General features: G+C 35.1%; 16 protein-coding genes and 4 long non-coding RNA genes across 25 annotated transcripts in view; 10 read left to right on the forward strand and 10 right to left on the reverse strand.

Annotated features, from left to right (window-relative positions):
* Positions 1-547: 547 nt before the first annotated feature.
* LOC141400079 (protein arginine N-methyltransferase 1-B-like) lies at positions 548-4,852 on the reverse strand. Its single transcript, XM_073979493.1, has 2 exons — positions 3,669-4,852; positions 548-1,540 (listed from the first exon to the last, which is right to left on the reverse strand). Exons 1-2 carry the CDS (start codon positions 4,620-4,622, stop codon positions 986-988), a joined length of 1,509 nt encoding a protein of 502 aa, XP_073835594.1. The 5' UTR covers positions 4,623-4,852; the 3' UTR covers positions 548-985.
* An 18,260-nt stretch (positions 4,853-23,112) lies between these two features.
* LOC141397736 (N-acylneuraminate-9-phosphatase) lies at positions 23,113-28,043 on the reverse strand. Its single transcript, XM_073974390.1, has 2 exons — positions 27,671-28,043; positions 23,113-24,547 (listed from the first exon to the last, which is right to left on the reverse strand). Exons 1-2 carry the CDS (start codon positions 27,818-27,820, stop codon positions 23,690-23,692), a joined length of 1,008 nt encoding a protein of 335 aa, XP_073830491.1. The 5' UTR covers positions 27,821-28,043; the 3' UTR covers positions 23,113-23,689.
* Positions 28,044-32,384: 4,341 nt separating this feature from the next.
* lin-52 (DREAM core complex component lin-52) lies at positions 32,385-35,685 on the forward strand. Its single transcript, XM_073979494.1, has 4 exons — positions 32,385-32,498; positions 32,555-32,647; positions 35,208-35,312; positions 35,369-35,685. Exons 1-4 carry the CDS (start codon positions 32,471-32,473, stop codon positions 35,512-35,514), a joined length of 372 nt encoding a protein of 123 aa, XP_073835595.1. The 5' UTR covers positions 32,385-32,470; the 3' UTR covers positions 35,515-35,685.
* A 1,940-nt stretch (positions 35,686-37,625) lies between these two features.
* Positions 37,626-48,307, forward strand: LOC141397738 (uncharacterized). Of its 2 annotated transcripts, none has more exons than XM_073974393.1 (3): positions 37,626-37,976; positions 38,037-38,631; positions 45,683-48,307. In XM_073974393.1, exons 1-2 carry the CDS (start codon positions 37,729-37,731, stop codon positions 38,605-38,607), a joined length of 819 nt encoding a protein of 272 aa, XP_073830494.1. In that variant the 5' UTR covers positions 37,626-37,728; the 3' UTR covers positions 38,608-38,631; positions 45,683-48,307. The 2 variants fall into 2 exon arrangements, with proteins under 2 accessions (XP_073830494.1, XP_073830495.1); XM_073974394.1 differs by lacking the exon at positions 45,683-48,307 and adding an exon at positions 38,820-39,885 and having other exon boundaries at positions 37,651-37,976.
* Positions 45,919-48,815, forward strand: LOC141397739 (uncharacterized). The gene has a single exon (XM_073974395.1). It carries the CDS (start codon positions 45,919-45,921, stop codon positions 46,435-46,437), a length of 519 nt encoding a protein of 172 aa, XP_073830496.1. The 3' UTR covers positions 46,438-48,815.
* A 10,987-nt stretch (positions 48,816-59,802) lies between these two features.
* LOC141400081 (uncharacterized) lies at positions 59,803-61,938 on the reverse strand. The gene is made up of 2 exons (XR_012412076.1): positions 61,739-61,938; positions 59,803-61,654 (listed from the first exon to the last, which is right to left on the reverse strand). It is a non-coding gene; the product is annotated as an uncharacterized lncRNA (long non-coding RNA).
* A 1,260-nt stretch (positions 61,939-63,198) lies between these two features.
* On the reverse strand, positions 63,199-67,106 carry Rtel1 (Regulator of telomere elongation helicase 1). Its single transcript, XM_073974397.1, has 8 exons — positions 65,941-67,106; positions 65,557-65,882; positions 65,295-65,501; positions 64,704-65,118; positions 64,398-64,646; positions 64,186-64,334; positions 63,621-64,110; positions 63,199-63,557 (listed from the first exon to the last, which is right to left on the reverse strand). The coding sequence occupies exons 1-8, from the start codon at positions 66,982-66,984 to the stop codon at positions 63,348-63,350; spliced, it is 3,090 nt and encodes a 1,029-aa protein (XP_073830498.1). The 5' UTR covers positions 66,985-67,106; the 3' UTR covers positions 63,199-63,347.
* Positions 67,107-67,142: 36 nt separating this feature from the next.
* On the forward strand, positions 67,143-68,776 carry LOC141397741 (DNA replication complex GINS protein PSF1-like). Its single transcript, XM_073974398.1, has 3 exons — positions 67,143-67,595; positions 67,653-67,717; positions 68,269-68,776. Exons 1-3 carry the CDS (start codon positions 67,506-67,508, stop codon positions 68,714-68,716), a joined length of 603 nt encoding a protein of 200 aa, XP_073830499.1. The 5' UTR covers positions 67,143-67,505; the 3' UTR covers positions 68,717-68,776.
* A 4,994-nt stretch (positions 68,777-73,770) lies between these two features.
* IntS6 (integrator complex subunit 6) lies at positions 73,771-100,152 on the forward strand. The gene is made up of 2 exons (XM_073974399.1): positions 73,771-74,103; positions 95,596-100,152. Exon 2 carries the CDS (start codon positions 96,075-96,077, stop codon positions 99,606-99,608), a length of 3,534 nt encoding a protein of 1,177 aa, XP_073830500.1. The 5' UTR covers positions 73,771-74,103; positions 95,596-96,074; the 3' UTR covers positions 99,609-100,152.
* Positions 73,965-184,868, forward strand: LOC141397743 (heat shock protein 30C). 3 transcript variants are annotated; one of them, XM_073974401.1, is made up of 5 exons: positions 73,965-74,103; positions 147,893-148,521; positions 176,080-176,155; positions 179,685-179,780; positions 184,276-184,868. In XM_073974401.1, the coding sequence occupies exons 2-5, from the start codon at positions 148,343-148,345 to the stop codon at positions 184,468-184,470; spliced, it is 546 nt and encodes a 181-aa protein (XP_073830502.1). In that variant the 5' UTR covers positions 73,965-74,103; positions 147,893-148,342; the 3' UTR covers positions 184,471-184,868. The 3 variants fall into 3 exon arrangements, with proteins under 3 accessions (XP_073830502.1, XP_073830503.1, XP_073830501.1); XM_073974402.1 differs by having other exon boundaries at positions 73,988-74,103; positions 147,996-148,521; XM_073974400.1 differs by lacking the exon at positions 73,965-74,103 and adding an exon at positions 173,590-173,616 and having other exon boundaries at positions 148,061-148,521.
* Positions 184,869-191,449: 6,581 nt separating this feature from the next.
* LOC141400084 (coiled-coil domain-containing protein 86) lies at positions 191,450-192,174 on the reverse strand. Its single transcript, XM_073979512.1, has 2 exons — positions 191,906-192,174; positions 191,450-191,833 (listed from the first exon to the last, which is right to left on the reverse strand). The coding sequence occupies exons 1-2, from the start codon at positions 192,052-192,054 to the stop codon at positions 191,542-191,544; spliced, it is 441 nt and encodes a 146-aa protein (XP_073835613.1). The 5' UTR covers positions 192,055-192,174; the 3' UTR covers positions 191,450-191,541.
* Positions 192,175-199,431: 7,257 nt separating this feature from the next.
* On the forward strand, positions 199,432-200,407 carry LOC141400087 (uncharacterized). Its single transcript, XR_012412078.1, has 2 exons — positions 199,432-200,003; positions 200,075-200,407. It is a non-coding gene; the product is annotated as an uncharacterized lncRNA (long non-coding RNA).
* LOC141400085 (uncharacterized) lies at positions 200,404-202,705 on the reverse strand. The gene is made up of 2 exons (XR_012412077.1): positions 202,105-202,705; positions 200,404-202,044 (listed from the first exon to the last, which is right to left on the reverse strand). It is a non-coding gene; the product is annotated as an uncharacterized lncRNA (long non-coding RNA).
* Positions 202,706-207,714: 5,009 nt separating this feature from the next.
* Positions 207,715-210,971, reverse strand: LOC141400088 (solute carrier family 25 protein Shawn-like). The gene is made up of 6 exons (XM_073979513.1): positions 210,853-210,971; positions 210,565-210,796; positions 210,340-210,503; positions 209,771-210,274; positions 209,569-209,650; positions 207,715-208,293 (listed from the first exon to the last, which is right to left on the reverse strand). Exons 2-6 carry the CDS (start codon positions 210,761-210,763, stop codon positions 208,076-208,078), a joined length of 1,167 nt encoding a protein of 388 aa, XP_073835614.1. The 5' UTR covers positions 210,764-210,796; positions 210,853-210,971; the 3' UTR covers positions 207,715-208,075.
* A 6,676-nt stretch (positions 210,972-217,647) lies between these two features.
* prtp (thioredoxin domain-containing protein pretaporter) lies at positions 217,648-223,897 on the forward strand. Its single transcript, XM_073974403.1, has 2 exons — positions 217,648-218,207; positions 222,384-223,897. Exons 1-2 carry the CDS (start codon positions 218,044-218,046, stop codon positions 223,420-223,422), a joined length of 1,203 nt encoding a protein of 400 aa, XP_073830504.1. The 5' UTR covers positions 217,648-218,043; the 3' UTR covers positions 223,423-223,897.
* Positions 223,898-231,999: 8,102 nt separating this feature from the next.
* Positions 232,000-234,027, reverse strand: LOC141400089 (uncharacterized). The gene is made up of 4 exons (XM_073979514.1): positions 233,366-234,027; positions 232,914-233,305; positions 232,476-232,695; positions 232,000-232,403 (listed from the first exon to the last, which is right to left on the reverse strand). The coding sequence occupies exons 1-3, from the start codon at positions 233,396-233,398 to the stop codon at positions 232,662-232,664; spliced, it is 459 nt and encodes a 152-aa protein (XP_073835615.1). The 5' UTR covers positions 233,399-234,027; the 3' UTR covers positions 232,000-232,403; positions 232,476-232,661.
* Positions 234,028-235,224: 1,197 nt separating this feature from the next.
* Positions 235,225-240,150, forward strand: Tango10 (transport and golgi organization 10). 2 transcript variants are annotated; one of them, XM_073974406.1, is made up of 5 exons: positions 235,248-235,292; positions 235,349-235,630; positions 235,695-236,703; positions 238,869-239,026; positions 239,110-240,150. In XM_073974406.1, exons 2-5 carry the CDS (start codon positions 235,508-235,510, stop codon positions 239,365-239,367), a joined length of 1,548 nt encoding a protein of 515 aa, XP_073830507.1. In that variant the 5' UTR covers positions 235,248-235,292; positions 235,349-235,507; the 3' UTR covers positions 239,368-240,150. The 2 variants fall into 2 exon arrangements, with proteins under 2 accessions (XP_073830506.1, XP_073830507.1); XM_073974405.1 differs by having other exon boundaries at positions 235,225-235,630.
* On the reverse strand, positions 235,349-239,424 carry LOC141397746 (uncharacterized). The gene is made up of 2 exons (XR_012411493.1): positions 238,387-239,424; positions 235,349-237,451 (listed from the first exon to the last, which is right to left on the reverse strand). It is a non-coding gene; the product is annotated as an uncharacterized lncRNA (long non-coding RNA).
* An 11,573-nt stretch (positions 240,151-251,723) lies between the features above and the next one.
* Positions 251,724-288,358, forward strand: part of LOC141397748 (niacin transporter NiaP) — a 231,635-nt gene continuing 195,000 nt past the window's right edge. The window contains exon 1 of the mRNA XM_073974408.1: positions 251,724-252,124. Within this exon, the coding sequence (XP_073830509.1) occupies positions 252,079-252,124 (46 nt within the window). The 5' untranslated portion in view covers positions 251,724-252,078. The remainder of the gene's footprint in view (positions 252,125-288,358) is intronic.
* inaF-D (trp-interacting inaF-D) overlaps positions 277,479-288,358 on the reverse strand; it is a 173,463-nt gene continuing 162,583 nt past the window's right edge. For both annotated transcript variants that reach the window (XM_073974410.1, XM_073974409.1), the window contains exon 2: positions 277,479-278,813. In XM_073974410.1, the coding sequence (XP_073830511.1) occupies positions 278,005-278,813 (809 nt within the window). In that variant the 3' untranslated portion in view covers positions 277,479-278,004. The remainder of the gene's footprint in view (positions 278,814-288,358) is intronic.

Raw genomic sequence — 288,358 nt, forward strand, 5'->3', positions numbered from 1 at the left:
AGCAACAAACGTGGATTTTTTTAAAAATATTTTGGAAGAACTATCACAGAAATAAACGTGGATTTTTTTTAAAATATTTTGGAAGAACTATCACAGCAATAAACGTGGATTTTTTTTTTAAATATTTTGGAAGAACTATCACAGCAATAAACGTGGATTTTTTAATTTTTTTTCACTGAAGACAGAAGGAGGCACCCTGTAGCAGCTCTCAGGGCGGCATTCTGACGGGTTTGAATATTTGATAATCGCTTTGAAATTATATTCGCGGAACACATCAGGGTCCAACGCTTTGGATGATTTAGCGATCCCAATGGCATTTGCGTAACGTCGCAAACGTGACTGAGGTCCTATCTTCCTTCTTTCCAGGGTTCAAGAGTAACTTATCGCTTGCCCACAAATCACTTATTACGGCTCCAATGTTCCAACATTTCAGATGATTTAGTCACTTGTTCCGCTTATGCCTACCCAACAATCTGTTAATAAATATAACCACGAAGTGCTATATTACATATATGTACCTATTAATATGTATAAATAAAAGTCAAAGTTAATTTAATTAAACATTATATTTCATCGCAAATATACAGTGTTGAACATAGTATAATGGAACTTGTTTCTAAAAAAACTGTTTTTTATGTTTGTTGTAATAAAACTGATATAAAATAATTACAAAAAAAGATGGTTTTTATGATAGTAATTCATGTGAGGTTTCTAAAAAATAATTCATGAATAAAAAATAATTGAATGTATAATAAATGAATTGTATAACAGAAATAATCATAAGTCATACATTTTTACAGTATAAAAATAATGTTTAATATTTTTGAGGTTAGGTATAAATTCATTGTTGTAATTACATAAATACATAGCTTCTGCGTATTAAAGCTCTTGAAATTCTTCTAAAAACGTGTTTTCTTTAAGAAAAAAATAATAATACACAATAATAAAATAATTATATAAATCGAATAAATACATTAAATATTCTTCAGCCTTTTTTGTTGTGTTTATTTTTGTTGCGTCGATTCTTGCGACAAACGTAAATATTTTCCCCAATTGTAAATGTTTGTGAGGCCAAAAACTGTCCCTCATTTGGGATAACTTTAGTAGCAATGAATTTTTGTTTTTGTGGTTTTGCTGGTGGTGGTTCTTCTAGGCGGCTCATTTCAAAAGTCTTTGTTATATTATCAATTGCAGTGAGTGTTGTATCGCATTTCGAAAAGTTTATTTTGTTAGATATTGCAATATCTTTGAAGGCATCTTTCTCCTGATGATTATCATTGTTATTAATGCCATTCAAATGTATAGGGTCCATTGCCATAACTGCTGGCCGTAAATTCCAACTCATTTCTATATCAACTTCTGGTATTGCTGGATCTCCTGTTAATAATTCCACATTTATGATCATATCATTTAGATTTGGCGGTGATTTCTGTGAGATCATTTCTATTCCACCATAATAAATTGAATTGGCCTTCACGCCAATTGATTCATCCAGGAAGAGTATGGTTTGCATCCAATTTGTACCGGCCGACCAGGGATCCTTATGGAATGGAAATTGGATATTAAATGGAACAAATTTGTTACACATGAGGCCTTAAAAGAGGGTTTCTATGGACAAAAGACCTTGTAAAGACAGAATACCTTTAAAAAGTCTTCTAAAGAAGGAAGACCCTTTCAAATTCTTCTAATGACAGAAGACCTTTTTAAGGTTTTCCAAAGACAGACGATCTTCTACAGGTCTTCTAAAGGCAGAATAACTTCTATAGGCCTTTTAAACACAGAAGACCTTCTAAAGGCAGAAGACCCTCCAAAGACAGAAGTCCTTCTAAAGACAGAGCGCCTTCTAAATGTCTTCTAAAGATAGAAGACATTCTAAAGACAGAAGACCTACTATAGGTCTTCTAAGGAAGAAGACCTTTTAAAACCCTTTGACAGATGGCCTTTTAAAGGTCTTCTGAAGAGGACAGAAAGCATTTCTAAAGACAGAAGGCCTTCTTAAGTTCTTCTACAGACAGAATACATTCTAAAGGCCTTCTATAGACAGAAGACCTTTTAAAGTTCTTCTAAAGACAGAAGATCTTCTAAAGTCATTTTAATGTTCTTCTAAGGACAGAAGACCTTCTAAAGGTCTTCTAAGGACAGAAGACCTTCTAAAGGTCTTCTAAAGTCAGAAGTCATTCAAAATATCTTCTAAAGGGAGAATACCTCTTAGTGGTCTTCTTAAGACAGAATCCCTTCTAAAAGTCCTTGACAAATGGCCTTTTAAATGTCTTTCATAGACAAAAGACGTTCTTCTAAAGACATAAGACCTTCTAAAGGTCTTCTTAAGATAGTAGAGAGAAGTCAATCTAAAGGCCTTCTAAATACAGAAGTCATAAAGGCCCCCACTCATTTATCAGTCTGTGCCGTCAGTCCGATGAACCCTTTCTGTATGTGTGACTGACAAGTGTGTAGCACGAACCATCAGTCAAGTCTAAAAATCTTGAATTTCTCCTCCAAAAATGAATGAATTCTACGTTTTTTGTGTTCCAACACCAACATCATTTTCTGTTTTTCAAAATTATTTATTGACAATTTGAAAATAAACACAATTCACCCAGACTGATGGGGGTTCATTTTGAAATCAAAACTATTTTGATTTTCTTCAGTCTTGAAATCAAAACTATTTTGATTTTCTTCAGTCTTGAAAAACTCACACATACATCCTCAAATTTTCGAAAATTTACACATACTACCATAAATGCTGGCAGTCAGACTGACTAATGAGTGGGGGCCTTTTGATTTTCATCAGTCTTCCCCCCATACCATTGCTATCGCAAACGATTCGTTTTCGAATGTTCTTCGATAGTTTTGCGGATATTTTGTTCGAAAACGACACACGAGAACGAATTGAAAACGATTCATTCGTCGCTCAGTTTGTGGCAGGAAAACCTTCGAATTCGAACATCGTTAATAATATCATTAGCGAATGAAAGATGATAGTTTTTACGATAGTGGCGAAAAATATTTTTTGTGGAGTTTCTTGATGTTTCTGTTATGTACCTTTTCCGTTTTTATTTCTTTATGTTTGCGACTCGATATGTAACTGTTGATAAACATTGTTGTCTTGTGTTTGGCAACCTACCCATATGTTGTCTTTATCAACACTTATTGTCTATATTATACCTAGCATTTATATCGAAATTATTTGAAAAAAGCAAATGGGAATTTTTTACAAACAATATAATTTTTTTTTTTTTTTTTTGAAACAAAACAAATTTTCAAAGTAAAAAATGTTTCTCGAAACAATTTTTCTTGTAAAGAAAAAACATTCGCCAAATGTTCGAAAACGATATCGTTTTTAAACTTTTGACGAACAAAAGAACAACGTGCTTGTGTACACCCGAAAAACATTTGCCAATTCTTCGAATGTGATATCGTTTTCGAAAGTTGTGCCGAACATTCGAATAATATCCGCATCTGGTATGGGGGGTTGGAAAACTCACACATACATTCTCAAAAATTTCAAAAATTTACACATACTACCATAAATGCTGGCAGTCAGACCAACTAATGAGTGGGGGCCTTAAAGGTCTTCTAAATACACAAGACCTAAAGATGTGTATTACAGTTTTCTTATAAGTTTTAAAGTATAGTATACCAAATTTGATCAAAAATATCCTCCTTACCGTACTAAAGCCAAGTGGTGTATGTGACTTTGTAAAATAAACATGAAAATATAAAGCAAAAGCATCCATATGTCCCGATCGCTGTATCGGTAGCATATATTTACTTCGAAATTTCAAATCATCCTTTGTGGCGGTATATAAATCCAATGACTTGATAGGACACTGTTTACTAAGAATCTGCTCGGGTTGTACCAGTTGATAACGTGGCTCTTTCAATGCAACATTCCTGAGGCAACGCATATTAAATCCATAAACACCATTCCACCATTCAATATTTTCATTTTTATGCTTTTGATCTTCCACTGCAATCATAAATAACTTGGCCTGATCGGGAAATATTAAACCATTTGATTTCTTTAGCCATTTGTCACGAGCATAAATAACTGCATCACAAGTCGCTTGAAACAGTAAAGCATAACCCATCCAATCACATAGAATTATATCAACTTCTTTGACGGGTAGATTAACTTCTTCTATATTACCCTTTATAACTTCTATAATGTCCTCATACCCATTTGCTGCAACAATTTGTCTTGTATAATAAATAACATTGGAACGATCAATGGCATAGACTTTTGCAGCTCCCGCCTTCGCGGCGAATAATGAAAATATACCCACTCCACAACTGAGATGAAGTACCGTTTTGTTCTTGAACAAATGTTGATTGTATAGAATGGCCTCCTTGAACTTTTGTATTCGAATACCATCTTTCAATTGTTGATGTATCATTTCTACATGTGCTCCAACATCAAATTGAAAATCTTTAGAAGTCATCATATCAACAGGACTTTTGGCGTTTGTTTTTGTTGTCGACGAGGCCGTGTCATGACCAGAATCATTAGCATCATCTGCAGGATCATGTTGTTTTTCCAAATGTTTCTTTGTTTTCTTTTTGCATAGATTTGCTGTTCTATTTTGCGGCTTCTTTTGTTTCGAAAAGTTTGTTGAACTCATTGCGAAAGTTTTTTGTAAACTATAAGCGAAAAAAATTGTAATTTTAATTGCGAAAGTTTTTTGTAAACTTTGAGAATCAATGCATGAAGAGGGAATTTTTGAAACTTGCAAAATGCAAACCTAATTATGATTTCTTGTTCTTTTTTTTCGCCAAAAGAAAAACAAATGTCTAATTGGTTTGCCAAACCTAAATGAAAGCGTTTGTCAGCACTCGTATAACATCAGTTTAAAGCGCCGTATACATAATAGCACGTTTATATATAACCGGATTTAACAAACCCATTGGGTTTCAAATGTCAATTCCATTGCTTATATTTCAAATAAATCCTCATAAAGAAGGTTAACCCTGCAAAAGTCTATAATATAAACATGGCCTAAGACCAAAACTTAAAACTCGACGCCTGACGTGTGCGTACAAAAATACAAAAACAAAATACATGTATTTGTTTTTGTTTTCAATTTGAAATACATGTATTTTGTTTTTGTATTTTTGTACGCACACGTCAGGCGTCGAGTTTTAAGTTTTGGTCTAAAGCTGGGTACACATTGTCAGTTTTGAATGACAGCTTTGTTGTTGCTTGCTAGTGTGGCCGTTCATTTTTGTCATTCATCATGCAACCACAAAATATTTTGTGGTTGCTGGACGGTTGGACAGTTATCGATAATTGCAAAAAATCGTCATTCAAAACTGACAATTGGTCTGTTCCTTTACTTTTAAAAATGGTAACAGTGGCAGAAAATGGCAAAAGTGGTAAACTGCTATCATATAAATTGTGTGCTATTAAAAGTAAGGGAACACTTTACAGGTTAAAAATTGTAAGAAATGGTAACCTCAGGCACGTAAAGGAACAGAGCAAATGTGTACTGTACTTAATGTTGGGAATATCGATGGTTTGCCAGCTCTAATCAGCCAAGCTGATGTACTGCGAGCTAGAGCTGGCAATTATTTGAGCAACCTAGTTCTAAATTGGCTCGGCTGTCTTTATTCTTTTTCTTGTGACTGCTATGCCTAAATACGACCGTATTCCCAGGGCGTGTGTGGTGAAAAAAGTAGAACACATGTACTCTTATGAGAACTACCGAAATACGTCGAGCGTATACTTTTTGTAAGTTGAACATTTTCAACTTTGACAGAACGTACGATATGTTATTGTATGTATGTATGTGTGTGTTTTGTATTTTGAAAAGAAAAGCCCAACAAAACATGAAATACAATTTATTGCAAAGGAAAAATGTTTGTTTTACGAATGAAAACATTTAATAAAGTTTCAGTCGCGGTTTTTGTGTTTTAAATGGGTTTTCGGATTCAACGTATTTAGGTAATACGGACGCTCAGAGAGCGTTGTTGTGGTAGGTAGGTGAATATTTTTTGTACGTCACGACTTAAATTAGGTATAGCTGTGAAGAAGGCAAATTTATATAAGGTATATGCATGAATTACAACAACTAACAAATTTACAAAAACAACTTTTTGTTATTGAAAATATTGAATAATAGGGTCGTTTCTAAAATTTTTAGGAAAAACATAAACATATTTTGAAAATCCTTTAAAATAGTACAAATTTGAATTAAAATGTAATTAAAAAGCATCAAGAACTGTCGTAGGACATTGTTATTACACGTTTACGATGAAAAGAAGTACTTTATGGTAGCAAATTTCGAAGTTTCAAATTTCATGAGTAGACCCTATTACATTTTGAAAACTAAATTTACAAAATATTAAGAATACAGCTGATTGTCACTTCTACCTTATATAAATATACCTTGCTTGTGAGGATTTATTTGACATATAACTAATGGAATTGACATTTAATAAACCCACCCGTTGTATATAAACGTACTATAATGCCAAGTTATAGTACGTTTATATATAACCGGATTTAAAAAACCCACTGGGTTTTAAATGTCAATTCCATTGCTTATATTTCAAATAAATCCTCAAAAAGAAGGTTAACCCTGCAAAAGGCTATAATATAAACATGGCCTTAAATTTACGCTCCAAAATCCACTGGATTTCTCAAAATCCTAGAATACAAGGCATATATGCATGAATTACAACATCTAACAAATTTACAAATACAACATAGTTGTTATTGAAAATTAATTGTCAAATTGTCCAAAAATTTTCTCACGAAAAACATAAATACATTTTGAAAATCCTCTAAAATAGACAAATTTGAATCAAAATGTAAATATAATACTATGTTTACATTTACGAAATCCACTCGATTTCAACTGTCAATTCCATTGCTCAAACGTCAAATGAAATCCAATCGATTTCCGATGAGTTTTCATTTGACGTATACGCAAAGGAATTGACAGCTGAAATCGAGTGGATTTTGTAAATGTAAACATAGTATAAGGGCAAAACCTATAACTTCGCGTGTTGCGTGAGCAAAATGTGAAAATGAAGGTCAAAACGGAATTGTAAAATTGCAGCAACTGTTGCGTATGTGTGAACCAATGAGTTTTCTCATGATTCATAAGTTTTCTCATGGTTTACACAAACGCAACAGTTGCTGCAATTTTTCAAATCCGTTTTGACCTTAATTTTCACCTTCTGCAGGGGTAGAAAAAAAAGTAGCAAAAGTAGCAAAATTACAGCAACTGTTGCGTATGTGTGAACCATGAGTTTGTTGATTTCAAGCCATGGTAGAACAAAACAGGTAAAGTAAATACTACAATAAATACAACTCAACAACAACCACATAGAAAATTCAGGTATGTGATGAATTTCGAATCGATTTGGTATGAAAACGATTTGTCCAAAACGAGTGAATTGTATTTAGATGTGATGGGAACCGCATCGAATTTCAATTACACGTTGTTCCAATTTCATTAAATTCCCACATACAAAAAACGGACTAGTGATCCCGAATCTCCAGCTGAAGGCGACATAAAAGACTTTTTGTTGTGGCGTAGGCAAAAGCCGAACAAAAATTTAATGGAAAATAAAATAAATGTGTGTTCTTATTTAAATTGGCCTATATGAGGGCTTATGCTATGTTTACATTTACGAAATCCACTCGATTTCAACTGTCAATTCCTTTGCTTATACGTCAAATGAAAACTCATTTGAAATCGATTGGATTTCATTTGACGTTTGAGCTATGGAATTGACATTTGAAATCGAGTGGATTTCGTAAATGTAAACATAGTATTAGTGAGGAAATGTTTGTGCTATTAGACCGTGTTTAGACATTCAAACTGGAAAGAAAATTTTTCTTCTCAATTTCTTTTAAAATTTCCTTGTTGTTTAGACACGGAAATCATGTTTGTGTCAATTTTATAATTTTTCTTATTCTTCTTCACACTCATTTTCTCATTGCGCCGTTCAAAAACAAAGCCAAGGCAAAACGAAACAAAACAGAATTTGCCAGTACAGAGGTGTGTGTACCCCCTCTTATTCCTCTCTATTCCCTCGCCCATAAACTCAATTTTCTTTCCCATCAACTTTCCCTGTATAAACAGGGACTTACATTATGAGAACTACAAACAGCGCATAACAACATATTCAGCCTTATTACGGTTGGCGTAGTCGTATCCAAAATTGCAAATTGACGTATCGTAACGTCTAATTGGTATTATGTATGTCGTACACGACATTTTCGCAACGACTAATTGGTATTATTATTACGAATGTAACTGATAGGTTTAAGTTAGTTTAGTTTAATTTCCGTTAATTTAAAAATTTGAATTGTAACGTAAAGTTTTTATTACGCAGTTACTTTATTTGAGCAACGGCAGCTACCATGTAGAACTCTCTTCATCATTCTAGTCGTTACATTACCTTTTGTTAATGTTCTTTTGTTTGTTTTGTTTTGCAACAATAATGTAATTATCGTTTAGTTCCTACTTCTTGCATTTCGTGTAGTTGTTTGTTGTTGTAGTTACGTCATTACTGTGCTTGTATGTATGTGAGTATGGATGTTCGCTTAGACCGCCATCAGACCATCTGCTTTTTCACATGTATGAATCAGCTGGTCTGTATATTAGTACACCCAAAGTGACAACATACATACGAAAAAGCAGATGGTCTGATGGCCGCCTTAGTGCGAATGTGAGTCTGTGTGTTCGCTGCGCAGATTCGAGTTGTTGCCATATTTCTAGATATTTCTAGACCAAGGAGATTTTGGGTGTAAATAGAGTTACGAATGGCAACATGGAGTAGTTGTGTTTTAAGCGTTGAACGGAACAGATCGGTTAAATAAGAGCTGCGTGCTAACTAGAGACTTGCTGTGTGCTTTGTAATTAAAGTCGGTTCAGAATAAGTGTAATAAAGTAAATAAAGCATTGTAGAAACGTAATCTAAAACGAACCCTGTTTTATTTGGTACAAATCGTATCGGGGAATAAAACAACGTCTACACGGAGATTAGTTAAATCTAATTCCGTAACAATTGGCGTCAGGAAGTGAGATTACGATCATCCTACAATGAAGTTTAAGGATCTACGAGTGGAAGACTTGAAGAAGGAGCTAAGTAAGTTGGAGTTGTGTTCTACTGGCAACAAGGCCGAACTACAAAAACGCTTGTTGGAAGAGTTCGAGCGCCGTGGAATGAACATCGACGCATATGAGTTCGACAGTAAGGAGGAAGTCGAGTTATCGGCAAAGGGCGAATCCTCCGTTGAGGAAGTTTCATCGGTAGCTGCCAGTGGAGACGATTTGAAATCAATGCTGGCTATGATGATGCTGGAAATTAAGAAAATAGAAGGTAGCTCCATGGAAATGAATAAGAAAAATGAAGAAACTTCCAGACTTATGATGGAGAAATTAGATGCTAAAATGGAAGAAAATTCCAGAAAGAGCGAAGAAAATTCCAGAAAATTAGAGGAAAAGTTGGAGGAGAATTCTAGAAAAATTAACGAGAAACTCGAGAACATCACGATGGTGATTGAAAAGAGAGTAGAAAACGTGGAGGTACAAATGAAAGAGTTGGATAAAAAGATTTTGTCTGTTGACGAGAAAGTTCTGGCCCATGATGAGAAATTTGTGAACCTTGAGAAGAAAATGTCGGAACTGGAAATCAAAGGCGGCCCAGTGAGAGCTATCCATAACGCGTTAAAAATTAAGCCTCCAGTGTTCGACGGCTCTACCTCTTTCAATGTGTTCAAATTACAGTTCGAGACAGTGGCTGCTAGAGATTCTTGGAACGACAACGACAAGGCGGTATCACTCCTGATGGCATTGAAGGGTGATGCTGCTGACGTATTACAGAGTATTCCCGCCGCTTCTAGAAACAACTATGGAGATATAATGGCTGCTCTTGAACGTAAGTACGGTAGTGAACACAAGCAAGAGATCTACCGAATGGAACTGAGGGGAAGAGTCCAGAAGCCAAATGAGACTTTACAAGACTTTGCGGCTGATATAGAGCGGTTGGCGCAGTTGGCATATCCAGGAGAGACACATCCATTGGTGGACCGCATAAAGATTGAGACATTTGCAAGTGGTATTCGTGATCCAGAGATAAAATTTGCGACGTATGCGGCACCGATAGGAACATTTGCAGAAACCGTGTCATTTGCCCTGGCCCAAGAAACCGCGAGGATGCTGGTGAAACGTAAAGCCTACAACGTGAGGAGGCTGCAAGTTGAGGACAACAATTCCCAGACCGTTGTCGATCCGCTAAAGGATGCACTAATGCGTGTGAAACGAGGGGCTGGTAAAACGAGAAAGACTTGCTACAACTGTCGTAAAGCTGGACACATTGCACGAGAATGCATATTGCAACGACCAAGGCTCAGATCCACCTCACCGCCTTCAAAAAGCAACGACCAACCGGTGGCCAAGACTCTGCAAAGAGAGACATCAGGAGAATCAGATACAGCAAGTTCTGCTAATCACGAGGCGCCGCTGGCAGAGGATGAAAACGATGGTCCCACAATTTCTATAGCCATAGTCCAGCAGAAGAATCACAACTTGACGGTTAAAGGCTTCGTCAATGGTGTATGGCGTACCTTGACATTGGACACCGGTGCAACAAAGTCCATTATTAGACCGGATTTGGTAAAAGGGAAGGTATTGCCGTTAAATGGAGTTAAATTGCGGACGGCCACAGGCGAGACTACAACGGTGCATGGAAAGGCCTACCAAAGGCTGAGCATGGGTAGAAAATCTGTAAATTTCGATTTTATAGTGGCCGATATTGTGGACGAAGTTATACTTGGCGTGGACTTCATGATTGCCTTCGACATCAACCTGGACATAAAGCACCGTGTGATGACTTGGTCCAATGTGGAAATACCGATAAATGTGGGCTACAACGAGAAAAGCAAGCATCGCCAAAGTGCAGAATCCGACGAGATCGCTGTAGATGTCCGTACGCTGAAGGTGGAAGCCGCTGACAATTGGCCCGTAGGAAAGTGGAAAAATCTCGCGACGAGGAGAAAAAAAAGAAGATGTACGTCGAGGAAAGGTCTATCGAAAAGCGGCCGTACAACAAGGAAGGGCAAGTCCGAGGAAGACCAGGTGGCACTTAGGAAGGTGACCACGAAGAAAGAAGGTATAGCATCGCGATTCCTGGAGAGAAAGCAACGTCGTCCAGAAGAGCAAGAGTCCAAAGCTGACGCAGTAGAGGGTACATCTAAATCAGTTGCCACCACTACAGAACGAGAACGGCATCTAGTCAAGAGGAACAGGCTTAAGCGGGAGGCAGTGTTACCAATGCCCATACCACCGAGAGGGAACTGTGCCTATTCGGGACGAACAGGCTTAAGCGGGAGGCAATGTTACGAATGTAACTGATAGGTTTAAGTTAGTTTAGTTTAATTTCCGTTAATTTAAAAATTTGAATTGTAACGTAAAGTTTTTATTACGCAGTTACTTTATTTGAGCAACGGCAGCTACCATGTAGAACTCTCTTCATCATTCTAGTCGTTAAATTACCTTTTGTTAATGTTCTTTTGTTTGTTTTGTTTTGCAACAATAATGTAATTATCGTTTAGTTCCTACTTCTTGCATTTCGTGTAGTTGTTTGTTGTTGTAGTTACGTCATTACTGTGCTTGTATGTATGTGAGTATGGATGTTCGCTTAGTGCGAATGTGAGTCTGTGTGTTCGCTGCGCAGATTCGAGTTGTTGCCATATTTCTAGATATTTCTAGACCAAGGAGATTTTGGGTATAAATAGAGTTACGAATGGCAACATGGAGTAGTTGTGTTTTAAGCGTTGAACGGAACAGATCGGTTAAATAAGAGCTGCGTGCTAACTAGAGACTTGCTGTGTGCTTTGTAATTAAAGTCGGTTCAGAATAAGTGTAATAAAGTAAATAAAGCATTGTAGAAACGTAATCTAAAACGAACCCTGTTTTATTTGGTACAAATCGTATCGGGGAATAAAACAACGTCTACACGGAGATTAGTTAAATCTAATTCCGTAACATTATGTATGTCGTATACGAGATATTACAACTCTGTATGCCATTCTTTTAAAATTTTGCTACCACGAGAGGCGTTTTATTACGAGAAACGATGTGAAATTAGTCGTTAGAGATTTTGTTGACGACAACAGACAAATTTCTTAAAACATTAATAAAAACGAACAAATAAAATGGATTTAAACAAAAGGTATGTGTCTATATAACAAAAAGATTAAAAATTCGTATAAATTTTATAATATTGCACATGTTTTAGAACAAAAGTCACCACAAAAAAGCAGTTTGACACAATGGTCCAGATTTTGCAGAACAATACAAATTTGGCCAGAGGTTACAGCAATGGAATAAAAAAAATTAGCGTGAAGGAAGAGTGGAATAAAATTAGTACGAAACTCAACATTTTAGGATCACCAGTACGAACAGATGAGGGTTGGATGAATGTCTGGGCTGACTACAAATTCAAGTTAAGGAAGAAGTTAGTTCACAATAAGGCGGAATGTCGTGCTACAGGTGGAGGATCCTTCAAGCAGTACATACTAACAGACACGGAAGAAGCAGCATCAAGCTTGTTACAATTGGATACAATTGTAAACGCGGGCAATCAGTCAATTGGAATCCAGCAGAGAAACAACCACTGAGGAAGAAATGTTTGAAGCATGTATAATCCATGAAGATTTAGAAAACCACGATCCCTGCACAGTAAGCAGGTCTCATGCAAAAGAGCCGCAGGTCGTAGTGAATCAGGATCCCCGCACAATAACCCCTGTAAGCATAGGTATCACTCATGGAAATGAGCAACAGGTCCAAGTGAACCAGGATCCCTGCACACTAGTGACAAATACCCCTCACAGAAATGGATTTCAGAAACAGCAACTGAGTATCAGTCATGGAAAATATGTTTGATTCTCGTCGTAACTGTTTTCGTCTTACGTTTAAATCGTTCGGAGTATATTCATCCTCATCGTCAGATATAAAATAACCCACACTTAACATTTTTATGGTTTATTAATAAATAATTGTTTTTTTATTTTAACTGACTCTATTTTTTGTTTTCTTTTTTATAACAGGGTGGCGTGTAATAGTCGAAAATGTTAATAATCTTCAACACCCTGTATTTTTGCAATCTATTACAAAACAGACGTAGTCGAAAATTTTACATAATACCAAAAATTATTGACTACGACAACGCCTACGACTACGTCTACGACACTTGAACGCCTACGACAACGCCAACCGTAATAAGGGTGATTAAGCGGCTGTCTTCACCAATTTGTAGAAAACACAGATGTTAAAAGTAGATTTTTTGTTCTGTGCTTTTTTATCAAAATATCAAATATTTTGTTAACAAAATATTCCAAAAATAAGGAAAATAAATGTTAATTTATCTTTTTATTCCCGTTCTTACATTTCAAACTTTTTCTCATAAAAAATCTATCCAAATTTATTACATCGTTTTTCAATCGACCACAAAAATATGACCGTTTTCAAAACGAGAAAAATAAACGATTATCGAATTGCATCACACGTCTTTTGAGCAATTTTTCAATAGAACTAAATGGAATATGAAACCGATATCGAAAACAATTCTATTGCTAAGTTTACATTTACGAAATCCACTCGATTTCAACTGTCAATTCCATAGCCCAAACGTCAAATGGAATCTCATCTGGATTTCATTTGACGTTTATCCTATGGATTTGACAGTTGAAAACGAGTGGATTTCGTAAATGTAAACTTAGCATATGTCGGAAAATGTACATGCATCACACCTACAGTCGTTTTTGACTCGTTTTGAGCTCAAAATCGATTTTCATCACATACCGGATTGTTTTTGTTTTGGAACGTTATGTCATGTTCACACGAGCGTTTCAATTACGTTGTTCGCCTGTCGAACAACGTACACGAATTAACCCGTTTCCACGACACCATTCGTAATTAACAGAAACATAAACAACATTTCCTTCATTTTTGTTTCCTTGTTTTCACGAAAATTTGAACCGAAAACACATAAAATATACATTAAATGAATAGGAAAAGCAATAGACTTTCCTTCAAATATATCTTCTATATTTAACTAGACACAATTCATTCATTTTTTCCATAAATTCTGAATAATTTTGTATTTTCAATATACTTTTCTATTTTCAAAATTAAAGAGAGAGAGAGAGACATGTCAAAACAATGTTTGTGTATACAGACTTTCAGATATTTGTTTCCTTTTTGTTTCCGATTTTTTACGCGTTTTTGAACTAATGGACAAGAAATGTGTGTGGAATTAAGAAGGAAACACAACCATCTTCCTTCTGCATCTGTACAAAATGTTTAATTTATTAATTTTCATTCATTTTTTTCCTTTTTTCTAAAAATTTTTGTGTTTTCAACAAATTTTTCAATTTTGAATTTAGACATGTCATAATTAATTTATTTCGATAAATGCTCTCATTTGTTAGAGATGGGACATATTTTATCGTTGTTCGAAGAGTATTTCTACTTGAACAACGTAGAAAAATCGTCGTTCGTTCTCAGAATTTTGTATGGGGAATCACATAATTTGTTCGTATTTGAGGGTCGAACAACGAATAGAGAACGAACGACGTACCGTGGAAACGGCATATTAGTGTCATCGGAAAAGGCTCAAATAATGTAAACAAAATACAAAATGTCAAGATATATTTTGAACTTTCAAAAAAACTACTATTTCAAATATTGCTTGGCATGTACATTAGAAATGAATAACGACCCGTTTATTTTACATTTCTAATGCCTCAAAACCTTCGACATTTCAGACAAATTGTCTGCAATAAGTATAGATCACAAGAACTATAATGAACGGTTGGCGGATATGATACAGTTACGAATGAAAATGATAGGTTTAAGTTAGTCCTGGGCCACGCTACAGTAATTTCACTGAAATTTTGAGGAAGTTGAGTTTAAGCATTAAGCTCGGATAAAATTATAATTTTTTCTATATAGCCGGCCTTCTGCCGGGGATTTAAGACTTTCTGCTATGGATAGGAGCCAATCTAGGGAACGGGAACAACATTTTCTTTTAAATTAAAAATTTTCTCTAAGTAGACGACATTTAACAAGGGAATTTTCGGAACTTCGGAGGCCCATATCTCGGGAAGTATGGATTTCCGTTATAAATGTTATATATATATTTGTGATCAGGGTGACGAGACCTACCTGCGACAAAAATTTGGTCCCGATCCGAGCTTAATGAAAACATTCAACTTATGCCAATTTTGATATGAAATTATGCTTCTCTAGATCGACGTCCATAGTAGAGTAAAATCATAAAATTGCTGTAGTGGGGAATTCGATTTAAGAACACCTAATTTCATGACATTTTTTAATGTAATTCACGCTAGTGTGGACCGGGACTTATAGGCCGTTTATATATAACAAGGTTAACCCAGTGGGTCTGGGTTTCAAATGTCATTTCCATTGTATATACTTCAAATAAATCCTCATAAAGAAGGTTAACCCTGCAAAAAACTATAATATAAACGCCGTATTAATTTAGTTTAATTTCCGTTAATTTAAAAATTTGAATTGTAACGTAAAGTTTTATTATTATTGTTTATCCATAATCATGTAATTATCGTTTAGTTTGCTACTTCTTTATTTCTTGCATTTGTTTGTTGTTGTAATTACGTCATTAGTATGTTTGTCCACTTGTATTTATCTTTCCGCATGTATGTGAGTATGGTTGTTCGCTTAGTTCGAATGTGCGTCTGTGTGTTCGCTGCACAGATTCGAGGTGTTGCCAGATGTTCTGGATAATTCTAGACCAAGGAGATTTTGGGAATAAATACATGTTGGAACGTCAAAATTGAGTTAGTTTTGTTTTAAGCGTTGAACTGAACATATCGGTTAAAGAAGAACTGCGTGCTAACTAGAGACAAGCTGTGTGCTTAGTAATAAAGGTCGGTTCCGAATAAGTTAATAAAGTAAATAAAGCATTGTAGAAACGTAATCTAAACGAACCCTGTTTTATTTGGTGTAAATCGTACTAGGGAATAAAACAACGTCTACACGGAGATTAGTTAAATCTAATTCTGTAACAATACATTTTATAGAACTGAATGAGTATTACACCCAGTCAATATGGCATCTGTTGGTTCAGGGAGAAAAACACCACGCATGTTGGTATATATTGTTTTAAAAAGGAACAATGGTTAAGAAATATTAGCCGGTTTTCGCGAAATGTGGTACATACTTATATTAAAATGTGATACACGTGCAATTGTTTGTCTCCACAAAGAAAGTCAGCGTTCAATCACATTTCGATGGTATTTATATAGTAAATATTATATTATCGGGCACGAAATTTTGGGTATCGTAATATTTTGTCCAAACTTAGATCAAGTTCGACGATAGGCCACACCGATACCTCCTTCCATTACCTCCCCCACAAAAGCTTAACAATTTTCGTCAAAATGCACACGATAACTCTGGCAGGGAGCAACCGATTGGGTCTAAACTTCGTAACATTCCTTCCAGAGTATATCGGAACCTTCCACACAATTTTAATATTTGTTGCACTAGTGCTGTTTAGAGCCATTTCTCGGATCTTTATGAAACTCAAAACATAAATATATATATATATATATATATATATATATATATATATATATATATATATATATATATATTAGTTCAGAGGTAGTGTAATACTTCACTATCGGGCATGTTCTGGAATTCACCGTGTATCCATTTCACATCACACATGCACTTCACCTGTGAAAGCAATTGATGTTCTGTATTTCACGTGAAAAGAGCTTTTATATTTCACGAAAGAACTTTGGAAAGCTTTATTAGAGCTTTCAAACTTTATCAATAATAGCTCTGTTCCTTTACGTGCAAGAATCTTCAAGTTTTACCACTTTTTACTCGAAAAGCGTTCCTTTACTTCAGACACCATACAATTCATATGAAAGCAGTTTACAACTTTTGCTACTTTTGCCGGTTTTACCACTTTCGAAAGTAAAGGAACAGACCAAATAATGAGAAAAATATCAGTCTGTGTTGGCGCATCAACGAATACACATGCGTGTGTGTGTATGAACGCTTTGTTCTTTTGATTGTTTACAAAGCAGACGAAAACAAAGAAACGAACTTCTACAAGAGCGCGTACATGTTGAATTTGGTACTTTAGGAAAAAATACATTTTTAAGTCATATTTTGTCAAGAAAATTACATATATATTTTTTTAAATGCTAATAGAAAACACATTTGATTTTAGTCCTATGCAGTTTTTTGTAGAAAATTTCAATTAGTTTCTTTAAAAAATAAGGATTCACTCAGCTCTCGCCATCAAAATTACAGTGTGAAGAATACACCCCAACTAGGCAGAACAGCTTTAGGTGTGTTCGATACACGTGAGGTGCAGAGGTGAATGCCAGAACATGCCTATGTCTCCAATGAAAAACACGAACGTTTGTGGTATTCTGCAATTTCTCAGGATTATTGCAACAAAACATATATTTATTATTTAAACATGGATTTTATGATGTTAAATGTCAAAAATTATTGCAACGTTGAAAAAATCCAACAAGATAACGTAATTCACTGCCAATAACACAATTTAAATAAAGAAGGATCACCAATCCAAGTCTGTAACGATAATGAAGTATATGTAAATATTTGCGAGAAGGGAATATAAAAAGGATATAATTACATATGTTAATACCATTTTTGGCAGTTTTTCTAAGCCATGGCTTCCAAGATTCAGCTTACGAATAATGTTTTCAGGAGCATCTTCTTGGGAGTTATCATTGTTGTCCATAGTATCGTATCCAAAATCTCAAAATTCTTAATGTTACATGACATCAGAATTCAGAGGATCCATTCTTTTTCATCATTCAATTCTTTATTTAAACCTTCAATAAACATTTGTTCCTGATAAACCATTTCAACGGCGATAGTCTTTCCCCATCCATGTTTAGAATTAATCCATTAGTCGATGGTCAGACTAGCACGATTTCAACATGGCGACGTCAAGTTTATAGACGAGGGGTATGAAGTAGTGAAACCCATGTACATGGTTTTCTGTGTATGTTGTGTTGCCTCTTCTTATTATTCGTTGGACGTTTTTTTTCTTTCATTTTTATTTTCTCAAGCAAACGTTAACAACAAAACAAGCATAGAAGATTTAATAAAAACATTTATTTAATGAAATAGTGAACATTTAACTATTAATATTAATTTAATTATTAATGTTATTTATTTTGTGTTGTTTTTAGTTTATTTATGTTTTTTTTTGTTTTTGTTGGTATGAGAAACACAACAAACGCGAATGGTAAAATAAAGAGGACACGCAAAAATCTTAAATTTCACGTTAACGTGTGTGGACACTAACGAAACTTGAAAAGAAACTTTAACGAAATTGGTTTCAAGAAACCTTGCTAGTCTGACCATCGACTTATGTTACCATGCTTATGTTTGGTTTACATTCGGCGTCTTTTCGTGATTTCGAAGGCGTTTCGTGATTTCGCGCGGAATCATGCAAAATTTATCATGATTTCGCATACAAAAATGAAATCATCTTATTTCGTGATTTCAGCGAAATCAACATCGAAATCACAGTACACATGATATACAACCTTGCTTTTGCCTAAAAAAGTACCAAAAGTTGCAACACTTTTCACGTATCACAATAAACAAGGTAGATGTGCGAATTGCTAAAACAACAAATTTTAGTATCAAAATTTGTAAACAACGTCAAAAATATTAAAAAACTTTCTTACAATGCTATTTTTTTAATGGTAATTTTAGAAAATGGATCTAATTGTAAAATAATGTCTCCCCTATACAAATTTCCTAAAAATACGGAAACGCGAAATGACGGAAATTGCAAAAACTCCAGCAAAAATGTCAAAATCACGTATCAGCTATAATATTAGATACCAATGAACATATGAACATGCTTGCTGCTAGTTTCTGATAGGCCAAAATTGTATGGCAGAAAACAGGAGAAGAGGGTGTTATTCGGCGCTATTTTTGTTTAAAGAGAAGTGCATGTCTTGCTAGATTTCGGAATACGGGAACTCATTTTTAGTACTAAACGGGACAACTACTGCATGTACTAATATTTTGTAGGTCTGAGCACAACTTTTATCTATCAAAATTTATTATTATGATGTCTCAACTATAAAATCATTATTTATTTTTTTATTTTTTGGTACTATACACAATTGATATGATATATAGATAATTTTACGATAATTTTCTAAATAAAGTTGTAAAGTTCTGTATTGTCGAATATTTTTGATCTTTAATTCAATTTACAACAACTTGTCTTGAAAATTCATGTTCAATCAGCTGCGCATATGCATCTACCTTGATCATTGTCATATGTTTGAAATCAACAAAAAATAAGTGTAAACACCGGGGTGTATTTCAGGATTTCGTGAAATCCAATGGATTTTGGAGCGCAAGTGTAAACTTGGCATTAGGGATAGTTTACACTATATGTAAATGGCATATGACATAAAATTTTCCATCATTATATAGTCGCTAATATGTGCAATATCGGGGATTTTCCTTACGCCATTTACTTTGTGCGTCCACACCAGCAAATTTGTAATAAATTACGTCACCACATTGCCTGCGTGGCTAGATATGGAATGTTTTTATTTCGTGTCATATGACATTGATAGATAGTGTAAACTACCTCTTATACTATGTTTACATTTACGAAATCCACTCGATTTCAACTGTCAATTCCTTTGTGTATACGTCAAATGAAAACTCATCTGAAATCGAGTGGATTTCATTTGACGTTTGGGCAATGGAATTGACAGTTGAAATCGAGTGGATTTCGTAAATGTAAACATAGTATTACGTTCACCAAAACAATGAATTTGCATATTGTGTGAAATCAGCTGGTCTTAACGCTTCACCTTATGCATTGTACCATGGATTTTCCCTTTAAAAAGTCCCATATGTGTAGAAGGTCCCTTTAAGTGGCCTTCAAGCCTTAAAAATAGAATACACCTTTAATAGTACTTTTATATAACCGGATTTAACAAACCCACTGGGTTTCAAATGTCAATTCCTTTGAGTTTACGTCAAATAAATCCCCATTAAGAAGGTTAACACTGCAAAATGCTATAATATAAACATGGCCTAACCCTACGTTTACAAAAGACAGGACAGTTGACTTCAGGTATTGATTGTCAAAAACCCAAAACTTGCCTCTGTGACGTAGTCGTCCAGACAACTGCAAAAACAGTTGTAAAATTATGAATGAAAATCATAGATTTTTTTTGTTTTCCGTTCACATATTTTGTTTTTGTACCAATTCTTTTGTTTTCAACACATTTAAATTATCATCTCACTTCTTTTTCACAAAAATGTCAAAAATTTGTTAACCCTACTGTCTGTGAAAAAATTATGGACAGCTGGGAGACAGCCGACAAATGTTTGTATGTATTAGTAAATCAGAGTTGTATTTGCAGACAGTCTGTCTTCTGTAAACGCCAAGTAACCCTGCGTTTACAAATGACAGGACAGTTGACTTCATGTATTGATTGTCAAAATCTCACAACTTGCCTGTGTGACGTAGGCGTCCAGACAACTGCAAAAACAGTTGTAAAATTTTGAATGAAAATCATCGATTTATTTTTGTTTTCCGTTCTCATATTTTGTTTTTGTTCATGCTCTTTTGTTTTCAACACATTTCAATAATTATCTCACTTATTTTTACAAAAATGCCAAAAAATTGTCTTCCTTACTGTCTGTGAAAAAATGATGGACAGCTGAGAGACAAACGACAAATGTATGTATGTGTTGGTAAATCAGAGTTGTATTTGAAGACAAACTGTCTGGTGTAAACGCCTAGTAAAAGTCTTTTAGAAAAAACACACCAGTAGTGGGATTCTCTAGGGCATTTTTTGGTTACCAACAAAAATCGGTCAAATTAAAACGCAAAATTATGAATGAAAAGTTCAAATAAAAGTTGACATCGCTGTTGCTATCGGTAGAACTTTGCGACTACTTTCTATTGATGGCTAACTTACCGAATGATATCGTTAATTACCGAAATTATACGCATTTTAATTTTAACGATTTTTGTCGACAACCCAAAAATGCGTTAGAGAATCCCACTACAGTAGTGCGATTCTGTAACTCCTTAACGACAGAATTAACGACGAATGTCGGTAGTTAACGATCATTTTCGGTAAATGCTATTCTGTAACCAATTTTAACGATTTTTGTCGGTAAATTTTGTCGTTAATTACCGAAAATTATTGTTGAGTTAACAACCAAAAAAAAAGTAGTTGTTAAGTCTTAACGACAGTACATTATTGCAATATTTTGTTGATTTCTGTTAACAACGGCGTTTTTTATGAACATATGTTAAGTTAATAAGGACGGTACACAAGGTAAATTCCGCCTTATTGAGAAAAATCGTCATAACATGGTTCCGCTTCGCCACTGTTGTGATTTTGCCAGCGCCGATTTTATTGAAGCTGCATAAAGATCACCAAGGAGAAAGTTGTAGATCTTTTCATTCCCTTGGACGATATTTGTGTAGCATCAATTAAATCGGCGCTGGTGAAGGCGCAAGTGTGGCGAAGCTGCCCCATGCTACCCTACATATGAAGGCTGCGCTTTCTTTGTTTATTTACTAAAGTGTTTTTCCATTTAGCTAATTCAAAAAAAAAAAAAAAAAAAAAAACTCAAGTGTGGTACTGTTATGTAAGACCATTGGCATAGGTCCTTTGGCCCTTATTGATTTAAGCTCAAAATCAGTAACAACCAAATTGTTAAAAATGGATTATAAAATCGGATTTCCGAACTTTTCCCGTATTGAGGCCAGAATTGTATAGTATTCCTATAATCTACTTCTTTCTGTGGTAATCTTATTGATTTAAGCTCAAAATCAGTAACAATCAAATTGTTAAAAATGGATTATAAAATCGGATTTCCGAACTTTTCTTACCCACGGCTATGAGAGATTCTATTTAAAGAAATAATTGAATATGTGAATATATAATCTCAAATGACGGTAACCTGTATCAACGAAAATACAACAGCGGATTTTATGACATTTATAATTGTTAAATCACACACACATATTTCTGCATAGAAATGCAATTCACTGTCTTGAATGACCTTGATTACATACATTTATTAAATACTTTTGCCAGTAGTGCATTGAACATATAATTGTATGGAAAACATATATACTGCAGCTTCTGTTCCTTAGATTGCAGGCACATTTTTGGTCTATAAGACAAGGTCCTGTCCACTTCAAACACATAAACTGGAGATATTCTATGTTTTGCCTTGTGGATACATTACGTGGAGACATGTTTATTAATTTTCTGGAATAAAACCACCAAAATCTATGAAATGTTTGCATTGGTCTTTTACCTCCTTGAAGTACTTACATGCATACATATAAACTTGACTTTTGGAACTTAATGTTACCCTTGGGTTACACATTGTTGGGACACTCGCAGTCCCTTATTGTAGGCACATTCCTTTCAAAAAACAGATATTTTTCGTCCTTTACGCGTTTTAACTTCGGTAGTTACGAAAAACTATATTTTCAAATTAAAAATACATTAACAAATATTAAAATATAATATTTGACAATTCCTCTTTCTATCGATTTTCGTCGGTATGTGCTAACGATTTCTACAATCGTTAACATAAAGTTACAGAATAGCACATTCGTTAACTCAACCGAATATTTTCGTTAACTACCGATGTCGGTTCGTTATTAAAAAAAGTTACAGAATCGCACTACAGTTCTCCTTCGTTCTATTAACCCCCAGTTTTTGTAAAAAATTTATTCTTACACGAATTGTCAAATTTTGTAGATCGATTTACTCGCTTTAGCGGAAATGTAGAGCGCTGATTTTTAAATGAGGAATCCTTAACGATATATGGAACAGGTATACGAAAAATTAGATGTGTATGTCATCTGGGGGCTGAGCTATGAATGCCTAAATTATTACGAATATAGACGAACGAACAAAAATAAGTTACAAAAACTGGGGGTAAAAAACAAATATTTAAAGCTCCTCATTTACGCTTTCTTTAGATCCATACAAAAATCTGTAGAAAATACACAAAAATTAAAAGAACAAGTTAATTATTTTTGTATTTGAAATATATTTCCTCTCTCATATTTTAAACTTAAAACTTATACACTAAAAATTGTTCATCGAAAATGCAAAAAAATATTGTAAAATTGCAGAAAAAAATTTGTACAACATAAAATAGTGTTCATAGGAATATATAAAATCTTTGTTTCATCAGTTGTCATTAGCGAGAATACTTCAAATAAAAAACACATTCGCTTTCATAAAATCGTATGATGTGTATATAAAACATTACAATATATGTATGTTGCATTGTGTATTTACTTATAGTAAAGGCGAATTGAATATATGTAATGAGTAAAGGTGTGTATAAAAACATAAATAAACAAATTTAAATGAGAATATGAACATTGATAGATGTTATTGTTGTACCATTTGTTTGCCATGTTCTTTTTATAATGTGATATTTGTTCTCTTATGTAGTAGTTTCACAATAGAGTGTTCATGTATGTGTGATTTGCAAAATCATTATCATCATTATTAGTAGCTTGTAACTTATTGTAAATTTTTCATTTCTTCAATATAATACTATACTAAATTAATATATTTATGTATGATGTATATAGTTTATATACTATCTGAGCTATTATCACTTTCGCTAGTTAAAAATTCAATGGGTGGTTGTGTTGCTGGTGATGAAGAACGACCTCGGCAATAAACAATATTCTTGCTTTGGCATTTTTTATACTCAGGTACTTGTTTCTGTTCTAGTAGTAATAGTTCATTGTGTTTCTCCTCCTCCACCTTTCTTTCTTCATATTGTTCTTCTTCTTTATCTTTTGTTACATTAAAATAATCATAAAATTCCAGTAGATTTCTTAAAATAAATGTAGGTTTATGCTCCGCAGCATATTCCTCACTTGTATTACGCAGTAACTTTTCAATTTCGTCTAAAGAAAGGGGTATCCAAAATGTTGCACTTAGACCAGCTAAGTTTCCACCTTTTATATCACTTTCCAGTTTATCGCCAACCATGCAACATTGTTGCGGTTGAACATTTAAATATTTACATGCCGAATAGAAAATATTTGGATTTGGTTTCTCCCATGGTAAATCACCCGAGACCAAAAGACAATCAAAATATTGTCGAACATTTAGTTGTCGCACTTTTTCCCACTGGGCATTGGAGGGACCATTTGTTATCAGAGCAAGCAGATAATGTTTACGCAAATGTTTCAAAAGCTGGACATATTCTTTGGGTATGGCAAGATAACGATAACGCAGACTCAGCCATATGGGATATATGGTAGTGGCTAATTGTTTATACTTTGGTGGTAGCGCCTCATGCCATAAATGGGTGCGCCATATATCCAATGATGTTTGACAGTTGTCTGGGCAGCGACGAAATGATTTCAAAAAATTCTGTGTACTATAGTTAGCCTCATCTTTTGTGAAACCATATTGACGTTGAAGTATTTCTGATACCTGGAAGAGGAAGAAGAACAATTAGAATTTTCTTAAAATTTATAGATTTTTTAAAAGATTTTTTTAGACCCAAAAGGCAGTAATTAACCCAATTTTTAAACAAAGCAGAAAAAGGTAGGCCCAAAAACAACATTAACGTTGATCCGACAGGTACCCCTGTTAAGAGGCCTTCAAACATTAAGAATGTTTTACGTACAGAAGGCGTGCATCAATTGTTCACATAGGCTTCAACAAGTAAACATACGCTTCGGTACTTTTTCCATTATGCGATACACGTACCTCATCTAGAAGTAATGTACATATTTGACGATCTGGGTTTTCCACCAAAAAGTCTTTATCGACGGTTCCTATTTCAGGGTCGTAACCAAAATGACATTTTGGAAATGTACTTTGTATTGCAATATTCATATAGATGTGAGGAACAAAGGAGGATTGTGGGGCTAAAAAAAGACATTGGATGCTCTTCAACATTAGCATCAACTGAAGCTACAGATTGTGGAGAATTTATGATTGGGGCGTTAAATCTTGAAGAATGCCTATTTCACCTTCATCTTGTAATAGATTAGGTAACCTTGCTGCAGCTTCAACTGAAGCTGTATGTGCAGGTTGCAATGTACGCATACTTAATATTATTTCGGATGCTTCCATTGAAGCAGAGTCTATGTTATTTATTGAGGGGCCTGCTACAGTTTCAAAGGAAGGTGCATGCAAGAGGTTTGGTGATGAGAATCCTCCTGCAGCTTCAACTGAAGCTGTATGTGCAGGTTGCGATCTATGCACACTTGATATTGTTTCCTTAGCTTCAACTGAAGCAAAATCTTAAGTTATTTACTGAGGACCCTGCTACTGCATTGAATATGCATGTGTTGCAGGTTGTGCGACATCTTCATGGATTATTAGCAACGTACCACGCTGTCCTTTTTTTAAGGGGCATTCCGGAAGGAAAGGTTTTGAACAAATATGTATATTTTTATGTGCGTGAAGATAAAAACGTTTTTGAAAAACCACCACCACTAACACCACTACACTTAGCAAAGACACATTTCTCATGTATAACAGTTATATGACAGTTTTGTTCGAGGCTAAAAACGTTTTTGACTAAATGATTTTGAAGGATAGTTGTTTTAGACTATTGCTCAGGATCTAGAAAAGATACGCGCACACGGAAAGTAGCGTTGGACAGCTAAAGGTGCCGAAATTAAACAAATTAAATGGCCTGATCATTTCATTGTAGAAAATATGAGAAATATTTATTTTTTTGAGAAAAAATGTATTTTCAAGGATGTTTTGGGCTATAGCCCAGGATCTAAAAATGATACGCGTATACAGAAGGTACCGTTAGAGTCCTGACAGTCCCTGCTCTTCATAAATGCACAGAATTGGGCATTTCATTGTAGAAAATTTGAGAAAAATTTATTTTTTTGAGGAAAAATGTATTTTCAAGGATGTTTTGGGCTATAGCCCAGGATCTAAAAATGATACGCGTATACAGAAGGTACCGTTAGAGTCCTGACAGTCCCTGCTCTTCATAAATGCACAGAATTGGGCATTTCATTGTAGAAAATTTGAGAAAAATTTATTTTTTTGAGGAAAAATGTATTTTCAAGGATGTTTTGGGCTATAGCGCAGGATCTAAAAATGATACGCGTATACAGAAGGTACCGTTAGAGTCCTGACAGTCCCTGCTCTTCATAAATGCACAGAATTGGGCATTTCATTGTAGAAAATTTGAGAAAAATTTATTTTTTTGAGGAAAAATGTATTTTCAAGGATGTTTTGGGCTATAGCCCAGGATCTAAAAATGATACGCGTATACAGAAGGTACCGTTAGAGTCCTGACAGTCCCTGCTCTTCATAAAAGCACAGAATTGAGCATTTCATTGTAGAAAATTTGAGAAAAATTTATTTTTTTTGAGAAAAAATGTATTTTCAAGGATGTTTTGGGCTACAGCCCAGGATCTAAAAATGATACGCGTATACAGAAGGTACCGTTAGAGTCCTGACAGTCCCTGCTCTTCATAAATGCACAGAATTGGGCATTTCATTGTAGAAAATTTGAGAAAAATTTATTTTTTTGAGGAAAAATGTATTTTCAAGGATGTTTTGGGCTATAGCCCAGGATCTAAAAATGATACGCGTATACAGAAGGTACCGTTAGAGTCCTGACAGTCCCTGCTCTTCATAAATGCACAGAATTGGGCGTTTCATTGTAGAAAATTTGAGAAAAATTTATTTTTTTGAGGAAAAATGTATTTTCAAGGATGTTTTGGGCTATAGCCCAGGATCTAAAAATGATAATGCATTTATGAAGAGCAGGGACTGTCAGGACTCTAACGGTACCTTCTGTATACGCGTATCATTTTTAGATCCTGGGCTATAGCCCAAAACATCCTTGAAAATACATTTTTTCTCAAAAAAATAATTTTTTCTCAAATTTTCTACAATGAAATGCCCAATTCTTTGCATTTGTGAAGAGCAGGGACTGTCAGGACTCTAACGGTACCTTCTGCATACGCGTATCATTTTTAGATCCTGGGCTATAGCCCAAAACATCCTTGAAAATACATTTTTTCTCAAAAAAATAAATTTTTCTCAAATTTTCTACAATGAAATGCCCAATTCTGTGCTTTTGTGAAGAGCAGGGACTGTCAGGACTCTAACGGTACCTTCTGTATAGCTATCAACTATAGAGTCACACCACTTTCAAGTTCATTGGTTAAATTGTTATCAACATGCATAAATGGGCATTATCGCATGTTGACGTTTTCGTGTTTTTTTCCTCCATTCAAAATATGCATCATCAACAGAAAGAAGAATATTAAACGAATCGTAACGAAGTCATAACTTAGCGAACCTTTGCAATAAAAATAAAATTTGTCTGCAAATATTTGTTTAACTCAATTCAATTACGACATTCTCGTTTGCACATGTAAATCACCCATACCGCATGTAAACCCCACACACCACATACATACCCCCCACACTTAAAACCCCCCATATAAACAATTTATTTTAAGCTCACCAGAAAACAAAAGCAAAATCCCCCAAGCACAAGACGGGCAAATTTTTGTTTCTTTCATGAGTGGAAATTTTCCATGACAATATTTTAAGAACACCACTTACTTCACGACAAGCTTTACTATCTCCCGATCTGGTTGGTATTAAGGTATTGTCCAAATCAAAGAAAATTGCTTTTATTTCTGTCAATTCATCATAGTGAATGTTGCTGTTGTGGCTATTGTTGGTGTTTGTCAGCTTCTTAGTTGAGGCCATGAGTTGTTGCCAAAAATAAAACTAAAATTTATTTTTACACTTCCACACAAAGAAAAATAATATTCACACGTTACTTGTTCAGGGGTTTTTGCAATTTAAATTTATTTACACTTTCTATTTTAAAGTTATGTAAAAGTATTAATATTTTCCTAATTCACTACTAAACTTAATAAACAACCGCGATGCGCGTGTGAAGCGGAGCAGTGAAAAAATGAGAATGAATAAAAAGAAATTGTAACGAGAAACGAACATATGGAGAAATGTTGTGGTGAGAGCATGGCACAATCATACAGGTACCCGCATCAGCCCAGCTGATGTACTGTGAGCTGTCAAAAAAGTTGTTGTATTTGAAAACACAAAATTAAAAAAACAAAAATTTAAAAGAAAAATTGTGAATTTTTGGCGGATTTTTGTAATAATGTGTTTATTAATAACTGCCTAACAAAATTTTGTTGAAAAAATTGTGTGAATCGCTTTATTTTTGGAAAACATTTTTGACATTTCACAGTACTGAACTCGTTTTTGTTGTAGTTGTCGGCTGATGCATCTACCTGGTAATTGTGCCATGGGTGAGAGCGAGAGAAAGTTTTTTTAGCGCCAACCAATATGAAATGCGCTCCTACTTGTAGAGTTGCCATTTAGGATACGTTTACACTTAGGTAAATGAAATCCACTAGATTTCAGTAGTAGGATTCTGTAACTTTTCTTCTACGTCCGTGTTTAGACACACAAATTTCTCGGGAAAGTAAATTCAGTTTTTATGCAATAGGGGATAGGAAAGAGTATTGAGGAGCTCTTTCCTCTCCGCTCTCTCCCAAAAACTCAATTTACTTTCCCGAGAAATTTGTGTGTCTAAACACAGACTACCGAACCGATATCGTTAATAAGCGAAAATGTTCGGTTGAAATACCGAAAGTGCTATTCTGTAAATCAAAGTTATCGATACAAAATTTTAGCGCCGAATATCGGTCGAATGACAGAATTTTAAAGAGGATGCATGTCATTTCAAAATCTACTGCCAATAGAAGTACATAAATTATTCTAATTTTCTAACATTTGTCGTTATTTTTAGGAGAAACATCACACTTTGAACGAAATAAAGCGCAATAAATTTTCAATTATGTTAATTGACATTTCTCATGAAATTAGTTAAATTACTATTGTTACGGAATTAGATTTAACTAATCTCCGTGTAGACGTTGTTTTATTTCCCAGTACGATTTGTACCAAATAAAACAGGGTTCGTTTTAGATTACGTTTCTACAATGCTTTATTTACTTTATTACACTTATTCGTAACCGACTTTAATTACTAAGCCGCAGCTTGTCTCTAGTTAGCACGCAGCACTTCTTTAACCGATCCGTTCAGTTCAACGCTTAAAACACAACTACTCCTTCATTGCCATTTCCCTGGTAATTTATATCCCAAAGTCTCCCTGTTCGAGAAATATCTAGAGCATATGGCAACACCTCGAATCTGTGCAGCGAACACACAGACACACATTCGCACTAAAGGGTTGTTTACACCATCTATCAATGTCGTATGAGATGCCAAATTTTCTACCTGCGAATGTTGTACATATAGTGTAACCACTATGAAAATTTTCATCTATCAAAATGATTTGGCAACTCATATGTAATTTTTTCATTTAGGGAGCGCTCTATTCGATACGGCATTCTCGTATGTAAACATAAATTTATCAGCTGTTTTCTGACATTCTCAAACAAAAAATGAAAAACAAAATCTTTTAAAAAAGAAAATGGAAAGGTATGTATATTTAAATATTCAGTAAAGTAAATAAATGGCGTTTATAATGTTATTTTCAGATCGATTGGTCGAAAGAAGCAGTCTTTGAAATGATTGTTTGGTGGCAAAAACATGAATGCCTCTATAACTCCAAACACCAATTCTACCAATTCAGTTTCCTTCAACCAAAATTAAAATTTGCGCAAAATTGCAATTCAACAATAAATGTAAATAATGACAAAAACAGCTGTTTTTATATTTTTAGGTTATGTCATACGAAAATAACACTTGCAGGTATGAACGCACAAATTGAAAATTGTATGGATGACGTCAATTTTGACAAACATAGAGAATGTCGAATGGGTGAAAGAAATGGCAGCTCATATGACATTGATAGATGGTGTAAACAGCCCTTAAGCGAACAACCATACTCACATACATACATGGGGAAATACAATTGGACGACAAGCACAGTAATGACGTAACAACAACAAACAAGTGCAAAGAAATAAAGAGGTGACAAACTAAACAATAATTACATGACTATGGCAAAGCAAACAAAAGAACAATAACAAAAGGTAATGTAACGACTAGAATGATGAAGAGAGTTCTACATGGTGGTTGTTGTTGCTTAAATAAAGTAACTGCGTAATAAAAACTTTACGTTACAATTCAAATTTTTAAATTAACGGAAATTAAACTAAACTAACTTAAACCTATCAGTTACATTCGTAACACTATTGTGTATAAAATTATTATGTTCCAAATTACATGTAGTTTTGTTCCTTTACGTTTTAATGGTAAGGGTGGTAAAAGAGAAGAGCGTCGAAATTGCTCTCTCATGAACATTTTTACCAGAAAAGTAAAGGAACGGAAAAATGTTATATCTGGCAGCAATGTCAAAAAGAAACATAAAAAATCAATTTTCGTCTTTTATTTCACAGTTTTTAATTTAGTTTTGTCAGCTTTCGACGTTTTCTTCTGTTTATCGACCATTTTTTTTTTCATAGGGAAATACATTTCTTATTCGTGTAAAACAAAAATATTAACCGGCAAAAGTAGTAAAAGTTGTAAACTGCTCCCATATGAATAGTATGGTATCTGAAGTAAAGGAACGCTTTTCGAGAAAAAGGTGGTAAAACTTGAAGAAAGGAACAGAGCTTTTATTACATTAACACAAATTATAAAAACTCTCCATTAAATTTGATCGTAACTAATGCTTGGTTTATTTTTACGAAATCCACTCGATTTCAACTGTCAATTTTATTGGTAAAACGTCAAATGAAATCCAATGGATTTCAGATGAGATTTCATTTGACGTTTGAGCAATGGAATTGACCGTTGAAATCGAGTGGATTTCGTAAATGTAAACCAATGTAAACCTAGCATAAGTTCATTTCATGGATAGGCAATGTGCGCTTACTGAGAGCAAGTGAGCGAAAACTTCAATGTAAAATGCATTGAAATATAAATATACGTCAAATGAAAACTCAACTGAAATCGATTCGATTTCATTTGACGTTCGAGCAATGGACAGCTGAAATCGAGTGGATTTCGTAAATGTAAACATAGTATAAGCGCACATTGCCTATCCATGGTTTACTTCCTCTACTCTGCTTTTTATGACATCGAAATTGATATTGCTTCATCATCCAAATGGTTTTTCATGTTTCCTCCTACTTCAGTTCAGATTTCCAAAAAACTCCAACTCCACTTCAAAAATAATTTGCGTCTCGTGAATTACAGCAATGTTCATAACTTTAGTTTGTATTTCTTATGGCCGCGGCACATACGGCGCGTGGAGCGTCGCGTTACAACAACCACATGAAAAATGCATAACCAAACTTGGCATCACTTACACGTTTTTCATGTGGTTGTTGTTTTCAACGCGCAACGCGTCGCACAACGGATCGTATGTGCCGAGGGCTTTAATTTTTTATATAAAACAAATTTAAAGAATTTTAACACTCTTTCTTGTGTTCAGAAAAAATACTGCGACTGTAGGGATCAACAAATTGGCTTGCTTGGCTAGGGATCTTTAAGCCAGTGCTTCCAAAATTTATCGAGCGCAGTGCATTTTCATAGCTCCGTGTGGACTGCATCAAAAGATGTATTGAAATCACAACTCTGCATTGCACTACTTCCAAACTTTTTTGCTGGGATATAACTATACTTAGTAAATCCGGCGAATTTTCATTGTCAAGTCCATTGCGTATACTTATAAACACTCATAAAGGATGTTAACCCGACAAGTTAAAATGAAAACATGGTGTAATATTCGACAAAGTGGTTGAATTGTTTTTTTTTTCAGAATTTTTATGATGTGTGGGTTATTTTTAATTCGAGTGAAACGTAAGATATAGAATCCTAAAAGCCGCTGCACATAGGGCGCGTTGAGCGTTGCGTTACACAGCCACATGAAAACTTCAATAACAAACTTGGCATCACTTACACATTTTTCAAGTTGCACATTTTTGCTCGCTATTCAGCGCAAATTTTTGCTCTGTTCCAGAACCTGCAAGAAGCTACTATTTTTTACTACGATAACATATTTTCCTTTATGTTATCGAAAAAAATAGTAAAAATTAGTAGATTCTTGCAGTACTGGAACAGACCATTTGTTTAAGGAGAAATGAACATTTTGCAATTTTTTGGTGTGCGGGAACGCATTTTTAGGAAAAATGTGGTAAAAGTTAAATAGAGAAGTGAAAAAATGTATATTTTTTAGAATGCGAGAGAGGTTTTTTTTTGCAAAAAGTTGCAAAAGTCGTAAAGACTTTCTGGTTCTGGAACAAAGCTATTGTTATTGTCCACAATCGTTTTTGTGTGGCAACGATTTTCAAAACGATAACAGGATTTGCTGTGACTTATCGATAACTTCCCCAACGTTGTTTTGAGAACGCAATGTCAACAAAAAGGGAGCGCACAAAATGTAAGCAAAAAAATGTATAAACAATTAATAAAAAATTAATAAATTATAATTCTAAGATTCCATGATAAAGGACGAAGAGCAAGATGAAGGAGGCCTTTTATCCCTAGAAAAATTAGATCGAGCTTCACCTGATTTGTGGCCAGAAAAGAGTAAGTTCAGCATCAGCAATGACATTTTTACATGGAAGTTAAAACTTCCACCATAAATGCAATATATACATTGCAAATATTGACAACATCATAAAAAGACAAAGTAAACATGTGTAGCAACACTGACATTGTCAAAAAAGAGACATGTGTGTTCGTTTACTCAAAATTTGTACAAATTTGGTCTGTTCCTTTACTTCTGAAAATGGTAAAACCGGCAAAAGTAGTAAAAGTTGAAAACTGCTCCCATATGAATTGTATTGTGTCTGAAGTAAAGAAACGCTTTTCGAGTAAAAAGTTGTAAAACTTGAAGATTCTTGAACGTAAAGGAACAGGGCTATTGTTACTGGATGTTGTTCGTTTACTCTCCAGTACAATGCAAAAGACTTTGGCCGTTTACAAGAAGTTACTGGACTTGTACAAATTATTTAGTAAACGAACATACCTATTTTCGGCATAAGATGAATGTAGTGGCTGGACTCAGAAAGTTTTGAAATTTTGTCCACTGGTAGGTCTTGGAATGCTGATTACGCCAATATGTATATCAGTCATGGGAAATCCGTATTTCCTGAGATATAGGCTTCGAAAGTTCCGAAAAATCATATGATTTTTGACAAAAAAAATTAATTTTGAAACAAATTTGATCGCGTTAGCCCTGTTTAGCATCTGTCCATAGGAGAAAGTCTTAAATCCCGGCCGAAGGCCGGCTATTTTCAACAAAAAATTAATTTTTGAAAACTTTTTGTGAAAAAAGTTTCAAATCCAGCCACTACATTCAACTTGCTCCCTATTTTCTTTCTGACAAATCCGCCATTTCTAATTGTTTGTATGTATTTGTCTGGAAAGAAACGTAACTTAAATGTTAACTTTTGACAATGGAAAACTTCTTTTGTAGGTGAAAACCCTTGGTGAGTATATAAAGAACCCAAAAGAAAATTTTTCGATCATGGGTCAAGTTTCAAGTCAGGTTATGGCGTGATGAAGTTTTTGATTGTCCCCCTATTGGCTGACTTCCGTATTGTATATTGCTTTGCAAATCACAAATAATATACAATGTATTATGTTTCTTATCGCCGATGTGCTTAACAACTACGAAGCTACGAGTTTCTTATCATCAAAAACAGGTATTTTTAACGCAGGTAAAAAGCAAACAAGTTGTTGCTTTTGTTGTATACAATACATGAGTGTGCAACTGAAATATTTTAACTAAGTTTACAAAACACAAAGCAACTAACGATACGAAAGTCAGCCATTATGTTCGAGAAAATAGGTTTACGTCTTTGTGTGGCGCTACTGTAGCTTTCTTTTGAGTTTACAAGACAATCGAATTCTACTAAATTCCATCCATGCCCTCTTTTTTTCTTTGAAACTGTTGTAAGAGTTGAGCTTTTTCAACATCCAGTAGTGCGATTCTCTAACACATTTTTTGAGTTACCAACAATTGTCGGTAAAATTAAAATGCTTATAATTTCGTTAATTACCTATGTTTTTCGGTAAGTTAGCGACGAATAAAAAGTAGTCGTAAAATTCCACCGATAGCAAGAATGTTGTAAACTTGTATTTGAACTTTTCATTCAGAATTTTGCGTTTTAATTTTACCGATTTTTGTCGGTAACTCAAAAAATGTGTTAGAGAATCGCACTCCTGATATTTTACAATATTATTGATCAGATTTTTAATCGATATTTTCACGTTTTAATTGGCTTTTTGACTTTACCCGTTTCTTGTTCAGGAAAACCTATGTTTTGTTTATCTACATATCGTCACCATAAATGCCCGAAGACGTAACCGACATAAAAATCGAAATTAGTTTTTTGACTTAATCTGATACATAAAGCTAAAATACATACCCTGGCATAATTTCAATCTTCTACTTTCAAAAACAACGACCCTATTCAAGAAATGGAATTTCGTAAAATGGGATAACATTGCAGAATTTGTTGTAAATGAGAATCTCAAAACTAAGCAATTCAGCAGTTTTGGCTTCACTACTGATTCCCTTTCGTATATGATCGATAATATCCCATATACACGCCTTCATAAGATTAATATTCTGTAAAACAGTTTTTATTTTTATAGCGTTTTTTGCTTCTCCTGTAAAGTTTTGGTTTTGTGGGTTACGTCTTCGGGCATTTATGGTGACGATATATGTTCGATATGTATAAGTTGTTGGTGATATAGACATATGCAATTTTTTATGAAATAGATCTGCATATCTAAATTGTTGAAACAGATACATATTTCGAAAAAAATCGGTTTTTGAACCAGTTTTAAGTAACCGTATAAACTAATACGTATAAAATTATAAAGATCATAGAAATTATAATGAAATGAAACTAATTCGCTTCTTAAAACTTTCCTGGTTACGGCTCTGAAGCAAAACCGTTTACGTAAACCGTTTTTAAGGAAAATCAAATTTCGTTTTGTGGATAAAACTCCATGAAGTGATTATTATCAGAAACTTGACCTATATCAATCATTTTTTGGGTGCTTTATATACTCTCCATAGGAATTCATCTCCAAATCATACATTGTTATCCATGTTCATAAATTATTCTCCAAGTTCCAGGAATAACAGACTTCATTGCAATGAGTGATACACCAATACGTACACCGGCGCCAGAGTGGTCTCGCGGTCTATCTCAGGAGGATGCTAATGCAATGTTACGTGAGTGTTTGGGTATTTTGTGAAATTAAGTTTTGACTAACTTTTTATCCTTCCAGAACTCAGTACATTGCCACCAAATGCTTTAATAATGGAAATCAAAAAAATATATGATGAAGCATATCAGTTGGGTGTTAGTGAAGCCAAAGAAATGACTCGTGGAAAATATTTAGGAATTTTTAATAATGCAAAAAAGAAAAATTAAGATGACTACATACACCACACAATCAAATAACTTTTGTAAAAGGAAACTAGGAAGTTTTTTATAAATAAAATATAGATATGTATGTACATATATGTTAAATTTTCAATCAAAATACCAATAAATGAAGAAGAACTCAAAAGTGGTTGACAGTTATCTTGTAGGGGACCATTATGTTCTCAGGTATTTTCAGTTTATGTACAATACTTTAAGGCCAATAACTCGTATTGTATAACGTAAAAATCATTGATATCTTGTAAAATAAATCAAAATAGATCTTCCGTTACTATGGTGCAATCATAACACGACTCGGGTTCGATTCCCATGTCATACATCATGTTGGTAAAAAATGAATGTAATGTAGGCGATATTTCCTAAGTATTGCAGCCAAACTATACAAATGGAAAGAAAGCACCTATATCATTGAACTTAAATTAATCGGGCTGACCTTATTGATATGGGAGAGGGCTACGTATTCCCTTCTAAGTTGTTTATGGGAAATATACATATCATGGCACAAATACACAGGTAGCCGCATCGGCAATAGTTGGCAACATAAGATGTCAAAATTTGACATCAATTCAATGCAATTGACACATTATGTTACCATCAGCTGGCATGATAATGCTACTTGTATTATTGTACCATGATATGTATGTAGATCTTCTTATTAAAGTCCCAATTTACATTAGGCGAGTTTACTTGCGGCAATTGTCAGTTTGTAGGTGAGAGAGGGTGCTGAGAGGCAAAGGGTTACCATATGCCTCACCTCTCTCTCCTACAAACTGACAATTGCCGCAAGTAAACTCGCCTAATGTAAATTGGGACAAAGACTATTAGGCATTCTCATAGAATATTAAAAATGTTTGATAGAAGCATGACACAATTACCAAGGTAGTGGTATCGTAAAATGTTGAATATGTCTGACTTCCGTATTGTCAGTTGCTTTGTATTCGTGCATGAAACTGGGGGTTCTTAAATCGAGTTTCATACTAGAGTAATTTATGAAATTAAAGTAGTGGGGAAATCGATTTAAGAACGCCTAGTTTCATGCACGAATACAAAGCAACTGACAATACGGAAGTCGGCCTATGTTATGTCAAAAATTTCTTTATGGTGTTGAGGAAATTCCAACAAACATATGCTCTGTTCCTAATTTTTACTACGATAAAAATTTTCCCTTTATTTTATCGAAAAAAAAATAGTAAAAATTAGTAGATTCTTGCAGTTCTGGAACAGACCAATAATTTTTTCATTAAGGGATTTGACTTTACTTATTCGAACAGCTGGTGTAACACCACTACCTTGGTAATTGTGTCATGGATAGAAGTTAATTTGGTATTATGGTAGAAAATTGTTTCTAATTTTTGGACTTCTAATAGAAAACCATTGGTCTTCTCATAGAATAGCATTTTGTATTTTCAAACAGACCGATTGTTAGATCAGACTTCCTACTTGCTTGATTATACTAGATTTGTGTCCTTATAGAACACCGTTCGACCTTTAGTAGAACAGTTGGAACACTATTAGGTCTCTTATAGAAGGCCGAAATAAGAACATTAGGAAGATACCTATGTCTTCTCCTGAAAAACGTTAAATTTTCTTATAGAATACCCTTAGGTTTTGTCAGAAAAGATCGTCATGTATTCTCACAGAAGTCTGTTATACATATTATATTCCAATAAAAGCCCTTAAGGATTTCTAGATTAAGACCATTGTTTTTCTTATAGATTACCATTATGTCTTCCCATAGAAGATTACCACAAAGAGGTCCAACAATCATATATTCATATGGAAGACAAAACTTCCGTATCGTCAGATTCTTTATAATATTTAAATCTTGTCAAAATAGTTCAGTAGCGCACTCATGCATTGCTCCTCGAAAATGCACTAAATGCATCAGAAATGAAAATGATACATGTTTGCTTTTTACTTGCGTTAAAAATGCACAATTGTGACGTTTTGAAATAAATAGCTTCGCATTTGTTAAGTATTGTGGCGTCATGAAACATTATACATACTTCAGACACTTGCAGTCATTTGCCAAGCATCTGACGATACGGAAGTCAACCAATCTTTCGATATTTCACTACTTATCGAAATTGTGTGATATCGAACACCGATAACACAAGCCAAAAATCAGTGTTTACACTTTACCCCGCAAATTAAAACAAAAGCAGGCAAATAAACAAATATCATCAACAAAATTTATAAAAAATGAATTTAATAAAACTAATTGAAGCTGTTAAAAAAGAGCCGAAAATTTATAAAAATTTACAAGCCGACGATGATGAATATCAAACAGAGTGGGAAACTATTGCCAGTAAAGTTGGCGTTACATTAGATGAGGCACAACATCGTTGGAACACGATTCTATTCGAATATATGGAGTATTTAAAAGGGAATGATGATTGCGAATTGGCCAAGTATATGGACTTTCTTCAACCCTATCTATTTCAAATGATGTAAGTTCACTGAGAGAACAGAAGTATGCATATACATATGTGTTTGGTTAATTTTTTTAGTGATGACACCACTATAGACGAGGAAATGCTCCACACAATCCTAAAAGATGAAGATGTTGGGGTTATGGAGCATTCTGAAAATAGTAATGAACATCCTGAGGAAGTTCAAGAAGAAGGAGAATCACAGGAATCATCTGCCAAAGAAACGGCCAGTACAACGCTGGAGAACATAACACAAAAAGGGACACTCATACAAATACCGAGTCCAGAAATACAACAGGAACCTACCGAGGAAAATTATGAAAAGCTAAATGCAAAGGCCCCCTTAAAATTGCTGTCCGATAAGCCTCTGACGCCACAACAGAACCCTATCGAAGAAGTTTATGAAAAGCCAAATCCCCCTATACAATTAGTGCCCGATAAGCCTCTAACACCCCCAGCAGCAATTATTAATAAACCTGCTATGCAAAATGAATCTTCTTCGTTTAGTAATCTAACATCCATAGAATTGATATTCTTAGGTTATGCCAAACAATTACAAAAAATGCCTTTAGCCTTGCAGTTGAAAACAAAGCGTAAAATTGCCGATATTATGGATGAAGCAGAGCTACTAATGATGGAAGGATTATAATGGCGGAGAATTATGTTATCAAAGGTAATGGGTGTACACTTAATTTTATGTAGTATAATTATTTATATACAAAATAAAATGTATAAAAAAATAGGAGTTTATATAAAATAGAACTAATGTATACTTGTTGTTTAGAAAAAATGACCATTTCTAAAACCACATTGTAACAGATGATCTTCTAATACAAATATACCGCAACTTATGATTTGTAGGTCGCTAAAGTGAAACCGTTCAAGAAGCATAAGGAAAAAGTCCATTTTGGGGTCTCCATTTTTAATACGTTTGTGATACATATTGAGTGTCCAAGTTATTCTCGTATTCTTAAAAATATCAAAATTAGCTGAATATCCTAATTGTACGAACTGGACTGTGGGGAATTTTAAGTAAATTACTACATTTTGAATAAATTTTTATCTGTCTGAAAGATGAAAAGGCACGTTGGTGTTATAGATCGATCTATGGCGGTACATTAGTATGTATGTATGACCTTGCCATTAAATTTGTTCTAAATGCAGCGAAGACTTCTACTTTTATTCCTGTGTTGGGGTAGCAGCCCTTGGGCGAGTTGATCCTTGTGTCGCTTCCGGAGCATAGATACAGATGCTGTTAGGGCTAAAAAAATTCGTGTCTACCCTTAAGAAAGATCGTCTACCCTCGAAGAATCGTATCTCGGATCCACAATGTTGTAGAAAACAGTCAAAAACCTCTCAAATCCCTGGCATACTGACAATATAGACATATCATTCGTAGACCGAACACACAAAATGTCATCCCGCACAACATCCCAAATACTTGGGAAGTGGAAGGTGCTGAAAAGTATTAAAGCCGCCAAGATCTCCATAAAAACTTGCCCAGTGACCCCAGAGTCAATGAGCTAACACTGGAATTTAACAGGTTGGTCGGCATGAACGGAACAAGTGGTTAAATCATTTGAAGATTTGCAACATTGGAGCCGGAAAAAACAACATTTTTTTTTTGTTTTTATGATACTCTCTATTTGGGGAGAGGGTAATTTGTAAATTTGCTTCGTGATCCTTGTTTACCTTTTTTATTCCAGAACAATGTGAATAATGTGTACGTATATGTTCAGTTCATCATCACTAGACATCGGATTTTTGCATGTTTTTTATTTCTCATCCGATTGGACTCAAATTTTGGATCTAGGCGTTTTAAGGGTCAATTTTTCGATATTTGGGGTCATATCAAAAATATGCAAAATATATTGCAAAAATATGCAAAAAATATGCCAAAAAATATGCAAAAAATGCAAAAAAAAAATGCAAAATATGCAAAAAAAAAAAATATGCAAAATATGCAAAATATGCAAACAGTTTTTGGGCGAAAATCGTCATAAAAGTCGTAAAATTTACAATTAAAGTTGGAAAAAATCATCAAAAAAACTTTAAAGTGTCCTAAATTATGACTTTTGGCCATTTAACGTCGATTTTTTAGCAGATTATTATGTTATTGATACCTATTACGTCGGCGTGGTGTAGGATATATGGTATTGTAATACTATTTTTTATTGTTATTGGTATTGTAATACTATTTTTTATTGTTAAACTTTGCAAAAATATAAAATTGTTTAAAATATCAATCATTTTATGTAAATTCAATATATTCTTTGTCCTTACTTGTAGCTTTATGCTGGTTTATCTCAAAGGGAAGAATCGATGTCGGATTTTTTTAGGCGGGGGTGCCGCTTAAACTGTTTGCTTAGATTAGATTTTAGATAGATTTAAGATTAAGAGTGCCAATTGAGCACCATTGGAATAAGTTAACACGTGCTACTGGAGCCTCGGAGATATGAAAATCTCGTCTCTCTCGGCGACCCATATCTGTGGAACGGTTAAAGCTATTTGCCCGTATTATGCAATAAATTAAAGGCAATTCTGTTTATTTTATATTCAAAATGCGTAAAATGCGTATATGAACGTTAGTCGTATCATTTTATCTACAGTAGAAGGACCCCAACAAATATAAGATCTTTAGAAGCGTTATCCGTTTATTCCGGAGAATAAACAGTGAAAAATACTCGCAACAACTTCAAGGAAGATACCCCAAAACAAGGCTATTTGCGTTCAAAACAGTGCAGAAAGAACGGGTTGCTGTTCTGGTATCATCTGGTATGGGGGTAAAGAACAACTCCTGGGCGTTCCTGAAACTGACAGTAGCTCAGGGGAGAAACAAGACTTGGCAGCGTACGAATGCCTAAAATAATGGGGTCTTACCAGCTTGAGCATATGTTAAGTCGAGAGCTTCTGCACCTGCGTACAGACTTACACTGTGCAACATTTTTAAGGCGATCTTGTGCAAAAAATTCGAACTGAGGATTTTTTGAAAGTACAGACCCAAACGACAAGAAACCCTAGTTGGGTTTTGTTTTGCCAGATCCAGCTAGGATTTTATGGCCCATCTAAACATGGTTAAATATTGAGTTTTTAAAGAAATTCGGGGCTATATCTCTGAAACCAATGCGAATCTTCATCTGACCTCTTAAGCAAATTTGTAGATAAGGACAAGAATAAAATATTTAGAGAAATAATGAACTCTAAAAACAACATTTATTGCCTCAAATTTCAAAAATTCCACAATTTTTATACATTTTGCACCGTATCTCCAAAACCGTTAATTTTTTCTAATATTTTCTTTTGGAAAAATATTCCATGGAATGTAATACACAACTCTTCAGAATATGTCATTGTTGTAAAATGACGCTATGCCGTTGTTTTCAGTACATTTGTCAATGACGATTTAATAAAAATGTCAATAATGTAGTGAAATCCGAAATGCGAGAATAAACTGTTGGTGTGAACTGTGTTTGAAATACGTGTAGTAAAAGATATAATGCAAAATACCATTGAAACAACATGAAGTTAGCATTTTAGAGTTTCAGAATGTTTTAAAGAATTGTTGAGAACTTTTTTTGGAAGATTTTTGCAAAAGGTTAATTGGTTCAACTCCCCATAGTTTAGCCGATACTGACCAAAATTTCCGCAATTATGTAAAATTTTATATATTTTATAGATTTTGACGCCCTAGATGGAGTTTTTCTTATGTGGTTTTTTTAAAAGATAAGTTCTACTAGTTTAGAGCTACAATATTGCTAAAGTCAGCAAGGCCAAATTCCTATTCGTTTCTGAGATAAAGGCCTGATAAATGAAAAGAAGTGTAGATTTAGCCCGGTTTAGATGAGGCCATAAAATCCGAACTGGATCTGACAGGACAAAACCCTACTAAGGTTTTTGTAGTCTAAATATGTACGTTCAAAAAATGCATACTAGAAGTTGTTTGCATTTTCAGTTTTGCATAGTGTTATAAGAAGTATTGTTGAGAGGGATGTTTGACTGCAAGTTTGGCAGCACATCCGGACATCAAACAAACATATTCACGCGATTTCTATAAGAATAGTCTTTTGTTTATTTATTTTGTATCAAACGACTACAACTGAGTGTTATAAATGAGAGTATGGGTTATTGATTTACAAAACGTATAATGAACAAGATAATGTTTGTATAGATATAATATAGGATGTATTGGGTAGTATAGGTTGAATAGGATTAGAGACAATAGAATGAGTTTAATACAAAAAATAGTGAAAACGAAATTCAGAAATAATTATTAGGTCCAAAATAAGACCTAAATCGCATTGAAGATTTATTGAAATACGAAACAAATATGAGATAAAGGAAATAACAAAATGATAAATCATCTGTGGTATCTTAGTCCTGAACTTGTTGGCCTGATCTGATAGTTCAAACCACCGTAAAGAGCCAAATGCGACAAAACAAGCAAGCAGATGAAGATGGATAAAACCAGACTAACAAAGGAACAACTGCCGAAATTTCCAGAAAAAGTCTACCAGGCGTGATTACAGGGTACACTTACTTGTTGTTCAAGAGATTAAACATTAACTCCGAATTTCTTGAAAAAGATCCTGCAACTTGACCGCAGAACATCAATTACCAGGAAGGGTAAAGGATGTTAAACAACTTTTTTAACTATTTTTTATTTTTAACTTTTCAGCATTAAATTTTTTTGACCACTGAGAACCTCATAACAAAATTATGGCCAATTTAGGCCGAAAATGTAGATAAAAACTTTAAAATACCTGAAATCGTGTTGTACCGTTATATAGGGGCTATACCAAAACCTTGACCTGAGCCCAACATTTTTTGTGACGAAGTTTCTGTACCTTTGGGAACCCCAAATGCAAAGTTATAGCCAATTCGGTCTAAAATTAAAACAGAATCCTTAAAATACTTTAAATCTGGTGGTACCGCTATATGGGGGCTCTAAGAAAAAATGGATCCATATTGGCTTTCCAAGTCTGAAAAGTGTGCAAAGTTTTAGTTCGATTGGTCAACTACAACTGTGTGGAAAATAAGTTACTAAACAGACTCCAAAACAAGTTAAAACACTGTAATAAGGGTTTTTTCACAATAGACTCCATTTTCAACCTAAGGCGTTTTCAGGACATTAGCTTTATTATCTTGAATTCAGTACTACTTACGTATTTTGTTTTTCGGCAAGAAATATTAACCCCCAGTTTTTGTAAAAACTTTTATTCTTCTCACACGAATTGTCAAATTTTGTAGATCGATTTACTCGCTTTAGCGCAAATGTAGAGCGCTGATTTTTAAATGAGGAATCCTTAACGATATATGGAACGGGTATACGAAAAATTAGATGTGTATGTCATCTGGGGGCTGAGCTATGAATGCTTAAATTATTACGAATATAGACGAACGAACAAAAATAAGTTACAAAAACTGGGGGTAAGAATAGTATGGTATTTAATAGCTTTAACCGTTTCATAGATATGGGTCGCTGAAGTCGTCAAATAGCCAAAAAATCGAGATTTTCATAATTACGAGGCCCCAGTGGCATGTGTTAACATATTCCAATGGTGCTCAAACTTTAACAATCAGGTATGTGATGAAAACCGAATCGACTCGATTTGCAGAATCGAATTGGTATATAATCGGACTGTCTTTGATGATATATATAGTTTTGCTTCGCAAACGCCCCTTATTTGAATAATATTTTTAAAATTCATTTTCAATTTCATTAGAATATTCACCAAAATTGGAGATATACGATTTCGATTTATGACAAAACGAGTCGAATCGTTTTCCATCACATACCTGAATCTTAAAATCTAACCAAACTAAACGCTTTAGGGGAGTACCGCACAAAAAATCGGACATCGATGTTTTCTCTTTGAGTTAAAACCAGACTAATGCAACAAATTACGACAAAGAAAATATTGAATTTTACATAAGATATTTGCCAATTTAACAAATTTTATATTTTTAATAGGTTAATAATAAAAAATGGTATTACAATATACATATAACCATATTTTTAAATCCATACTGTGTTAAGGGGTCTCAATAGCATAATATTCTGCTAAAAAAGCGACTTTAAACGGCCAATAATCTTAATTTAGGACACTTTGAAGTTGCTTTGATGATTTTTTCCAACATTAATTGTCAATTTTACGACTTTTATGACGATTTTCGGCCAAAAACTGTTTGCATATTTTGCATATTTTTTGCATATTCTGCATATTTTTTGCATATTTGGCATATTTTTTGCATATTTTTTGCATATTTTGTGCATATGCAAAATATGCAAAATAAATACAATATATGACCCTCCCATTGAATTTAGATTTCTTTGAAACGAATTTTGGTCCAATCAGAATCTTCGTATCTTTATTATTAAAAAATATGCAAATATGCAAAATCCGATGTCTAATCATCACTAACTTTCATTATTGGATGTAGCATTTATACGAAAGTTATTTAGAAAATGCAAATGTGAATTATACATTTTAGCTTTATTTTTTCGACAAGCACAAATACTTTGTTGAAGGTAAATGTTCTTGTGTTCAAAGTGGTTGATCTCTGGATGACTTTTTAACCAATTTAAAGTTAGTTGAAAAGTAGTGCAGAAATGGACAAATGTCGACTTTTTTCTATGTTCAAAGTGCGGCTTTAGCCAAATTTTCCAACGGTAATTATGTATTTAAGATAATAATGAATAAAATCCGTCCAAAAAATTATAAATATAAGCCAGCTTTCTGATATAACCCCCATCAAAATTTCAACAAATGTTGTAGAGTTGTGCCAAAGGAACTATATGGAACTATCTCGTTCACTTCGCAGTTCCAATGGCCACCTTTTTTCTTTGAACAAACTGCGTATACTTAGGGGTAGTTTACACTATATGTAAATGACATATGACATGAAATTTTCCATCGTTATGTATTCGCTAATATGTGTAATATTGGAGATTTTCCTTACGCCATTTATCTGTGCGTCCACAGCAGCAAAAATGTAAAAAAACTACGTCTCCACATTGCCTCCGTGGGTAAATATGGAATGTTTTTACTTCGTGTCATATGACATTGATAGATAGTGTAAACTACCTCTTACTATCACACGTTATATTTAATAATGTTACTCATACGTTTTGGAACTAGTACCAGGAACTAGGAACTAGATGACCCAACTCTAAAATGTTGAAGCGAACAAAATGAAGAACTCTTTGTCTTCAGAATAGGAAGATATTTTGGTCTTCCACGAAAAAGTCCTTGTGGCAACACACAACAGGAAAATTACAGATTGTCAAGTGCCTTTCACCCAAACAGAGAGGCAATTGACATTGTGTTCACAAAAAACCGTTAAATTTACAAATTAAAGAGAATGGAGGTAGTGTAACGCATGCATTCTCTTTATAGCCATATGATTATATGCATTCACATGACACACACACCCATCTCTAATGGAATGATGAGGACAAGGGAAAAGGAGGCAAGAGCTTCGTAATAGTTGTATGCCTTTTGTAATGCATCTATGGCAGGCAACAAGCAAAACCTCCTTTGCAATCAACATCATTGTTAGTTAGAATGTGAAAGTGAAAGGAAGCTTTAGGCCAATTGTAAAGCTTTGGTAGAACCAAAAAGTTATATTAATAATTTGTTAAGTTTTTGGCTTTAAGAAGAAAAATTATAAACAGTTTTTAAAAAGTATTAATTTAAAATTATTTTAAACATTTTAAACAAAAGGAACTTAAATTGTAAAGCAGACCAATCAACGAAACTACCAACAACCACCTGACCTAACCTTGGCCTATGCAAAGTAGAAATCTACAGAGAGAGGGAGGAACATTAAAACGCATACGGAAAACTACAATTACATTAGACCACAATAACCTTGAATTTTTTGCTGCCAATTGTAAAAAACCCCAAAGAACAAATCACATTGTAAACTAAAGAACATAAAAGGAGGAAATTGAAACACAATGACTGAAGAAACAAATTGTTTACGACCAGCAACTGGTGGTGTTCCCGCTGTTCCCAGTGCAGGTGGTGAATATGTTTGGACTCATCGTGAACCCTTGATGCATTTACAAAAATATACACCATTCTTTCGTCTAATTGATTTTGTGGAAAAGACTCGCACCAAACGTTTCTACGAACCTGCTGAACGTTTCGAAATACTTATGTCCGCCTGTATTCTGCGCCACCCAGCACCATTTTGTCAAAATCGTCGTTTCCCCGAGGACTATTGGGCCAATTTATCTGTAGGACCTGTCGCCGAGGCATTTGATCGTCTCATTGCATCATTGGATATACCCAGTCCCCAGCTACTTTCACAAATGAATGCCCAAGATTGGGATATATGGAAGAAAAAATTCGATAATGCCATGTCGGATATAAGGCGTCTATCCTATTGTACAGATTTAGATAAATTAGCTGATATTGGGATCTATAACCGTACAACCTTTGAGCAGCGTTTCAATATGCAGTGGCGTGAGTAGGATAGGGCGGTTACCAAGCAGGGCGGGTGAAGGGCAAGGAGAATTATTGAATATTATTTCTGTTGTTGTCCGATATGTGGGTCAAGTTTAAGAGATGACAGTGATATAGTTGTAGATATTAAGAGTATGTTTATAATGGACTAAGAAGAACAAAAAAAAAAGAGAAGCGAAATGTGATGTGATGAATGAGTAGAGTATGTAAAAAACGGAAGTGTAAAATAATGTGCAACATAAATGTAAAAAAAAAACATATTGACAGTGTAAAAGTGTAGCGAATGTGTGTGTGTGATTGGCTCAACCGTCTGTAAGGTCATTAGTTTAATTGACAATTGTTGTTGTTTTTTTAAGTTCTTTATTCCGTGTATAGAATTATTGGGGGCATTGGCTTTTAAATATTTATGTTGACAACACAAGTTTAGAGAGGAGATGCAAGTTTTTGAAAGTGAAAAGAGGGGAGGAATTGGGATTTCTAAATATCATTAGGCGAAGTGTTATTGGTCTGTTAGAGGAAAGCTGTACTAGAGGGCCTTCCCGTTATCTATTAGAAGACCTTATTGTCTTCTATTGGAATAACTTTTCTGTTGGAAGACCTTTTTGTTTACTACAAAAAGACTTTCTCGCCTTCAATTAGAAGACTTTCTAGTCTTCTATCAGAAAATATTGTAATCTTCTATTAGAAGACCCTTTCGTCCGCTATTAGTAGACCTTCTTATTTTCTATTAGAAGAACTTCTCCTCTTTTATTAGAAGACCTTGTATTAGAAAACCTTTTCTTTTTATATTAGAATACCTTCTCGTCCTATATTAAAAGACCTGGTCTTCTATAAGAAACCCTTTTCCTCTTTCGTTAGAAGACCTACTCGTTTTATATTAGAAGACCTTCTGGCCTTTGATAAGAAAACCCTCTCGACTTATATTAGAAGACATCGTTTTAGATTAGATCATACCGCCTCCTATTAGAAGACCTTATAGTTTTCTATTAGAGGGTTATCTTATATTAGAAGACCTTCTCGTCTTGTATTATAGAAGGTCTTCTCGTCTTCTATTAGAAGACATTCTTGTCCTATATTATAAGACCTTCTAGTCTCATATTAGAAGACTTTCTCGTTTTCTTTTAGAAGAAATTTTCCTCCTCTATTAGAAATCCTTCTCGTAATATATTGGAAGACCTTCTGGTACTCTACAAGACACCCTCTCGTCTTCGATAGGAGACCTTCTTCTCTTCTATTAGAAGATGCTGTCATTTTCTTTTAGAACATCCTGTCGTCTTCTATTAGACGACACTTTCGCTATCTATTAGAAGACCTTCTTGACTTATATTAGAAAATGTTCTTGTCTTATATTTGAAAACCTCCACGTCTTATATTACAAGACCTTCTCGTCTTATATTAGAAAACCTTATCTTCTTCTATTGGAAGATTTTCTCGTCGTCTATTAGAAGACCTTTTCGTCTTATATTAGAAAACCTTATCTTCTATTGAAAAACTTTCTCGACTTCTATTAGAAGACTTTCTCGTCTTTTAAAGGAAGAACTTCTCGTCTTCAATTAGAAGACATTTTCGCCTTATATTAGAAGACCTTCTCGTCTCCTATTATAAGAGCTTCTCAATTAGAATATATTCTAAACATAAATATGAAATTCGAAATAAATTATTAATTTATGCACTTTGTGTTTAAGCTACCAAATATATTGCCATATTTATAAGTATTAAACAACGTAAGACGAATCATAAGTCATTAGATAAAATATTAAACAAAAAATTAGACACAAAAAAAAAAAATTATGATAATTACAACAAATGAATATATTAGTAAATTAGTAACAAAAGCATAGACAAACTAAAATTTAACGGTGCTACAAGCAACAAAAACTAGCCCCTAACAGATTACAAACAACATTAAGAAATAAATAAAAAATTATTGCAACAAAAAAGGATGAAGTTATAAACAAGAATTTGAGAAATTTTCCAAATCATATCAACAATTATATGGAAACATGAATATTTTTGTTCTTAGAAAACTATTTCTTATCGATTATTGGAGCTCCACAGCCTTATTCCCTCAACTACGTATATGTTTATAGATCACCAGAAATTTCCAAATCACATATTTAATGTATATGTTTATGTAGCACTGTACTTATGTATATACTTATATACTAAACACACACTTTGCATGTTACTAAATACTATTACTAATACTGTCTCAACAACTATGGCTGCAAAACAATGGGTCCAAATAATTTTGATTTTGGACGCATTTAAAAGGAATGATGATTTGGTTTTGTTAAAACTAAAAAAAGAAACGTTAATGAAAATGTTTAGCTTTACATTTATTAAATAATTACAAAAAAAGTAAATAAAATTATTGCCAAAGAAATATAATAATAAGTAAATAAATTATACATACATAAATATATATATGTACAAGTGAAAAAATAATTGCGGTTTTAAATGGGGAAAATTGTTTCTCATGTGGGAATTTCCAAAATTTTGGTTTTTTATAGAAGATTATGAAAATTACAGATACTAATTAGGCTTGTTTTTTTCTACCTTTATAAAATTGAAAAAATTAACAATTGGGACAAATCGTTTGCGTTCCATATGACGAGTTTAGTACGTATGTCTTGCTTATATGGCCGATAATGACAACTGAACGATAACTAAATATTGCAATGAATTTTTCTCCCAAATACATCAAGTATTGATTAATCTCCAATAACTATCCAGGCTTCAGATCCAAGCTTCGGATGATGCTACTTATTATATATGGATATTATTACTCTATTAATTTCAAAACGAATGTTGTTTGTTTTTTTTATGCAGATCCATGATTTGCTCTTAACCTCTTTGATTTCGCTGCTGTATCCGTGGACACGAATACGGATTTTCATCTTGTTAGTTTAAGATTCTTTTTGGCAACAAGCTCTTGCCTTGTCCACTTTGGAGGTGACGAAGATGGTTTTGTTGTCATTGTTAAGCTCAGCAACCATATTTTTGTAGGGCTAGAATAAGATCAACAGTTTCCCCTTGGCAGTAATGCAGATTGATCTGCATGATGCAATGTGGTTCCTGCCTACGATCTACTACTGCCGCGATACAAGACGCATTCAAATCTAACCTAGTCCAGACAGCAGTTTGACCTCACACGTCATTAGGAGTGTCTATTGAACCTTCTTTTCCAGTAGTGCATATTAAACTCCTGATGATAAGACCCCCTTCTCCGGACTGTGGCTGGTCAGGAGATTTGGTTTATGCCTACTGAGTACTGTTAGTATGCGTGCATGGATTCGTGACAATAATGGGTGACTTCCATATCGTTAGTTGCTTTGTGTTTTGTAAACTTGGTTAAAATATTTCATACATTGTACACAACAATGCACATGCGAATGCATCAGAAAAGTAAGTGATACTTGTTTGCTTTTTACCTCGTTAAAAGTACCTGTTGTTAAGTACATCGACGATAAGAAACAGAATACATTGTATATTATTTGTCATTTGCAAAGCAATATACAATACGGAAGTCTGTTATGTAACTATGTCGGGAGTGTAAAGGGGGAATGAGGCATACCAAGATGTCGCTGGTATACACTTGCCATTGAAGAAATTCGGCCTAGCTCAGTGGCCACTCCTGACTAGCCATAAACAAAATTGATTCATTATTAATTCACAATCACAAACAGGATGCTTTATTTAAAGAAGAAAAATGATATGATGTTGCTGTTGTTGATATGGGTACCCAAGGTGTTTGTTGGGATACCATGCCCTCCCAATGGATTTTCTACAAAATCCCCAATGAGTCTCATCGATGATGATGACTCCCAAAAATCAACCACCGGCTGCCTTATTACCCCCTACATTACCTTATACAAGTAACTAGCACATAATGACTAATGGTCAACACTATTCAGATTCAGAATTCATTAATTTATTCATAGCACATTCGAAGTATAAGATAGGGTGGTTCGATAAGGTATGGTTTCGGAAATCGAATTACAATTATTACTTCCAAAATGGAAGCCAATTCATTTAAGAAATCATATAAATATACGTTGTATAGAAATATATCAATGTTCATACAGGTATACGGCTAAGAATATAGATAGCTATACTCAAAAGATGTATATCCCACATATAATAGTGCTAAATCACACTTCGATTATAACTATCAAAAGTCCTATTCTATCGAGCTCAATTGATTAGGATCATATTCATTCCTTAAAAGAATGATTTAAAATTTTGAAAAGGTTAATAAAAAACATGGGATACACATTAACAATGCGTTGCGCTGCTAATTTCAGATAAATTATTTCAATTTGCAAAAGGTTTAAGTACAAGGAATTGACTTTAGTTCAATTATTTTTATATAAAGAAATTTCAAGATAATTTATAATTGACTTTAAAGATCATACAAAGTTAAAATATTTGTATAAATAAATTACACAAAAAAAATTTATAATAATTACACAAAATGTACACAAAACTGGACAAATCACGTGCAGCAACCCTCAACTAAATTGTGTTGTAAACGTGTGTATAATTACTGGGTCGGAATACCAAAAATAATATGGATTTAAATTCCAGATAATTTCGTAGAAAAAAAAATCAAATCTGTTTGTCTTTAGGTCCTCGGCGTTCTTAAAATGTATTTGTTAAAATTACACTTCAAAATTATGGTAAATGAATTCAAAGAATAACTTTGATATTATTGTGCCGAAATAAAGGCTTTATTTTGGGGTTATAGACGTCTGGTCTCACCTAAGGTTTCTACAATAATTAATTTATCATTAACGCGCCATTATTCATGAACCCATTTCATTCGGGACAAACAAAAATTGATGCGAAAATATTTCTATGAATTTAAATCCGCAAAACATTTCATATATTTTTCCTCTTTTTTTTATGGTTTGCAAAAATGGGCAAAAATGTCCTGAATAAATTCTTATTCCGAAGGATCACAAGTAAGGAATATGATGACTGTACAAGTTTCGTTGGGTACCGTTACGGCACGTGATGTTGACCCGTTACAAAATCCACTACTTGTATATAGGGATACACACATGTACATATATAATATTATATACCCTTATGTATATAGGAAATACATAAGGTTATATAAAAAAATAACAAATTAGTTCGGCTGACCGTCGAATGATTGAAGACAAAATTTAGATTTCACATTTCCCTGCCTGTGGCAGAAAAATATGCAATGCTAAAAAAAACAACACGATGTTCAGGATACACACATATTCAGACTCTTCACTTTTGTACTTATCTGTACTATCCTGGCCGGCTACTTGTCGTGTTATAGCCCAAGTTGTTGTAGTTGTAGGCCAAAATTGCTGGTAACTGTTGTTCTTGATCTAAAAGCAGGCTAAAGTTGAGTTGGTATTGCCCCACAGGAATGATGAGGACTGACAATGATTTTAGCTTCTGAACTGCACAAAGATTCGATAGGCAAGGCTAAGGTGTCACACAAAAATGTAATGATTTCCGGAAAATTTTAGGCAATGACGGTGGCTACGGCTGTTGTCCAATATTTGAGAGGGAATGTATGTGTGGGCAGGTGTTATGGCCGGGCGAAAAAAATTTCCCCAATAAATTCGTTTTGTGAACACGGGTGGCTTTTACAAAGAGAAAAGCCTTAAATCGGTGTTGAAATTATTTGCACTGCACTCTTGCCTAAGGTGGTGGAATTTGGCGGGGAGTGCTGTACCGAATTGTTAATGCCAACCGCTATGTGCCTTTGGTCAACCTGTTGGGTAAACGCAAAAAAAATTGCACACGCCAATGTTAGTATGCCGGTTTGGCAAAACTAAAAATTCCACACTAAACTCACCCTTTTATTGTTGGTTTTTAATTCCGCATTTATTTTAATGTTCCGTACGGAAAGTATTTAATAATTATTCCCGAAGATTAGAATTATGATATTCTCGAACGGGAGCTATTCAAAATGGCGGATTTGTACAGCAAATTCTTAATTTGCAAATTTTTCCTTATTGGACGACTGGCCGGTTTGCGGGTAAAATTGAAATGAATGCATTCGTATTCGGCGTTCTTGTCATGCCCGAAGTTTGACATTTCTATTTACAGTGATGCCACATTGTCAAGAAAAAGGAACGAAAATGTGTGAAGGGGAACACACGATAAGTTTGTGTGGTGTTGCACACAATCACGACGTCGTATACGCAGCGGCTTACGCCGTTGTTATACAAGGTTAACATAACAAACCCGAACACGTTGGCATAGGCCTGCCGAAGCCATACTGATTCGGGAAGTTAACCGAGGTATGCTTAGGGTGGGGAAGAACCGCGACCCTGAGATTAAGAGAACAGAAAAGTCATCAAAGAAAACGAAAGCCGGGCAAATTATTTTGTTGGCACCATGTGCTGTAAATCTTTTGCGTGGTAAACGCCTATTTTCCTTCCCTGAAGGTCTTCAATTTCATACAAGGAATTTCCAATCTGTCTGGCAACTCTGCACTTTACAAACTTTTGACATAACTTTGAGTTAAGATGGCGCGAAGCGTCACTTAAAACAAAATTGCGCCTAAGTATTTCCTGCCCCGGTTTGAAACTGACGTCACGAGTCCTAGTGTTATACCGAGCCGCAGATTTTTCAAAAGAATCGTGGATATTCGTTTTAATCTTTTCGCGGACTAAATTCAAAATATCGTGTTTCGGAACTACCTCAACTAAACCATCTTCCAAAACTCCTAGTTTGTGTGCTAAATCATAAGTGCTCGCGTGTGTAACCATGTGGGTGCCGAATAATGCGAAATACGGTGAACAACCAATTGTAGTGTGAAAAGTGGACCTCAAAGAACATTCTATGGATGATATATTTCGGTCCCAATCGCGTTGATCTTCCGAAACATAAGTTCGGATCGCCGCGATTATAGTCCTATTTACGCGTTCCGATGCATTCGCCTGCGGCGAATACACGGCATTTCTAATCGGTCGGCATCCATATTTATTTAAAAATGAAGAAAATTCTGAGGAAGTGAATTGCTTTCCGTTATCGGAATGAACAATCTGTGGCACGCCGTATTTGTGAAATACCTCGGATTCTAAGAATTTGATAACGTTTTTCGAGTTCGCCTTGGCTAGTGGTTTCAATAAGACAAATTTTGTCAAGTGGTCTAACACAATAAAGATATACGTGTTTCCCAACCTTGACCTCGGAAAAGGTCCAATAAAATCTATAAAAATCTTTTGGAAAGGCCTATCGGTAACGGTTTCGGTTCCCATCTTGGGTCTTAAAATGTGATTTGGGGCTTTGGATTGTTTACAAACAATGCAGTGGTTAATAAATTTTCGAACTTGTTGGGCCATCTTAGGCCAATAAAAATATTGTCGCAAAGCCGCTATCGTTTTCCCAATGCCGCAATGGCTTTTTACCGAAGAAACATGAGCATTTTCAATAAGAGACTGGGTTAAACCAGGGGGAATCCACAGTTTCCAAATGAAATTCTCATGCACAGGCGTGCCATCGGATGGTAAAGTTTTTTTATAAACGAAAGAATCAGATATCTTTAAGTCAAGCAGGCTATCATGGTTCTCTGACACCATTTTGATCAACTGCAAATATTCTTCGCTCTTAAATTCTGGCGACTCCAAATCAATAAGAGGGTTTTCATCTACAAACATGTTAACCTCATCCAGATGTAAGCGCGAAAGGGTGTCGGCAACAACATTTTGCGAGCCTTTGCGGTGCTGTATGTCGAAGTTGAAGGCTTGGAGCTTCAAACTCCACCTTGCCAACCGACCACTGAGGTCTTTTTGCCCCATCAGCCATTTCAGTGCGCTATGGTCCGTTACCACTGTGAAGGGCATAAGTTCAATGAACGGTCTGAACTTCTTCACAGCACTGATAACGGCCAAGCACTCACGCTCAGTGACGCTGTAATTCCGTTCAGCCTTCGACAACTGAGCGGAATGAAAGGCGATGGGACGCTCCAACCCCTCAGCGTCTAGTTGGTATAATACAGCACCAATGCCTACGTTGGAGGCGTCGCATTGCACATAAAACCGCTTATCAAACACTGGATGATTAAGAACAGGAGTTGTAGTGAGTGCCAGTTTCAATTTCTTGAAAGCCTCAATAGCTTCTTCTCCAAAAGAAAATGATTTGCCTTTCTTCAAGGTATTAGTAATAGGAACAGAGATCTCAGAATAATCACGAATGAATCGTCTGAACCATGATGCCATGCCTAAGAATCTTCGAACTTCTCGAGTATTCCTTGGTATTGGTATATCTGTTATTGAGTTTATTTTGGAAGGATCTGGTTTTAACTTCCCTTCACCGATGATGTATCCAAGATACCTTAGCTCACGACGACAGAACTTTGACTTTTTCAGATTTATGGTCAGGTTCGCTCTGGACAGCATCTCTCCCACCTTGCGAAGCAGACTGACGTGTGTCTCAAAGTCTGGAGACACCACAAGGAGGTCGTCGAGATACACGAAGACTTTATTCTTCAGGTCCGGTGAGATCACCTTATCCATTAACCGACATAACCGTTGGGCTGCGTTGCACAACCCAAACGGCATGACGGTAAACTGATAATGCGGTCTCCCCGGCACTGTGAATGCGGTCTTCGGTCGACTGTCAACTGCCAGAGGAACCTGCCAGAAAGCGTCCTTTAAGTCAGTACTTGAAATAAAGTACGTATCTTGTAATCGTCCTAAAAGAGCATCAATGAATGGTAACGGATACGCATCCTTAATGGTAACATCATTTAGTTTACGTGCGTCTAAGCAAAGTCTATTTTTCTCCCCTCTTCGTACGAGCGTGACCGGCGAATTCCATGGGGAGGTACTGGGTTCAATAACTCCTAAGCTTAGCATGCGATCAAGTTCCTGGTAGATCAAAGACTCGACAGCTGGTGACACTGGGTAGTGACGTTGTTTGATCGGAGTCGCATCGCCGGTGTCGATAACGTGCTCCTCCAAATCTGTCTTGCCAAGACCATATTTTTCAAAGTCTTTGAAACTTTGTTTTGCTTCTTCAAGCAATGTCAACTGATCTGGCGATAAAACGTGCATGTCGGAATCTTGAACTTGGGAACTGATCTCTAAACTGCTTATTAGCTTCGGAGCTACCTTGAATTGTTTCCAGAAATCTACACCACAGTACATGGAATTCTCTAGACCTGGGATCAGATAGATCTCCATGGTCTTCGTCTGCCCATCGTACGAAAGCTCAGCGTTGACTTTGCCAGCACATGAAACTCGATGTCCATTAGCCGTACCAACGCTACACTTATATACGGGAATAATATTCAGATTCAATTTTTCAACCAATAACAAACAATCTTTACCTAAACAGGTGACAGTGGCTCCACTGTCGAAAAGAGCTAACACAGATATACCATTAACAAGGACCTCTCGAAAAGGTCGCGGATCGTCGGACTTCATATTGCAAAAAGTGGTGGAAGATAACGATAATCTCTTCTGACATCTAAGTTTATATCTCTCACGAGCTTTCAAAATTCTTTTGGAAACGAAAATTTCAGGTTTTGTCGAAATTTCCGAGTTAAAAATGCGCTCGCGGGCCTTCCTGTAGTTCGCCATGCGTACATGGAAGGGTAGGGTCAAATCAGGTTTCGTTTTGGCTAAGTTATTGGAAAGTCTGGGTAATATTCTACACGGATCAGAAAAGATTGGGTCTATAGAAGTGGAAACATCGGATGAGCTTAGTCAGTCCACAGTCTGAGTAGCTGTGGATTCGGACTTAGAGGCATTAGAAGGACGACTAATTTGTTTGCAATTATTGCATTGTGGAGTGGTAACCCCTGGAGATCCACAGCGGAAACAAAATACTGAACGATGGGAACTAGAACAATTCTTAAAAATGTGGCCATTGCTGCCGCAATTCCAACACCGTGAAGGCTCATTTTTGGAAACACCAGTTGGCTTCTGCCGTAAACGCAACTCCTCAACATCATGGACTAAATCATCAAAATCAGAATCGTTAATTTCATTTATCATTCGAGGGGGTTGGCCTGTTCTGAATCTCATCGACGATTCCCTTTCAAGAAACTCTTCAGCTTTCCTAACTTCATTTCGGAATTGTTCCCCCGAATAAAAAGTGCCACTAAATGTTAAATGGGCAAGTTTGGGTTTCAATCCAGCTTTGAGGATGTCTATAACTTCAAAATCTTTCAAAGGTTCCCTTAATTGAGTACGCAGATTATTTATAGCGTCTATATATTGTGTAGCAGACTCATCTCTCCCCTGCTTCCTGTCCATAATCGCCCTTATTACATCAAGATTTGATTGAAAACGCTGGAATTCCCTAACTATACACAGCTTTAACATCTCCCAGTTCAAATTTGGATATTGACGGATCAGACCCCAGTACCACTGACAAGGACGGCCTTCCAGTAAATGATGAAATTCATCAACCAATTCTTGTTCTGGGCAGCCATAACTATTTCGAAGCCTTTCTACTCGAAAGATGAAATCTTCGACATTTGGTGTCTTTGGGGTAGCATCAAACTTAATGCCCCACTTACTGAGATATGGATACCTGGGCCTACTAAAATCTTCCCTATTTCGATTTGGAACTTCCTGGTTTCTACTACCCGATCCTACATGTCTGGTATCGGTTTGTAGTGGTGGCAAATCATGAGGCCAATCAATGCTCTGAGAATGTAGTTCTTGTCTGTTAATAGGATTAGCTGGAGGAACGGAAGATTGAGAAAAAGCAGCTTGAACTGCAGCAGCAACCGCTTTCTGCATTTCCTTTTTCATGGTTTCAACCATTGATGCTTGGGTGGCCTCTAAGGCGGACTGAACTACCTCAAGAACTCCTGTGCTACTAAGTCTTTCAATTTGCTCATCATCATTGCCACGAATAGTCAAAGGGCTAAAAGAAGGTCTAGTAATTGTGCTTGGTTGCTCATTTACTTGCGAAAGAGTAGGTGGACTTGCAAATTCGTTTGGTGTAGGCGGATCATTGCCATCAGCGCTAGCTGGGATACCTGATCCGGTACCTGGTTCTGTTCCAGCAGCTTCTCCAACTGCTTGACTTGTCGACCTAGTCATAATGCCGTAAGTTTTTGGCTTAGCACCCGTAGCAGGCTGCATGTTGTTCAAATCAAAACCAAATCTCAACAAAAAAAAAAAAATATTGAAGAACTTTCCAAAAAAAATGTACTTTTATTACTCAGTACAACAATAAATCTCAATAAAATGCTCAAGAAACAATATCCAAAAAAAAAAAAAATGACTTTTCAAATGATCAACAGGTTATTCAAAAGGTAGGTATGATACCATATATTCAAAAGAGAAATAAAGATATTGATATGTATCGCCGAGATAGTCAAAGTCCAATAGAGAAAATCTCATACGCAACAAAACTCAATATGAAAATTTAAAAGGTTCCAACAGGTCAGGTATTTCAAAAAAAGGATCGAACCAAAGAGTCAATAAATCTTGCTAAGTTTCTCAAAACCAGAACAAATGTTCAGAAATTCTGTAAAACAGAATAAATCGAGGCGATAAATTATTTCTCTAGGCCGTGGTAGATCAGTATAAATGTTTGTAAGTCCGGGTAAAATTAGTTCGAATAATATTCGAATGAGAAAAGGAAAGGTCTTAGCTGGTGAAGAAAAAAAAATATAGGACTTCGATAGGCTCTTCAGTCCTCTTCGCCTACCCCTATTGTTCTATGAGGTAAACTGTTCAAAACGTAGGAGTGATTGTTGCCGGTTAGAATTTCCTCAAAGAGTTTCTCGAGGTCTCTTCAGTGTATCTTTAGTTAAGCATAGAACGGCTTTCTAAAGATACACTGGGAAATCGACAACCAAACAACAACCAGTCCTACGGAAAATGCTCCAACTCAAGGTTGAGCGCTGCCGTCCGAAGGCTCTCCAGACTAACCGCCCCTACAACCTTAAGGTACTTCAGCAGACCTCGAGTCGAACTGAAGACCAGTCTTCGGGTACAGCTAGTCCAGTTCTGTGTACACCCTGTGTGTACGTGAAAACAAACAAAAATATATTACTACTTAAAGCTTATATATTTTAAAAGTAAGAACTAGCAATCGGTAGCTTGAGCCTATCAAACCCCTCCTGCCGTCTTTTAATAAAAAAAAACAAATGTCTTGAGGGCGACGACCCTATGCCTCACGCAATCGGAAAAAGAAAGATAATTAGAACCACGGCAGAAAATCCAGCAAAGTGAATAGTAAATTACTACCACCTCTGAAAAATCTGACAAAAACTAATGCACCACAGATCCCAATTGAAATCTCGAAAGGTTTCACCAGGTTCCACGACGATGCTTCACATTCAATTCTCAAACCGGAAACAGGAAAAAAAAAAATTGTCAAAAGATGTTACTAGTGCAGGTGCCAGATAAAAATGAAAACTAATATGTCTTAAATGTGCCAACAATCGAACAAACTATCAATAATCTAATTCTCAAAAATTTCCAGAAAATTATTTCCAATAATTGATGATCAGAATTTTCATAAAATTAAAGGTAATTAGTAGAAGGTTAAGGTATCAGCCAGGATAAAAAAAAAACAACAACAACAAACAATCATTATCATCTTCCAAAAGCGCAGTCAAAATTTCCCCCAAAAATTTCAATTCTAATAAATCAATATATTAAAGCATCTATAATATCGCAAATCATGCAAATGATCATAAATAATCAACTGCAGATGACAATATATTATAAAGCTTTAAAGAAAGTCGAAGTATGAATTCAATAACGCAGAAGTTTTGTCACAAAATTGCAGCTTGACATAAACTCATGCTTGCAAGACGACTAAAACTCTTTTCCTTTAAGTTGACATTCAAGAAATGATGTTAAAATTTAATTGACCTTAAGTCGCAATTGGTATGTTGTAATATAACAACAACTCAAGACATACTGAAAACCAATCAAACAAAAATTCATACACCTAATGTTCAGGAACAATTCCCATTGATGGGGGTTGAACCTAAGGCATTGGCTTGGACGTTGGGCGCCATTGTTATGTAACTATGTCGGGAGTGTAAAGGGGAATGAGGCATACCAAGATGTCGCTGGTATACACTTGCCATTGAAGAAATTCGGCCTAGCTCAGTGGCCACTCCTGACTAGCCATAAACAAAATTGATTCATTATTAATTCGCAATCACAAACAGGATGCTTTATTTAAAGAAGAAAAATGATATGATGTTGCTGTTGTTGATATGGGTACCCAAGGTGTTTGTTGGGATACCATGCCCTCCCAATGGATTTTCTACAAAATCCCCAATGAGTCTCATCGATGATGATGACTCCCAAAAATCAACCACCGGCTGCCTTATTACCCCCTACATTACCTTATACAAGTAACTAGCACATAATGACTAATGGTCAACACTATTCAGATTCAGAATTCATTAATTTATTCATAGCACATTCGAATTATAAGATAGGGTGGTTCGATAAGGTATGGTTTCGGAAATCGAATTACAATTATTACTTCCAAAATGGAAGCCAATTCATTTAAGAAATCATATAAATATACGTTGTATAGAAATATATCAATGTTCATACAGGTATACGGCTAAGAATATAGATAGCTATACTCAAAAGATGTATATCCCACATATAATAGTGCTAAATCACACTTCGATTATAACTATCAAAAGTCCTATTCTATCGAGCTCAATTGATTAGGATCATATTCATTCCTTAAAAGAATGATTTAAAATTTTGAAAAGGTTAATAAAAAACATGGGATACACATTAACAATGCGTTGCGCTGCTAATTTCAGATAAATTATTTCAATTTGCAAAAGGTTTAAGTACAAGGAATTGACTTTAGTTCAATTATTTTTATATAAAGAAATTTCAAGATAATTTATAATTGACTTTAAAGATCATACAAAGTTAAAATATTTGTATAAATAAATTACACAAAAAAAATTTATAATAATTACACAAAATGTACACAAAACTGGACAAATCACGTGCAGCAACCCTCAACTAAATTGTGTTGTAAACGTGTGTATAATTACTGGGTCGGAATACCAAAAATAATATGGATTTAAATTCCAGATAATTTCGTAGAAAAAAAAAATCAAATCTGTTTGTCTTTAGGTCCTCGGCGTTCTTAAAATGTATTTGTTAAAATTACACTTCAAAATTATGGTAAATGAATTCAAAGAATAACTTTGATATTATTGTGCCGAAATAAAGGCTTTATTTTGGGGTTATAGACGTCTGGTCTCACCTAAGGTTTCTACAATAATTAATTTATCATTAACGCGCCATTATTCATGAACCCATTTCATTCGGGACAAACAAAAATTGATGCGAAAATATTTCTATGAATTTAAATCCGCAAAACATTTCATATATTTTTCCTCTTTTTTTTTATGGTTTGCAAAAATGGGCAAAAATGTCCTGAATAAATTCTTATTCCGAAGGATCACAAGTAAGGAATATGATGACTGTACAAGTTTCGTTGGGTACCGTTACGGCACGTGATGTTGACCCGTTACAAAATCCACTACTTGTATATAGGGATACACACATGTACATATATAATATTATATACCCTTATGTATATAGGAAATACATAAGGTTATATAAAAAAAATAACAAATTAGTTCGGCTGACCGTCGAATGATTGAAGACAAAATTTAGATTTCACATTTCCCTGCCTGTGGCAGAAAAATATGCAATGCTAAAAAAAACAACACGATGTTCAGGATACACACATATTCAGACTCTTCACTTTTGTACTTATCTGTACTATCCTGGCCGGCTACTTGTCGTGTTATAGCCCAAGTTGTTGTAGTTGTAGGCCAAAATTGCTGGTAACTGTTGTTCTTGATCTAAAAGCAGGCTAAAGTTGAGTTGGTATTGCCCCACAGGAATGATGAGGACTGACAATGATTTTAGCTTCTGAACTGCACAAAGATTCGATAGGCAAGGCTAAGGTGTCACACAAAAATGTAATGATTTCCGGAAAATTTTAGGCAATGACGGTGGCTACGGCTGTTGTCCAATATTTGAGAGGGAATGTATGTGTGGGCAGGTGTTATGGCCGGGCGAAAAAAATTTCCCCAATAAATTCGTTTTGTGAACACGGGTGGCTTTTACAAAGAGAAAAGCCTTAAATCGGTGTTGAAATTATTTGCACTGCACTCTTGCCTAAGGTGGTGGAATTTGGCGGGGAGTGCTGTACCGAATTGTTAATGCCAACCGCTATGTGCCTTTGGTCAACCTGTTGGGTAAACGCAAAAAAAATTGCACACGCCAATGTTAGTATGCCGGTTTGGCAAAACTAAAAATTCCACACTAAACTCACCCTTTTATTGTTGGTTTTTAATTCCGCATTTATTTTAATGTTCCGTACGGAAAGTATTTAATAATTATTCCCGAAGATTAGAATTATGATATTCTCGAACGGGAGCTATTCAAAATGGCGGATTTGTACAGCAAATTCTTAATTTGCAAATTTTTCCTTATTGGACGACTGGCCGGTTTGCGGGTAAAATTGAAATGAATGCATTCGTATTCGGCGTTCTTGTCATGCCCGAAGTTTGACATTTCTATTTACAGTGATGCCACATTGTCAAGAAAAAGGAACGAAAATGTGTGAAGGGGAACACACGATAAGTTTGTGTGGTGTTGCACACAATCACGACGTCGTATACGCAGCGGCTTACGCCGTTGTTATACAAGGTTAACATAACAAGTCAGCCAATTTTCAACAGGGAATCTCCATTATACTTACGACCACCAGTTTTCAACTCTTCAGAGTTCCCCAAGGCCCTTTACTGAGCTAACAAAGAAATCCAAGGATTCTTTATTCTCACAGCAGATAACCTTGATTCCTCTATGCAAAAAGAATCTCTTAGACGATTTTCGATAAGCAACCATCAGTGATTTTACCATCATAATGAGCTCTATCGATTACCGCAAGTTCGAAATTCATCTAGAACCATCGGTCATTTGGTGTTCTTTCCAGCACTGCCCACCGTGGATTTGGTTAGCCAATGTGTTAGGCAGTGGTATCTTTCAGAATCTCATTCTTTTGGGGGCAAGTGGAGGAGATGGATGGCTTGGATTCCTGACTCGGTTTGAATCTGTTAGCTTTCGGGTGTGGTTACTTCATTGATTCACCACTCTTTGCCTTATTCTTTAGTGGAGAATGGCAGCCATCCCATGCAGAGTGTTGGTTTCTCCGGTTTCTCTATGATTTTACTTGGGGTTGATACATCACTTTTGACTTTACATCCTTCAACTCCTGCCGATGTGATTACAGAGCATTTCCTTTAATATGGGGAATGAGGCCAAGCAAGCAACACTTTGGGTTATTGGAGTCTATGCTGACTTTGGACACATCTGTAGACATCGAGATGAGAGAGAGCTTGTAGAGATAAGGATTTCTCTTGAATAGCTGAAAGTATCTTGTATCGTATTTGCTTACCACCTTGAGATTGACTGATCTCTCATCGAGTTGGACTTATCCTAGTAAAAATAAAAAAGTCTGTTCAACACGATCTGGGTAAATAGATACATTTCCTCTTTAACCCGAAATGGTAAAGGAAGATCTTGTCATCATCAAAGTCCACCGAAAAAAAAAAAACAAAACACTGTATGCATTAAGAAATGATTCTAGACAATCGACCGAAGAATATTGTTTAGGTGTGTGGGACTTCGCTAGAATTCACTTTTTCAATACAAACTCCTTGGGTCATCTTAGCTCAATTAATTCAATTAATTAGAAACGTTCATAAATTTTGACCTTCGTCCTAATTATACAACAATAAAAAACATCTTTTTTATGTTGATTTATTTTACATGATCTGTAAGGAAACATTATTTTTTTTTTATTCTAAAATTTCTTAAAAACGTAAACCGAATCCTTAGCACATTCCACGTGGAATCAAATACTCTATGTAATAACTAATCTATGAAAGGCAGGCAAGTCGTTCATCCAATTTTGATCGGTGTTCAGTTTTCAAGAAACGTTTCATATCACGTAACAAATACATTGAACTTGGTTTTGCCAATATGCGAAATAATAGATCCAATAGAGCATCAATGTTGTTATCACGTTTATAGCTAACTAAAGCTGCGGTAAATGCACTGAAATCAGGTGGGGCCAAGACACCACGCAGCTTTGCAAAAAAAGAAACGTTTTAATATATGTTCATTAATAAAAAAAATTCCAAAAATCTTACCACTTTTAAAAATTCTAATCTATCCTCTGGGGCTTTTTTATTCTCTTCTAAGCTGCTGCTACTGTTGCTTGAAGAGGTATTGGAGACTTGTGGCTTTTTATTAAATGAAAATGAATTTAATTTCGCTGCCGCTGATGTTGATACTTGGGCCGATAATGATAGGGTATTGTCTACAAGTTTGTATTTTTTCTTTTTACTTAATTCGCCCTGCGATGATGACATTGAGGAATGTGATGATGAGGAGGAGGAGGAAAATAGTTGACTACTTGTAGGACTGCGTTCACGTTTGTGTATTTTAACTAAACCATCTGAGCTACTCTTGCCCGCCGCCGTCGACGCACAAGAATTAAAGTCGATGGCTTTAACATCGGAATCAAGGCGGCTCATAAAATCCATGGCACTGGGTAATTTGCCAGTATTTGACCGACCAGCGGCTCGTGCATAATCATTTGGTGACCAGGATTCTATGGTATTCGTTTTCTCAACTTTGCTGTGAGAAGAAGTAAATGAAATGGGGTATTATTAAATGAATACCAAAAGATATTGAATGTTTGCTAATAGTTACATAGCTTGACTGTGGGCCGTTTGAAATCTGTTCTTTGCTGCAAGTATATCTTTGGGATCAGCAAACAGTTTACTGCGTACATTCTCACCAACTTCTTCACACGAGTCGTGAACCAAGGTTTCTATAGAACGTTCTTTGGGTTTTGGCATCTATAAAATGAGTTTTGTTCAATGATAATTTTAAAGAAAGAAGTTTGAAAGATGTTTATTTACCGTCTTATCAGCATTCTTAAAGAAATCCCTTAGCTCCTTTATGACCGGCCCGAATGCGGTATTAATTTTTTGATTTCCCAGGATATCTCTTATCCATTTTGATAATTGCTGAATCTGAGATTGTTGCTGAAATCGTGCATCACACAACAAAATTGCTCCATAATCATTGCGATGTCTTATTACACGACCAATGGCCTGGTTAACAGCTCTTGTGGCATCCAGAGAATACCAGGCTTGACCGGTAAGAAGCTAGAAAGAGTATTTTTTTAAATTAAAGTCACAAACAAACCAGGCTAGTTTACTTACCTCATTTTCCTTGGTACGATTCTCTTCCAAGTACTTTTTCTTCAATATGACCTTGGGATCTTTTAGAGGCGGAAAGGGTAGCCCTGTTATAATTACAGCTCGTCCATTGCGATCAGCGAAATCTAAACCTTCTGAAACTTTACCCCGACACACAGCCATAAAGCAAGCACCCTTGGACTCTTTTATATTTTGATAAAATTGTTCCATTGTGGTGACAAAATCTTCTTTTCCACGAGGTTCCACAAAAATGGGTTTATGTCGTGAGATATCTGACCACACTCCTGATGCTTGCCACGAATTAACACATTGATTTAGCAGGGGGTATGAGGGGAAGAACACTAATAGACCATCCGGAACCAAGCGGGCTACATTTACAATGGTCGAACCCAAGGAGCTGATGTATTTTGGATTATCTCTGTAATTGAAGGAAATGAGAAGATGTAATGTATTAAAGTGTGCAAGGTTTTATATGTCGTTTTTATGTGGAAGACCTAGTATAATTTGAGAAGAGGGTCTCAGAAAGTTATCTTGATACGAATATTCCCTCCATGTTAATTAGAAATAAAATTAAGGAAATAGATCATTACCCACCTATTTTGATAATTCGATATTAAAGGCTCTCGATCCGGACCAGATCCAATGATTTTCACATAAACCTGTGAGGCTGATACAATATGAGGATTCTCCAAACGTTGAGCTATGGGTATGGCCAATTCTGCAATTAGGGGTTTCAATGGAGCCAATGTACCACTAGTTAGAATTACACTTCGCACATTTGTATTCAATAACTGTTCCATTCTGCAAGTAAATACATTGTTAACACATTTTAAAGGTCTAAAATACTAACGCTTACCCAAAACCAGGATTAAAACACCAATAATTTATAATTTTACCCGTTTTACTTGTCATACTTGTATTGCCTTTGGAAAGCCAACCCGATTGATTGGCATTCGCTTTGCTATTGAATTTCTTTTCTTCTTCAATTTGTACATGTACCTTAAAGCTACGATAGATTTTATCTATAGCATCCTCCTTATTGATAAAAACAATTGTAAGCAAATCACTTAGTTTTTGATAACTACCACCTTTGCGTGTCATGCTGTTCTGGGCTTCAACCGCCATGAACTGAATCAATTTGTCCATTAAGGCTACAACGGCTTTTGAGGAGCCATATGTAATCTACAATGAATAAAAAGGTTTATGATTTATGCAAAAGTTTTTTATAACTTTTACTTACATTTGCCTTGCCCAGTAAATCAAAGATATAAGATGCCGGAAATGTTGCTCCCTCCTGGATATTCTCCACAACAATATCATCAATGGCCTTTTCCAATTCCAACAGCATTTCCTTAAGCAGTGCCAAATCATCTAAAGTAAAGTCTTTTGGTTCATCACCACTGTCAATCATATCACCTTCACTCATTTTTTTCATAATATGAGTTGTATCTTCAATGGCCAATGCAACATCGGATGATCTAATATTAACTGATGCCGATTCTTCACATATCTTTTCGATATTATGTGCCTCATCTAGAATACATATGGTATTGTTCAATTCAATTTTATTGGCCTTTCTGGCAGAAGGATCCAACAAATAATTGTACGGCATAAAAACGATGTCAGCATCATCTACTAATTCTTTGGAGGCATAATATGGACACATTTTTAATTTTTGACCCACTTTAATCAAATCCTCTATGTCCATAATAGAGGGTCCTCGGAAATCAGGGTCATCTTTACGCGATTCCACGCGGCTGTGAAATGAACACGTCCTCGTCTGAACACGTAGTTTACACATTTGAACTTTATTAGCATTGCCCAGTTCCCGCATTACCTCTGGGTGGATACAAAGCTGATCTCTGGAACCCAATACCACAGCTCTCATAAAGGAATATGAGGTCCTCTTCAATTCTTGCATAGCTTGTGTTAGCTGGGAGTGCGTACGTGAAGCATAGATAATCTTTGGCAACCCCCAATTACCTTTGCCTTTTGTGCGCGCCAACATTTCGAAATGTTCTCCAAGCATAGGATTATCCTTTAAATCGGGCTGGGAAGGATTAGCTCTTTGCATTTGGTTTTTCATTTCCTCCTTGCGCCGGTGTAACCAGGCCAGGGATGAACACAGCAGACTTAGTGTTTTACCAGTTCCAGTAGGTGATTCGAGTACTCCGTTCGTTCCATCTCGCAAACAGATTATTACTTTTTCCATATAAGCACGCTGAACTTCATATGGTTCAAAAGGGAAATTGACCGGTATGCCTGCTATAATCGTTTCGGGCATAATTTAATTTGTTTGTACTTTTGAATACTTTATTTAATAATATCCCAATCCTATCCTATCCTGACTTCTCTCAATGTTTGTTTGGGTTGTGAAAATGAATCCGAACACACACACTTCACACTGGTAATACTTCATTAAAAACGTGTGACAAGAGCTTGAACAGATAAACACTTTACGCAGTAGTAGAATATTAGTGACATTTTGAATTATTTATTTAATTACGTTACACGATATAGCATTACATTGTAATTATTATCACTGGACCATATTTGTATGAAAAAATAATGAATTTAGTCTTTTCTTTATAAGGGCAATGCGTCTAAATTAAAGATGCGCTGCCGTTCCCTTCGTTGACAGAAAACAAAAACAGCTGATGTACGTTGCAAATTTTTGGCGCCAAAAAGATAAACAAACCAAAGAACCACTCTACAAACAAAAATAAACAAACAAGCAGATCATTAAATTATACCGACCATTATATTTTATTTGAGATCGTACTATATAATTGTTAAGATATTAGGATGAGTAAATCAAATAAAATGTTTGCCGATAAGGCATTTGAATTGGTCAAAGAAATGCAAAGATCTTCACAAACAATACCGCCATTTGATGTAAGTAGTCGTGGGTTATCACACGAATTACAATTAAATCTCATAAATCTTCTACAGGATGATGGTGTACGACAAGTACTGGAGGAAATAAAAGCTATTTTTGAAGAAAATTGTGCCCAAGCGTAAGTACCAACAAATAAATTGATTCAACAGGAAAATTACCACAGGTAGATCTTCACATCCGTCCCGATTACAAAAATATAAAGTTTTTCGGGGGAAGTCTACTTCCCGAGATATGGGCCTCTGAAGTTCCGAAAATTCCCTTGTTTGCTGTCCATATGAGAGAGCCTTAAATCCCAGGACTTTGCTAGAATTCACTTTTTCAATACAAACTCCTTGGGTCATCTTAGCTCGATTTATTCAATTAATTAAATCCCCGGTCGAAGAGAGATACATTGTATTGTATATCATAGTGTATTCCGCTAGCTTGGTACCCATATTGTCATTATCCGTTCAAAAATTACGAAGTTATAAACAAGGGAATTTCTGGAACTTCAAAGGCCCATTTCTCGGGAAGTATGGATTTATCTCCGAAGAACTGTATATTTTTGTAATTAGGACGTAAAGATCTACCTGTGGTAAAACATTTCAGATTTTCCGTCAGTTGTTAGAATAATCAATTTGTTCCATAACTCTTTCATTCATACTTATCACAAAATATTACAATTTACAGTGCAAATTATTCAACATCAGGCGATCGTACGCTATGGCCCCTGCTAAATTTTCGTCATGCCGCCTTGCAACGCAACAAAAGATGTCTCTTAGCCTACTTGCATCAACGTTTGCAACGCATTAAAGCATTACGTTGGGAATTTGGACCAATTATTCCGGCCGACATTAAAACCAACCTATGTGAACCTGAAGTTTCATTTTTCAACAAATATTCGAAATCACTAGCGTCATATATGCGTTCCATTGGTGATGGTCAGGGTATTGATTTAACCGGTGATCTACGTCCTCCCAAATCTCTATACATTGAAGTACGTTGTGTTGAAGATTTTGGCAAATTTGAATTAGAAGATGGGGAAGTAATTTATTTTAAAAAGAACAGCCAACATTATTTACCACGTTCTCAGGTCGAGACATTGGTTAGGCAAGGTATTTTACAACATATTGTTTAATATAGAGTTGCGGTATAGGAGTGGTTCTGTTTTGATAGGATTTTTTTGTGTTTAGATTTTAGGGTCATCAGTGTGTTTTTCAAGTTATTAATTTTGAAATATACTTATATTGTCTCAAAAAAAGCTCTTTCCATTGTTTAATGATTTTAATATATACAGGAGATTATAAGCTCCTGTATATGCTCTGTTCGTTTAAGTGCCAGAGTCTTCCAGTTTTTACCACTTTTTACTCGCAAAGTGTTCCCTTACCTAAAAAAGAATACATTTTATATAAATAAATTAATAATAAAAACAAATACAACTCAGCAACAACCACATAGAAAATTGTTTTTGTTTGTAATATCAAGTTTACACTTGCGCTCCAAAATCCACTGGATTTCACGAAATCCTGAAATACACCCCGGTGTTTACACTTATTTCTTTTTGTTGATTTCAAACATATCACAATAATCAAGGTAGACGCATATGCGCCGCTGATCAAACATGCATTTTCAAAACAAGTTGTTGTAAATTGAATTAGTTGTTAAAAATATACGACAATATAGAACTTTACAACTTTATTTCGAAAATTATCGTAAAATGATCTGTATATCGTATTATTTGCATAGTACTAAAAAATAAAAAATGATTTTATAAATTTTGATAGATAAAGGCTGTTTTCAGAACCGGCAGAACTTGAAGTAGATTTCCCGTTTAGTGCTAAAAATACGTTCTCGTACCATTGTAAATCTAGCGGAATACTATGATATACAATACAATGTATCTCTCTCTCTCTCTCTTCGGGGGATATAGGACATTCTCCTATGGACAGTAAAAAAGGGAATTTTCGGAACTTCAGAGGCCCATATCTCGGGAAGTAGACTTCTGCTAAGTTTACATTTACGAAATCCACTCGATTTCAACTGTCAATTTCATAGCTCAAACGTCAAATGAAATCTCATCTGGATTTCATTTGACGTTTAACCTATGGATTTGACAGTTGAAATCGAGTGGATTTCGTAAATGTAATCCAACCATTCCCCCCGAAAAACTTTATATTTTTGTAATCAGGACGAACGAGAAGATCTACCTTTGGTAAAAAATTTCCTGTTGAATAATCAATTTAGAAGTTTATTTGTTGGTACTTACGCTTCAAATATAGTTTTTATATCCCCAGTACTTGTCTTGAAATTCAATGTATTTCGGATGAGTTTTCATTTGACGTATACGCAAAGGAATTGACAGTTGAAATCAAGTGGATTTCGCAAATGTAAACCAAGCATTACTGTTATGTTTTTTATTATGTCAGAAATGAAGCAGCAAAGCAAGGCAAGCAGGCGAGGGTGCTTATATGCCTAGTAGTGGGGTTATCTAAAGGCCTGGGTCGCCTGGTTGCCTTGCTTTCCTGCTTCATTTCTGACATAACATAAAATAAAAGAATATTTTTGTTGTATCAGAAATGAAGCAGGAAAGCAAGGCAACCAGGCGAGGCAGCTTATGTACGCAGGCCTTTAGGCATAATAAAAATAAAAGAATAAAGAAGGCCGAGCAAATTTCGAACTGGGTTGCCCTTTTCTTTTTTATTCTTTTATCAGAAGCAAGCAAGGTAAGCAGGCGAGGCAGCTTATGTACGCAGGCCTTTAGGGACAGAACAGAATCAATCGTCGCTTGCTTTGCTTGCTTCCCAAATGTCAAATTATAAAGGAATGCCAGAGCATCCTAAATGGGAAAGTGGGCTGATTTGCAAAGAGGCTCTGTGATTCCTTTATAATGTGACATTTGGGGAAGCAAGCAAAGCAAGCGACGATTGATTCTGTTCTGGCCTTTAATGCATTTTTTGGTTAACGACAAAAATCGATAAAATTAAAATGCTTATAATTTCGGCAATTAACGTAATTTTTCGGTAAGCTAACAACCAAAACAAATTTGTCGATAAGTCCTACCGATAGCAACAGTATTGCCCACTTTTATTCATAATTGGTCTGTTCCTTTACTTTTGAAAGTGGTAAAACCGGCAAAAGTAGCAAAAGTTGTAATCTGCTTCCATATGAATTGTATGGTGTCTGAAGTAAAGGAACGCTTTTCGAGTAAAAAGTTGTACAACTTGAAGATTCTTGCACGTAAAGGAACAGAGCTAATTTTGGGTATTAAATTTACCGATTTTTGTCGGTAGCCAACAAATGCGTTAGAGAGTCCCACTACAGGCCATGGTTCAGCTAGCTAAGTCGATGGTCAGACTAGCAAGGTTTCTTGAAACCAATTTCGTTAAAATTTCTTTTCAAGTTTCGTTAGTGTCCACACACGTTAACGGGAAATTTAAGATTTTTTCGTGTCCTCTTTATTTTACCATTCGCGTTTGTTGTGTTTCTTATACCAATAAAAACAAAACAAACATGAATAAACTAAAAACAGCACAAAATAATTAACATTTATAATTAAATTAATATTAATACATAGTTAAATTTTCACTATTTCATTAATTTAATGTTTTTATTAAATATTTTTATGCTTGCTATGTTGTTAACGTTTGCTTGAGAAAATAAAAATGAAAGAAAATGGAAGAAAAAATCTTGCAACGAACAACAAGAAGAGGCAACACAACAAACACAGAAAACCATGTACATGGGTTTCACTACTTCATACCCCTCGCTAGTCTGACCATCGACTAAGCTATCTCTCAGTTTAAATTTTTTCTTTCGAGTTTTCCCAAAACATCAAAAAATATTTCAAACAATTTTTAAAGCAATAGAATTCAATGATTTTTAAATTTATTTTTAGAACATTTGTATGGAAGAAATTCTTCAGCTTGCAGTGAAACAATAATTTCATTATATCCACAATTCGATTATGTGGAGAAACTTTGACACTTCATTCATTTTTCGCGTTTTGTATAAAATGCTCAAAAAAATTGTTATAAAAAAACCCACTTGTTGCTTTTGTGTTTAGTAATTTTGACGTTTAATGCAGTGTTCATTCTCAATTCTGTTTCTATGAAAATGTGAAATGAAATGTTTTATAAAAGAGAAAACTGTCAAATGAAAACCAACGTGTGTCTCTCACAAAAAATGATGGCATTTGAAACAAAAAATTGCCCAATTTTATCAAGGTACGAACAATGTGGCGTATGGAACAAATTGTTTTAAAGGACTAGGTTTTAAAATTGAAGAATGGTATTTAAATCAAGATATGTTCTATGAAACTAAAATTTATTTTTGCTTAAATTTAACGCCTCCCGCTTAAAAAAAGACATGTAAGATAATTAAAATATCAGAAAATGAATTAAAATATAATTCTATTGCCACTACCAATAGTTCAAAGAACGATTATTGAATTTGTTTATCAGATATATAGCCTTCTTAACATTATCATTTAATTTATAATTTTTTAAAGGCTCGAAATTTGTTTATTTTGCATTAATGAGTTAACCCCAGTCGTGCAGACCAAAAAACCCAATTTTAATTCATTTTTTCAAGAAAACTCCTAATAATTTTGAGCTACTTTCGGTAATTTTTTTTTTTTTTTTTTTTGTTGAAAAATGTTGTGGCAAATGACCGCTTGCGAAACACTATTTCCTTTGGCGGTGCTCACTCTGGCTCGAAAACGTATGGATCGCCTATATATACTTACTAATTATATCTTCAAACAATGAAATAAGACAATAAAAATAAGGTACTAAAAATTATATTATTCGAAAGTAACAAGGGGAAGTGGGGGATTTCACTCCTTAAATAAATTAAAAGGAAACATATTAATTACAATGGTCCCTAAAGCATTTATTTTCTACTTCAACTGTTTCATTTAAGCCCCTGAATTTTCAGCTGTGGAACCCAGTTGATCAAAAGTTTGTTTGTTAAAATGTGACATAACGTACATAACGTGTTCCATGTGACACAAATTGCCAAAAACATGGAAAAAAGATCCTATGGAACAAATCAACAACCTTTTGCATTTATAAAAATTGGGCATAACTTCTAGACTATAACAGATATCTGACTAAAATAAACTCCTGTAGGCCTATTCTGTAACTTTTATCGATTGAAAAGTTGTTAAAATTTCTTTTGTTTTTGTAACAACTACAAAACAAACAAATGAAATTGTTGTAAAATAAACAATGAGTAAAGTTGTTAAAAAGTTACTGAATAGAGGGGCTGTCAGAAAAAAACATAAAAAAATCAATTTTCGTCTTTTATTTCAGTTTTTAATTTAGTGTTGTCAGTGTTCGACTTTTTCTTCAGTTTTTCGTCCATTTTGTGAAATAATCGTCAAACAAATGTCGAAAAATCAGTTCTGCCATTTTCTACCTGCAGAAATTTTTCTGGTAGCCTGTGGTAGAAGAGAAAGCCATTTTCGATCTCTCCCCTATCACTCTCTTAAAAATTGCTTCCAGTTTTGCCACTTTTCGGGGTTAAGGAACGCTTTGCACGTTAAAAATGGTAACAAATGGTTAAAATGGTAACCTCAGGTAAGTAAAGGAACACAGCTAGTTTTTATTTGCCAGAAAATTGTCTTAACCCTGCGTTTACACATGACAGGACAGTTGAGTACATGTATTGATTGTCAAAAACCCAAAACTTGCCTGTGTGACGTAGGCGTCCAGACAACTGCAAAACCAGTTGTAAAATTATGAGTGAGAATCATCGATTTCTTTTTGTTTTCCGTTCACATATTTTGTTTTTGTTTTGCTGCATCCTAGTCCTGGGGCCCTGTTGTGTTTTTTGTTATTTGAAATAGTTTTGTTTTCATTTGTTCAAAAAAGTCCATGTTTACTGTCTACGAAAATTACCAGACAGTGCCGAGGCAACTAGCCAAATATTTGTATGTATTAGTAAATCAGAGTTGTAGACAGTCTGTCTTGTGTAAACGCCAAGTAAAAATACGTTGACTGCCACGCAAAACTGATAGTGTATACTGCCCTTTATGATTTTGCAACCCTGAATTGCACATACAGGGTTGTATTATTCATTAAAGTAGCTGTCAAATTAGAACAGCTGATATTAAACGTCGTTATCTCTACACAACAATTCTACACTCTACATAAATTCTCACTTGCTTGAAGTAGATTTCATGGCTGGTTTGACAGTTTGTTTCTTACGTTTGAATTGAAAGGAAGGTGATTGGAAGCTTGGAAAAATAAAAGTGAATAAGAGAAGAAAAATCCTAAGAAAAAGTTATCGTCGCAAAACAACAACGGAGGCAGAAACAAATACTTTGTTTTAAAAATAACAAAAAGAGAGAAGTGAGAAAGAAGTGTTCGTTCGTTCAATCAACACAACAACGACGTTGACGGAGACTGCCGTCGTAGCAGCCGAAGAAGCTCACAGAATTTTTACTCGTGGAACAAAAACAAATAAGAGAAAATTTGGTGTCTCGACGCCGCTGTGCTGCGCGATTAGTGATAAATTTTTGTTGTAAGCAGCAGTATTTTTTGATTCGTTTTATTTTTTATTTGCTTTACTTTTTATGAAATATTTTGTGTGAGCGCAAATAAGTTGTGAATGAGCGAAGAGCGAATGAGTGAGTGAATTTTATAAAATAGATGACGACGTTCGTTGTGTGTGATGTTGGTTGTTGCTTGCATTGTTTTTGTTGCTGTTTCGTTGACTTTGTGTCGGATGGATGGATGGACAGTTGGTAGATTTAGTTTGACGACCAAGAATGAGCGCATGATGTTGATTTGTGTGTTGCTAAAATCAAATACCCACAATACAACAGCAACAACCATTCATACATTGAGTATTGACTGGTGGAGCAGCATTGCATTTTTATGATTAAAGAAAGAAGAAAACAACAAAAGCACATCGCAAAGCCATCGACAACGGCAATAATGACAGCCATATAGAATAAGCACAGCAACAACAACAACATTAGCGGGTTTACTCGTTTTACTCGAGTGAACTAACAACTAAACTTAATGCGAATGAGTGTGTGTGAAAAAGAATTTAATTACTGATGTGCACAACTCAACTCTCTCGCTCTCAGTGTTTGATTGGGGAGCCCAACGCAACGCAAAATTAAAACGCAGGCAGCAACAAAAACAAATACGTTGTTTTTGACGTTGATGTTCGTTCGTTTGGTGAGGTGTGTGTATGATAGCTGTTTGTATTTGATAAAAACGCTAAAAACGCACTGTGCGTTGTACAAAGAAGATCTTTATGTGTAATCTATTGTTAATGCTGTTGTTGGATTCCCCGCAAGCAGCAACAGTAGAGTCATATGCTGGATTGTTGTGGGATTATTGTGACAGCTATCTCGCAAATTATCTCGCATCAATAGGACCCGGCAAAGTATTGCATTTGAATGTATTGCAAAATCGCCAATGTACGTTCTGTGGGATACAATGTCAACTGCAGTTTCCATCCTAAACAACTTGATGACAGCACATGTCATTTGCCAAAACTCTTGCATAAGGATTCTATGCAATGTTTACTGGCGGTTTGGAGTTATTTATAATTAGCACCATTCTAATCTTGATTCAAGTAATTTCAATGAATGAATTTTCAAGCCATTATTTCAAATCTCTTTCCCCAATGTCGCTAAATTGTTTACTGCAAAATCAATAAAGTAAACAATCAAATTAAAAATATGCGTGGAAAATATATAACGTCTTCAGTCATATTGCGCCCAAATACCCCAATAGAATTCACCACAAAAACACTCACCCACCCACACCACCTGCCAACGAATTTATTGCATTTTTTTCAATTTTTTTGCAGTTCGTTTGTTTGTTTACATATTTCAATTTCGCTTTTCAAAAACTAACGGTTCACGTATAGGACATTTTTTGGTTCTTAAAAATAGTATTTTTGTTTTTTTTTCACTTTCGTTGCTGTCGTCGTCGTTTTGAGAATTTTGTGGGCCAGCCAGAGATATCAAAATATTACTCTACTGTCTAGAAGGCATTCTGCTCTTTCTTTATCAACTAAAAACAAATAAAAATTGTTGTTTCGCTATCAGAGAAGATATTCAAATTTATTTGTTATTCATTGAATTTTTTGCCGTGGATTCCTTAAATCGAACAACAACAAAAATGTACTCTAAATTTTGAGTGCGCTGTTAGCAGCATTGTGTTGCGTTGAGTGTGTTTGGTCTCTGTGTGTTTTTTTTTTCTCACAGCAAATCAAATTGTTTAACCTTGTCAGAGTTGCCAATGTTTCAGAGCTTTTATTTACTTTTGTCAGGGGGAACGTTTGGAGGGGTTTGTCATGAAGATGACCGATATGGCGATTTCAATAAAAGTTTTTTTTAATACATTGTATAAATTCACATTTCGAAATAGCTTCCTTATCACTGTAACGACGATTTTGCAAGCCACATTTTGTCATTATCCTATGTCCATGGCCATAAAATGGCTTTTTCATGGAAGAAATAATCTGGTTTTGGGACAGAGACTTGGTGGGCTTAAATGTAGTTTAGGGGCACCTCTCGGATCGGGCTGAAATTTTTACAGTAGATAGCCCAGTAGATAGGCATCCTGAATACAACGATATAAAATTTTCCGGGGGAAGTCCATACCTCCCGTGATATGGGTCTTGACATTTCGGAAATTTCGTACTTTAGGTTGTTTATGGGCACCTCTCCGATCGGGCTGAAATTTTTAAAATAGATAGCCCTTGGCATCCAGAATAGAACGATATATAATTTTCCGGGGAAAGTCCATACTTCCCGAGATATGAGTCTTGACATTTCGTAAATTTCATACTTTCACACCTTTAGGTTGTTTATGGGCACCTCCCGCATCGGGCTGAAATTTTTACAGTAGATAGCCCTTGGCATCCTGAATACAACGATATATAATTTTATGGGTCTTTACATTTTACAATTCTAACGTGGGCAATATGGGCATCGTTTTAAAGCTTATGGAGGGTACTTTTATGCACCCGACCTATTTTTGCACCTGTTTATAGAAGAATGTATAAAATTCCTGCTCAAAGCCGGCTACTTAAGAAACTTTAAATTTACAAGAAAGTTTTGTTTGCGTAACCCACTTTTGTCCCTGTCCATAGGAGAAAGTCATAAATCCCCGGCCGAAGGCCGGCTAGTTAAGAACACTTTCAATTTAAAAGAGAGTTTTGATCGCATCGTCCACTTTTACTTCAAAAAACTTAAAATTTTAAGGAAAATTTTGTCTGCGTAGCCGAAATTTGCACTTGTCCCCATAGGAGAAATTCTTAAATACAGGGCCAAAGGCAGGCTACTTAAGAAAATTTTGTCCTCGTAGCCGAAATTTGCTCCAGGCTCGCAACCAGTTTATATACAGCTAAGAAAATTACATATTTGGATAGGTGTTTTCTTATCGGTTCGGAAAAATTTGTTATAATCGGGGCGTCAAAATATATCTATAGTAAAATTTTCAATTCGATCAGATGATCATAGTTAAACTAGGAATGTTCCAAAAAATGTTTTAAGGAATATTAATATCATAAAGGCGAGTATATGGAATATTATCAATCATATATGAATGGGAGGAACTATGAAACAAAAACCGCGGAAAAGCTTGGTGTTGGGGTCCGTCATTAAAACAAAATCTGCAATGCTATCCCATTTTCCGAAATACCTTTTCTTCAATAGGATCGTTATTTTATAACGTGAAGCTTGACATTTTGCAATATCATGTATCTTAAGGTAGGGTCACATTAGGCAAATATTTGCCCCAGCGACAGGGTGTGTATGTTTACTGAGAGCAAATGAGCGTAAATAATGCATTGAAATTTATGCTCACTTGCTTTCAGTAAACATACACACCCTGTCGCTGGGGCAAATATTTGCCTAGTATGACCCTAGCTTTAAGGCAGGGTCGAGCTTCTTTGCTTAGATCGTATAGTGAGGGCGCCCACTGAGTTGTTTTTGCATTTGCTCCTCTCTCTCACGTACAGTGTAAATTAATGAAAACAAACAAAAACATAGAACGTTTTCACACGATAAGGTTTGCCTGCTCAAAAATGCGTTGTCCGTTTTGGTTCTCATTCGTAAATTGTGTCAGTGTTGAAACAAAATGTGGAAGTAAGTGAACGAAAACGTACATAAAGTACCATACATTCAACACTAGCATGTAAGATATTATCTACCTGTTTCATCATATTTTTTACAAATCAAGGTGTTCTTCAAAACATGACTTCTATGTACCTGTAATAACAAAGATATTTCCCTATTTCATAAAAATCTTTCTTGAAAAATTTACGCTGGTAACGCAGGTATCATCTTACCTTCAGGTGGTAAGAATTATTACATTATTTTTAACATGGCATGTGCGCATGAGGCAACAATTTTAACAACGCATACATTTTATCCAATTTTATGGGATTCACAAGAATTACTTTTTTAATTTTCAAATACAATACACACATAAACCTTTTTGGTACATTTATGTAAAACCGTACTTCTTTTTGTTCAAAAAGTACGCTTGTATACAATGACTTCAAAAACGCAACACTAGATGTGAAAATTACGAATGAGAGTCAAAACGGAAACCACGTTTTTGAGCAGGCAAACCTTATCGTGTGAAAACGTTCATAATGTGGTTGTTGCTTTTTTCACTCATACGTTCATACATGTCTTCGCTTTGGTTGTATTTCTGTGGTCGTCGCTGCTTTAAGGTAAGGTCACATTAGGCAAATATTTGCTCCAGCGACCGGCAGTATTCGCTTACTGAGAGCAAGTGAGCATAAATGTCAATGCATTATTTACACTCACTTGCTCTGAGTAAGTGCACACTGCTGGTCGTTGGAGCAAATATTTGCCTAATGTAACCTTACCCTTAGTCTTATGTATCGTTCAATCAAAAAACTAATTCTGACTTTTTTGGAGATACGACTAGGGCATTTATGGTGACGATATATGAGAGCCGTAAGTTCATTTTTTTTTTGCTTAATTTGTATCTGGGCATATCTCCAGTTGTAGGGAACGTGGCTGCTTCGATGGGTTGTAGCCACAAAACTGCTGGAGTTAGTTGAGTAGGTTTGGCAGGGTTTTTGAAAAGGTGCATGCTGGGCAGATGGGCGATATTTTCGAGGACTGCATTCACACGATAGCATCTGTCTGCTTTATAGGATTTTCTCATGTAACGTTAAACCTCTCTTGGTAGAAATCCCTCCTGACAAACCTTGCTGGGGGCGTTCTATCCACCATATGGTGATTAGAATTGGTTTCACGGTAACACCCGACCAAGTACTGCAACGAGAGTATGTCGTTCCTCAAGTAGATGGTGCACTGAAGACATCGGAAGGCACCCAGTTGCTATTCTTAGCGGCGTTCTGACAGGTTTGAATATTTTGTCATCACGTTGTACGTATATTCGCAGACAACACTGGCTCCTAGGAGGACCTTGCCACTATATATCAGCTTGTCACAGATTGCTTTGGCATACGCGAACTTTCTATCGAATTTGACCTATCGGTCATGACATTCAAATCTGTGCTCCTGTCCGCAGTCCATGTGGTGAAAAAAGTGGCCGTAGAGTTAGTGGCAGATATTTATATTTTCCTCGAGCGGAAAAAGTTGATAAGATAAATCAAACAGTAGTCAAGCCTTTTACAAATGACATCAGGGAAAAGCATACTCAAAGATCCCAATGGCGTCTGGAGGGAGTCTGTATACAGGAAAGATACAGGTTAAAAAGTTCCGGAGATATCACCCCACCTTGTGAACTCCCTGTTTCAATCTTGTTGTTCTTGAATTACACGTACGATTGGCTGTTCGATGTCCTCAAATGTTTTTCCTATGTTGAGCGCCAGCAACACTGTCCTATTGCAAATCTTGTCAAATCCGAGTCCTAGACAAATCCGAGTCCTAGACAAATATTTGTAGAAATAGCGCGTGGCGTTGTTGTTGTAGCAGCATAGGTTTGATGATGCATTGACAGCCGCTGGCCGAAACGTTTTTAGTTTCGGGTCCATCAGGTACAAAGAATCCCCTGCTGTGGTAGGGAACCTATGCCGATGATCGGCTGGGAGAAGTGAAGACACAATAATCTCTTCTACTGGCAAAGTTCATTCTTTGTATACCGCTTTTAAAGTTTTAACATAATCTCAGAGTCCCGTTGCTGAAAGAGCGCAATATATATATTGATAGCTACCAACATGGTTTTAGGGGAGCACATATTACATTATTCCTACTAGGATTGCGAATTAACCCCAAAGTTAAAGCAAAGAGTAAGGTACTAAAGGCGCTAGCTGCCAAATTCCTTGGGTAAAATCAAGAAAACACTTCTTTGTTTTGGCTTTTCCTGGTTCATTTCCTCGGAAAAGAATTATCGATTCAAGGCGAACTATAACTACAACTACTTGTAACATATATTTGAACATGAGGAAATTAGAGACAATTTAACAGTGTTTTGATCTAGCCTTCCCGAAATTGTAGATTTTTTTTAATCTTTATCACCATTCAGGCTTCACTGGGGGACACAGTTGGCATTTTCAATCGGTCAATTGTATAAGCTTATTGTTTTTCTAGTAGATTGGGCTACAACATCTTCTTTTCATTTGTTTAACTCCTTGAGGAGCATAGGGCCTCTACAAACATTCTGCAGTATGATCTGTCATATGCCATTGCTTCTATTTCGCTCATGATTTTCCGGTGTATTCTAACTCCTTCATAAGACTAGATAGTAACGTTATTTAAATTGTTTTTATCTCAGTTTTGTATAGCAGAAAACCATCTAAGTCGCCAGTATCTAGGAATTCTGATGTTTCACACGAACATTATTACAAGTCAGATTTCTTGTTGAATTGTACAAGCAGATTTCAGTCCTCATAACACCAACGTTAAAGTGAATTCTTTAAATTTTTGAAGCCTTCAAATGTGTTTATTTTTCTTTTAAATCCATCAAATAAAATATACATGCCCACAACCCCCCGAATACATATTTGCTAAAATAATGGCAACCCTTCTACTTAGGGTTTTCTGTTTTATACGAATGCATGCACATGTTGAGATATTTTTCATTAATGCGCTATGTACCCTTTCTATGGAATATGTGAGAGTAAAACATATGCTTCCTCTCCCCATCTTTCTCTGATATTAAATTGCACTGACGAAAGTAAAACAATGGTGAGCAAAACAGAATTTAAGAGAACATAAGAGAATTTAACATTTGTCGTTTTTCATGGTTTTTCTAAATTGTTTTTTAATTGTGAAAACACAATTTTAATCTAAAATCGTGGATGAAATTATTTATTAAATAATAATTACAAAAAATACTTTAACGTCTCAGTTTTGTTGAATTAATAAAAGTAAGAGCATTTTACAGCAGCCACCAGTGGATGCCCGTGCACACCTATGCAGCGTTGCCAGTATTTTTTAGACTCTTTTCCCCAACTTGCCCAAAACTTTTCCCCAAAATTCCCCAGATTTTATTGAATTTCCTCAAAAAAAATCCCCAAATTTTTTTTAACAAATAATTAAAAAAATCGAAAGTAGTTTTATTTTACTATTGAAATTCATATCATTAAACTTGTAAAGTATTCTATACACTTATATATGAATTAAATTAACGATATTGAAAACTTCACTTTCAAGTGATTCAGAATCATTAAAGGGTCAAAATGTCTACAACAAATGGACTTGTTAGAAAATTGATTATTTATTCTAGTAACTCGTACTGCATTTTAAGAATTACTTGTTGGAACGGAAAGCATATTTTGTCTCGGCCCACACTAAAGTAATTTCAATGAAATTTTGACATGAAACTTTGCATTTTTTGGGAAAAATGCATAATATCAAGAAACTAGTGTACACGGTTTCATTTATTCTGCAATTTTGGTTTGTTGCAATATTCGTATGAAACAAACAGACCGTTTTAATTTACATTTTCTTTTACTTTCATGTCAAAATTTCAGTGAAATTACTCTTAGTGTGGCCCGGGACTTAATACCATTTCCAATTTACGAATGATAACTTTCTCCATTGCGATTCTTAAACAATCGTGGAGATTTTTGTGTTGACAACTGAAAAGGTTCGTATAGAGCTATAATTGTGTTAACCCTGTGAATTGCTGCAAATATTGGGGTAAAATTGCTTGTAAGTTTAATAATTGCATATTTGTAGGCATCGGTTACAGCATTTGTACTAACAGCGTTTAAGATATTCGGCACTGGTCTTTTTAACTTTAATAATTGTTTACTCAAAAAAAGTACAAGTCAAAATTAAAGCCTAGTTTCATGGCTCCTCATGGTAAATATGCCGAGTCTTCTTAATTTTTTATAAATGGTTTCAATATTCGAGTGCACAGGGAAAATGCATATTTGCAGTGTGCATCGGTTTGAAAACTTAGATTAAGGCCCGTTCTTATATCTTTTCTTTAAAATCCCTTATTGTTATACCTTATTTTAAGAAAAATAAGGAATTAAGTTCGCATTACCAGGAATTTGTTATTACATCTTCCATTCCATTTCAAGCAAAACAGTCTGTATACATAAAATTTACTCAAATCGGATTGGTTGATTCGAATTTGCTCTCAAATTTTTCTTGTTTTTGGGCGCACTTTAAATTTTAAAAGGAACACAAACTTGCTTTCAATTTATCTGACACTTCTTATTAAAGCAAACTTGCAGGAATATAAAACGGGTTATCTGTCCGATATCGGCTAACATTTAACTACTAAAAAAGGATATAATAACGGGCCTAAGCATATTTATCTCTTTTATAATTGGAGCCATGAATGTTAAATAAAGTTTAATTTCATCATTGCCCACCAATCTAGAAACCATTTCTGCAGTTAAGTCCCCTTCAGCAGTAGAAATGATGGAAAATGTTATTTCAATTCAACCCACTGTTCTAGTACGCTGTCAGTCGTCGAACCGCATGATAACTTTTCAAATCTGTCATAAATTATTACAGCTGCGACCAGTTAGTATATGATGCATATCATTTGTGCGTCACGCGTGCGCTAATACTATTCACGTACTGAAATTAAAAAAGATCAGATAATCTGAAGTAATTAATCAAAAAAGAAATTCCCCAAAAATCCCCAAAGATTTTTCAGATTTCCTCAACATTTTCCCAATTCCCCAAGTCGAAATTTTTTTCCCCATTTCAAATAAAAATTCCCCAATTTGGGGAAAAATCCCCAATACTGACAACGCTGCACCTATGAAGTAAAACAAACAACAACTGGCAACTGTGATTAAGAAGGGGGGGTGTAATGGATTAACGGATAAACATGTAATGATATTTGGACAAAATTATTATAATTACATTATAATGACGTTTTGAGAAATTTGTGTCAATAAAACTAAAGATGAAATTATGCATATTTGTAAAACAATTTTAAAGATAAACAAACTTGACACGGCTTTTATGAGTTCTCCGCTGCTTTCATTTATAGGATTTATAGGTACGAATTGTTGTTCCCCTTCTAATTATAATTAGCATGTTATAATAAACATTGCTATACATTTGTTTGAGAGAGGTGTGGGGGACTAGTGATGTCGTCGTTGTGTTGTGTTATTTTGAAGTCAACTATTGTATGAACAAGTGGGTCATGTTGCCTTTTTTTTTGCTATTTGTTGTACTAAAATGTAATTGCACTAGGGAGGGAGCAAAACTAAATAGATTTTACAATGTTTTTTATTCAGGAGCCGTCAAATTGCAGTTAAACCATACAACATCTGTCAAATAAAGGACGTAAACTCCCAAAACACCTGTTTTAAGTGCAAGTATAAAATGCGTTTTAATGTGCAAATCAAGATGTATTTACCAGCTCACATACAGTGAGTGTCAAAAATATTCGGTTTTCAATTTCACCAATAATAACACCTCAGTATTTTAGAACCCCATAACCAATATTCAAAAAACCAAATACTTAAAAAAATGTTGGTCCTGTGGCTATTAAAAAATGTATGTAACATGGATCCATGGCAACCCTATAAGCGAGAATAACAAAGAACACGTTGTTAACCCTGTTTTCTATGCGTCAAAAATATTCGGTTTTTGTAACTGTTGTTAAATATTTTGGCAAAAAAACAGTCAATATCGAACTTTTTCTGCAATATTAGTATAAATTTCAATAATTGCGAACAGAATCTTTGTTCCTGTGTGCAAAAATATTATATTTTATAACAAATTATTACAATTTAGGGCTAAGGAAAATCGCTATCCTAGAAAAGAGTAAAAATGTTTATATTTCATTATAAAAACGGCAGAAATAAAGGGAATTTTTGCTTATTTTTGAATATTTAGTCGAATACATGTGAAATAATGTGCAAAAGTCACGAAAATATAGAAATAATCGATTTCGTGAAACACATAAGCCAGCCAAACCAAGGCCTGGGAGGGGAGGTAGAGGAATATCCTGAAAAATTACGGCTAAACCGCCCTTAATTTTCTTGAAATTGGTCACCGAGCCCTAAATGACTTTCAGAAGATAAAAAATATGCACTTACTTTCCAAAAAAATCGTAAGGATAAAGCCTTTCATGGCCTTGTAACACATCATAAGTCATTGATAAATACATGTCTCCTATAAGCTCCTTCGTACTTTTTGTGTTGGAGTACACAGAAAGGCCGGAAACTTGGTGGTATACTGATTTTCCGGCTTAGACGTTCAAAACTAACTCCATTTCACCAGGTTTATGACGTACATCAAGTTTTGAAGGTACATCAAGGCGAAATTTGAACTAGATTTTTGGTTATGTAAATAAGCCGATGGTGTGTGATGTGTTACAAGGCCATGAAAGGCTTTATCCTTTCGATTTTTTTGGAATGTATGTGCATATTTTCTATCTTTTGAAAGTCATTTAGGACTCGGTGACCAATTTCGGGAAAATTAAGGGCGGTTTAGCCGTAATTTTTCAGGAGATTCCTCTACCTTCCCTCCCAGTCCTTGGTTTGGCTGGGTTATGTGTTTCACGAAATCAATTATTTCTACATTTTCGTGACTTTTGCATATTATTTCAAATGTATTCGACTAAATATTCAAAAATAAGCAAAAATTCCCTTTATTCCTGCCGTTTTTTATAAAGAAATATGAATAGTTTTCTCTTTTCTAGGAAAGCGTTTTTCCTTAGCCCTAAATTTTAATAATTTGCTATGAAATATGATATGTCTGCACACAGGAACAAAGATTCTGTTCGCAATTATTGAAATTTATACTAATATTGCAGAAAAAGTTCGATATTGACCGGTTTTTTGCCAAAATATTTAACAAAATTTACAAAAACCGAATATTTTTAACGCATAGAAAACAGGGTTAACAACTTCTTCTTTGTTATTCTCGCTTATAGGGTTGCCATGGATCCATGTTACATACATTTTTTAATTGCCACAGAACCAACATTTTTTTAAGTATTTGGTTTATTGATATTGGTTATGGGGTTCGAAAATACTGAGATGTTATTATTGGTGAAATTGAAAACCGAATATTTTTGACACTCACTGTAAGTAGCAGAACAACAACTCGAAAATTCTTCAAGATGTCAAAAATTTTGTTTACGTTTGACAGATTGAAACTACGAATCTGGCTACCGACAAAAATCGGTTAAATTAAAACGCAACATTATGAATGAAAAATTCAAATAAAAGTTGACATCACTGTTGCTATCGGTAGAACTTTGCGAGGACTTTTTATTGGTCGCTAACTTACCGAATAATATAGTTAATTATCGAAATTATAAGCATTTTAATTTTAACGATTTTTGTCGATAACCAAAAAATACGTTAGAGAATCCCACTACTGGCGTTCTACGCCACCTTATAATTTCATCACGGTGCACATGTGGAATGAGTGAATGTTTTTGTGTTGATGGGACGATTTTGATAATTCAATAGAGTTATTCACTCATGGTGGTAGATTTACAGCTCTTGTATATAATTTTCGTACAAAATTTTTAAGTTTTCTCGCAAAAAAAGGTGTGAATTAATTTAAATTAAAGAACTGTGCACGACTGTTGTAAATCTACAACTGTTTACAATACCACAACAACAAAATACATGCAAGTTTAATTTACCACAGGGTTGTTAATTAACTCGGCCTAAAAGTATTGTAAACATTGCACTGTACTTTTACAAGGGTGTAAAACAGCTGATTGTTTTGGCGCCACTTTGTCTCGGTCCACACTGTTGCATCGGTAGAACTTTGCGAGGACTTTTTGTTGGTCGCTAAATTACCGAATAATATAGTTAATTACAGAAATTATAAGCATTTTAATTTTAACGATTTTTGTCGATAGCCAAAAAATGCGTTAGAGAATCCCACTACTGGCGTTTTACGCCACCTTATAATTTCATCACGGTGCACATGTTGAATGAGTGAATGTTTTTGTGTTGATGTAACGATTTTGATAATTCAATAGAGTTATTCACTCATGGTGGTAGATTTACAGCTCTTGTATATAGATTGGGCTACAACATCTTCTTTTCATTTGTTTAACTCCTTGAGGAGCATAGGGCCTCTACAAACATTCTGCAGTATGATCTGTCATATGCCATTGCTTCTATTTCGCTCATGATTTTCCGGTGTATTCTAACTCCTTCATAAGACTAGATAGTAACGTTATTTAAATTGTTTTTATCTCAGTTTTGTATAGCAGAAAACCATCTAAGTCGCCAGTATCTAGGAATTCTGATGTTTCACACGAACATTATTACAAGTCAGATTTCTTGTTGAATTGTACAAGCAGATTTCAGTCCTCATAACACCAACGTTAAAGTGAATTCTTTAAATTTTTGAAGCCTTCAAATGTGTTTATTTTTCTTTTAAATCCATCAAATAAAATATACATGCCCACAACCCCCCGAATACATATTTGCTAAAATAATGGCAACCCTTCTACTTAGGGTTTTCTGTTTTATACGAATGCATGCACATGTTGAGATATTTTTCATTAATGCGCTATGTACCCTTTCTATGGAATATGTGAGAGTAAAACATATGCTTCCTCTCCCCATCTTTCTCTGATATTAAATTGCACTGACGAAAGTAAAACAAACAACAACTGGCAACTGTGATTAAGAAGGGGGGGTGTAATGGATTAACGGATAAACATGTAATGATATTTGGACAAAATTATTATAATTACATTATAATGACGTTTTGAGAAATTTGTGTCAATAAAACTAAAGATGAAATTATGCATATTTGTAAAACAATTTTAAAGATAAACAAACTTGACACGGCTTTTATGAGTTCTCCGCTGCTTTCATTTATAGGATTTATAGGTACGAATTGTTGTTCCCCTTCTAATTATAATTAGCATGTTATAATAAACATTGCTATACATTTGTTTGAGAGAGGTGTGGGGGACTAGTGATGTCGTCGTTGTGTTGTGTTATTTTGAAGTCAACTATTGTATGAACAAGTGGGTCATGTTGCCTTTTTTTTTTGCTATTTGTTGTACTAAAATGTAATTGCACTAGGGAGGGAGCAAAACTAAATAGATTTTACAATGTTTTTTATTCAGGAGCCGTCAAATTGCAGTTAAACCATACAACATCTGTCAAATAAAGGACGTAAACTCCCAAAACACCTGTTTTAAGTGCAAGTATAAAATGCGTTTTAATGTGCAAATCAAGATGTATTTACCAGCTCACATACAGTGAGTGTCAAAAATATTCGGTTTTCAATTTCACCAATAATAACACCTCAGTATTTTAGAACCCCATAACCAATATTCAAAAAACCAAATACTTAAAAAAATGTTGGTCCTGTGGCTATTAAAAAATGTATGTAACATGGATCCATGGCAACCCTATAAGCGAGAATAACAAAGAACACGTTGTTAACCCTGTTTTCTATGCGTCAAAAATATTCGGTTTTTGTAACTGTTGTTAAATATTTTGGCAAAAAAACAGTCAATATCGAACTTTTTCTGCAATATTAGTATAAATTTCAATAATTGCGAACAGAATCTTTGTTCCTGTGTGCAAAAATATTATATTTTATAACAAATTATTACAATTTAGGGCTAAGGAAAATCGCTATCCTAGAAAAGAGTAAAAATGTTTATATTTCATTATAAAAACGGCAGAAATAAAGGGAATTTTTGCTTATTTTTGAATATTTAGTCGAATACATGTGAAATAATGTGCAAAAGTCACGAAAATATAGAAATAATCGATTTCGTGAAACACATAAGCCAGCCAAACCAAGGCCTGGGAGGGGAGGTAGAGGAATATCCTGAAAAATTACGGCTAAACCGCCCTTAATTTTCTTGAAATTGGTCACCGAGCCCTAAATGACTTTCAGAAGATAAAAAATATGCACTTACTTTCCAAAAAAATCGTAAGGATAAAGCCTTTCATGGCCTTGTAACACATCATAAGTCATTGATAAATACATGTCTCCTATAAGCTCCTTCGTACTTTTTGTGTTGGAGTACACAGAAAGGCCGGAAACTTGGTGGTATACTGATTTTCCGGCTTAGACGTTCAAAACTAACTCCATTTCACCAGGTTTATGACGTACATCAAGTTTTGAAGGTACATCAAGGCGAAATTTGAACTAGATTTTTGGTTATGTAAATAAGCCGATGGTGTGTGATGTGTTACAAGGCCATGAAAGGCTTTATCCTTTCGATTTTTTTGGAATGTATGTGCATATTTTCTATCTTTTGAAAGTCATTTAGGACTCGGTGACCAATTTCGGGAAAATTAAGGGCGGTTTAGCCGTAATTTTTCAGGAGATTCCTCTACCTTCCCTCCCAGTCCTTGGTTTGGCTGGGTTATGTGTTTCACGAAATCAATTATTTCTACATTTTCGTGACTTTTGCATATTATTTCAAATGTATTCGACTAAATATTCAAAAATAAGCAAAAATTCCCTTTATTCCTGCCGTTTTTATAAAGAAATATGATGCCTGTTCCCGTACTTTATAAAGTGGTAAAAGTCGTAAAAGTTGTAAAAGTCGTAAACGATTTTCATATAAATTTTGTGTACGGGAACGCAAAATGTGTAAAAATGGTAAAAATTGTAAAAACTTTTTAGTTCTGGAACAGAGCTATTAATAGTTTTCTCTTTTCTAGGAAAGCGTTTTTCCTTAGCCCTAAATTTTAATAATTTGCTATGAAATATGATATGTCTGCACACAGGAACAAAGATTCTGTTCGCAATTATTGAAATTTATACTAATATTGCAGAAAAAGTTCGATATTGACCGGTTTTTTGCCAAAATATTTAACAAAATTTACAAAAACCGAATATTTTTAACGCATAGAAAACAGGGTTAACAACTTCTTCTTTGTTATTCTCGCTTATAGGGTTGCCATGGATCCATGTTACATACATTTTTTAATTGCCACAGAACCAACATTTTTTTAAGTATTTGGTTTATTGATATTGGTTATGGGGTTCGAAAATACTGAGATGTTATTATTGGTGAAATTGAAAACCGAATATTTTTGACACTCACTGTAAGTAGCAGAACAACAACTCGAAAATTCTTCAAGATGTCAAAAATTTTGTTTACGTTTGACAGATTGAAACTACGAATCTGGCTACCGACAAAAATCGGTTAAATTAAAACGCAACATTATGAATGAAAAATTCAAATAAAAGTTGACATCACTGTTGCTATCGGTAGAACTTTGCGAGGACTTTTTATTGGTCGCTAACTTACCGAATAATATAGTTAATTATCGAAATTATAAGCATTTTAATTTTAACGATTTTTGTCGATAACCAAAAAATACGTTAGAGAATCCCACTACTGGCGTTCTACGCCACCTTATAATTTCATCACGGTGCACATGTGGAATGAGTGAATGTTTTTGTGTTGATGGGACGATTTTGATAATTCAATAGAGTTATTCACTCATGGTGGTAGATTTACAGCTCTTGTATATAATTTTCGTACAAAATTTTTAAGTTTTCTCGCAAAAAAAGGTGTGAATTAATTTAAATTAAAGAACTGTGCACGACTGTTGTAAATCTACAACTGTTTACAATACCACAACAACAAAATACATGCAAGTTTAATTTACCACAGGGTTGTTAATTAACTCGGCCTAAAAGTATTGTAAACATTGCACTGTACTTTTACAAGGGTGTAAAACAGCTGATTGTTTTGGCGCCACTTTGTCTCGGTCCACACTGTTGCATCGGTAGAACTTTGCGAGGACTTTTTGTTGGTCGCTAAATTACCGAATAATATAGTTAATTACAGAAATTATAAGCATTTTAATTTTAACGATTTTTGTCGATAGCCAAAAAATGCGTTAGAGAATCCCACTACTGGCGTTTTACGCCACCTTATAATTTCATCACGGTGCACATGTTGAATGAGTGAATGTTTTTGTGTTGATGTAACGATTTTGATAATTCAATAGAGTTATTCACTCATGGTGGTAGATTTACAGCTCTTGTATATAATTTTCGTACAAAATTTTTAAGTTTTCTCGATTTCAACTGTCAATTCCATTGCTCAAACGTCAAATGAAATCAACTCGATTTCAGATGAGTTTTCATTTGACGTATACGCAAAGGAGTTGACAGTTGAAATCAAGTGGATTTCGTAAATGTAAACATAGTCTTAGTCCCGGGATACACTAGAGTAATTTCAATGAAATTTTGACACGAAACTTTGCATTTTTTGGGAAAAATGCATAATTTCAAGAAACTAGTGTACACGGTGTCATTTGTTCTGCTATTTTGCTTTGTTGCAATATTCCTATAAAACAAACATACCTTTTTTTCATTTTATTTTACTTTTATGTCAAAATTTCAGTGAAATTACTCTTAGTGTGGCCCGGAACATAGTAGAGTAAAATCATGAAATTGCTGTAGTGGGGAATTTTATTTAAGAACGCCTAATTTCATGAAATTTTTTAATGAAATTCACTCAAGTGAAGTGGGCAGCCAACAAATGTGAATATATTCAAAACATTGGCAATTTATGACAGTGTTTTATTAAGTTTGTATACACGCAAGATACAAAACAAAAACAAATCAAAACATTTGCTCTCTTTTGTACGCTCTTTCTTTGCGTTCGAGTCGTGTGTGTGTAAATTGCCGAAAATCTTCGTAACCAGCGTCAAGGGCATGTTCGGCACTAACATACAGTAATACTCTCTCCGTGTTCATCTCTGAACTACAATATTAACAACATGTGCAAGATCTACAATGCCACTTTACCACCACGAGTGAATACCGCAAATAATTAGACATTTTTCGTTACATCCTAATAAACTACGAACGAGGTGTTGCAGACTAACAGCAACATCTGTTGCTTTTCTCATACAATTTAACAAGCACATGCTAAACTCTTGCCTACGACGCACTATGGGCCGAATGGCGGGTTTCTGAGGCAAAAAGTCCAGTTTTCAGGTAATATATTTGAATAAAATAATAACGGGTTTAGATTCTTGACACTTTGGACCACTAAAAAACAAAAACATTTCCACCTGACTACGCTTCATGATAGCATACCAGGCTGTCAAAGATAGTACATCTTATATTGTAAAATTTTATAAAATTCAATCACACGAAGAACAAATTTGTATCGCTCGACAATTAAACGCCGTTTTTTTAAATGGAAAATGCGTGGAAAGATTTGCTAATTAAGCTTGTGATATAAGGTGTGTACGATAACTTTCCCAGCAATAATTACTCAGTCAGTTCCAGCAACCTCTCTCAGTGAATATTACTCTCTCAGGCAAGAAAAATTGCAGAAAGTAATCGAACAGCATTTTGCAAAAATTTGCAAGAAAGTCAGCTGTTTCCGAAAATGTATGAAATTTGTTTTTGTTTCTGTTGATATTTTAAACCAAACGGAACAAAAACATAAATTTTAAAATTGCAGTTTACTTATTTAATGCTTTAATACGATCCACAACGCTTTAGAATCTAAAAAAATTACAATTATGAAATTTTCTTGGTCAAAAATGTTAACATTTCGAGTTTTTACATTGAACAGGTGATTAAAAGCAGCGTACGTAAAATACTTTAAATAACATTTCCAATCGTTTCGTATTTTCCATAGGAACAATACAAAACAAAAATTTGCAAGGTCTCAGTCGCAAAACTCTCCAAAAATCTCTCCAAACTCGCTCTCTTTTGCTGGATAATTTTGTTATCGAACAGCATTCAGTAAAAATTTGTAAGAATTTGTATTTTTGGGTTATCGTACAGACCTACTGATTTAAAAAAAGTAAGATGTTATAATGAACTTTTGTTGTGGTGTGAACTTTGGAAGCTTATAGGCTTTTTGGAATATAACTCTCGGTATCGCGACGTATCCGCGAAACTATATATATGTGATAGAAAATAATAGTAAGTACTACATGTGTACAAAAATTTGTATCCATATGGACCCAAGAACTTATAGAAAACTGATTACAAATTGCATGACACTTAAAATTGTTGATATTTTTAAATACTGAACTGTGTTGGGACTGGACGATGCTCAATATGGCACAAGTCGCCAAGTTTGATAGTAATCTTACCGAGTTATACCAAGCACTGAAATCTTCAATATTATAGATCTAGGGAGGCCCCCAACAACTCCATTTCTCGGTATAAAAACTACCTTGAGATCTATTCTTATTTTCATTTCAGAGAATTTATATTACGAACATCATGGTATAACTGAAGCATTTTGTATATACATATATATCTTATATATGTATATGTAAATATATATCTGAACCGATCGGAACCAAAGCTCCAGCTGTTTCCAGTGTTTTTTATTGCCTCAAAAACCTGTCATTCGTCCCATAGTGCGACGAAGGGAAGAAAACAAAAGGTTCTATTCTATTACTGATTGTCGAGTTGTAGGTAAATTTTCCTATTGCCGGTCAGTACCATCAGTCGGCCATTTCTGGACTCAAACTCAAATAACCAAGAATATCTGTATGAAACTATGAAATTAAACTTGGAAATAAAATGATGATTTTTTATGCCGAAATTTACCTTTTCCTCTTCAGTTTGGAAGAGCTCAAACGAGATGCGGAATGCTTCACTTTTTCTACGGGTATACCTATATGTTTGGACCTTAAAAGATATTGTCGTCAATCATGGCAGACATTTAGTTTTTTCCCTTTCTGAGTTGAAAACGATTTAACAATTTTCTCATATCAGCACTTATGTCCTAGCCATTTACATACAGTTGTTGTCCCTGTGGCGGTTTTTCCCATAAATAAACATAAACACTCCCATTTTTTTGAACAAAAAGTTTCAAGACGATTTATAATGTTGGAGTAAATAGTAAATAATTTAAAACAAATTGTCACATTTCTGTTAATGAATTTACAGTTTGGATGTCAACAATGTTGAACAAATGCAAAATAGACCAAAATGGAGAAGCCATGTTTTTTTGGACCATCATTTGTGTATGGGCACTCCTACTAATGTTAATGTTGAACGTGAAATCTGGTAATAAGAAGTTTGATCCCTCTACTGAAGAGCGGTACGAGCAATGGAAATTTTATGTTTTGATTTTTCTTAGTTTCGTCACTTGAAAAGACTCTCCTGAATACGGTAGTTGTAATTGCCCTGCACCTTTTATGGGTAACACTGATTGGTGAATTAGGATCGGATATTTTGTAATAGGAATGCTCCAGTAGCTGATTTTGCTCCGAATATTTTTCTTGACCTTTACCATGTGCCACCGTGGTGCATGGTATGCACACCCGCCTTGCACGCTAAAGGTCGTGGGTTCGATTCCCCGGCCAGTCAACATCACTTTTCAACTTTTCAACACTTTTCAACGGTGGCAAAATACCTCTCAGTAATGTTGGCGACATTTTCTGAGTATTTCAGCCTTGTACAACTTCTCTACAAGTGGTGTCTTAGACACGAGGTTCGGACTCGGCGATAAACAGTAGGTCCCATATCATTGAGCTAATATGAGATATGAGAGAAGTCTCCCCTGTCCCGGCTGGGATATTTGTGGAACAATTATTATATTATTACACCATGTTTTGTCATATGAAAGTAAACCAAACATCAAGGAGTAAGGAAGGATTAAGAGTTGACCACAAATTTCTTTAAGATAACCGGAGTCACATTCGGTAGCTTATGGTTGTTGTTAAAAGAGTCTCCTGTAATGCGATTGAACTCTATGTCATATGTGGACAATGATCTGTTCTATTGTGTTGGACACAAAGCATATGAAGGTTTTTCAATACTGTTAAAATACGGCACCATAAAATGTCGAAACAATACGAGTACTTGCTTAAATATTATTGATATATTTATTCTTATCACCAATTTTTGTGAGATCCTCCACACAGACAAATATGGCAAGGTTTTTACGATCTAGATAGAGTACCAGAGACCCTATTACTAACGGAAATGCGTGTCCAAAGTAAGTTTGGAACGATAACTAGGAGTATACGATGCTTATCATCTGTTTAGGATAATGGCTGTGAGCTTAAAAAATAGAAGGATTCAAGGTTCCTAATGTTGCGAATCATCTAAAGTCACTTCAGAATGTTATGAAATAATAGGCGTGTATATGGAGATCATTCACTGTGATAAACATTGAGTCATTTATGCGACCATTCGATAAAGTGTCACAGCTCAGGGCCTTTAAGGATATCTTCATTGTGGAGATCAGAAATAGAACCCTTGGAAAATGACACTGTATCGGTGCCACAGCTAACGATAATCCACAGAATGATATAGAACCTACTAATATAAGGCAGCGGACATGTTTGGTAACCCTGATTTGGGTGGGTACCATGTGTTAGTGGAGTTGTGTGTGGTCTTGGAAAAACAGAACTCTTTACTGGTTTGGAAACGCTAGACTGGTCCCACAGGCATGGGTTATGTATTTCAACCACCATCAACACGTACGCACACCCCAACCTGCTCATCGTCAGTGATCAGTTACAGTATGTCTTTAAATGCTTCAGCAGTATCTTCCCTATCTCATTTGGAATATATGTATTCTGATTCTGATGCATTCTGATGGAGATAGTTGAGTAAGTTTTCAGGGCGGTTGAAAAGGTGCAGTGCGTCGTGCGGGCCTCTGCGCCATGCTGGTTAGATGTTTTGCACGGTGTCATCGGGGTAGTTGAGGCAAAACTACTTCGGTTTGCCCGGGACCGCGTTCACACGATAAATGTTTATGGCATCTGCGATTGTATCCGTTTAAATGCTATTGAAACTTGCTTGGGGCGGAATACAGAAACAGTTCCGTAGGTATCACACCACTTTGGGAAACTTCGTATTTTATTCCCTGTTCTGATGTCTCCACTGCTTATCGTCAATGACCAATTGCTGTATGTGTTCAAATGTTTCATCAGTATCTACCCTACCCGATTTGGAAACAATGGATTCTTATGCATAATTAATGTCCTCCTTCATGTCTGAAGATGGTGATTATTAAAGTACGCTACATACCTATATTCTCAAAAATTATTCATGAAATGTTCGTCGTTGCACCTAACTGATGTGAAACTATGATTGCCCTTAGAATTCTGGAAATGCTCACATGGTATAATAAATAGGTATAACAGGACTCCCTGCGGTTTACCTTTTTTCTAAGTGTGAAAGACTTTGCATCTAACTATCGAAACAGGCAATTCAGACAGGATTTTTGGAGGCTGTTCTACTTTATTGTACCTTCGTTACCCAGAAGCTCAATTTAATTTCTGTTTCCTGATTGGTTTCTGTTGAATCTTGTTAGATAGGCCTTTAGTGTCATTATGGGCTTCTCTGTTTTAATAAAACGTGATTTACTCCAGAATAAGTATGTACATTCTGCATCTTTGAGATTTAAGACTGAATCTCTTAGTCGTATATGGTTTAAGTTTTAGTATATAAAGTCTATTGACGATGTCTTAATATTTGCATAATTTGTCGGATTTTATTAATTTTTAACAATTTCATACTTAACCTCACTTTATGTATATTTATCTTATCATGACAACTACGACATGATATCTTATTAAAAAGAAGAAAAATAACTGTAACATTAATTCGATTTCCTTTTTCTCTCTCCATTTTTTCTTCTCTTACATTTTTTGCAGATTTATTTTGAATTTATTTTCTTTTTGTTGTATTTGAGAAAAAGCTATGAAATGTTTTCCATGCGGCAAAGAAATGACAACAAATAAAAAATGGGCGTTTTAAACGCCCATTTATTACAAACAGCGAATCTAAAGAAAGCCTACTACCTATCATCTACGAGCTGGAAACCAAGAGAACTTCTAAATTATAGATAATTCTCCACTCTTCTCTCACTGACAAAAGTTCAATTGATTGAATTGACATTTATTTAAGAGTCACAGAAAAAAGAGAGTGAGATCTGAGATCACAAGAAAGATCAACACAACTTAAGCATAGGAGGAAAAATTTTGCAATTAGGAAATACAAAATCCTTTTTATAAGGATTACTTGTGCACCTTCTTGCACAAACAAACGCACGGGCGTCTTAATTTCTTTAAGAGTGCATTGCATTTTGTTGTGTTAGTAGTGCGAGCAAAACAAAACAAAAGGTGTTGTGAAAATGACAATTATCTTGTTTTTGGTCGACACTTCGTCGTCCATGTGCCAAAAGGCCTATGTTAATGGCGTACAAAAAACCTATCTGGACATAGCAAAGGGTGCCGTGGAAACTTTTCTCAAATACCGTCAACGTACACAAGACTGTTTGGGTGATCGCTACATGCTGTTAACATTCGAAGAACCCCCAGCCAATGTTAAAGCCGGCTGGAAAGAGAATCATGCCACCTTTATGAATGAACTGAAAAATCTACAATCCACAGGACTCACATCCATGGGAGAGTCGTTAAAGAATGCTTTTGATTTGTTGAATTTAAATCGTATGCAATCTGGTATTGATACATATGGTCAGGGTCGTTGCCCATTCTATTTGGAACCTTCAGTAATTATTGTCATCACCGATGGTGGACGTTATTCGAACCGCAATGTTGTACATCAGGATATTATACTGCCGTTAAATACTCAAATACCGGGCACAAAATTTACCAAAGAACCTTTTCGATGGGATCAACGTCTGTTTTCATTGGTTCTACGTATGTCCGGCAATCGTATGGATGAAAGGGTTGAGGGTAAGGTGCCACATGATGATTCTCCCATAGAGAGAATGTGTGAAGTGACAGGAGGACGTTCGTATCGTGTGCGATCCCATTATGTATTAAATCAATGTATTGAAAGCCTTGTACAGAAGGTACAACCGGGGGTTGTGCTGCAGTTTGAACCTCTCATACCCAAAGATCCCAACAATATGCCCAATGAAGCATTGCAGGATTTGATATTCCAACCATTGAAGAAAATGATCTACGTACAAAAGCACATAAGTCAAAAGACGTTTCCAATCGGGTATTGGCCTTTGCCCGAACCATATTGGCCTGATCCAAAGGCACCCACTTTACCTCCCCGCGACGCTCATCCCAAGCTAAAGGTAGTGACACCGGCCGTAGACGAGCCTCAGACTGTACATAATTTTCCAGTGGATAAATATGAAATTGAAGCTAGTCCTCTAACGCTGCAGATTTTACAAAAACGTGAAATGAAAAAATGTTGGCAGGTTATCATTTCAAATGGCATGCATGGGTTTGAGCTGCCATTTGGTTATCTCAAGGCCTCTTCAACTTCGTCACAAGTTCATCTTTATGTGTTGGCCTACAATTATCCTGCGCTGTTGCCCCTGCTGCACGACTTGATACACAAGTACAACATGAGTCCTCCCAATGACTTGATGTATAAATTTAATGCCTATGTCCGATCCATTCCTCCCTACTATTGTCCATTTTTGCGTAAGGCCCTGCTAAATATCTCAGTACCATATCCCTTACTACAGTTCCTGCTGCCGGACAACGTGGATAACTATTTGTCTCCGAATATTGCCAATCAACTGAAACACATAAAGAATACCGCGAAACAGGACCAAGAAAATCTTTGCATGAAAGTCTATAAGCAGTTGAAACAACCAAAACCTCCCTATCGCCAAGTGGAAACGGCGAAGCTGAATACTGGGGTGCCACTAAGAAGGGATTTGGTAAGACATCCTTTGCTGCGTGATACCTTTGCCAAATTGCATTCAGAAATAGAACCCTTGGAAAATTATACGGTGGTGGTGCCACAGCTAACCAGACAACAGTCGGCGAAATCCTATCGCAATCCCTTTGATATACCACGAAGGGATATAATCGAAGAAATTGGTCGTATGCGTGAGGCGTTTATGCGTCCTCAAGCGGCTAGTTTGGTGGCCAAGGATTCCGGACATTGTCTACCCATTGCCGAAATGGGTAATTACCAAGAGTATTTGAAGAACAAGGATAATCCACTGCGTGAAATAGAACCCACAAATGTAAGGCAGCACATGTTTGGCAACCCCTACAAAAAGGACAAACATATGGTTATGGTGGACGAAGCTGATTTGGGTGATGTGGCAGCTCCTATGAAAGGCAATGGTTCAGGTAGCTCAGGTGTGCCAGGTGTTAGTGGTGTTGGGGGTGGTCCTGGCAAAAAATTGGACTCTTCACGGGTTCGCAAACGTAAGGCTGGTCCCATACGCATGGATTATGTATTTCGACGCACCTCAACAGATAGCCGACCACGTACGCCCACCCCCTCCTGTTCTGGTGTCTCCACCTGCTCATCGCCAATGTCCAGTTCCGGTATGTCTTCGAATGCTTCGTCAGTATCTTCCCTATCCGATTTGGAATCAATGGATTCTGATTCTGATGCATCATCAATGTCCTCCGGCATGTCTGAAGATGGTGATCCTGACCGTTTGGTGGTGGCATTTCCCGACTTTCCTGACGAAGAACCCTCCGAACCGGAGTTCTTCAATGGTTATGTGCGAGATTTCATTAATGGCGTTGGAGTTGAAAATAGCTGTGATAATCCTCAAAATAATGATCTACTAAATCCTGCGGGTTCTCAATTAAATCCTGGAGCAATACCCCCACAAATGGTAAATGGCCAAATGGGGGTGGTTGTGCCACCAAATATGAGTCCACATCCTTCACATATGGTGGCAATGTCATCGGCGGTCCCACCTCAGACATTAAATCATCAGTCTCTACAATCACCTGCCTCTTCACCACATCCATATATGACAAATTATGCAGCAGCTTTGGGACCACATGAACCCAGTACGCCACCACCGCCGGCACCCACGTTATTAGGGCAACCTTCTCACTTGGCGGCAATGCAGCACCACAATCCCAATTCCATACCGTTAAATGGTAATATCTACGGGATGCCCAACAGCATGCCAATGGCATCACCGAACGCCACAAATGGTGCTGGTGGCATAATGGCATCTAATCCATCAGTTAGTCCTTATGGTTCTGGATTGCCACCCCACGCCATGCCATCTGTTCAAACTCTGCCGCAACAGCAGCCACAAATATTAACTGGAAGCAACAGTGGTATTAGTGGCGTTGTACATCAAGCGTCAGCTGCTGGAGCTGCAGCTCATCATTTACACGATATCAATGATGCTCAAGAAATTTCCCGAATCCTGCAACAATGCCACAATGGTAACTCCACAAACTCATTGCCTGTAACATCATCATCGCCAGCCGTCGGAAATACATCTGCCGATCCCAACCCAACAACAGCTGATAGTTCAAAAGTGGATAATGAAACCGCACTAATGCCACCACCTTCATCATCCACCCCTCTAAGTTCCCTACTGGCTAGCAGTAATTTCGATTCTCTTAAGAAAGAAGGAGCCAATGGCAGCTCCGCCAATTCGCATACATTCTCAAATCATGTTAATCACTCCTCAGTGGCTGTCATCACCTTAACCGATGAACAAAAAGAGCAGGCACGTAAACATAATATGGATTTAAGGGCCCAAGTATTCCGTGATATTCGCCGTCCCGGCCGTAACTATTCGCAACTTTTGGAGCATTTGAGTTTGATTAAGGGTGATGATGATATGAAATCGAAATTCATACAAATGTGCATTACCGAATCCCTGCGGTTTAGACGTAAACAAATGGTCAATAGCATACAAGAGTGGTGGGATACAAAAAAACAACAGTTACCAGCCACAAGTTAACAATTATTGTAATATAGTTAGAGAATCTAGTAGACTAGAGTAGTGAGCGAGTGGGATAGTAATAATGTTTGGGTAAAGAAGTGGAACAGAACAAAAAAATCCGGGAATCAAATAGAATCAGACTTTTTGCTATTCCTATACAGAAAACATTTTCACCTTTTATAATAGAAACTGTAAATCATCCTCCCTTTCCCCCCTTTGTAAATGTCGTCGTGATCCGAAAAAAGAAACAAAACAAAAATGTAAAATATTATTTTTTCTTTACTTTCTTTTGAAAATGTTACGCAGCAGCAGAGCAGTCACCTGTTAATTATTGACAAAATCTCTAGGATATTTTTTAACTGAAATTTTTGGAAAATCCTTTTTTGTTATTGGTTTTATAGATATTTTTAGACTATCACCACCCCTCTGGCCTCAGCAGCATATTGTATTTTATTTCATTTACTAAACGCTTAATAATATAATTGTGAATCTATCTACGTATACTATACATACACCTAAAAATTTATCAATTTAAGTAAAAATAAAATCTAATTTTAAAGAATTCCGTTTTTTGGTTAAAATTGATTTAGATTTTGTCTTACCCCCATGGAGTTCTCCGTATCTTTTAAAAATGGTTAATAGTCATAGGTGGATAGTTTCTGGAGATTGTCTTCAATATAAAGCATAGCAGAATGAAAGGTTCATTTATTTTAAATATAGTAAAAATCCCGATAATAAGTACAGTCGAACCTTGATGATCCGGGAATCTATTATCCGTAAACCTCCATTATACGTGAAAGGAAACACAAAATTTTGCGTTTATTTTAACAGTGGAAATCTTAATGGACCGGGATGATAATTAAATCCATCAAATTTCAATGGTTAAAAACAATGCACAAATTAATTATTTTAGAACAATTTCAAACTTTTAAACTTCATATTAAATTCATAATTGCTCTTATTTGCTTCCCAATGAGACCAAAGCTTCGCTATGCAAAACATCTGGTATTTCCATTGGTTTGTAACATATTTAAGAAAGTAGGAGTGGTCTGGTATTATTGTTTGTACATGTTACATAATATGTATATAGCGCATTTAAAAAAATAGGACGCAGGGTATAACCAGCACCTCCGAAATTTAACAAAATTTATAGCATTTTTCCACCAAGGACCATCCCTGTACATTATCTGAAAATTACATGGAAATCGGTTTAGAAGTTTTGAAGATATAACACATTTAAAAAAGTGGGCGTGGCCGGAGACACAACCACCATTGTCTATCGCATTAATTTTCAAACCACGCTCCGCCGAAATTCCACAAATTCCACCATACATCAGCCTATTTTCACCAGGATTATCCCGGTACATTCCCTGAAATTTGTAGGAAAATCGGCTCAGAAGTTTCAGAGATAGAAATTGGGCGTGGTCGGGTCTTAAGGTCCCAAAATGAGTACCTAGGGTCGGAGAATCGTAGGGTGGAAGTTCGGAGCAGGGTGGTTCGTTTCAGAGTGATGCGATATGAAGAAGTTCGGATCGGAGGGTGGAAATTCCGAGCGGAGGGTGGAAGTCCGCAGCAGGGTGGAAGGTCGAAGCAGGGTGGATCGGAAAGTGGAAGTTCGAAGCGGGGTGGTTCGGAGAGTGCAAGTCCGCAGCAGGGTGGTTCGGAACGGGGTGGTTCAGAGTGTGGTTGTTCGGAAGAATTAATTCAATCACTCGTTTCATTTTTGCTAAAATAGCGGTTTTATTAAATCAGACATAGTGGCGGTACCAAACGTGGTAAATTCAACACAATGTATAGTTTATTTTAACCACGGGTCCCCCCTGTACATTCTATGAAATTTTCAGGAAAATCGGTTCAGTAGTTTTGTGTATGTAACGTATTTAAAAAGTGGGCGTGATAAAATAGAGTTTTTATAAAAATAGGGCATGAGTGAGGTACCCCGCCCTCTCCGAATTTGAAAAAAATATATATAGCCTATCTTCACCACGGGTGTTTCCTGTCAATCCCTGAATTTTTCAAGAAAATCGGTTCAGCCGTTTTTAAGTCTATACGGAACATACAAGCATACATACAGTGTCTTCTATATATTAGATATCATTTTTAAAGACATAGGCATAGGCTTAAAAATCCAAGTCGGGTTATGGCGCACATTTTACAGAAAGAGTTATCGAAATCGGCCCAGCCGTTCTCAACTGTTGCCATTACCAACGAACGACATTTGATTTTTATTTATATAGATATAGCATAGGGGAAGTACCCCGCCCCATCCGAAATTCACCAAAATTTTTAGCCTATTTTAACCGGGGGCCATCCCTCTACATTCCCTTGCAATTTCAGAAAAATCGGTTCAGTAGTTTTTGTAGAAATGACAAAAATTGAAAATTGAAAAAATTGGGCTTGGTCAAACATTTCGTTGCATAAAAACCCAAGTCTGGTTATAGCGCACATTTTACAGAAAGAATTATCGATATCGGTCCAGCCGTTCTGAACTGATGCCATTACCAACGAACAACATTTCATTTTTATTTATATAGACAAATGAGAAACAGTTTACTCCATTATCCGAAAAAATCTATTATCCGTAATGCCTCCGGGCCCAGCCAAATTTTCGAATTATATGTATATTTAATTGGAATCGTTAGGTTTCGATAGGTTAGGAGATATGTACCCAGCAAAATAAATTGGAAGTAGTGCAATGTAGACTAGTTCTTTCACGGCATGTTTTTATGCAGTTCAAACGGAGTCGTGAAAAAGGCACTCCATTCCTCACATTTTAACCGCATTTGGATGCAATCCAAAGAATCACATCCATTTGTAACATTTAAACAACATCCGGAGGCAGTTCAACGGAGTCGTGAAAAAGGCACTCCAATTCCTCACAATTTAACAGCATCCGGATGCAGTGCAAACGGAGTCGTGAAAAAGGCACTCCGTTCACTACATTTTATTAGCAGTTGTTAGAGATCCCTACATGTACATAAATCGCCCAGCAAAATAAATTGGAAGTAGTGCAATGTGGACTAGTTCTGTCACGGCATGTTTTGATGCAGTTCAACTGGAGTCGTGAAAAAGGCACTCCAGTCCTCACATTTTAACCGCATTTGGATGCAATCCAAAGAATCACATCCACTTGTCACATTTTAACAACATCCGGATGCAGTTCAACGGAGTCGTGAAAAAGGCACTCTAATTCCTCACAATTTAACAGCATCCGGATGCAGTCCAAACGGAGTCGTGAAAAAGGCACTCCGTTCGCTACATTTTATTAGCAGTTGTTAGAGATCCCTATATGTACATAAATCAGATTGTACATCTCTACAGGCAGCGGCTTTCATTTTCCAAAAAGAGATAAGCGTGTTAACATGTCCAAACATTTGTTAATACAAACTAAATAATATTTAAATAATATTTAATTTGTGAACATTTTTCCGGCAACTCACCAGAAGAAAATTTCCGAATGGAGTGCTGTTGGAGTACGTGTCGAAATCTTAACTGGTGGTGGGAAGACAACCCATTTAGCAAATGAAGCAAAAACAGTTCTGCTTGGAACAAATGCAAGCGGAGGAAACACGCATGTTTGCGATTGAATTCAATGGAGAATTTTCATAATTTGTGTTAATGTAATAAAGTTGTTAATATTTTTGTTTTGCACAAATAATAAATGCATTTTATTTGTTCTGGCATATTTTGTAATGGCTTGCACAATTTCCGCAGAATGCCTGTACCAAACACGTGCTTTGGACTGCCTCCTATTCTACCCCAAAGGGTTAGTTAAAATGCAATGCCAAAGGGTCAGTTAAAATGCAGTGCCAGAGGGTCAGTTAAAATGCAGTGCAAAAGGGTTAGTTAAAATGCAATGCCAAAGGGTCAGTTAAAATGCAGTGCCAAAGGGTTAGTTAAAATGCAGTGCTTTGGAGTGCATCTTTCAGTAGTCACGCTCTTGTAAAAATCATCAGTGAAAATGCATAATTTGATGCACATCCAGATCACTTGTACATATCATTTAACTGCATCTTTGGAGGCAAACATTTTGCTGGGTAGCCACTTGTGTGACCAAGTCACTGGGTATTTTAGATAGATATAACAAATTTGTTGTGGTGGTGGTACGAAGTCCGTCGATGAAGCAGTCACGAGTTGAACAGGGCAAGTTGAGACTTCTATAAAATCGAATAGTGTTGCCATAATATAGTCGAAATTGCTCAGAGATATTAAACAACCCTTGAGAGATCGGCGATTTGTTAGGAATTATCGGGATACTACTGATATATTAAAACACGTTTCTTTTCTCGCATCATTTTCTCAATCAGTAGTGTTGCTTCATATATTTTTCATGATATAAAAAATCTCATGCTCTAGGCGGGGAAAATACAAATGAAAATCGTCCTGAAGGTGTTTTACAAAAATAAATATCTGCAACCTTCCTTAGAGAGATTAAGCCGAATTGTATGATGTCAGAATGGGTTAAAAAAGAAAGGGAAGAACATCGTGGTACACCACGGAAGAAGAAGATAAATTTGTGGTTCTGAAGGATATAGTATAAGGATATACGTCTTAAGGTATAAAGCATGCATAGCATCCGATCTGTAAGCAAAATGGTGGACATTTTAGTTGAAGTATGCATGTAAGAAAATGCTGGATGTAATGTACACTAGGGCGAACAAAAAAACGACAAAGTTAAAAAAAAAATCCTTTTGATACGAAAACCTTATATATGCAATTTTTGGCGATCGGTTAACGTTAACCCGGGATCTTTGTAATTTGCATGTGGCCAAAGGTGCATCTTCACGGCAATTTTCTGAAATCCTTATTTATGGTCCAATCGATGAAACCAGTACCAGTTCATTGTTGTGGCTAAAAACGAATCCTACAAAAAAATTTTGAAAATCAGATCGGATTTTAGTATAGGTCCGATAGTCCAATTATGGGCACTATATAGCTATCTATCATTCTTGTCATAGTCATACATGAATACGTTACATATGTAAATGTATTTATCAGGGCAATCATGAATGACAATTCCGTGCGGAATTTTTTACCTTTCCCCAATTTCACAATTTTTTATTATTTCCATATTTGTGTCCAAAAAACGAATATTTTTGTCGATTCGTCGAAAATATTCCATAATTAAGTTATTTTAGTAGATTTTCAACGTTTTAAAATATAGCGTTTAAAGAATTTTAACTTTTTAAGAATTATTTTACTTGCGGACAATTCTGAGGGAAATATTCATGATTGCCATGTATGCAGTCTGCCTGTATTTCATTCAATATTTCGTCAATTCTGTTTTTCCGGGTATTGTTAAGTGAGTTAGTCAGGTTCACCACATCTATCGATTCTGTTTTATTTATAGAAGTTCGAATCGAGTAGAACCTCCATAATTCGTAATCCAAGGGCCGGCAATTTTATACGAATTATCGAGGATTTCGCATTAGCGAGGTTAAATTGTGAAAGTAATGTCTTCAAGGGACCGACAAATTACACTGTGACACACAATGGAACTCAAAGTCTGTGGGGCGGAAATTTTGTTTTGGAGATGAAAGCCCTTGATGAGTATACGAGTACTAAGAACACAAAAGGAAATTTTCGCCATAGGTCAAGTTTCTGAGATATCGCGCGATGATTTTTTTTAATTTTTTCCCTTTAATACTTGGGAAAATAGCTCCATATCTCTGTTTGGCGTTGTTGTAGCTTCATTTTGAGGTGACATTCTTCATTCAAATCGATTGGTGAATCTTTTGTAGAACATTTCATTCTTCTAACTCAATGCCTTTCATGTTCTTTTCGTCCTTTATTTCTTGAACCGTAGTGAAAGTACAACAAGATGAAATTTTTTAGCATCCAAATATTCTGCAAAAATGTTGCTCAGAAGATTTTAGGTACGGTTGTCTTTGACAACTAGTCGATTGACCTATGGCAAAACTGTCCTTTCGAGTTCATCATATTATCATCATCGACATTCATCGCTAAAAAGAATTTTTCACCCCCCAGCCTTTGATCTCCATATTTGCGCGTAAAAACGGTATAAGAAAACGATTTTTTTTTGTTCTGTCGTTTGATGGATAAAGTTATACCGTCCCGGTTGAAATCCAACGTCTTTATCTATCTCGATGATTTATTGGTTATTTCCGAAGATTTCGAGACGCATTTGAAATTGTTAGATCGGGTTGCCGAATGCTTGAGAAGTGCCAACTTAACAATAGGACTTAAAAAGAGCATGTTCTGTTTTAAAGAACTAAAATATTTAGGTTTTATTATAGGAGGCGGTGTTTTGAAAACTGATCCTGAAAAGGTACAGGCCATTAAGAATCTGAAAATACCGAAAAGCTCTAGGGATGTGAGATGTTTTTTAGGAACCGCGGGCTGGTACCGCAGGTTTATTAAAAACTTTGCTGGAATATGTGCGCCTGTTAAAGGGACCAAAATTTGTGATAAGGCCGAAAGCTATAGAAGCATTCGAAGAGTTGAAAATGGCTCTGACAACAGCACCGGTGCTGAAGCATCCGGATTTTTCTAAAGAATTCTTTATCCAATGCGACGCCTCGGAGTATGGAATACGGGCAGTTCTTTTTCAGAAGGGAGACCACGACGAAGAAAACCCTATAGCCTTCTACTCCCAAAAACTGAACGATTGCCAAAGAAAATATAGTGTGACAGAAAAAGAGTGCTTTGCGGCCATTATGGCTGTGAAACGATTCAGGCCTTATGTGGAAATGATGAAATTCACAGTCATAACGGACCATGCCAGCTTAAAATGGCTCATGGGAGTGAAGGACTTAAGTGGTAGACTGGCTCGTTGGTCCCTGCAGTTACAGGGTTACAATTTTGACATTGAACACCGTAAAGGAAAGGATAACGTGGTGGCAGATATGTTATCCCGACTTGAGGTGGTGGAAGAAGTCAATATTGTAGATGATCTGTTCGACTTCGAAACAACTGAGTCCAGAATATAAAGAATTGATAAATGAAGTGGAGAAGAATATAGCCAAACTTACAGATTTGAAAATTAAAAACTAAGTAATCTTTAAAAGGACCAAACCGGATAATGATTTAGAATTCGAAGAAATGCCTTGGAAATTATGGAACCCCCACTCACTGACACACTTGTTGATAGAAAAGGCACATAATGAAGTGACCTCGGCTCACGGCGGAATTGCGAAGACCTTATACCGATTACAAAAGTTTTACTATTGGCCTAAGATGACATCACAAGTAAGGTAATACGTATTAAATTGCAAAACGTGTAAAGAAACCAAGCTTGTTATCAGAAATATGCAGCCAACCATAGGTTGTGAGGTTATTACTGAACGTCCTTTTCAGAAATTATATATAGACTTTTTAGGGAAGTATCCGCGGTCCAAGAATGGAAACAGCTATATATTTATAGTTGTAGACCATTTTTCCAAGTTCGTCTTTTTAAAGGCTATGAAAGAAGCGACCACCTCGAACGTTGTTCAGTTTCTAATAGAAGAAAATTCGGAGTTCCAGAAGTGATTCATACAGAGCGAATTAATTTAATTTGTTTGAAGCTTTTTAATGCTATACACATAAGTTTAATCGGTCACTTAAAATCGGTTCAAAAATCGGTTTTAATGTCGGAATATCCGGTTCAAAAACTGAAATAACCGGATCTATCTTCCAAGAAAATTTTTTATTAACGTGTTCACCATTACAAGAGCTATTTGTGGTAAATATTTCGGAAGCACCCCAGATGTTTACATAAGCAATAACCAATTATTATGTCTACATACAGTTGCGTTCAAAAAAATAGGAGTGCCCATACACAAAAGGGAATGGTCCAAAAAAACATGGTTAAACTTCTCCATTTTGGCTTATTTTGTATTTGGTTAACATTGTTGACCTTCCAACTGTTATTTCATTAACAGATATGTGGCAATTTTTATTAAATTATGTACTGTTTACACCAACATTATAAATCGTCTTAAAATGTTTTGTTCAAAAAAATAGGAGTGTGGAAGAAAAAGTACAATAAAAATATTTTTATTTGAATCTACGACCAAAACTGTAAATATTTAAGTTGATAGTACTAAATACAATATATTTAATTTTTTTTTTTTGAAAACAAAAGTCCTTTTGTAGTATCCAAAAACAGGCTATTGTCCTTCTGGCGACTTTTCCAATAAATTAAGCACTTATTGGGGAATTCAGTGGATTTTATACAAAACCTTTATTGATTAGACTTGTTTAACACTCTGATTGTTACCTCAAACAAAACATAATGATTGGTATCCCATAAATTGGGGTATTTTGAACCATGAACCAAATTTCAGCCAGTTTCCATTAATCCTTTATGAAAGGATCGGTCAAAACAGCGCATTTATAAGTCATTTATTCCTCGATCAAAGAAAATTATGAGGTCCTCAGGATGTTAGCTTTATGTACACAATCAATTTCACTTCTATTCCAAACATATTTTAAAGCGTGAACGGTTGAAATTAGTTTTACACCATTTTGTGATAATCCGGCTTTGACTACTCTATGGTTGGTATACACCGTACTATATTTTTCTACATAAATTCACGTTTTTCGTTCAAAAGTACTTAATTTAGATTAGTTATCATAGAAAATTGTGTTTTATACGATGCAAAACCTAATAAACATATTCGCAGGGCAACTTCAGAAGTATTTCCTTAAAATAAGCTTTTTTAACAAAGCGGCTATAAACATGGCTCATATGTGCCAATTGTTCAAATATTAACAAAATAATTGTTCTGCGTGTAGTTAAGTTGCTAAGGGCCTTAAAACATTATTTGGTCGAGGAATTAATGCCTTATAGATACGCTTTTTTGGTCAATCCTTACATAAAAGTCCAATGGAAACTTGCTAAAGCTTGGCTCAAGGATCAAAATACACAAATTTATGGGAAACCAATCATTATCAGCCCTATTCTGAACATTCCCATGGGAACTGTTTCCCATGGGAGCGAAATTTCCCATTCCCACGTTTTCCATATTCTCAACGACGTGGGAACATCAAATCATGGGAATTGAATTTTCGAAATTCGAAATTAGTTACACCAAATTATGATAGCATACTTTTAGGGGGCTGTAATTTTGTTTTGTAATACAAAATGCCTATTTGCATTGAATTCGCGGTTTTTGAATTAGATTAACAAAAGCACAACTCACTTAATTCAACAAACGTGCATTGATTTATGGATTTTTAAGTGAATGGAGTCAACGATGTGTGATGTTGTTCTAATAAGCACATTTTCTTCAGAATGTGCGAATTGGTGTAAGCATTTTTTAATTAGTAGGCAAACATAATTTTTATGTAAAAAGTAATAGGAACTTTTTAAGTTTGTAACGAATTTAAAAATTGTATGTTGATACAGAGTAATTTTAGTTAGGGGTTTAACGAGTATATCGCTAGTTTTACTTATTCCTAATGATCGCTAGAACTCGTATTTTGCATATTTTTAAAAAAATTCAAAAAGATAAGTTCGGATATTTTTCTTGATTATTACATATTTTTGCTTGTTATTACATATCGTCACCATAAAAATCCGAAGACGTATCTCAAAAAAAAAAAAATAATAATAATAATAAAATACGTTTGTGATTGAATCTAAAACTAAAACACATGCCCTTGCAAAATTTCAAGCTTCTACGTTCAAAAATAACGATCCTATTCAAGAAAAGGCATTTCGGAAAATGGAATAGCATTGCAATAATTTGGCATATATGTATGTACGCCTGTGATCTTTGTCGTGTCGTTGAGGAGACTAACACGTTTTCAATAGAACGTTGGTCGTCTGATTTAAAAAACCCGAAAGTTATATTACGAAAATGAATAAAAGTTGTAAAGATTGTATATATTATGGTTATTTTCCAATATATTTTAATAATTATTGCCAAAAATTCTTTTGAAATTGATTTGTTTTTACTTGTTGTTCTGCGTTAATAGAATCAACCATGACTCTTTTTCTCGTATTTCAATACATATGGTCTGTTCCAGAACTGCAAAAATCTACTAATTTTTACTACTTTTTTTGTTTTGTTCGATAACATGAAGGAAAATTTTTTATCGGTGTAAAACATGTTAGATTCTTGCAGGTTTTTGTATCATATAAGAATATGCAAAATCCGAAGTCTACTAATGACATATTTTACAGCACATTTTGTATGCTTTTATTAATGGGTACTTTACACGATATGTTTTTGACATATGAGTTGTCACTTTGCATATACATTTTGTATGGGAGAAGTGACAACTCATATGCAAAAAACATATCGTGTAAAGTACCCATAAGCAAACACTTGGCGATTATAAATATATATAATTGTTCCACAACATCCCATAGGGACAAGGGAGACTTCTCTCATATCAATGAGTGCACCCCGATTCATATTAGCTCAATGATATGGGACCTACAGTTTATCGCCGAGTCCGAACGGCGTGTCTAAGACACCACTTTTGTAGAGAAGTTTTACATGGCTGAAATACTCAGGAAATGTCGCCAACATTACTGAGGGGTATTTTGCCACCGTTGAAAAGTGTTTTGATGTTGCCTGGCCGGGGAATCGAACCCACGACCTTATGTGTGCAAGGCGGGTGTGCATACCATTGCACCACGGTGGCACCCGGCGATTATAAATATTTGCAATAATTTTGTCGTGTAGATGTCTTAAAATATGAAATTTCATAAAAATATGAAATTTCATGAAAATTTTTTTCAAACTCCCACACTGTTTGCTGGGGAGATTTTTCCCACAAAAAGACACAAAATTCTCCCACAATTCAAGATAGAGAATGTATACTTTTTTCCCATGGGAACAAATTCCCAATTCGAACTTCATTCAGAATGAGGGGAGATGGGAAATGGGAAAAAACTCCCACAAAATTTTATTCAGAATACGAAAATGTGGGAATGGGAAAAAATTCCCAACTCCCATGCGTTCAGAATAGGGCTGTATGTATTGTTCGAGGGAAAAGCTAGAGTGCTAAACAACTCTAATCAACAAATGTTTTGTTTATAAAATCCATCGATTTCAGAATAAATGCTCAAATTATAGGAAAATAGCTGCAAGGATAATATCCTGATTGTGGCCAAATCCAAAAGCCTTTTTTGTTTTCAAACAGCCTTCAAATCAATTAAATTCACTACTAATAACTAAAATATTGTCAATTCTGGTCTTAAACTCAAATACAAATTGTTTTTTTCTCCTTTCTCTTCCACACTCCTATTTTTTTGAACAAAAATTTTTAAGACGATTTATAATGTTGGTGTAAACAGTAAATAATTTAAAACATATTGTCACATTTCTGTTAATGAATTAACAGTTGGGATATCAACTATGTTAAACAAATGCAGAATTGACGAAAATGGAGAAGTTTAAACATGTTTTTTGGACAATTCCATTTTGTGTATGGGCACTCCTATTATTTTGAACACAGCTGTACCTGTACATAACAAATAACGAATATACAGAAAAACAAAACATAGTTTAATTCTGAACCAAGTCCGAATGAATGTCAAAAATGACGATGAAAATGGGACAAAATCGACTAGTTGTCAAAGAGAACCGTACCTAAAATTTTCTGAGCAACATTTTTGCAGAATATTTGGATGCTAACAAATCTTCTCAAAATGCTGCTGCACAGTGTTATCCAGATGATAGATTTATCGAGATATGAATTATCGCAATTCTACTGTACTATATTTTTTGCCGCCGCGATGTCTACTTCTGTTGTAACTGTTTCACTTTACAGGATCAATTTCCGCTCAGTTGCCTCTCTCTCTACTCCCTCACATTCCTATAACTTTCCTCCACATAACGGTACCTCCCGATTTTCGGTATTTTAAGAATTTCAGCCAAACTTTTTGACCGAACTATATGTAATTTGACATTTGAGGTTCAAAAAACTTCTCAACCAAAAATTGTCAACGTGGGTCCACGTTTCGGCGTAGCCCCCATATAACGGTTCCTCTCGATTTTCGGTATTTTCAGAATTTTAGCTACATTTTCTGTTTACAGTTTACGACTTGTTTTCCTCCAATGTATAAAAAATTACCATTTCGTCAAAACAAATTAACGCTTCGAAACCAAAAAGCAACATCTAAAATCAAACGACGCACAGTGAAAATTGGTACTGATTGGACAACGACGCAACTTCGAATACAACGCCAAGCGAGGTCTTGGTGAACTCACAATATGACATTTTTAATTGTGAGTTTTTCTTACTCTCCACCTTGCTTCAAACGAACTTTTGATTTGTTCAGTGAACTTCGATTATTTCCTTTAAAATAGCACGATAAGACGTTCTGTCGTCCACCTGTCTTGCTCTTTTGCACGATATCTCTCGAAAGAGGTAATAATGACTCGAAAGATCTAAAGAAAACTACGTCCGGCAGCTAAAAAGCCTGGTGAGCACGATAACTCTCAGAAGTACTCATTTTGGTCTAATATTTGCACATCGAAATATTTGACTGTCCTCATAAATGCAGTATTTACATTGCAAAAACTGACAATACCATAAAAAGATGAAGTAAATATGTGTGGCAACACTGACATTGTCAAAAGAGAGACGTGTCATTTTGCTGCATTCATGAACGCACACATCGCTTTACTTCTTGTAAAATTCCATTTTTTGAAAAAAAATTTATGATATTGAATAATTACCACTAATCCGCCATTTCTAATAGTTTCTTATGTATTTTTCCTTTTTTCTTTGCAAATGTCAGTTGGCATACATAACAGTACTAAAGAAATGCCAATTGGTGTACATTTATGAAGTCGCGACTATGTCATTTGACGCATCATACTGCATTTATGAAGTCAGCCTTTGTTGCAAACTTAGAGAATGCTATAAGATGAACTTAATCAGTCCACTCCTTCGAATATTTCCCACAAAAAAGTACAAACATTTAGTTTTAGTTCACTTCCCTAATCGTTTTTAATATTTTTTTCAATAGGGTAGGCCTTGCGGTTCTGATTCCAAGGTAAATTCCCCGTGAGTTTTCTCACTCTCTGCCTTAAGTATAAACGGCGAAAAGACAAAATTCACGGGGAGTATTTGTTCAGAGTAAGGCTTTGTTGCAAGTGAAGCCCATACTTCCAGAGATAAGAACCCCGAAACTTTCTAAAAACTATAGAGTATAAATGTACAATATGAGCAATTCGCCTTTACGTTTTCGTACGATTCACCATGCAGTTTCTTGCAAAAAGTATACGGAAATGAAATTATGCTTGCTTGAGTGACAGGTGTTGGATGTGCCATTAAATGTGTTGTCTTTCTCTGGTCGACTTCCGAAACGTCAGTTTCATTGTAAATGTCTTAAGCATCCTATTCCATATCGCAGTGATACAAAATATGTAAATGCGAAGTATTGCACTCCAAAACGTCACTGTTGCAGAATACACACGAAATAAGCGTCAGGTGTGCATTTTAAAATACTTTTACAATGCACGAGCAATAACTGAATGACGTTTCAGCCTTTAGGCTAACGGCACGACCAGATCGGAAAATGTTTTTTAGTCCGTCTGTCTCTCTGTCTGGTTGGCTGGAGCGCACTCTCGAAAGGATCAACCGATTCGGTTCAAAATTTGGCTTTCATAATATTTTGTACAAATTTAGTTTAGGTTCGAAGATGGGCAATATCGGTCCGCTCCTTCGGGTACCTACCTCCCCCACAAAAGTTCGGAAAATTGTGCGCACGATAACTGTTGCGCAACCGATTTGGTCCATACTTTGCGCGCCGTGAAATCTCTACCGGACATAGATGATGTTCTAATATGGACTCTATCGGTCCACTCCTTCGGCTATCTCCCACACAAAATTTCGGAAAAGTTCAGTTTAGTTTGGACCAGTTCTCGAATCGAATTTATTTTTGTTGTAACAACTTATATACGTTGCCTCCATTACGATGGCATAAGTTTTATCAGGGGCAAGTATATATTTCCTGAGAAAATAGCCCGAAAGATGTACAGCTTTTTCATTTCATTTCATTCGCACACATTTTCGTTTCGAAACACAGAAACAGTCTGTAATACCCTAGACAGACGGCAGAGTTAATTTGCATTAAAACTGTCCTAATTTGAATTAATTTTTCACCCTGACAGACGATAGTTTCTGCATTTATGAAACAGCTGTTTGTGTTGTTTGTTTGTACCCAGCAGAACATTTCATAAAGTTTTACAAAAGTTCGCCAAAATATGCGAAACAAATACACTTTCTACCATTTACCCTTTCACCACGATAATGCAAAAATAAAATAAATTTATTCGCGATATTTTTGAGTCCTTTTAATATTAAAAAATTTCGCAAAACTCCAAAGGAACATTTGAGGAAGATATTATTTTCGATAGAATTGGTATGGTGGGTAATAAAAATTTTTGTGAAAATATAAATTTTAAAAACAGATTTGTTAGAAGGCGTTAAAAACGATTAGCTGCTATTCTTCTCGCGAAAGACCACTACTTATTTTGAAGAAACGCGAAAATTGCTGATTTGCTTTTCTTTTTTATTTTCTTAAACATGGAAATTTGGCAAAAGACAATTGATTTTCAACAGCATTGCCATATTGAAATTGCTAAATTTAGTTTAAATTTCCTTTGATTTTGTGCATTAAGAATGTGGATAATGCACGAATTAATTTGAATTAAGGCAGTTAATGCAAATTAACGCTGCCGTCTGTCTAGGGTATTAGTTTAAGTTCGAAAATCGGTCATGTCGGTCCACTACTTAGGGTACCTAACAAAAGTTCAACAAACGAAAATGTGTGCGAATGAAAGACGCCGAAACTTTAGTTTTCGAAATATTTTATTTTTTAATTTCAACTGAATGTACTCGTTGTGTCCACCGTGGTGCAATGGTATGCACACCCGCCTTGCCAAGCAACATCAAACAATTTTCAACGGTGGCAAAATACCCTTCAATAATGTTGGGGACATTTCCTGAGTATTTCAGCCGGGTAAAACTTCTCTACAAGTGGTGTCTTAAGACACACCGTTCGGACTCATTTAGCTAATATGAATGGGGGTGCACTGCACTCATTGATATGAGAGAAGTCTCCCTTGTCCCATCTGGCATGTTTGTGGAACAATTATTATATTACTCGTTGTGTCCAGTTTACAGCGATATTATATTTTTCGTGTGCAAGTCTATGCTTCATGTCCAATATTCTGAAAATACATGGTCCTTATTTTTGAAAAAAAAAAGATTTTATACATTTTTGTTTTACATTATCGCTGAGGTTGGAAACAACAGAAAAAAATACCAAATGCATACCCTTTGAAATGTTTTTAAAACGTCTTCAATATAATCGTAATCTACGGTATATTATAATAGAATGTTCGATATAAATAATATATTAAATAAAATGTGAAAAATAAATTTGACCCATAATTTTACACTATAAATCAGCTATTGTGATTAAGTATTTTAATATTTACTTTTATTTCTTTTAGTATCAACGATTAAAGGGATAAGTTTAAGTTGCAAAATTTAAAACAATTCTTGAAAAGTTATTAAATTTTAGTGTAAAGTTTTAAGATTTAAAGTACATACATATATATCAATACATAGTATAATAAATATAAATGATTTGATAATTTAGTAAAACTATTAAAAAAGAAAGAAAAAAAAAAAAAATATTTGTTACAATGCGAAAACAAAGAAAATAATTTTTTATTGATTTTAATACAAAAAAAAAAAAAAAAAGAATTCCAAATGTCTGGAAGAGAATTATGGCTTCCATGAGGAATGTTTATGTTTATTTTTTCAGCATTTATTCAACGGGTGAAGAATGTTAATTCAACTTAAGGTACAGTATTTGAGATGAAATATAAACATTGAATATTTTATTAATGCCTAAAAGTATGCTACATTTTAGAAACGTGTAGAATAATTTATATTGGGTAATAAATAATTGATTTTGGCCATGGCACAATTACTAAGGTAGTGGTATCACACCAGCTGTTCGAATATGAAAAGTCAAATCCCTTTATAAAAAATATTTCTGTTGTAATTTTCCCAACAACATGAAGAAAATTTTGACATAACCCAGTTGTTCGGGTAACTAGGGAATAACTAGCAATTTTGCTGGTTACTGGTAAAAACAACTACATACATAGTTACCACCCAATTTACTCGCAATGCTATAGACTGGTGAATTTAACATGGGGATGTTATAGGAAGGCGTCTATAGTCTCCTCACTGCATTACCAGTAACCACCCAAATCGATAGTCATGTGAAAGGCAATAGTCTCTTCATTGCATTAAGGGCTGTTTACACCATCTATCAATGTCATATGAGCTGCCATTTCTTTCGCCCATTCGACATTCTCTATGTTTGTCAAAATTGACGTCATCCATACAACTTTCAATTTGTGCGTTCATACCTGCAAGTGTTATTTTCGTATGACATAACCTAAAAATATAAAAACAGCTGTTTTTGTCATTATTTACATTTATTGTTGAGTTGCAATTTTGCGCAAATTTTAATTTTGGTTGAAGGAAACTGAATTGGTAGAATTGGCGTTTGGAGTTATAGAGGCATTCATGTTTTTGCCACCAAACAATCATTTCGAAGACTGCTTCTTTCGACCAATCGATCTGAAAATAACATTATAAACGCCATTTATTTACTTTACTGAATATTTAAATATACATACCTTTCCATTTTCTTTTTTAAAAGATTTTGTTTTTCATGTTTTGTTTGAGAATATCAGAAAACAGCTGATAAATTTATGTTTACATACGAGAATGCCGTATCAAATAGAGCGCTCCCTAAATGAAAAATTTACATATGAGTTGCCAAATCATTTTGATAGATGAAAATTTTCATAGTGGTTACACTATGTGTACAACATTCGCAGGTAGAAAATTTGGCATCTCATACGACATTGATAGATGGTGTAAACAACCCTTAACCAGTTAATTCGGTCCTTGATTAATCCTTGATACTGGAGCATATGTTTCTTTGCTTATGGAGCTTATGTGCATCTCCAAATAATCTTCTGAAAATATTTATTCTTTTTTAATTTTATTTTTTATTTTTTATATGTTGTGTTTATCATCACTTCCTGTTAATATTATAAGTAGCATTTATATCGAAAATATTTGAAAAAAGCAAATAAGAATTTTTCACGAACTACATACAAATTTCCGAAGCAAAAAATGTTTCTCGAAACAATTTTGCTTGTGAAGAAAAAACATTCGCAAAATGTTCGAAAATGATATCGTTTTTAAACTTTTGACGAACAAAAGAACAAAGTGCTTGTGTACACCCGAAAAACATTTGCCAATCCTTCGACAGTGATATCGTTTTCGAAAGTTTTGCCGGACATTCGAATAATATCCGCACTTGGTATGGGGGGGAAATGACAAAACATGTATAACCCTGCGTTTACAAAAGACAGGACAGTTGGCTTCATGTATTGATTGTCAAAAACTCAAAACAAAACTGCAAAAACAGTTGTAAAATTATGAATGAAAAGCTTCGATTTCTTTTTGTTTTCCGTTCACATACTTTGTTTTTGTACATATTCTTTTGTTTTCAACACATTTAAATTATCATCTAACTTCTTTTTCACAAAAATGTCAAAAATTTGTTAACCCTACTGTCTGTGAAAAACTGATAGACAGCTGGGAGACAGCCGACAAATGTATGTATGTGTTAGTAAATCAGAGTTGTATTTGAAGACAAACTGTCTGGTGTAAACGCCAAGTAACTATAGAATTAACTAGAGAATTGACATGATAGGCAGGGGAAGCCCATTTCAAGTGACGAAAGCAAGCTATAGGCCATTTTGTGTGCCATTTGTGGGTGTTCAATGAGTAACTATAGTTGCTTTCCCAAGGATTACACATGTAAGTAACTTGCAGACAGTTGTGTATACATATTATAGTCGAAACTTCAATTTTTTCGAACAGACACTTGCATGTGTAAACTTTCGGAAAAAATTGAAGTTATGGGCCGATTCCGTACAGCGAGGCGAGTCGTGTCGCGTTGCCAAATGCAATTTTTCAATTCCGTATGGCAATATCGCCTGACGTCGTCAAATTTTGTCGCCGAAATGTTCATTTTCCGGCGACAACAAATTAGCTGTCGCCGTACATTTTTACTAACGAATAAAAATAAAATAAAAAAAATAAAAATAACTTGTTGTCGACGATTATTTTCTATCGCTGTACGTAGTGCATTTTTTAAATTTTGTCACAGAGACGATAGACGACGCGACATGACTCGCCTCGCTGTACGGAATCGGCCCATTACTTTCAAAGCACTTACATTGATTACTGACAAGGAAATTTCATCGGCAGTGAGGTTTTTAGTTGGTGTGGCAGTGAATATGTGTGAATGTATTGGTATTTTTCGAACTGTCACTTGCATGTGTAAACGAGGGGTTAGCTATGTCAAAGTAGACAATTGCTATTTATTGAACAACTGGGAACATATTCATCATTTTACGATACCACTACCTTGGTAATTGTGCCATGATTTTGTCTAAGTGGCGAAATGTAGTTTGGACTGTGACCATGGCCTTCCGAGAATCACATTTAACATACTATTAATAGTTGTGTTCCTTTACTTGCCTGAGGTTACAATTTGTCCCATTTTTAACCTGCAAAGCTTTCCTTAACCCCAAAAATTGGTAAAACTAGAAGCAATTTTTAGAGAGAGAAAGAGAGAGAGAGAGAACAAGGCGTTCTCTTCTACCAGACAAATTTCTTAGGGTAAAAAAATGGTAGGACTAATTTTTCGACATTTGTTTGACAATTATTTGGCAATGATGAAAAAAATTCACAAAAAACTGACAAAGCAAAATTAAAAAAGAAAATTGATTTTTTGTTTCTTTTTGACATTGTTACCAGATCTACCATTTTTCCATTCCTTCACTCTTCTGGTAAAACTGTAGTGGAATTCTGTAAGTCCATATTTACATTTCGGCAATTTTGCTTGCGGCAATTGTCAGTTTGATGGAGAGGGAGGTGAGACATATGGTAACCCTTTGCCTCTCAACACCCTCTCTCACCTACAATCTGACAATTGCCGCAAGGAAAATTGCTTCATGTAAAAATGGATTAACTCATTTTTCGAGCTACCGACAAAAATCGGTAAAATTAAAATGCTTATAATCTAGGTAATTAACAAAAATTTTCGGTAAGTTACCGATTTTTGTCGGTAACTCAAAAAATGAGTTACAGAATTCCACTATTGGTTATGAGAGAGCAATTTTGACAGTTTTCTCTTTTACCACTTTTGCCATTAAAAAGTAAAGGAACAAAACTAATAAGCGAGGAAACATGTACCTTCTAACACGTTCACGATTAAAACTTCGATTGCAACTTTGGCTTATTTTTTCTGGAAGAAAAAAGATGGAGAAAAAACAAACTCTTTAACATTGAGATGCTCGCGAAAGGTTCGCTTTTCTGGTCAGCTGTTGTTCTATTCGATATTCACCGTTAACGCAGATTGGTCCGTAGATCTTTCAAAGAATTGTTCACTCAAACACGCAAGCACTGCCTTATCTGCTTGCGCAAGTACCCAGCTTCGGAACCATACATCAGCACGGGTAGTATCAGTGTTTTGTAGAGCGTTATTTTTTGTTTGACGAGTTGTGGCTTTGTTTTTAAAGTGCTTTGGCCAAAGTAGCATCTGTTGGCCAATACAATTCTTCTTTTTATTTCACAACTGATGTCGTTTGTTGTATTTACGGCGGTGCCGAGGTATACGAAGTCTTTTACTACCTCAAAATTATAGGACCAACTTCAACAGTTGGTCCGAGCTCAATGGACGCATTGCGCGTCGACACCATAAACTTGGTCTTCTCGCCAGACCCACTTTAGCAGATTCTCCTTCGACTTTCATAAAGGTATTGGTTACTTCTTTTACTGATCGTCACATGATGTCTATATCTTCAGCATAAGCAAGTACTATTGGTGTAGATTGTGCCACTTCTTTTGACATTTGCCTCTCGCATAACCTTTTCTAGCAGGATGTTGAAAATATTACACGAAAGGCTGTATCCTTGCCTTTTGGTACAAAACTCTTCGGAGAGGTTCTATCCTATTTTATCTGAAGATCTTGTGTCAGTTAGAGTCATTTTACAAAGCCGAATGAGCTTTGCGGGCCTGGAATACCTTTGAACGTAGCGGATGTCGAAGGCTGTTTTATAATCGACAAAAAGGTGGTAGGTGTCGATATGCATCTCTTGGGTCTTCTCCAGGATTTGCCGCAAGGTAAATATTTGGTCGATGGTGGACTTGCCAGGTCTAAAGCCATATTGGTAGGGTCCGTTTATTTTGTTGCTCATGGGCTTTAGTCGTTCGCACAATATCCCTGACACTATCTTGTAGGCGATAGGGAGAAGACTTATGCCCCTATAGTTGGAGCATAAAGTCTTATCTCCTTTCTTATGGACGGGACACAGGATGTTCAGGTTTCAATCGTCGGGTACGCGTTCTTCCTGCCAGATGGAGCTAACTAGCTGATGCATACACCTTCTCAGCGTGTCGCCTCCGGTTTTGAACAGCTCGGCTGGTAGGCTATCAGCTCCTGCTGCCTTATTATTCTTGAGCCGGTTTATTGCTGTCTTTACCTCATCTTGGCCGGGTGGTATACATTCAATACCGTCTTCTGGGATTGGATCTGTGGTATCTTCGTCGCCAAAAGCCATCAGTTTGATGTTTCACTCTTTGGTAGAATTTTCGGACTTCATTCTGCCTCCCGTACATCTCGATTTGTTCACACTCCCGCTTTTCCATCTCTCTCTTTTTCCTGTGGAAAAGACGTTTCTCTTTTTTCCCGATACCTATCTCGTGCAGGGATGCCAACTTTTCCCAGGTAAAAATCGCTACAGCCACATACTCACAGTAGTTTTGTAGCGATTTTTACCTTAAAACAGTTGATATTCCTGCTTAAACAGTGGTTTTTGTACGTCAAAAATCATAAGTAGGGGAAAAGCACCAACTTGGCACCCCTGATCTCGTGCGTTACGCGTTGCTACTGATTGTAAAGTAGCCCTATATGCCGCATTTTTCTCTTCGGTAGCAGCACGACACTCCTGGTCATACCATGGATTGCTTGGTGAAGGTCTCTGGTATCCAAGTACTGATTTTGCTTCTGTTTGCATGTAGTGGGCAATGTTACCATTGGTCTCTGGTATCCAAGTACTGATTTTACGGCTGTTTGCATGGAGTGGGCAATGTTTACCATTGTCCTGATATGTTAACGGGACGAGGAGTGCTTTGATTAAGCAATTGGGCCAGTTGAGTGGAATATGCTGTGGCTATCTGTTGTGACTGCAGCTTACCGATATCCAACTTTCGTGTTGTGTATGTTCGCCCTTTGTTTGCTACGTTTAATCTGGTACGTACCTTTGCTGCAACAAAAGGTAGTGGTCCGAGTCTATGTTTGCACCTCGAAACGATCGTATACCCAACACGCTCGATGCATGTCTTCCATCTATCACAACGTGATCAATTTGATTTCTTGTTCTTTGATCTGGCGACAGCCAGGTGCCCTTATGAATATCGAGATGCTTAAATCTGGTACTGCTAACCACCATGTTTTTATCAGCTGCAAAGTCTATCAGCCTCATACCATTGTCAGATGTTTCAGTGTGAAAACTGAATTTCCAGACTGTTTGGCCAAAGATATTCTCCTTCCCAATTTTGGCATTAAAATCGCCTAATGTAATTTTAATGTCATGGGCAGGGCAACGGTCATAAGTTTGTTCTAAGCGCTCATAAAATATATCTTTGGTCTGTTCGTCTTTTTCTTCAGTGGGCGCATGAGCGCAAACAAAGCTAATGTTGAAGAATTTTGCTTTTAATCGAATTGCAGCGAGTCTTTCATTCACCGGGGTGAAGCTGTAGACCAGATGTTTTAACCTCCGACCAACTACACACCCGCAACCAAACTCAAACTTTGTGTCATGGCAGCTATAATACAGAGCGTCACCTTTAGATGCTGTTGTGACGCCTATCCCAATCCATCGTATTTTTCCTGTATGGCAGTAATGTCGGCCTTGTACTTTTCAAGTACATCTGCCAATGCGTAAACTGCACCGTCTCTATTAAGAGTGCGAACATTCCAGGTGCAGATTCGCAGATCATGGCCCTTAAAAAGTTTGCGGGGTTCGTCAACTTTAGAGGGATTTGTTTTTCTTTTCTTTCGTTTTTTTAATAGTAGGCTGCTTTTTTCTAGGGGAGGGTTACTAACTCGGCGCCCAAACCCAAGTTTTTAACGTTCTTATGGGTGAACGCGCGGCACATTTTAGCTCACTACCTTTAACCGGTTTAAAGGCAGCTATCCCAGGTAACACCACGGGGAGGTCAGTGTCCACTTGAGATGAGAGAGGGACCAAGATAAATACTGGACTTTGCCATGTTAAAGCCGGTCGAACCGTTCCTTGGTATCTTTCATCCCCTACGTCAACCACCCCTACGGCCTCCCTCTCTAGATTATGTAAATCTTTCCTGACATGCTTGGGCCGGGGATACCTATGAACTAGATAACGATTTGCCTATAGCATTTAAGCATCGACAACATCCTATTGTGTTGAAGCACTAGAAAGATCTTAGTCTCTACTAAAGACATGAGCAGACATGCATAGTCATGCATGAAACTAGTGAGCCGATTCCGTACAGCGAGGCGAGTCGTGTCGCGTTGCCAGTTGCAATTTTTCCATTACGTATGGCAAAAGTCGCACGACGACGTCAAATTTTGTCGCCGTAATGTTCATTTTCCGGCGACAACAAATTAGCTGTCGCCGTTCATTTTTACTAACGAATAAAAAAAAAAATAAAAATAACTTGTTATCGACGATTATTTTCTATCGCTGTACGTAGTTCATTTTTTAAATTTTGTCACAGAGACGATAGACGACGCGACATGACTCGCCTCGCTGTACGGAATCGGGCCATAGGGATTCTCAGATCGAGTTCCCCACTAAAGCAATTTCATAAAATAACTTTAGTATGGAACACGATCTAAGAACCCCCTAGTTTCGTGCACGACTAAAAAGCAACTGACGTTTCGGAAGTCAGCCCCTGTTGCAGTTCTCAGGGCTGCATTCTGGCAAGGTTGCAAGTTTTTCCATTGTGTATCATTTACCGCAACACCCACTGGCGCCGCATAGCTTACCACATACCGTTGTATGCCCTCAAGTGCTGCCGGCTACGGACTTGTGGACCTTGTTCGTACTTCTCATCTTATCGTGGACTTTGCGGTAGTTAGTTGTCGAAAATGTTGACCTGCACCTTAAGTGGAAGCTTCATTTCCGCAATGCCGTTGATGGAGACATCCACTTCACTCGCAGACAAGTGGTCCATTGTGCTTTTCTTGAAAAGAGAGAAAAGAGGATAGGAAGAGACAGGAAAAAGTAATGAGGGGAGTGGATAGATTAAACGAGGTAGGATTGAAAAAAGGTTTAGTTAAACGTAATATATATAGGATGACCCGGCCCTAGACATTTAACGCTCCTATAATATCTTATTAGGGCCACAGGATCTATGGAAGAGATGTACGAGAGAGATGTAATCTCGTAGGAACCAAAGAGCCTGTGTCTTTTATTTGTCAAACAAGGACACCGACAGAGAAGGTGCACGACTGTTGTAGTCTCTTCCACATCTTCAAATAACCCGAAGTACTCCAAGTTGTGTTCCTCCCACTTGTTATAGATCGTATCCAGCAATGACCCCTACAGCAATTCTGATCCCTTACATGCGAAGTGAGAGAGGGGAAAATATAAATTTTAATGCTGAGGGGTCGATTTTGCATTACCACTAAACTTAAGTTGCGTTGTCAATTGTCAGCACAACTGAGATGAAATGTTGTGTCATGTTATCAATAGAGTTGTGTCGTTCATGAACGAACCGGTTCAAAGGAACGATTCCGTGAAAAGAACGAGCGGATCCGTATCCAGCTCATTCTTTTATATCGTTCATTTAGATCCCCGATGGACGAGTCATTGCTGCTTACAAAACAAAACCACCACCATTAGCTTTGCATACACACAAGCAAGCAAAAAAAAAAACAAATGCATTGGTTTTGCAGTCAAACTCTAAAAAACGCTGCGTTAGCACAAGCATCACAAATTTCCAGACAAAACAAACAATGATTCAGAGAGCTACTCTCGCTCAGTAACAGCAAATCTCGGTCATATGTTTATTTTGCATCATTCGTTCATCTGGTTCTTTCATATCAAATCCAGAAACAAAACCACCCCCATTAGCACACAATGTGTCATTCGTGAACGAACATTTTCAAAACAACGATTCGGAGAAAAGAACGACGGAGTCATATGCAGCAGAGAACGAACGACTTCAAAAGAAAATAACACAGTCAAATGTATTGTTGAACGAAAAAGAGCCAACGAACGAACTAAACGACCCGGATCTTTTTGGTGAACGGAATGAAAAAGATCGATCCGCTCAATGAACGAGATTGCCCAACACTAGTTATCAACCCAACTGGGTTGTCGATAAACGTGTTATCGATCAGTATTTTTTCAAACTTTTGAACTCTTAAATGGCACAATTCGCAAAAAAAAAAAACTATTTTAAAATGATAAGTTTAGTGGAATTATTTTTTGATGATGAAGAAAAAGTACAGGACATGACATCTATTAAAAGAAATTTGAGGGACAAGTCGAATCCATTGGAATTGCCACCTGCACTGTAAGTTGAAGCTCATGTTGGAAAGATTTGTATAATCAGTAAATTATTGGTCTGTTCCAGTACTGCAAGAATCTACTAATTTTTACTATTTTTTTCGATAACATAAAGGAAAAAATGTTATCGTAGTAAAAAGTAGTAGCTTCTTGCAGGTTCTGGAACAGACCCTATTTTAGGTTTAATGCGTATTTTCGATTGAAAAGGATGCCGTAGTTTACATTGTGGAAACGTTAAAGGATGACTTCAAAGTAAGTTACAGATGAACAGTAATACCCCACTTTTAAAAGTGTGCGCTGCGTTGAGATTTTTTGGGGAGGGAAGATTCCAAAAATCCCATGACAATGATTACAACAATTGCATTGCTCAATCTATATTGTCGAACGTATTGAAGGAAGTTGTCCACTTGATAAAAAAAAACACAAAACAAAAATCATTTTTATTCAGAAATAACATTTCCTGGTACTGTCGGCTGTATAGATGGAACCCATGTACACATTGGATTTGCACTCAATTTATCAATTAATATTTCAAACTGTTGTTTTATTGTTATTTTCACCATCTATATTGCACACAAAATTAATTAATCATGCAAATAATCAACAATTGTTAAGAAAATGTTTTTTTTTCCTTTCAATTTTATTTCTAGTTTCTTCGAAAATATTCACTGCAACTGAAAATAACTGGTTGCTAAAAAATAGCCGGTTCGTCAACTGAGATTCGCAACTTCAGTTGAAGGTTACCATACATAAAGTAATTTTGAAAACTCCACTCAACGATAATTGCTATCGATAATCGACCCCTAAATTTGCTGTGAGCAACGCAACTGGTGTTGGGTTGTTATCCATAATCGACCCCAAAGTTTTCTCAAAGTAGAACTTATTCAAACTGTTGAGGGAAAAGCAAAGCGTTGGCTTGAGCCAGGACAATATCTGTGAGATCATTAACGTGTTTATTGACTTCCCGTGCTGTATGAAGTTCTGGAATTTTATTCAGCCTTGAAGATTGCCTTGGTTTACTTTCAAAGAAAGTTGACATGTGTATCGCGCTGTAATTCGAGAACGGTCACTACTCCTTTACAGACGCATCCTCCATATTTGTGAGGACAAGGTCTATTACCTCCTACTTTACCCTATTCTGGAAGGTGGCCGTATTTTCATTATTACATACTCCCAGATTATTAATTATTATATAAAAATGGAATATGGACTCCTCTCTCACATTGGTGTTATGCTTTCACAGTGGAAGTGATGGCCACTTAATAAAAAATGGAATATGGACTCCTATCGCACATTGGTGTTATTGCTTTCACAGTGGAAGTGATGGTCACTTATATCCCAACCCATTACTAAGCTGCAACTGCCCGAAGTTTCGTTCACTAATTTGCGCATCAATTGGTTTCGTAGATCGGGTACTTCATACGGCGATGTTAGCACCAAAACTCTTCTTGATCCTTCTTCTACCCTCATTATTGTCGTAATAGCTTCAACAACTCTGCAATACCTGAGTTAGGAGATGGCGACCATGTTGTAGCAGCAATTCTGTTTGGGATCTCTTGCAAACATCCTAAAGGACATCCATGCCATTAACTGTCAGGATAAGGAAAATTTCGATTCCCCTTTTCTTGTAAATCGCCGCCCTACCAAAGCCGGTCTTACTGTCGTCGGGCTTTGATCTTTCTTAGATGTAATTCTTCTGTAAACCAATGATCCTATCTTGAGGACATCTGGGGCGATCATCTTCGCAGGTCTGGATAGCTCGTGGGCTTCTCACCAGTCAGTTGGAGAGCTTTTACCCGTTGCTACCTTTCCAGGCCATTTCAGCTTCAGCATATGAAGCCGAGTGTTTGTCCCACTGACCTTCCACCATCCTTTTGGCACCTTGTTGGGGGTCCTTTTACCCTCTTCATACATGCCCGCTGTGAAGTGGTCTTCGATTTTTCACTAGCCTGTCTTGAAGTTGATGGTACGTCTGTGACTTTAGCCACTTGACTTCTCGCTGCATTATCCCCTCTACTCTTTCCAGCTTGAACTTTCCTAAAAAGGCTAGACCTGTTAGGAGCTGCCGACCCTGCATTGATCTGTGAACCAATCCTATGCAAGTTTGAGGCTAAAAAACATTTTCGCTCTTCTCCCCCCTCCCTACAACATTAAGGGTAGGCCCAGATGGAACAGTCACACTGGATAAGACCTTTTGTGGCTGCTTATCTACGCCTGACCCTTCCGATTCTTCGACTTCGAGACTGCAGGCACCTTGGTAGGTTTCGACCGTGACGTTGTCTTCGGGGTCGAGAGAGTCAAGCTGCCAAAACCTGCCGCGGACTATAATGTTGTCTCGTTCCTTTTTAAACTTGGCTCTTGTGCTTTTAAAAGGCAATTCCATTCCGACAAGTTTTGTTTTGAAAACAATGAAAATTGCGGGTACGAGCAATATTTTTCCGTTTCCATTCCCCTTATCTATCTCTCCTACAAACATGGACTTGCCGCTAGTACACTTGCCTAATGTAAGTAAGTCCATATTTACATTTGGCAATTTTCCTTGCGGCAATTGTCAGTTTGTCGGTGAGAGATGGTGTTGAGAGGCAAAGGGTTACCATATGCTCCACCTCTCTCACCATCAAATGGACAATTGCAGCAAGGAAATTGCCTAATGTAAATATGGATTAAATTGGGACATAAAAGAATAAACAAGAATAGGGAAACCCAGTTCGAAATTTGCTCGGCCTTCTTAGTCCATATTTACATTAGGCAATTTCCTTGCGGCAATTGTCAGTTTGTGCCAATTCCCCTAACAATTGTCGCAAGAAAAATTGCCCAATGTAAATATGGACTTTATTCTTTTATTTTTTTTAGTGTCAGAAATGAAGCAGGAAAGCAAGGCAAGCAGGCGAGCTGCTTATCGTCACCTGAAATGCCCAACATAACCCTTTGAGGCAGAGTTGTTGAAGCTTTGGACATTTCAGGTGACGTTGTGTACCCAGGCCCTTAGACCTTTGCTAAATTTTGAGCAAAAACAACGTCGCATGGACATCGCTCAGGAGGTGCTGAACGTCGTCAACGATGATCCACACTACCTTAAAAAGGTAATAACTATTGACGAATCGTGGGTGTATGGCTATGACATTGAAACCCAAGCCCAATCATCCCAATGGAAACGTACGGAAGAGCCAAGACCGAAAAACACGTCAAGTTCGGCTAAATGTGAAGGTTTTGCTCACTGTTTTCTTCGATTGCGTTGGCGTGGTGCATCATGACTTCTTGCCACAAGGTCGTACGGTTATTAAGGAATACTACCTTGAAACGCACAGAATTGTGGAAAAACCAATAATGGATTTTGCTTGTGCGTGAGTTTTTATACCCTCAGCTAAATAGGGTATTTACACTTTGATACGGCCAAAAATGTGCCTCATCGAAATAATGGTTTTAGACCCCAATTATGTTTGTATGATATCCGTTTCAGACAATTTTGAGTCGATCTGGCAATGTCCGTCCGTCTGTCTGGCTGGCTGGTGCGCACGATAACTCTCGAACGGATCAATCGATTCGGTTCAAATTTTTGGTATCGAAATATTTTGTCCAGATTTGATTTAAGTTCGAAGATGGGCCATATCGGTCCACTCCTTCAGGTACCTCCCCAACAAAAGTTCAAAAATGTTCTGAAAAACTGTCCGCACGATAACTCTTGAAGGGAGTAACCGAATTAGTCCATGCTTTGCACATCGTGACATTTCTACCAGACATAGATGAGGTTCCAATGTGGACCCTATTGGTTCACTCTTTCGGGTACCTCCCACACAAAATTTTGCTTAGGTGCAGTTTAAGGCCTGCTCTCGAATCGCTTTTATTTTTGTTGCAGCCACTTGTATTCACTACCCCCATTACGACGATATAATTTTTTTCAGGAGCAAGTCCATACTCCCTCAGAAATCTGCACGAACACTGCAAACAACCCATACAATACCATGTGTCGTAGTTGGAGTGCACGATAACTCTCGAACGGATCAACATATTTGGTTAAAATTTTTGGTCTTTCAATATTTTGTCCAAACTTAGTTTAAATTCGAAGATAGACAATATCGGTCCACTCCTTCCGGTACCTCCCCCACAAAGGTTCAAACTTTTTCGGGCATGATAACTCTAGGAGGGAATAACCGAATTGCGCCAAACTTTGCTATTGGTAATATTACTTTCAGGCATAGATCGAGTTCTAATATGGACTATATCGGTCCACTCATTTGAGTAACTCCCACACAAAATTTGGAAAAAGTATAGTTTAACAACTTTTCTCTGATCTTATTAATTTGTGACGCAGCAGGTTGCACTTGCGGCCCCTGTTACGACGTTGTAATTTTTTTTTTCGTGGGAAAGTTCATACTTCCTGAGAAAATGACCCAGAAAATCCTACCGGCACTCACCTATACTGGCTAATGTGTAAAATAACCCTTTAAGAGAGAAATCGATTTAGCTCAAACTTTGTAAATTGAAAAGTAAAATTGTAATATATTTAAATTCAGAAAATTAAGTACAACACATGGCAGAACTACCAGGTAGTGGTATCACACCAGCTGATCGAATATGAAAAGTCAAATTCCTTTATAAAAAAATTATTTTTGTTGTAATTTCCCCAACAACATAAAGAAAGTTTTGACATAACATATTCAAAATTTTACGATGCCACTACCTGGTAGTTCTGCCATGGTACAACATATTTAATTATATAGTCTGTAAGGAAAGTATCCATAGACTAATAAAGAAAAAAATATTTTCTACAGATTTGTATTAGGTCCGAATATGTACTACATCGGATCACTCCTATGGGTACACCCTACCCAAAGTTTGGAAAAATGCACTCGTCTTGGATCATTCTGAATTTTGTTGCAACATGTAGTTTTTTGGGGCCCTTTCCATCCTGGAAAATTTTCCTAACAGCTAAAAAACCTACAGAAGTATTGTGTTAACTTTTTTTCTTCGGGTACGTGGCTGAGGGTATATCTCTGTCGGCTCAGCTGACTAATACTTTCTTACTTGTTTGCTAAAAACAAACCCGTTATCATGTCTCAACCACCGTATTCACCGGACTTTTCCCCCGCTGACGTTGTCCTCTTCCCAAACCTGAAGACACCGATGAGGAAAGCGTTTTTCGGCGACTGAGAAGATACTAGTAAAAGAAAAATCGAAACAGGAGCTGTTGGCAATACCAACAAGTGCTTCTCATAAATGTTTGGAGGATTAGAAAAAACTGTGGCATAAGTACATGCAACCTTCTATGTCAATTCCTGTTCTTCCTCTAAATTGAAAACCGATAGAACATAATAGCTGAGGACTCCTACAAAAACAGACATACATTCTTAAAAATTCATCTGATATTTAATTGGTTGCATCTATATACATACATACTCGTTCACAAATATATCGCTGAAAACATTTCCACAAACCATTAAATAGTTCACAAAATCATTCTCACTATATGACTAATGCTAAGAATTATGCAAAAACTTTCCATTTCATGAAATTCACAACAAGATATTTAAATATATACGTTTGTTTATATATGGACAATGAAGTGTATTAGGCACAATTGAGCTGTGCAAATGCCACCACGCATACGTCACTTTACTCCCACATTAGACAGATGTTATACTAAATTCTAAATGATCATAACAAATTATGTATTAGGAATGCCAATTCTGAATAATCTGCAGATATGGCTAAACATTTTTAGCATTCTTTTTCGATTTGACATCGACATCTCTAAACATTTATCAGTCGAGATTTTTCCACTCACACATTTGTTTATATGATTGATTTGCAACGTAAAATTTTTGAATTTGGAAAATGTCATTTGCCAAGTGAAAGCTTTTTAAAATCCGTTTAATGAGTTGTCGCGGGATTATACGGCTGCATTGTTGTTTGAAAACAAAAATGACCTCAGATACATACATACATACATACGAACATTGGTTTTGTTCTTTGTTTTAAAAATAATGGTGATTTTTTCTAAATTTATTAAATAATAAAAATGTATTAAATTTGTATTAGTCAAAACTTTGACTTTGTAATAGGGATATTTGAAAATAGAAGTCCATATTTATATTTGGCAATTTTCCTTGTGGTAATTGTCAGTTTGAAGGAGAGAAAGAGGTGAGGTATATGGCATGGTAGAACAAATATAAGGTAAAGTTAATACTACAACAAATACAACTCGAACAACAACCACAAAGAAATTTGTTTTTGTTTGTAACGTTACTGCCAGTTGTATTTGTAAACAAAACAAGGAAATGTCTATAAATTATTGGAATTTAAAAAAAACTAATAATTTTTCACATTTGGTTGAATATTTTGGAAAACATGAATGAAAATTCGTTACATTTTCAATTTTTATGTTTCCACATCATTCCACTAAATGCATAAATTATCGCAGAAAATAGAATTCTTGCAGAAAAGTTTGGGGTCGCTGGAAATTCAGAGAAAAAGGAGAAGCTGTTTCAATGTTTTGTTTCAGAAATCAAAGAAGCACATGTTTATTAGGGCTTTATTTTTTTAAATTTTAACAAAATACCTCACATATTAAAAAACGTTGTATCGCCTCTACAAGCGGTGATTTACTGCGCGGCTTATCGTTCGAACTTGGAGGAGGTTACATATCATTGATATCAAGAAGTCTTTCTGGGAAATGGTTTTTTCCGAATGATATATTTTTTTTCTCAAAAAATATATGTCCCTCATGTACATCGAAATTGAAATAAATGTATAAAATGTCATATGAAATTTGACACTAACGTTACAACCCAGTTCAGTCAGCTGTGTATTGCTGCTACCTTTTCTTATTCTTCCATGGGTATATGGTAACCCTTTGCCTCTCAACACGCTCTCTCACCGACAAACTCACAATTGCCGCAAGAAAAAGTTGCCTAATGTAAATATGGACTTAGAAGGAAAAAAATATCAATCAGTTGTGCCGACAGATACATATATATAAATCAGTACTTGGATACCAAGGACCTCCACCAAGGAATCCATGGCAAAATATCCAAGTGCAGATTTGCAGATCACGGTTCTTAAAACGGTTGCCGTGTTAAAACCCGAAGATTATACCTGTTTTGAAGTCTAACTTGGAATACCGACCAATAGCGATTCTATGTTATTTGTCCAAAATATTTGAGAAGATACTGCACAAGCAAATATCTGACCACATCCATCGGAATTCGTTGATAATAGAAACCCAATCGGGTTTCCGGGCGGATCACAGTTGTACCAGTGCACTAATAGAAATCTCTGAAACAATAAGATGTGCGATAGATGATAATGATCTCTGCTTTCTAGTTCTCCTCGATCACTCTAAAGCATTTGACACAGTTGATCACAACAACCTTTGCTTCAAACTACGTAGATTCTTCAATTTTTCAAATACTTCGACACATCTTATACAATCCTATCTCTCCAATAGATCTCAATCCGTGTACTCGGGAACGAAAGCTTCTAGAGCCTTGATGGTTGATAAAGGAGTACCACAAGGATCTATTTTAGGACCTCTACTTTTCACACTCTATGTCAATGACCTTCCCCTCCAATTAGTACATAGCAAGGCACACATGTATGCGGATGATGTACAGGTCTACATTAGTTGCCCTTTGAACGATATTGTGCAGTGTACACGGAAACTAAATGATGACCTCGAAAATGTTTCCAAGTGGGCCAAAGCAAATGGCCTTTTACTGAATCCAAATAAATCCAAATGCATTATCTGCCACAAAAATAAAAAGATCACCTTTGAAAGTGTTGACATTTTACTGGACCACAATATAATTGAAATTGTGTCTAGTGCTAAGAATTTGGGGGTCATTTTTAACTCATCTCTTAGCTGGGGAAGTCATATTAACGTTGTGGTAGGACAAACTTATGCTAAGTTACGTGCTTTATGGTTAACCCACTCGTTCACTCCACTTCATATACGTGCTCTCCTAGCAAAAGCCTTCCTGTTACCCGGACTAACCTACGGATCCGAGCTCTTTGCAAATTGCGACGCAACGAGCAAACGTAAATTAAATATAGCATATAACAGCATTGTGCGTTATGTTCACGGGATTGGTAGAACAGAACATGTGTCACCTTTTACTCGATCACTTTATGGAGTTAATTTTGATGATTATTTGAATATGAAAAATTTAATTTTTCTTCATAAGGTCTTAGTCAAACAAAAACCTATTTACCTGTTCAATAGATTAAAATTCACAAGATCTAATAGAGGCAGAAAAATTATTCCCCTAAAACGCCGTAGTTTGGTGTCTGAACGGCAATACTTTATTGGCACCATTCGTCTGTGGAATTCTCTTCCAAGTCAATTGCAACGCATCAGCAACGTTCATACATTTAAAATTAAACTTCAAAACTATTTTCGAAACAATGAAACTAACACCTAATCCTATATCATTGTTTATGTTTATGTTTATTTTTATTTTTTCACTTTTTTTCTTTTTATTGTTTAGCTTTTGTGTTAAAACCCATTATTTAGTATTAATATTAATCTTGTATTGTGTTTTTTATTATATAACTGTTATCCCGTAAATAATTTTTTTAAGAAGGATATGTATCTACTACAATAATTCCTGTACTTTAATTTATAAGATTTTTATCTTGTTGTGCAGGAATATCAAATAAATAAATATCAAATATCAAATATCAAATATCAAAACCCGTCAGGACCGCACGAGAGAGGTATCGGGAGAAAAGGTGAGAAGAGAAACGTCTTTTCCGCAGGAAAAAGAGAGAGATGGAAAAAGCGTGAGTGTGAACAAATCGAGATGTACAGGACACAGAATGAAGTCCGAAAATTCTACCAAAGAGTGAAACATCAAACTGATGGCTTTGGAACTGGCACATCCTCCGATTGGAACCTAAGCATCCTGTGTACCATCCATAAGAAAGGAGATAAGACTTTATGCTCCAACTATAGGGACATAAGTCTTCTCCCTATCGCCTACAAGATAGTGTCAGGGATATTGTGTGAACGACTAAAGCCCATGGTCAACGAAATAATTGGACCATACCAATCCGGCTGTAGACCTGGCAAGTCCACCATTGACCAGATATTTACCCTGCGGCAAATCCTGGAGAAGACCCAAGAGATGCAGATCGACACCTACCAGCTTTTTGTCGATTATAAATCAGCTTTCGACAGCCCGCTACGTTCAAAGGTATTCCATGCCATGTCTGAATTTGGTATGACCGCAAAGCTCATTCGGCTTTGTAAAATGATACCTTTATGACGGTCGAAGGAGAATCTGCTAAAGTGGATCTGGCGGTAAACGGCGAGAAGACCTAGTTGATGGTGTCGATGCGCATTGCGTCCATTGAGCTCGGTTCCTATAATTCCTTCGTATACCTCGGCAACGCCGTAAACACAACAAACGACATCAGTTGTGAAATAAATAAATTAAATTGTATTGGCCAACAGATGCTACTTTGGCTTAAGTAAGCACTTTAAAAACAAAGCCACAACTCGTCAAACAAAAATAACGCTTTACAAAACACTGATACTTCCCGTGCTGATGTATGGTTCCGAAGCCTGGGTACTTGCGCAAGCAGATAAGGCAGTTCTTGGCGTGCTTTAGAGAAAAATTCTTCGAAAGATCTACGGACCAATCTACGTTAACGGTGAGTATCGACGTCGCATGAACCACGAGCTGTATCACCTATACAACGACATAAGTATAGATAAAGGTATCGAGATGGCGCGATTGCGTTGGCTAGGCCATATCATAAGAATGAGCGATGATGAACCCGCTAAAAAGGCGTATAAATACGGACCGCTTGGCGATACACGCAGAATTGGCAGGCCAAGGAATAGAGGCCGCAAACAAGTGGATGATGAGATGAAAAGGCGCGGTATTCCAGAAAGCACAGAGAGAATTGGAGATCTTTTCTTAGTTCGATCTATGGAACAAATATTCTGTAATGGGCCAGCTAAGTAATACATCTGGCGTCTATAGGGGGTTTCTGTGTCAATTTCTCAGGAAGTATGGACTTGCCCCCGAAAAAATTCTACCGCGACAACTAGGGCAGCATACACAACATATTGCCAAAAATTTAAAAAACTATTACAGACGAGTTCTTTAACTGCACTCTTTCCAAATTTTGTGTGGGAGGTACCAGAAAGAGTGGTCCGATGCAGTCAATATTCGGACATAATCCGAATCTGTAAGAAATAATACGAATTGCAACGTTTGGACCAAACGTTGGTGACGCTAGGCTTTTTTGGAGCTTTTGAGCTATTATCTCAGGAAATATGAACCTGCACCGAAAAGAAATTGTGCCATCGTAACAGGGCACGCAAGAAGAACTTATTGAAAAAAAAAATCAAAACGATCCGAGACGAGTTGCTATACTGTACTTTTTCCACGTTTTGTGTAGAAGTACGTTCACAAAGGAGTATATCGATTTAGTCCATACTCATACCTTATCTATGCCTGGAAGTAATATTACCATACGCAAAGTTACGACCAACACTTCGAGAGTTATCAGCCAAACAGACAAACAGACGGACATGGCAAAATCAACTCAAAATTTTCTGAAACGGATTTCCTCCAAACATACTTGCGGTCTAAAACCATTATTTCGATGAGGCATATTTTGGTCGAAGTCTAAAGGCTAAGGGTGTAAATAGAATCGGACTGCACTTTTTGATATATGAAAAGGCTCTTCTTTTTTCCTCGGAGCTGTTCATGTCATTTTAACCGTGGTTGGGTACTTTTTTCAAAATTTGTTCACAGTGGCGTATTGGCGTTGGTGGGAATCATACGCAATAGTGTACAGTTATGATGTGATTGTAAATCAGTTTCGACCAAGAATAAGGCAGACTAAAATGAAAATGTGATGTGGTAGCTTGTTACCGTGTGCTAGTAAGTCACAACCAGAGCTCTTATATAATGCGAGTGACAAGTGGGCGGAGGTGGTATGATTTTTTGGTTTATTTGGGAGTGGGCTAAGTTTTTGTTTAGTGGGGAGGAGGGGGGCAAGTTGCCTTCCCCAAATTGCTCGAATTCAAGAAAATTTTCACTCGCGAGTGGTTAGAACCAGGGATGACATTGCAAAAAAGGTAGTAAAGCAGCTTGTACATTAGGGTTATGACTTTTTTACAACCTCATATCCCTGTTTCATAGCGTGATGAGTTTTGCCATAAGATTACATAAAATCTTAATTATAAGGTGATTCGGTGAAAAAACCTCACGCACAAAATGATTTTAAAATTTGAATTTATCAAAATTATGGACAATTTTTTGAAGTCACTGAAAACAGATATATAATTAAAAATATACTTTAGAGCCACATGAGATAATTAAAATGACATAAAATTTATTTCTCAATATTTTTCTTCAATTCTGAGAATCGTAAAAATGTCGTAAACGCTTTTATTCAAAATTATAATTTTTTAGCAAAAAACAAAAAATTAAAAATTTTTTCAAATTGACTTTTTTGCGACTTTTTTAATGTTTGAATGAAATAAACGTTATTATAGTTATTAGTAGGCTTATATTTATTCATTCGTGCAACAAAAAATAATTTTTGGTAAAAAATTTTTTTTTCATTTCATATATTTTTTCAAAAAATTATTTTTTTAAAATCGATTTATGCGTGAACTTTTTTTATATTTCAATGGAATAAACGATAGCATAGTGATTAATAGGCAAAAGTTCATTCATCCCTGCTACAGGAAATCATTTTTGAGGAAAAATGTCAAAAAGTCATAACCCTATTGTACATCTAAAGGCCTGGGTACATAAGCTGCCTCGCCTGCTTACCTTGCTTGCTTCTGATAAAAGAATAAAAAAGAAAAGGACAACCCAGTCCGAAATTTGCTCGGCCTTCTTTATTCTTTTATTTTTATTATGTCAGAAATGAAAAAAAAAATCTTCAGAAATGTTGGTTTTGACATGCAATTTTAAGATACCGCCAAAGAACTGATGACTTGAGGCATACATTTATTTCATCTGCTGGAATAGTGGAATAGTATAACTGGAAGTGTTTGTTTGAAATATAAACGTGAATTGTTTCTTAAATATTTCAGGAATCGATCCAAAGCTTCTAGTTTAATATTCCATGTGTGCCCTTCATTTACATGAATGTCCAGCAACAACTTAAGGACCGACTATGTCGTTCTTCCACCTTCTTATAATGTGTATCTTATATGTATACCTGATGAAGCTATAAACACTTGCTTCCAACAAGACTAAAGCTTCGTTATGCATAACATCTGGTATTTTCATTGATATGTAACATATTTAAGAAAGTGGGAGTGGTCGGGTCTTATGGCTAAAATATGTACCCAGAGTCGGGGAAACGGACACGTTCGTAAGTGTTACATATATAGCGCATTTATAAACGGGACACAGGGGATAACCCGCTCCTTCGAAATTTAACAATTATATAGCCTGTTTTTACCAGGGTCCATCCCTGTACATAACCGGAAAATCGGTTCAGAAGTTTTGGAGATATAACATAAGACGTTGTCGGGTCTTAAGGCCACAAGTAAGTGCCTAGGGTCAGAGACACAACCACCATTGTCTATCGAATTGGTTTTCAAACCCCGCTCCGCCGAAATACGACAAAATTTAAAGCATATTTTCACCAGGACACATCCTTGCACATCATCTGAAAATTACATGAAAATCGGTTCAGAAGTGATGGAGATATAACATATTTAAACAAGTGAGCCAAGGCTATAGTCGGGTCGGGGCCGACTATGCGATACCCTACACCACTACCCCTGTTCATAAGCTTTTGACTAATAAAATTCAAAATATTAAAATTGGGATAGCTTAGCACCTTTGCTCTGAATGTCTACATTAACACAGGTCAATTTTTTTGAAACGCATTTAAGTGCATCGACAGTACAACCCAAATAAAAAATGGAAAAGTGGGATGTATGCCAACCATCAATAGGCTTCTTTCTGTGTTAGACCCCCATCAACCCCCAAAATTTCGTGAGGATCCGATCAAAATTTCGTAGTGTGATTGCGCAAAAATGGAAAAAGGGATGCATTACCGACTATTGCGATATCTCTTTTGTTTGACTACCTATGACAACCTACTTCACATTGTTGTAAAGTGACATTTTCTACTTTCCTTGCCAGGTTTTGCTTTCGATATACATACCTCCTACAGAAGGGAGATATTAACTTTGAAATAAAACGTTGGCCTTTTTTTCAAATATTTTTTTTGTCACATTCCGACCCTGAATAATATCCGACCATTATCAAAAATTAAAAGGTTTTTTCCTCTGTGGGACCCCCAATAACACTCAAAATTTCGTGACGATCCAATTAAAATTGCGACCTGTAGCGTGATTTCCAAAAAAGTGGAAAAATGGGATGTATTACCGACTATTGCGATATCTCCGTTATTTGGATACCTACGCCAACCTACTTTACATCATTGTAATGATGGGATTTTTTACCTTCATTGTCAGACTTTGCTTTTGGAAGGTCCGGAACCAAAGCTGTGATATTCGTCATTATTATTAAAATCGTAAAAAGGAAAAGTTGTGTTCTATTAGCGGCTTTTGCGATATCTACGTTGTTTGACCACCTACGACAACCTACGTAACATCGTTGCAAAGGTGATATTTACTACTTTCATCAACAGGTTTTGCTTTTGATATACCCCTTTTAGAAGCAGAGATATTCGCTTTGAAATAAAACGTTGACTTTTTCTCCAATTAAGTTTTTTGCCCATTCCGACCTCTGAATATTATCCGACCATCACCAAAATCAATAGGCTTCTTTCTCTGTAGGATCCTCATTATCCCCCAAAATTTCGTGACGATCCGATTAAAATTGAGACCTGTAGCGTGATTACAAAAAATGAAAAAAAATGCATGTATTGCCGACTATTGAGATATCTCCGTTATGTGGCCACCTACGCCAACCTACTTTGCATCACTGTAAAGATGGGATTTTCTACTTTCATAGTCAGACTTTGTTTTTGGAAGATCCCCAACCGAAGCTGTGATATTCGTCATTATTATTAAAATCGCAAAAATAAAAAGTTGGTTTCTATTAGCGGCTATTGCGATATATTCGGTGTTTGATCACCTACGAGAACCTACTTTACATCATTAGAAAGGCGATATTTTCTACTTTTATTGTCAGGTTTTGCTTTTGGTATACCCCGTATAGAAGCTGAGATATTCGCTTTGGAAAAAAACGTTGTCTTTTTATCCACATAAGTTTTTTGCCCATTTCGTCCCCTAAATATTATCCGACCATCACCATCTTCCCCTCCGGGACCCCCATCAACATCCAAAATTTCGTGACGATCCGATCAAAATTGCGACCTGTAGCGTGATTACAAGGTTTAGATGGACAGACGGACTGACGGACGGACACACATAGCCAGATCGACTCAGCTCGTCGAGACATTCATTTTGGTATATATAAGTATGGGTCTACGACCATTATTTCGATGCGTTACAAACTTTTTGGCCAAAACCAACTTATAATACCCTCCCCACATAGTGGTGTAGGGTATAAAAAGGCGCATGGTCAGACCGTTAGGTCCCAAATAAGGACCGAGGATGGGGGACACAACCACCATTGCAAATACATTCGCATACGTTCGCAAGATTTATAAATTCAACAAAATATAATGCCTATTTTCACCAGTACTTAGGGACGGAGATTCAACTACCGTTGCCTCGCAAATTAATTTTCTAACCTATTTTAATCAGGGGTCATCCCGGTACATTTCCTGAAATTTTCAGGAAAATCAGCTAAGTAGTTTCAGAGATATAACATATAAAAAAGTGTTCGTGGTCGGGTCTTTAGGCCGCAAATGAGTTCCTAGGATCGGAGACACAACCAACATTGCAGCGCAAATTAATGTTCTCTCCCATACGTTCGTCCGCCCTCAGAAATTTCATAAACTTACTCTAGTATGGAACTCGATCGAAGAAAGCATAATCTCATGAAATTTTTTCAATAAAATCATTCTTGTGTGAATCGGGACTATCCATGTCACGAAATTTCATGGATTTTTGCTGAAAATTATCGGTGTGCGCCTTTTTTTCTGATTTGACGGCTGGCGATTTTTAGCTGATTTGAGCCGATAAAATCGGCGGCGGCGCGACTCGAAAAAAAGAGGGGCGGCATCGTGCCGCCCATTTTCAGACGACTGGTTTCCTCCTCTGCTCCCTGTACATTCTCTGTGGAGGCGATTGTATCTGTGAAGGTTGTCTGTGTCATATTCTATTTTACTGTTAAGATATATGACATAATAACGCGACTCCTGTTGATATTCCTTGATGTTTCATTTATCTGTTAACTTAAACCCTTTTACGCTGTAATTTCGGTGTTCGCGGAATTATTTATAAAATGATTACAAAGCCTTGTTTTATCGACTGAAAGAAAGTTCGGCGTTAATATCTCAAAAATTCGCGAAAATAAAGTGACTGTTCTATCTCGATGACCAAAAATAAATACACCTATTTTTCACAGTACTATCGTGAAATGATAGAAACATAATTTTTCCTATGTTTGATACGGAAAATTATCGACTTTAGATCCCTACAAGATTAAAAACCAAAGACGTATAGATATAAAGACTCGAACAAATAGGCCGTTTACATATATCCGGGTTAACCCAATGGGTCTGGGTTTCCATTGTGTATACTTCAAATAAATCCTCATAAAGAAGGTTAACCCTGCAAAAAACTATAATCTAAACGCCGTATAATGCATATTCCAAAAACATGTGATAATAGTTCCACATTTTGGTTAGTCCCGGTCCACACTACAGTAATTTCACTGAAATTTTGATATGAAATTATGCGTCTCTAGATCGACGTCCATGGTAGAGTAAAATCATAAAATTGCTGTAGTGGGGAATTCGATTTAAGAACATCTAATTTCATGAAATTTTTTAATGAAATTCACGCTAGTGTGGACCGGGACTTACAGATGGCTACACAACTCACTGGAATTGATAACAGCAATGCCAATCGTTTTTGATTCCCATTTCTCGCGGCAGAAAACATTAACGTCGTGTTTTGTGGCTGAAATTTATTTCTTTTCTTTTTCTATTGTTCATTCAATGAAAAAATCAAAAGCGAATGCCGTAAAAATTTGGGTTTTAATGTTTTTCTTGTCAGTATTCCAATGAGTAACAGTTTTCGTTTAACAGAATGTTGCTATGATATCGTAGCAACAGAGGTTAACTCCCTCTACAGTTAATTTTTCACAATTGACTTTTCCTATCTTATAATAGCTCTGTTCCAGAACTAAAAAGTTTTTACAATTTTTACCACTTTTACACATTTTTCGTTCCCGTACACAAAATTTATATGAAAATCGTTTACGACTTTTACAACTTTTACGACTTTTACCACTTTATAAAGTACGGGAACAGGCCAAATATTGACATCTTTGTAAAAACGTAGATTCATTAGAGGTAGTTTACACTATCTGTCAATATCATATGACACGAAATAAAAACATTCCATATTTACCCACGGAGGCAATGTGGAGACGTAGTTTTTTTACATTTTTGTTGGTGTGGACGCACTGAGTAAATGGCGTAGGAAAATCTCCAATATTACACTTATTAGCGAATATATAACGATGGAAAATTTCATGTCATATGACATTTACATATAGTGTAAACTACCCCTTATTAGCGAATATATAACGATGGAAAATTTCATGTCATATGACATTTACATATAGTGTAAACTACCCCTTAGCTTCGGTATAAATAGGTGTTCTATTCTACTGACGTGGAGTGTAAGTCCATATTTACATTAGGCAATTTTCCTTGCAGCAATTGTTAGTTTGTTGGTGAGAGAGGGTCTTGAGAGGCAAAGGGTTACAATATGCCTCACCTCTCTCACCTTCAAACTGACAATTGCCGCAAGGAAAATTGCCTAATGTAAATATGGACTAAATTATCAAGACAGATTCAATTAAAGCCATGGTAGAATAAGAAAAGGTAGCAGCAATACACAGCTGACTGAACTGGGTTGTAACGTTAGTGTCAAATTTCATATGATATTTTATGTATTTATTTCTATTTCGATGTACATTAGGGACATATATTTTTTGAGAAAAAAAATATATCATTCGGAAAAACCCATTTCCCAGAAAGACTTCTTCATATCAATGATATGTAACCCCTCCAAGTTCGAACGATAAGCCGCGCAGTAAATCCCCGCTTGTAGAGGCAATACAACGTTTGTTAATATGTGAGGCATTTTGTAAAATTTTAAAAAAATAAAGCCCTAATAAACATGTGCTTCTTTGATTTTTAAAACAAAACATTGAAACAGCTTCTCCTTTTTCTATGAATTTCCAGCGACCCCAAACTTTTCTGCAAGAATTCTACTTTCTGCGAGAATTTATGCATTTAGTGGAATGATGTGGAAACATACAAATTGAAAATGTAACGAATTTTCATTCATGTTTTCCAAAATATTCAACCAAATGTGAAAAATTATTAGTTTTTTTAAATTCCAATAATTTACAGACATTTCCTTGTTTTGTTTACAAATACAACTGGCAGTAACGTTACAAACAAAAACAAATTCCTTTGTGGTTGTTGTTCGAGTTGTATTTGTTGTAGTATTAACTTTACCTTATATTTGTTCTACCATGAATTAAAGCAGTGATGGCCAAAATCACACATTTGCAGATTATAACTTGCGCTAGTATGAGCGGAAACGTAAACAATGCGTTAACCGAACGAATGTGTTTACAGTGTATACGACACACGTATGCCCGCGGGCATAGGAAAGTTGTTGTGCCAGAGGGAATAATGCTAGGTTTACATTTACGAAATCCACTCGATTTCAACTGCCAACTCCATTGTTTAAACGTCAAATGAAATGCAATTGATTTCAGATGAGATTTCATTTGACGTATACTCAAAGGAATTGACAGTTGAAATCCACTCGATTTCGTAAATATAAACGTACTATAAGAATGCTAAAAATTGGTCACCTCTTCAAACAAAGTTGTTAAATGTGAGTCTAATAACACGTTTTCTGCATATAATTGAAGATTTTCAAGTCAATGACATTTTCTATATACATATGCATGTATGTATGATGAAAATGTTTATGGTCCTTTGTATTTTTATGGTATTTTTATTGACACAGCCAAGAATATATGCCGATATTTTGAATTTTGGAATTATTTAAAATAATAGAACACTCACGCGTGGTAATTATCCAAGGCATTTAAAAATATGTTTCCATATATCTATATTTAAAATGTGATTAGCATATTCATGTTCACCTTTGTGTTTCACCCGAGAGCCGACGCATATCATCATCGCCATATTCGGTCAGATCTCGTTGGTGAGAAATTTGAATAACATACAACAAACAATACAACACATTGTTGTTAAGTGTGAACAATTATTATTAATAATTTATTTAATTTGGTCATAGCGAGAAATTGAGTAAATATGTATAGGATTTTTTTGTTTTGTTTTTCATTGAGTCATTAAATTATCGAATGTTTGAAGACGAAGAGGCGACCGACCGCACCTGAATTATATTTTTTATATGAAATTAAATTCATCAATTAAATTCTAGTTTATTTTTAAAAATAAAATCATCAAATTGTTATGATGGGAGGAATTGAAAGTGTGTGGGAGATGTTTTTTATTTGTTTTGGAATATTTGTTTACAAAACAAAGCGTGAGAGTTTATTGTGACAAAATGTCGTCGGTACAGTGATTTTATAGGGTATAGGTATAAACCAATGTAAACGATATTTAAATATTTGTAATATTTTGATCGTCTGAAAAATAAAAAAAAAATAAATGAACAATTTATTTTTCATTTCTAAAAATAATATAAAAACAAATCTATGTATATACTAAACAAAAATCAAATGTCGTTCGTTGGTAATGGCATCAGTTGAGAACGGATTTGGATAATTTTTTTTTTGATAGTTCGTAATGACCCATCTTAGGTTTTTATGCAAAGAAAATTTGTCCAAAGAAAATTTGCCCACTTTTTTTCAAATTTAATCTTTTCTATAAAAACTTCTGAACTGATTTTCCTGAAATTGTCAGGGAATGTACAGGGATGGCCCCCGGTGAAAATAGGCTATATATTTGATTGAATTTGGGAAGGGGGAATTAGGGAAGGTACTTTCCCTATACCCTATTTCTTTACAAATGCTATATTTCGTCACCATAAATGCCCGAAGACGTAACCCACAAAACCAAAACTTTAAGATAAAATCCTTATCCTTTGAAAAATATTTTTTTATTTATTATTTTTTGAAAAATAGTCTTAAAAATTGTTTTTTGTAGAAAATTTTAAAGAAATATATGTATACTTTTAAAAAAATCCAAGATTGTAGCCCCAATATATTTACCTCTGTTTGAACCCACTGTACGTACCGTTCTTCACAATATTTATCAAATATTTATTTTCAATCACTTTTCTCGACACATCGAGTGATTTCTTTTGTCTGCTATAGTTGTGACGATGATGACGTAGTATTTCATATCGTATAATTACCTTAAAAAAATACGCCCCCTCAAAGATAGGCTGCTGTGTTCGTTCTACGGTGACGTATTAATATTTATTTTATTCATCACGATGATGATGTTGATGATAAATTTGTCATAGAATTTCATTGTATGTTTCAATAAACATTTTCAAGTTTAAGGTCATTTACTTGGCGTTGACATTTTTGGTAGTGGATTTTGTAGCATTTAATCTGTGTAACAAAATCATGACACTTTCGCCCCCATACGGTTACAAAGTGTTTCTTATTTCTAATATAAAAAAGTTGTTTATTGAAAGCAGTCTATAAATAATTTCTATATTAAAAATTGTGTAAATTGGTAATGCGCAAATTTATTCGGAATAGCTTCAATGATTCATTGAATAATAAGGACTAAAGTCCATTATTGTACGTTATATGAAAAGTTTCCTCTTTGTTTTTAATATTACGACTTAATATAATTAATTAATATTTTTGTAAAAAATGACAATTTTACCACTAGGAACCAAATACAAATTACGACCAATTTGGGCTGAAAATATCGATAAAATCTAATAAACTGAAGATCAACATTGGAGCCGGAATAAGACTAATGCCAGACTGTGAAACTGGCACTGAAAATTTTCACATTTTACAGGGGTTTTTAGATCGAATTACCCACTACAAGCAATATAATAAAGTGACTTTTGTATGGAACTCGGTCTAAGAGCGCATAATTTCATGAAATTAATTTCACTGTCTGCAGGGGGTCTAAGTGAATTGTGGGTAAAGTCATATCTAGTAAATGACTAAAGACCCAGTTCGACCTAATTCAAATGTGATTCTGAAATCTTTTTATTAGGTCGAACTTGGTCTTTAGTCTTTTATCAGGTATGACTTCAGCAAGAATGCCATGCTTCTTATGTGTCGAGGCCTTTACCCACAATTCACTTATTCCGGAATGAAAGGGCGCGATCTGAAAGAATGGGTGCTTTTATAGGCCCTTCCTGAAGGGTGCTTCGATAGACCCTTTCTGAAGGAAAGGGCGCTTCTATAAACCCTTTCTTAAACAAAAAGGTGCTTCTATAGACACTTCCTGAAAGAAAGGGTGCTTCTATAGACCTTTTCTGAAAGTAAGGCTGCTTCTATAGACCCTTCCTGAAAGAAAGGGTGCTTCTATACTCATTGATTGATGCGATGTGTGGAAGTGGAGCCGTTTTGTTGAAACCAAATTTCGCTGAGATTTCGAGCTTCAATTTCATACATCAAATAATCGGTTATCACGGCGCAATAACGGTTGCCATTGACGATGAAGTCCTATCCGGCATCATTTTGAAGAAATAGGGTCCGACGATTCCAACGACCCACAAACCGTTATTTTTTCTGGATGAAGTGGCAGCTCAGGAATCTCTTTCAGTTGCTCTTCTTCTCAATTATGACAATTTTGCTTCTTTACATACCTATAAAGCCAGAAATATGCCTCATCAACAAACATGAACAAAATTAGGCTCGAAACACACTTCGCACATAACGCGAATTTTCATAATAAAGTTGAACGATTTGTAAACGTTGTAGAGGCGTAGCTTTTTCATGATAAAATGTCAAACAGTACTAAACAACAAGTAAGAAAAGCGTTAAGTTCGGTCGGGCCGAACTTTTTATACCCTCCACCACAAATTTCAGCCATTTCGGTGGATTAATGTGGCCACAACCTTCAAAATACCGAAATTCGGAAGGTACCGTTCTATGGGGGCTATATGATGGCGTGGACCTATACCTACAAATTTCTGGGGGGGGGGGGGGGGGGGGGGGGGAATTTTATACGCCTAAAGAAGACTAAATACCAAATTTCAGCCATCTCGGTGTGATAATGAGGCTAAAACGTTAAAAATATCGAAAATCGGGAGATATTGTATTATGGGGGCTATATTAACACGTGGACCTATATAAACATTTTATGGTAGAAATGTTTCTTAGCCTCTGGAAACACAAAATACAAAGTTACAACCGATTCTTTGGTCAAATGGGTCTAATACATTCAAAATATATTAAAATGACGCGTTCTTTATAAGGGGCCTTATGTGAGGCTATACCAAAACTTGGACCTATATAACCCAACTTTGGTAGGAATGTTTCCGGGCCTCTGAAGACACAAAATACCAAATTACAACCAATTCTGTGGTCAAATGGGTCTAATACATTCAAAATATATTAAAATGACGCGTACTTTATATGGGGTCTTATATGGGGGCTATACCAAAACGTGGACCTATATGACCCAACTTTGGTAGGAATATTTTTTGGCCTCTGGAGACACAAAGTACGAAATTACAACCAATTCGGTGGTAAAATGGGCCAAATATCTTAAAAAATCCTTAAAACGACGACGCGTCACGCGTCATTTTGTATGAGGGCTATACGAAAGCGTGGACCTACATAGCCCGCTTTCAATACCAAAAGTCCTACGTAAATATAACATATTTCCCCAAAATTTCATCAACCTACGTCAATCCGTTCGGACGCTAGAGTGATTTCCACAGACGGACAGACGGACGGACATGGCTATATCGATGTAGAATTGCACGCTGATCAAGAATATATATACTTTGTGGGGTCTACAATGATTGTTTCGAGTAGTTACAAACGTAGTGACAAACTTAATATGTATACCCCCATCCTATGGTGGAGGGTATAAAAATAACATGAACACGTGACACGACTCACGAGTTATCTGCCAAAAAAAGGCTGTTGAAAAAAGTACCTCTTGTTGGACAACCCGTTATTATGTCAAAATATGGCAATATCTAGCCAAAAAACTGGTATTCTTCAAGTTTATTCAAATGTGATTGGTTGATTTGAATTTACGGTCAATTATCCTTGGTTTTGGTGTAGCATACTCTTGGGCGCACTTTTAATTTTAAAAGGAACATAAAGTTTCTTTTATTTTATTTGACACTTATTACTAAAGCAAACTTGTAAGAATAATAAATGGGTTGTCTGTCCGATACACGCCAGATGTCAGATAAATTAAAGAACTTTGTGTTCCTTTTAAAAGTGCTCCAACTCCAAGGAAAATTGTACCTATAATTCAAATAAACCAATCACATTTGAATAAACTTGAATACTGTTTTTTGGCTCGATATTGCCAAATTTTTACATAATACTAGCGGACCCGGCGAACTTCGTCTCGCTATTAAGGAATAAAATTTCATACAAAAACTCAATTTTTGATTTTTCCAATTTTCCGACTTTTCGAGAGAGATTTTCCAAAATTTTCTTCCGTAAAGACCTTCTCCTCAAAAATACGAATAACTGACAAAAAATTTTACAGAAATCGGTCTAGCCGTTCTCATTTTATGAATTACTATACATTTTTTACACCATTTTTATATATATAGATAACCTTAATGTTAAATGGAAAATGTAATAACAAATCCACAAATCCCTGAATGTGAAGTTTATTCCTTACTTTTCTTAAAGTAAGGGATAACAAAAATTGCATTTAAAGATAAGATATAGTGCTAAGTTTACATTTACGAAATCCACTCGATTTCAACTGTCAATTCCATTGCTTAAACGTCAAATGAAATCCAATGGATTTCAGATGAGACTTCGTAAATGCAAATCAGCTATGCCCGCCCATATACCTTAACGGATGTACAACGCTCTCTCTATTCTCATCTGCCGTTGTTTGGCAAATGAAAAACACTCTCAGAGAGGCTAATGCAAAGAATATTTGTAATGTACTATAAGACCAGCCCTATAATTAATAAAGATTTTATTAATTTATGTGGGGTGTTGTACGGATAGAGCTTTGTATACTGTAGGCCTACACGTTCAATTAATTTAACGACTAAAGTACTCCCACCGTGTCTAACAACAATTTTGAATACCTTTTTTAATTCCATACATATTTGTTTCTCTTTTCTCCAATTATTGGTCTGTTCCTTTACTTCTGAAAATGGTAAAACCGGCAAAAGTAGTAAAAGTTGAAAACTGCTCCCATATGAATTGTATTGTGTCTGAAGTAAAGGAACGCTTTTCGTGTAAAAAGTTGTAAAACTTGAAGATTCTTGAACGTAAAGGAACAGGGCTTATATGACTTATTTTTATTATTTGATTTTTATATTTTTGTGAAAAAATGCCATACACTTTACGTTACCATAAGAGATAATACGTAGACGACCGTTAAATGGGATTTTCTCATACGTCCATTCTCTCTCTCGCTTTACTACACTCTGTGAACAACACTCCCACTCATATGTTCAAAGAAGACCCTGTTCGTACAACTGTGCACGAAACTGCTGTAAACTGCTAGACTTTTTCCAATTGGATTCTCTCAACACATTTTGACAAATAAAAACTGTCCGACAAGCACAAAAATAAAACAGTCGTAAGAAAGACGTCAGAAACAACGCTACAGAAAGCTTGAAACAACGAGTGCTAAATAGAAAACCAAAAAATAAGAAAGTGTGTGCTTTTGTGTGAAAGAAGAAAGTACAGAGAAACAAAAAAGAACAGAATTTCTTTAAACGTTAAACAAATAACAAGTGATTTGTGAGCGCTAAATTTTTACATTTTTTTCTAATAACCAAAAAAAACAACACAAACAACAACAATGGCCGATTCTAACAAGCGTAATATTCCCATCAAATTGGGTGACTTCAGCGTCATTGATACCGAATTCAGCAGTATTAGAGAACGTTTTGATTCTGAAATGCGTAAAATGGAAGAAGAAATGGCCAAATTCCGTCATGAATTAATGAATCGTGAGGCTAATTTCTTTGAAAGCACAAGGTAAGTGTTGGAAATTTGCAAATGTTTAAAAGAGTTTAATTCTAAGTAACAAAATATCTTTGTAGTTTATTCAGGGAGAAAAATAACGGCTAATTTTTAAGTTTCGTAATTGAATTGTCGAGCAAGGCGACTTGTAACAGGAACCGGATCTATAATGTAACCGGCTTTTTCTTGCTTCCTACTTTATTTGAAGTGATTTATTGTTACATTTCTCAATGTTTAAAACTTTCCCACACACAAAGTAAATTGTTGATTATGGTAACACGAAAAGAATGCTGGCTGACTGGCTGGCTTGGTTTTTGAGGCTATCAAGAAGAGTTAGCAAAAAGAAGTTCGGTCTATGGACAACTTCTTCTTGTCACGAACAAACACATTTTTGCAATAGATAGCAGAGCAAGAAAGAAGGTACCTACACAGAGAATTTCTGTAGTTATTTGTGTGGTTTTCTTATTCAGTATCTCTGCCTGATAATTTGTGGCGGCATCGGCAGCAGAAGAACATCATATTTTTAGTGGTTTCATGCCAATCAACCGGCAAAATATCCACACAAACATTTATGACTGTTTGTTGGCTCGCTGGCTGTTTGACGTTTAGTAGGTAGCAGTTGATGATGAATGTTTAGAGCGTGGGTTTCTAAAGCATTTCTGTTGGGCAAATGCTACATTTTTGCTCTCTTTATCATATTTGCAAAGTGGAAAGGAAACGTAGGATTATATTTGGTATAACTTAAGTTAAGGAGGATCATCCATAATGCTATGGAGCTGGTGCTTATTGGTGCACTCCTTCCGGTACCTCCCCCACAAACGTTCACAAATATTTGTACAAGGCAATCGATTTGGTCCACACTTTGGATTTCGTAATACTTTGTCCAAAAGTAGTATAAGTTCGAAAATGGTTCATATCGGTGCACTCCTTAGGGTACCTCTCTCGCAAAAGTGTAACATTTTTGTTTAAAAGAAGTTTAGGGTCTGTTCGAAGATCCTATGGAAATGTTTACCGATGTTACTACTTGTGGTCCTGACATAGTGACCCAAAACCGAACAGTGCACGATGGGGCCAATAGCAAGTTTTCGAGGCAAAAAGTCAATTTTTGAAGTGAACAATTTGAAAAAAATAATAACGGATTTCGATTGCCAACACTCTGAATCACTAAAAATAAAAAAATAAATCAATCTGGTAACATCACATAGCGACATACTGATCTGGCAATGGTAACATATTTTCTTATGCATCATATTCCGACATTCATTATAAAAAGGTAGTGAAAGCATTTTAGGCGCCAAAAAGAACATTTTAACATTTTTATATTTTTTAAACATGGAAAGCTCTTCACTGGGTATGTAAAATAAGATAGTGTTAACAAATAATAAAAATGTTATGTGTGGTAAATGTATTTTTGAGTTAAGATGTTATGTCTTTTTTGGGGTATTTTGCTTAGTTATCCATGTGTTCTCTGGAGTACAACTTTTGAGATCTAGGTAGATCTAGGATAGTATGTATATGTGGTGAAAGGTATTAATGTGTACTATTATTTTGTGAAAAAATTAGCTGCGCCTATCTGCGCCTTTTCATAAAAATCTGATTTGAGATGTCGCAATACTTAAAAATATGGACATTTTTATGTTTTGGTTGGCGAATAATCGGAAACCCATTAATGTTACCAATTGGATTTCGGAAAAATTTAATAGACGTATATAATAATAAAAATTTACAAATTTAAAGATATCGCAAACTTTGGCTTTTGTGGCGGAATCTTAGCCGATTTTTACTAAATTTGGAACCTTTTTTTTTATTAACTTATAACAAACCACAGACAAAACCATGAAATTTGAACATATGTATATAGGGGAGCTATTTCTATATCTGAACCGATTTCAATATATCTTGACAAACTTATTTGTAGTCCGAATTCCGTAACATTTTCCAAATTTTATTGTAATTTGATGGAATTTGCATGCTTGGTCAATCATTTTCCTGAAATCGGGCGAACATATATATGGGAGCTATATACAATTCTGAACCGATTTCAATATGATTTGCCAAAAATGTTTCTAGACCAAAATGCGTCACACATTTCAAATTTCATCAAGATTGGACATACATAACGGGATTGGTGCATCAAATATCTCAAATAGGGCGAAAATATATATGGGAGCAATATCAAAATCTGAACCGATTTCAATATAACTTGGCAAACTTATTTTTAGTCCTAATTCCGTGGTATTTTCCAAATCGCATAAAAATTGGGCAGAATTTGCGTGTTTGGTCCATCAATTGCTTGAAATCGGGCGAACATATATACGGCAGCTATATGTATATATGAACCGATATGAACCAAAATTGGCATATTAGTTTCTAAGCCCATTATAAACATCTGTACAAAATTTGGAAGGTCTAGCTTGCCCCAGTGATTTGTTGCCTCGAAAACCTGTCATTGGCCCCATCGTGCAGTGGTGGCGTTTTTTATTAGCATAGCTGTTACAATTTTGTTTGTTTTTTTTTTTCAAAATAGTCTGGCTTAATCCCATTGTTATTGTTTTAATATTTTGAAACAACTAATTTATTAGTGAAAAAAGTATGGCATTGTTCGCCAAGGAAGACTAGTTTCGATCCTTGCCACAGGATCTCATCAGTTCCCTTGTTTCTTGTTTGTAAATATTCTCCACCGAAGTTATTTTGCAATAACTTCTTCAACTAAAAACTTTTTATACCCAAACATCAATCGTCAGCTCAAAGTATAAAGGTGAACAAAGAAAAAACATCAATGAGAAGTTTTTCTTAGGCAACCTCACACAACCTCGACGAAAGTGTTTCCAAACAAAGCCAGACTTTTTCCACTAATAAAGTATTTTTTTTAAATATTAAAACAACAACAACAACGTGAATACGCCAGACTATTTTGAAAACAAAATTGTGACCCAAAACCTCTAAGTTGTACGGTGACCAACTGAAATGTCTGGAGGGCGCGCTATCTATCGAAAAGAAATTACTTCCAAAATAAGATTCTCTTCTAAAATGGACTATGCCGATGCATTCCTTCAGGTACCTCCTTCGCAAAACTTTAGAGCTTTAATCCAAATTTATATTTTGTCGGCAAGTTCATACCTCCAAAAAGGGCCACAAAATATGAAAACCCTTTAATACATAATTATTGGGGAAAAGGAATTTGGCTGCTGGTATTCGATTCACACAGGCAGGCTGAGGGTCGGCAAAGCCGAGTGATACATTTTAACTTGGTTTTATATCAACAAGTGGTTCAGTCGGAACTCTTCCAAGCAAGGCGAATTTAATTTGTATCACCTTCTTTCTTACACCATGTCTTCCAAGCATATGCGATTACAGTAAATTTTTCTAGACTATGATAGTTTTTGTCGTTTCCATCAAAGTTTTGGCAAACCACCCACAGTTGTTAGTCTCTGTTAAAAAAAAAATTGCAACGATCTGATGTAAATTTTTGTAATTTTGTATTCATTTTCGCTCCAAATAAAACAAAGGTTTCACGTATGCAAATCTAACTATCTCTCCGACCCATCAACAACATCCTTTACAACATTAAAAAATAAAAAAAAAACGGAAAGTGAAGTTTCTTTCAAAAGATGTCTATTTCTGTTATACAAGCAGCAAATCTATGACCCAAAAATATTTTATATTTCCAGAAAAACCAATGGACCTCCTGCCTGGCGGCCACAATGTTGCTACATTTTTCTTAGATTGTCTAGCTGTGATATCGGCTAACAGAAAAGCAGATGAAAACAGACAAGCCATAAGAAATTTGTATTTAAGACCAAGAAAAAAAACAATAACAAAATGTGGGCCATATTATCCAAACACCACTTGTCTGTTTGTTTCTTCCACCACCACCTCCATCCAACATACTGCATCTATGTATTTGACTTAGGTTAGGTTAGGTTAGAGGATGTGCAGCCACTAAATGTGACTGCGCCACTCGGAGACCTTATGGTCCATTGTGATCATCCTTTAGAAAAGGTGGAGAGAGATAAAAATAGATAAGAGAGATAGAATTGAATTAATAGGATGGATAGATAAATAGGAATAAGAAGTATTAAAAGAGCTAGGAAACAGATAAGAAGACGAGGTAGGCAGAATAATCGAAAAGACAAAGACGTTACGCGTTTAGGTTGCGCTGTCCCAGCCACTTTAGATTCTTAACGATGTTGCAGATTACAGTAGGTTCCACAGTTGAGTAGAAGGTTAGAGACGGCGGAAAACGAACACCCACTAGTCTGTGTCGTCTACGAGCCAGAGCTGGACAACGACACAGGAGGTGTTCGATCGACTCCGACTCCTCCTCATCCTCACAGAGTCTGCAGTAGTCATTAACATCCCTATCCCATTTAATGGTAAAGGCCCTGACATAGCAGTGTCCAGTGATGACTCCCGTCGTTACCTTCACTTCCGCTTTGCTCAGGTTCAACAACGAATTCGTTCTTTTGGCTGACAGAGACGGCCATATGGATCTTGCCACAATGCACCTAGGTTCATTGCGCCACAATTCACTGGCTCTTTCGTCAGACTTAGTCATAGCCAAATTGTTCTGTATTAAATGTTTACGTTGTCTGCTGTTGGTGGTACTTTCAAACATTTGTAGAAAAAAAAGTAATTTAAGCAGCCAAAAATATAATTTTTTTGTACGACAGATGAGGATGAGTATAGCAGAAAGATATAAGATAATCTGTTTTTTTTCTTTTTCGGTTGAAAATTTCCACCCATACACAAAATAATGCTCGAAGAGAACGAATGACACATGCAATAATAATTGTATTTTTAGATTGAAAATTTTCATTATTTTATTATTTTTTTCAACCAAATATATGCATATAGAGAACATGATTTTGTAGCGTTGGGAGTTGCAGTCGGATCGGTAATAGAGGAATTTAAATAGAGTGAAAGGATTTTCACCCTTACTTAAATAGAGTTCCAACAACGCTAATCTTTAACCTTTTCTCTTGAATTCTGAATGTCATTCTTTTTGACACTGTCATCCTTACAAATAATAAGGGGGAGGGAGAGTGTCGAATGTAAGGGCCAAATAGCTATCTTACCCAAGAAAATCCGTCCGGACAGGTGCTCCCATTTTCACAACAGCAATTTATTTCTACTGAGGCTTAGTTAGCTGTGTCCTTTAAATGTCGGCCTTATCACAGTTGCCTCGATCACAGTCTGCTGTTCAACCAGATCTATTGATCCGATACAAGGTATTCCGTTTTTCCCCAATTCCAGAGCTAATAAATGATTCGAATAGTCATTTGTTCCTATTATTGCTGCAATTACCGCCCACTATTCAAATGTTTGTCCAAACAGAAACATTTTCTAAATGTTGTTGGTTGGCCATGTGCGGTTGGCCTGGCCTGGCCGCCTGCAATCTAAACAGATTATTCGACATCAACCATTTCATTACTTTTTCGATTTAGTTAAATAAATATTTACTCAATATGTCTGTCGAAAGATGAATTTCGTGTTGATTGCAAAATATTCCAAATGTTTATTTAAGAAATTATGCAAATGTTGAAATGTCTATAAACAGATACCATCATCTGGTGAAGATGAAGGCCAAAGATATTTAAAATTTGCAACTAAAAAAAGCAAAGATGTTGCTGGAGATTATAAGAATTAGATCTTGATTTTTGATATAAGAACTAATTGGAGTGGAGGTAGGTGCTAAATAAAACAAGAATGTTTTAAATAATTTTATGACTTCGAAGAAGCAATTTACAGTCGAACGTCTCTAAAACGAACGTGCCTTTAAATATTGTCTTATAGATTGAAATAATATGAATTTTCACGCGAAGTTTCTCTACAAGTATTAAATTTTTATTTCCAACAGCAATGTTATTGAGAAGTTTAACAGCATTACTATAGTAAACTGATACTATCTTTAATGGTTCTTCGAGGCCACTAAAGGACAACATTTTCAAAATCAGTTTATCTATTTATCCAACAACTCAAATATGTATTTAAAATAAGTTTATTTTTTAACTTTGTGTATTTTTCAATTGCAAAAATAGTATATTTTCATAAAATGCCGTAATCTTTTACGTGCCGTCAGATGTTTTCAATCCACTAAGCTCTTTTTCTTCACTTCCTTTTTGTAATTTTCTACTCTTTTTTATTTCAGGTATTGAAAGAAAATCATTCAAAATTTGTTTCCTTATACAATAACAAGAGAATAGAAGCATGCCAGACGGATATCTGGGCAAGAAAAATAGAAAGCTTTTTATAATGACGTTGCCTTGACGAACTACATATAACAACAACTAACTCATTTATTGATTAGATTAAATGTTTGTACTACCCTATCCCCCTCCCTGTTAAAATGTTTTTGTTTTCTTTTGGTTTTATTTTTTCTAAACAAAAATCGTGGCTGCCAGACACGCAATGTTTAAAGTTTTTTACATTCTGTTGGCCTTCAATTCTGCTGATTTTCTTTTTTTTTTGCATTTTCTTTGCCAGAAGTTTGGCAAAGTAATGACGTTTTCTTGTTGTTTTCTTTGAAATATTTTAAAGACTTCCAATGTGTTGTTTGTAGCCTGATGACACGCGAAATAATGTCAGTGATTCATTTGTGTGTAGTTTTTCTGCATGCAATTTAATTATAGGTCAATCACCATCCTCAATTTTCTTGAGAAACACCCTTATCCTTCCGCTTAGTAGGAATGGCCAGTCATTGATTTTGATTACCATTTCTATGTATATTAGTCATAATACAACGCTTAGATTGAAACGTTTGTGTCATCACCGCCAAATTCTCAGAGTAATGTCCTGAATCCTAAATCCACTTAGTTTCTTTGTATTTTTGTGGGTTAGCTTTAACACCATCCATGCCAGAATCACACATATTTGCTTTATATGGCCGGTTTCTTTGAGCCTCTCATGTCGAGTGGTGTTGAACAAATTTGACCTAAATTATTCTGAATGATTTATTAAGGTAATCGTGGAGAAGGGAAATAGGCAGTCCAGTCACCTTAGTCGTTCCTGGCTAATTCGGTGCTTTTTGAAACCTAAAATATCGGGTTTTCAGGTATATGTAGATGAAACTCTTGGATCTAAGCGCTTTCCAAATGGAGTAAAAACTGTTTGGAACTGTGTAATGCTGCTACATTTTGTTCTTGCTGTTGTAGCAACCTAAATGTGTTCGTTCTCATACATTTTCGGTTATCTGGTTTCCTGTTCATCTCTGTCCAGACTCAAAAATCTTGCATCCATAATCAAGAGACGAACTGGAGGGAGTCTTTGTAGACGAGCTGGGGGGATTCTTTAAAGACGACCTGGAGGGAGTCTTTATAGATGACCTGGAGGGAGTCTTTATAGACGAGCTGGGGGGATTCTTTAAAGACGACCTGGAGGGGGTCTTTATAGACGACCTGGAGGGAGTCTTTATAGACGACCTGGAGGGAGTCTTTATAGACGACCTGGAGGGAGTCTTTATAGACGACCTGGAGGGAGTCTTTATAGACGACCTGGAGGGAGTCTTTATAGACGACCTGGAGGGAGTCTTTATAGACGACCTGGAGGGAGTCTTTATAGACGACCTGGAGGGAGTGTTTATAGACGACCTGGAGGGAGCCTTATAGACGACCTGGAGGGAGTTTTTATAGACGACCTGGAGGGAGTCTTTATAGACGACCTGGAGGCAGTCTTTATAGACGACCTGGAGGGAGTCTTTATGGACGACCTGGAGGGAGTCATCATTTAGATGGGCAATTGAACAATGCAGTGTGTCGTGCTGTCGCAATCCACATGCAGGACATATATGTACATGTATGTTGCCAATCAATTGCTCTCAAAGCGGAACCAATTGAGTCGGCGGCATAGTCCGGATCATAATTAGGGGGTGGTCTCTGAATATGGCATTCCCACTTTAGGGGGTTACTTTGAACGAAAATTCACCGTGAGTTTTCTCATATTCTCCTTTTAGTTGAAACAGCGTAAAATTATCGGGGAATTTACGTTCAAAATAACCTCCTGTATTTGTTTATTTAGTAAATAAATGTAAATGCTATTCAAATCTGATTGGTAAGTTCGTTGAAAAAGAGGTTCTTGCTAGGTGTGGGAAGCCTGTCCAGTAGATCGTGATAGGGATGCTCAAGACGATAACACCTAAGCAGGTACTGCATTGACAACATCTTGTTGTTGGCATTTCTGCTAACGTTGTTGTATCTGTAAAATCTTCATCTCTCCTTTTGCAGTCCTCAGGGCGGTAATCGGGCAGGTTTGAATATTCTTCCCCGGCGTAGCGTTAATATTTGCATACCACACTGGCGCAGCATAGCTTACCACAGATCGGCTTATTGCTTTGTAAGAAGTCAACAAGATTTCTTTGCCAGCGCCCCAAGGCCAGCAATTTGAAAAGCTTGTTCCTACTTCTGATTTTGTCGCAAATAGCTGTGGCTTGCGCGGATGACTTAAACATGCTGCCGAACGTTTGGTTAGGTTATAAGATGCGCAGCTGACGTTAATTGTTGACAGCCACCTCACTCAGTGACCAGCGGTCACTTCTGTTCATCCTAAAATACTGAGAAAGAAAGGAAAGAGGTAGAAGGAGCGTATATATAACAGAGAGGTGAGGAAGAAGTAGTTAGTTGAATAATGACCCACCACTTGGGCTCTTTCTGAAACTACAATGTTCATAGATGAGAAAAATCAAAAAATCGCCTGAGGGATTTTCAAATAAATCGCAGTCAAAGTTCACATTTTTATGTTTTTTTTAGGTTTTCACGATTTTGCTTGGAAACCGCAAGCCCTATCAAATGGGATTAAAGAAAGTGTTGTAGCATTGGTGTAAGCACCTTTCATTTAAATTTAGTTAAGGCGCACCGTGATAGCTTGCAACAAATAATCAATGTTATTGTCCTCATACTTGCTTGTCATAGACCGGGTCACTGCCGTGACCAGTAATGACCCCTGATCCTGCTGTTGAACGTCACCCACAATATCTTGGGGTAGTTAGAGGTCGGAATCAGGACACCATCGACCAATTCAGGATGAGAATCGACTAGAGGGAAGTCTTCTGTATATTCTAGAAGAGCTTGGCATGGTTGACGATATAAAAGACCTTCGATAGGTCAAGAGCTACAATAACTGTTTGTTCAACAATTATCTATTTGTGTTCGTATGTTGTTTTCTGCTGTCACCTATTTAAGTCCACTTGAAAATTGATATGTTTGAATTCTGCGTTGTCCAGTATGTAGTACTAAGCTGATGGTGGTGTTGGTGGCGGTGGCGATGGTAGTTATGCGATAACAAAAGGCCTTTAATTGAGGTATTGTTGTGAATTTTAAAGAGGCAACATTTCAAATGAACATTTTTTGCGGTTTCTAACGTGAGAGTATAATCACGCTATTACGGTGACCCAAATACGATGCCAGTAAAAAGTAAAAGTGTTTAGGTTACTTGATTTCATTTGCATATGTACTTCAGATACCATAGGCTTAGTAAGATGAATGTTTCAGATGTTTAATATTTTTTTGAAGGGACTTTGAAATAGTAGGGGAGGATAAATGTAGAAGGTTGGAAAAATTTCATCTTGTATGTGATTTTTTTTCAATACTGGCAAGTTGTCTGATAAACATAAACTACTAATTTTACTAAGCCGAATATTTACTAATTACTTGCACGCTTTATGCACTGTTCTATTCTCTGGCCAGGCAACATCCGAATTTTAACGTTGGCAAAATACCCCTCAATGTAATGTTGACGACATTTCCTGGTAATTTCAGGCATATAAAACTTCCTTAAATCGTTCGGATTCGCCCATAAGCAGTGGGTCCCATCATTGAACTAATTATGAACCTGTGTGCACTTATTGATATAATGGAAGCCATCCTTATCCCTTCCGCGATGTTTGTGGAACTATAATTATATGTTTATATACCGTACAGAATTTTTCAGTTTTTTAAATATTTTTTCTTTAAAATTCTTAACGCCTAACCAATGAAACATGAAGAAACATCTGTTTAAAATTGCCATAACAGTTTTTTTATTGAGCACTTTTGTTTTCATTCATCAATGAAAGTTGAAGAGTGAAGCATTTGTTAGTTTGCAAAAAACACATACAAATTCGTCCTCTCCCCCATCATTACAAAATTTTACGGTTTATGATTGTTTTTTTTTCAACCCCGCGTTTTATGACTTAATGTGTGGCTGAAATGCATATGCTTTTCGTATTTTGACGCTATTTTTTATATGAGGTCATTAGTTCTGTTTTTATCCAAATCGTGTTTTCGATTCGATTCATTCAATTCATTTCATTTATGTATTGAATGACAAGAGCTCATCCCCCTCGATATGTATGAACGTTTATATATGACTCACATGTAAATGAAACACGACGAGGCGAAACAATGAAGTCATATTAGAGAAGCTTGTTTTTGAGCGTTTTATTGTTATGACAAGTGGCCACCGGCAACTTTTACCAAAATGATGTTTCCACTTCCTATTCTATTGAGAGTTACAATGATGAGGAAAGATACTGTGACGAGATTTTTTAGAGATTTTAATAAATTACCATTAATACTACTTAATAAACATAGTATCGCCGGAAAAAATAGAAATAAATTAGAAAAGTTTTTGGGCAGATTTGTATTCCATATTTTAATTACCTACAAGCTCTTATTAATGGTGTTTAAAATCCGCTCAGATATGAGCAGATTATAACAGAAGGTTTACATAAATTTACGCCACCTACCGGACAAATTGTATATAATATGTTAACAAAGCCCCCAACCATCAATGTGGCCAATAGATGTCAGTATACCCAACAGAGATATAAACCTCATTCTATTTTACCATTTAAAACATTATCCGGCGTTTAGAAATGCCAGTATTGGCAAGACAATAGCAAAAATACAAACCTTCTCTCTCTCTCTGTGTAAACGCCTTGTTAGTCTAATGAAATTCTTAATCATTTAATTAATTATTTATCTCCAGGTGTAAATAGATTGTAGTGAGATATATATTTTATATACAAAATTATACGATGCCGATAAGTTTTACCACAGTCTAGGCACCAGAGTGTTCTTTCTGCTAAACGCCACTTATAAATGTCCGAACTTTATCTCATTTTGTTTTTGTAAAAAGTCATTGCACTTGTTGTGCTTTTTTATCTAGAAAAAATGATAAGAAACTCTTGTGACAACAAAGCCATACTAACCCATTTATGAAACGTGGGCATACACAATTCATGTGATAAATGAATAGCCTTGAGGACTTTGACAATTTCTGGAGATTTTCAAGCCATTGCAGACATTCTTTTTTTATTAGATTTCACAACCGAATTTTTTTCCCATCTACATTTTTTTCTTTGCTGATGACTTAACTTAGTTCCTCAAGAAATGATCTTCTTTTATAGACTCTTGATTTTTCTATATCTTCATGATAATGAAAGCCAAGACCGAAAGGCGTGTCTTAGAGCACCATTTGTAGATAAGTTTTACATGGCTGAAATACTCATAGAATGTCGCCAACATTATACTGAGTAGTATTTTTGCCACCGTTAAACCATGGGCCACCAGTTCCGGCTCCGTTTGGGAACCAACTGGTAGTGGTCTTCATGGTTACGAGGTCGTACCATAGACTTAAGTCTGGGATCACGGATACCAGTTGCCTCTAGATCCAGGTCAGGCAATTAGGCGCCCGTGTGCGCTCATTTAACGTTGCTCTCTCCACACACACAATTCAACCCATTGAAAAAGCATGCACTCACACAATGACGCCCCGTAAAGTATGCAATAGAAAATTATGGTGCCTGACCTGGCTCTAGATCTGTTGATCTGGTCTGGTAGTTGGTGTCGGCTCTTGTGGGAATATCGTGGTGGTTGTGGTTGTAGCCAAATTGCGGGTAGAGTCTCCGGCTTGAATGCGGACTTGCATTGGAACTAGCGCTCTGAGCCGCAGTAATTTTAGAGGGTTCCGCACCAAACCAAGGTGGTGAACAGGGCCAAACACTTGAACACAATTGGTATCTTACTACAGTGCATGGGGCACTAATTGGTCGCATTTAACCAGTCCGTATTGTGAGAACACCGTGTGTTTAGACCGAAAGAACGTACCCACGTTAATCATGGCATTTTTGCTAACGTTGAACCAAAGTAGCTCCCGCTCCGAAGATGGAGGCCGAAAGGTCAGACTAACAGTCACACAAGGCTCAGTTAGTGTGACAGCTTCGCCTGTGACTGCCGATAACTAGCATGTGATTGTTTTAATTTCTTTTCGTTTTATCGCAAAAAGTCGATTAATTGAATGTCGACTTACCTACCTATAGGCGGAATTTAAAGCAGTTTATAACTATTTTATAAGTATTTGTTTTATAAAAGCTTCCAATCAACATTACAATAGCCATTGGCTGTTTTATCTATTGTAATTAGACAACAAAGTTAACAATGTTCATCCTCATAAATGATAAGAAGTCTTTCAAAATAGCAAATAGAAGAAAAATTTGCCAACCTTTGACTACCTTACACCATAATCAAAATTTATAAAAATAGTTTAAAAAAGGTGAAATACACCTATTGACCGTGAAAACTTATAACATGTGAAGAATTGTGCCAATAGAAGTCCTCAAAAGGTCTTCTCTTGTCTATAAAAGACCACAAGTGGTCTTCTCTTGTCTATAGAACACTTCAAGAGGTCCTCTCTTGTCTATAGAAGACCTCAAGAGTTCTACTCTTGTCTATGGAAAACTTCAAGAGCCCTTCTCTTGTCTATAGAAGAACTCAAAAGATCTTCTCTTGTCTATAGACGACTTCAAGATGTTTTTTCTTGCCTATAGAAGACCTTAAGAGCTCTTCTCTTGTCTGTAGAAGACCTTCAACGGGTCTTCTCTTGTCTACAGAAGACCTCAAGAGGTCTTCTCTTGTCTATAGAAGACATCAAGGGGTCTTCTTATGCCTATAGAAGACCTCAAGACATCTTTTCTTGTCTATAGAAGACCTCAAGACATCTTTTCTTGCCTATAGAAGACCTCATGATGTCTTCTCTTGTCTGTAGAAAACCTCAAGAGGTTTTCTTGTCTGTAGAAGACCCCAATAGGTCTTCTCTGGTCTATAAAAGACCACAAGAGGTCTTCTCTTGTCTATAGAACACCTCAAGAGGTCCTCTCTTGTCTATAGAAGACCTCAAGAGTTCTACTCTTGTCTATAGAAAACTTCAAGAGACCTTCTCTTATCTATAGAGAAACTCAAAAGATCTTCTCTTGTCTATAGGCGACTTCAAGATGTCTTTTCTTGTCTATAGAAGACCTCAAGAGGTCTTCTCTTGTCTATGGAAGACCTCAAGAGGTCTTCTCTTGCATATAGAAGACCTCAAGACATCTTTTCTTGCCTATAGAAGACCTCAATACATCTTTTCTTGCCTATAGAAGACCTCATGATGTCTTCTCTTGTCTGTAGAAGACCTCAAGAGGTTTTCTCTTGTTTATAGAAGCCCTCAAGAGGTCTTCTCTTGTCTATGGAAGACATCAAGCGGTCTTCTCTTGTTTAAAGAAGACCACAAGAGTTCTTCTCTTGCCTATGGAAGACCTCATGAGGTATTTTAAGAACGCTTTTAAATAACCCGTACCATTTTTTAAGTTATTTCCACATTTGTACCACTTCGTTTCCAAAACTTCATAACATAATAAATACCAATGACCCGCTATAATTTCAATTTATTACTTTGTCGTTTTACCAATTCTCTTTGCGCCACTTTACTTGTGTCAGCCAACCAGACACATTTTAAAATTACTGTACACTTTTTTCTGTCATAATCATCATCAACAACAGCATTGTCGTCGTCCCGCAAAATTATAGAAGTAGAACATGCACACATTTTATATTTTTTATCGGAGTACCATGTGTGTAGGCGGCTAATAACATTTTTTTAATGACGTGTAGAATTTCTTTAGACCCATATACGAGCGAATGCTGCGCTCGGCGCAACGTTTTGGTGAATGGATGATGACGGTTATATGACAAATTTTTGTCTGTATGGCTTTGTCATGTTCTGATTTTTTTCTGTAGTTTCCTAGTCATTCATCAAAGGGGGGTTTCTTGTTAGGTGGGCTGGATGGATGGAAGGAAGGGGAATGTGTAGCAATTCTTGTAGAGTAGCTATTTAAGAATTGTGTTACACTTTTGTGTCTATTAAACATATTCCGGCCTACTCAAAGCACTAATCATTTGGTTGGATTGTAAGATTTTAATAAGTTTTTTTTCTTTTTAGGAGGTAGGGTATTAAAAGTTTGGTTAGAAAAAATTAAATGAAATATTATACAATTTTTTATATAAAGATCACTTGTTTTGGTCTGGTTATATGAGGCTGTTGAGACCTCCAGAGGCCTTCGCTTTTCTATAGGAGACTTCAAGTGGCCTTCTCTTGTCTATAGAAAACCCTAAGAGGTCTTCTCTTGTCTATAGAAAACCTTAAGAGGTCTTCTCTTGTCTATATGCTTTTGGTGAGAATCGGTTCACATATCTATTTTCGTCCGATTAAAAGTACTGGGTGCACCAAAAACGGTATATATGTGACCAGATTTTGTCTAGAAATGAGTTTTTAGTGGCATCGTTCCAGATTTTGATATAGCCCCTGTATTTTTTCGGCCAATTTGAGGTATTTGTCGCACCAAACACAAATTTTCTTCTATTTTCCTGTAAAAAATATATCGATATTTAATACTGCCCTCGTATTCTTTTCTTTTCTAACCTGGCTATGCAGCAAAAGCCATCAGTGACAACGAGCAAACAAGAAGTCATCCCACTTTAGAAGTTGGTAAACAAAACCACTAGCCAACCAACCATCAACATCTTTTTCTCCGGACTATCCATTATTATTTATAGTACTACTGCTCTGCTGCCGTGTACTCGCTCGCTCGCTACAGCGTGATATTAGAATGTATGGTAGAAACTGATGATGATGTCATGCTCAGTTTGCTATAAAAATAAACATTCAAATTCAACTTTGTGTTGACGACAGCGGCAACGTCGTCGCCGTTGGTTTGTTGTGGTCTTCGTTTGTTGCTGGCTGGCTGCCGGTGTTAAAAATTACCGCTGGTTGTTGTTATTGACGACAACGACTGCGGTAGTGCTAAGAAATGAAACCCACTTGTCCAACAATCAGGGGGAAAAAGAAGTAAATATTCATTCCTAAGGTGGGAAGAAGGTAGAATATGGGGGATAAATATTTGTATGTATGTGTGTGTTGTACGACGATCTCAACAACATAGTGGCGCGCATTTTATTTTGTTTGCTTAGCCGATTCTTCTCGATAAAGAAATAAACAATAATTCGGTCCCTTGTCACACACACATCTCTTCCCCCTCTAATGCTTCGTTCCACCTTAGCTTCCTACTATCTTAAATAGTGGCTGGCAGCCGACAGAAGCGTGAGTGTGAAAATCATGAAATAAACGCCAGCGAATTATAATGGCACGACAAGTTGTAGAGTAATAATGAATTATACGATTTCTAGACTCCCATTATTTTTGAGTTATTAGCTGACGAGACGAAATGAATGACCGACCTAGTGCTGCTGCTACGGCTCCGTTATGAATCTCATTATTTGTTGTTCCTATACAAATTTGAATGAAAACGGTTGTTGTTGGTTTCCAGTTGTTCTCTTGTTTTTGTTTTTTGTTTTTTTTTTTTTTTTAATTTTTCTCATTGTGGTACAGTACAGTGATTCAAATAGATATGGCTGAGTATACTATTCGATGGGGGATTCAAGAACCTATTAAATTCTAGAATAAAGGCCGCTAGGACCGGAGTGTAAATTGTTAATGAGGGCAGGTTACTGCCCAAGATAACTCCCGAAGCTATAAACTGATTTGGACGAAATTTGCTACTTGCGATTTATCGCTTTAGAAGACCTCAAGAGGTCCTCTCTTGCCTGTGGAAGACCTCAAGAGTTATTTTTTGTCTATAGAAGTCTTCAAGATGTCTTCTCTTGCCTATAGAAGACCTTAAGATGTCTTCTCTTGTCTAAAGAAGACCTCAAGAGGTCTTCTCTTGTCTATAGAAAACCTCAAGAGGTCTTTTTTGTCTATAGAAGACCTCATGAGGACTTCTCTTGGCTACTGAAGACCTCAAGAGGTCATCTCTTGTCTATAGAAGACCTCAAGAGTTCTTCTCTTGGCTATAAAAGACCTCAAGTCCCAGCAAAAAAAGTCATTACCAAATAATGACTTTATTCAGTAAATTTTTGCAGTTGTAACTACTTACTAAATGACCGTAAAAGTCATTATTTTAACATGGGGATGTCATAGGGAGGAAGTACTACCTTAAATGTGTTTTTTAAGTACATATTTAACCACTTACCAGTAGTCAAAAAAAAAGCTAAAAAGCATATGTTCTATTTTTAGAACAAATGTGGTGAAATTATATTCAAATTCAACATTCGAATTATTTTTTCTTTTTATTTATTCTTTTTCTTTTGTTCCGCTTCCTGCCGGTGTCGAACACATGAACTTCTGATTTCTAGCCAAACACACTACACACTAGGCCACTCGTATAAATAGTAAGGGTTGTTTAAAAACATCCATGTACATCAACATTTCTTCGTAATTTTGTCAACAAAAAACTCCCATGCTGACGGTGAGCTTTGAACACACAAACCTAGGATTTGTAGTCAGACACACTAGCCCTGTGCCACCGTACTTATTCCTTTGTAGGTAAATAGTAAGTAAGGATGTAACTAGTTATATGTTACCTGTTATATATGTACTGTCTGATAATGCGGAGGGTAATGAGTACGCATTACCTGGTAATGCAGAAAGTAATGACATGTGCCTACCAAATTTTTGCTGGGGTGTCGTAGAAGGTGTTGAACAACAAAAAATTTCATTCAATTTGTAACTGAGATAATGCCGACAATTATTGTCTGTGTGTGCAGTGTGCTCAGCTTTGCGTGTAATCACAAACAAAGCGTTCACATTGATCTTTATATGGCAATTTGATTATTCAAATGTAACAGCAGCAACTGTGTCTGTCATGTCATTCAATGAATGGCATTAAGGAGAATGAATAATTCGCAGGCAGGGGGAAGCAATTGCAAATAATTTTAAAGCGTTGCTTTTTCAAAAAAAAAGCAACAGAACAGAAATGACAGGGACAAAATTTATGTAAATTTCCATTTTGTTTTTACAGTAGAGGGTCTCAGGATCGAAATGATTGCGATTTTATCGTTATAGAAAAGTAGTTATATTTTTTTAGATTGAGATATCCGAAATTATTTTTTTGGGTTCTTGTGTACTACATTTTTTATGTCGTATAAATTTGTAGTGTTCACACTATCCCGAACGCTCTGTAGTTTATTAAATACGCAATTTTATTATTTAAGTCGAGTAGTTTTCAATCACAACAACATCTGTATTTACTATGGTTGTCAACAAGTTTTGAATAAATTTGTATATTTTAGTAAAACAAATTGAGCAGTTTGCAGTAAAAATATTGAGCGGGTTAGTTAGGTTTGTGAAAATAGACTTGTTGCTACATTGCCATAAATGGTTATAAACAAAGTTTGAAAGATAATGTCATTCAGAGGAGGTTGATGAAAATTTTAAAGAATATTGAAATAAAAGTGTAGGCTTTTGTCATACAGTTTTAAAAAAATATTAAAGCTTATTTATTTTTAAAATATTACTTTCAATACTACTTATAAGCAACTAACTATCAGAGCAACCTGCAGTTTTCAAAAATACAATTTTCAAATTTCACAATTTCTAATTGTGTTTATTGGATTCGATGCATTCAATGATCAGTACAAATGGTTAGGTTAGCAAATTTTTGCAAAATACATTCACACAATAGCCTTACTTTCTCCCTCCCTTCATCACAGCATTTCTCTTTTCCTCTTTATTTAATTTGTGATTTGATTTTATTTAAATTATTCTCTGGTTGTTGCTGCTATTTCTCTCATGATGATATCATACAATTAGAATTTCAATATTTATAATTGCAATAAAAACAAAAACCAAATTCGACTTTGATTCTATTTAAACAATTAAAATCGTTCAATTCAATAAACTAGAAAAGAACAAACAAAAACCATTTCGAAAAATGTTGTTATAAATAATAGCTAGGTGTGAGGTGGTACACGATTATGTAAATTGATGAGGAAACAGCAAATTTTCCAAAAAACATGTGTTAAAGAATTTATGTGAAAATCATAAATTTCAATGAGAAATTGATTTCGAAACATAACCAACAACAGATTGCCCTGGAGAAGAAATTTGAATTTATTTTCTGAGGGAAAACATTAAAGAATAGTAAATTTTCTAGGAAATAATTAAATGAAGCAAGAATATAGACCCGAGATGAACAAAGAGAGCGAGCACACATCTTTAATTTAAATTGATATTCTGCATGCAAATACTTTAACCGTGCTCATTTCTGATATAGACACTCTTTAAACAATTAAAAATCAGCCATGTAGTTAATGCCGCCTTTCGGCATTCACATCACATCAAATGTGAGTTTGTAAAGTTCGGTATTTAAATTGTTATTTCCATAGCTTACACGTCAACTTAATCTTATATTTTGTCATATGTACTATCTTTTGGCCTGTTCCCGTACTTTATAAAGTAGTAAAAGTCGTAAACGATTTTCATATAAATTTTGTGTACGGAAACGCAAAATGTGTAAAAGTGGTAAAAATTGTAAAAACTTTTTAGTTCTGGAACAGAGTTTTTTTAATAAAAAAATAGCAGCAGTTGTTTTTTTACATAATTTTTGTAATGAGAGAAAAATACTATTTTGAGTTTCACCGCAAACCCCCATAATTTCTCTAAGAATTCTCTTTAGAAAAATTCCAATAATTTTTCTCCGATAATAATATAATAATTTTTTATGATGACGATATTCAAACTCAAACTCACGTTTCAGTAGATCTTCCCTCTCTCTCCATATTTAGGAAAAAAAAAACAAATTGACTGTTAATATTTTTTTGAATAAGTAACAAGTTAATACAAAAATTTATTGTTGTTTGTACAAAAAAGGTTAAACATTCGGCGTCTATATAATTAACAAGTTTATTTGTTGCTGTGTGAGGGTGTTGTAATAAATTATGTAGAATATTTTTTTGCATATTCTCCCAAACGCCAACAACAAACAAAACAAATGGCTGGACAACAGCAAGGTCAGTTTTATTAATAGAAATATGCGTAATGCTTTTCAATAAAAAACAGTAAAACAATAGCAATATTTACGTGCTCAATTACAATTTTACAACGGGAAAAGCCACAGCATGAATTTTTAGTACCTAAAGTGGCTATTACTGAAATTTTGACGTTGCAGCCGAACCGGTCAAATAGAAGGGAACAGTCGTTCGCTACATCTATTTGAAAATTTGCAATTTATACCTATGGTCATGTTTATATTATAGCCTTTTGCAGGGTTAACCTTCTTAATGAGGATTTATTTGAAGTATACGCAAAGGAGTTGACATTTGAAACCGAGTAGGTTTGTTAAATCCGGTTATATATAAACGTACTATATATCTTCTTTATAAATTTGTGAACATTTTAAAAATAGTAGATACCTGTAAGTTGCGGAACAGAGCGAACAATACTTTTATTTAGCAATGAAATCAAATGGTCAATAGAGTCAAGAAATAAGTCGTAAATGGCGCGTGTCACCATCGTGACACTAAACAACAACTACTAAAGTGCATAGTACTTAGTCGCCGCTAAACTGCTTAGATGTTGTTGTTTAGTGTCACGATCGTGACACACCCTCTGCTCAAGTCGTTAGTTATAATTTTCTTGTGCAGATGTCCATCTAATTACATCCAATGGTCCGCCTGATGTCCCAATATAGTAAATCTCAGACCTATGGTTTCTATAGGAAACATCAATGGTTTAATTTTCAAAAAAAATCGGACATTTGCTGTTTATTCCTAAGATTTACTTGGTTTATGTGATCACATCAACCTACATTCAATTGTCGCCCACTGTTATTCCATAATATCTAAGGTAGGTAACCCAAAGGCTACAGGATAGCCTCGTGATGGTCTTTTAGAATGCTTTGCACCCTCTTCACCACTAATAAGAAATTTAACCATGGATTAAGGTGAACAATACACCTCCTCTTGATTCCTAATCTGTAGTTAAATAATGTCTCGAATAATTGAAATATATTTTGTTCAAATTTAGACCAAGTTCGAAAGTGGACCATATCGGTACACTACTTTGGGCAACTCCTATACAAGTTCAAAAACTTGGCGCACAATTTATCTCAAAAGGGTGTAACCGCTTTGGTACGAACTTTTCACATAACATTATTTCTTTCAGACATAGATCAGGTGCGAAGATGGACTATTTTGGAACACTTCGATATATTCGTGTACCTTCCACAAAATATTGTTATACCCTCAGCCTTTAGGCTAACGAGGCTATATAAACTTTGATACGATCAAAAATATGCCTTTCCGAAACAATGATTTTAGAACCCAAATATGTTTGAACAAAATCAGTTCCAGACAATTTGGTCCGTTATGAATTATTTTGCAGCAGTTTGTTTTTTAGGGGAGAGTTCATACTTCCTGAGTTGAGCTCTAAAATGAGCGACAACGAACGATAACTTATGAATTGAATATCCGATTTGTTCGAAACGCGGTGGTAAACTATGTGGCGATAGTGTGGTAGAGTGAAGGGAAAGAATATTCAAACCTGCCAGAATGCCACCCTGAGGACTGCAACTGGTTGCCTCTTCAGTGGACTAATTTCATATGGACGAAGATTTTACAGTGCATCGGCACAAAAAGATGTTTTTGATGCAGTACCTGTTGGGATGTTGTCGCAGTGAGCATCCCTGCAACAATCTAGTAGACAGGCTTCTCCCACCCACACGCGTCAGGAGAGATCTTCATGATGAAGAGTGAGAGGTCCAGAGGTACAAGCGTTCTCTCTAGATCAAAGAGTCTAGCAGACAGGTCTAAATAGCAATTACACTGATGTAGTTGCGCAGGCAGTACAAATTACAGTGTGAATGCCGTACTCGGCATTAATAGCCGGGCGATACAGCCGCCTTAATTTATACTGAGCCCGAATTGATGGTATAATACCCAACGCTTCCCCCCTAACCTGTCTCCTTATTCGTTGTGGAGGCAGCCAGTTCAGATGCTGGCTTTTAACCCTGCCTTCTTCACATACGTTCAAAATTTCTGTTTCGTAGGCAAGTTCATGCTTCCAGACATAATGGTCCAAAAGCTCAAATCTCTCAAAATCTTAAGGTGAAAAAAAGGGTGACTGGTATTGCACATCGTAATATTTCTCTCAAACATACATTAAGTTCCAAGGAGATCTATGTATGTCGGACAACGCCTATGGGTACTTCTTTCAAAAAAGTTTAAAAATTTCGCTTTTGAAAACATTAAGGGCTTTTTATACCCTCAGCATTTATGCTAATGAGGGTATATACACTTTCATGCGGGAAAAATGTTGCTCATCGAAATAATGGTTTTAGACCCCAAGTATGTTTGGACGAAATGTGTTTCAGACAATTTGGAGTCGATTTAGCAATGTCAGTCCGTCTGTCTGTCTGGCTGGTTCGCACGATAACTCTCGAACAGATGAACCGATTTGGTCCAAAAGTTGGCTATCCCAATATTTTGTCCAAACTTAGTTTAAGTTCAAAGATGGGCTATATCGGTCCACTCCTTGCGGTACCTCCCCAACAAAAGTTCGAAAATGTTCCGAAAATTTGTGCGAACGATAACTCTTGAAGGGAATAACCGACTTGGTCCATACTTAGCATATCGTGATATTTCTAGCAAACTTAGATGAGGTTTCAATATGAACTCAATCGGTCCACGCCTTCGGGTACCTCCCACACAAAATTTCGGAGAAGTTCGGATTAGGACCTGCTCTCGAATCGCTTTGATTTTTGTTGCAACAACTTGTATTCACTGCCCCTCCATACGACGTTACAAGTTTTATCAGGGGCCAGTCCATATTTCCTGAGAAAATAGCCTAGAAATTGCAAAGAGGACCTATGACACCGTGTGTAGTGGTTGGAGCGGAAGATAACTCTCGAACGGATCTGCCGATTCGGTCCAAAATTTGGCCTTCGTAATATTTTGTCCAAACATAGTTTAAATTCGAAGATAAACCGTCCACTCCTTCAGGTACCTCCCCCACAAAAGTTGAAAAATGTTCGGAAAAATTGTGCGCACGATAACTTTTGACGGGAGTGACTCATGTAATCCATACTAATATATCTACCAGATATAGATCAGGTTCGAATATGGACTATATTTGTCTCCTCCTTCTGGAACCTCTCACACAGGGGCGAGTCCATATTTCTTGGGAAAACAGCCCGAAAGGTTAAAAATCCCCTATGTCACCATATGTGCCGATCGGAGAGAACGTCATATTATATCCAAACTAATTTCATGGGGCAATACCGGTCCACAACTTCCGGTACTTCTCCCCAATATTTAAAAAATGTCACTAAAATACTAGGACGATATCACTTGAATGGGGCAACCAATTTGGTCCAAACTTTGGATTTCCTAATATTTTGTCAAAATTTAGTTTAACTTCTAAAATGGCCCATATCGGTCCTCCCTAAGGGTACCTCCCCCACAAGAGTTCAACAATTGTGTCTTGGTGCAGTTAATTCCTAATCCACATTTTTGTCGACGAGTTTAAATGTCCAAAAAGGGCCACAAAATTCAGAAGAGACCTTAAATACATTCGAACTGTCCGTAGGTTAAAGTTTCACTTCACATTGGCTGAGGGTATATACATATCTCTCGGTAAAGCCGACTGACACTTTTTTACTCGTGTTGAATTGTTTTGAAATAGTCAACCATATTTTTATATATAATATTTTTCGTAGTCAAGTCCATGTTTCCTCACATAATGACCCAAATGGTAATCAGGAGTAGTAACTGACATTGTGTCCAATCTTTGCATATCGAACTATTTTTCTCTCAAACTTTAATCAAGTTGGAATTATCGCTCTAGTGCAGTTTAGGAGCTGTTCGAGGATCGTTTTGAAATTTTCATCAAAGGTACTCCTTGCGATTCCGATTACAATGATATAATATTTGTCGTAGGCAAGTTCATGCTTCTTGACATTATGATCCAACCACTCTAAAAATCCTACGGTGACTTACTAAAATGGTTGGCACAATAACTACTGAAGAGAGTGACTTGCCCAGGGAAAATACTCATTACAAAACCCCTTAAGTAGTTCCGAAAATTCGCGACTATTTATATTAGTGGCCAGTAAATAACCCATATTAAAGGATTTTGTAATGAGTATTTTTTTAGGGAAGGTCCACTTCTAAGATGGCCTATGCCGTGTGGAAATTGTAATATCTTGTAGTCATTGTAATCACGGCAACAACATCATATGTCTTTTGTTAGGGGAAGACAATAATACCGGAGATGTGGGTTCCGAAAAGACCTAATATTTATGGTGACATGTCCTTGTCAAAATAATGGGTTAGTAGGTAGATTTGTAATAAGTTTTTACTGTGCAAAGCACAGCAAATACTTAGGCTATCGAAAAATTTTATTGTTTATTTCTTTTATCCACTACTATTCCGTTAAGCTATAGAATTTTTTCTTCAAAATTCTTCTTATTCCACCATTTTTTAAATTAACTTCCCCAAATGGAAACACATAGTTCATTATACCTTTAAATTACTAACAGTAATTTAATATGTGTTCGTTCTCCCGCCACTAAAAATACCACAACCAGATTATGTATGTCTGTCGTATTATGTCATAAATAAACATTTTACATTTCTATACAACATGAACTTGATAATAATTATGAAAAGAGAGGCGAGACATCGTTTCGTATTTCACCAGATATGATGTACCCGAGTCTACGCTACTTCTTATGACATCATAAATATGTGTGCGAATAGTTGGTTGGTTGGTTGAGAAAAGAATGGAATGAAATGAAATATTTTCAAATATTTATCATCGACATAGCTTCGTACCATCATCATCTTCATGTGGTTGTTGTCAACGTGACCGTCAACACCACTTAACAATTGTTATAGGCATCACTAATTTTTGGTATTTAAATAATAACAAAAGAACTAATTAATCAAATGGAATTTTGAAATCTTAAAATGGAAAATATTTCTTCAAATAAAATGAGTGATGTTCACTTCTTCTTTTCTCCAAATGTAACAAAATCGAAAAATATGCTAGGTTTACATTTACGAAATCCACTCGATTTCAACTGTCAATTCCATTGCTTAAACGTCAATGAAATCCAATGGATTTCCAATGAGATTTTATTTGACGTATACACAAAAGGAATTAACAGCTGAAATCCACTCTATTTCGTACATGTAAACTTACTCGAGTTTTGGACTCACCGCTAAACAGAGTGTTCAACATCATTGAGCTAAAAACAGAATCGAGTCATATTTATTTATCTCGCGGATGATCCCAAGGAATTTTTTTTAAATATCTTTTTTATATTTTATTTTTGTATCCTGTAAGGGCCAAATATCTATTTTTCGAACACAACTCAAATGTTTCTGATTTTTCATAAGAAACAATTTTCGGTCTTTGCAATGACGAATGTAAAATTTCATTTTTTGAATTTTATAAACTAAATTAGCCGTTATTTTAAATTTCCGTATATATACCTAAGTATGTATTAAAATAAGATATATTTATATAAAATAATTTGTATCCACATTTAGTTTATTTACTTCTTTATATTAATAATGTATATATGTATCTGTTATATGTAATATATTATTATTTTCTATATGTATAATCTAAAAATAATAATATATTAAATATTCTTGTATTTCTTCTTCTTTCCTTTACTCTCCCCCTACCCTGCAAAAAACGAAAAACTTAACGCTTTCCGCCTCTAATTTTTGTAAAACAAATTTGAAATGCTGCTTATAAAAAAATTTTGAAAAATATAATTAATGCAATGGATGGATGTGTGCATTATTTCAAAAATATACATTTTTGGCTGCTTTACAAAACATTGTTGTTGTACATATTAACGATGTTGTTGATATCTATAATGCAATAATATTCTAAAACAAAATATATACATACATATCTTTTGGCCAATATAAACAACTAAAGTACAACGAAAAAGACTACAAAGACCAGGTATTTTCTTTCGTAAATAGCAAGAAAATATAACATTTTATATATATGAAATTTTGGTTTAATCTTTGTATACATATGCAACATTTATATCCAAACACATATAATTTTATGTTCAATGTGATCTGCATGAGAAAATGTTTTTTTATTTTGTTTTTAATGGGCAATTTTTATTTTACAAAAAAATGTAATTAATTTCTTGTTTATCTTTGGGTGGCTAACAGATCATTTTGTTTTCTGTAATATATATTATAAATATACATAGGACAATTATTTATATATTTTTGTTAGAGAAGAATTTTATACGTATATTTAGTTTCTTGGTTTGTCCATAATTTGTTACCACAGTTGTTTTTTAAAAATAGGTTTTAAAGATTTTCATTACAAGCAATTTATCCTTAAATTCCTAAATTGTATTTCAAAAATATATTCCTAAAAAGGCTGTGATTGGATTCTGCTCGATCTTCAAAATTTCTAATTTTGTTATTCTTGTAGTCCTTCAAAACTATTCTCAAATAGGGATAGTTTCTGTCTCATATTGCTTTCTTATAGAAAATTATATTAAAATTTGAAATCACCGTGTCACACTTCAGTTGTTAATTATTTCTAAAAAATCTTTTCGATGTCTCATATGTATTTTTAATATATGACACATAGCACCAACATCTCCCAAACACATGCATATATACCCCACGTTTTATTCTAACTAAACACACGAATATATATTTTTTTTTCGAAATATTTATTGTTTTTTTAAAAAATGTCCATTTTACCACCTGTCAACAATGGGCGATAAATTTAGCGCTCATCATTTTCCCCAAGGTGTATTAAAGCAGAAAGCGCATGAATATTGTATCGGTGCGTGTCCAGGGGTCTAGGAGGGTTAATGTGTTCTTTTTTGCTATGTTAATCTCGTCCACCCACTTGACATTCTTTTGTTTTCTAAAATATTTCTTTTTTTTTTTTGTTTTGCTTTTTTGAATAGACGCCAACCAAAATGTCTATCATATTTGACAGCTTATCTCATCAGCAGCGTCGTGAAAATGAAATGATGAAAATTAACGTTCCACGGTGAACGACAAATAATAATAATAAAATACTTTTTATTATTGCTAAGACAAATATTGTTGTTACAGCTAACTTTAGAAAGTGATTTATAGCTATTTAAGAAATCAATGTATTGAAACCAATGTGGCAATAATGAGAACAAGGCCGAGCTATTTTGATTTTCACTAAATACTAATGAGGGCATACCTTAATGATGTAAATATGTCTTTATTGTCCTTAGATTTTCACATATCTTCCACTAAGGCAAAAACCCAATCACAATGTCTAAAATTATTTTTATCACAACATAACCTGAAGACAAAAAGCCTTACGTATGTGGAGTTTCTGCCCTTTACAGCTGCGAAGTCTATCAGCCTCATGAAATTAGCTTCTTACCTTATGGACCTATAATATTATATCTTCTCTTCCAATCGATAATTAAGAATACATTTCATCTTATGTTTCAGTTACGTGGAATTGACTGTATACCCCATTTGTTGTCTCAATCATCAGATTATGGAAACTGACAAATGCTGACGCACGTATTTGTGTCAAGATGTTCACAGTTCCTTTTTTCTAAAATTATTTTAAGATCTTAGAAAAATTGTCTTTCTTTAAACATTCAAAATCATAATTGCTGTACGTTTTCATGTACTTTGTGACATTTCCTCTTCTTCCCATCAATAACTCAACAGCACACACTTAACAGATGTCTTAAAGCAAAAAAAAAAACTAAAATGAAACTATGTTTACTTCCGTTTTGAATACAGGAATCAATCTATAAGACGGAACATGTACTTAAGCAAGGCTGCTGTATTGAAATATAAACATTCCACACTCATAAATCTTCAGACTATTTTTAGCCACCCACAACAATGTTGTTGTAAACATCCATACTTGCAAGCCCATTGGAAAATTAGGGGTGGAAATCGAAATTGTCTTATAGGCCCATCTCCACTTTCAATTCCAACTTCAAAATGTATAAAAAGGAAAATTCTTCAAACAAAAACTCACAGTTGTAAAGGATCGTTTGTAACTAAAACTTCAACATTTTAAATTTGTTAAATATATTATTTTTTCGTTGAATTTAAAATTAAATTAGTTAAAAAAAAATATTTTCCGTTTTTCTGTTGTTAAATAATTTTCTGTGTAATTATTGTTGTTGTTATTTATTCATATATATTTTTTAAAACTCCTTTCACAATGAATTCCTTCAATCGCTCATCATACCAAACCCACACTAAAACTCATACCCGCACTTTTAGGTAAATTATATTTATTTTGTTAATAACTTTTATTATTTTTATTTCATTTTATTGTATAAATATTTTTCTTAGGCACCATTATGTTTTATGTTTACCTTGTGTTTAAATATTAGAATAGATTTTTAATAATTTTTGTTTTGTTTTCTTTTTACAGCCAATCAACAAATTCTGCCCTCTCCTCCAGACCTAAACAAAACTATATCTCCGATATCAGTTCCCCATTGATTCAGGTAAGTTTTTCGTTTATCTTATTTATTTTTTTATTATGAAAAAATATTACAATATGTGGATGAAATCATCGCAGAGTTAAAGTAGAATCGCTTTTTGATATGAGAGAAGTCCTCCCACTTGTTCCTTTTGGCTTATCTTGGGATTTCTATGGGCGGTAAAATCTTAAGCCCATAAACTAATACCTCATTTTTCGAGTTACCAACAAAAATCGGTAAAATGAAAATACTTATAATTTTCGTAATTGACGAAAATTTTCTGTAAGTTAGCAACCGAAATAAAGTCGTTGCTAACTCATACTGATAGCAACAGTATTGTCAACTTATATTGATACTTTTCATTCATTATTTTGCGTTTTAATTTTACCGATTTTTGTCGGTAACTCAAGCAATTAGTTGCAGAATTCCACTACTGTTCCAAAATTTGTTCCCCGTAATATTTCTTGCAGACATTGATCAGGTTCGAATATGAGCTGTGACACTCCCACACAAAATTAAAAAAATCTGCAACAGTTCTTCCTCTTGACTCCTATTACAGCGGTACCATATTTTCGGGGGCAACTCCATACTTCCTGAAATAATGGACCAAAAGCTTTAAAAACCCCTGTCAACACCAACTGAAATGGCTGATTAACACGATTACTTACGAATTGAATACCCAACTTAGCTCACCGTATAATGTCTTCAAAACTTATACCACTTTACCTTCGGGTACGCCGCAAATGTTCAACATTTTCCTTTAATGTAGTGGCTGTTCGACAGTTTTGAAAATTTTGCGAGCTTTGGAATTTTTACAGAAGTAACTGTTGTGACAGCGATATATTGTGTATCCTGGACAAATCCATGCCTCTAGACAACAATATAAAAGCTTTAAAAATACTATGGTGACCAACTCAAATATGGCTGGCGATCACGATATTCGAAAGGAGTGACTGACATTAGTCCGTAATATTTTTCTCAAACGTATATTAAACTCCATGAAGGTTTATATTGGACAACACCTTTGGGTACCTCACTCAAAATAGTTCAAAACTTATCTTAATTGAAGTTTAAGGTCTATTGAAGGATTGTTTTGGAATTTTCATCGAAGTTAGTCCATGTGATTTTAATTACAATGATATAATTTTTTTCTTGGTCAAGTTCATGCTTCCTGGTCCAAAAGCTCTAAATCGAATGGAATGTCTCCCAAAATAACATCCACTTCCAAAGAGGGGCTATATTCCTTCAGGTACCTTTAATCAAAATCCATATTTTTGTCGGCAAGTTCATACGTCCAAAAATGACCACAAAATTCTGAAAACCTTCTAAATACATACATTTTGGGGACAAGTATTTTGGTGATGTAGTCCGTATTCAATCTGTCCATAGATGATTAAAAGGCTGAGGGTAAATATCTGTCTGCAAAACTGATTGATACTTTTTTTACTTAATCAACGAGATCAAGATCAGGGCAGACGGATCATCCTTTTCGACAGTGTTGGGTTTCTCTCTGCCATTGCCTCCATAAAATGTTTTGACAGTTTTTTACCTTTGTAGGTGAGGTTAAGGTTTTTGGAGATGGTGAAACGGAATTTTAGGTTAGGTTAGGCTATAGGATGCACAGTTGCCTTTGGGATTGCGTTGGCGACTTTAAAGAAACCTTTTCAGCTGTGCTGACGGTACATGAGATTGAGGATATTTATGGTCTGTTTTACTAAGTCGATTCGAATACAAATTCGTTCGTACTACTACCTTTGTTTTTACAAAGACATAAATACAACAAGATAAGACATTTTGTTTGCTATCATTCTTCAGTGAATGGCTTTTGAATTTAACATAATGTTATATCACGATATGGTGATATAACATTTTTTTCTTTTATACATTTTTACGTATTTAACCGAATTTACCGATCCAATTGACATAGAGTTATTCTTGAATAGATCCTTGAATTCATAAATTTCGTTTTTGTTACCATTACATGAAATGTTCCTCCTTGGTTGCGATTTTGAATTAACTGCAACCTGTTAAGGGTAATGTTTCTATACAAAGTTTCGTAAACATTTTTTTGTTGCATGCATTTTGTCTAGTCTTAGTTGTATTTATGTCTTTGGTTTTTATTTTCAATTAAACAAACATTTTCTACAACAACAGGAGTTTGGTAGTAATTCGTACGAATTTGAATTCGAATCGTCTTGGAGAAACAGGCCATTAGTTTCTTCACAACTTTATTGAAAACGTGTTTTATTTGTTTATTACAAATTTTATTCTACTTTGAATAAGAGAATCATTTAGTTTTCTCATCCCTAGGTGATGTTAGTTTCGTTCACATATTAGATGACGTTCTATTGTTGACAGTTCTTTCCCGTAATGATAGCATTCTGTGTTAAATTGACGCGTTTATTGTTCAAACTCCAAATTTGATTTAATGCTTCAAAGACTAAAGATTCCAAGGCATAAGAAGCAACATATACCCACTATTCTAATGCCACACTGTTTTTCCCTGATCATATTGTTTAATGATGCCTTCATTGCAACCAAATACCACAAGATATTGAGTGTAACGTCGTCCATGTCTGCCACTGTTATTTGCCACAAGATCAGAGGTAAAAACAAGATCAGAGGTAAAAACAAGTGGGGTTAGGTTTCAGACTAAATAACCTTGCTAACCCCTTATAATGTAATAGAACAAACAGTATGTGGTAAACTATGATTCGTCAATATATTTAAACTTGTCCCCCATATCCCCCAGAAGACAGCTACTGGGTACCTCCTCATGGCCATTTTCATGAGAAGATCCCATGGGTGCTTTTACATCCCTCCCACGATCTTAGGAGCGTTCTTCCGCCCATACATGTCAGGAGAGAGTAAGGAGTTCGAACTATCAATATATAAATTCTCATATTTTATCATTAATTTTTCATTTCATTTTCATTTTATTAAATTCACATTCAATCAGTAGGAACCTTAAAAAATTTAAATAGATATGTTGAATCTCAGGAAATTGGTTGTTGGCTCTTTCTCTGATATCATAAATAAATATGTAGTTAACTTAAGTCACAGAGCTTCAATATCAAAATTGTAATTAATATAAAATAAAATTACAGTCGAAACTCCCTACAATGCAAAAAATGTATACATTACATGGAAACTTCTTTATAAAGAGAATATTTTGTGCGAAAAAAATCCACGTTTTTGGTCCATAACACAATGCTCATAACGCATGCATTATAATACATCGTTATAGAGAAGTCCGACTGTATTAATCCACTTCCAAATTGATACTGGCGTCGCCATCGCCTCATGTGTTTGTCATTTATTACGAATTATATTAATCTAGCATTGACAATATCTGTACACAATATTAATTAAATACCAACAGTTGATTATTCAATTAAAAACATACTCGAATATAAAAATACGCTCAATATGATTTCATTTCTGTACCCACATGGAACAATATTACAATATTATGCTAAGAATATTAATAAAATTTCTCTGAATATACAAAGTATATAACTAATGTTGTTATTATTTGAATTTCTGTTTACAGGAGGATGGTGATAACAAAGTATTGAAATTGCGTTTCGATGTCAGTCAATATGCCCCCGAAGAAATTGTTGTCAAGACTGTTGATCAAAAATTATTGGTAAGTATTTGATTGAAAATATCAAATGTAGATGCGGTTCAGTGGTAAAAATGTAAAAAAATGCAACTCCAAAAATTTGAAAAAAGAAGCAGGAAGGTGGCTAATGATCAAAAGAATAAAATTTTAGACACAGATTAGAATAATTTGAACAGTTTCACGAAAAGTGTGGAAAGCCACGTTTGAGTCGAATTCGAGTTACGGCTTCTCTTTAACTTTCATTGCCTAAAGTTGCAATATTCAAAGCAAGAATTTTAAAATAGCTATTCTATTAAATACAATCTAGCAAAAACATCTAAGAAAGTACAAATCAGCTAAACAAAATTAATATATTTTGTTTAAATAAAAAAATATTAAATTTCCCATTAGACAAGATGATAATAAAACCCCCACATCTGTCCATTGTTTGTCTGCCGAATTAAATAATTTTGATTCGAAACAAAAATATGACTCATTTTGCTTCCACCAAAAGAAATGATGCATTAGAAAGTGTGTATATGTGTCTAAAACATTTTTTTCGAATCATAAATATGTGGTTCATCCAAAACACATTCACCTTTTACCATACATATGTATATACATACAGAGATGCGTGATATTCTAATATTATAAATATTCACAATTTGTTTTTCTTGACGGCAAATTTTGTTGTTTCGTGAAATTTCGAGATTTTGTATTTTTTTGCACAAAAACATGTACAACAAATGCCTCAACATGTCAAGGCGAAATGTTTTTTGTATATTCTATAAGAATTCATGAGGTGTATTGAATTTTCTTATACATATATTTAGTATACAGTCCAATTTGCTTAAGTGTAATTTAAAATTATTCATAAATTTCCTTAATATTAGGATAGGGTTTAGAATGTGGAACAGATGAGGAGCTTAGTTTGGATTTTTTTGCTTAGACGCCTTAAGGCCTCAGTACATAAGCAGCCCAGCATTCTTGCTTAAGTCATTTCTAGATAAAGAATAAGAAAGAAAAAGTCAAATTCGAACTAGGTTACATTTTGCCTTTTGTCAGAAGCAAGAAACCTGTCGCTTATGTAGCGAAACCTTTATTCTAATGTTTATATGTTTTAACTGGAAAGTTTATCCTTGCATTCTTGCTTAAGTCATTTCTAGTTAAAAAAATAAAGAACGGCCAAGCCAAATTCGAAATTGCCTTTTTGCAAGAAACCTGCCGCTTATTTAGCGAACGGTTTATTCTAATGTTTATATATGTTTTAACTGAAAAGTGTATCTTAACTTTTTATACCCTCAGCATTTATGCTAACGAGGGTATATACATTTTCATACGGGCAAAATGTGCCTCATCGAAATGAGCAATGTCCGTCCGTCTGTCCGTCTGGCTGGCTGGAGCGCACGATAACTCTCGAACGGATAAACCGATTCGGTCCAAAATTTGGCTTTCGTAATATTTTGTCCAAACTTAGTTTAAATTCGAGGATGGGTTATACCGGTCCACTCCTTCCGGTACCTCCATCACAAAAGTTCAAAAATGTTCCGAAAATTTGTACGTACGACAACTCTTAAAGGAAGCAACCGATTTGGTCCATAATTTGCAACTCGTGAAATGTCTTCCAGACTCAGATTAGGTTCCAATATGGACTCAATCGGTCCACTCCTTCGGGTACCTCCCACACAAAATTTCGGATAACTTCAGTTTAGGACCAGCTCTCGAATCGCTTTGATTGTTTCAGCAACTTGTATTCACTGTCCCCCATACGACGGTACAAGTTTCATCAAGGGCAAGTCCATACTTCCTGAGAAAATAGTCTGAAAGTTGCACAAAAACTCCTATGACACCGTGTGAGATGGTTGGAGCGCAAGATAAGTCTCGAGCGGATCCGCCGATTGGGTCCAAAATTTGGTCTTAGTAATATTTTGTCCAAACATAGTTTAAGTTCGAAGATAAGCCATATCGGTCCACTCCTTCAGGTACCTCCCCAACAAAATTTCAAAAATTTTCGGAAAAATTGTTCGTACGGTAACTTTTGAAGGGAGTGGCCGAATTGGTCCATACTTTACACATCCTAATATATCTACCAGGTATAGATCAGATTCAAATATGGACTATATTTGTCCACTTCATCCAGTACCTCCCAAAAAAAATTTCGAATAATTTCACTTTAAGACCTGCTATCGAATCGCTTTGATTTTTGTTGAAGCAACTTGCATTCGCTGCCTCAAGTACGAAGGTAAACGTTTTTTCAGGGGCAAATCCACACTTCTTGAGAAAACAGCCCGAATGGTGTAAAAACCCCCTATGGCACCATATGTAGTTGCTGGAGATCCACTTCCGTAATGATCAATGTCGATCCATTCCTTCAAGTATCTCCTCCGCAAAACTTTTGCTCTTTAATCCTAATCAACATTTTTGTAGTTTCATACTCCCAAAATTTTTGAAACCCTCTAAATACATACATTTTTTGGGAAAAAATTGTTTCAAGTCGGCCAAGCCGACTGATACTTTTTTACTTGTTTTAATCTAAGCTTGACCTAATTTGTCCTTTTGTATCCACGCTTTCCCGACCTCTTTTGAGAGCTGTAATTGTTTTGTCGTCTTTAGAGAATCCTCCTTCTCTTTGTACGTGAAGTTGAGATTTTTGGATTTGGGGAAAAGGAATATTAGATATTGATATTGGCTAACATTCGACAGCTTCTGGGCAACCCACTGTTATTTGCGTAGAAACAAGGTCCCCGAATCGCTGTTCTGCAACACTTCAAGTTCTGATAAAGGGTAACTCATGAAAATCCATAGAAAGGTTCGGGGTAAGCAATGATACGCCAATGAGCTATGCAAATGTTAGCATTTCACAGTAAAAGTACATTTAATTGCTGCCCTGAGGATCGGTACTGGGTACCTCTTCATGACAATTTTCATGAGAATACAAATAATCCACCGATTCATTAGCATAACAAGATATTATTGTTGTTGTTGTTCCAACGCACATACGTATATCAGCAACCTAGACTGGCTGCGTACATAACAAATCAAGAGACAGGGAATTGAGGCATCTTCTTCGTCCGTAACTTAATTGAGCTAAAACCACTCATGTTGAAAGCTGGCGTTCTTTTGCTGGGATTGATGTGGGTGATGTTCGGATACGTCATTCACACCGTACCTTTGTACTGCATGTGCACCCCAAGTGCTGCCGGCCAGCCACTTGAGAACCTTGTTCATACTCCTGATTTTGCCGCAAATAGCAGTAGCTAGCGCAGGCGACTTAAACAATGTGTTCAGGGGGAGTCTCATTTCAGCCGTTCAGTGAGCAGTATGCGAGCGGATTTAGCTGCGTATATTTTCATATCCCTCAGATGGAAGAACTGCACTAAGTTAGCTATGTAAACATTTAATCTATCACACATGTTGTCATCGAGGATAGGATCGGACGACAAAATCGTACAATCAATCATCGGTATATATTACGATCTCCAGATAAAATGTACCACATCGGTCCACTGTGCACATCCTCCACAAAAGTGAAAAATTTTAGCTAAAATTGTGCACAAAATAACTCTCAAAGGGAGTAACGGAATTGGTTATAACTTTGCATATGGTAATATTTTTTTCAGGCATATATCAGGTTTGAATATGGACTAAATCGGTATACTACTTCGTGTACCTCCTGCACAAAATATTGAAATTTTTTGCAACAAGTTCTTCTTGCGTGTCCTGTTACGAAGACCCAATTTTTTTCGGAGCAAGTCCATATTTTCTGAGATAGTTGCCCAAAAGCTCAGCTCCAAAAAAGCCTGCCGGCATCAACAAAACTGGGTAATACGTTAGATCGTCGTACATCGTATTATTTGTTGCTAAGTCTAGACTAAGTCGGACCACAATTTCGGGTACCTCCTGCACAAAGTTTAGAAAAGTGCAGTAAAAGGTCTTGCCTGGGTTCGTTTTTAATTTTTTGCAACATGATGTGTATGTGACCCTTGTTACGACGGTAGAATTTTTTTCGGGAGCAAATCCATACTTTCTGCGAAATTGGCCCAAAAGTAAAAAAACCCTATAGACATCAGAATTATTGTGTTTACTTCTTATCTTTAGGTCTGATGCTGGGGTTATATCTCTGTCGGCACAGCTGACTGATACTTTCTTACTTGTTGGTTAATATTTTGGCAATATATTATTATTTTCAACAACATTGCTATGTCTCATGCTCCCAAAGATAAATTTGGTCACAAAAAAAAAAAAAAAGTGGCGACCACCAACAGCATCCACTGCCCACACAAAAAAGTAAACAAATTGTGTTAGCCCCAACAAAATGAATTGAAATGATAATTATTTAGATGACAAGTCATACACACACTGGCCGAAATAGCACTTGATATCAAATGGTTCAGCAACAACAGCATGATTACCCTGAACCCCCACGCCGTAACACTTATGAAAAAATAAACAAAATCTTATTAACAAATTTTCTGAACAACAAACGCGCTTTGCATTTGATTTATTTGACTAATTTGTTGTTTTTTTATTTTTCTTACAGGTCCACGCCAAACATGAAGAGAAATCCGACACAAAGAGCGTCTACAGGGAATACAATCGTGAATTCTTGTTGCCCAAAGGTGTTAATCCTGAATCGATTCGTTCGTCTTTAAGCAAGGATGGTGTACTCACCGTTGACGCTCCTTTGCCGGCTCTTACTGCTGGTGAAACCATGATTCCCATTACTCACAAGTAAACAAATAAATGGTTGCTAATTGAAAATTTTGGTGGACGTCATTGGAAGGAAGAGCAACAAAACGTGATACAACAGAAATCCCAGTAAAAATATAACCACCATTTTTTATCTCAGCACCACCATACCCCACTCTATATACGTCGTGTAAAATCCTCTAGGCATCTTTTTTATATAAAACAACAATTTACTCTTTCCGCCCTCATTATTATTTTTGTATGTAAGAGCTTTTGATGTTTGCGAAAGAGTTGAAAAGAATGAAAAAAAAAGATAAAAGAAATATGAAATTACCAAGCTTAAATTAAATTATTATTTTTTTGTTTTTAAACTATTATTTTTTAATTCTATTTAACATTTAATAAATTTTCCAATTTATTGGTTAAAACAAGATTTTAATATAACTGTTTTTTTTTTTTTAATTTTAAAAGAATTTTTTTCCCTTTCTCCAGAGTATTGGTCTTTTATGTTGAGAATTGGTCTTTTATGTTTAACTTTCTTTTTAAAAAGTATATGAAAACAGAATTTCAAAACTCAGTGTTACAAAGAAATATTAGTATATTTTGCGTAAATATTATTAAATGAAGAGATTTAATAAATACAAAATTTGATACTCAAACCAATTGAAAAAAAAATTATGTTTTTGAATTATGGAATGACCAACAAATTGTCTAGGGAATGATAAACTTTTCTTAATAATAATAATAATTGTTCCACAAACATCCCATAAGGGACAAGGGAGACTTCTCTCATATCAATGAGTGCACCCCGATTCATATTAGCTCAATGATATGGGACCTACTGTTTATCGCCGAGTCCGAACGGCGTGTCTACGACACCACTTGTAGAGAAGTTTTACAAGGCTGAAATACTCAGGAAATGTGGCCAACATTACTGAGGGGTATTTTGCCACCGTTGAAAAATGTTTGATGTTGCTTGGCCGGGGAATCGAACCCACGACCTTTAGCGTGCAAGGCGGGTGTGCATACCATTGCACCACTGCGGGTGTGCATACCATTTCTTACAAAAGTTAAAACAAAAACAAAAATCATCGGACTTGCAGTTGCCAAGCAAAATCGCAAAAACCTAAAATAACCTAAAAATGTGAACTTCGACCGCTATTTATTTAAAAATCCCTCCAGCGATTTTTTCATGTTTTTGCATTTTTCTCATCTATGAACATTCCTGTTTCAGAATCCGCAAAAACATCCCAGGTGTAAGCGGTTTTTATTTAAAGTTAGTTAAGGCCCGTACATGACATTGTTTTATAAGGAGGTGATTGCATTGTCCCAATTTGAACTTCTATCTCTCAGAAAATGGTAAAACATATGAAAATATCTTAAATTTCAATCTTGTAGAGAATTTTCACAGGCACAATATTTTCTCCAATCCAATTTCGATAGGACTTGCGGTTTCCAAGCAAAATCGTAAAACATAAAAATCCCCTAAAAATGTAAAATTTGATTGCGACTTATTTAAAAAGCGCTCCGGCGATTTTTTCTTTGTTTGATTTTTTTCATCTATGAACATTGTAGTTTCAGAATCTGCAAAACGAGCTGTTAAAGGGTACTTTTTTCCAAATTTTGTGTAGGAGGAGTATACCGATTTAGTCCATATTCAAACCTGGGGCCTAATTACGACATTCGATTCGATCGAGTATTTACTCGTGAATGAAAAAATCAAGGTATGAAAACCTAATCGCGCCACCAACCATACATTTACTAAGGTAAATGCATTAGCAATCTGTTACAACAATGTCAACAGGTTTTACAAAAATAAATCATTTCGTAAATTTTTCTGGCATAACTTCATTCCGAAATTATTACCCAAAATATTAGGTTTGTCCTTTTACGTACTGAACTTTACTGAACATTGTTTCTTCAGTAATGTTTAGCAACATTTCAATTATACAATTGTCAAAACTTTACTGAAGAAAAAATGTTCAGTAAAGTTCAGTACGTAAAAAGACAAACCAATTGTTCATCGAATTCAACAAATATTTACATTTTTCTTTTTTTTTTTTGAAATTTTGCTTTTTTTAGGGCGAAGATCATTTTTTTAATGATTTTGTTAATTTTCTCGTTTAGAGTTAAGCTTGATGATCTGAAATTATTTGCAAGTGAAAAAGGAAAGCCAAGGAATCGAACCCACATAGTCACCAAATTACGTTACCTGGTTTCATTGGTGGTAAAGCAAATCTTCGGACGTATCGACTATGTAATGGCTTCTCTGTCCTAATTCATTATTAATTTTTTTATAGTTTTTGCTTTTAAATAAACAATATTTTTTACCATCTACCTTCTTAATGTTTTTTGAAAAACACATAGGTTTTCATAGTTCGATTTTTTCATTCACGAGCAAATACCTGATCGAATCGAATGTCGTACTTAGGCCCCTGATCTAAGGCCCATGCCTACATGTATTCTTATGAGAACTACCGAAATACGTCGAGCGTATACTTTTTGTAAGTTGAACAAATTCAACTATGACAGAATGTTTTGTATGCATGTATGTGTGTGTTTTGTATTTTGAAAACAAAAGCCCAATAAAACCTGAAATCCAATTAATTGCAAAAGAAAATTATTTTACGAATGAAAACATTTAAATAAGTTTTGGTCGCGGATTTGGTGTTTTAAATGTGATTTTGTACTCAACGTATTTGGGTAATACGGACGCTCAGAGAGCGCTGTTGTGGTAGAAAGGTGAAATAAGGTGTGTTCGTTTACTCAACAATTTGTACAAATTTGTACAAGTCCAGTAACTTCTTGTAATCGACTAAGGTCTTCTGCGTTGTACTGTAGAGTAAACGAACAACATCCAGTAACAATTTGTAAAAATTTTGAGTGAACGAACACACATATGAAGCGTTCAGAGCACACTTCGACTAACTCCATAAAACAAAAAGTTGAGAAAAGCAATGATGAAATGTATATTGTTTTTTAAAATTCCCCTGATAATATGGATTCAAATATATAATGTAGAATGCATAATAGCAGGTATAGCTTTCATCTAACGGTATATAAAATAAAATAAAAACAATAGTCAACAAACAATCGTTAGTAATGTTGTGGTAATGGTGGAGTTAATCGAAGTGTGCACTGAAAAAAGTAATAAAGTTAGGTTTTGATTTTTTTTATTAACGAAAAACTTAGTTTTATACACATATATTACAGGTTTCACATAAAAATTAATGTTGGCAGTTCGGTTATAAAACAATATTTGTAATTAATTCATGTTAGCTTTATGTTAGCGTCATTCTTCATGGCTAGGTTTACGACGTTTTCGACGTATGTAATATACGTCAAAAATGTATGTTATATACGTCATAATTTTCTAAAGGCCATCTATGGTTTCAACAAAAGCCGAAAAAGTATTGCATGTACACGTTGCGAGCAGAGCTACATTTGAATGGGGTGAACAAAATGCTTGAGGCGTGAAGTGAGAGGTGAAGTGTGTCTCAGAACATACCGGATATACATATCATCTGAGGCACCCCGAACATATACCATGATATGCCTGGAAGTAATCCATATATCGACTCATCGTCCGCACTAGGTTAGTTTAGGTTGAAAAGAGGGGCGAATATAAGAATCGCCACATGCCCGTATGGAACATACACTTAAGCCAGTATAGGCCTGTTGTGCGCCCTATTGCGGAAACCTAAGGGGAATAAATTTTTTATTGCTTAATTTATTAAAAAAAAATAAATTTATCAGTTAAGAAATTCTGTGCCATTGACATAATCTCTTAAGTTTTTGAACTCGCTTGCCCTAATTTGGTGGAGTTGTGGTATAGTGTTATTTCCTAGAAATTGGTTTCTTAGCGTCGCGAAGGCTGGGCAATGACAGAGATAGTGTTCCAACGTTTCGTCGTTCTCTCCGCATGCTCTGCATTCGCTGCTTTCTGCACAACCGATTTTGTGCAGGTGTGCTTGTAGCCCTAGGTGTCCTGTAAGGATGACTGTCAGTCTACTAATGTATTTTTTACTCATTTGAAGGAGTTTCTTTGTTTTATCCTCGTCTGGGTTTCCCCAGAGGATTTTTGTATTTTTCCCTTTCTCTTCAGTATTCCAGAGGGATGTATGGGCGTTTTCTGTCCATGCTTTTAACTCTATACGCGCCGCTTTTAAAGGCTTAGCATTATCTAGGCTTATCGTAGCTTGCTCTCTGGCGTGCCTTGCCAAGGAGTTGGCTATCTCGTTACCCCTAATCCCTTTATGTCCTGGTACCCATATAATATTAACAGAACCATGGTGGGAATAGTCGTTGATTGATTTTTTACACTGCAGGACAGTTTTTGATTTCACCGTCTTGCTTGTTATTGCTTTAATTGCTGCTTTACTGTCCGTTAGGATGTTTACAGTGATTGACCTTGTGTTAGCTTTAAACCAGTTCAGACACTCTGTGATCGCTCGGATTTCGGCCTGTAAGATCGTATTATGATCCGGCAGTCGAAGGGAGATTCTAGTTTCTAGGTCTTCGATATATAGACCCAGACCCGTTCTCCCCCCTAGAACGGCCCCATCTGTGAAACCACAGCTTCCAGTTGGCATCCGTTCCAGGGTTCCATCGATCCACATGTCCCTGTCTGGTATTAAAATTTCACACAAGGCGGATTCAATTGTTTCAGGTATACGGTCTGATACAATATGATCTATTGGCTCACCCGTTGTAACCTGTAATATGCTTTGGTGGTCTCTTACGATCCACTCGCTCATCGACTTAAGTCTTATAGCTGCGATGGCTGCCTCATACCTTACCTTAATTTCTATTGGGTGGACAAATAAAATTGTCTCTAAAGCCCTAGTTGGTGTAGTCCTCATTGCCCCGCTAATACTTAAGCAGCACGTTCTTTGGGCTTTTTGCAGTATTTTTACGTTGCATTTCTTGTCCGTAGCTGTCCACCATACCACAGAAGCGTAAGTTAGAATCGGTCTAATTACGCTTCTGTATAACCAGTGTGTCATCCTAGGATAGAAACCCCATTTTGAGCCTATAGCTCTTCTGCAGGTTGACCAACATCTGTGGGCTTTATTAACCCTTTCCTGAATAGGTTCTCTCCATTTAAGTTTCCTGTCTAGAATTACTCCCAGGTACTTAATTGTTGGAGAAATGTTTATCATCTTATCTAGGAAAACGGGTTCTTCGTAAGCTCCTATTTTCGTTTTCCTAGTGAATAGACATAATTCTGTTTTTTTCCGGGTTGATATTTAGACCTCTCGGTCTAGCCCAGTTGTATGCTATTTTTAGAGCCGTTTCGGCCCTTCTACAGAGTATATTTGGATTCTTTCCCCTAAGAAGTATTATAACGTCGTCTGCATAGCAGATGGGTTCAAATCCTTCGTCGGTTAAAATCCTTAGTAGACTATTTATGGTGGTAACCCATATGAGAGGTGATAGTATTCTTCCCTGTGGCGTCCCCTGACCAACTTTGTCTCTTTTTGTTACGTCTTGTAGCGCGCAGCTTATCCATCTATTCCTTAGCATGTGGTCTATCCAGTGCCTCAATTCCCGGTTTACCTGAAACTCGTCTAAGGAGTGGATTAGTGTTTCGGTGCTGAAGTTGTTGAACGCTCTACTTTAAACATAATTATTGAACTTTTGTGGAGGAGGAAATGGAAGGAAGGGCAAAATATTTGAACCAAATCGATAGAGTTATCGTGCGCTGTAGCCAGACTAACATTGGCTAAATCAGCACTAAATTGTCTGAAACGGATTTCATCCAAATATACTTGAGGTCTAAAACCATTATTTTGATGAGGTACAATTTTGGTTGTATCTTTAGCTAAAGGATGAAATAATGATTACTTATATCTGGATTCCACTGTAAAAGAATTTGACATTTTATACAGTGGAACCTCGATGGTCTTGCTCCCAGAGATCATATGATTCAATAGATGGTACTATTTTCAAGTTTTTGCCAGTGTTGCCAACTCATTTAAAATGCAATTTAAGAATACTCTTTGCGCCTAAATGCATGCAATGCTTTGTTAATGGGATTATCCACTAAAACAAGCATTGGTCTATGTATGAAAATAGCACCATCTATTGAATCGCATGATATCTGACAAACACATATAGGCTGACTTCCGTAACCACAAAAACTGCGAATAGTCTAAATCAGAGACGCGCTTCTTTGCAAAGAATTATAGTGAAGGCGCCCACTGAGTTGTTTTTGCATTTGCTTCTCTCTCTCTCTCTCTCTATCTCACTTTCTGTGTACGTGAATAAAAGGAAACGATAAACATCATGTGGTTGTTGTTTTCTTTACCTATACATAAACACATACTAAAACATTGATGGAAATTCTTTGGCGACGCTGGTCTAAATATGTGACCGAGACATTATGTGTGTTCGATAGCGACATAAGAAATTACTAGCGACATATACAGGGCAATAATGAATAAAAATTCCGTGTGGAATTTATTCCCTTTCCCCAATTTCACATTTTTTTTTTCCAAATTTATGTCCAAAAGAGGAATATTTTTGTAGATTCTGCGAGAATATCCCTGATTAAGTGATTCTAGCATTTCCAACGTTTTTCCTTGCCGAAAATTCCGAAGGAATTATTCATGATTGACCCGATAAGGTCATTGGTCTTCAATTGTGCCATCCGATCTGGACTTCCTTCCTGAACGACACACAACGGAGAAGCCTTCAAACGTCCCAAAATAATGATCTCCAATTTACTACGGCTTTCGTCTAGATGAGTAATGTGCATAATCTTTACGAGGAAACAGGATTCTGCCAGTAAAGCAGAATACCACCAAAGCCCTTGCGAATCCAACTCCTATTGATTTGCGGTTACAGCCAGCTGAAATGACACAATTTCTTACGTTTTATTCGAAAACAAATCCTTTTAATCGTAAGTTCATTTCGGCCGGGAATTTAAGATTTCCTCCTATGGACAGGTAAAAATTTCGGTGTGTGGTATATTTTCAATTATCCTCGTAGCCGAGGTTTTACTAAACTAGAGTTGTTCCAAATTGTTTTTCTTTTAGTAGTTTTATTTTAAATTTAGTAATAAAAATTTATATAGCTAAATATACCTTAAACTAAATTTTCCAAAAATCCTCATCTATACCACCTTAACTTGACTCAAATCACGTTTCTCTATCAAACGCATTTGTTTCTTCTTCATACGTTTAAGCTTGGCTGGATTTTTAATGACCTGCACAATTTCAGCCTTACGTTCATTGGCCAAACGGCGTTCAGCATTTTCCAAACGTCGTTGTTTCTTTTCTAATGCAGCCTCCTTTTTGGCTTCTTTAATTTCTCGAGAGCGTTCTTTTATCGAACGTAATTGATTGCGTAGTTCCATTTTCTTTTCAAATGAGAGGCGAGGTTTGGTCTTTTGGATTGTCGAGAATCTGAGGGCAAGGCGGAGAATAAGATTAGTTTAATTATTTATCTACGAAAATTACTTTGTATGGGGACCTTACTTGGTTTTAGGCGTCTTCCAAGGCCTGTGTGACTTTGGTTGGCCGCGAGGAACTTCATTTTCAGGTTTCTTGACTTTCTTTACGGGTTTAGCAGCCGGTGCATTGGAATCCTTAGGATTATCACTTTTAACTTGTGTTTCTTCCGTCATTTTGCGTATTTTATTATTGATAAATTGTAAAAATTCAACAAAATCTCTGAATTTGCTCTCTGATTTTATTTTACACGTGTTATTGTTATTGTTTTCGTTGCACTATGTTTTTGACAAATGAACAGCGTTGCCATAGTTTGTTGGTTGATTAATTGAAACGCAATGAAAGCGATGACGGCAAGTTTAAGTAACGTAACGTTGCGGTAATGTTAAATTTGAATAATTTAATGTTGTAATAACAATCTACGTTGTAGTGGTACTATATTTTAATGGTAATTAATGGGTGCAAGTGAAATGGAATGTCATTTTTTCAGCATCTTCACTCATTCTTTTTACAAGAGCGTGACCCCCAAAAGATGCAATTCATTTTCAGATCCTAAGCATGTCATCTTTACTAACTCGATGGAATGGCATCTTCAACAATTCTTTGGCATGGCATCTTAACCAATTCCCAAGAATACATACCATTTGGTATGTAATTTTCACGTCTTGTTCGGATAATGGAAAATGCTGTATTGAAAAATGATTTTCATTTTTTTTATTTTATTAATTCAAAGGAATTAATGAAATAACTATAATTTATTTATCATCATAAAGTTTACATCTACAATTGCAGTTTGTTCTCGTTGTTGTAACAGTAGTCAATATGTTTGTATTCTCATTTTTCGGCTTATACCCTAGACAGACGGCAGAGTTAATTTGCATTAAAAATTTCCTAATTTGAGTTAATTTTTCACCCTGACAGACGATAGTTTCTGCATTTACGAAACAGCTGTTTGTTTGTACCCAGCAGACCATTTCATAAAGCTTTACAAAAGTTCGCCAAAATATGCGAAACAAATACACTTTCTACCATTGACCTTTTCACCACGATGAAGCAAAAATAAATTTAATTTATTCGCGATATTTTTGAGTCTTTTTAATATTATAAAAATATTGCAAAACTTTAAAAAACATTTGAAGAAGATATAATTTTCGATAGAATTGGTATGGTGGGTAATGACATTTTTTGTGAAAATAAAAATTTTGAAAAGAGATTTGTTAGAAGGCCTTAGAAACGATTAGCTGCTATTCTACTCGCGAAAGACCACTACTTATTTTGAAGAAACGCGAAAATTGCTGATTTGCTTTCCTTTTTTATTTTCTTAAACATGGAAATTTGACAAAAGACAATTGATTTTCAACAGCATTGCCATATTGAAATTGCTAAATTCAGTTTAAATTTTTTTTGATTTTGTGCATTAAGAATGTGGATAATGCACGAATTAATTTGAATTAAGGCAGTTAATGCAAATTAACGCTGCCGTCTGTCTAGGGTATTAATCTGACTCTGGGTCTAACAGTCGTATGAATGTGGCTATTTCGCTATTTATGGTAACATGGGGCGCCTTCGCCACTGGGGCGGGTACGCCATCGCCGATTTTCTCGCAAAATACAAGTGCTAGAAAAAATCCGTTAAAGGCAAAATTGTGAGTTTAATGAAGATCTATCATCTCCCAAAAGTTGGCAGATTTGTCATAAATATGATAGCGGACGCACGCAGTTTTGTGTTTTGAGGGTATTGGGAAAAATAATTATGGTGGATGTTTTTTGTGATATCTTCTTTACCTTTTGTCATATCAAAGACATATTTTATACCGTTAGAAGACAACTATTGAAGAATAGAAATCCCAATAATTTGCATGAAAAAAACAATAACAAATGTCAATATATTCATATTATGAGATATGTTGGGGGTAGGGCGCCTACGCCATGATAGGGGTGTGGTGGGTTAATGTCAGAAATTTGTCATATTTAACTTCAATTATTTATGCCATAAATATACCACACTATAATGTGAAGTTAAAATTAAATAGTATCATAAACGTATCTTGTTTTGTTTATATTATGATTTTTATACCTAAATTCAAGTAACATATTTCAATTAACCGCTAGAATCGTTTACTATTTGTGAATTTTAGAATCATTTTTGATTATTCAATAGAAAACATGTTCCTTTTTCTCATAATGTTGATATTTAAGGAAAAAGTATGGTAAATTACAGTTTTAGAGTCCGTTGGAAAATTTTCAATATCGATGGCGAAGCTGCCCCATGGGTGGGGAGGCTTCGCCACTTTTTAGACATTTTGTAAATTCTCAAAAATAATATTTTAAAAATAAAATTATAAACACTTATATATCAAAACTTATAGTCAAGATAGGCTAATATTTGTACCAAAAATCATATTTGAAAAAACTTTAACGGTGTCGGTATGAGAACATTTTGAACAAAAACGTGGCGAAGGCGCCCCATGTTACCATATATGGTTTGTAACCACAAAGCTGCAAACTTAAGTTTCTTAGCAGGATTGGTAGGGCAATTGATAAGGAGCAGTGTGTCGGGGGGGCCTGTGCTGTATGCTGGGCAGATGTTTTCCACGGTGTCATCAGTACTAAACATCTGCACAAGCCACTTGTTTCTCCATTCAAGCCTTGGAACAAAAAACAAGATAAGTCGTTGTATGCCAACGCTACAAACGAGTCAAGTAAATCAACTCAACTAAATTTTCAAGACCAGTCAAGATATGTCGACTCAACGAAATGTTCTAGTCAATCAAGCCACACAACGAAATGTTCGAGTCAATCAACTCACACAACAAAATATTCGAGTCAATCAAGCCACACAACGAAATTTTCAAGACCATCCAAGCTACACAACGAAATTTTCAAGACCACCCAAGCCAAACCAACCACCACGATAAAGTCGCTCAACACAACAGCTGAGTGGTGCGTCATAAAATATGTGTAAGCGACAAATGTTTGAACAATTCGAAATGTTCTACCTGTTGGAGTGATGAAATGTCGTGTGTGAATTAGGTTACATGAATAAGAAAAACCTTAATGAAATTCCCATACATTTTATGACATTATGATACAATAAACGACTTTTTTTGGAAAATTAGGATTTTTACTTTCAGGTGGTTTATTACCTTAGGAATGTCCTCTCATAACATTACATCATAAAATCTCAATGATTTTAAAGAAACTCGATAATCGAGTAAACGTTAAAACTATTTTGCCATAACAAAATGATTATGGCGTTCGAAATAAACATCGCCAATACTGCAATAAATGAATGACATGATGTTACCTACATACTTCCCAGGTGTAATGGGATGTGTGGCTTACTGTATGTATCTCTGCTCTTAGGCCGCCATCAGACCATCTGCTTTTTCACATGTATGTTGTCACTTTGGGTATACTAATATACAGAACAGCTGATTCATACATGTGAAAAAGCAGATGGTCTGATGGCGGCCTTAGTGGTAAGCTCATACATCCATTTACATCTTCACAAAAATGTCTGTAATTTTTAATTCCAGATTATTTGATTTTATATAAATAAAACACGATCGCCACGAAATTTTGTATGGAGATCGGTTTCACATCAGAATAGATCGCTATTTTAAATGGTGGTGATCGTGAAATATTTAGCGGGTGAAATGGACCAAAAACATAATTTTTATCCGATTTTGTAGATGCTCTGTAGGTCGCAATAATAGACAGATCGCCTCGAAATTTTAAATAAGGTAAGAGTATATGACAAAGAAGAAGCTTGCAATTTGAGATGGCGATCAGACACTATTTAGAGGGTTAAATGGACCAAAACTTTTGTGTGAAAAATGTGAAAATTTTTAATATACAGCTTATATCGTTTTTCCTGGAAGATACATTCCGGGCAAGTAAGCTATACTTGGAAGAGGAGCGCTTGACCTTTCTATTGATGTCAATTGTTTTGGTGTACATGATAACATAACAGAGTCACAGCCTAATATACCCTGTTATTTGTTTGTAGTGTAATCATAAACACGCTAGAGGTCGCAATTATAGCTCAATAATCACGAAATTTTGCACAAGGTAAGAGTTTAGGTAGTGGAAGATGCTAACAATTTTGGATGATGATCTGATATTATTTAGCTGGTGAATTGGACCATTTCTTTTGTATGAAAAATACAAACAAATATTTTTGGTATATATTTTATTTCCTGGAGAGCATATTCCGGCAAAGTAGACTACATATGGAAATATAACTACTGATCTTCCCCCTGATGAAAATTGCAATAAAGTGTCTGCTAGATAACGGGCCTACTGCTTAATATATAATGGGTTTTGTGTAGAGAACCACATTTTCCCATTACCAGTTGTTGCATTATTGCAAATTACATGGTGCCCTAACGTTTTGATTGTCCAATTGGATTTTAATACATACAACACCTTGTAGCATGGGTCCGCTTTGTCACTTTTTTCGAAACGATTCCCCAGCCAGGCAAAATCAAATTTTCAACGGTTGCAAAATATGTTTCAGTAAGGTTTGCGACATTTTCTGAGTATTTCAGTCATTTAAAACTACTCTACAAGTGGTGTCTTAGGACACGCCGTTCGGAATAGGAGGTAAGCTGTGGGTTCCATATAATTGAGCGTTGTCCCTTTTGGGATGTTTGTGAAACAATTATTATGTTATTATTTAAGCACACCAAGCTTAAATAATAACATAATAATTGTTTCACAAACAATTACGGTACCAGAATCCACAAGTTTACTTCTTACAATAAGTTTATTTGTTCCATAAAAAAAATTTTGATATGTGGAAAGCTAATTCCCAGGGGTGAAGGTGTAGGGTATTACATGGTCGGCCCCGTCCGACTATAGCCTTGGCTTACTTGTTTTAACTGTGGTATATTCTCCACTAGTTATTTTTTCTTTTATATTTTCAAAATTTTCCATATTTTCACTACTCAAACACAACCTTTCTATTGTAGAACACACACACAAATGATCACAACATTCGCTCAAGCGACCACAATGATCAAAATGAAACGCACAAGCGACCACAATGATCAAAATAAACGCACAAGCGACCACAATGATCACAATATTCGTACAAGTGACCACAAGCTTCAAAATGGCACGTTGTCACTTACAGTCAATCAAGCTTGTGATCGATGTGGTCAAGCCTATACAAGCCATCACACAATGACTCACTTGAACTAATTCATAACTGTGATTTGAATCATTCGGCTTAGTTTGTGCGAATGACTTGAATGAATCAATAATGTCTTAGTCTTGAAAAATGTCAGTTCATTTAAGACGGCACTTGCAGCACTTTAATCAGTACTTACCCTATAGGAATTTTGACGGCTGCACCATCCCGAGCGTATTGACCCAAAACGACTCTGGTTTGTCCTGACAGCTGGCGCTTCTCAGCTGCGATAGATGGTGGATGTTTTACAAGGACCGCATTCACACGATAACTGTTTACTGCATCTGCGACTGCATTCGTGTGAATGCTACTTAAACCTGGTTGAAAGGCTTGTTGATCTAGAGGTTCTCTCTTGTAACGTTAGACTTCTCTTTCTAGATTATGAAGACCCCCTGGCTGCCTGGGTCTGTGCTCTGAATTCTGCTATCATCGACCATGACATTCAACTCTATTGTTCCCAATTCTGCCTCCCAGGTAGTGAACAGAGTGGCCGTATATTTATTGGCTGGTAGGTATTTGCATATTCTTCGCGTGGAAAAAATGGTAAGATCAGACAAAAAGGAGTTCAGTCTTTCACAAATGTCGTCAGGGAAGGCACCTGACGCGAAGATAGTACAATCATTCGCATACGTTACGATCTCAATGCCGTCTGCAGCGTTTGGAATTCAGAAGAGATTTTCTTCACTCTACGTGTCTTGGATTTCTTGATCCTAAATTCTACGTACTACTGTCGTCCACACTTATAGCCCGTTTCCACGGTACGTCGTTCGTTCTCTATTCGTTGTTCGACCCATAACTACGAATAAATTACTTATTTCCCCACACAAAATTCTATGAACGAACGACGATTTTTCTACGTTGTTTGATTAGAAATACTCTCAGAACGACGAATAAGTATGTCCCATCCCTAACAAATAAGAGAATTTATCGAAAAAATTAATTATGACATGTCTAAATTCAAAATTGAAAAATTTGTTGAAAATACAAAAATTTTTAGAAAAAAGGAAAAAGGTGAATGAAAGTTAATGAACTAAACATTTTACATAGATGCATAAAGGGGAGTACACACTAACAGTCAAAACTGACAGTCAACGTACTTTAAGGACAATTTTCCGGCAAATAACAACTTTTATTTAGCTAAAAACGTTTGAAATACAATATCTACGGTATTATTTAGAGATTATAAAAGAAATTTTTTAATTAGGCTTTGATATTCACGAAATAGACTTCGATGACTGTCAGTTTTGCTTGTCAATGTGTACTATACTTAAGGAATTTGGTTGTGTTTCCTTCTTAATTCCACACACATTTCTTGTCCATTAGTTCAAAATCGCGTAAAAAATCGGAAACAAAAAGAAAACAAATAACTGAAAGTCTGTATACACAAACATTAGGTGTGTCTTTTTACGTAATAATTTGTAATAATTATTACAAAATTTTACTAAATGCTGTCTTTTTACACAAAAGTTCAGTAAAAGAGAGCGAAGTGAGAGAACAATTTTGACAGTTGTTTGCTGAGAAATTGCTAAAAGTTGCTGAAAGAATTTTTCCCAGCAACATTTAGCAACTGTGGAATACAACCTGGCTTTTGAATCTAAGGATCGCCAATTTTTTCTTGTCTCTTCGTGACCTGAGGAGGCGCTCGATAGTTCAAAAAAAAAAAAACATTTAGCAAGTTCGATCAGCTGTTTTTTAATCGTCTGTTAATGATCAGCTGCTCAATGTTTATCTTATTTTTGTGGCAAAATACTATAAATATTACGATTCAGCTATATTTATTGATTGTTTTATTAATATATTAATTACTTTTTATTTATTTTGCTTAAAATTGAGGAACTTTTTCATTGCTTTGGAGTTAGTTTTTCTTTCATGCATTGGCGCCAATGTTTTTGTTTTGGTTATCAACTGTTATCTTGCTAAAGTTTACTAAATGCTGTCTTTTTACTTTTTTCTCTATTTTCGTATCATAGAGTAAAATATCTCTTACTCTCTGAAAAGAAGTTATAGGCCGTTTACATATAAGCGGGTTAACCCAGTGGGTCTGGGTTTCAAATGCCATTTCCATTGCGTATACTTCAAATAAATCCTCATAAAGAAGGTTAACCCTGCAAAAAACTATAATATAAACGCCGTATTACTGAATAATTATTACTGAAAAAGTAAAAAGACACAACTATTGTTTTGACATGTCTCTCTCTCTTTAATTTTGAAAATAGAAACATATAAAAATATATTGAAAATACAAAATTATTTAGAATTTATAAAAAAAATGAATGAAATGTTTATAGTTAAACATAGAAGCATGATACAATGATACAAGGTAATCTCATTTCAAAAAACCGTCCTTGAGCTGTCACATACAACCATGCCTAAAAACAATATAAATGTTGTTTTTGTAATTGTATGTCAATGACAACAATAACAACATACTGACATACTATTTGTTTACGTTCTGTGAAATATTTGTTTATTTAAAGGAGAATTAAATATTTTCGTAATTTGAAAAAATTGGACAAAAGAAAATGTTGTGTGATGTGATAGAAATCGTGGCTAATGCGAATATATTAAAGTGCTGTGAAAATTCGCTAAAATCCTGTGTAAAAGAATGTTGGGAAATATCCATCGAAGCAGAAGAACGCCGAAAGCCAGCTGCCAAGGAAAACATTACACTGTTCCGGACGATGCAGTCACCCAAATTGATGCCATGATCTGGCATGTGGATTGAGACACACTATACGCTGCATTTGTTTTGTTTATGGTTATGACTGTTTGTGGTCCTGGTTACAGAATTTTTGAGTCTGGAACAGAGGAACCAGAACCTGTTAACTGAAATAATACATCAGCGAACATATGTATTTGGGTTGCTATAACAACAACCAATTGATGTGCCGTAACAAGCGTCAACCTTATGCTCACAGCGAACAAGCCGGTAAGTAATTGGGTTGGAAAGAAGATTAATGGGTTTATATTTATGCATTAAATGTGTGATGATTGTTACAGGTGAAACATTGCTGAATTCCCCGTGTCCGTGGTGGCGGAACTAACCAATGAGGGTGTTGACTAGCGGAACATGTTGAAATTGGCTCCTGGTGGCTATGTTAGTCGTTTTGTCATCTGCCGAATTTGCAGTCTTAACGAAGAGATCCAACCTTCCTCAACCCAAAATAGCTAACACAAATACAATAAACGGAGCGGTTAACCTAAATGTGCTAACAACACTTCCCTAATTAAATTGAAAATAAACAGCATAAATATTGTGTCATTTCGGGGTCCATACCTTCCGAAAGTTGTTTTCCCCTAGCAAAAAAATAAATAAAATGCTGTAGCCATGAATACTTTCCATTTATTTTATTGATAAACATCAATGATGCGATAATACATATCATCTACCTTGGACATTTCCTTGCGCAAAAATAAGATATGTATAATAAATAACACAAATATATACATTAACAAGTTATGTAGTTTGTATTAAATTAACTATTATTATTTAAAAGCCGTAATCCATCTTGGAACTGGATGTTCTCTCAATAGTTTTCGTGTCAAACAGCCATTTAGTTGGGTTACCGTAGGATTTATTGAGGTTTTGGTGATTATATGAGGAAGCAAGCAAGGCCCATGTTTGAGAGAAATATTACAATGAGCAAAGGCTGATACTGTCGTTCACTCCTTTCATTTATTGACATTTTAAAGCTTTTGGGCCAATATGGACTTGACCAAGAAACACATTGGGGGGTTATTCTGGACAAAAGTACAAAAGTTCCCTGCGAGTCTTGCCTTTCTGTCGTTACAACTTAAGGCAGAAAGCGAAAAACTCACGGGGAATTTTCGTTCAGAATAGCCCTAATTATATTGCTGTAAACGGGATCACAAGGAATACTTTTGGGAACAATTTCTAGTCCATCCTCGAACGTTTGGAAGATTTTGGGCCATTATCTCAAGAAGTATGTATATACTTGCCCACGAAAAAAATCCTGCATGCTGCGTCCAAACTGCACTTATGCCAAAGATTTTGCGTGGGAGACACCTAAGGGATGAGACCGATACAGTCTATCATCTATGCCAAGAAGAAATATTACGATGTGCAAACTGGTTCCTTACCCGTACGCACCATATCAGCGAAAAATATTGAATTTTTTTAGGGGTTGTGCCGGAAAATGTGGACTGATATGGATCATCCTCGTAATTGATCAAAGTTTGAACATTATATTACGAGGACCAAAATGTGGACCACATCGGCTGATCCGTTCGAGAGTTATCTTGCAGTCGGACGGACGAACTGGGATAATCGACTCCAAATGAAAAATTTATATTGAAAATTTGTAAATAATTGAAAATAAAATAAATTGAAAATGTAAATATAATTGACATATGTATGTGTGTTTTAACATATACATACAAAGTTTGTCAAAATCATTTTGTCAATGAAGGGACGGCATAGCGAATACAACTCTGTGTGCTGTGAGCGTGAGATTACCTTGTATCATTGTATCATGACATAGAAGATACATTTGAAGGAAAGTCTATTGCTTTTCCAATTCACTTAATGTAGATTTTATGTGTTTTCGATTCAAATTTTCGTAAAAACAAGGAAACAAAAATGAAGGAAATTTTGTTTATGTGTCTGTTAATTACGAATGGTGTCGTGGAAACGGGTTAATTCGTGTACTTCGTTCGACAGGCGAACAACGTAATTGAAACGCTCGTGTGAACATGACATTAAAATTTATTATCCAACGTTTCAAACTTGGACGGTGCGTAGTCTGCTCGATGACATCAAACAACGAGGGTGCTTGACAATATCAAAGGACTTTGCTAAATCAAGTGTCACTATCACTGTTCTATCGCACGGCTTGCTCTGAGTGAGTCCTCGGCTAATATGGAGATGGCCTTCAGCGCAGTTGTTGTGCTGCTTACTGATCCTATGCTATTGATCGGCAACTGGAATGTTATTTCTGATCCTGGAAGAACTAAAGCCACAAGGGTCCTTGCAACGGGTGAGAAAAACGAAATCAGTTTGTAAGATTCACCTTTGCTGGCATCCTTGCCAGGCTTCAGCAGCTGGCATATTTTCCAGACTTCGGGAACGATGTGTTTGGCAAGCGACAGGTTGAGAACTTAAGTGAGGAACATGACTTCCGGCCGTCCCAGCTGTTGCAATCTAAACACCGCCGCTGCACGCAACAGAGTTTACTTCCTCCGCAACAGGTTTTGATTCATCTTACAAAAGGATTTTACTTCCCATCAGTGCAGTGCGGATTTCGACATTGACTCCAACTGCAGATTACTATTTCGTGAATTTTATTTTACAACGTTTTGGAAATGTTTGTTGTTTTGTAGGGATCTACAAATCGACTTGTTGAGCAGGGTTCTCTAGAGCAGGCAAGGAAACTTTTATAATTGGTCTGTTCCTTTACTTTTAAAAATGGTAATTGTTTCAAAAATGGTAAAAGTGGCGAACTGCTCTCATATAAATTGTATGCTTTTAGAAGTAAGGAAACACTTTGCGGGTAAAAACTGGTAACCTCAGGCACGTAAAGGAACACGACTAATACCAAAGAGTGCAGTCCGACTCTACTTTTAGCTCAATGATTGGGACGGACTTCCTAGCATAATAAATCTTACATTGCTTTAAACCAGGGACAAGCTTCTTTGCTTAGATCGTATAGTGAGGGCGCCCACTGAGTTGTTTTTGCGTTTGCTTCTCTCTCTCACGTACAGTGTAATTGAATGAAAACAAACAAAAACATAATGTGGTTTTTGCTTTTTTCATTCATACGTTCATACATGTCTTCGCTTTGGTTGTATTTCTGTGGTCGCCGCTGCTTTAAACGTACATATTTTGTTAAATAAAAGAATATATACATACATGTGTAAAAATAAAAACACAAAATTCATCTCTATTGGATCGATGGAATTGGTTCAAATGCTGATGAAACGATCGGATCTTTCACGACTTCCTTCGAATGGTAAAAATGTTCATGAGAGAGCAATTTTGACACTCTTCTCTTTTACCACCATTAAAAAAGTAAAGGAACAAAGCAATAATGTGTCAATCGCATTGAATTTATGTCAAATTTTGACATCTTATGTTACCAAAAACGGCAGTTGATGCTACCTTCTTATTGTATATTAGGGTTCGATGTATATTAGGGATATATATTTTTATTTTTTTTATTTATTCGTTTATTGCGATTAAAGCTTTTAAGCCAATAAACATCGCAATGCGCAAAACTACTACAAAATCATATTCTGCATAACAAAAAATCTTAAAACTATTATTAAGTAATTAAAAAATTAAGTAATTAACAATTTTTAAGCAAAAACAAAATATAGTTTAGGCTCCCCAGCCATAAATAAATAAATACGTATCAAATTACATCTATTGCTGATGGTTCACCATCAAATCAATGCCAGAGCAAGCAAAATCTACTCAGCAACATCAGCCGACGCTGCTATAAAACATCATTAACATACATATATGTGTCATGTCGAACCTACTATGGTTCAGCTGGTCTGAGAGCAAAGCTTTCAAACTTGTTACGAAATACTCTTCGGGAAAAAGAAAATTGACGTAGCTCAGTGGGGAGTTCGTTCCACAAACGCGCAGAGCGAACAATAAATGATATTTCGTAAACGGATGAATAAAATCGTGGATAACGTAATTGTGTATTCCTAGTAGATCTGAAAAAACACAGTCTTTCTCATAGAACAGGTAGGTCCAAAAGCACAGATTTGCAAAGAAATGATATAACACGTTCTTTAACATATATTTTAAAGGGAACTCCAAGAAAGTTACAGGCATGAGCAGAAACATGTTGAGATCTACGCAAATTGTAGACAAATCTAAGTCTTTCTAGTTTATCAATATTCTCTTCCGTTGTACCAGAAATGACTTCTATGCCATAAGATATAATAGACATTAACATGGAATAAGCTAAGTTTCTCTTAATACTAAATGGCAAAAACAGTTCTGTAGAATACAACCTTCGAAGTATACTTATTACCCTAGGGTGGGTATAAGTCATCAATATGGGCAGAAAAATCCAGCTTTGAGTCTATAACAACTCCTAAACATTTTAATCTGTCAACAAAACCAACCGTTGAGCCATCAATCTGTATATTCATACTACCATCCATTAGAGTTGTGTCGTTCATGAACGAACCGGTTCAAAGGAACGAATCCGTGAAAAGAACGAACGAATCCGTATCCAGATCATTTTTTTATATCGTTCATTTAGATCCACGATGGACGAGTCATTGCTGCTTACAAAACAAAACCACCACCATTAGCTTTGCATACACACAAGCAAGCAAAAAAAAACAAATGCATTGGTTTTGCAGTCAAACTCTAAACAAACGCTGCGTTAGCGCAAGCAGCACAAATTTCCACACAAAACAAACAATGATTGAGAGAGCTACTCTCGCTCAGTAACAACACATCTCGGTCATATCTTTCTTTTGCATCATTCGTTCATCTGGTTCTTTCATATCAAATCCAGAAACCAAACCACCCCCCATTAGCACACAATGTGTCATTCGTGAACGAACATTTTCAAAAGAACGATTCGGTGAAAAGAACGACGGAGTCATATGCAGCAGAGAACGAACGACTGTATTGTTGAACGAAAAAGAGCCAACGAACGAACTAAACGACCCGGATCTTTTTGGTGAACGGAATGAAAAAGATCGATCCGCTCAATGAACGAGATTGCCCAACACTACCATCCATACGCCATATTGGACCGAATAGCATGGCTTTAGTCTTAGAAGCATTTACAATCAATTTGTTGTTTCGCAGCCAATTTGAAATGGCGCATAAGTTAATATTTACATTATCTTCCAATTGAGCAACAGATTTCCCATTAAAAAATAAATGTATGTCATCTGCATACAAAAAAGGACGACAGGCATTGCCCAGAACACAACTACCAAGAACAAATTTAGAAGAACAAATTTATTAATCAGAAAAAAACTATTTCCCATAAAGACTCTTCATATAAATGACATGTAACCTCCTCCAGGTTCGAACGACGTGCCGCACACTAAAAACACCGCTTATAAAGGCGGTACAGCATTTGTTAATATGGTGTAGTATTTTGATAAGTTTAAAAAAATAAAGCCCTAATAAACATGTTTTTTTATTTCAAAAACAAGAGATTGAAACAGTTTCTCCTTTTTCAATGAATTTCCAGCGACCTCAAACATATTTGCAAGGATTTTACTTTCTGCGAGAAATAATGCATTTGGTGGAATGATATGGAAACATTCAAATTGAAAATCTAACGAGTTTTCATTTAGGTTTTCCAAAATATTCAATCAAATGTGGAAAAATTTAATTTTTTAAATTCCAATAATTTATAGACATTTCCTTATTTTGTTTACGTTTATATTTGACACTAACGTTACAAACAAAAACAAATTCCTATCTGATTGTTGTTGAGTTGTATTTGTTGTAGTACTTATAATACTTATAAAAAATTGTATAAATTTTAAATAAAGCTGATAGTATTGTTCCCTACTTGCAAAAATCTACATATTTTTCAAAACCATACACATACATACACAATTTGTGTATATTGATTTGAAGGAATAAGCAAACCAATAGAAACAAGTGAGCCAAGGCTATAGTCGGGTCGGGGCCGACTATGTGATACCCTACACCACTACCCCTGTTCATAAGCTTTTGACTAATAAAATTCAAAATATTAAAATTGGGATAGCTTTGCGCCTTTGCTCTGAATGTCTTCATTAACACAGGTAAATTTTTTTGAAACGCATTTAAGTTCATCGACATCGAAATAAAACGTTGGTCTTTTTTCCAAATATTTTTTTTCACATTTTGACCCCTGAATAGTATCCGACCATTATCAAAAATCAAAAGGTTTTTTCCTCTGTGGGACCCCCAATAACACCCAAAATTTCGTGACGATCCAATTAAAATTGCGACCTGTAGCGTGATTTCCAAAAAAGTGGAAAAAACGTTGTCTTTTTCTCCAAATAAGTTTTTTGCCCATTACGAGCCCTAAATATTATCCGACCATCACCAAAATCAATAGGCTTCTTCATCTGTGTGACCCCCATTAATCCTCAAAATTTCGTGACGATCCGATCAAAATTGCGACCTGTAGCGTGATTTCCAAAAAAGTGGAAAAATGGGATGTATTACCGACTATTACGATATCTCCGTTATTTGGTCACCTGCGCCGACCTAGTTTACATCATTGTAAACATGGGATCTTCTACTTTCATAGCCAGGTTTTGCTTTTGGAAAGTCCGCAACCAAAGCTGTGATATTCGTCATTACAATTAAAATCGCAAAAATTAAAATTTGGGTTTTATTTGCGAGTATTGTGATATCTTCGTTGTTTGATTGATTTGATCATTAGAAAGGTGATATTTTCTACTTTAATTGTCAGGTTTTGCTTTTGGTACAACCCGTATAGACGTTGAGATATTCGCTTTGGAAAAAAACGTTGTCTTTTTATCCACATAAGTTTTTTGCCCATTCCGAACCCTAAATATTATACGACCATCACCAAAGTCAATAGGCTTCTTCCCCTCCGGGACCCCCGTCAACATCCAAAACTTCGTGACGATCCGATCAAAATTGCGACCTGTAGCGTGATTACAAGGTTTAGATGGACAGACGGACGGACGGACTGACGGACGGACACACATAGCCAGATCGACTCAGCTCGTCGAGAAATTCATTTTGGTATATATAAGTATGGGTCTACGACCATTATTTCGATGCGTTACAAACTTTTTGGCCAAAACCAACTTATAATACCCTCCCCACATAGTGGTGTAGGGTATAAAAATTGTAATCAGCTGTTTGCTATGCCCTACCTTGTAATGATTCTACCATGATTTGACCCACATAGACAATGTGTATACGTAATTTCAATGCATTTTTGCTGATGTGGACGCAAAAATTAAATGGCGTAAAGCGGGATACACACGATGAGTTTTGACTGTCAGGTTTGCTCAAAAAATCGATTGCTTGCCAGTGTGGCCGTTCATTTTTCAGTCATCAGGCAACCACAAAGTATTTTGTGGTTGCTGGACAGTGACACTTATGGCCCCGGCACATACGATCCGTTGCGAGTCGCGTCGCGCGTTAAAAACAACAATCATATGAAAAATGTGTAAGTGATACCCCAAGTTTGTTCTAGAATTTTTCATGTGGTTGTTGCAACGCGACGCTCAACGCGCCGTATGTGCCGCGGCCTTTATCGATATTTCCTAAAAATCGACAGTCAAAATAGATTGTGTGTACACCTCTTAAGGAAAATTCCCAATGCTGCACACATTAGCGTCTGTATAATGTCCCCGGCACATACGGTTCGTTGTGCATCGCGTCACGCGTTATTAACAACAACCACATGAAAAAAGTATAAGTGATGCCAAGTTTGTTCTTGAAGTTTTAATGTGGTTGTTGTAACGCGACGCTTAACGGACCATATGTGCCGCGGCCTTAAGGATGGAAAATTTCAGCACATATGTCATCGATGGATAGTGTAAACTACCTCTACGAATGACGTAATTAAACGGACTGTGGATCGAACCCCTTCTGTCTATAAATTACCTAGGAAAAAGTTATATTTGGAGATAGCTCTTCAATAAATAAAATTTCATTTAAAAATAATTAACAATATTCTTTTTTATTTACAACATATACAAAAATTTTGTGCAAACTATTTGCAGTTTTTCTCCGTTCTAATTCATAATTAGTTATTGTGAATGTATTTTAGCATAGTATGTACTAACAAAAAATGATTATAGATTAACTTAAATCATTAACTAAAAACAATAACAATAAGCAAATATTACACACAGCTATCGGTATAGTTTTGTATCCAAAATGTTTAATGGGGAAACCTCATGTAGTTCCACCAAAAAATCCATACAAAACATTATAGGTACATCCTGATGATAACGACTAAAACTAATAGCATCAAACCCAATTTAGATTTAGGGGGTTCAGTATTTGTTTCCTTACTGATTTCTCATTTTCTCACTGTACTGTTCAACATTATAGTGATAGAAAAATGATTTACTATATTCGAATGTCGAAATCATTATAGCACATGCAGGTGCTACTTTAAAGAGCCGTGGTCCCAAACCGGCAAATAGACCAGAAAGACCGTTGGTGGCATAAATTGTGGCCAGGCGTTTGCTCAAACTGGCGGTGGGTAATTTGGTAGCAGGTTTATCTGAAAGAAATAATAGAAATAATACATGTTAAGAGTAATACTCGTAGTTGGTTTTATTTTTTAAGTCTAACCGAGCTTTAGTCGTGGGGTTTATTTGGAATATTTAGGAAATTGTTTTTGGCAACTGTCTAATCTTTAATCGCGGAGTTTTTAAAACTATTATTTAAATCTTTACTTATTAAACTAACTACATATTTGAGTTATATTCGTGGCTATTTATAGATTATTTTGTAAAAAACTATCTAATCTCATATCGTAATTTTTTAGGTCTATCAGCGTTATATAAAAGTCTTGGGTCAGTTTTAGTCAGTCTATAAAGGGAGTTATTGAGAGACTAACTGTAGACTAGAGATTCTTGATCTGCTATCAAGGGTTAAATTGGACGGACTTTGATAGTGTCTACACTAAGCCGTAATCAAACTTCAATGGGCGATTACTGCTTTCAGCCCTACAAATCACTGGGACCGAATGATATAGTACCAGCAATGATTCAGACCTTATCGGAACCGGTGCTTATGACAGAGATTTTTAAGACTGCCTGCTTTTCTCGTCTATGGAAGAAGGTAAATGTGTGAAGGTAAAGACGATGAAAACTGTTGTTGCGACCATCTGAAAACCAAGGTGGTGGCTTATGCTGATGATGTAGTAGAGCTGATAAGTGCCACGTTTCGCATATCTTTAACATCGCTCATTGAAATTCCAGATATATCCCATCGAAAAACTTAGCGACTCAGGAAGTCAGGAGCAAACGAACTAGGACTATTTATAAGGTGCTGCTCACGAGACAGTTCTATCTAGTCATCCCAATAATCACATTGGATCCACCGCCTAGGTAGATCCAGAAACCCAAGTCCAAACAAAGTCTCAAACGAACATGCCCCAGCTATTGCCCTATCTTTTTGGCAATCAGTGTATTAAAAATAAGTATTTTCGCTTTAGTTTAACTTTTGAAACAAGAACAAAATATAGACCCTTGGAAACTGCAGAGTCATGCCGTCATGCACTAGAATTTCATTGATATGATTCTATTAGTAAAGAAGTAGAATCTTGCAAATACACACACTTCTTCGTGAATATTAGTTTATATTACTCTAACATTGTAATACTAAAAATATTGCAATAAAAATTGGGTAAAGTATATAAAAAAAACTTTGGTGTAGACTATCACACATTTTGCGCCCTTGTATCAAACTCATTCATTATGTTTTTTCCAATTGTTAATTGACTAATAACTCTACAATAAACGCTGTACTTATCAACTACACATTCACTCACCTGCAAATATAACTTTTTCGCCAAATTCAATTTGTTCATGTGTCTTAACAACATCGAATGGTGTTGTTACTGTTGCCGCTATCTATTGTTGTGAATACAAAAAAGATATTTTTTAACAAATACACAATAGATAAGCATTGTAATGCATAACGTCATCTACAATTCCATGACAATTTATCATACATTAATTTCAGCAACTTACCGACCCGGATACAGCACCAGCTATAAAACTAAATGTGAATTTTGGCTCAATCACACCATAATGCGATTTTATAGATTCATACGATGCCCAATAAATGCCCGAAAAGGGTACATCACGTAGTATAGTGGGACGTAGACCACGCCACAGACCCCATATGCCTTGTGATTGTATCACATTTCGTATGGCGGTTGTCATTTGGGCATATGTCATTTTTTCCGATTGCATTTTGGTGCGTATAAGCTCAACAGGATTCACAAATGTTACAGCACATATGCGGGCCGTAACACCAGCTAACAGCGGCACCATTAGGGGAATATCACGACCCCTAGGTGAACCTTTAACTTCGGCCAGGTACTTATAGTGGAATTCTAGAAATTTTGATTTAAATTGTTCATAGCCAACAAAATAGATAATGGTGGATGGAAGAGCTGATATTAAGGTGGGACCCAAACCAGACCACAAGGAACGTAAACCCTCAGTGCGGCTTATGTGGAAAAATGCATCCTACACAAAAATTGTGTTTTATTATTTTTAATAATCGAGAGGAACATTTCATATGTTGTACTTACAACAGTGCCTGTTAAGGGTTTAATAGGTTTGACATCAGGAAATGATGCCTTGGCATCACAGGGACACAAGTGATCCATTAAGCCATTGCAGTATAGAAAGCATTTATTAGACATTTTGGCTTGCTGGGCCTGCAAACGGGTTTTGATAACATCCAAGGGTGTCACTAAAGGATAGCAAAGAAACATGAAGTCTCCATAAAAAATTGCAATTGCAAAACAACTTACTAAAACATGCTGTCAACATTGCCCCTGTGCACGCTGATGCGACTTGCTGCACCGGTCTTATATTAAATCTAGGATCATCTAATCTTGCATTGGCCTTTGTAGCACCCATAATAATAACTTCGGATTGTCCAACATCCACCCGTTGTATTGGCAAAACTTTGCTATTGTCATTTATCATTGTTATTTTGTCGTTTTTCATTTGGAAATTTCGTCAGCTAATGCAAATTACAATCTGAAATTATAAGACGTGTAAGTACGTGGAATTAATAATAACTCAAATATACCTACGTTCTATTCCTTGGGTCATTGGTTTATCTTCCGAGCAAGTTACTTAAATTGCCAATAAAAACATATTTCCTCCTAAGTCGTTCTGTTCAACAATACAAACTAAACTATTTTGACAGAACAATTGAACATGTGTGTAATTTGACATCACAATAACAGTGGAACCATAGTAAGTATTTATATCTATATACATATGTGGCCTATTTATAAAGTGGTAAAAGTCGTAAAAGTTGTAAAAGTCGTAAACGATTTTCATACAAATTGTGTGCACGGGAACGAAAAATGTGTAAAAGTGGTAAAAATTGTAAAAACTTTTTAGTTCTGGAACAGAGCTATGTACATTGGTTACCCAGCTGATTGTCCGTGTTTAGACTTTAAACTGGAATGGCACATTTTCTTCTCAATTTCTTTTAAAATTTCCTTGCAGTTTAGACACGCAAATAATAGGCCTGTCTGGTTACCCTAAAATTTGTAACAATTTGTACCAAGGCACATTGAATAAGGTAGCCGACTCACGCCAGCTGATTGAACATGAAATGTCAAAACAAATTGTTGTAATTGTGAAATGTAAAGGGTTGTTTACACCATCTATCAATGTCGTATGAGATGTCAAATTTTCGACCTGCGAATGTTGTACACATAGTGTGACCACTATGAAAATTTTCATCTATCAAAATGATTTGGCACTCATATGTAAATTTTTCATTTAGGGAGCGCTCTATTTGATACGGCATTCTCGTATGTAAACATAAATTTATCAGCTGTTTTCTGGCATTCTCAAAAAAAAAAAATTGAAAAACAAAATCTTTTAAAAAAGAAATGGAAAGTTATGTATATTTCAGTATTTAGAAAAGTAAATAAAGGGTGTTTATACTGTTATTTTCAGATCGATTGGTCGAAAGGAGCAGTGTTGGAAATTATTGCTTTGTGGCAAAACATGAATGCCTCTATAACCCCAAAAACCTATTCTACCACAACAAACATGCTAGATATTCATTTTCCTTCAACCAAAATTAAAAATTTGCGCAAATTTGTAACTCAATAATAAATGTAAACAATGACAAAAACAGCTGTTTTTATATTTATAGGTTATGTCATACGAAAATAACACTTGTAGGTATGAACGCACAAATTGAAAGTTGTATGGATGACGTCAATTTTGACAAACATAGAGAATGTCGAATGGGTGAAAGAAATGACAGCTCATATGACATTGATAGATGGTGTAAACAGCCCTTAAACAAACATCTTGTTGTGATTGGTCCATGGTACAATTACAAAGGTAGATGCCTCAGCCCATGGTACAATTAGAAAGGTAGATGCATCGGCGAATTGCTACAACAAAGCAACTTTTTTTGTAATGTACACTGTCAAAATTTTCGCGAAATGGTCTCTTGTTCTCTCTTTTTATCGCTTGTGTTTGTCTATAAAGTGTAGACATGCTATCTCTTACTTACCGAATCATATGGTTTTTTGTTTTGATTTTTCATGGCGAATTCCTAGTTTTTTGACGTTTTAGATTCGATCAGCTGTGCTGAGGCATCTACCTTTCTAATTGTACCATGCCTCAGCCCAGCTGATCGAATCTAAAACGTCAAAAAACTAGGAATTCGCCATGAAAAATCAAAACCATGGTACAATAAGAAAGGTAGATGCATCGGCGAATTGCTACAACAAAGCAACTTTTTTTGTAATGTAAACTGTCAAAATTTTCGCCGAATGGTCTCTTGTTGTCTCTTTTTATCGCTTGTGTTTGTCTATAAAGTGTAGACATGCTATCTCTTACTTACCGAATCATATGCATAGCGATTATGAATCTTCACGTAGGGAGCTACTCACAAGTGAGTTGCAGTTCACTTTCACCTGCTGGAGCTATTATGATTGAGCAGGGAGGAGCACAAAAAGTGAACAAGGGTTGACAAGTCGGAAAATGGAAAATAATGGCGCGACTTGTGAACCCTTGAAATAATAATTTGTGTTGCCATACTGTCATTTTTTGCACAAATAACTTTGAGATTAATTAATTATTATTTTTTGTATAAAAAATAAATAAATTTTCAAATTAATAAACATTTCTAGCAAGAAAAATGTCAGTTATTAACAATCCACTGTAAAGGAACATTGATATTGGTAAAAGAAAATACAACATTAAAACAACATGGCAACATCTGTAACAGCTGTTCTTTTGTTTTGGCAGATATGTGAAAATTGTTTATTTACACTGAAGAATTCGTGAAATTTATTGGAAAATCGTAAAAAAGTGAACAAATGTCGTTTAAAAACGTCATTAAATGGCTACAATAAGTAAATGTTTAATGTTGCATTTTGGGTGATAACAGAAATGGCAAATTCTGAGGAATACCAAGGAAATGAAGTGGAAGTTGTGTTTAGCACCATCTCCCATTCTTTCCAAGACTGCGACCCCAAAAGATCCAAATCGTGTACATTACTCTCTCTAGGAATAACAATTGCAGACATGGGTTGCTCCTGATTGGGTCCTTGTATAGTTGTGAGCCGCTTTATGCAGAATGTACCTTTTTGATCTGTCCATACCTGAAAACTCGATTTAGGCCTTCCTTCACTGATACATACCACGGGCAACGTTTTAGTTACAGTACTTGCTCGGGCATTACCGTGAGATAGGGATGGCTCTCACGGTAATGCCCGAGCAAGTACTGTAACTAAAACGTTGGGTGGGTTGGCCCGACACACTAGGTCCATCAAGAATGATCTTCACGTTCTAGAGAGGGAAGCCCAACCATACTGGATAGAATCCCTTGCTCAACAAGCATTTCAAGTAGTTTTGAATAGCTTTCACATAGTCGCAGGTTCTAATGTAAACAAATATAGTGTGAATAAAGTCCACAACAAACCAGAGTAGTTTTTGCTCAACTATACTTGGGATATTGCAGTCGTCTAAATTCTTAGGCAAATATTAATAGCACCATGCACAGCACTCTGCGTCTTTTAATGGTGCGATGCCAAACCTAGTCATATAACTCCAGTGGATAGTTACATGCCATTCTTGGAACTGAAGGTAGACCCAATTTTGTACCAAATTCTGAAAGAATTCAGAGATTCAGACCGAATTCGTAAAGAACTCTGAAAAAATGTTAGCGGTCAATGTCCTAAGCTTTAAAAAACAAGAACATTCGTTTTATGCAACTATAAACATTATGGTAGAAATTTATAATAATGATATTTCTTTCTTTTTATAAGAATAAAAACAAAAAAGCCCATTTGTTTTTAAATTTTTAAGTTGACCTCAAGCCAAATTAAAACCAAAGAAAATAGCGTCCAAAGGTCAACAATAACCTCACAACATAAAAAATCTCTTATTATTTTTTGTTACTTTCAACCTAAAATACAATTAATTATCATTACCGATACAAAATATTCGTATTTTTTAAAATAAATGTTCACACTTAAATTTTTTTGTTCAACTCACTTTGATTTCGGTAGTGAGAAATTTCAGCAGAAATTTGCCTCTTTTTCTCACTTTTTTTACATTTGTAATAGCTAATTTTTTCACGAACGTGAGTTTTGCTCACCCTCTTGTTGTTTATAATAAGGGAACAGTGAGAACATAACCAGCCCAATTATGAACGGCATCTCACCGTGAGTTTTCTCTTTCTCGCCTCCTCCCCTATTATAAACATCATATCGCCGTGAGTGCTGTTATGTTCTCACTCTTCCCTTATTATAAACAACAAGAGGGTAAGCAAAACTCACGTTCGTGAAAAAATTAGCTATTACAAATGTAAAAAAAGTGAGAAAAAGAGGCAAATTTGTGCTGAAATTTCTCACTACCGAAATCAAAGTGAGTTGAACAAAAAAATTTAAGTGTGGTCATTTATTTTAAAAAATACGAATATTTTGTATCTGTAATGATAATTAATTGTATTTTAGGTTGAAAGCAACAAAATATAATTAGAAATTTTTTATGTTTTGAGGTTATTGTTGACCTTTGGACGCTTTTTTCTTTGGTTTTAATTTTGGCTTGAGGTCAACTTAAGAATTAAAATTTTTTTGTTTTTATTCTTATAAAAAGAAAGAAATATCATTGTTATTATAAATTTCTACCATATTGTTTATAGTTGCATAAAACAAATGTTCTTGTTTTTGAAAGCCAATCCCTGAGGATGACCATCAAAGATGGTTGAAATATTGGAAATGGAATAGATTCTACCTTATTGTGATAAGAGTTTCTTTATATTTTTAATCGCAATATGTTTTCGACAAAAACAAATATTAGGACATTTACCGCTAACATTTTTTCAGAGTTCTTTACGAATTCGGTCTGAATCTCTGAATTCTTTCAGAATTTGGTACAAAATTGGGTCTAACTTCAGTTCCAAGAATGGGATGTAACTATCCACTGAAGTTAAATGACTAGGTTTGGCATCGCACCTTTAAAAGACGAAGAGTGCTATGCATGGTGCTATCAACATTTGCCCTATAAGAATTTAGACGACTGCAATATCCCGAGTATAGTTGAGCAAAAACTACTCTGGTTTGTGGTGGACTTTATTCACACTATATTTGTTTACATTAGAAACTGCGACTATGTGAAAGCTATACAAACCTACTTGAAATGCTTGTTGAGCAAGGGGTTCTCTCCTGTATCGTTGGGCTTTCCTCTCTAGAAAGTGAAGATCATTCTTGATGGACCTAGTGTGTCGGGCCAACCTACTAGATGGTGATTGGGATGGCTCTCACGGTAACGCCCAAGCAAGTACTGTAACTAAAGCGTTCCCCGTTTTCAGGTATGGACAGATCAAAAAGGTGCATACTGTATAAAGCGGTTCACAAATATACAAGGACCCAATCTGGAGCAACCCATGTCTGCGATTGTTGTTCCTAGAGAGAGTAATGTACACGATTTGGAACTTTTGGGGTCGCAGTCTTGGAAAAAATGGGTGCTGGTGCTAAAAAGATGACATGTCCAATCACTTGCCCTCAAGCTTGAATAGAATCAAATATTTTGATGGAATATAAGTCCAGACCGTTGCCCCAAAAAGATCCAAACCATTTTGAGATCTTAATCACGTCATCGTCGATAACCCAGTGGAATGGTATCTACACCAAGCAATTTCCTGGAATAGTATTTTAAGTACCGGTTGTTATATGCCATGAACAAAAAAAAATTGGAATTACAATTGAAATTTATTGAAATTGTATTTAAAATTCATTAAATTGGTTTAAGTGTTGAAGAAAGTATTAGGAATTATACTTAGCATTCATAGAATTGGTTCTTATACTGGAGAAAATATCGGATGTTTCACGAATTGTATTTACAATTCTTGGAATTGGCTAAATGCTGAACCTCATTTGAACCAATCATTGATCTCCTGTGATGTCCTAACATCGCTGGTACAGCTTCCACTCCATTTCCTTGGTATTCCTCAGAACTTGCCATTTCTGTTATCACCCAAAATGCAACATTAAACATTTACTTATTGTAGCCATTTAATGACGTTTTTAAACGACATTTGTTCACTTTTTTACGATTTTCCAATAAATTTCACGAAATCGTCAGTGTAAATAAACAATTTTCACATATCTGTCAAAACAAAAGAACAGCTGTTACAGATGTTGCCATGTTGTTTCAATGTTGTATTTTCTTTTACCAATATTCATGTTCTTTTACAGTGGATTTTTAATAACCGACATTTTTCTTGCTAGAAATGTTTATTAATTTGAAAATTTATTTACTTTTTATGCAAAAAATAAGAATTTAATAATCCCAAAGTTATTTGTGCAAAAAATGACGGTATGGTAACACAAATTATTATTTCAAGGGTTCACAAGTCGCGCCATTATTTTCCATTTTCCGACTTGTCAACCCTTGTTCACTTTTTGTGCTCCTCCCTGCCCAATCGTAATAGCTCGAGCAGGTGAAAGTGAACTGCAACTCACTTGTGAGTAGCTCCCTACGTGAAGATTCATAATCGCTATGAACATCACTCACGGCGATATGATGTTTATAATAGGGGAGGAGGCGAGAAAGAGAAAACTCACGGTGAGAGGCCGTTCATAATTGGGCTGATGGTTTTTTGTTTTGATTTTTCATGGCGAATTCCTAGTTTTTTGACGTTTTAGATTCGATCAGCTGGGCTGAGGCATCTACCTTTCTAATTGTACCATGGTTTTGATTTTTCATGGCGAATTCCTAGTTTTTTGACGTTTTAGATTCGATCAGCTGGGCTGAGGCATCTACCTTTCTAATTGTACCATGGTTTTGATTTTTCATGGCGAATTCCTAGTTTTTTGACGTTTTAGATTCGATCAGCTGGGCTGAGGCATCTATCTACCTTTCTAATTGTACCATGCAAAAAACCATATGATTCGGTAAGTAAGAGGTAGCATCTGTTCACTTCACTGTACAAACACAAGCGATAAAAAGAGACAACAAGAAACCATTTGGCGAAAATTTTGACAGTTTGTTGTAGCAATTCGCCGATGTTTCTACCTAAGTAATTGTACCATGGTACAATAAGAAAGGTAGATGCCTCAGCCCAGCTGATCGAATCTAAAACGTCAAAAAACTACGAATTCCCCATGAAAAATCAAAACAAAAAACCATGTGATTCGGTAAGTAAGAGATAGCATGTCTACACTTTATAGACAAACACAAGCGATAAAAAGAGACAACAAGAGACCATTTGGCGAAAATTTTGACAGTTTACATTATAAAAAAAGTTACTTTGTTGTAGCAATTCGCCGATGCATCTACCTTTCTAATTGTACCATGAATTGTACCATGGTACTATTTTAAGCAACTCGGAATTATACACCACTGAAATTTGACAATTTTCAAGCTATCATTAGCTCTGTTCCTTTACGTGCAAGAATCTTAAAGTTTTACCACTTTTTACTCGAAAAGTGTTCCTTTACTTCAGACACCATACAAATCATATGGTAGCAGTTTACAACTTTTACTACTTTTGCCGGTTTTACCATTTTCAAAAGTAAAGGAACATACCAATTGTGGAACCTATTTCACAACATTTATTTGCCGGTTTTCGCTGAGACACGTCCACCGTTTATTTGTTCAGCGAACTCAACACCAAATTAGGAAATAAGTTTTTATTTTTTGTTGCTAAATGAGAAGCAACTGAATTGTATAAGGCAAATAAAGGAATTGCAAACTTTTTAAACTAAAAATAAAAACAAGTTAATAAAACAAAAACGATGGCGTGGAAAAATGTATTGTTCGTGTCGTTGGCGTTATTCGCACTGATGCCATTTATATTAGCTGAAGAGGAAGAGAAAAACTTTGCCGTTGAATTGACTGCTGAGACTTTTGATGAAGCTATTGCAAAAAACAATCATTTTGTTAAATTCTTCGCACCATGGTAAGTCGATAATAATATTTTTTTGTTACAAATCCATTTTTTTTTGTTAAAGACAATGAATATCTTTTATTTATTGTGCGGTGTGCATTTGCGAAAATGTTCCTTTGTTCTTCCCTTTCCTCTTTCCTTTTCAACACCAATTTATAATGAACACGTACTTATGTAGATATTGCATTTGATAAGCTTCTTCAAGTGGTGGGGTATCATTCAGCGGGTTCAATGAAACAAAAAGGGCGAAACAAAATAATGAGGTTCGATATAAATTTAAAAATACATTTCTGGGAAAATAGTATAAAATTATTAAAATTTCCACAATCAGTTTTCGTGAACAAAAGTGTTAACTTTAATTATCATATTGCTGTTTGTCCCGCATGAGGCAGAGAGCAGAACCCAAGGGAAATATAACATCTTTTGTTCTTTTTAAATTTTTCTTATCACTTCCTTGTCACTTCTTTTATCTCCATCATATGTGTTGAGGGGTATTAATGCATTGAATCCCCCTTGATTTTGTCGGTTTGACACTTTCTTAAACACTTTGCATTTCAAATCTCTAGGCCTGACGACGTCGCGTTCGCGTTGATGATAAGCAACCAAGTGTGTTATGTTCCAGTTTTGCTGATTCTAACAACAAGAACATGGAAATTATGTTGGCTGGTTGCCTACACAAAAAGCGTAGGTTCTTATCAATACGTGAGACTTTATGCTCCATTATTTATGTTAGAAACTGAAGAGTTGTAAGAGTTTTTCAGATAAGAAAGATGTGATGTGTTGTCGATCCATAAATTAATGAATCACATTTTGCAATAGTATCTAATCATCATTAACTGGTTTATGTTGATGGCCATATGCGCGGTAAACTGTTAATGTAAATAATCCAAAATGTCTTTAGCTGCACATTTGAAGCGAATTCTTTTAAAGATAAAATTTCTAGTGGAATTGTTATTACTAATAACGATTACTAAAAGTTGTTTACGCGCCTTGAGTCATAAAAGCTATAAAATGGTTGATAATGCTAGTTTTTATAAAATATATCAGTTGGAACAAATGTATTTACTGACTATTTCCGAACGTATTCGATCCCCATAGAATATAACGAAGAAATGAAGGTAATATAAAAACATTTTTCATAGATATTTGGGAACAAGATGGGTATACACGCCACGGGCACGCCCTATTTTGTTAAAATTTTTACCACAGGTAGGCCTCGTCCTGAACACAGAAATATATATATCATCTCTGGGAAGTCCATACTTCCCGAGATATAGGCCTTTTAAAATCGGGTGTGTGCGTGTATTCCCGTCTTCTTATGCCAAAACGAGATTCATTTTAATTCAGTTATATATTGGTTCTCACTCATTGGTATAAGGCAAATCAAAATTTTGTCAGCAGTTGATTTAGGTAATTTTTGGTTTAGTTTGCACCAATAGGTCGTAAATTCATGTTATGACAGCATTTTAACTAGATTGAGAGATCAAAATTTATAGATATAATAAAGTGTTAAAGGTTTAAAAGAGATAGATTCTATGTGTTGTCATATGAGTTAGGTGACGTGGGTTTTTTTGGAATAATTTTTCTGCAAGCAAAGGACAGTGGGGTAATAAGTCATTGATTGTCTCTGTTGCTTTAGAAACAACATCATGACATCACTATAGAATTGCTCAACTCATCGCATTAAATGGCACACAAAGCTTCACTGATTCTAATGCCGCTTGATTCCTATTCGCGCTGTTGAGTGACGGAAACCCAGAATAGCGTAATGTTTGATTTTATGTCTCCTAAGCGCTTCTTAAATTATTGTCTAAAACTTGCACATATTTAATAAAGTAGGACTTGGAAGCTTTAAGGGCCGCATTGCTACGGACGCAAATAATCACTGATATATTAATGCTCCTTTTTCAAATGTTTAATAGGGCTGCAGTTTTTTAAAAGTTTTATTATAAATTTTTTATTGGAATGCGCTGCATTTTTCATTTACATTTAAACTCAGTCTCTCAAGTTAGGTTTAGGGATGCCCTGCCATCGAATAGTGTAGGTGATTGCTTCACTCCGAAACCATTGGGACATTGTGCTCGTCCTATTTTTTTGAAAATGATGATGATGAGTTTTTATGGTTATTATTATTTGATTGATTGAAAATGAGGAAGATGATGAGGTGATGGACCATTGTGCTCGTCCTGGATGGTTTGAAGATGATGATGCCAGAATTTTTATGCCTATTATTGTTTGATTAAAAATGAGGAAGATGATGGCGATGAGAGAGTTTTTATGGTTAATTGTTGGATTGAAGATGAAGAATGAGAAGAAGTTTCCGGAGCGTTTCTATGTTGTTGATAGACACTTTGTGCTGGAAATATATATAAAGAAGTATATTGAGTAGTGTGCATGTACTTTTACCAAGCCATGATAAGTGCTTGTCCAAACTAAAAAGGATAATGGGATCTATACCTGATAGGAAGGTGAGAGATTCTTTTTGTTTGCAACAAGAAGATGTCCGATCCTGACACTCGGAGCATAAATGCCGTCCTCGTAACCTGAACTGGGCCAGGTTGGAAATCCACATTCAGATATAAGACGGCTTGAGCATTGATTTTGAGTGCTCTCCGTTAATCACAGTTGACGCTGTTCTTCATACACTTGATAGTTTGGACAACAATGCTTTATTCTTAAGTGCTTGCCACCATTCAAGTCCACTGTAGGTCAAATCTACTGTAGGCAATCCCAAGCAACGGGTTCTTTCGTACCGAATTGACCCGAAACCGTAGTGTTTCGGTCAGTGGTTGTCAACACAGCATTAAACATATGCTTCTACGTAGGTTTCTATGCTGCTACAACAACAATTGTAGGTTAAAATGGGAAGAATCGCTGTTATATACAGTTAGGCTGGCTTCCGAAACGTCATAAAACTGCTTTGTGTCAATTATTGCTCGTGTATTGTAAAAGTATTTTAAATACACGCCGTTGCAAAATCTACCTGTTGTTTATTTTGTGTGCATTCTGCGTTTAAAATGCGCATCAGTGACGTTTTGGATTGCAGTACTTAGCATTAATTATGTATCACAGCGATATGAAATAAGATGCTTAACACATTTACAGATTTAACAAAGCAAATTACGTTACGAAAGTCAGCCTCAGTGTATGACTTGTGGTCTATGTTCACACCTTTTTCCAATAGGGTTCTTGCAGGTGTAGAATGGAATAAGAACTTTCTTCGCCCGCTCCTCTGTATTCCTTTTAGACGTCCAGCCATTGTTTAGGATACTACAAATATCATAATGTCTTCGTATAAAGAAGAACAAAAGACCTTAAGTAGACCAAAAGTGTTTCTCATAAAAGACCAACATTTTTAGAAAGAAGGCCAAAGTAGGCCAAAAAGTTTTCTTATAAAAGAAAAAGAGCTTACAGAAGTCCAAACAACAAACAAACATTGTTCCACAACATCCCATACGGGACAAGGGAGACTTCTCTCATATCAATGAGTGCACCCCGATTCATATTAGCTCAATGATATGGGACCTACTGTTTATCGCCGAGTCCGAACGGCGTGTCTAAAGACACCACTTGTAGAGAAGTTTTACAAGGCTGAAATACTCAGGAAATGTCGCCACCATTACTGAGGGGTATTTTGCCACCGTTGAAAAATGTTTGATGTTGCCTGGCCGGGGAATCGAACCACCGACCTTCTGTGTGCAAGGCGGGCGTGCATACCATTGCACCACGGTGGCACCCAAAAAGGAAGTCCAAAAGGTCTAAATATGGAAGACCAAAGGTCTTCTTATAGAGTTTCTGTGTCTGTATCATTTCAAATTTCAGATTTCTGGAAAACATTATTTGAAGAACCCTTTAATTAATTCACACAGTAGCACTTGACAAATTTACTGATTACAAATTGATTTCGACCCTTTCGATATGGTTTGGTGATATGGGATTTGTTTTGACTACCGAATATTAAATGTACCTTATCATTCGTTCATTGTATATTAAATTATCAAATACCTATACAATATCATATTTTGACACCCTTTGTTTGTTTCACAACTTTGTGTTTCTTAATTCTATTTTTGCAATGATTTAAAATATTAATATCAAATGTTTTCTATTCTAATTATTTATGATGCCCAACGAAAAAAAGAAACACAAACTCATCTGTTCATTTATGTTATGATTTTTCTTTCTTAGGTGTGGTCACTGCAAACGTCTTCACCACCTATGGGAACAGTTGGCCGAAATGATGAATGTCAAAGATGAACCCCAAGTTATCATTGCCAAAGTCGATTGTACCCAACAGCAAGAATTGTGTGCCAAACATGAAATCACCGGCTATCCCACTTTGCGTTTCTTCAAATTGGGTGAAACTGAATCAGTGAAATTCAAGGGCACCCGTGACATGCCAGCCATTACCGAGTTTATCAACGAACAATTGAATGCCGACAATGAGATACCTCATGGTGAGGAGAGCGAAGGAGAGAAAAAGACTGAAGGCGCCGTTGCTGTTGAAAAGGGAAAACTTGTTGAATTGACTGAAGACAATTTCGCCAAACATGTATCCAGTGGTAATCATTTTGTCAAATTCTATGCTCCTTGGTGTAGCCATTGCCAACGTTTGGCTCCCACCTGGGAAGAATTGGCCAAGGTTTTACAAAACGTGCAGGATGTTAGCATTGCCAAGATAGATTGCACTGTTTATCGTCCAATCTGTCAAGATTTTGAAGTTAAGGGTTATCCCACCTTATTGTGGATTGAAGATGGCAAGAAAATTGAAAAGTATTCCGGAGCACGCAGCCTTGATGAATTGCAATCGTATGTTAAGAAAATGTTGGGCAATGATGTTGTCACTGAAGCTCCTGAAAAGCCATCCGGTGAAGCAGACAAATTACAGGTGTTGCAATTAAATGGTGATAACTTCCTTGATACCGTTGCCAGTGGTGTGACCTTTGTTAAATTCTATGCTCCCTGGTGTGGTCATTGCCAAAAATTGAGTCCAGTTTGGGATCAGTTGGCTGAAAAGATACACAGCGTAGATAACCCCATTAAAATTGCAAAGGTCGATTGTACTGCCCCTGAAAATAAGAAACTTTGTGTTGAACAGGAAGTTGAGGGTTATCCCACTTTGTTTGCCTACAAAAATGGTGTACGTCAAAGCGAATACGATGACAGCCGATCGCTATCTGAATTGGTTGCCTACATTACCAAATTTGTAAGACACGACGAATTGTAAATTGGAGCAACGAACTTCCAAATTACCAACACCACCACCGTTTCTTTCCATCATCGTCTCTGTTCTCTAGGATCATTTTATTGAAAGAAGAACAAACTAAAAAATGCCATCATGAATGAAAAAACAATTTTTACATTTGCATTTATATACCTTTCTTCCTCTCTTTACACAACCCGTCATCGTACATGTGAAACAATCATATTCTTTAATCGCCTTTTTGTATATCTACCAGTTTTGTTTATTTAGTTAAATTATTTCTTGTGTTTTGTTTTATTTTGTACAGTTTTTTGTGAGTGTTTTATAAATTGTTTTATTTTTTTGTAACTATTTTTATAGATTTTATTTTATTTGTTTGTAAAACTATTAAAGCGCCCCCAAGATTCACAATCATAAACTTAAGATAAATAATACAAATTACACATGAAATAAAAGAATGATGTAGCTCTTAACTAAATGAATATTTGAAAAAAAGAAACTAAGGATGTTTTATTATGCAAAACACTTTCCTCAGAGTAATATTTGTCCATTGAAGACGTTAAGGGTCACTTCTGTCTGTAAAATAACTCCAGAAGGTTTCTTTCTATAGGAGACCTTAAAATGCTATTCTCTATGTTGGATTAAAATACCTTCATATGTCTGTAGAAGACCTTAAAAAGGTCTTCCGTCTAAAGAAAGCCTTAATAAGGTCTTATCTGTATAGAAGACCTTAAGAAGGTCTTCTGTCTATAGAAGACTTTAAGAAGGTCATCTGTCTATAGAAGACCATAAGAAATTCTTCTGTGTATAAAAGACCTTAAGAAGGAGGTCTTTTGTCTATAGAAGACCTTAAGAAGGAGGTCTTCTGTCTATAGAAGACCTTATGAAGTTCTTCTGTCTATAGAAGCCTTTTAGAAGGTCATCTGTTTATAGAAGATCTTATGAAGGCCTTCTCTTAAGAGAAAACCATAAAAAGACATTCTGTTTATAGAAGATCTTAAGAAGGCCTTCTGTCTAAAGAAGATCTTAAGAAGGCCTTCTGTTTAGAGAAGACCTTAAAAAGGCCTTCCGTGTATAGAATACCTTAAGAAGGTCTTCTGTCTTTAGAAGTAAATAAGGGGCCTAATTACGTGATTCGATTCGATCGAGTATTTGCTCGTGAAAAAGATTTCGACACGATAAAAAAGCGGCATGACGAGATTCGATCGAAATCGTTGATCGAATGTTTCGAGAGTAACCGGTAATCGAACTATAAACATAGCGATTATGAATCTTCACGTAGGGAGCTACTCACAAGTGAGTTGCAGTTCACTTTCACCTGCTCGAGCTATTACGATTGGGCAGGGAGGAGCACAAAAAGTGAACAAGGGTTGACAAGTCGGAAAATGGAAAATAATGGCGCGACTTGTGAACCCTTGAAATAATAATTTGTGTTACCATACCGTCATTTTTTGCACAAATAACTTTGGGATTATTAAATTCTTATTTTTTGCATAAAAAGTAAATAAATTTTCAAATTAATAAACATTTCTAGCAAGAAAAATGTCGGTTATTAAAAATCCACTGCAAAAGAACATGAATATTGGTAAAAGAAAATACAACATTGAAACAACATGGCAACATCTGTAACAGCTGTTCTTTTGTTTTGACAGATATGTGAAAATTGTTTATTTACACTGAAGAATTCGTGAAATTTATTGGAAAATCGTAAAAAAGTGAACAAATGTCGTTTAAAAACGTCATTAAATGGCTACAATAAGTAAATGTTTAATGTTGCATTTTGGGTGATAACAGAAATGGCAAGTTCTGAGGAATACCAAGGAAATGGAGTGGAAGCCGTACCAGCGATGTTAGGACATCACAGGAGATCAATGATTGGTTCAAATGAGGTTCAGCATTTAGCCAATTCCAAGAATTGTAAATACAATTCGTGAAACATCCGATATTTTCTCCAGTATAAGAACCAATTCTATGAATGCTAAGTATAATTCCTAATGCTTTCTTCAACACTTAAACCAATTTAATGAATTTTAAATACAATTTCAATAAATTTCAATTGTAATTCCAATTTTTTTTTGTTCATGGCATATAACAACCGGTACTTAAAATACTATTCCAGGAAATTGCTTGGTGTAGATACCATTCCACTGGGTTATCGACGATGACGTGATTAAGATCTCAAAATGGTTTGGATCTTTTTGGGGCAACGGTCTGGACTTATATTCCATCAAAATATTTGATTATATTCAAGCTCGAGGGCAAGTGATTGGACATGTCATCTTTTTAGCACCAGCACCCATTTTTTCCAAGACTGCGACTCCAAAAGTTCCAAATCGTGTACATTACTCTCTCTAGGAACAACAATCGCAGACATGGGTTGCTCCAGATTGGGTCCTTGTATATTTGTGAACCGCTTTATACAGTATGCACCTTTTTGATCTGTCCATACCTGAAAACGGGGAACGCTTTAGTTACAGTACTTGCTTGGGCGTTACCGTGAGAGCCATCCCAATCACCATCTAGTAGGTTGGCCCGACACACTAGGTCCATCAAGAATGATCTTCACTTTCTAGAGAGGAAAGCCCAACGATACAGGAGAGAACCCCTTGCTCAACAAGCATTTCAAGTAGGTTTGTATAGCTTTCACATAGTCGCAGTTTCTAATGTAAACAAATATAGTGTGAATAAAGTCCACCACAAACCAGAGTAGTTTTTGCTCAACTATACTCGGGATATTGCAGTCGTCTAAATTCTTATAGGGCAAATGTTGATAGCACCATGCATAGCACTCTTCGTCTTTTAAAGGTGCGATGCCAAACCTAGTCATTTAACTTCAGTGGATAGTTACATCCCATTCTTGGAACTGAAGTTAGACCCAATTTTGTACCAAATTCTGAAAGAATTCAGAGATTCAGACCGAATTCGTAAAGAACTCTGAAAAAATGTTAGCGGTAAATGTCCTAATATTTGTTTTTGTCGAAAACATGTTGCGATTAAAAATATAAAGAAACTCTTATCACAATAAGGTAGAATCTATTCCATTTCCAATATTTCAACCATCTTTGATGGTCATCCTCAGGGATTGGCTTTCAAAAACAAGAACATTTGTTTTATGCAACTATAAACAATATGGTAGAAATTTATAATAACAATGATATTTCTTTCTTTTTATAAGAATAAAAACAAAAAAATTTTAATTCTTAAGTTGACCTCAAGCCAAAATTAAAACCAAAGAAAAAAGCGTCCAAAGGTCAACAATAACCTCAAAACATAAAAAATTTCTAATTATTTTTTGTTGCTTTCAACCTAAAATACAATTAATTATCATTACAGATACAAAATATTCGTATTTTTTAAAATAAATGACCACACTTAAATTTTTTTGTTCAACTCACTTTGATTTCGGTAGTGAGAAATTTCAGCACAAATTTGCCTCTTTTTCTCACTTTTTTTACATTTGTAATAGCTAATTTTTTCACGAACGTGAGTTTTGCTTACCCTCTTGTTGTTTATAATAAGGGAAGAGTGAGAACATAACAGCACTCACGGCGATATGATGTTTATAATAGGGGAGGAGGCGAGAAAGAGAAAACTCACGGTGAGATGCCGTTCATAATTGGGCTGAAAAACCTATGTGTACTATAGGGAATATGATGAAGGTAGATGTAAAAAAGGTGTTTTTTGAAAGCAAGAACCAAAAAAAACTAAATTATGAATGAAAAATGTAAATATTTGTGGAATTTGTTGAACAATACATTCAATAATAATTTCGGAATGAAGTTGTGCTATGGAAATAAGAAAATTATTAATTCTTGCAAAATCTTTTTGACATTGTTGTAACGGATTGCTGATACATCTACCTTAATAATCCTCTCTCAAAATAAATGAGAGAGAGTTTGGTGGATGTTTTGCATTAGCCTCTCTGAGAGAATATTTCCTTTGGTAAACAACGGGGGATGAAATGTTTAAAATGTACTTCCCTTATACAATAAAGGCTATTAATATTAAATATTTTTTTTTTCTTTTTTCTAGAAATGCTTATTTTTTAACGACTGCAAAAGTAATTTTTGGTTAATGATTGCATGCATTTTAATTCTTAATTTATCACAATTTCTCAAAACGACTGCAAAGGACTTTTCCCAATTTCTCTTGTTATATTGTCTAAAAAATGCTGCCAATTATTTACTAACATCGTTTTTCTTCTATAAAACGACAACAAACAACAATTTTTACATTTTAAAAAAAAAGACAATAAGGAAATCTTTCATTTTATTTGTTTACGATAGGTAATTTGGCCTCGAGAAATTACTCGCAAATTTATGCTCAATTTCTCGATAATTTTACTCGATAACGAATGTTGTCATCCCAACTTTGAGTACTCAGGTCGAAACAACTCGATATCGAATCACATAATTAGGCCCAAGGTTTTTCTGTATTTAGATGACCTTGAGACGGCCTTCTGTCTATGAAGACTTTAAGAAAGTCTTCTGTCCATAGAAGACATTAATGGGTCTATTCCGTATAGCGACAAGAGTCGCACACAAAAAAAATTAAAATTTGTATTACGTAAAGCGATCGAAAATAATCGCCGATAACGAGCTATCGTTACTGAGAGGAACGTTTTTTTAGGGGTAGATTATGCATTGCCACTACACTTGAGTTGCGTTGTCAATTGTCAGCACAACTGAGATGAAATGTTGTATTATTGGTGTCAACCCAACTGGGTTGTTGATAAACGTGTTATCGATCAGTGTTTTTTCAAACTTGTGAACTCTATTAAATCAAAAGGCACACTTCGCCAAACTATTTTAAAATGATTCCCACATTTTCGTATTCTGAATAAAATTTTTGTGGGAGATTTTTCCCATCACCTCTCATTCTGAATGAAGTTCAAATTGGGGGGATTTGTTCCCATTGGAAAAAAGTATACATTCTCTATCTTGAATTGTGGGAGAATTTTGCGTCTTTTTGTGAGAAAAATCTCCCCAGCAAACAGTGTGGGAGTTGAAAAGAAGTTTCAAGAAATTTCATATTTTTATGAAATTTCATATTTTAAGACATCTACAAGACACAATTATTGCAAATATTAGGTTCGTTCCAGAACTAAAAAGTTTTTACACATTTTTGCACGAAATGGGTTCCCGTACACCAAAAAAGTTTTAAAATGTTCACTTCTCTTTGAACAAAAATGGCGCTGAATAGCTTTCTCTTTAGAAACTTTTTACACGACAAATTTGAGCGAGCAAAAATGTGCAACATGCATTACTAATACGGCGTTTAGATTATAGTTTTTTCCAGGGTTAACCTTCTTTATGAGGATTTATTTGAAGTATACACAATGGAAATGACATTTGAAACCCAGACCCACTGGGTTAACCCGGTTATATATAAACGGCCTATAATAGCTCATTTAGACTAGAATTTTGCGTCTTTTTGTGAGAAAAATCTCCCCAGCAAACAGTGTGGGAGTTGAAAAGAAGTTTCAAGAAATTTCATATTTTTATGAAATTTCATATTTTAAGACATCTACAAGACACAATTATTGCAAATATTAGGTTCGTTCCAGAACTAAAAAGTTTTTACACATTTTTGCACGAAATGGGTTCCCGTACACCAAAAAAGTTTTAAAATGTTCACTTCTCTTTGAACAAAAATGGCGCTGAATAGCTTTCTCTTTAGAAACTTTTTACACGACAAATTTGAGCGAGCAAAAATGTGCAACATGCATTACTAATACGGCGTTTAGATTATAGTTTTTTGCAGGGTTAACCTTCTTTATGAGGATTTATTTGAAGTATACACAATGGAAATGACATTTGAAACCCAGACCCACTGGGTTAACCCGGTTATATATAAACGGCCTATAATAGCTCATTTAGACTAGCCATAAATCCTCGACTGGATTTAATAAATACAGTACAAATCTCATTGCATTTAGATATACATTTTGGAGGATTTAAATGTCAGTCAGCTGATTTTTGTTCATAGCACAATTACCAAGGTAGATGCTTCTGCCCATTTGATCGAATTTGAAACGTCAAAAGAATTTTTTGTAAATCGAATATTAGCACATTATGCTACTAATGCTAACTAAAGAGCAAATAAAGAATTATTTTATCGCAGTTTGCCCAGGATTTATGCCAGATTTAAAACAAATCCACTCAATAGGAAGATTTATTTTTGTATGGGAAATCTGGTAGATTTTGACTGGATTTAGCAAATAAAACCTGATAATGCGCTAAATCCGACTAATGATGTCATATCTAAATGACCTATAAAGCTCTGTTCCAGAACTAAAAAGTTTTTACAATTTTTACCACTTTTACACATTTTGCGTTCCCGTACACAAAACTTATATGAAAATCGTTTACGACTTTTACAACTTTTACGACTTTAACCACTTTGTAAAGTACGGGAACAGGCCATAACTTTCTATTTAAAATCTGTCAGATTCTTCTCAACGACTACCATGGTACAATAAAGGGTTGTTTACACCATCTATTAATGTCGTATGAGATGCCAAATTTTCTACCTGCGAATGTTGTAGACATAGTGTAACCACTATGAAAATTTGCATCTATCAAAATGATTTGGCAACTCATATGTAAATTTTTCATTAAGGGAGCGCTCTATTTGATACGGCATTCTCGTATGTAAACATAAATTTATCAGCTGTTTTCTGACATTCTCAAACAAAAAATGAAAAACAAAATCTTTTAAAAAAGAAAATGGAAAGGTATGTGTATTTAAATATTCAGTAAAGTAAATAAATGGCGTTTATAATGTTATTTTCAGATCGATAGGTCGAAAGAAGCAGTCTTTGAAATGATTGTTTGTTGGCAAAAACATGAATGGCTCTATAACTCCAAACACCAATTCGACCAATTCAGTTTCCTTCAACCAAAATTAAAATTTGCGCAAAATTGCAACTCAACAATAAATGTAAATAATGACAAAAACAGCTGTTTTAATATTTTTAGGTTATGTCATACGAAAATAACACTTGCAGGTATGAACGCACAAATTGGAAGTTGTATGGATGACGTCAATTTTGACAAACATAGAGAATGTCGAATGGGTGAAAGAAATGGCAGCTCATATGACATTGATAGATGGTGTAAACAACCCTTAAGAAAGGTAGATGCATCGGCGAATTGACTTTTTTTGTAATGTAATCTGTCACTTTTTTTGTAATGTAATCTGTCAAAATTTTCGTTAAATGGTCTTTTGTTGTCTCTTTTTATCGCTAGTGTTTGTTTATAAAGTGAACACATGCTGTCTCCTACTTACCCAATCATATGGTTATTTGTTTTGATTTTTCATGGCGAATTCCTAGTTTTTTAACGTTTTAGATTCGATCAGCTGGGCTGAGGCATCTACCTTTCTAATTTTACCATGACGACTACGACAACGATCACACAAACGTACATACGTACGTCACTAGTATATGGTCTGTTCCTTTACTTCTGAAAATGGTAAAACCGGCAAAAGTAGTAAAAGTTGAAAACTGCTCCCATATGAATTGTATTGTGTCTGAAGTAAAGGAACGCTTTTCGAGTAAAAAGTTGTAAAACTTGAAGATTCTTGAACGTAAAGGAACAGGGCTATAATTAAATACATATGTATGCAAACTTATGCCAAGTTTACACTTGCGCTCCAAAATCCACTGGATTTCACGAAATCCTGAAATACACCCTAGTGTTTACACTTATTTTTTTGTTGATTTCAGACATATCACAATGATCAAGGTAGATGCTTATGCGCAGCTGATCGAACATGAATTTTCAAAACAAGTTGTTGTAAATTGAATTAATCATCAAAAATATATGACAATATAGAACTTTACAACTTTATTTCGAAGATTGTCGTAAAATTATCTATATATCGTATTAATAGTGTATAGTACTAATAAATGAAAAAATAGAAAATGAATTTATCGTTGAGACATCTTAAAAATAAATTTTGATAGATAAAAGTTGTGCTCAGAACCTGCAAAATATTACTACTTGCAGTAGTTTTCCCTTTTAGAGCGTTCCCGTACTCCGAAATCTAGCAAGACTTGCACTTCTCTTTAAACAAAAATGGCGTCGAATAACACCCTCTTCTCCTGTTTTTGCAATTTCCGTCATTTTTCCGTTCCCGTATTTTTAAGAAATTTGTATGGGGAAGCAATTTTTTACAATTCGCTCTTTTTTCTAACATTACCAATAAAAAAGTACAGAAACACAATGAAAAATAGCATTGTAACAAAGTAATTTAATATTCTTTTCACATTGTTTACAAGTTTTTATACTAAAATTGTTTGTTGCAGTAATTGATCATCTACCTTGTTTATTGTGATACGTGAAAAGTGTTGCAACTTTTTTAGGCAAAAACAGGGTTGTATATCATGTGTACTGTGATTTCGATGTTGATTTCGCTGAAATCACGAAATGATATGATTTCATTTTTGTATGCGAAATCATGATAAATTTTGCTTGATTCCGCGCGAAATCACGAAACGGCTTCGAAATCACGAAACGACGCCGAATGTAAACCAAGCATTAAACACTATTTTGAGTTTCGAATCTCGTTCCAAATATCGAAAATATTGATGCGTTATTTTTAGACTTTATTCTATTAATAGCAACTGAAAAATTTAAAAAGAAATAATAATAAAATAACTTATATTTATAACATGTCAGGGATTTTATTTAGTTGTCCCATTATCTTTTGGTATTTATGAATTAATTGCAAAAAAACTTACCTAAAATATTAATCTTTGTAATATTTTTCTATATAATCATCTAACCACTGCTTAAATTGGGCCACATATTCATCCACAACTGTTACAAAGGGCACAGCCCCAAATCGTGGAGGTGGATTATCACTGACACCAAAAATGTGTCCTATAAAACAATAATAAATTATTATATTAGAATCGATGATAGAACATCAATGGGCAGAACTTCATGGCGTAGACAAAGTTTGGCAAATGATTCGGAAAATTGTTTTTGTGAGACAATCTACAAATGAGAGGTAAATAAGAAATTTCTATAGTTTTACTCTTATATGTGAGTGGAGATGTAAATTCTTACCTGGTCTTGCTGTCCTTGTTGTTACAAAATATTTTTGTAGCAGATCCGAAGCCTCTGGAGTATGACCAACACAACACAAAATTGGTCATATCTTTTGAACTGATGGATAAGTGATCTATCGTAGATTCAAATGTACGTACAGAGGCCTGCACTAGGATATAATTTATTAGGGTTTCATGATTAATATCAGCTACATACATAAATGGGTATACCAAAAATTCTGCAAAGGAAGAAATAAATATGAAAGTGATGAGAAGGAAATAAAAGAGGAATAAAAATAGGAAATAGATCGGTAAATTGAAATAACACAATATCTCAAAAATATGTCCCTGGTCCCGGAGTGGGAAAAATGAACTATCCTCGAATTCTCCAGATTGACTTGTCAATTATATTAGAGAATTAATTAAAACGAATTAACCATCAATTATTACGACTTACTTCATAAACTTATTAAACATTTGATGATCTTTGGTGTTATATTGAAATGAACGCCAATGGGCCCATACAGCTGCCTGCAAGGGGTATTGATGTGTACTGCTACTACTTATGGTCACCATTGACGATTCTAGATCTTTGTATAGTTTATCAGCTCTTAACAGTTTCAAACGTGACCAATCACCAACATAGTAAACACCACCTTGAACCAAGATAAGGGGATCAGCTTCAATCCATTGATGATTACGATAACCACTGCTTGAAGGTGGTTTTGTATCTTCTGTGGGGCCAATGAAACGTGTAGCCATTTGTCCCACGGTAGTCATAAGATAATTTGTCATATATGTGTCATTGCAAATTGCAATTATGGGTATGGGTGGTATGTCAGGACTGAGCTGTTAGGAGATCATATTAGTCTAAAGAAAAAGTTTGCCTTAATTTTGAATTATTATTACCCCTATGGAAGGCAAACTGAGAAGTAGTCCCATCCACAAAAGAATCCATGGGTACACGATCCTGACACAGCTGGGCACTTAGGGCATAAATAATGGCAAAATCGGAATACTGTTTCTCGATAGAGGCATCATTCTGGCATCTGTTGTAGATTTATTAATTCGCAGGCGTGTGGGTAATGATGTGGTAGATGATTTGCTAGTGTCAGTTTCTGTTGATGACTTTGAGATATTGAGTTCAGGATTTGGTAGAGGACTGTTTGATTTTTCTTTACCATCATTGGATTTGCTGGGAATATCAAAAGTTCGGGCACTTTCAGATGGAATTGTTTGTTGCTTTGGTGATTCTTGTTTATTTGCATTGGACTTATTGGGAATATCGAAAGTACGGACACTTTCAGCCGTAGATTTTTTTGCTTCGATGATGCATCCATACACAACATTGTCCCACAACATCCCATACGGGACAAGGGAGATTTAAAATATTTATAGAACTTTGTAGACCTTGACTACTCTGCGCCGATGATGATTTGCTATAATTTAGCTCCAGATAATCCATTGGATGTTTTCTTTCTGTTGGAGTTTGTATCAGTGGCCTCAGATGTGGTGGCGGACATGATGGAACCATTTTCTCTGGTATGCTAGGTCGCACTGAATTTATGTCTAGTTGTGTGTATTTATTGCTCTGTTCCAGAACCTGCAAGAAGCTACTACTTTTTACTACGATAACATTTTTTCCTTTATGTTATCGAAAAAATTAGTAAAAACTAGTAGATTCTTGCAGTACTGGAACATACCATATGTGTGTTGTGTAGAAAGAATTACAAGATAGGAAAAGTCAATTGTTAAAAATTAACTGTAGAGGGAGTTAACCTCTATGCTACGACATCATAGCAACATTCTGTTAAACGAAAACTGTTACTCATTGGAATATTGACAAGAAAAACATTAAAAATCAAGTTTGACGGCATTCGCTTTTGATTTTTTCATTGAATGAACAATAAAAAAAGAAAAGAAATAAATTTCAGCCAAAAAACACGACGTTAATGTTTTCTGCCGCGAGAAATGGGAATCAAAAACGATTGGCATTGCTGTTATCAATTCCAGTGAGTTGTGTAGCCATCTGTAATCAAAATGTGGAACTATTAGCATTTGTTTTTGGAAAATGCATTTGTTCGGGTCTTTATTGCTATACGTCTTTGACGAGAATTTTTTAAAAATTATTTTACAAACTTGGATATTTTAAAAAATAATTTTCCAAGCTGTATTTTTTAAAAACCATTTTTCAAACGTCGATTTTTTAAAATTTATTTTTCAAACTTGGATTTTTTGAAAATTATTTTTCAAGCGTCGACTTTTTAAAACATATTTTTCAAACGTGGATTTTTTAAAAATTATTTTTGAAATGATTTTGATGATTCTTTTAAATTAATTTTGATACGTTGATTTTTTAAAAATTATTTTTGAAACGTGGATTTTTTTAAAATTAATTTTGAAACGTGGATTTTTTAAAAACTATTTTTCAAACGAGGATTTTTTTGAAAATTATACAACTTCTGTTGACTTTTGAAATTCGATTAGATGGGCTGGGCATCTACCTTGGTAATTGTGCTATGAATAAAAATCAGCTGACTGCCATTTTAATCCTCCAAAGTTATATCTAAATGCAAAGAGATTTGTACTGGATTTATTAAATCCAGTTGAGGATTTATGGCTAGTCTAAATGAGCTATTAATCCACACAATTTAAATTGTCTTTTCGATTGACAATTCACTTCAAGATTCAATCTATAGATCCATCTGGTCTCGGCATTTGATGTTTCGATCTATAGATACATCCATAAAGTCGAAAATCGAAAGTCGCTACGTTCTCAACAAATCGATAATCGATTAATCTTTGTGTCAAAAGAGAAACAACAATCTCAATTTTTGTAATTCTTATTAATTTACAGAGTTTACAGTAACTAATTAAATATATTAAATATAGGGTGCACTTTGGATTTAACTACGCAATGAACAGTGGAAATATGGGAATAATCAATCTTAAGCAAGGCTATTAAATAATCTGCCAAGAAAACAAACATTATTTACTTCACGGACATAGATTAGGACAAAAGATAAAGGAGACGACAAGTCGACACTAAAAATGTCTTTTAATTCGAATCAATCCAACAACAAGGAAGAAGGCCAAGAGTATGGTATGATTACACCAAAAATGGAGGTGGATGAACAGAGTCAAGATCATGATCAGGATCCAACCATAAGTGTCGTAAGTTGTAAAATATTTTGTACTTCGTCTTCCTATTTATCTCTTCTTCTATGTTTTCTTACAGCAAGTCATGAACAATTCCAATAGTGTGCTAAAGAAAATTGCCAACTTATATGCGGAACAATTAATGTCTGATATAATATTAGTGGTCGGTGATCAACAATATCCCGCCCATCGTGTCATATTATGTGCCAGTAGTGATGTTTTCCAAGTAATGCTTATGAATCCTGAGTGGAATGAATGCCGCAAACGAGTTATAGAACTCGTAGAAGAACCTTGTTGTGAAGCCGTATTTCCACAATTTCTCAAATATTTATATGTGGGCAAAATCGATATATCATTGAGCACTGTGATGCCCATGCTGGCCCTTGCCCACAAGTACAATGTACAAGATTTAGTCGACCTATGTGTACAATATATGATGAAACATATTGCCAAAGCAGCTACCCAAGGATTTCTGGTGTCATGGCTCCAGTACACCATAGCATTTAGTCCACAGCATAAAGATCTCACGGAGGCATTGAAACGCTTCCTGAAATGGAATTTAGAAATTGTTTCGGAATCACGTGACTTTGTCGAGCTGGATGTTAGTGTAATGGCAATATTGTTGCAACAAAATGATTTGGTTGTGGGCAGTGAATATAAACTATTTGGCATATTGCAAAATTGGTTGTTGCAGCGGAAAGATCTACTCGATAATGATGATACACTGACCGATGCTGAAAAGCAGGAAAATTTTATTGCATTAGTTGAACAGACAGTGGTGCATATACGTTTTGCCATGATGACACCTAGGGAATTAGCCCATTTGCTTATATTTCCTCTGCTGGAATATCACAAAGAGTATATCGTACAACGTATGGCAATTGGTATGTCATATCAATCGGGTCAGGAGGAGCGTGTCCAGGAGGTGCGCAATTCCGAAGATGGTTGTTTGCAGTTTACACCGCGGCTGTATTTGAATGACACCTGGAGCATTAGTAAAATGGTCAACAATTTTGATATGATTGAAAAATATAGCAATTATGTTACGTGCTTTTTTACCCCTGGGAATATTGCAGAGACTGAAGATGGTATGTAGTTGTTTTTATAGTATGTAAATTGAAGCAAGTGTTTAAAATAGCGAAGACCTTTTGATCTTCCTTTTTCTGTGTGAAGACCTTTTGGTCTTCTGCGAGAAAATCTTGTGGTCTTTTGTGAGAAGACCTTTGTGTGTTTCTGTGGTAATATCTTTAGGCCTTCTATGAGAAGACCTTTGGGCTTCTATGAGAAGGCCTTTAGGCTTTCTATGAGAAGAACTTCAGACCTTCATTGAGAATACCTTTGATCTTCTTTGAGAATACCTTTACGTCTTCTGTGAGAAAACCTTGTGGTCTTTTGTGAGAAGACCTTTGTGTTTTCTGTGGTAATATCTTTAAGTCTTCTATGAGAAGACCTTTGGGCTTCTATGAGAAGGCCTTTAGACTTCCTATGAGAAGAACTTCAGACCTTCATTGAGAATACCTTTGATCTTCTTTGAGAATACCATTAGGTCTTCTGTGAGAAGATCCTTTATGGGAAGACCTTTTCTTCTTTGAGAATACCTTAAGGTCTTCTGTGTGAAGACCTTTTCGTCTTCTGTTAGACGTCCCTTTGATCTTCTATGAGAAAACATTTTGATTTTCTTTGAGAATACCTTTTGGTCTTCTGTATGATGACCTTTTGGTCTTCTGTGAGACGACCTTTTGGTCTTCAGGCCTTCTGGGAGAAGAACTTTTGGGCTTCTGTGGTAAGACTTGTTGGTCTTCTGTGAGAAGACCTTTTGGTTTTCTGTGAGAAGACCTTTGGGTTTTCTGTGAGAAGACCTTTTGATCTTCTGTGAGAAAAACTTTTGATCTTCAGGTAGTAGTCCTTTTGGTCTTCTGTGAGAAGACTTTTTGGTCTTCTGTGAGCAGACCTTTTATTCTTCTGTGAGAAGACCTTTTGGTCCTCTGCGAGAAGACCTTTTATTCTTCTGTAAGAAGACCTTTTGGGCTTCTGTGAAAAGAAAAGAATTGAACTTCTCTTTTTCGGCTATGAGAAGACCTTTTGATCTTCTTTGAGACAAGTTTTTGATCTTCTGTGAGAAGACTTTATGGTCTTCTGTGAGATGACCTTTTGGTCTTCTGTGAGATGACCTTTTGGTCTTCTGTGAGATGACCTTTTGGGCATCTGTGAGGAGACCTTCAGGCCTTCTGCGAAAACTTCTTTTGGGCTTCTGTGAGAAGATCGTTTGGTCTTCTGTGTGAATAACTTTTGTTATTCTTTGAGAAAACCTTGTGGCCTTTTGTGAGAAGACTATTGGGTCTTCTGTGGTAAGATCTTTAGGCCTTCTGTGAGAAGACCTTTGGGCTTCTATGAGAAGGCCTTTAGGCTTACTATGGGAAGAACTTCAGACCTTCTATGAGAAGACATTTGGTATTCTTTGAGAACATCTTTGGTCTTCTTTGAAATACTTTTAGGTCTTCTGTTAGAAAACCCTTTATGAGAAGACATTTTTCTTCTTTGAGAATACCTTTAGGTCTTCTGTGAGGAGGCCTTCTGGGAGAAGTACTATTGGGTTTCTGTGGGAAGATTTTTTGGTTTTCTGTGAAAAGACCTTTTGATCTTCTGTGAGAAAACTTTTTTGATCTTCTTTGAGAAGACCTATTGGTCTTCTGTGAGATGACCTTCAGGCCTTCGGGGAGAGGAACTTTTGGGCTTCTGTGGGAATATATTTTGGTCTTCTGTGAAAATACCTTTTGATCTTCTGTGAGAAACCATTTTGATCTTCTGTGGGAAGACCTTTAGGTCTTCTGTGAGACGAACTATAGGTATTCTATGCGAATACCTTTAGGCCTTCTATGAGGAGACTTAAGGCCTTGAGAAGGCCTTCTGTAAGAAGACTTTTATACCGTTTATGAAAAGACCTTTGGTTCTTCTGTGAGGAGTCCTTTAGGCCTTCTCTGACAGTACCTTTTGGCCCTCTGTTAGAATACCTTTTGTTTGTCATTGTAGGATTGATAGACTTTCAAAAGATCATTCACCTTTTGTCTTCTATAAAATATCTGCTTATCTCCCATATGGAAATTTGTGATTTCAGAATTGAATGTTATTTGAAGATAATTATTGCTTGCCTCGAAGTGGCAAGACGTAAACTGTAGTTAATCACTTTATAACTTTAATCTTTTTATTTCCTTGTGTAATACAAATTATTATCTCGTTGTTTTTTTACTTTTAGAGCAACCATTCACCTGGGAAGTAGAATTCTTTCCACGTGGCATTAAATACAACAAAGCCAAAATCATTTGGGGTGAGGACGTGCCAGAAGTGTCTATTAATACGGTGCGTGTTAGAGTTACATGTAAACATTTGCAGGTGGAAGAGAAGCGTTTTAAGGTAAGCTTTCCCTTAAAAAAAAAAAAACAAACAAACAAATCAGTTATTTTATTTTTTCTGTTAATTTTGTTTTCTCATCACAGATTGCCTGCCTCATAACTGGTGTACAAAATAAAATCGATCATATCCTAACGTTACATGAACGAACCGAATACTTTTCAAGTAAATCACGGGTGGTGAATATTGACAACTTAATACCCTATGATGAGCTGGCATTATCTTCCATTAATCTATCACCACATCTGGTGGGACCAAATCGTAATAATCTAGAATTGCAAGTCATTATTGTACCAATGGGCCCATACACCTGTCGTAATACACCTTCATTTGATTTCAAATGAAGTGTGTCCTTCAAACAAAATATTTCTCTCATATGAAAAGAAACAAAAAAAGAAAAACGACTGACTTTTATCTCCCTCCTTTCGGGTTAAATGTGTGCAAGAATTCCTAGAAGTATATCAAAAATATAAATTTATTTCTCTACAACTAGAACTATGCCATAAAACACCAACATCCCTCTGAAACTAATCACAGACAATTAACAAATTGTTATTATTTCTAATTTTCATCTGTAAAATGAATTAAGAATTTTTCTAATTAGTCCATGTTATGTTATTTTTGATATTAATATCATGTTATTATAATATTTAAGTTAAGTTATTAATCAGTGTCTGGTTTGAGATTTTGTTTTATTTTTGCAAATTTTATCTTCCATAATAAAGGACTAATATGCAGCTAAAAAAAAAAACAATTTAATTGTGAAACCACGAAAACATTTTCAGAATTACCTTCCATTGAAAAAAATGAATACTACGCTTTAATATTATTTTAATAAACTATTCCCATTTATTCTTTTTTTTTAGCTGTGTAATGGTCTTTTAGATAATTGTGCAGTGCTTTATTTACTTTTCCTTTTGATTTTATATAATAAATAAAAAGAAAAACAATGATCATCATTTTCAAAAGAAAACACACCTAGCCACTCCTCTCTACAAGTATAGTCTGTAAGTTGGTATGAATTGTATATTTTTGCTCCCTCCTTTTTTCTCATAGTTGTGAAATTTTAAATGTATTTTAATTCCCAAATAAACACCTTTTTATAGGCAAAAATAAAAACAACAAAATTAAATTTTATGATTCTTGAGTTGATTTCTTCATCATTTGTTTGACGTTTCTATTTTGTGTGGAACTATATTTGATAAGAGGCTAATTCGTGTTTTAAGACATTCGTGATGATATTCGTTTGACAATGAGACAGCATATTGCTTTTCAATGACAAAAATTTTTTTATACCCTTCACCATAGCACGGAGGGTGAACTAAGTTTGTTTTTCTGTTTGTAACTCATCGAAATAATCATTTGCGACACCATAAAGTAGGTTGCTTCTATAGAGGTTCTGAAATAAAGGGTGATTCTATAGATCCTTTCTGAAAGAAAGTGGACTTCTATATACCCTTACTGAAAGAAAGTGGGATTCTATACATCCCTTCTGAGAGAAAGGGTGCTTCTACAGACCCTTTCTGAAAGAAAGCGGGTTTCTATACACCCTTTCTGAAAGAAATTGTGCTTCTATAGACCCTTTCTGAAAGTAATGGTGCTTCGATAGACCCTTTCTCAAAGAAAGGGTACTTCTATAGACCCTTTCTGAAAGAAATTGTGCTTCTATAGACCCTTTCTGAAAGTAATGGTGCTTCGATAGACCCTTTCTCAAAGAAAGGGTGCTTCTATTGACTCTTTCTCAAAGAGAGGGTGCTTCTATTGACCCTTTCTCAAAGAAAGGGTAGTTCCATAGACCCTTTCTCAAAGAAAGGGTAGTTCTATAGACCCTTTCTGAAAAAAGTTGTGCTTCTATAGGCACTTTCTGAAAGTAATGGTGCTTCTATTGACCCATTCTCAAAGAAAGGGTACTTCTATTGACCCATTCTCAAAGAAAGGGTACTTTTATTGACCGTTTCTCAAAGAAAGGGTACTTCTATAGACCCTTTCTGAAAGAAATTGTGCTTCTATAGACCCTTTCTGAAAGTAATGGTGCTTCGATAGACCCTTTCTCAAAGAAAGGGTACTTCTATAGACCCTTTCTGAAAGTAATGGTGCTTCGATAGACCCTTTCTGAAAGTAATGGTGCTTCGATAGACCCTTTCTGAAAGAAATGGTGCTTCTTTAGCCTAGTATTTATCACTTTGTGTTCTCTACAAATCCACATTTCTTTTCCACATTGTGTCCTGTAAAAAGCCACATGCCCACTAATTTTTGGCTCCTCTAAAAATCTGCCATCTTAACTGACTACTGTACATCTCGATTTTTTCACACATTTATTCTTTCTCCCTTATTTCCCATACCTCTTTCGTGTGCTACACGTTGTTACTTGATCTGCAGATTATTCCAGAGTCAGATTAAACGGAAATAAAAAAGATGGTGAAGACAGGCCTTCTAAACATTTATCATCTATCCAAATCACACAAATTTTGCGGTCGTAAAATTTATCTTTCACACATTGTAGGATTTTCTCTTAGATACAGTTTCCATATTTTTTGGTACCTAACCAATATCTACATAGCAATAAAATTAGGCCCGTTTTTATTATCCCCATTTTATAGTCAAGAGATGATAAAACTTTATTGGTGGAAAAATTATGTTAACGCCCACATTAAAAATCTTTGTTGAAATTTTATTACTTATGAGGCTTAATAATACCTCATTTTATTTATTTTGTATAATTAGTCAGAACTTAAAGGAAAAAACACATATTTGGACGATTAGAAAACATAGATATATGATATATGATTAACACGCGATAAAACTCGAAATCTGTTCGAAAAATCCCATTAATAAAAAAAAAAATAAATAACTAAAACAATAGCCATCACGTGTTGTACTGAAGTAAAACGGAACAATTAGTTTCCTTTCGTTTATGAAGAAGAATAAATACCAAATTTCAGCGAGTTCGGTAAAACAATGTGGCTAACCTTAAAAATACAGAAATTCGGAAGGTACCGTTCCATGGGGGCTATATTAAAACGTCGATCTATACCTACAAATTTCTGGATGCAAGGTTTTAGACTCAAAGAAGACTAAATACCAAATTTCCGATATTTCGGTAAAACCTTGAAAATACCGAAAATCAAGAGGTACGCTTATATATTGGAACCCGCGGACCTATACTAATAATTCTCTACCGTTCTATGGGGGCTATATCGCAACGTGGACATATACCGACGAATTTCAGTCAGTAAGGTTTTTACCTCCAACAAATACTAAATACCAAATTTCAGCCATATCGGTGGTGTGGCCACAACTTTAAAAATACAGAAAATCGGGTGGTACCGTTTTATGGGGGCTATATGAAGGCTAGGTCCAAGCCTTCATATAACCGACAAATTTCTGGGAGAAAGTTTCATACCCCCAACGAACTAAGTACCAAATTTCAGCCATTTCGGTGTGATAAAGAAACTAAAACCTTCATTATACCGTAAATCAGGTGGTACCGTTCTATGGGGGCTATATGAAGGCGTGAACCTGTACCGACAAGTTTCTGGAGGAAAGTTTTATACCCCCCAACGAAGACTAAATACCAAATTTCAGCCATTTCTGAGGAATATTGAGACCACAACCTCAAAAACACCCAAAAACGGGAGGTACGTTCTATGGGGAAAGGAAAGTTTTATACCCCCAACGAAGACTAAATACCAAATTTCAGCCATTTCTGAGGAATATTGAGGCCACAACCTTCAAAACACCGAAAATCGGGAGGTACGTTCTATGGGGTCTATATGAAGGCGTTGACCTATACCGACAAATTTCATATGGAACGTTTAATACCCCAAATGAAAACCAAATACCAAATTTCAGCCATTTCGGTGGATTATTGTGACTACAACCTTAAAATACCGAAAATCGGGAGGTACCGTTCTATGGGGGCTATATGAGGGTGTGGATCTATACAGACAAATTTCTGGGAGAAAGTTTTGTACCCCCAACGAAGACTAAGTACCAAATTTAAGCCATTTCGGTGTGATAAAGAAACTAAAACCTTCAAAATACCGAAAACCAGGTGGTACCGTTCTATGGGGGCTATATCAAAACGTGGACCGATATAGTCCATTTGCAATACCAAACACCGTAGGAGTAATAGAAACTTCTATACCAAATTACAAAGCTCTATCTTAAAATTTACGAGCTGTATCTTGATTTCAACAGACGGACAGTCGGACATGTTTATATCGACTTAGAATTTTACCATGATCAAGAATATATATATATATATATATATATATATATATATATATATATAGGGTCTCTGATGAATATTTCGTATGAAACGGAATGACAAATTTAATTATACCCTCCATATGATGGTGGAGGATAAAAAAATGGTAATCGCCTGTAGCGTGATTACAAAAAATGGCGAAAAGGGATATATTACAGCCTAACCAACCTACTGTCTGTCATTGTAAAATTGAGACTTTCTACTTTAATTGTCAGACTTTTTTGCTTTTGAAAGCTGTGGTATTCCTCATTACAATTGAAATTCCAAAAATGAAAACTTTGTTCGGATTAACTAGTGCTGCGATATTTCCGTTGTTTGACCAGCTACGCCAAACTACTTTACATTGTTGTAAAGTTGAAGTTTTCCACTTTCATTTTTGGAATGCTATTAACAGAAGCGGATATATTCGCATTAGAATAAAACCTTGACTTTTTTATACCCTCAGCCTTTAGGCTATGAAGGGTATATACACTTTGATACGACCAAAAATGTGCCTCATCGAAATAATGGTTTTAGACCCCAAGTATGTTTGTACGATATCCGTTTCAGACAATTTTGAGTTGATCTAGCAATGTCCGTCCGTCTGTCTGTCTGGCTGGCTGGTGCGCACGATAACTCTCGAACGGATCAATGGAATCGGTTCAAATTTATCGAAATATTTTGTCCAGATTCGATTTAAGTTCGAAGATGGGCCATATAGGTCCACTCCTTCCGGTACCTCCCCCACAAAAGTTCGAAAATGTTCGGAAAATTTGTGCGAACGATAACTCTTGAAGGAAGTAACCGATTTGGTCCATACTTTGCACATTATGAAATTTCTACCAGACTTAGATGAGGTTCCAATACGGACTCAATCGGTAAACTCCTTCGAGTACCTCCCACACAAAATGTCGGAAAAGTTCAGTTTAGGACCTGCTCTCGAATCGCCTTGGTTTTTGTTGTAACATCTTGTATTCACTGTCCCCTATACGAAGGTACAAGTTGCTCAGGGGCAAGTCCATACTTCCTGAAAAAATAGCCTGAAAGTTAAAAAACAAACCCTATGACACGATGTTTATGGGTGGAAACGCAAGATAATTCTCGAACAGAAATTCCGATTCCGGCCAAAATTTGGCCTTAGTAATATTGTTTCCAAACTTAGTTTAAGTTCGTAGATAAGCCATATCGGTCCACTCCTTCAGGTACCTACCCTACAAAAGTTCAAAAATATTCGGAAAAATTGTGCGCACGATAACTCTTGATGGGAGTGACCGATTTGGTCCATACTTTACACATTCTCATAATATCTACCAGATATATGTAGATAAGGTTCGAATATGGACTATATTTGTCCACTCCATCCCGTACCTTCCACACAAAATTTTGGATATGTTCACTTTAAGACCTGCTATTGAATCACTTTGATTTTTGTTGAAGCAACTTACATTCGCTGCCTCAATTACGATGGTAAAAGTTGTTTCAGGGGCAAGTCCATACTTCTTGAGAAAACAGCCCGAATGGTGTAAAAACCCCCTATGGCACCCCCATGGTGTATGACGATCCATTCCTTTAAGTACCTTTTCCGCAAAATTTTTGAACTTTAATCCTAATCCACATTTTTGTCGGTTCATACGACCAAAATTTTGAAACCCCCTAAATACATAAGTTTTTTGTGAAAAAAGTGTTTCAATTTGCACATCAGTCGGCAAAGCCGACTGATACTTTTTTACTTGTTCTCCACAGAAGTTTTTTGCTCATTCCGATCCCTGAATATGATCCGACAATCAACAAAATCAATAGGCTTCTTCCCCTCCATGACACTCGTTAACCAAATTTCGTGACGATCCGATCAAAATTGCTACCAGATCGACTCGGGAAGACATATATTAGTATTAGAGCGACCCAAAAGAACAAAATTTATTTTTTTAGAACTCCTACCCCCTATTTTTTTTTCTATTTCATCCAAAAACTTTTCAGTATTCCTATTTTTTTTTTTTTTTTTATTTATTTATTTCGATTGGGTAACCAAGCCTATAAGGCCATCTATGTTACAAAAGCAAAGTTATCCTAAACTACACCTAACTCTGAACTTAATCCTTAAAACTAAATAAAGATATAAACATATTTAATAACAATTTCTAATTAAACGGGGTTTAAGCATTTTTTGTTGCTTTTATCGATTGAAAAGTTGTTAAAATTTATTTTGTTTTTGTAACAACTACAAATTCTGGGGAAGAGGTTCCGCAGTCTAAGTGTTGAACAGTGTGGCAGTGGATATAGCGGTGGATATTTTTCATATTCCTCTGGTGGAAGAACTGCACTAGGTCAGCTATGTAGAAATGTAACCTATCACATATGTATGACATAGACGATAGGACCAGACGTAAAATCTTAAAATCATCGCATACATTACGATTTCCATGCGGTTTGGAGGGTGTGGAATTTCAGAAAGGTGGAGGTTAAACAAATCCGGAGATATCACCCCACCTTTGGGAACCCCCTGTTTCACTCTAAGGCTTCCTATTTCTGAGTTCTACAAACTACTGGCGACCACACATATAGTTGATTATCCAATGTTTCAAACACGGCTGGACTAAAGTCTTCTCTTTATCCTCGTACAGCTTGGCATGATTGACGGTATCGAAAGCATTCCATACTTCTTGAGAAAACAGCCCGAATGGTGTAAAAACCCCCTATGGCACCCCCATGGTGTATGACGATCCATTCCTTTAAGTACCTTTTCCGCAAAATTTTTGAACTTTAATCCTAATCCACATTTTTGTCGGTTCATACGACCAAAATTTTGAAACCCCCTAAATACATAAGTTTTTTGTGAAAAAAGTGTTTCAATTTGCACATCAGTCGGCAAAGCCGACTGATACTTTTTTACTTGTTCTCCACAGAAGTTTTTTGCTCATTCCGATCCCTGAATATGATCCGACAATCAACAAAATCAATAGGCTTCTTCCCCTCCATGACACTCGTTAACCAAATTTCGTGACGATCCGATCAAAATTGCTACCAGATCGACTCGGGGAGACATATATTAGTATTAGAGCGACCCAAAAGAACAAAATTTATTTTTTTAGAACTCCTACCCCCTATTTTTTTTTCTATTTCATCCAAAAACTTTTCAGTATTCCTATTTTTTTTTTTTTTTTATTTATTTATTTCGATTGGGTAACCAAGCCTATAAGGCCATCTATGTTACAAAAGCAAAGTTATCCTAAACTACACCTAACTCTGAACTTAATCCTTAAAACTAAATAAAGATATAAACATATTTAATAACAATTTCTAATTAAACGGGGTTTAAGCATTTTTTGTTGCTTTTATCGATTGAAAAGTTGTTAAAATTTATTTTGTTTTTGTAACAACTACAAATTCTGGGGAAGAGGTTCCGCAGTCTAAGTGTTGAACAGTGTGGCAGTGGATATAGCGGTGGATATTTTTCATATTCCTCTGGTGGAAGAACTGCACTAGGTCAGCTATGTAGAAATGTAACCTATCACATATGTATGACATAGACGATAGGACCAGACGTAAAATCTTAAAATCATCGCATACATTACGATTTCCATGCGGTTTGGAGGGTGTGGAATTTCAGAAAGGTGGAGGTTAAACAAATCCGGAGATATCACCCCACCTTTGGGAACCCCCTGTTTCACTCTAAGGCTTCCTATTTCTGAGTTCTACAAACTACTGGCGACCACACATATAGTTGATTATCCAATGTTTCAAACACGGCTGGACTAAAGTCTTCTCTTTATCCTCGTACAGCTTGGCATGATTGACGGTATCGAAAGCATTCGATAGTCTATCACCATAACTGTTCAGTCGCACGGCCTACTTTGGTTCAGTTCTAAACTTGTATGTGTGGATATGGGATATAATGAGGAATCCACGCTAATGTTGGGCAACTGGGAAACTGTTTCTCATCATGAAGATACAGAAAAGCCTTTGTAGGTGTCCCTTGTTGTGTAGATGGTGAGAGTATCTTTTTTTCTTCATCCTCAATTAAACAAGCAGTAACCCTGAAATATTCGTATCATCTCATCGTTAACTCCAAATCTGTTCAGTCCAAAGGTCCTCTATAAACAAAATATTCTACCATAAAAAACACAGAAAAAGAAAAACAAACTCCGACAAACAGGTCCGACCCCAACAAACGTTTTAAGGACCTCTACAAGTGAATCTGAAACTTGGAATGTTCGAACTCTTTATAGGTATGGTGCAGTTTACGTATTGGAAGATGTTCTCGTAAAGTGCATGGCCGATATTGCTACCGTACAGGAAATACGATGGATATGGAAAACGCCTCACAACAACTCCCAAACGTGACGCATTGTATTATAGCTGCCATGACACAAATCATGACTTTGATTGCGGAATTGTTGTTAATCAGAGGTTAAAAAAGCTGGTCTCCAGCTTCATCCGGTCCCAGCAAAATGTTCGATGCCAAAGATGACATTCAAGTGCAAGTGATCTGGCATGTCATCTTTTTAGCATCTTCATCGATGCATTTTATATGAGAGTGGACACCAAAAGATGATATAAATTTTTGGATCCAAAGCATGTAATTTCCACCAATGCTTTGGCATGTCATTTCCACCAACGCTTTGGCATGTCATTTTCACCAACTCTTTGCAATGACATTGTCATTACAGAGTTGGTTGTGATTTCGAGTCTCCAACAACATCAAGCCTATTGTAAATAATTAATCTTATATATTTGGAAAAATGTGTAAAAATAAAAACACAAAATTCATCTCATTGGATCGATGGAATGGGTTCAAATGCTGATGAAAAGATCGGATCCTTCACGTCTTCCTCTGCATTGGTTTAAATGATAATGAAAAGATCGGATCTTTCACGACTTCGTTTGAACCAACCCAAAATATGCCATGAAATCACGTCATTGCATGGAACCCCTTCCTTCAAATTTTGCTGGGGTCGTATGAAAGACTTACTAAAATTCGGATAAAAGCTAGATTCTTCTACATTAGCCTTATTCCCGCTCATGATCCGACTGAAGTAAATGACGAACAGATCAAAGATAAACATATGATCGAAGACCTGCCCATAACATTTAAATTATTTTAGGCAATGTTTAATGCCAATATTGGAAAAGAGAATATTACAGTCCCCATAGTGAAACGACTGGCAACGGAATGAGGCTGATAGAGTTCGCAGCGACAACAATTATGGTAGTTAGCAGTGCCAGATTTAGGCGTCTCAACTTTTATAAGGGTATCTGGCTGTCACCAGACCAAAAAAACAAGAAATTAAATTGATCACATTAAACGAGTGATAGATTGGAAAAGCAATTATCAACTTGAATAGCTAGCTTTTTGCCCACAGGTACGTACCCAATTAAACTTAGCAAATAAAGTACGAACATACAGAACACGCAAATTGAACATCCGTAAGCTATAATCACAAGAGATAGCCGCAGCATACTTCACTTAACCAATTGGTTAATGAAATTACTCCTCGTTCCGATAACATGTCAGCACAGTGGCAAAGTATTGCCCACTCCATGCAAACAGCCAATTCGGGCCGAAAATGTAGATTAAAACTTCAAAATACCTGAAATCGGGAGGTACTGTTATATCGGGGCTATATCAAAAGCTGGACCTATGACCACAATTTTTAGCGCAGAAGGTTTCTGATTTCTGGGAACCCCAAATACCAAATTACAGCGGGCCGAAAATGTAGATAAAAACTTCAAAATACCCTAAATCGGGAAGTACTGTTATATTGGGGCTATACCAAAACCTGGACATATGACCATCATTTTTGTGCAGAAGGTATCTGAATACTGGGAACCCCAAATACCAAATGACAGCCAATTCGGGCGGTAAATGTAGCTAAACGCTTCAAAATACCGCTATATGGGGACTACAGAAAAACAAGTAAAAAAGTGTCAGTCGACATTGCCGACAGAGATATACCCTCAGCCTGTGTGGATTGAAATACTTTTTTTCCGAAAAAAACTTACGTATTTTGGGGGGTTTTCAAAACAATATGGATAGGAATAAGCCGCAAAAATTTGCGGGGATATCGATAGATAAGGCTTTTTTTAAACTGAGTTTCGACAATATTTAGAGTACCATTTTAGCGAATATTTTCGAACTTTTGTGGGGGAGGTATCGGAATGTCCACTCCTTCCACCTTCGAATTTCATCTAATATTCGAAGAAATATTACGATATCCAAAGTGTGGACGAACGCAGCATTCGGTTCACTACATATGGTGCCATAGGGGGTTTTTGCAACCTTCGAGCTTTTTTCTCAAGAAGTATGGACTTGCCGTTTAAAAAAAATTTTACTGTCGTAATTGAGGCAGCGAATGCAAGTTGCTTCAACAAAAATCAAAGTGATCCGAGAGTAGGTCTTAAAGTGAATTTATCCAAAAAATGTGTGTGGGTGGTACCCGATGGAGTGGACAAATATAGTCCATATTCGAACCTGATCTATACCTGGTAGATATATTAGGATGTGTAAAGTATGGACCAAATATGTCACTCCCATTAAGATTTATCGAAGGAGTGGACCGATATGGCTTATCTACGAACTTAAACTAAGATTGCCCAAAATATTACGAAGGACACATTTTGGACAGAAACGGCAGATCCGTTGTAGAGTTATCTTACGCTCCAACCACTACACACGGTGTCATAGGGGTTTTTTTGCACCTTTCAGGCTATTTTCACAGGAAGTATGGACTTGCCCCTGATGAAACTTGTACCGTCGTATGGGGGCAGTGAATATAAGTTGCTACAACAAACATCAAAGCGAGGCATAAATTGAATACTCTACCAGCTGGCGGAAAAATCTGAAATGTCTACCACAGGTAGATCTTTAAATCCTGATTACAAAAATATAAAGTTTGTTGGGGGAAGTTCATACTTCCCGAGATATGGGCCTCTGAAGTTCCGAAAATTCCCTTGTTAAAGTAAGAAAAAAAATAAAATTAAAAGAAATTTTTTCCCGTGACCTAAATTGGCTCCTGTCCATAGGAGAAAGTTGTAAACCCCCGGCCGAAGGCGGGCTACTTAGAAAAAACTTGCAATTAAAAAAACAAGTTTTTTCCCCCAGCTGGTAGAGTATTCAATTTGTTCCCAAAGCGATTCGAGAGCAGACCCTAAACTGAACTTTTCCGAAATTTTGTGTGGGAGGTACCCGAAGGAGTGGACCGATTGAGTCCATATTGAAACCTTTTCTAAGTCTGGTACACATTTCACGATGTGCAAAGTATGGACCAAATCGGTTACTCCCTTCAAGAGTTATCGTGCGCACAAAATTTTCGAACATTTTTGAACTTTTGTGGGGGAGGTACATGAAGAAGTAGAGCGATATGGCCCATATTCGAACTTAAACAAAGTTTGGACAAAATATTACGATAGCCAAATTTTGGACCAAATCGGCTAATCCGTTTGAGAGTTATTGCGAACCAGCCAGACAGACGGACGGATATTTCTAAATTGACTCCAAATTGTCTGAAACACATTTCGTCCAAACATACTTGGGGTCTAAAACCATTATTTCGATGAGGCACATTTTGCCCGTATGAAAGTGTATATACGCTTTCTAGCCTAAAGGCTGAGGGTATAAAAATGGACCCATATTGCTGATTTCTTAGCTGAAGCATTTTTGACTTATTTGAAGCATTTACTGAAAAAGTCAGATCGATCCGACCGATAGAAACATTTTTGTCGTACCTTCCCATACAAGTGGTCCCGTGCGATGGCTTACCAGCTTAGCGTGCAATGGCTTACCAGAACCAAAGGCGGCCCGTTGATAAGGATTGTGCATCAGCTAGTTAACACCATCTGGCAGGAAGCTTATAAGAGAGTGTCAGGGATATTGTGGGAACGATTAAATCCTATGGTTACGAAATAATTGCGCCATACCAATGCGGCTTTAGAAATGGCAAATCCACAATTGACCAGATATTTGCCTTGAGTTGCAGATAGACACCCAACATCTTTTTGAAATAGGAAGGAACCTCTCACCTGTTGCCAAAATTCTATTGATCTTCTCACAGTTTTTCTTCCGTTTCTTGTTTAATTATAGCCGAGATAAAATTTAGATTCGAAAAACGTGGAGAAATCTTATCTCAGATGGGTGAGATAATATGTCATTTCATCGAGTGAAGGCTAGTAAAAGTTCATGTTGACTTTGCATTTGTTGTTGTTATTGTTGATCGCTCAAGTCTATTCTAATATACAACATGTTAGGCTTTGTTTTTGTTTTTTGCCTTTCGTTTGTTTTATTTTGATAAGAATGTGTGATATCACAACAGAATCTTATTACCCCAATTATAATGAGGAGTGCAAACGGCTAATATTGTTTAAACAAAAAACAAACAACAACAAGAACAAATTATTGTGACATTTGGATAAGTAAAGAGTAGCTCTTTACATTTGCAAATTTGTTCAGATCATTTCATTTGCGTGTGTCATTCCTCTAAGACGCCTGTTATGTACGAAGTTGTCGCGAAAAAGGTTGTCGGTTAATATTTGTTGTTGTTATTGTTGCACGATCTAATAGTTGTGTGTGTGCTATATTGCTATCACTATTATTGAAGTGATTGATATCCTTGAAATATTAGAAGTGAAAAAAGTGATATTTATTTTTGCAGAAGAAGAAAAAAGTTGTCTGATATGTAAATACGTGTTGGACATTTAAAGTTTAAAGGAAATGTGAGAAAGTTGTGAAAAAGAATAAATAAGAATATTAAAATAGAATATAAAATAAGTATTTAATATTTGGAATACGAAAAATAAAAAATAACCTTCAAACATGGAAAACAGCGGCTATATTGTGGATGTTGGCGATGAAAAGAAAGGTAAGTTCATTATCGCACAGATAAATCACTTGGAAGACGAAGGATTTATTTATACATCGTGGAAAAAGCCATTCATTAAGGAATGTATGAGAAAATCTGGACACACACTATTTACAAAAAAATTTATTTTTTAATTTTTGTCAAATAGGAATTAAAAATAGTAGACTTTTGCAGGCCCTAAACTGAACTTTTCCGAAATTTTGTGTGGGAGGTACCCGAAGGAGTGAACCGATTGAGTCCATATTGAAACCTTATCTAAGTCTGGCACACATTTCACGATGTGCAAAATATGGACCAAATCGGTTACTCCCTTCAAGAGTTATCGTGCGCACAAATTTTCCGAAAATTTTCGAACTTTTGTGGGGGAGGTACCTGAAGGAGTAGACTGATATGGTCCACTTTCGAACTTAAACTACGTTTGGACAAAATATTTTGTTCAAACTTAAATCACGTTCGAAGATGAACCATATTCGTCTACTCCTTCCGGTACCTCCACCACAAAAGTTCTTAATTTCCAATTAAAATAATGCGCACTATAATTTTCAAAGGCAGTAACCGATTAGATCCATACTATGTACATGGTAATAATTGCACGAGTCATCGATCAGGTTCGAATATGGACTACATTGCTCTACTCCTTCGAATACCTCCCACACAAAATTTCGGAAAAGTGCAGTTTAAGGCCAGCTTACTACAACAAAAATTAAGGAGATTAGAGTCCTTAATTTTTGTTGTAGTAATTTGTGTTCGCTGCCCCCATTACGTCGAAACAAGTTTTTTCAAGGGTAAGTCCATACCTCCTGAGAAAATAGCCGAAAAGCTGTAAAGAACCCCACTGCACCAGGTGGAGTGTACGATAACTCTCGAACGGATAAGCCGATTCGGTCCATAATTTGGCATTCGTAATATTTTGTTCAAACTTAATTTAAGTTCGAAGATGGTCAATATCGGTCCACAACTTCCGGTACCTCCCCTACAATAGTTCTAAATTTTTCACTTAAATGATGCGGACGATAACTCTCGAAGGCTGTAACCGATTTGGTCCACTCCTTCGGGTATCTCCCGAACACAAAATTTGGGGAAAATTCAGTTTAAGGCTGCCGACAATTTATACGACTGTACAAGTTTTTTTCAGAGGCAAGTCCATACGTCCTGAGAAAATAACCCGAAAGCTGTAAAATCCCCACGGCACCATGTGTAGTGACTGGAGCGCACGATAACTGTCGAACGGATCAGTCGATTCGGCTCACATCTTCCGGTACCTCCCCCTCAAAAGTGCAATAAATTTCACTAAAAAGGTACACGCTATATTTTTCGAACTTCGGATCTCATAATTTTTATACCCTCAGCATTTATGCTAACGAGGGTATATACACTTTCATACGGGCAAAATGTTCCTCATCGAAATAATGGTTTTAGACCCCAAAATTTGGCTTTCTTAAATTTTGTCCAAACTTAGTTTAAGTTCGAAGATGCGTTATATCGGTCCACTCCTTCCGGTACCTTCCCCACAAAAGTTCGAAAATGTTCGGAAAATTTGTGCGCACCATAACTCTTGAAGGGAGTGAACGATGTAATCCATACTTTGCACATTAGGGTTATGACTTTTTGACATTTTTCATCAAAAATGATTTCCTGTAGCAGGAATGAATGAACTGTTGCCTATTAATCACTATGCTATTGTTAATTCCATTGAAATATAAAAAAATTCACGCACAAATCGACTTAAAAAAAAAAATTTTTTTTGAAAAAATATATGAAATGAAAAATTTTTTTTTTCAAAAAATTATTTTTTTTGCACGAATGAATAAATATAAGCCTACTAATAACTATAATAACGTTTATTTCATTCAAATATTAAAAAAGTCGCGAAAAAAGTCTCTTTGAAAAAATGTTTAATTTTTTGTTTTTTTGTTAAAAATTATATTTTTGAACAAAAACGTTTACGACATTTTTACGATCCTCAGAATTGAAGAAAAATAGTGAGAAATAAATTTTATGTCATTTTAATTATCTCATGTGGCTCTAAAGTTTATTTTCAATTATATATCTGTTTTCAGTGACTTCAAAAAATTGTCCATAATTTTGATAAATTCAAATTTTAAAATCATTTTGTGCGTGAGGTTTTTTCACCGAATCACCTTATAATTAAGATTTAATGTAATCTTATGGCAAAACTCATAATGCTATGATACAGGGATATGAGGTTGTAAAAAAGTCATAACCCTATTGCACATCCTAATATATCTACCAGATATAGATCAGGTTCGAATAAGCACTATATTTGTCTACTCTTCTGGTACCTCTCACACAAAATTTCGGATAAGTTCACTTTAGGGGCGAATGCAAATCGCTACCTCCATTACGATGGTAAAAGTTTTTTCAGGGACAAGTCCATATTTCTTAGGAAAACAGCTCGAAAGGTGTAAAAAATCCCTGTGTCACCATATGTGGCTATAGGAGAGCACGATAACTCTCGAACTGTTCAACCGATTTGGTCCAACATTTGGTCTTCGTCATATTATATCCAAACTTAGTTTCATGGGGCAATACCGGTCCACAGCTTCCCCAATATTTAAAAATGTCACTAAAATGCTAGGACGATATCACTTGAATGGGGCAACCAATTTGGTCTAAACTTTGGATCTCCAAATATTTTGTCAAAATTTAGTTTAACTTCTAAAATGGCCCATATTGGTCCTTCCTAAGGGTACCTCCCCCACAAAGGTTCAACATTTGTGTCTTAGTGCAGTTAATTCCTAATGCACACTTTTGTCGGCAAGTTCAAATGTCCAAAAAGGGCCATAAAATTCTGAAGAGAACTTAAATACATTCGATCTGTGCGTAGGTGAAAGTTTCACTTCACATTGGCTGAGGGTATATATCTGTCGGCAAAGCCGACTGACACTTTTTTTACTTGTTTGTCCACATTTAGATAAACTTCAATAAAAATGGTTCATATCGGTCTTCTCCTTTGGGAACATGCGCCACTAAATTTCAACATTTTGCTTTAAGTGTAGTTTAGGATTTGTTCAAAGATCCTCTGACAATTTTACCGTAGCTAGTCCTTTTGCTCCCGTTTTAGAAGGACATAATTTTCGTGGGCAATTCTATGCTTCCTGACATTGTGGTCCAAAACCTCTATGTTATACGGGGACCAACTGAAATGACTGGACGGCGCTCTATCTATTGACAGAGATGACTCCCAAAATAAGATCTACGCTCAAAATGGACTATGCGGATGCATTCATTCAGGTACCTCCTCCGCAACACGTTTGAGCTTCAATCCAAATATATTTTTGTCAGCAAGTTAATACGTCCAAAATCCCCTTAATTTTTGGGAAACAGAGAGTTTCGAGTGGGTCATCAAGAAGAATCACCAATCAGCATTAGCCGAAGACAGCAGTGCTGTGGCCGTGCAATAAAAGTTATGCAAGACCAACATACCACTGGATGTTTTTGGATGTACTTTGAAAGGCCCCATACAAATAACTATGGAAACAAATATCGCTCGGGTGGCACAGGTTAACGCAAATCGATCGCCATAAAATGTCATATATAAAGTTTTGAATCAAATAGACAAAATTTAGGGGGTATACTTACTTACTTAGCTGGCCCATTACAAAACATTTGTTCCATAGACCGAACTAAGAAAAGATCTCCAATTATCTCTGTTTAGTGCTTCGCTTTCTGGAATACCGCGCCTTGTCATCTCGTCATCCACTTGTTTGCGCCATATATTCTTTGGCCTGCCAATTCTGCGTGCACTGCCATGTGGCTCGAATTTATACGCCTTTTTAGCGGGTTCATCTTTGCTCATTCTTATTATATGACCTAGCCAACGCAATCGCTGCATCTCAATACGTTTAATGATGTCGTTGTATAGCATTCACCGTCAACGCAAATCGGCCCGTAGATCTTTCGAAGAATTTTTCTCTCAAACACGCCAAGCACTGCCTTATCTGCTTGCGCAAGTACCCAGGCTTCGGAACCATACATCAGCACGGGTAGTATCAGTGTTTTGTAAAGCCTTATTTTTGTTTGATGAGTTGTGGCTTTGTTTTTGAAGTGCTTACTTAAGCCAAAGTAGCATCGGGTGGCCAATACAATTCATCTTTTTATTTCACAACTGAGGTATACAAAGTCTTTTACTACCTCAAAATTATAGGAACCAATTTCAACAGATGGTCCGATTTCAATGGACGCATTGCACGTCCACACCATCAACTTGGTCTTTTCGCCGTTTACCGCCAGATCCACTTTAGCAGATTCTCCTTCGACCTTCATAAAGGTATCAGTTGCTTCTTTTGCTGATCGTCCCATGATGTCTATATCATCAGCATAAGCAAGTAACATGTGGCTATTGGTGTACATTGTGCCACTTCTTTTGACGTTTGCCTCTCGTATAACCTTTTCTAGCAGGATGTTGAAAAGATCACGCGAAAGGCTGTCTCCTTGCTTGAAACCTCTTTTGGTACAAAACTCTTCGGATAGGTTCTTTCCTATTTTAATGGAGGATCTCGTATCAGTTAAAGTCATTTTACAAAGCCTGGAATACCTTTGAACGTAGTGGGCTGTCGAAGGCTGCTTTATAATCGACAAAAAGGTGTTAGGTGTCGATCTGCATCTCTTGGGTCTTCTCCAGGATTTGCCGCAGGGTAAATATCTCGTCAATGGTAGACTTGCCAGGTCTAAAGCCGCATTGGTATGGCCCAATTATCTCGTTGACCATTGGCTTTAGTCGTTCGCACAATATCCCTGACACGATCTTGTAGGCAATCGGGAGTAGACTTATGCCCCTATAGTTAGTGCATACAGTATTATCTCCTTTCTTATGGACGAGGCACAGGATACTCAGGTTCCAATCGTGGGGTACTCGATCTTCTTGTCAGGTCTAAAGCCGCATTGGTATGGTCCAATTATTTCGTTGACCATGGACTTTAGGCGTTCGCACAATATCCCTGACACTATCTTGTAGGCGATAGGGAGAAGACTTATGCCCCTATAGTTGGAGCATACAGTCTTATCTCCTTTCTTGTGGACGGGACATAGGATGCTCAGGTTCCAATCGTCGGGTACGCGTTCTTCCTGCCAGATGGAGCTAACTAGCTGATGCATACACATTGTCAGCGTGTCGCCTTCGGTTTTAAACAGCTCGGCTGGTAGGCCATCAGCTCCTGCTGCCTTATTATTCTTCTGCCGGTTTATTGCTGTCTTTACCTCATCTTGGCCGGGTGGTATACATTCAATACCATCTTCTGGGATTGGATCTGTGGTATCTTCGTCGGCTTCGCTACTATTGGATACCAGCAGTTTGGAAAAATGCTCTTTCCACATCCCTAGCACACTATCTGTATCAGTTACCAGATTACCTTGCTGGTCTCTACAGGAGGATGTGCCAGTTCCAAGGCCATCAGTTTGATGTGTCACTCTTTGGTAGAATTTTCGGACTTCATTCTGTCTCCTGTACATCTCGATTTGTTCACACTCCCGCTTTTCCATCTCACTCTCTCTCTCTTTTCTGCGGAAAAGACGCTTCTCCTCTCTCCTTTTCTCCAGAAACCTCTCTCGTGTGCTACGCGTTGCTACTGACTGTAAAGTAGCCCTATATGCCGCATTTCTCTCTTCGGTAGCAGCACGACACTCCTGGTCATACCATGGATTCCTTGGTGGAGGTCTCTGGTATTCAAGTACTGATTTTGCGGCTGTTTACATGGAGTGGGCAATGTTTTGCCATTGTCCTGATATGTTATCGGGACGAGGGGTGCTTTGATTAAGCAATTGGGCTAGTTGAGTGGAATATGCTGTGGCTATTTGTTGTGATTGCAGCTTACCGATGTCCAACTTACGTGTTGTGTCTGTTCGCACTTTCTTTGCTACGTTTAATCTGGTACGTACCTTTGCTGCAACAAGGTAGTGGTCCGAGTCTATGTTTGCACCTCGGAACGATTGTACATCCAACACGCTTGATGCATGTCTTCCATCTATCACAACGTGATCAATTTGATTTCTTGTTCTTTGATCTGGCGACAGCCTGGTGCCCTTATGAATATCGAGATGCTTAACTCTGATTTTTTGCAGCTGCAAAGTCTATCAGCCTCATACCATTGTCAGATGTTTCACTGTGGAGACTGAATTTCCCGACTGTTGGGCTAACGATATTCTCCTTTCCAATTTTGGCATTAAAATCGCCTAGAATGATTTTAATGTCATGGGCAGGGCAACGGCCATAAGTTTATTCTAAGCGCTCGTAAAATATATCTTTGTTCTGTTCGTCCTTGTCTTCAGTGGGAGCATGAGCGCAAATAAAGCTGATGTTGAAGAATGTAGCTTTTAATCGAATTGCAGCGAGTCTTTCATTCACGGTTGTGAAGCTGGAGACCAGATGTTTTAACCTCCGACCAACTACAAATCCGCAACCAAACTCATGCTTTGTGTCATGGCAGCTATAATAGAGTGCGTCACCTTTAGGTGTTGTTGTGACGCCTTTCCCATTCCATCGTATTTCCTGTATGGCAGTAATGTCGGCCTTGTACTTTTCAAGTACATCTGCCAATGCGTAAACTGCACCTTCTCTATAAAGAGTGCGAACATTCCAGATGCAGATTCGCAGATCATGGTCCTTAAAATGTTTGCCGGGGTCGTCAACTTTTGAGGGATTTGTTTTTCTATTCTTTCGTTTTTTCATAGTAGGCTGTTTTTTCTAGGGGAGGGTTACTAACCCGACGCCCAAACCCACGTTTTTAACGTTCTTATGGGCGAACGCGCGGCACATGTTAGCTCACTACCTTTAACGGTTGTTCAAGGCAGTTCCCCAGGTGACACCACGGGGAGGTCAGTGTCCACTTGAGTTGAAAGAGGTACCAAGACAAATCCTGGGCTTTGCCATGTTAAAGCCGGCCAGGACCGTTCCTTGGTATCTTCCATCCCCTACGTCACCCAATTTAGGGGGTATGTCTTACAAAAAAGCATTTTTTTTGGGTCGCCCTACTGTATAAATGTGGTTGTAGGGCTTGTGTTCAATTATATATCTGCTTACATTGACTTCATAAAATTGCCCAAAATGCTCATAAATAAAAATTTTAAATCCTTTTTATCGAATCACCTTGTATGTAATAATAAGATTTTGTCTAATCTTAAATAAAAGCTCATCGAAATATGTAACAGGGATAAGAGTTTGTAAAAAAGTCAACATAAAAAAACATTGTTCCACAACATCCCAAACGGGACAAGGGAGACTTCCCACATATCAACGATTCATAGTAGCTCAATGGTATGGGACATACTGTTTATTGCCGAGTCCGAACGGCGTGTCTAAAAACACCACTTGTAGAGAAGTTTTACAAGGCTGAAATACTCAGGAAATGTCACCAACATTACTGAGGGGTATTTTGCCACCGTTGAAAAATGTTTGATGTTGCCTGGCCGGGGAATCGAACCACCGACCTTCTGCGTGCAAGGCGGGCGTGCATACCATTGCACCACGGTGGTAAAAAAGTCATTATATCTAATATGGAGTTTAGGGTCTGGCATAGCTTTGATTTTTTGAATTTTATCGCAGCTAGTTCTTGTAATGCCGTTATAATGTTCTTATCTAGAAAGGCCTGGGCAATGACCCGAGAGCATCAAGTGGTGTTTCGTAATAAATAAAGGATGAAGGTAGTATATATTTGCGAAAATGGTAATGGAACTCTTTTTGTAGTAATTCAATTTCATTGCTCCATTAATTATGTTATCGCAAAAGTCACATCGCCATCTCTAATCACAGGCAGCATGCATAGTTTAAAACGTGTGAAGCATAAATTCTCATGTCTTGATACCCACATACTATGTAGGTAAGATTACATCGGATAGTTTCTAATATTTTTGTCAATTGCTCATCATTCTAGAAAGATTTTCTTGTAACTCTACAGCAGTTATCCAAGACAAGGACGTAATTAAATATTTATGAAGGCGTATATTTGAACAGGTGTACATTGTACCAACAATGTCTCCATAATTCTACGTCTGGCCGAGATTTGTTTATCATTAATAAAAACCTGTTGGATAACACATTCTTTATGACGCTTTATAAATAAATTTAGAAACGTTTAAAACAATTCCATTAAAATTATTAAAGAATGGGTTCATTCACTTTGTTTTCTAAACAAATGAGCCTAATAATGATAAAATTTCATTTTAACAACAGCATTTACCGAAATATCACGGCGAACACGTTTTAAGGCAAAACCAAAATTTGCATACTCATCGGTGATAAGACGGTCATAAAAATTTAGTTATTTATTATATTTTTTATTTTATTTATTATATTTTATATGTTATATCTTATAATATTAAATTTGTTATATATTTTATATTTTTATATTTTACATTTTATAGTTCATATTTTATATTTTACTAGCCTGTGCCCGCTTTTCCAAAACCGCCTTTATATCTCAACCCTAACCCCAAACTTTAAATTCCAATTGTATTCCTTCATATAATACCAAATTGTAACAAATTTAGTACTTTTCGTACGCTTATATTTGTTTTTTTCAAATCGAACTCCTTATCTCAGCCCTACATATCAATCGTTAACTTCATTATAAATTTCAGAATCTCAATTCTAGCCTATTCCAACACCAAAATGTACCAAATTTATTTATTTTTGTACATATAATACCCGTAGGGGATGCAAGATGCCAAGGAATGGTCCTGACCACTTTAACATGGCAAAGCCCAGGATTTACCTTGGTCCCCATTTCATCTCAAGTGGACACTGACCTCCCCGTGGTGTCACCTGGGGAACTGCCTTTAACGCCCGTTAAATGTAGTGAGCTAACATGTGTCGCGCGTTCACCCATAAGAACGTTAAAAACTTGGGTTTGGGCGTCGGGTTAGTAACCCTCCCCTAGAAAAAACAGCCTACTATGAAAAAACGAAAGAAAAGAAAAACAAATCCCTCAAAAGTTGACGACCCCCGCAAACGTTTTAAGGACCATGATCTGCGAATCTGCATCTGGAATGTTCGCACTCTTTATAGAGAAGGTGCAGTTTACGCATTGGCAGATGTACTTGAAAAGTACAAGGCCGACATTACTGCCATACAGGAAATACGATGGAATGGGAAAGGCGTCACAACAACACCTAAAGGTGACGCACTCTATTATAGCTGCCATGACAGAAAGCATGAGTTTGGTTGCGGATTTGTAGTTGGTCGGAGGTTAAAACATCTGGTCTCCAGCTTCACAACCGTGAATGAAAGACTTGCTACAATTCGAATAAAAAGCAAAATTCTTAATTTGCTTTATTGCGCTCATGCTCCCACTGAAAACAAGGACGAACAGATCAAAGACATTTTTTATGAGCGCTTAGAAGAAACATATGAACGTTGTCCTGCCCATAACATTAAAATTATTCTAGGCGATTTTAATGCCAAAATTGGAAAGGAAAATATCTTTGGCCCAACGGTCGGAAAATTCAGTCTCCACAATGAAATATCTGACAATGGCATGAGGCTGATAGACTTCGCAGCGGCAAAAAACATGGTAGTTAGCAGTACCAGATTTAAGCATCTCGATATTCATAAGGGCACCTGGCTGTCTCCAGATCAGAAAACAAGAAATCAAATTGATCACGTTGTGATAGATGGAAAACACTCATCGAGCGTGTTGAACGTGCACTCGTTCCGAGGAGCAAACATCGACTCGGACCACTACCTAGTTGCAGCAAAGGTACGCAGCCGGTTAAACGTAGCAAACAAAGTACGAACAGACACAACACGAAAGTTAGACATCGGTAAGCTGCAATCACAACAGACAGCCACAGCGTATTCCACTTAACTAGCCCAATTGCTTAATCAAAGCACACCTCATCCCGATAACATATCAGCGCAATGGCAAAGCACTGCCCATTCCATGCAAACAGCCGCAAAATCCATACTTGGATACCAAAGACCTCAACCAAGGAATCCATGGTATGATCAGGACAGGAGCCAGAATAAAGTCCGAAAATTCTACCAAAGAGTGAAGCATCAAACTGATGGCTTTGGTACAGGCACCTCCTCCTGTAGAGACCAGCAAGGTAATCTGGTAACTGATACAGATAGTGTGCTCAGGATATGGAAAGAACATTTTTCCAAACTGTTGGTATCCGATAGCAGTGAAGACGGCGAAGATACCACAGATCCAATCCCAGAAGATGGTATTGAATGTATACCACCCAGCCAAGATGAGGTAAGGACAGCAATAAACCGGCTAAAGAATAATAAGGCGGCAGGAGCAGATGGCCTACCAGCCGAGCTGTTCAAAACCGGAGGCGACACGCTGATAAAGTGTATGCATCAGCTAGTTAGCACCATCTGACAGGAAGAACGCGTACCCGACGATTGGAACGTGAGCATCCTATGTCCAGTCCACATGAAGGGTGATAAGACTGTGTGCTCCAATTATAAGATAGTATCTGGCATATTGTGTGAGAGACTAAAGGTTATGGTCAATGAAATTATTGGACCCTATCAGTGCGGCTTTAGACCTGGCAAATCCACAATTGACCAGATATTTACCTTGAGACAAATCCTGAAAAAGACCCAAGAAATGCAGATCGAGATTTTTCATCTTTTCGTCGATTATAAAGCAGCATTCGACAGCCCTATACGTTCAAAGGTGTTCCAAGCCATGTCTGATTTTGGTATTCCTGCAAAGCTCATTCGGCTTTGTAGAATGATACTAACTGAGACGAGATCCTCAGTTAAAATAGGAAAGAACCTCTCCGAAGAGTTTATTACCAAAAGAGGTTTCAGACAAGGAGACGGCCTGTCGTGTGATCTATTTAACATCCTGCTGGAAAAGGTCATACGAGACGCGAAGGTCAAAAGAAATGGAACGATATACACGAACAGCCATATGTTACTGGCTTATGCCGACGTCATTGACATCATGGGTCGATCGGTAAAGGAAGTAACAGACACCTTTGCAAAAGTCGAAAGAGAATCTGCTAAAGTTGGTCTGGCTGTAAACGGGGAAAAAACCAAGTTGATGGTATCGACACGTAATATTTCCACAAACCCCGCACCATTTGTGAATGTTGGTACCTACAATTTTGAGGTAGTAAAGGACTTCGTCTACCTCGGCACCGCCACAAACACAACAAATAACATCAGTTGTGAAATACGAAGAAGAATAGTGTTGGCTAACAGATGTTACTTTGGGCTGAGTAAGCAGTTTAGGAATAAAGCCACATCTCGTCAAACAAAAGTAACACTTTACAAAACACTGATACTACCCGTGCTAATGTATGGTTCCGAAGCATGGGTACTTGCGCGAGCAGATAAGGCAGTGCTTGGAGTGTTCGAGAGAAAAATTATTCGAATTCTGTGTTGATGGCGAATATCGGCGTCGTATGAACAACGAGCTGTACCAACTATACAATGACATCAATGCAGTTGTACAAATCGAGATACAACGATTGCTATGGCTAGGCCATGTTATAAGTATGAGTGATGATGAACCCGCTAAAAAGGCGTATAAATACGGGCCGCATGGAGGTTCTCGCGGATCTGGAAGGCCAAAGCTTCGTTGGAGCGAACATGTGAAACGTGATATCAGTAAGCTACATATCCCAGATTGGGAAAATACAGCAGCAAACAGAGAGGATTGGAGATTTTTTCTTAATTCGGCTTATGAAACAAATGTTCTGTAAAAGGCCAGCAAAGTAAGTAAGTAAGAGGGATATAGGATAAACGTACTGAACGGTTTTCAAAAATTCGAACTGCAAGTGTACGAAAAGAACTAAAATGATATTATCTAAACGGATAGAGCTAAAAGCTTGAAATTTGGAATAAGAATCAAGGTTGAGATGTTGGGTTGATGGTTTTGGAAATGTGTACTCATTTGTACGGAAAGTACGGAATGTTACTAAATTTGGTACAATTGCATTTGGGCTAACGGATAGAGTTGGAATCCTGAAATTTGTAATTAGGATAACTGTAGGAACGTAGGATTGAGATATGGAGGTAGTTTTGGAAATTCGTACTTATGTGTACGAAAAGTACTAAATGGTACAAAATTTGGTACAATAGGAATTTGGGTGAACTGATAGAGCCGGGATCGTAATTGAGATTACTGTTGAAGTGTAGGATTGATATAGTTTTGGAAATTCGTACTTATGTGTACAAACAGTACTAAATGGTACTAAATTTAGTAGTCAGACTATTTTGAAAAAAAAAAAACAAAATTGTATTAGCTATCCCAATAAAAACGACGCCACCAATGTTCGATTTTTTTCTTTATTATTATATATTTTATATTTTGTATTTCAAATTTTATATTTAATATATTATATGTTATGTTTAATATTTTATATTTTATTTTTTGTATTTTATTTTTTATATTTTATAGACGCAGGTTCTTGAATTTAGCCTCTATGTTTTTTCTGGTACATTTACTCACCCCAAATAAACCTCCAATAAAATAAAATTTCTGTGTTTTTTGTTTTCTTTTTAAGAATGTTTTCTTTATTTCAAATGATCATTGATCCTCTTCCCCATCTCATATTCTTCCATTTATCATCGATTGCGATCCTTAAAGTAATTTATTTCTTTCCTTCATTTTCTTTTCTTTGTTTTCTTTTTATGACATTTAGGTACACTATAGTTGAATAAATATTGATACATTCAGAAGTTGCCGTTTGGATTTATGTTTTTTTTTTTTTTGGTTTTTTCTTTTCTTTCTTTGTTGTAGTTTCACTATATTGTATTGTATTCGATTTTCACATTTATATAAAGTTTTTTTTTTGTTTTTGTATTATAGGCCAATTTATTGTATGGTTATTATTTAGGATTTTTTTGCATTGTTTTTGTTTTTGTTTTTAGTATCATGGTTTACATATTCTCATATCCGTCCTCATTTTCAATTCTTCTCTATTTCAATTATTTCATTGGTGTATGCTATTGGTGTAATGGTTAGGTTAGGCATGGGGGGTTTGGTTATACATTGACGTTTTCTTTCCTCTTTTTCTTGTGGAGTTTTCTTTTTAACGGTTTCTTATATTTATTGTTGTTGGTTTTTAGGTTTTGCACTTAAAGACCCATTTATCAAGAAATATATGCGGTGATCAATTAATTGGTGATTAGATTTTTCTGTAGTTAATATAGTTTTCAAGTTTTGGGGGTTATACATATATTCTTTCTTTTTTGTTGTGGTTGTTGATAATTTGATAGGTTTATATGTGGGTGTAGTTGGTTTGTTGTTGTTGCTTTTGATATACATAGGTTATAAAAATGTGTGATAATTTCTTAGAGATAAAAAACAATGTTTGTAGTTCAAATTGTCGTTCAAAAAAAAAAAAAAAAAAAAAAAATACACAAATATTTGAAAAAGGTTTTGGTTGAATTTTAGAAATATCTGGAATCAGATTCTGTAAAGTATTCATAGGGAGTCGTAAAAGTTTAGTTAATTTGTAAAGTTACAATGACTAATACACTTTGGCGAGAAATACTGAATATACAATTCATTTACTTAAAGAGTGTCATAACTCAAAAAAATCAATTTTGCAAACAATGCATTTTAAGTTAGTTGGCTATTGAATTTTAACTTAAAAACTTCTTAAATAAAAAATAAGCTGCATAATCTATCGTTTGCCTAGAGTTAACCAGAGATTAGTAAAAAAGGCTCAAATATTTGTTTCTTGATTTTGGTCAAACTTCAAGTAAATGGGCTTTAAACCATTGAACTCTCAAAACGTCTTCCTGATACAATAATGACGTAGACACGGTGTGCCTTAAACAAACTTAAGTGGAAGGTGCTTACATCTGGGTAGTTTTTGCAGATTCTGAAACTACAATGCTCAAAAATGAGAAATATCATGAACAAAAATCGCCCGAGGGATTTTCAAATAAATCGCGATTTAAGTTCACATTTTTAGGGGTTCTTTAGGTTTTCACTGACTGCCCTTTAGGTTTTTAATTAGGTTTTAAAATGTTTGAGGTTGAGTTCAAATTTTTAGGTTTTTATCTTAAGTCTTCAAGATTTTGCTTGGAAACCGAAAGTCATATCATAATGGGACTAAAGAAAATGTTGAAGCTGTGAAAATTCTCTACAAGGTTGGATGATTTATTTTTTCCTAGGTTGTATCATTTTAAAGATATATACGTTTAATTTGGGAAATTGCAGTAATGACATTGTTTTATAAGGAGGCGATACAATGCACTGACATTGTCTCAATTTGAACTTCTATATCTCAAAAACAGTAAATCCTACGAAAATATCATAAAGGTCAATCTTGTGGAGAATTTTTACAGCTAAGCACTTTCTTAAGGCACATTTACATAGGACTCGCGGTTTCCAAACATAATCGTGAAAACCTAAAGAACCCCTAAAAATGTGAACTTAAATCGCGATTTATTTGAAAATCCCTCCGGCGATTTTTTTGTTTCTTGATATTTCTCATTAATGACCATTGTAGTTTCAGAATCTGCAAAAACTACCCAGGTGTAAGCACCTTCCATTTAAAATAAGTTAAGGCGCACCGTGTAGAATGTACAGGAAAAATAGACATTATTAACTCGAAAAATGATTTTTCGATTTATGTGTAAATGAGCGGTATGTAGAGATACATATGGAAAATATTATCCGTGCACATTTTCTCTATGGAAAGAACATTTTACTATAGAAAATGTCAACCGAGAACATTTTCTTTATAGAAACGTTATACGATAACATTTCTTTCTATAAAAAGTCTTAAACGAAGACATTTTCCCTATAAAAAATCTTATCAGATAATATTTTCTCTATAGAAAATTTTATCCAAGAAGATTTTCTTAATAACAAATGTTATTCGTGGACATTTGGTTTATAGAAAACGTTATCCCAGAACAATTTCTATAGAAAAATATTGCCCGAGAACATTTGCTATACCGAAAAATATTCTCTATAAAAAACATTTTCTCTTTAGAAAATGGCATGCGACAAAATCTTCTCTTTAGAAATGCTATCCGACAATATTTTCTCTTTAGCAAATCTTTTCCAAAAACATTTCTTCTATAGGAAATGTTATCAAAGAACATGTTCTATAGTATTCGAGAAAATTTTCTCTATAGAAAACAGTTTCCAAGAATATTTTCTCTATAAAAAAATGTTATCCGAGAACATTTTCCCCATAGAAAATTTTATCCAAGAAGATTTTATCTATTTTATCCGAGATAATTTTCTGTATGGACAATGTTATCCGAAAACATTTTCTCCATAGAAAGTGTTATCCGATATCACATTCTCTATAAAGAATGTATTTTAATATTATCCTAGACCATTTTCTATATAGAATATGTAATCCGAGAATATTTGCTCTATGGGAAACAGTATCCAAGAACATTATGTCTATTGAAAATATTATCCGAGAACATTTTCTCTATAGAAACATTTTCCCCATAGAAAATGTTATCCGATAACACTTTCTCTATCAAAAAAATTTTATTCAATCATATTTTAATGTTATCCGACAAAGTTTTCTCTATAGAAAACACTATCCAAAAACATTTTCTCTGTAGCAAATAATATCCGAGAACATTTTCTCTAAGAAAATTTTATCAATGGAAAATACTATACGAGATCATTTCCTCTATAGGAAAGGTTATCCGAGAAAAAAAATTATGTAAAAAAGTATTATCCGAGAACATTTCCTCTATTGAAAATATAATCCGAGAATATTTTATCTATAGAAAATGTTATCCAAAAAATTTTATCTATAAAAAATATTATACGAGATAATTGTCGCTATAGAAAATGTTACCGGAGAACATATTTTCTATAGAAAATATTATCCAAGAAAATTTTATCTATAGAATATATTATCCGAGATCATTTTCTCTATAGAAAATGTTATCCCAGAAAAAAATCTCTACAAAAAATATTATCCGTGAACATTTCCTCTATTGAAAATGAGAACATTTTTCCATATAAAATGTATTTTCTCTACAGAAAGTTTTTTCTCTATAGAGAACGATAAAGTTTTCCTGAAAAAATGATTTTTTTTGTATAGAAAATTTTATTCGATCATATTTTAATGTTATCCGAAACAATTTTCTCTATAGAAAACAGTATCCAAAAACATTTTCTCTGTAGCAAAGAATATCCGAGAACATTTTCTCTAAGAAAATTTTATCAATAGAAAATACTATCCGAAATCATTTTCTCTATAGAAAATGTTACCGAAGAAAAAAATTCTGTACAAAAAATATTATCCGAAAACATTACCTCTATTGAAAATATTATCCGAGAACATTTTCTCTATAGAAAAGGTTATCCAAAAAAATTGTATCTATAAAAAAAAATTATACGAGATAATTTTCGCTATAGAAAATGTTACCGGAGAACAGTTTCTCTATAGAAAATATTATCCAACAAAATTTTATCTATAGAATATATTATCCGAGACAATTTTCTCTATAGAAAATGTTATCCCAGAAAAAAACTCTAAAAAAATGAACAATTCCTCTATTGAAAATGTTATCCAAGAACATTTTTCCATAGAAAATGTATTTTCTCTATAGAAACTGTTGTCCGAAAACATGTTCTCTATAGACAACGATAAAGTTTTCCTAAAAAAATGATTTTTTTATATAGAAATTTTTTTTCGGTAACATTCTTTTATAGAAATTGTTATTCGAGAATATTTTATTTACTTTTATTTGAGAACATTTGAGATTAAACCTGACTATTTTGAAAAACAACATAGAACATTTTTTTCTCTATAGTAAATGATATCCGAGAGAATTGTATTCTATAGAATATGTTATCAGTGAACAAATTCTTTATATTAAATATTATCCGAGAACATTTTGGCTATTAAAAATATTATCCATTTACGTTTTCTCTGTAGAAGATTTATCCAAAAGCATTTTTTTACAAAAACTATTGTTTTCTGTAAAGAAAATGTTATCCGAAATAATTTCTCTATAGAAAATATTATCTGAGAATATTTTCTCTGTTGGAAATAGTATCCGAAAACATTTTCGCTATAGGAAATGTTATCTGAAAACATTTTCGCTATAGGAAATATTACCCGAAATCATTTTCTCTATAGAAAATAAAATCTTATAATATGTTCTCTATAGAAATTGCTATCCGATAATTTTTTTCTAGGTAAAATTTTATTCAAGAACATTTTCTCTATACAAAATGTTATCCTAGAATATGTTTTGTGTAGAAAATGAATATTTTCTGTATAGAAAATTAATATTTTCTGTATGGAAAATATTATCCGAGAATTTTTTCTTTACAGAAATTGTTTCTTTACAGAAAATATTATCCGATTTCTCTATTGGAAATAATATCGAGAACATTTTCTCTGTAGAAAAGGAATGTTCTCTGTATATCCAACTACAGTTTGATTATAGAAAATGTTATCCGAAAACAGTTTCCCCATAGAAAATATTATCCGTATAGAAAATGCTATCCGAAAAAAATTCTCTATAGAAAATATCATCCGAGAATATTTTCTCTGTAGAAAATATTATCCGAGAACATTTTCTCTATAGGAAATAATATCCGAAAACATTTTGGATATAGAAAATAAATTCCGTATAGAAATTGCTATCCGAAAACATTTTTTTCTGCGTAAAATTTTATTCATGAACATTTTCTCTATAGAAAATGTTATCTGAGAATATTTTCCTTATAGAAAATGTTACCCGAGCAAGTTTCTTTATAGAAAATTTTATCCGATAACATTATCTCCATAGATAAGGTTACACGAGATCATTTTCTCTATGTAATCTTATATCCGAGAACATCTTTTCTATAGAAAATGTTATCCAAGCACATTGCCCCTATAGAAAATGTTATCTGAGAACATTTTCTCTATAGAAAATGCCATCTGAATGTATTTGGTTATGGAAAATGTTTTTCGAGGACATTTTCTCTATAGAAAATATTATCCGAGATCATTTTCTTTGTAGAAAGTATTGTCCGAGCACATTTTGTTATCCGAGTAAATTAATATTATCTGAGAGTACTTTCTCAATAGAAAATATTATCCGAGAACATTTTCTCTATAGAAAATGTTATCTGAAAGTGTTTTCGTTATGGAAAATTTTATCCTAGGATATTTTCTCTATAGCAAATGTTATCATAGAACATGTTCTGTGTAGAAAATTAATATGTTCTGTATAGAAAATATTATTCGAGAATGTTTTCTGTATAGATAGCGTTATCCAAGTACATTTTCTCTATCGAAAATTTTATCCGAACACATTTTCTCTATAGAAAATATTATCCGAAAAAGTTTCCGCTATAGAAAATATTATCGAAAAGTTTGTCCGAAAATATTTTCTCTATAGAAAATATTATCCAACAATATTTTCTTTACAGAAAATGTTATCCGAAAAGTATTCCCTACCCTTCGCCCGCAACTAATCAATTTCATATCCACTTTAAAATATTTTGTTGTTATTCAAACAATTGAATTACAACAAAATATGGACTAAAGCTGAAATAAACACAAAGATGTTATCCGAAAACATTTTTCCTATAGAAAATATTATCCGAAAACATTTATCCATAGAAAATGTTATCCGAAAACATTTTTCTATAGAAAATGATATCGGAGAACATTTTCTCTACAGAAAATATTGTTGGAGGAAATGTTCTCTATTGAGAGTGTTATCCGAAAACATTTTCTCTATCGGAAAAGTTAACCGAGTTCATTTTAGCTATAGAAAATGCTATGAGAGAGCGTTTTCTCTATAGAAAATGTTATCCGAGAACATTTTCCCAATGGAAGATATTTTCTCAAAACATTTTCTGCATAGAAAATATTATCTGAGAACATTTTCTCTATAGAAAATTGCATCCAAGAACATTTTCTCAATCGAATATTTTTTCTATAGGAAATGTTATCCTAGAACCTAGTTGCACTATAGAAAATGTAGTGGGAACACGTTCTAGGATAACTTCTCACAAAGCACATTCAGATATTCCCCCTATATAATACTTCAATCTAAAGAGGACCGCCTGGAAGTCTTCGATCTGTTAAAGCCCATCCGAAAGTCAGCTATTAATAGAAATTCGTCGCCGGAACATAGTTTGAATACCTTTTCTCAATGGAAGGTCTTAAGCTGAGTACACATTGCCAGTTTTGAATGACTGCTTTGTTGGTGCTTGCTAGTGTGGCCGTTCATTTTTGTCATTCATCATGCAACCGCAAAATGTTTTGTGGTTGCTGGACGGTTGGACAGTTATCGATAACTGCGAAATATCCACATTCAAAATTGACAATGTGTACCCAGCTTTAGAAAGACTTCTATCTTTAATTAGCGGCAAAAGACTTACATCAATAAAAGGTCGTCGGAAATTCAGAAGGACGTCTCCTTTTGTGTATAGAATGCAGTTCGAAGGTGTGTATGTATATGTATTTTTTTAAGTTAACTTGATTTCAGAAATGTCCTTTGTCTCCAGAAGAACGTTAAAAAGTCTTCTGTATAGGATACCCCTGAAGTTCTCCAAATATAGAAGACCCTAAGAAGATGATAGTTTGAAATCCTCTTATTTATTAGAGACCCTCATAAGATCTTCTACCTACAAAAGACAGTCAAATCGAAGACAGGCCCAAAGTCTCTTTGTAAGGGAGCCCGTCTAAGATCTTTCACCTGTAGCTGACCTCTAAAGAACTATTCTATACGAAGAGATCTTTAGAAATTTAGTCTATTAATGGCCATTGGGCTGAACAAAAACAGGTAAATAATATATCAGGTTTTTTTTTTAGCAATAACAATAAATTTTAAAAATTATTACAAAATGCACTTAGCATTCTGTTAGGCAAAACAATATTTACGCAGTAACACGAAAGAGTGAATAAGACGCAAATAAGGGTAAATATGATATTTATAACCATTTACAAATTTAGTAGCCTGTTTGGCAAAAATCTTAATTTTTATAAGGGGAGTATGGGTTATACACGTTCATTTATTCCAGATGCCAACAAATTTTCCAGACAAATTATAAAGTTATATACTTCTGATTCTGACGCAGACTCAAGATATTTTCGCTTTAAAATTTGATAAACGATATGGCAAAACTCGACATAAACAGCACAAAATGCTCGTTACAAAACCCCTTACTAAGTCAATATTTTAAGAAGGATATGTCCTGCGAAATAATTGGTTTTTTTAACACTAAAATAATTATTTTATGGCAAAAAAAACACTTATTTCGAGAAATTGTTGTAAAAATAATGGGTTAGTAAGGCGGTTTGTAATGTGTATTTTTGCTATAATTTTTTTCTTGACAATAAAACAATGTTCCCTTATGTATGTATATTTGCTTAATATTTTCTTTGAACGACATTGAACCACATACATATGTACATCCAACAGAGAGAAGAAGTGTGGCGATATAGGTGTCTCAAAGAGAATGTGAGTCTAGCAATAGTCTAATGCATCGTATTGGTGAAGATTGGTGAAGATTCTATTCAAAAAAGTTTGCCTAAACGAATGTTTTGCTGAGATTTGAGTTTGTGTGAGTGTGTGTGACATGTAAAGAGTAACGTGTATGGCATTTGGCGGCATAGGTGGGAAAATTTTGTGAGGGTGTCTTTGGTGTATGGCATGTGAGAGGCTATTTGATAAATGGGTTTGGACTAAGGTTTGGTTTTGTTTTTGTTATATAGGTATGTATATATCTGTATGTATATAAATCTCTAAAATTTCTGTGGTATACAATAGATTTTCTATAATAGTAATTTCTTTTTTTTACTTTTGTTGGGTTTTTATCGTTTTTTTAAATGGAAATAGGAAAACATATTGAATCTTTTAAAGGTATTGGAAGGACAAGAGAAAAGTTTTTATTAGAAAATGTTCCCTATAAAAATGTAGCCGAGAACAAAATGTTATACGAGAATATTTTCTACATTGAAAATTTTATCCGAAAACATTTTATCTATTGAAAATGTTAGCCACAAACATTTTTGACTATTTTCGAACATTTTCTGTACAGAAAATGTAATCCGAAAACATTCCTCTACAGCAAATATTATCCGAAAACATTTATCTATAGAAAATGTTACCCGAGAACATGTTCCCTATAGAAAATGTTAATCGATGCCATATTCTTTGTATAAAATGTTATCCGAGAAAATTTGCTCTATAGAAAATGTTATCCGAGAACATTTTCTCTATAGAAAACGTTATCCGAGAACATATTCTCTGTAGAATTTGTTATCCAAGACCATTTTCTCCAAAGAAAGTATTATCCGAGGACATTTTCTCTATAGCAAATGTTATCCAAGAACATTTTCTCCATAGATAATGGTATCCGACAACATTATCTGTGTGAAATATGTTATCCGAGAACATATACTGCATAGAAAATATTATCCGATAGCATTTGCTCTATAGAAATTTTTATCCGAGAACATTTTCTCTAAAGAAAATGTCACTCGAAATCATTTTTTCTATAGAAAATCTATCCGAGAACATTTTCTCTATAGAAAATTTTATACGAGAACATTTTCTCTATATTTTTTAATTTTGTTTTTTCAAAATAGTCTGGCTTAATCCCATTGTTGTTGTTTTAATATTTTAAAACAACTATTTTATTAGTGGAAAAGATTTGGCATTGTTCGCCAAGACTATTTTGAAAAAACAAAATTGCAAACGCTATCCCAATACAAAAACGCCACAATGCTTCATTTTCTCTATAGAAAATATTATCCGAGAACATTTTCTGAAAATGTAAAAATGTAATCCGGAGAAATTTTCTATATAAAAAATATTATCCGAGAACAATTTCTCTATGGAAAATGTTATCTGAAATCATTTTTCTATAGAAAATATTGTCCCTGAATATTTTCTCTATAGAAAATGTTATCCGAAAACATTTTTTCTATAGAAAATGTTCTAATATTGTTATCCGAGAACATTTTCTCCATAGAAATGTTATCCGAAAACATTTTTTTATAGAGAATATTATCCGAGCATATTTTCTTTATAGGGAATTTGATCCGAATGTTATCCGAGATCATTTTCGCTATAGAAAATGTTACCCGAGAACATGTTCCCTATAGAAAATGTTAATCGATGTATAAAATGTTATCCGAAAACATTTTCTCTATAGAAAATTTTATCCGAGAACATGTTCTATATAGAAAACGTTATCCGAGAGCATATTCTCTGTAGAATTTGTTATCCAAGACCATTTTTTCCAAAGAAAATATTATCCGAGGACATTTTCTCTATAAAAATGTTATCCAAGAACATTTTCTCCATAGATAATGTCGGATACCATTATCTGTGGGAAAAATGTTATACGAGAACAAATACTCCATAGAAAATATTATCCGAGAGCATTTGCTCTTAGAAAATGTTATCCGAGAACATTTTCTCTATAGAAAATATTATCCGAGAACATTTTCTGTATAGAGAATTGTATCCGAGAACTATTTCTCTATGGAAAATGTTATCTGAAATCATTTCTCTGTAGATAATAGTATCCCTGAATATTTTCGCTATAGAAAATGTTATCCGAAAACATTTTTCTACAGAAAATATTATCCGAGAACATTTTCTCTATAAAAAATGTTATCTGAGAATATTTTCTCTATAGAAAATATTATCCGAGAACATATTCGCTATAGAAAATGTTATCCGAAAACATTTTCTCTATAGAAAATATTATCCGAGAACATTTTCACTATGGAAAATGTTATCTGAAATAATTTCTCTATAGAAAATATTATCCCTGAATATGTTCTCTATAGAAAATATTATCAGAAAACGTTTTCTCTATAGAAAAATATCATACGAGAATATTTTCTCTATAGAAAATGTAATCCGGAGAAATTTTCTCTATAAAAAATATTATCCGAGAACAATTTCTCTATGGAAAATGTTATCTGAAATCATTTTTCTATAGAAAATATTATCTCTGAATATTTTCTCTACGGAAAATGTTATCCGAAAACATTTTTTCTATAGAAAATGTTCTAATATTGTTATCCGAGAATATTTTCTCTCTAGAATGTGTTATCCTTGAACGGAAAATGTTATCCGAGAACATTTTCTCTATAGGAAATGTCATCGGAGAACATTTTCTCCATAGACATGTTATCCGAAAACATTTTCTTTATAGAGAATATTATCCGAGCATATTTTCTTTATAGGGAATTTGATCCGAATGTTATTCCAGATCATTTTCGCTATAGAAAATATTATCCGAGAGCATTTTCTCTAGAGACAACATTATCCGAGAACATTTTCTCTAAGAAAACATTATCAGAGAACACTTTCTCTATAGAAAATATTATCCGAAAACATTTTCTGTATAGAGAATATTATCCGAGAACAATTTCTCTATGGAAACTGTTACCTGAAATCATTTCTCTATAGAAAATATTACCCTTGAATATTTTCTCTATAGAAAATGTTATGCGATAACATTTTTCTACAGAAAATATTATCCGAGAACATATTCGATATAGAAAATGTTATCCCAAAATATTTTCTCTATAGAAAATATTTTCCGATAATATGTTCTCTATAGAAAATGTTATCAGAGAACATGTTCTATAGAGAAAGCGTTATTCGAGAATATTTTCTCCATAGATAATGTCACCTGACAATATTTTCAGTGCAGAAAACGTTAACCGAGGACATATACCCCATAGAAAATTTTATCCGAGAGCATTTTTTCTATAGAAAATTTTATCAGAGAACGTTTTTCTACAGAAAATGTAATCCGTAAAAGTTTTATCTATATATCATATTATCTGCAAATATTTTGCCTACAGCAGTTGCTAACCGAGAACATTTACTCTATGGAATATTTTTACTACAGAAAATTTTAGCCGACAATCTTTTTTATGGAAAGTGTGATCCGAAAACATTTTTTTGTAGAATATGTTATCTGAAAACATTTTTCTGCAGAAAATGACATGCGATATTATTTTTCAATTGAAAATGCTATCCGAGAATATTTTCTGAAAATGTTATCGGAAAAAAATTGCTGTATAGAAAATGTTATCCGTGAACACTTTTTCTATAGAAAATGTTCTAATATTGTTATCCGAGAACATTTTCTCTACAGAAAGTGTTATCCTTGAACAGAAAATATTATCCGAGAACATTTTCTCTATAGGAAATGTCATCGGAGAACATTTTCTCTATAGAAATGTTATCCGAAAACATTTTCTTTATAGAGAATATTATTCGAGCATATTTTCTTTATAGGGAATTTTATCCAAATGTTATCCGAGATCATTTTCGCTATAGAAAATGTTATCCGAGATCATTTTCTCTATAGAAAATAATATCCGAGAATATTTTCTGTATAGAGAATGTTATCCGAGAGCATTTTCTCCAGAGACAACATTATCCGAGAACATTTTCTATAAGAAAACATATTATCCGAGAACATTTTCTCTATAGAAAATATTATCCGATAATATTTTCTCTATAGAAAATATTATCGGATAATTTGTTACCCATAGAAAATATTATCCGAGAACATTTTTTCTATCCAAGAATAGTTTCTATATAGTAAATGCTATTCGGGAACATTTTCTCTATATAGCATATTATCCGAAAACATTTTCTCTATAGAAAATATTATCCGAGAACATTTTCTGTATAGAGAATGTTATCCGGGAGCATTTTCTCAAGAGATAATATTATTCGAGAAAATTTTCTATAAGAAAAAATATTATCTGAGAACATTTTCACTAAAGAAAATATAATCCGAAAACATTTTCTCTATAGAAAATATTATAGGAAAATTTTTTATTCATAGAAAATATTATCCGAGAACATTTTCTCTATCCAATGATAGTTTCTATATAGTAAATACTATGCGCGAAAATTTTCTCTATAGAACATATTATCCGAAAACATTTTTTCTATAGAAAATATTACCCGAGAACATTTTCTGTATAGAGAATGTTATCCGAGAGCATTTTCTCTAGAGATAATATTATTCGAGAAAATTTTCAATAAGAAAACATTTATCTATAGAAAATATTGTCCGAGAACATTTTCACTATAGAAAATATTATCGGATAATGTCTTATCCATAGAAAATATTATCCGAGAACATTTTCTCTATCCAAGAATAGTTTCTATATAGTAAATACTATGCGGGAACATTTCCCCTATAGAACATATTATCCGAAAACATTTTCTCTATAGAGAATGTTATCCGAGATCATTTTTGCTATAGACAATGTTATCCCAAAAACATTTTCACTATAGAACATATTATCCGAAATCATTTTCTCTGTAGAAAATGTTATCCAAGAATATAACTTTTTCTATAGAAAAGACCTCTCTATAAAAAATGTCCACATTTTTCCAACGACCTATAAAAGTTCAATAATTTTCCGTTTTAGGACCTTTATTTGTTGTTGGTATTTGATTTAATTTCTTGTTCCGGTTATGGTTCCGGGGTTTTTTATTTCTTTGTATTACAAATATATGTATGTTTGTGTGTGTGTGAGTGGTTGTAAGTTAATAAGGTGTGTTTTTGCTTCGTATTTGGATTGGTGTGAGTGATATGGCTTTTTGTTGTTGTTTCCTAAGTTCCATGTGTTTCGTTTCATCATTAAGGTCGGAGTTGAGTTGTTTTTTGTTTGCTTTCTTTTTCTGTTTTGGTGAAATGTATTTGATCAATTATTATGTTCCAGTTCTTAAATAGTTTTCTTGTTTGCTTTTGCCCTCAATTCAACGTTTTTTTTTTCTCTTATCAAATCCATATTTCAATCCCATTTTCCCTTGTTGTGTTTTTTGTTATGTTGTTGTTGTTTTTTTTTTTTTGTATTTTCTAAAAACTACTAATTTGGCTGGTTTTTCTGTTACATTTTCGTTAGTTTGTTTTGTGGTTTCTCCTTCCTGCTTCTCCTTCACTCTGCCTGACCAAACTTTACTTTTCAAATATCAATTCCCCATTTAGAAATGGATTTAAGTAGGATTTTGTTTCATAACCGGAAACCGATGGTGCTGTTATGCGTTTTCTCGCCAATGCCTTGGTTCGCTTCTCCACATGGCCGTGATTGTGGCCATGCGTGTGATAGGGTCTCTTGTCTTCTTTGGAATTTAAAATCAACGGTATTGGTATGGAGGTATAGACAGGCTCCTGCACAATCGATGTGGGTGGATTGAGGGCAGCTTCTTTGTATTTCTCCTCGGTTACTTTTTCCACTTCTGGCATTACCACCTCACCACCACCCAGGGGAGCTTCTTCGAGCATTTCTTTTTTCTGATGATTTCGTTGATTACGTCGATGATGCTGATAATGTTTGCGATGTGATTTACGTTTACCGGAATATATGACTGGTGAGGTATCTAAAATGGGTAGGGTTTCAATGGGTCGTAAATCCACAGCTTCTTGTTCCTCAATACCCAGAGGAATGCGATCAGGTTCAAGAGGTATTGGTGGCTGGCGAGCCGGGTCTAGTAGAAAGGTGCCATTGGTTGGTGTCACCGGTTTATTGATGCGATCCTTGGGATTCGATTGGATTATTGTCGCTGTGGCAAATATCTCTTGAAATTTATTACCAGCTGCCATTTGTTGTAGTTGTATGTGTTGTTTTTGTAGAAATTGTTGTCGCTGCTGTTGCAGTTGATTGAGTATACGATACTGTTCGAGTATGTGTCGGTAGAATTGTTCGGCGGTAACTTCAGATGAATTGATGAGGCGTATGGCAATTTTTTCGGGTATCACAATTTTGTCTGGAAGAAAAATAAGAAGAGAAGCAAAAGTAGAAGTTAGTAATGTAAAAGGAATGTAATGTAATGCAGAATGAAAAAGTGTTTTCTTTTTTGCAAAGAGATTGAAAATATTCTCTTTAAAAAATCAAACTACGGAAAAAATATTTTTTTTCAATCTAAGTACTGAAAAAAATAAAATAAAAATCGTTAAAAAATCGACGTATTAAAAATTTTTTAAAAAACGTATTAAAAAATATTTTTTTAAATATTTTTTTTTTAAACATCAAAGTATTAAAAAAATATTTTTTTTTTAAATCAAAGTATTGAAAAATATTTTTTTTTTCAAATCAAAGTATTGAAAAAAATATTTTTTTTTTTAAATCAAAGTATTGAAAAAATATTTTTTTTTAAATCAAAGTATTGAAAAATATTTTTTTTTCAAATCGAAGTATTGAGAAAAATATTTTTTTAAATCAAAGTATTGAAAAAATACTTTTTTAAAAAATCAAAGCATTTAAAAATATTCTTTTTTTAAATCAAGTATTGAAAGAATATTTTTTTAGTCAAAGTATTGAAAAAATATTTTTTTAGTCAAAGTATTGAAAAAATATTTTTTAAAAATCAAAGTATTGGAAAATTTTGTTTTTAAATCAAAGTATTGAAAAAATATTTTTTAAAAAATCGATGTAAAAAAATATTCTTTGAAAAATCAAAGTAAAAAAAATATTATAGAAATCCACGTGTTGAAAAATATTGTTTAAAAAATCCACGTGTTGAAAAATATTGTTTAAAAAATCCACGTGTTGAAAAATATTGTTTAAAAAATCCACGTGTTGAAAAATATTGTTTAAAAAATCCACGTGTTGAAAAATATTGTTTAAAAAATCCACGTGTTGAAAAATATTGTTTAAAAAATCCACGTGTTGAAAAATATTGTTTAAAAAATCCACGTGTTGAAAAATATTGTTTAAAAAATCCACGTGTTGAAAAATATTGTTTAAAAAATCCACGTGTTGAAAAATATTGTTTAAAAAATCCACGTGTTGAAAAATATTGTTTTAAAAAATCCACGTGTTGAAAAATATTCTTTAAAAAATCCACGTGTTGAAAAATATTCTTTAAAAAATCCACGTGTTGAAAAATATTCTTTAAAAAATCCACGTGTTGGAAAATATTGTTTAAAAAATCCACGTGTTGGAAAATATTCTTTAAAAAAAAATTCAACTTGTTGAAAAATATTCTTTAAAAAAATCCACGTGTTGAAAAATATTCTTTAAAAAATCCACATGTTGGAAAATATTGTTTAAAAAATCCACGTGTTGGAAAATATTCTTTAAAAAAATCCACGTGTTGAAAAATATTCTTTAAAAAATCCACGTGTTGAAAAATATTCTTTAAAAAAATCCACGTGTTGAAAAATATCCTTTAAAAAATCCACGTTTTGAAAAATATCCTTTAAAAAATCCACGTGTTGAAAAATATTCTTTAAAAAATCCACGTGTTGAAAAATATTCTTTAAAAAATCCACGTGTTGAAAAATATTCTTTAAAAAATCCACGTGTTGAAAAATATTCTTTAAAAAAATCCACGTGTTGAAAAATATTCTTTAAAAAAATCTACGTGTTGAAAAATATTCTTTAAAAAATCCACGTGTTGAAAAATATTCTTTAAAAAATCCACGTGTTGTAAAATATTCTTTAAAAAATCCACGTGTTGAAAAATATTCTTTAAAAAATCCATGTGTTGAAAAATATTCTTTAAAAAATCCACGTGTTGAAAAATATTCTTTAAAAAATCCACGTGTTGAAAAATATTCTTTAAAAAATCCACGTGTTGAAAAATATTCTTTAAAAAATCCACGTGTTGAAAAATATTCTTTAAAAAATCCACGTGTTGAAAAATATTCTTTAAAAAATCCACGTGTTGAAAAATATTCTTTAAAAAAATCCACGTGTTGAAAAATATTCTTTAAAAAAATCTACGTGTTGAAAAATATTCTTTAAAAAATCCACGTGTTGAAAAATATTCTTTAAAAAATCCACGTGTTGTAAAATATTCTTTAAAAAATCCACGTGTTGAAAAATATTCTTTAAAAAATCCATGTGTTGAAAAATATTCTTTAAAAAATCCACGTGTTGAAAAATATTCTTTAAAAAATCCACGTGTTGAAAAATATTCTTTAAAAAATCCACGTGTTGAAAAATATTCTTTAAAAAATCCACGTGTTGAAAAATATTCTTTAAAAAATCCACGTGTTGAAAAATATTCTTTAAAAAATCCACGTGTTGAAAAATATTCTTTAAAAAATCCACGTGTTGAAAAATATTCTTTAAAAAATCCACGTGTTGAAAAATATTCTTTAAAAAAATCCACGTGTTGAAAAATATTCTTTAAAAAAATCTACGTGTTGAAAAATATTCTTTAAAAAATCCACGTGTTGAAAAATATTCTTTAAAAAATCCACGTGTTGAAAAATATTCTTTAAAAAATCCACGTGTTGAAAAATATTCTTTAAAAAATCCACGTGTTGAAAAATATTCTTTAAAAAATCCACGTGTTGAAAAATATTCTTTAAAAAATCCACGTGTTGAAAAATATTCTTTAAAAAATCCACGTGTTGAAAAATATTCTTTAAAAAATCCACGTGTTGTAAAATATTCTTTAAAAAATCCACGTGTTGAAAAATATTCTTTAAAAAATCCATGTGTTGAAAAATATTCTTTAAAAAATCCACGTGTTGAAAAATATTCTTTAAAAAATCCACGTGTTGAAAAATATTCTTTAAAAAATCCACGTGTTGAAAAATATTCTTTAAAAAATCCACGTGTTGAAAAATATTCTTTAAAAAATCCACGTGTTGAAAAATATTCTTTAAAAAATCCACGTGTTGAAAAATATTCTTTAAAAAAATCCACGTGTTGAAAAATATTCTTTAAAAAAATCTACGTGTTGAAAAATATTCTTTAAAAAATCCACGTGTTGAAAAATATTCTTTAAAAAATCCACGTGTTGTAAAATATTCTTTAAAAAATCCACGTGTTGAAAAATATTCTTTAAAAAATCCATGTGTTGAAAAATATTCTTTAAAAAATCCACGTGTTGAAAAATATTCTTTAAAAAATCCACGTGTTGAAAAATATTCTTTAAAAAATCCACGTGTTGAAAAATATTCTTTAAAAAATCCACGTGTTGAAAAATATTCTTTAAAAAATCCACGTGTTGAAAAATATTCTTTAAAAAATCCACGTGTTGAAAAATATTCTTTAAAAAAATCCACGTGTTGAAAAATATTCTTTAAAAAAATCTACGTGTTGAAAAATATTCTTTAAAAAATCCACGTGTTGAAAAATATTCTTTAAAAAATCCACGTGTTGTAAAATATTCTTTAAAAAATCCACGTGTTGAAAAATATTCTTTAAAAAATCCATGTGTTGAAAAATATTCTTTAAAAAATCCACGTGTTGAAAAATATTCTTTAAAAAATCCACGTGTTGAAAAATATTCTTTAAAAAATCCACGTGTTGAAAAATATTCTTTAAAAAATCCACGTGTTGAAAAATATTCTTTAAAAAATCCACGTGTTGAAAAATATTCTTTAAAAAATCCACGTGTTGAAAAATATTCTTTAAAAAAATCCACGTGTTGAAAAATATTCTTTAAAAAAATCTACGTGTTGAAAAATATTCTTTAAAAAATCCACGTGTTGAAAAATATTCTTTAAAAAATCCACGTGTTGTAAAATATTCTTTAAAAAATCCACGTGTTGAAAAATATTCTTTAAAAAATCCATGTGTTGAAAAATATTCTTTAAAAAATCCACGTGTTGAAAAATATTCTTTAAAAAATCCACGTGTTGAAAAATATTCTTTAAAAAATCCACGTGTTGAAAAATATTCTTTAAAAAATCCACGTTTTGAAAAATATCCTTTAAAAAATCCACGTGTTGAAAAATATTCTTTAAAAAATCCACGTGTTGAAAAATATTCTTTAAAAAAATCCACGTGTTGAAAAATATTCTATAAAAAAATCCACGTGTTGAAAAATATTCTATAAAAAATCCACGTGTTGAAAAATATTCTTTAAAAAATCCACGTGTTGAAAAATATTCTTTAAAAAATCCACGTGTTGAAAAATATTCTTTAAAAAAATCCACGTGTTGAAAAATATTCTATAAAAAAATCCACGTGTTGAAAAATATTCTTTAAAAAATCCACGTGTTGAAAAATATTCTTTAAAAAATCCACGTGTTGAAAAATATTCTTTAAAAAATCCACGTGTTGAAAAATATTCTTTGAAAAAATCCACGTGTTGAAAAATATTCTATAAAAAAATCCACGTGTTGAAAAATATTCTATAAAAAAATCCACGTGTTGAAAAATATTCTTTAAAAAAATCCACGTGTTGAAAAATATTCTTTAAAAAATCCACGTGTTGAAAAATATTCTTTAAAAAATCCACGTGTTGAAAAATATTCTTTAAAAAAACCACGTGTTGAAAAATATTCTTTAAAAAATCCACGTGTTGAAAAATATTCTTTAAAAAATCCAATCCTCTGTAGGTCCTTGAAAATAAATTGTGTACCCACTGTTCTGTCAATAAAATTAATGAAATTCTGACCATTTCCTTTTCTTTTTGGGAAATCGCAAAAACAAAAACAACAACATAACATTATTTATGAATTCCACATAACTCATACGCTCCAGTTGATTACTCATTCAATGACTGCAACTGACTGCCTGTCATAACAAAATTAATCATACGCCCCCACTACCATCACCTTCGCCACTACTCAAATAAACTGAGGTGGCGTGAACATTTGGCATTCCAAATATTAAGTATACGTAACACAAGGGCTCTACAAAAAAACGAAATCACTCCAAAATTATTACTTTCACAAAGAAAAAAAAAAGAAAACAAAAACAATAATAAAAATTCTCACAGCCATCAAACCCAAAGTAAATAAAAAACCATGACCTACAAAAATCACAGAAACCACAACAAATATTTCACCTACACCTGTCAAAAACAGCAACACTTTCCTTTCAACAAAAGCAACGACAATGTCATTTGAAGAGAGAGAGCGTTAGCAGAGAATGGGAAGAGGTGAAGAGATTGTTAGAATTTAGGAAAAACAAAACGGAAATAATAACGAAATGCAATTTTAGACACACTACCAACACATTTGCAGTAACACTCAGCCAGGCAGGCATTACGGTAGGCAGGCAGGCGACCAAGAACAACAACAACTACAACCATATCTTATTACGATTAACCTTGTGGTACAATAACAACATTTAGAGTGTACCTTGAAAAATATTTACTGTTCATATTAAAGAGACCGAGAGAGGCGAGGAGGAAAAAAAGGCTACAAAACAAACGAGCTCCTCCCTTGCCTGGGACTCCCCTCACAGTTAGTTAAGGCTGGCAGGTTGTTTGTCTGGCAGCCAGTCACCGTAACAGGCATGTTTTCCTTTGACGTTGACGTTGTCGATGTTGATGGTGGTGATGACGATAAGCCATTCAGTCAGCCAGCCAAATCAAAAACCACAACAACACCAGCAAATTACCAGAAATGGCACCGAGAAAAAGTAAGCAGATGTTAAGGTGGTAAAAATGCAAAAAATAGACCTTAAACAAATGCCAAGAAACCCCTACAACACCCACAAAAACAAAAAATACCTACAATCAGCACACACCTGCCACAATTTAAAACCTAGAAACCCTAAACACTAACAACAACAAACAATACTATAGTTGAAAGACAAGAGAAACTAGAACACCAACTTTGCACTCTTTACTCTGAAGCCAACAACAGCTTACTAAAAAAAACTGCCAACCATAAATGATGGTGACAAGTACGAAAGGTAAAGAAAATAAAGACAAAGAGAGGGAAGTAGTAGTAGGGGAAGAAAAACAAAATGTTCCATTGAAAACCAAAAGTATGCTAACAACTGATTATATTCATTAGAAAATGTTAACAAATTTATAGGATTTTTGAACTGCATTTAAAGCGAAAGGAGAGTAAACAAGTAGAGTAACTTGCGAAAGAGACAGGAAGAGAGAAAAGGTGGTGTGGGTAGTGTGTCCGCACAATATATGAATGAAAATATGCAGCTTACACAGGTACTAGGAAATAGGGTTGCCGCTAATTTTTTAAGAAACGTTTCTTAAGGACGTGAGTTTTTTGAAGAAAATTTTTTTAAAGAAAAAATTTTTAAGCGCGTGTATTTTTTAAGGAACGTTTATTTTTTAAAGAAAGGACGTGGCTTTTTTTAAGACGTGAATTTTTTAAAGAAAATATTTTTAAAGATGTGGACGTTTTAAAGAAAAATTGTTTAAGAGCGTAGATTTTTTAAAATTTGCTAAAGGACGTGGATTTTTTAAAGAAAAATTGTTTAAGAGCGTGGATTTTTTTAAAGAAAGATTGTTTAAGAGCGTGGATTTGTTAAAGAATTTTTTAAGCGCGTGGATTTTTTAAAGAATTTTGTAAGCGCGTGGACTTTTTAAAGAATTTTTTAAGCGCGTTTATTTTTTAAGCGCGTGGATTTTTTAAGCGCGTGGTTTTTTTAAGTAAATTGGATCTTGCAAGGAAAAAATTTTAAGGATTTGGATTCTTTGAAGAAAAAATTTTAGCAAGGAATTTAAAAAAATCTTTTAAAGGACGCCGAATTTAAAAGAAATATGTTTTAAGGAAGTGGATGTTTTAAAGAATTTTTTTTAGTTTGTAAAGAAAAATTTTAAAGGACGTGGATTTTTTAAAGAAATATTTTTTAACGACGTGGATTTTTTAAAGAAATATTTTTTAACGACGTGGATTTTTTAAAGAAATATTTTTTAACGACGTGGATTTTTTAAAGAAATATTTTTTAACGACTTGGATTTTTTAAAGAAATATTTTTTAACGACGTGGATTTTTTAAAGAAATATTTTTTAACGACGTGGATTTTTTAAAGAAATATTTTTTAACGACGTGGATTTTTTAAAGAAATATTTTTTAACGACGTAGATTTTTTAAAGAAATATTTTTTAACGACGTGGATTTTTTAAAGAAATATTTTTTAACGACGTGGATTTTTTAAAAAAAATAATTAAGCACTTGGATTATTTTAAGAAATATTTTTTAACGACGTGGGTTTATTAAAAAAAATAATTAAGCACTTGGATTATTTTAAGAAACATTTTTAAGGACTTGGATTACACTGTGCAACATTTTTAAGGTGATCTTGCGCAAACACTTCGAACTGAGGATTTTTTGAAAGCACAGACCCAAACGACAAGAAACCCTAGTTGGGTTTTGTTGTGTCAGATCCAGCTCGGATTTTATGGCCCCATCTAAACATGGCTAAATATTGAGTTTTTAAAGAAATTCGGGGCTATATCTCCCAAACCAATGCGAATCTTCTTCTGACCTCTGAAGCAAATTTGTAGATAAGGACAAGAATAAAATATTTGGAGAAGTAATGAACTCGAAAAACTACATTTATTGCCTCAAATTTCAAAATATATGCAAAAATACCACAATTTTTATACATTTCGCACCGTATCTCCAAAACCGTTAATTTTTTCTGAATATTTTCGTTTGGAAAAGTATTCCCTATAATGTAATACACAACTCTTCGGAACAAGTCATTGTTGTAAAATGCCTCTACTCCGTTGTTTTCAGTACATTTTTCAACGACGATTTAATAAAAATGTCAATAATGTAGTGAAATCCGAAATGCGAGAATAAACTGTTGGTGTGAACTGTGTTTGAAATACGTGTTGTAAAAGATATGATGCAAAATACCGCTGAAACAACATGAAGTAAGCATTTTAGAGTTTCAGAATGTTCTAAAGAATTGTTGAGAACTTTATTTGGAAGGTTTTTGCAAAAGGTTACTTGGTTCAACTCCCAATAGTTTAGCCGATACTGACCAGAATTTCAGCAATTATGTACAATTTTCTATATTTTATAGATTTTGATGCCCTAGATGGAGTTTTTGTTATGTGGTTTCTTCAAGAGATAAGTTCTACTAGTTTAAGGCTACAATATTGCTAAAGACAGCAAGGCCAAATTCCTATTCGTTTATGAGATAAAGGCCTGATAAATGCAAAAAAGTGAAGATTTAGCCCGGTTTAGATGAGGCCATAAAATCCGAACTGGATCTGACAGGACAAAACCCAACTAGGGTTTTTGTAGTCTAAATATGTCCTTTCAAAAAATCCATGCTAGAAGTTGTTTGCATTTTCAGTGTTGCATAGTGTTATTTTTAGAAATATTTTTAAGGACGTGCGTTTTTCAACGTTGATTTTTTAAAGAAATATTTTAAAGGACGTTGGTTTGTTAAAGAAATATTTTTTTTAAGGACGTGGATTTTTGTAGAAAAATATTTCTTAAGGACGTTGATTTTTGTAAAGAATTTTTTTTAAAGACGTGGATTTTTTAAAGAAATTTTTTTTAAGGACGTGGATTTTTTAAAGAAATATTTTTTTAAGGACGTGGATTTTTTAAAGAAATATTTTTTTAAGGTCGTGGATTTTTTAAAGAAATATTTTTTTAAGGACGTGGATTTTTTAAAGAAATTTTTTTTTAAGGACGTGGATTTTTTAAAGAAATATTTTTTTAAGGACGTGGATTTTTTTAAGAAATATTTTTTTAAGGACGTGGATTTTTTTAAGAAATATTTTTTTAAGGACGTGGATTTTTTTAAGAAATATTTTTTTAAGGACGTGGATTTTTTAAAGAAATATTTTTTTAGGACGTGAATTTTTTAAAGAAATATTTTTTTAAGAACGTGGATTTTTTAAAGAAATATTTTTTAAGAACGTAGATTTTTTAAAGTAATATTTTTTAAGAACGTGGATTTTTTAAAGAAATATTTTTTAAGAACGTGGATTTTTAAAAAAAATATTTTTTAAGAACGTGGATTTTTAAAAAAAATATTTTTTAAGAACGTGGATTTTTTAAAGAAATATTTTTTAAGGACTTGGATTATTTAAAGAAATATTTTTTAAGGACGTGAGTTTTTTAAAGAAATATTTTTAAGGACGTGGATTTTTTAAAGAAATATTTTTTAAGAACGTGGATTTTTTTTAAAGAAATATTTTTAAGGACTTGGATTTTTGTAAAGAAATATTTTTTTAAGGACGTGGATTTTTTAAAGAAATATTTTTTTAGGACGTGGATTTTTTAAAGAAATATTTTTTTAGGACGTTAATTGTTTTAAGAAATATTTTTTAGGACGTGGATTTTTTAAAGAAATATTTTTTAGGACGTGGATTTTTTAAAGAAATATTTTTTATTTAAAGATATATATTTTATTTTTTAGGACGTGGATTTTTTAAAGACATTTTTTTTATTTAAAGATATATATTTTATTTTTTAGGACGTGGATTTTTTAAAGAAATATTTTTTATTTAAAGATATATATTTTATTTTTTAGGACGTGGATTTTTTAAAGACATTTTTTTTATTTAAAGATATATATTTTATTTTTTAGGACGTGGATTTTTTAAAGAAATATTTTTTTAAGGACGTGGATTTTTTAAAGAAATATTTTTTTAAGGACGTGGATTTTTTAAAGAAA

This window comes from Musca autumnalis, unplaced genomic scaffold (assembly GCF_047663935.1).
Source record: "Musca autumnalis isolate F117 unplaced genomic scaffold, ASM4766393v1 scaffold_3, whole genome shotgun sequence".
Lineage (NCBI taxonomy): Eukaryota > Metazoa > Arthropoda > Insecta > Diptera > Muscidae > Musca > Musca autumnalis.

Coding starts and splice junctions, on each gene's coding strand:
- LOC141400079 (XM_073979493.1), bottom strand. CDS start 4,622: ATGAGTTCAACAAACTTTTCGAAACAAAAGAAGCCGCAAAATAGAACA. Junction 1,541..3,668: donor CACCACTTGGCTTTAGTACG/GTAAGGAGGATA, acceptor CCATTCCATAAG/GATCCCTGGTCGGCCGGTAC.
- LOC141397736 (XM_073974390.1), bottom strand. CDS start 27,820: ATGGCCTCAACTAAGAAGCTGACAAACACCAACAATAGCCACAACAGC. Junction 24,548..27,670: donor ATAGTAAAGCTTGTCGTGAA/GTAAGTGGTGTT, acceptor TTCCTCTTCCAG/GTATCAGAAATACTTCAACG.
- lin-52 (XM_073979494.1), top strand. CDS start 32,471: ATGTCAACAAAAAGGGAGCGCACAAAAT. Junction 32,648..35,207: donor TGATTTGTGGCCAGAAAAGA/GTAAGTTCAGCA, acceptor TTATTCTCCAAG/TTCCAGGAATAACAGACTTC. Junction 35,313..35,368: donor GGATGCTAATGCAATGTTAC/GTGAGTGTTTGG, acceptor TTATCCTTCCAG/AACTCAGTACATTGCCACCA.
- LOC141397738 (XM_073974393.1), top strand. CDS start 37,729: ATGAATTTAATAAAACTAATTGAAGCTGTTAAAAAAGAGCCGAAAATT. Junction 37,977..38,036: donor CCCTATCTATTTCAAATGAT/GTAAGTTCACTG, acceptor TAATTTTTTTAG/TGATGACACCACTATAGACG.
- LOC141397739 (XM_073974395.1), top strand. CDS start 45,919: ATGACTGAAGAAACAAATTGTTTACGACCAGCAACTGGTGGTGTTCCC.
- Rtel1 (XM_073974397.1), bottom strand. CDS start 66,984: ATGCCCGAAACGATTATAGCAGGCATACCGGTCAATTTCCCTTTTGAA. Junction 65,502..65,556: donor TGTTTTAATCCTGGTTTTGG/GTAAGCGTTAGT, acceptor ATTTACTTGCAG/AATGGAACAGTTATTGAATA. Junction 64,111..64,185: donor ACGGCCCACAGTCAAGCTAT/GTAACTATTAGC, acceptor TTCTTCTCACAG/CAAAGTTGAGAAAACGAATA.
- LOC141397741 (XM_073974398.1), top strand. CDS start 67,506: ATGAGTAAATCAAATAAAATGTTTGCCGATAAGGCATTTGAATTGGTC. Junction 67,596..67,652: donor AAACAATACCGCCATTTGAT/GTAAGTAGTCGT, acceptor AATCTTCTACAG/GATGATGGTGTACGACAAGT. Junction 67,718..68,268: donor GAAGAAAATTGTGCCCAAGC/GTAAGTACCAAC, acceptor TACAATTTACAG/TGCAAATTATTCAACATCAG.
- IntS6 (XM_073974399.1), top strand. CDS start 96,075: ATGACAATTATCTTGTTTTTGGTCGACACTTCGTCGTCCATGTGCCAA.
- LOC141397743 (XM_073974400.1), top strand. CDS start 148,343: ATGGCCGATTCTAACAAGCGTAATATTCCCATCAAATTGGGTGACTTC. Junction 173,617..176,079: donor AAAAAGACTACAAAGACCAG/GTATTTTCTTTC, acceptor TTCTTTTTACAG/CCAATCAACAAATTCTGCCC. Junction 179,781..184,275: donor CTGTTGATCAAAAATTATTG/GTAAGTATTTGA, acceptor TTTTTCTTACAG/GTCCACGCCAAACATGAAGA.
- LOC141400084 (XM_073979512.1), bottom strand. CDS start 192,054: ATGACGGAAGAAACACAAGTTAAAAGTGATAATCCTAAGGATTCCAAT. Junction 191,834..191,905: donor TGGAAGACGCCTAAAACCAA/GTAAGGTCCCCA, acceptor CCTTGCCCTCAG/ATTCTCGACAATCCAAAAGA.
- LOC141400088 (XM_073979513.1), bottom strand. CDS start 210,763: ATGAAAAACGACAAAATAACAATGATAAATGACAATAGCAAAGTTTTG. Junction 210,504..210,564: donor AATGTTGACAGCATGTTTTA/GTAAGTTGTTTT, acceptor GCTATCCTTTAG/TGACACCCTTGGATGTTATC. Junction 209,651..209,770: donor CTGGTGCTGTATCCGGGTCG/GTAAGTTGCTGA, acceptor TCACAACAATAG/ATAGCGGCAACAGTAACAAC.
- prtp (XM_073974403.1), top strand. CDS start 218,044: ATGGCGTGGAAAAATGTATTGTTCGTGTCGTTGGCGTTATTCGCACTG. Junction 218,208..222,383: donor GTTAAATTCTTCGCACCATG/GTAAGTCGATAA, acceptor TTTCTTTCTTAG/GTGTGGTCACTGCAAACGTC.
- LOC141400089 (XM_073979514.1), bottom strand. CDS start 233,398: ATGGGACTACTTCTCAGTTTGCCTTCCATAGGG. Junction 233,306..233,365: donor TCAGTTTGCCTTCCATAGGG/GTAATAATAATT, acceptor ATCTCCTAACAG/CTCAGTCCTGACATACCACC. Junction 232,696..232,913: donor ATGTTTAATAAGTTTATGAA/GTAAGTCGTAAT, acceptor CTTCCTTTGCAG/AATTTTTGGTATACCCATTT.
- Tango10 (XM_073974405.1), top strand. CDS start 235,508: ATGTCTTTTAATTCGAATCAATCCAACAACAAGGAAGAAGGCCAAGAG. Junction 235,631..235,694: donor AGGATCCAACCATAAGTGTC/GTAAGTTGTAAA, acceptor GTTTTCTTACAG/CAAGTCATGAACAATTCCAA. Junction 239,027..239,109: donor TGGAAGAGAAGCGTTTTAAG/GTAAGCTTTCCC, acceptor TTCTCATCACAG/ATTGCCTGCCTCATAACTGG.